Source organism: Ixodes scapularis, unplaced genomic scaffold (genome assembly GCF_016920785.2).
Source record: "Ixodes scapularis isolate PalLabHiFi unplaced genomic scaffold, ASM1692078v2 PGA_scaffold3__209_contigs__length_174095766, whole genome shotgun sequence".
NCBI lineage: Eukaryota > Metazoa > Arthropoda > Arachnida > Ixodida > Ixodidae > Ixodes > Ixodes scapularis.
In genome coordinates, this window is record NW_024609868.1 from 38590552 (window position 1) to 38878909 (window position 288358).

The 288358-nt window shown below is 46.9% G+C and overlaps 3 protein-coding genes and 1 non-coding gene across 4 annotated transcripts; 2 read left to right on the top strand and 2 right to left on the bottom strand.

Moving 5' to 3' along the window:
* Window positions 1-29354: 29354 nt before the first annotated feature.
* On the bottom strand, window positions 29355-200498 carry LOC8038916 (multiple epidermal growth factor-like domains protein 9). Its single transcript, XM_029982979.3, has 6 exons — window positions 200396-200498; window positions 112276-112443; window positions 89678-89881; window positions 85232-85434; window positions 83358-83604; window positions 29355-30464 (listed from the first exon to the last, which is right to left on the bottom strand). The coding sequence occupies exons 1-6, from the start codon at window positions 200496-200498 to the stop codon at window positions 30136-30138; spliced, it is 1254 nt and encodes a 417-aa protein (XP_029838839.3). The 3' UTR covers window positions 29355-30135.
* A 16657-nt stretch (window positions 200499-217155) lies between these two features.
* On the top strand, window positions 217156-270892 carry LOC120849777 (uncharacterized protein K02A2.6-like). The gene is made up of 6 exons (XM_042292705.1): window positions 217156-217588; window positions 217637-218727; window positions 219148-219327; window positions 219595-220758; window positions 222052-222231; window positions 270812-270892. The coding sequence occupies exons 1-6, from the start codon at window positions 217156-217158 to the stop codon at window positions 270890-270892; spliced, it is 3129 nt and encodes a 1042-aa protein (XP_042148639.1).
* On the bottom strand, window positions 238187-238259 carry Trnak-cuu. The gene has a single exon. It is a non-coding gene; the product is annotated as a tRNA-Lys (tRNA).
* Window positions 270893-271446: 554 nt separating the features above from the next.
* Window positions 271447-271989, top strand: LOC121837390 (the record flags this gene model as incomplete). Its single annotated transcript, XM_042293007.1, has 1 exon — window positions 271447-271989. A coding segment is annotated over one exon (543 nt), but the record flags the coding sequence as incomplete, so codon positions are not given.
* Window positions 271990-288358: the final 16369 nt, after the last annotated feature.

A 288358-nucleotide genomic window follows, 5' to 3' on the forward strand; every position in this document is an offset into this window, starting at 1 on the left:
AATCGACCTCTTTGCCGAATCACCCGAGCATCAAAAAGAATGCCGGGAACGTTGGTACATGCTTTGCGCGTGATGGCGTCTTCAGTTCTAACCGTTCGAACGCCAAAATCAAAGACAAATGACACTTCGCTCGCGCGTTCCACGGATGCTTTATTTTGTTTATTTACTTGGAATCTTTTTTACAGGGAAGGCGAGCACGTGCAGTGCCTGTACCTACATTCCCAACATTAGAGAGTTTTAGTAGACCGTTTTCGGTTTCCCGCTCCGCTCTATGGAAAGCGGAGTCGCCATCGCGCATGCGCGACCCGCTCTGGGATTTGAGCGTGGAGCGTCAGCTCCGCTATCGTCGCCATTTTAAGAAGTACGTTCCACTCTCAGTAAAGGTTCACTAGATGGTGCTTTTCTGGAAAGGTGGGTGCTCGCTATTTGAAATCATGCTTGGGAGCGCGCTTGCCCCTTACGAACCTCGCTGCACTAAGAAGCTGCGCAGACTTTGTTTGAAAAGGCGTCCCCCAGAGAACGTTTCACGGTGGTCAAGAACCTCTGGCTGCTTCGAGAAATCGCTGGCCGCAATCCTTTCAAAGCCCCTGAACGGTGGGAACAGGTGCTGCCTTGTCTAAGCCAGCGGGCTCGATTTTTCTATGCGAGATGACGACGACGACGTTGAGAGGATGACACACCGGGCGACGGCGGTGTCTCAATCTGAACCCTGGGCCTCGGTTCCTCGGAGGCGGCAGCTTCTACTTCGGCTGGACTACCTCCTTGGAGCATGATTCTTTGCCCCTGGTGGACCCCAGTGAGCAATAGCGCCATTATGTTTCTGGTGCTCCTTCATGCACTGATCGAACGGCGTGCAAGATCCTCATGGCTCGCTGCTCACCCGCCCAACCCGCCTCCACGAAGTCTGGACTTCTGCGAATCGGACTGCCACCCTCCCCAATACCAGCAACCCATGTCGTCGTCATCTTGCACGTATATACTCATCACATTACCATGTTCCCTAGACGCGGCAACCGGGGGCCTCGGTGGTACGGGTTGCTGTTTTCCGCGGTGCCGCGGCTCTCCAGAGCCAAAAATTAAAGGTTAAAGACCAAAGGCTAAAGCAGTCGGCAAACGGACAGATAATTTGTTTGGTTACTTCAGGCAGCAAGACAGTGAAAATTAGCGAAAGCGAGTGCTCCATTTATATCTCTATTTTTTTTTCCCAATGAAATGAGTCTTCTTCGTATGCTTCGGTTTGTGATATGGTGCCTTGGTGTTTATGTACACTGCGCGGCACTGTTAGCGGGAGCATTCAATATCCTGTTTTAATTTTTCACCTTAAATTCGAGGGGCTGACATTTGCCTATTGGTGTGGAATAAAGCGCTCGTTTGGGGCACTAATCTGAGCGACAAATTTTCAGCTTTTTCAATAGCTGTCAAAGAAATAAACTGCAAATAAAAGCGATTTTTTTCGTGTTCGTATCAACAGTGGAGCGCAGTGTATGTATCTGCCTTGGGGGGTGACATGAAACCATTTTGCTTGACTATACACTTCTTTTTATTTCTTTTGTGTGTTTATGAAAGTGCGTCTTTCAGCTTAAGCTCCTGCCCAGTTTCTGCCTCACTTGTGCTACAGTCTTTGCTTGCAATAGAAGGCCACGCAACATAGTCTACTCTTACAATGCTGAATTCAACAGTACCACTGTAATTTGGTTAGATGCAATATTCACACGCACATATGAGAAGTAAAATGGGAGTCGTTAGTAAACGTTTTTTATTAAAATATTTCTAGATGCCTTTCAACCCAGTTGGACAGGTATTTCGCTCAGTACAAAAGCTTGAACATGATTTACTGTGATAATTTTATGCATTCTGATATTAAACAAACAAAAAAATTCCCATGGTCTTTGTAGGTTTCGTCCAGCCGTCAAATTATGCCGTCTGCGCACATCACTGCCTGGTGCTTCACGACGAGCACCCTCTTGTTGTCTTCTTCTAATTTTTTTGATGGACGGCATATGGGCATGCTGTGCGGTCAACAAAACCCCAACAGTTGTTCAGGCGTGTTCCCTTGTCCTTGACGGCCTAATAAAAAAGACAAAGAAAAACACTCTTACAAGACGGCAGTATTTAAACACTACCAAAACATGTGATATGGGACTTGTTACTCCTCTAAGATAAAGCGTATTTCTATTGTAGGGTTGTAAAAAACTGGGTATCGTAAATTAATATATATATATATATATATATATATATATAGTTCCTTAATTCTGCTAAGGTTTGATGCCGTCAAACTGTGCATGCGAGGCCCGCTACGCCGGAATTCAAAACGAAACTTCTGAAAACTCTTCTAATCTACCACTATTGCTTAGAAGTCCAGGGTTTTTTTTTTCTGAATTTTGCATTGTTTATGCCTGTCTGGTTTTCACCAGACAAAAAAATTGACGTGGAATATTCTTTCGACCGTTATTGGTAACTCTTTTCAGAACACCACCGGGTAACATATTAGGCCGCCATATTTTGGGCATCGCTTTTAGTGCGAGACTTGTGACTAGAACCATTTCATATTCAGTATTGACGCAGTAGCATTCGTTTCTAATACATTTAGACTCGCATCCGCGACAAACAATGACGTAGCTCTCTTGCTCAATAGACACTTGGCCAAAATAAGGCGGCCTCGAAGACTCGCGGCACCATGGGTTGCACTTTTAAAAAGGCTGCATTCAAGTTTCTATTATTTTCTAAATCTACCAAGGAAATCCAATGCAAACATTTCTTGAGGAAAGTTAAACAATTCAAAAGTTGCGACCGAGTGTGAATAACTAAAAAAATTGGGTTGTGTGTGTGTTTATACAGCCTAGAACTTGGTCTGCCTCACAGGGGCGACGAGTCTCCCAGCTGTAGATGAAAAATTTAGCCAGTGCGGTACAGCCGCTAGCCTGGGGTCTTTAACGTGCACCACGCAGTAGTGATACGCGACCGCACGCCCGTACGAAGCTCATCCAGATCGAAACGGGCAGGGGTGGGGCTCGAACCCAGGATCCCTGGGTTCTGCAGATCGAGCTTTCGCTCCACGTGCTCCGAGCTGGTGTGCGCTAGACCACTCGGCCACCGATCCCCCATGTGAATAACTAAAGCTGAGAGGGAATGGTTTCTTTGGTGCAGCTTGCGAGCGCTATGCTCGTGGTCAGCTTTCAGTGGCATTTTCGACAGGAGAGCGCATGCACAGATATAATCGGCGTTCAAGCACGCGCACCCGTACATCTGACTGCAGAGCCATAGGACGTCCACAAAACGCGACGACTTTACCGACGCCGTGCTGGCTGCAAAGTGATACTCGTTCACTTCGTTTGATTATGCTGTTTTGTGTTACATACCGGGTGAAACAAGGAGACGGTAGGCTCTTTAAATCGACCGGAAAATTCGGTTTCTTAACCTATCGCGCTACGACTTTGTGCAGCGTTGCCCACAGATGGTGCATTTTTTTCGTAAAATTTGCAAAGAGCGGACTTACCTGAGGAAAAAGTAAAGAAAGAAAAAGGCTTAGCTTCTATGGAAACGCAGCGACGCCACCGGTCTGCAATCAACACGGCGCCGTTTTGCACGGTAGACAAGAGATGGCGCAACGAACGCCGCCAACGAACAAGCATACGGGCGCCGAGAGCCGGCCGAGGCGGCCGAGGTATTCCTCAAAGGCTCTTTAGCAGACGATCTTTTCGACTCAAAAGCGGCGCGCGTTCCGCAGGCGGCGACAGTCGCAGAAACAAAAAAGACAGGCGCGGTAACAGCAAGGAACTGCACTTCCTTGTCTGCTAATTACGCCGGCTCTCGGCGTCGTCTGCTCGTTCGTTGGCGGCAGTTGGCGTCGCGACCGCTTGCGCCATCTCTTGTCTCCCGTGCGAAACGGCGCCGTGTTGATTGCAGACCGGTGGCGTCGCTGCGTTTCCATAGGAGCTAAGCCTTTTTCTTTCTTTACTTTTTCCTCAGGTAAGTCCGCTCTTTGCAACTTTTACGAAAAAAATGCACCATCTGTGGGCAACGCTGCACAAAGTCGTGGCGCGATAGGTTAAGAAACCGAATTTTCCGGTCGATTTAAAGAGCCTACCGTCTGCTTGTTTCACCCGGTAGGACTCAAATCGAATGGTTTACTTTTTACGCGCGGGGCGTACGCTTTAATTCTTGATTCGACCTCTTTCAAGCTGAGGTCACGGTCAAAAACATCGACGCGTATTGAGTAAGTGCAGCCATCTTGAGATCTAAGCGATCACGCTAAGGAAGCTGAGGGCAGTCCGCTCTACAACTTGTGAAGCGGAGCGCACGCTCAATCCGCTAGCTATACGCTCCAACTCAGAACGGGCCACGCATGCGCGGTGGGGACGATGCTTCTCGCAGAGCGTAAAGTAAAGCAAAGAGGGCTCATAAAAGTGGCACTTATAGATTACGAACGCGCTCGTCGTGACTTGTCCTGACACTGCCCATGTACACCTTTGGCGTATAGAAAAAAGTAACTTTTCACCAGACAGAGCAGCTGTGCTAGAAACAATGTAAACGCGAAATTTACACAAACCATGCAGGGTCTCACCTGTGAGCACAACTCTAGTTTCGCCAGGGTCAACCACCTATGTTTGTTCATATCAGCGAGCAGGTGGCCGAACCTCTCGTTGATGTGACCCACGATGAGGTTCACAGAACTGAAGAACACCGACAAGTTCCGTCCAAACGCTCATCCAAGTACGAGCAGACGGTTGGGATAGGCCAGTCGAGGAAGAACCATGCAAATCGTCTCGCCAGATTGGCAACACCCTGCGCCGATCAGTAGGGTGCTGGTATTTCGAATTTCGTTCGGAAAAGAAGCTTCGGCGCTTGATGGCACGAGGGATGCGAATCATAGATTCGATGTCTCGCCAGCTTAATCTCGTTAGTAGAAGTCTCCTTCCTTGAGAACAGCGGGGATTCATCGTGCAGACGCCTTGCTAGCCTGGAGCTACACTGTACTCCTACTACGCAAAAGGATGTACTCGCAATGCGCAAACTTCGTCCTTTTCTCTTATTTTTCTACTTCGAATAAGTAAATCTGTTTCAGTTTTAATTCGGGGGAGCAGAAGCTACAAGAGCGAGTGCCGGCCTTTCAGCGTCCTTGATAAGCACGCGCGCTCGTGCAGTGCAAGTACCGTTTAGAGCAACATGCTCATGCTTATACCTTCGGCTTCACTCGCACACAAGGTGGAACGATTATACTTATATTTTATAGCTTAATATTTCTTCAGGTGTGTGCCTACTCTTTTGTGTTCATTATTGTCGCCTTCGTTTTTACTACCTCTACAATCACGCTCCCTTTTACTCTCTTGGTGTTAACGCTTAGGTTTTTTTGTCTTACTTGTACTATAAACGTCCACTTGTGGGGCTACGCGAACAAATTTTTCGAACCCGCTCAAAACGCTCTTACGCTAAGAAAAACGCTCTACTAAAACGTGTTTTTGGAGCTCCGCTTTTCATTCCGGCGAAGCGGGCCGCGCATGCGCAGTTTGGCACCCTCAGAGCGGAGCGGAAGATGAAAACGGTCTACTAAAACTCTCTATTATCTTTGATGCTCGAGAAATTCAGCGAAAGGTCTATTCTTAAGCGTGTTTCACATGCAGCGGTTTTGGCCCTAGAGCGGCGCGATTTCTGCCGTCGCGGCGCTCTGGCTAGCACCAGCGGTTAAGCGGCACGAGCGCCGCGACGGCAGAAATCGCGCCGCTTTAGGGCCAAAATCGCTGCATGTGAAACACGCTTTAGCCTGTTACCGACTGTAGAACCACTGTGCCTGGAAGGCGTCTCCGACTGGTGTGTCTAGGGCTTGATACTCCGTCCATGCATCGAAAGGAGCCTCGAAGTTGCAACAAATGACGTCACAGAAGCGGGAGTGTCATGCTGTTGCCTGTTGCGGTCCCGGCGGTCGGTCACAGAAATGCTGGTGAAAAGCACGAGCGAACGCGAGTGTCGCTGTCGTCACAACGTCGGGACTTCTGGCTGCCGAAGCTTCCGTGGACTGCCACAATGGAGAGCGACCTGCAGAGGAACAGGCATCTGCCACATACACCACCGCTGCTGGGGCACCGCCAGGATCGCGACCGGCGACAGCGTGACACTTCTACGATGTTATCTCAGCTGGTGCAAATCGAGGAACCACTTCTAAGGAAGCGATCGAACACACCTGTCCGAGGCGCGTTACGGGTACCGTACTATACTCTGTTTCACTTTATGATGTACCGCAGGAAAGGCTACAAGCACAAGCTCCTTGCTCTGGGGCACATCTCGGTGGTACAAGCTCTCGTGCATTAAGGGCAGCTGCCGACGCTATGAGCTCGAGCTTCTAGCCTTCGCTGCGGTACAACATAAGGTGAAACGGAGTGTATAGTACAGAACCTCGGCCTGCACGCACATTTGCAATTCTTAGTGCTTTTATTGACAATTTATATCAATCTGATTATTGATTTTCGGCTGTCTTACACTGTTTTATTCGACTGAATTAAACTTGAGTCTAGTTTTTTTAGTAAGCGCATAAGTTAGTAGCGTATCGACACTGCTTTAAACGTTTTTATTTTCCTTCAGAAATAAAAGAAAAAAACTGTTCCTTAATTTTATTAATGAAAGAGAAGGGACACACATTTCGACGGATATGAAGCTCACATTATTCGACGTGAACCGAGCAGGAACCTTTTAAAAGCGCCCGGTAACTGTATTTGACACTCCAGAGGCGGCAACTCCGCTTAGCGGGAAAGACGGGAAGGAGAGGAGTGGGTGCTGCCTTCTAACCAAATGCGCAGTGAAAGCTGGCGGTACCTGGAGGCCAAAATGTGCGACAGAGGCAAGGGGATCAAACCCGCACCTTTGGGGTGCCAACAGGAACCTAAGAAACACGCGCTGGAAATCCCAGTGCACGCATGCGGTCACATGACAGGTACATCATGTACATGACAGTGCGCAGACATCGTCTACGAATTTCTTCCTCGTATGGCGATCATGTCAGATTAATCGTACAACAACGGTCTGCAGAGAGATGCTCGAAGCAAACTTGTTTCAAGTTTCTTTATTACTCTTCATACAAGAAGAGAGGGAGGAGGGAAAGAAGCAGTACAAAAGTGCCCTCTCTTCCCCCAACAGCAACAGCAGAAGAGGCGCTCAAAACAAAAACAGCTCTCAAGAGTACACAATCAAGATTCAAACGAAACTAGTAAAGATAGTATGCGTTTGTTAGAACAGTTTTCAATTGTAATATTCCGCGATGGAAAATAGTTTAACATTTTGTTCAGCTGGTATCTCACCATCTGATTTCCGTAGTTTGTTCTCGAGCGCGGGACCGTCCAGGCGTCGGCATGGCGGATTTGTTATTGTTTCTAACTTGCTCGAGGCGTGTCTGTTATCATGTGTTCACCGAACACCGTGTAGTTTGTACAATGTACGAACAGTGTGACCGCAGCTTCGGGGAACATAGAAAACACACACTTGAAATTCCGGTGCACCCAGCGACCGGGAGCACGGGATTGCAACTTTTAATGACAACCTCTCTTACCCGGCAACATTGTGCAGGTTTATCTCGACGCCGGGTGGCCAGCGAACTTCCACGACGCTCATCGATTCCCCCGGCGGTGCTTGCAAACCTTTGTTGGAGGGCCAACTCACCGGAGGCTGCGCCTCCCGTCCAACGGCCCCAGACATGAGGGCGGTGCTGCCTCTACGTAGGAAGAAAAAGAAATCGGGGTTGGGAATCAGAATACCATTACTCCCGTACACCGCGTTCTCCTGATGCCCCTTCGGTTCGCGAACGGCTGAGCCTCTCCATTCTTCCGGAATGGCACGGGAGTCGGGTGGTGATGGTTGGTGGGGTCTAAACCCCTTCCTCTAGCGCTCCCCTTCGGCGCATGCCAGAGCTGCATCCCCCGGGGTCCGAACTCCCCGGCCTGTGTTCCCCCCAGGGGGCGTTCCGCCACTGACACCTGCTTTCCACGGGGTCGCTCGAGCACTTTCACCAACGCGAACACTTGGATGCCTCCATGCGTGCCTGTCCGCTTAACACTGGTGTGCGGCGGGGAAGCTCGCTGCCTGCCACCGCTTTTTATCGACAGCTGACTGCCTCCCCTAGTCCGTTGCTTGAGTCATCATAATGGACATATTTAGTAAAGGTTCTTTGTAGCATGTTTGAGCCCGTACTTACCGTATTCGCTCAAGTAATGGCCACACATCTTACGAACAAGGCCCTTGCGTCTACCTTCCTGCAGAGCACACACACACAGCCAATAATCACGTTTTGCATAAGAAAGAAATAAAAACAAAAATGGAGCGAATAACGAGGTCGGGAACACGATTATCCGTAAAAATGTAATCTGAACACATAGAAATTTCGCTTGAAGACGTTATCTCTGTTTCGTAAATCGCAGCCATTTTTCTGCCAATCGTGGCGATTCATTATCACCGTGCTCCGCGGGAAAGCACACCCAGGTGCCTTGTTCATGAGAAGTGCGGCTATTACACGAGCGAATACGGCATTCCTCGGTTTGCACGCTAAAATAAGGTAAGGCGAGAATAGAAAAACCCAAAATTAGTGATTTTTTTTTTTTTGTAGCCCCTCGGGTGAAAGGTTTTCACCGGCTTTTATTTCAACAACTTGTCGTTAGTATAAGTGCAATATCCCTAGTCGTTTTCTTTCTCGAAGTAAAGATAGTAACGTTGTAATAATTACTTCAAAATAATTTGAATGCAATAACGCATTGATTTATCTGGTGTCTCATTCTGCTTGTGGGCACCTTGTTCTATTGTGTATTAAAAGCACAGAGCATTGAGACGTAAACCGTAACAAGTAACGAATTACTTGTAATCCGTTAATTTTTCGAGTAATTTTGTAATTGCCACGTTACTTTTTGTGGAAGCAGTTTGTCATGTAATTTTGTTACAAAACATTGGTAACGAATTACTTTAATTACTCGTTACTTAAAAAAGAATAACATAATACAGAAACTGGAGCCATATGAGCAGACGACTCAGCAGCATAAAGCTAGCAAGTTCAAGATAATAGAAAGTATCATGAGGACAAGTATAGCCGAAAACAAAACACGATTTGTATATGACCAGTCACTAGAACCACTAGAAAAACGTTCGCAAATATGCGAACAACGAAGATCAAGAAGACAACGCGGGGTAGGCTTTACCACTTCCCATCGCCTTCCACTGTGTTCTTCTTCACCTGGGCAGGAGAAAGCTCTTCATGTTTATTTGTTTGTTACTTTTACACCACTTGAAATGCTCGTTTCAAGAGGGAGTGTTTGTATATCGGCTCCTTACCTCCGAATCTTTTAGCGGGGGTAGACGCTGCTACTGAGCATGCGCACCGCTAGTTCTGTCTGCAGAATTCATTGTATCATTTCCGGTTACCATAAACTGGCGGGATGGCAGGTGTGGTTGCAGCTTTCACTGCTTTGTCAGGTTACACGCGAACGGAGTGCACCTCAAGAAAACCGTGCAGTATAGCCAACGCCACAGGGGAAAGAGCGTGTCCCAACTTTTTCAAGAGGAGGGAAAGGAGGAACAGGGAGAGAGAGGCTGGGATTCCCAGCCTTTCTTTCCTGTTGCTCCTTTCCCTCATCTTGAACACGCTGGGATGCGCCCTCTCTCCTGTGGTTTTGACTGGACAGCACGGTTTCGGTGAGACGGAATATGCATTTTTTCTCTTAAATACAATATTCTATTTTTACAAGGACTACCATAATACGGGCGTATGAGAAATGGAAAGTAGTGTTACAGAACATTTTTGAACACATCAAAATTGCTTCTTTTGTTTCCTTGATAAGTGTACGGGAAAAGTATCGTGAAAGTAATTCATAACGTTACAAGTAAAGTAATCCGTTATTTTTTTAGAGAAAGTGATTTGGTAACAATAATTTGAGGCTCGGTCATTTGACTGTCACAGAGCACAACCCGATCGGTGACGCAGGTTCTTTTCCAATCTCTGGACCCGCACTCGACCGTGCCGCATTGAGCGCATTTTGGATTTTGGCGGATTATAGTGGACTTTATAAGAGATTTTCATAGAAGAAGAAGAAAAGAAAAACACAAAAGAACACGCTTCTTTATATCTTCATCATGTCACGGCGGAAATCCTGTTTATGGCTCTTCGCTCTCGTGTGTTAGTTCTCAAGTGCCCCCCTGCGCTGTGCACAGTTAATAAAATTACAGTCCCACGTAGTTTCATGATCCTTTGGTCTAAAACGGAGTACAATAATAAAAAAGAAAAAAAAAACGAAAGCGTATTCTGGGTTTCTTTAAACCGTGAGCAGAACCGGTTTGACGAGGATCATTCCCCAACTACGCAGTTAGCCATATAAGCTCCCTACCCCTTTTGGCGTCGAGATGCCGTGACTCATCCCCAAAGGGGAAGTCCTAGTGTGCCCAGATTTCAGTGTTTCCAACTGCTTGATCGGCGCCACGTGTTTGATAAGCCGCGTTGGCAGTATGAGCTGCGACAGGGCGCGAAAGCGTCGATTATCTGCAAGCGCCTCCGCCTTGCCGCCGGCTTTCCTCCTCGGCGCGGGACAACGCGACCTGACTTGCACGTAGCGACTTACAAGGGACTGATTGCTTGTAATCAATTACACATTATTGTAACTTTGTTAACGCTTCAATTAATTTTCTTCGTGCGGTAACGTTCCCTGTAATTCGATTACTATTTTTGTAATCAATTACGAGAATAAGTTATACGTTTCCGAACGAGATAAAATTATTGAGTTGGGTTTTTTACGGAAAAACATCGCTCTGTTTGCCCGTATGTCACTCGTCTATGTTTGCACCAACGTTGGACACTTTTTTATCACTAAATAACTGAAAAAGATACCAAGATACCGGAAGGATTAGAATGTCAACGCGCTTGGCGACGCTTTGAGTGTTGAAGCTTAACGAGGTTTGAAGGACAAAAAGAAACAAATGAAAACCACTTTGAACATATGTACACATTTTTGATTTCGTAACAAAGGGTAAAAAAAGCAACGTGAAAGTAATGAATTACTTCCTGGTAATATTTCCTTTTGTGATGCGATGCATTATTTGACTACTGCAATCAGTTCTATTTTTCAATAAAGTTATTGTAATCGTAATCGGTAACTTTTGTTTTTCCAGTAACGCGTACAAGACTGACCAACCTGTCCGGGGGCGTCCGCCATTGAATTGCAAACCCTCTCCGTGGATTCAGTTGCCCCCTCTCTCAAATCTGGGCTCTCTCGGAAGGCCTTGGGCGCCTCTTGGTTGCAAGCTGTGCCAACTGCACATCACGCCGCCTCCCCGCGCGCCTCGGGCAACGCGCGCGTGACTGTCCCCCGCCCCGACGTGCGTCTCTTCGTAGCACGTGTTAGGGAAGTTTAGGGATGCACCCTCCATCCTAAAACTTAATTAAAAACGGCCCACGCCACGGTACGCTCGCCTTCCCGTAAGGGGGCGTGCCCGAAACTGCTATGCACGCTGACTTTCCCCCTCTGAGTTGACCGCGCAGGAGCTTCCATCGATGTGGCATCTGGGTATAGTACAGCTTCCGGGGAACGAAGGGGGAAAGGGGGAAGGGGGGGGGGGGGGCGGTAAGCTCTAACGGACTATGCAAACATTGAACGTGAAGCCATATATTATTTTGGGTTTCTCCCGAGGGCGAAGAGGAAGCTGAAGAGAGAGAGAGAGACAGAGAGTGGAAGCCCCGAAAGAGTTGTTGTAATAACAGACTGAGAATTCTGTGAACTTAAAGAAGCTGAGTCACTCGAGAGAGCTTGGATTGTACGTGTGCCTAAAGCTGGGCCTTTCTTCTACACGATTGGTTCGAGGATGATAGAACATATACAGAAACATGACGAACACCATGTATGTTGCGCTTTTGACGCTGTCTGATTGCTCCCATCAGCTCGTGGCCTGGGCTGCGTCTGGACTTAGGGTGCCAACCAAGCAGTCACGGCCAGCCGAAGAAGCGCTGGGCGTGGCGAGTCTTGGGCATGTCATTATCGCTTCGCAGCGAATGATATTACGGCATTTGCCGATGAGAACGCCGAAGAGCCAATCAGGAAGCAAGGAGCGCAGAAATTTAGGGGAGAGGAGGAGCCCACGGAGACGTCAGAACACCGTCCTCTGGTTGGAACGATTAGTGAATAAACGTAAAGCTAGCTGCATTTGTTCTCACTCGTGGAACGTGTTACTCTCTAAAAAAAGCCCGTCCGTCTGTTTTTCCGCACAACACTCGCAGAGCCGATCACCGAAACTTACAGAGGCAGCTCAGCGAATGACGATGCCGAAACATATATGTTTAGACCGAAAAACGCAGTCTGAGTTGTGACATTAAGCAGTGCAAGCGTGACGTTTTGCATTGTGCAACGATATTCAATTGGAATGTTTTTCTCTCTACACGAGCTTACTGGCACTAGTGGGACTCAAGGATACTCACACGCAACGCCATTGGCCAAGAAACTCCTTTGTTGCGGTGTAATTTCAAGGACAAAAGCGATCATTTTCATTCAATCTCTCCTTTGCAAAATTTGATGACGAAACTCGGGGATCGCAGAACACCCAAGTGACGATATTTGAATGCGGCTCATAGATTGGACCCGAGCATTGCGTGGGCACTCGACTCGGGCTCGTGACAATTGCTAGCTCGAGAAGCATTCGGGTTGTGACCCGTGTCCAATCGTTGCAACGACGACAACAGCCGAGCCATAACAATGTCTGGAACTCAGCGCGTGTCCTGCGCTTTGCCAACCCCAGCGCGTGGCTATGATCAACACTGGCGGCATATAATCGGCTCCAGATCACGTGGCCGCTTGTTCTCGCTACGAGTTGAGGGGGTGAACGCTGCTCGTTTTTCGTAAATTGTTTTCTGGGACTTCTATTGCGTGGGGTGAAAAACGAACGCGTGTTTCATAGGTCATTAACGTTAGGGATCCGTTTTAAGCGGTATTTGTGCACAGTACAAAAATTGTTGCATCGCTCCTTTAATATCCCAACTCAGACTGCGTTTTTGGTCTAAACATATGTTTCGGCATCGCGATTTGCTGAGCTGCCTCCGTAAGTCGCGGCGATTGTTGTTGCTGCCTCCGAGTGTTGTGCGGGAGAGCAGACGCACGGGCTTTTTTTAGATGGTAGAACACCGGCATCCGGCGTTTGGCGTTCGAACGCGTCCGACGAGTGCAGTGGAGACAAAGGCAGTTAGCTTTAGGACTATACCCTCCACTCATTCTAACCTGAGCACATTGTTCTGACGTCCCCCTTGAGCTCCTCCTCTCCTCCTCACCCTCACTTTCTGCCCGCGTAGATAATTTTATCATGTGCAACGAACATTTAATGGCGCAAGAGCGACTTTGCGCAATATAGCCAAAGTCGCTCTTGCGCCATTAAACCCCAATCATCATCATCAACATTTGGGGATTGTCATAGCAAATCTACAGAATAGACGTATTGCTAAATTATCCGGCCTTTAACGAGAATGCTAGGAATGGTACATAGGTCTTGGCACCGCACGCGCGCGCTTTTTCTGTATGAATTGTTCGAAATAAATAACCAAAATAGGGCGTTTACAAAAATGCATGCGCAATATGCTATTTGTTTTAGGCTGTTGATCTAAAACAGTTTACCTGCAGACGCCAGCACGTGTGGCGCGTGTAACACCATTCCCAGCATTCTCATTGATGCTTAAGTAAAGCTTTACCGACACGTTCGACGTGTAAAAAAAGCATCTACTATATCAGCGCTTCGTTTGCTGTCTTTTTTTTTATCCCCATACGAGAACGTTGATTTAAGGATTAAACAGAAAGTGACAGACTCGATACGGCAATCTTGCGGCATTCAAATTCGAACGTTGCGAGTTCTGTCGCAGCCAATCTTGCCAGGAGAAAGGTTTTACCAGAATCAGAACTCGTTATTTTATTTCTTTTTTGGGCGCGGTCTATAAGAAGAGAAGAGCTCAAAACACAGCCGAACATTCCGCCGAGCTTGCACATCTCGTGGATCGATGACCCGGACATTTTTTTTCAAAGTGAGCTCTTCACGGTTAAATAGCTTTTCGTCCATTTTTGTATTAAAAGATTAGCCACCATTTTTGTCCTCTCATAGTATGTTGTATGGAAAGCAGCGGGTTGGACGGGAAAGAGGGGCTTCCGCGCTATATTGAAAGCGCTGTTGTGGCTACTTGGCGCATCAGTCTCAAATATCATTTGGGCATCATTCGTTATCCTGGTGGCAAAAGCAAAACGATTTAAGCTTCTTTTTTTTCTTAAATATAACATCGATTAAATTTTTTTTTTTTTTGTTTTTAGCTCCGCTTTTACGCTTGAACGCAGGGCGGGCAGAGCAAGCGCAGAGCGACTTCGCCGTCCCGTACTGCCCAGTGTTTGGCGAGAGAACAGTTTACAATATGCACGCAACCTACCGAGCGTAACAAGCGGTCTTCCACTCCCGGAAGCGGCACTCGCCCGCAGAACAGTTTGTTCGGGCAAAGGACTACGCGAGATTTCAAATCCGCGGTCGTCAGCCAAGTTCTGCATCCTCCCTATGCCACAGCGGCGTCTAATCTCTAAGGCCCACACTCCACGGATCTCTCGAGGAGAAAATGTCCGCTACAAAAGCAGGAGGGAGCGGCGTGCTACAAACGCCCACTCCTCCTTCACGATATCCGCTTACCACCGCCGATAGCAGCAAAATAAAAATCCGGAGGAATGTTCACCATAACACACGAGATCGATATTATGGTGTCTCGTCGTGTAACACAACTTCGCAACACCAGCGGCACAAAAGCGGCTCACGTTAATTATTCGCCTTCCTCTTTTCCTTGTCAGCACTTTGTGTGCACGCCTTTATGTTCCCGGTCTCCCCACTGTGGCCTTTCTCCCCGAGAAAGAAACTTCGAATCACCAAACAAAAACAGGAAGCAATAAAAAAAAGAAAAAAGACAGAGTTAGAAAGAAAGTAAAACGGCGCTCGGGGGGCAACGCTGTCAAGAGTTTTTCTGGGGCCTCGCGCACGGCTCGACGCGAGCCAAAAACCAACGTACTGTATTGACAGCCGAAAGAGGGCGCTGAACAGCGTCCTTTTCGCAAAGGCGCGGGCGCAAACAAAGAGGCAGCCAGCGTCTCGTCGTGTCCTTCTCAATGAAGCGTCTATGGTTCCCCTTAATTAAGGCCGTCGGCCTCGTGCAAACAGGTTCGTCGGAACAGAAAATCCCAGCGAACCACTAGGGCGATCGACGTGGCGCTTAATTGAAGGCCTTTGAATGCGGGAGCCGGATGGGTGTTCATGCGAGCTTCGAATGAAAAGACCAGTTTGTTTCAGAGAGCGAGGAGATGCGTCAAAACGCACTCGTGGTCAGGACGTGCTGAAAACGCAGTGACGTTTGCTTTGAGGCTGTAATTAGTTGCAACCGGTTTGAGTTCGGGCTGGTCAGGGAATACACGATGGGGGATCAATGGGAAATTTGATTTCAAAATGGGCTCGACAAAGGCTTTTGGCTGGAAGCCCGTATGAATGCGTGGCAACATTCACTAGCGAAAATGTGGGGGAAATAAACGGGGGATAATTACGGATCCTCAGAAGAGCTCTTATTGATTTCGTATTTTTTTACTCCCGAAGAAGATTGCGCAAATGTGATGGCAGCTAGTTCCTTGCAACAAAAGTCAAAAATTTAAAAGAAAAAATATAAATATTGTTTTTAATCATAATTAAATTTCAGGAGAATGAAGAGTTTCGAGAACTATGCAGCGATAAAGTACTCGGATAGGCGTCGGAAGGGGCGCAAACTATAGATAGTACTATCGATATTATCGATAGCGGAAACCAAATCGAAATATCGATGGTCAAAACAACTATCGACAGTACTGTCGATAGTCGACTACTTTGAAATTATCGATCGCGTTCAGTCGATAGTCGACTCTGATAAAGCTACCGATAGCCAACTACCGGAAAGCTATCGATAGTATTTTATTAAGTGACGAAGGACCTGAAGAGTCCAGTAGGAAATGTCGTGAAACTCGGGAAAAATGCAACTGAGATTTCTGAAAACTAGACCCTTTTTAAAAGTTCATCGAGCAAAATTGGCGGTAGCCATTGCTTGAACACGAAGCGTGTAATTGGATCCGAGTCGTCGCCGAACGCTGACGTCAGCGCTCGTGTCCAATACATGATCAGAGTTCGTGATCAAGCAATGGCGGACAGGCATTGGCGCGGACTTTTGAAAATGGTCTATTATCGAGAAGCAATCTATAATCTATTGGTAAACGACCAGAAAACGCCAAAAATACTTTTTAGAAACTTGCGACAATAGGCTATAAAAAGTATCGACTGTATACCATCGAAAAACTGTTAACTAAAAATAGTCATAGTGAAATGTCTATGTTTTTCTTGATAGGTTGACGAAATCTTTCGGATGTTTTTAGATTGCTTTCCGGGAGTTGGCACTTTTCTTTTTTTTTTTTTTTTTTTTTTAGACAGAGTTAAATTTAGAATTAAAATTATTTTGTCGGCCCTCATGAGTAAACTACGCATCGCATCTCGGGGTTATTACGACTTTATCAGGATGAAAAAAAATAACTGACGTTTCTTTCGCCCGAAAAGATTCGAGAAAGAAAGGAAACAATATGGCCTTTCGCATTCACTGGATTTTTTTCAATGAAATGATACTCCATTCCCAAACAATAGCCTTATTTAGATAACGGGAAACTTTATTTTTTATCTATTATTTTTTACCCAGTTAAAGTTATGTTCCAAATCTTGTGGTTTTTGATGAATGGATAAAATAAAAGCATCTGTAACTAGCCATGTTCGATTGGTTTAAGTGTTTTTATCCGGTAATGTTCAATCTGCGGTATCAACAAAATTTCTATTACATTTACTGGCTCAAAATATTTATCGATATATCATTTGACGAGTGCAACATTTGTAAGCTGTATTTTATACCAACTGGTAAATTATTTACGAGCCCCCGTTATCAAAATCTGCCAAAATAAAACCGAACAAAACGTGGTCACATATCACAGCAAGTGAGCCTGTATTTGTCAAAAATAATTCCTGTTTTGGGGGAATTACTATTAGTTGGTTAGAAATAGCTCATAGTATTATCAATGGTCTACTCTAGTTGTCGACACTATCGATTGTTTCGGGAAACACTATCTTTGTAGCATCGAAAGTAAAAGTTTCGATAGTTTTGCATCAATATTTGGTGGTCAACTGACACGCGATATCGCTGACACCTTTGTAGGAAAATGTGTCCAGAAAACCATTGAAGTGTTTCGCGAATGTTTAGAATTATCTGTCAAAGTCTTCCACCTGGTGACACAACGTCTGACAGAAAGAGGTACCACCGGCTACCCTAGGTACTTTGACTAGAACCTGCTCAACAAAGATGGATCTTGCTATAGGGTTCATTCATCAGACTGAAGGTGATGGCTTGCGGTTCCCCATTTCAAACTAAACTTGTAAACTGCTGAATTTATCCATAAGCTTCTTTCCTCTCTGGCAGTACACAACAGCGGGAGAAGGTCTGACAAAAACGTTGTCTCAAATTGTAACGTGGTTAATATATCACAGAGCAGGCTAGTGATATACGCTCGTAGCTGTCCAGTATGTCGAAAAGCGAAGCCTTGAGATGGCCAATCATGATGTGTAATAAAATCTGTCGTGAGTACGATGTTGCTGTGTTACATTGTGGAACTGTTGTCCCGTACGCCACGCGGAATAAGTATTTGCTTGTATTGACCGACCACTTTGGTGGCTTATGTTATGGCGAATTCCACTGGTCGTTTTGGAGCGCGCCGGGATCGACTTTTCTGGAGCGAGCCTTTTTCACTGGGCGATCGGGATTGAGACCGACATGTTCCACTGGTCGTTTTGGATTAGCTCCCGCTCCAGATCTCGATCTGGATCCGATGGCGAATTCCACAGGGTGTTTTGGAGCGCGCCGGGATCAGTTCACCAGATCCGGAATAGAGCTCACAATCCGAACGGGGTCGCGCCGGCGATGGATCCCCCGTGGAACATGACCACTGCTCCGGGATCGGCATTTGCCTTCGTGTCATTCAACTGCCGGGGAATCCCCTTTCCGCGGCCGCCGCGGTCGTTTCGGACACGTTTTCGCAATCACGGCGCTAACACGTGTTCGACGCACGAGCGGCAGGAATGGCTCAGGAGCTTCTAGCAAAGATTGCCGGAATGCCCGTAGCGCGGCCCCCAAAACCTTCTCTTCTCCTTCCTAAAAAACGAACCGGCTGTCGAGCCAAGGGGTAAAGACCCCGTCACACTGAGGGGACAGATGGACAACTCTATCCGGCAACACGGGAAAGTCGTGTTGCCGGCGACCCTGTCACACCGCGGCAACAACAGTCGGGCAACATATTGCTGCCGCCCCGCAACAGTGTTGCCCGATTTGTTATCCGACAACGCTATCACACCGCACTGACGGCGAGGACAATACGGGGAACACTCCGCCATCTTGATTGTTTACCTTCGTTCATGTGCGGCGCGGAATCGCTGGAAATGTGACTCTTCAAAGTGCTAGTGCGTTCGAAGGGCCGGGAATTACCACGGTACGACATCAACCAGTGGCTGTAATTAGAAAACTTGACACGGGGAGTATTTTCCGCTCTTTATTTTACCGAGATGTTCATCATTCGTTGACAAAGCAGATAGCCTCAACCGAGGAAAGTGACATCGCTGATATATGTTCGGCATTTATGCCACCGTATGAAGTGTTTCTGTCCGGTTCTTTCATGCAATTCCTATTTCTACTGTGAAATTGCGTTAGCACCGGCAGTACCCCAAACCGTCTTTTGTAACGTGGTGTTGAGCTGAACTGACAGTGCTTCAAAACTGCGACACCGACACCATCGGCCTTCATAACAATCGGTGGAATAAATATTTTTCAACGCTGTCTACTAGTCTACCGCCTGCTATGTGATCGATTCATTGCCCCAAAACGTCCTGGGTATTTTTGAAACAAATCAGGTGTCTGGTAGCGGCTGGTTCCAAGTATCAACGTTTTCGCAATCGCGGCGCTAATACGTGTTCGACGCACGAGCGGAAGGAATGGCTCAGGAGCGTCTAGCAAAGATTGCCGGAATGCCCGTAGCGCGGCAAAACCCTTCTTTTCTCTTCTCCTTCCTGGAAAACGAACCGGCTGTCGAGCCAAGGGGTAAGCAAGCGGCCATTACCATTTCTTTTGAGGCGACATAAGCGAGATGCCCGCGAGAAAGGAAGTCACGTGTGTGCGCCGAGGGCTGACCCGGCTGGCTTCCGGTTGAATCCGCCAAAATCGGGGGAGCGACTTTCTCGGATCCAGATCGAGATCTGGAGCGGGAGGTAATCCAAAACGACCAGTGAAACACGTTCGTCTCGATCCCGATCGCCCAAGAAATAGGCTCGCTCCGGAAAAGTCGATCCCGGCGCGCTCCAAAACGACCCGTGCAATTCGCCACGAGAAAAGTCGCTCCCACGATTTCGGCGGATTCAACCGGAAGCCAGCCGGGCCAGCCCTCGGCGCACACACGTGACTTCTTTTCTTGTGGGGCATCTCGTCTGCAGAAGAAGAAGAAGCACGTGGCGGGCTAAGCTTCTAGATTGTCTCGACATCAGAAGAATTCGTAAGGGCCGCTTGCTTACCTATTGGCTCGACAGCCGGTTCGTTTTCCAGGAAGGAGAAGAGAAGGTGTTTGCCGCGCTACGGGCATTCCGGCAATCTTTGCTAGAAGCGCCTGAGCCATTCCTGCCACTCGTGCGTCGAACACGTGTTAGCGCCGCGTAGCGAAAATGTCTTCGAAATGACCGCGGCGGCCGCGAAGAGGGGATTCCCGGGCAGTTGAATGACGGGAAGGCATCCTCCGATCCCGGATCAGTGGTCATGTTCCACTGGGGATCCGTAGGCGGCGCGACCCCGTTCGGGTCTTGTGCTCCAATCCGGATCTGGTCGACTGATCCCGGCGCGCTCCAAAACGCCCAGTTGAATTCGCCATTAGATAGCGCTACACTGAGCAGCCGAGCAGATAGAGCTCCGCGGCTCGTGCGCATGAACTCGTACCTTGCGCCCGTGGCTAGAACGTACCCGGCTCTGAGACGATCGCCATATTAAACCTCTTGTTCTACCTTGCTATCGTGTCACCGTTCCCTGACGCAACTTGCAACATGGTGTCAGAACTGGGATGCCGCCAACGATGAGCCGATTTCAAGAGCTCTTCAGCGGGCACCGCCGCGCCAACCAGGGACCCACACGAAGGACTTTGCTCTCGGGGATCTTCGGCTGCAGCCACGCGATAAAGGATGGCGTCCTTTGTCATACAACCGCCGGAAGCATTTTGTTTTTCATCACCCAACAAATGGCCGAAGTGAAAAAAAAAAAAAAAAAAAAAAAAAAAAAAAAACGTTTCGAACGTTTCCGCACGTCCTCCGGACTTATCGCCAAGCCCGAGCCACATTAAATAGATGCGTTGCTCTACATCATGGGAGACCAAGCGGAAGATATATATGGCACGTTCCAGTTGTCTGCCGAAAAGGCCAAGAAGTTTGCAGTCATCATGGAGCAGTTCGACATGAGAATGGGAACGAGTGGCTTGTGGTCTGTCTCCAGCTTGAACGTTTTCCAACCAGGTAGTTCTCGAACTTCCCGCATGCCCAAGCTTGGCTTGACGTAAATCTAGGACTGTCATTTCCAAACGTTCTCGCTCGTTCACGCGTTTTGGCTTTGACAGGAACCTCTTTACGGGGCAATGCTTCTACATAATTTCTTTGCCAATCTGTTCGTGGGGGCTTGTAAGAAATGGGAAAGGTAGCACTAAAGGTTTTCGTCGTACCATTCCCCGAACAACATCCCAAAAAACGTTAACCGAAACCTGCAAGTGATGCTTGCAGGGCCCACAGCGGCACAGAGACGGGACGCGAAACTTGCGGAAACAACTTTCAATGCCCGCACGACAATTAGCCCGCTCACGGGTATTAGCCCGGCTCAACTAGACGTCGGGAAAGAGCTTGCGTTTCCTCCGGGAAATTGAATTATTGACATAAATCCAGCAAGCCTGCAACGCACCTCAACGCAAATCGCAGATCTCCAAAGCGCTTCATGAAGAACTTGCGGAAAGCTCGGGAGAGTCTCGACGTCTCATTCACACATATGTGTGCTTCGAATATGTCTGCAGACAGCTTTTCTTATGATCAATGTGAGGGGAACATCATTCAGGGAAGAACCATGCACCAGACAGCGTCCTATGTTTGACGTCTTAGGAGTGTGGCGCGGCTTAATGCAACGCCATATTATTCTAAAAGCGTTCTAAAAAAAAGAAAACAAAAAAAAAAAACAATCTCTGAGTATATATATTGGTTTTACAAACATCAACTGACAGGTTCACGGATTCGCACGCCTCGCTTCTGTCCAAACGCGCTTTTATGGTTGCGTAAGCGAGTCCATTTAGGCTTACGAAACCACACGTTTCTCCGAAGTTCGTCGCTGAAACACGTATACTCCGATAAAGCCGGTTACAAAAGTGGTCTCAATATGGACTTTTGCAAATCTCTGGTTGTTGTTTACGGTGGTTGTAATGTTCTTACGCATGTCGGCTCTTGTTTTCACGTTGACTAAACTTTCGCTCTTCCTCAAACAGAAGAACCACCTTGTTTCGGTCTTAGGATGATGGTAGCATCAGGTACGCAACGTGATACTAACGTGGCCCCCAACCCGGCCTCACTTTGTTTCCGGTACCGCGCGAAATACAGCGAAGAAACCAATCCCGACGGAACGAGCCATGCGGAGAAGACGGAGCGAGCGAAGATCGCTAGGCGGGGAGGCAAGAGAAACACTTTCGCGAACGGCGAGACCATTTTTCGATACGGAAACCGAACACAAAAGTAGCCTATAGAAAAAAAAAAAAAAAATATAACGAGAAAAGTTCGTGTGTTCATCGGTGTAACAAGGCCGCCTCAAAACCCCCACGATTTTCTGCTCCTCGCTCATCAACCGAAAACAGACACACGCACGCGCGCCCAAAGGGGAAAGTGGGCATAATAAAGGGAGGACACACAAAGGAAAAACTCCAAGGAACGAAACCCACTAAGGAATGCGAATTAGACCGATCGTAATACCTTTAACCCCTCTTCCTCACCATCCCTTTTGCCTTCTCCCTCGCCCTCCCTTTTCTTCGCCAGATTCCCTCATCAGGCTCTCGGCTATGCATTTGGTGTTCCCGGTGGCTAGATGACGGACTAGATTTCCCCGGCTTGTTTGTTGTTGTTTTTTTTTTCTTTTTTTCGTGAGGCGCTCGTTCCAAATAGGCAGGCCTGCCCAGGCGACCCGCAGTGCCCATTAGGCCCCAGGCGTGGCAGGCCGAGCATATGCGCCCGGAGGTCTGCGCAGGGCTTCATCTGCAGCTCCATACGCGGGGCTGGGCACCGTTTAGCGAGGCTGACATCAGGCTGCTCCGAACTCTCCGCTACTGCCGTTATTCCCTCGTCATCGTCGTCGTCCCGTCGTCGGTGCCGCTAATGCGCTGCGCGGGTGGACAATAGCGGGGCGGCAGATTCGGAGCCCTGATGTCCCGCCGTCGGGACAGAGGGAAGCAAACGCTCGCCCGAGAAGACGACGCTGCTCCGAGGAGAAGAACCTGAAAGGCGGCTTTGTTCAAATTGAGCGGTGTTTTTTGTCGTCAAACGGTCGCGTACCTTCATCATGCAAAAAATAAATGAGAACTTACGTACTATGATTAAAGGAAAAGAGCTAAAAACCCGAAGATAACAAAGCAACATGGTAAATATGTGCTGGAATGACGGCGTAGCAATTAAGAATATAAACTCCCGCGCGAACATTTTGACTTAAGGCCCGTTCACACACTTGCAACCGATTACGATCGAGTGAGACAAGACCGGGTTTTGAGCTTCTTGCCACGGCATAAGACCAGATGCGCTGCAGCGGAGCCGGTCCTACGCTGTCGCCTATGCGCTGCAGAGAGGCCGGTCCTACGCTGTCGCCGGTCCTACTAGGTTGCAAGTGTGAGAACGAGCCTTTAAAGCAGCTGTGGAGCGGCCTTCACGTTGAAAAAATGCGCATCCTCTACTTTTGACATTGTTTATCTTGTCACAAAAGACAGAAAATAGATCTCCTTCCTTCGAAATGTTGCGATTCCGCCGCGTAATCGCGAGGCAAACGAGAATATTTCCCGACCAGCAGCCGCGAGCGGCGGCCATGGAAACCACGTGGCGTGACGTCAATGGGGGATTCTAAAAGGATAACAAGTTGTGCAAATACCTGCCCGATAAAAGACACTTCCTGTATAAATATTGTCCTTCCAACATATATAGAAATGCGTCAAAAACATGGTATCATCGAAAAAACTTTTATTATACGGAGTTTTAGTAGCGCCATCTATCCGAGGTCAACAAAACTGTCAGCGCTATCTGCTACCGCGAACAGCCGCCAGAAGCCGGAGGGGGACGGGGTCAGAGCCGGAAGGGGGTGGCCGTACCCGGACGAGCACATTGGCACTTTTATCCTTTCGCAATGTTGATCGCGCCGCGCAAGCAAGTTGTTACGTGGTCGATAGCGGGTGAGTTCTCGCTGCTCTCTGATGGCTCTAGAGAGCGAGCTTCATCGGAACCCCGTGCGTCCTCCTTTCACGTTACAGCGCATCGTGACTCGGAAGATGGTGAAGGAGTTGAGAGGTCCGAAAACCTTAATATTTGTAAATATTTAAAATAGAAACTAGGACATGCCGTCAAAAGCGGTTTTTTGTTCTTTACTTCAGAAAGGTCGAGACACCAACTCCCAAATTATTTAAGCAAAACACTGAAATTGTTGCACGACCCATTAATTGTAGTTCGTGAAAATGTTTCTGGAAAGCCTGTTTCAACAAAATAAGAAAAGTTACACTTTGATTTCGTCAGCGACTTCTATCTCCTTTGCGGGAAAGTCATGCTTAAGCACAGTTGAAAAATGTTCTTTCTAGATGTTACCTGCATGTGAAGTAATCTTCGAAGCGTCCGGATTCTCGCGTTCTATCCCCTATGCGGAGAACAGAGCCGTATATCGAGAGGGTTTGGTCAATGGGACGAGCGGGCAGAGCCAGGGCGTGCACGAGACGCAGATAGAAGGCTTGACGGGCTCTCTTGGCCAACCAGAAGCCGAAAATAATCCCCTGGCGGTGGTTGCGAGAAGCACTTTTTATTAGTGCGCAAGAGTTAAATGGAGTAATTCTCAATGATTGAAAATATAGTTCACCCGATGTTTCGATTATGAACGTGCAAAAAGATCTAAGAATCGAATGTGCCGCTGGAACCTTGTTTTGCTCGATCGGAGTCTGACCGCTCGAACGGCATTTTCCCGGCCCTCGGCGCCTGGCGTACGGATCATGTCGATCGTTCCCCTAGATTCTGCTTTTGAATGATCGGAATTCGAAAATCACGTGCACCATATTTTCAGCCACCGAGAGTTACCCTGACACAATTATTAATTTTGTTTCTCTCGACCACCGCCAGGGTATAATTCGCGGTTACTGGCTGGCCACATTCGAATCTGTGAAGACGTCCTTGCAGACGCCCAGCGCTCAATCGGCCAATTGCGCCTCCTCATTTGCCTCCTATACGTTCCAGTGAATGGCCAAACTCTCTCTATATTCGGCTCCGGCGGAGAGCAAGTCGTTTGCTTCTTACGCAGGAGTTGCGGTCACGTCAAAACGACGCCGAGCCATGATAGGCTTTGAATCTAAGGATAGTGTGAAGACCTCAATGCTAGATGCCTTGAGGTCTACCCACCATTTCTTTATTTTTCAATCAGTCAGGAAGAGCTCGGCGTTCTGACATTATTGCAACCCCTGTGCAAGAAGCAGACAAACTTGCCCTCCGCATAGTCCCTGAGAACTTAAGAAACGCAGAGTGTGGCTTATTATGTTCGCGCTCCTTGCCTCGCGATTGGTTTTTCGGCGTTTTTATCGACCGATGACGCAACCTGATTGGCTGAGGGGAGATCATGAGATGCTCAGCTGTAGGTGACTCGAGCTAGTGCTGTCTTTTTTTTTTTTTTTTTCACGTTTTAAAAACGCGAACGGAGCATTCTGCACCATGTCCTTGGTTTAATTTGATCTCGGTACATGCGTTCTGCACGTGAGCTCCCGCCGTTTGTCCGTACAGTGAGTTTGTGCAAAGGGTGTCTCCGCACTTGGCGTAAAGAGGGACAGACAGGACAGGCGTGCGAGAATTTCCGACCTTGAAATAAAAGCGTCGTCACACGTGATCAAAAGTAGCATGGAGACAATACTTTACCTTTCTTTTTTTGGCAAGTGAAATTTTTTTTTTTATTGTTGGCTGAAATAAATACAGGGGTCTCCCGAAGGGACAAACTTTGATGGCAATGTCGCGTGCGGTGAAGAGCACGAGTTGTGACTAGGCAAAAAAAAAAAAAAACAACATCCCCCTCCCTTCCCCCCCCCCCCCCCCCCCTCCCTTCGTAATATGTACAACCCTTTCCTCACAAGCCTCTTCACAAACCCAGTGCGTCGATCCGGAACACGTAAAACCCTCGCGACGTGTCAGTCACTTGTCAGGCGCTTCGTCCAAGGGTGCATGCTTGTGCTTGGCGTATGTACAGCGCGTGTGCGTGCTTACAGAAACTAAACACAGCTCGTGTCGTGTAACGTAGCCTGCCGCTTTTCCGTTGATCACACATAATGGAAGTAGCGTGCCGAAACAATGCATTGTGCTTTTAATAAAAAGGGCCGTGCACGAAGCAAAGACGAGAAGCTACTCTAGCAATGATTTTGTTCTGTTTTGTAGGCTGAAGATAACGTTCACCATTAGTAATTGACAAATAAAAAAAAAAAAACGCAAAGTACGTCAAGATAACCAGTTTGACTCCTAAACGGACTGAACAACAAGAAAAAAACAAACCAAAAGTTTTTTAGGGACGTTGCTGTTTCAAAAACAGAAATAAAAACGTACTGCCCAGTTTAAAGGGGTCATGAAACGATTTTCCTACTTCTTCCTTCTGAAGCTTTAATCCTCAACTCAAATGCGAATTGTGAAATCACGTGGTCGTGACATTCCTTCGGCACCGGTGCGATGAATCCTAGCTTCCACCGTGTTTTTTATGCACACCATAGAGCTTGTCATTCCCCAGTGCCAATAAGTTCCGTCAGGGCACTCATTGGCCACGAACGCGAATCCAAATATTCGTCGACGGATTGATTGTTGACGAGCGGATACGTCCGAGTGAAGCAGTTCTCGTGTCCAATGCGTGAGCTCGGCTCTGCTGACGCCAGGTTGGCGCCGGTGACGCGCTTTTGGAACCGCGGATGTATCATAGTGAAAAGGCGGAGAGCTTTCGAAGGCAAGAAGGTACAAAATAGTCCGCTATATTTTCAAATGTTCGTACCGAAAAGCTGGCTTTTGACTTGCTAGCCTCTTTCTTTTGGCCAACTAAACGATATGCGATTAGTAAAGTCCCAATTTAAAAACATTCATCCCGACCCAAAATTCGTTTCATGGCCCCTTTAAACTCTTTGTAAACCGAATGCATGTCCAAACTATATATTTATGTTTACTCTCGCGTTTCTTTTTTCAAAAAATAAAGAAAAACACCAAATATGTTTAGGTCAAGCATAAATAGACGAGTAGCTTTACAAATATTGTTCTCTTAAGCCATGGTTCGTGTTATACTTTATCAAAGAAGCTCTCATCAGCAGCCACCATCACCACCAAAGGGGTGAACACTTGCACGTGGTTTTTGAAAGCACTTTCTACGCACCAGTGGTCGTGCGCAGAAAGCAAGCCGCAGAGCCATCGTCTCGCATCCGTGGCTTTGCGAGCACTGAAGACAGGTGACATAAAACATAGTTGCAGTTTTATCTAAATTGTTTTTGACACACAATTTAAGAATCATGAATACTGTATACAAAACAAATAATCTTCCGAACAAAGACCACAAAACTCTGTACAAGGGAACTGCATAAATTACAGAGCTGACATTCAGCAATAGTCGTGCAAGGATCCACAACGGGGGCAGGTGGACAGTGCCTCATTAGTGTCCACTGCCCATAGGTATCACCAGGCTCGTAGTGGCCGACCAACAGTTCAGTGTATAGCAAAAATAAAATTCTACAGACCGGAACCACTCATTGGTATCCTTAGGACAGGCGTAGGCGGCGCGTCTCTGAGCACTTTGACCTTTCCGTGTAACAAAAAGAAGTTTCTAAGGAGAGAACCGAGTTTGGGGACGGGAAAACGACTGTTGCATAGTAGCGCCTACATCCGTTTCTGCAATAAAAAAGGAAGTAAATTATGATTGGTGAATTGTGTGTGCTATGTGTTGTTCGACTGCTGTGGACACCGGAACCCGCAAATGCCTTTTGAAATTCTCGGCAGGAGCGTGCTGCTCGCTTTGCGAGCTTTTCCAAACGTCGGCTCGGTTACTTTCTGGTTTGGGAGGACGGCATCGACCAATGGTAAGAGGATCCTATAACCGGACATCGTTTCAGCTCTGGGAGGTGACTCTAGTTACTGCTAAGTCCGATAGATGACTCCTTTTGCAGCCATAAAACTTAACGTTGCAGGAATTCGGGGTTCCGAATGGTCTAGAACCCTTTGCGTATTTCGGATTTGAACTAGCCTAGAAACTTTTGCGAACCTCTGCAGGGTGAGCAAAGTGTCTCCCTGGTATACCATAGCATTTATGTGAGTGGGGATCAGCAACTTTTTTGTTCCTTAAGTCAAGCTGACGCAGGCTCAGTATCGACTTGCTTCAATACCTTTCCAATAGCATGCTGCTTGTAGGTCAAAGAAGCATGTTGATAGTCGCTCATACCTTGTTGGGCTGCACGTTCAGGTGAACACATAGATAGCTTAAGGAACTTACGTCCGTATCTAAAATTGTTATTGGAAGTCAAAAATCTAATGCGATCTCATCTTTAACTTACATAACCAGTTAGTTAAGGGGATTCGCGTCGTCGGCATGTTGAAGAAAAAGGCATGTGTTGGCCAGTTACTCGCCCTCATGCACATGCCACTAGCTGTGGAACATGCTCGTATTTGAAAAACTTTGGGACGGAGCTCGATATTCCCGGATGTTACAAAAGAAAATATTTCGCTTCTAGTTAAGATTATTGTTACTAATTTAGTTGCACACTAATATTTTTTGAAAAATTATAATGCTGACGACGTTCATCATTAATTATAAATATGCTCATGAAAAGCTTCAAAGTATTCCGAGCTTAATGTCTCATTTGAAGGGAACCAGGCATGACTGCTCATTGTGCCATTGTCCGACTCAAACATTTATGCTGAAACTTCAAAATTGTTTAGACAAAACTGGGTTTTTATCAGCTTCCGAAAATAAAATCTTTATAAATATTTAACACCAGCTAGGGTGTTCCTTGATGGACATAGCTGATGAAGCTTTGCAGGAAGATTTTTTATGATGTGAGATCAAGTCTTATTAACTTCAAAATATCATCGAGGTTAACTTGCTTATAACTGAAGTGTATGAGTGCTTTTGCATGAATGACACATTACTGAATTGCTGGCGATTTGGTTTTATAAATAGTGGCAAATATTACTTGGAGTAATAAGTTTCCTTCCTTCTGAATGAGTAAATGCGTTTAGTAATCTCCAATAAGCATTCAGACATCGGTAAAACAACTTACTGCTTGTTCGGGACCGATAGTGTTTCCGAGGGTTATAATGTTCTCAAAAATGGTATATTTTGAAAGTAGCTTTCAAACTCGTGGGGTCATAAAACAGTTTAGAAACAACATTTTAAATGTACGAAAATGAAATGTGCTCTGATGTCTAAATTCCAGTATAAGCAGGACTTTTTTTTTCTTTACACTGGTACGTAGAATAAGAGACGCCCCCCCCCCCCCCCCCCCCCCCTGAAGCTCACATTCCAACTACAACAGTATATCAATACAAGAGGAAGTTCTTCATATAACGCTATTTGTTCACTCAACTTCAGTATCCCAATATCCAGACAGAAAGCAAAGGCACACACATTCCTGCTTAAAATGAAATTAGTAAAACAAAAAAAAAACAAAAAAAACAAAAACATAATGATGAAAAAAAAGTTCTGTCATCCTCCCAGTGATGCATTTGTGACTGCATTCAGTCTGGCTTTCTCCGTGGCTTACATAAATGTGCAGTGTGTTCTCCCGTCACCGGTATCACAAATCTATCAAACGTGTTCACCAAAGGACCTCCTCATACAAATTTTCTGAACAGGCTTACAAGATTTATATTGACGCCACCTTCGGTATGCGTGCATAGCCGCTGTTCTCTTGGGACAATTGGATAAACCCGAAACCTGATTAAGTCACAGCATGATTTCTTCCAGTCGGCCCTACCTGTCATAAAATCCAGCTTTATGACTCTTTCACTCTTCGGCTATATGCACCTCGAGGCTATAGCTATTTCCATCCAGGATAACATTCCGGAGACTGCACATTCGCCGTGTTGACAGCATAGGTTACCTCTGATATTACCTGGGTATGACTCGGCATTTCTCCCGTCGCCCGCGTAACTCCCAGTGGTATATTATGGTACTTCACCTTGGCGTTCCTTTCTGTGCATAACTGATTCCCACGGGAATCCTCCCAAGCGCTTCTCAAGATCGATCGTTACCGCACTTTCGGTTTCAGCTTTTTCACGATCCCTTCGGTACGACGAGGTGGGACATTTGATTTTCCTTCTTTATGACGGTATCCTGCCAGCACATCATACCGTATAACTTTTCGTCCGCGCTCCTAGTCATCCAAACACCAGTTTTCCCCCGATGCAGACATCAACGACACACATCTGTCCTGTCGCACTACTGTCGATGTCATCATGAACGCTTGCTGTCGATGCCCTCACAATCCTTCGAAACGATGCTTACACAAATTCGCGGCCGTGTAACACAGTTGTAATGCAAACGATGCACCAACTTGTGAAGCCACTCGAGGTGACTTGTATACACGTCTTGATTCTTCGTCACTCTTTGTCCGGGGGGTATAAGACGTCTTCCAGCGGCGCCGTTTTGCAAGAAGACGTCTTGGTCTCCCTGATCACCTTTGGTGCGTTGGCGTTTGAGGAAACGTCTTCATCGCCATGGCCCCACTCGATGTCACTCGTATACACATCACGATTCCGGTACACCCTTTGTCCGGGAAGGTATCAGACGTCTTCCAGCGGCGCCTCCTTGCAAGAAGGGGTCTTGGACTCCTTAGTCACCTTCGGTGTGCTGGCGTCTGCGGAGGCGTCCTCGTCGCTGTGGCCCTGCACGACGACGCGACTGGACGCGGCATCCAGGTGCTGGTACGGGCAGTCGGGGCCCTGTCCCGACTTGTCCTCCCGCAGCTCGATGCTCCAGAAGGGCAAGCCGGCGCGCGTTCTCTTTCTCAGTCGACACCGGTACCAGGTGACGGCCCCGGTGACAGCAAGCAGAAAGAAGAGCGTCGCCAGGACGGCGACGAGGGGCACAGCACCGGCAGCCAGGGCACTCTCTGCGAAACGAAAAGGAAGCAAATTAGGCCAAGGTCTTTGTCATGGGCGGGAAAGCTCGCACACACCACGCGACGTAAAGCCACGCTCAGACAGTTTGCAGACACTAAGGCGTGCTTCCTGTTTGTATGACCGTCCTGACATATTGGTCCACGAATACTTTCTGCAGCATACATATGCATGAAGCAAGCATATGCATGCTTTAAATTTCTGGAATTTTCATAAACTCATGTAGTTAAGCAAAACATTGGGTAAAAAAAGGTTCAATACCACACAAATATAGAATGGCGCCTAATTACTTAATAATATGCCCTCACTTACACTAAAATACAAACTTTGAAAGACGCCATTTTGGTTCCAAATACGAGTTAAAAAGAAACTTTATGATTTTTTTTTTGTCAACTTGAATTTGGGTGTTTGCTACAATACTTTTTTCGTTTGTTCTCATAAAACTATCAATCAATCAATCAATCAATCAATCACTCAATCAATTTTATTTTTTCTTTATCTGAGAGGGGAAGACAGGGAAAAAAAGCAGCATGTCGTTCCTCGACGAAGCCCCCGCCTCCCCTTTACATCCGCAGAAGAAACACAACATATGAGTGAAAGAACAATTTAACATATATAAAGACAGGTAATTCAGTGTTTATACAGGTCAGTGGTGTCAATTATATACGGCGTAAATGATTAAACAAGGTAAACATAATTCAGAGTTGCACATGCTTGCTCCGAGAGTTTAGTAGGAAGCACACAACAATGCACATTGACTTTCAAAAATATATACGCAACTGTCTCTATACCTTCAAAGCATGACATCTATTCAATAGATCGCTCAAATAGGCCACGAATTTCCTTTTTGCTTGTGTTTGCCACGGAAATTCCCTTTGCCTCAAGGTTGCTTAAAATTCTCGGGAGAGTAAAAACCAGTCTCTGGTCACCATAATTTCGTCTGGAGCGCGGTGCGGCCCAGTTTCGAGAATGACGAGTGCTGTATGTTGCGTCCCGCGACTCCAAACTGGATGCTGAATTGAAAACGCTAACAGAGTTGTTTAATGATCTTTTATATACATCACAAGCTTATAACTATAGTAATTCGTGATTTTTAACGTGTCAAGATTTTTAAACAAAGCTTTCGTGGAGTGATCATACGCTACATTACATATTATTCGTATTTCCCTCTTCTGCATTAAAAAAAGTCTCTGAACATTCGTTTTCGAAGTAGTACCTCAAGCCAGGAAATAGTGATTCAAATATGAGCAAAACAGGGCGTGATATATAAGCAGCATTACTGAAGATGGTAAGATATACGGTATTTATACAAAACGCCTACAACCTTTCAGAGCTTTATGGTTGTGTCCTGCACCGTCTCATCCCACAACATATGTTCATTAAAAATTACGCCGACCACCTTAGTACTTTTTACAATTTCCACATCTCGTGAGGCAAAAGAGAGCCCTCCCGGCAAGTTTCTGGTGCAGCTCGTATTTTTTTTTTTTTGCACAAAAAATAACTGCCTTAGTTTTTGCAACATTTACTGTTAATGAATTTGCGGTGGTCCAAACGTTTAGACTCTGCAAGAATCGATTTGCTCTTTCTATATTGACGTCAATGTTAGTTCCAGAGAAAAACAAACTTGTATCATCTGCGTATATTATGTAGTTGACGCTATTATCTAAGTTCACTATGTCATTTATAAAAATATTGAAAAAAAGGGGCCCGAGAATACCCGCTTGCGGTACACCTGCCTTTATTTGGCGCATGTTTGAATGCTCCCCGTCAATTTCAGCGTACTGATAACGGTCTTGCAAATAGCTTTCAATCAGGTTCAGGGCAAGTCCCTTGATGCCACAAATGTCCAGTTTCTGCAGTAACGTTTTATGGTGAAGGCGATCGAATGCCTTCGAAAAATCAATAAATATTGCCAATGTTAGCAGTTTGTTTTCGATGTTTGTAAGTATCACTTCTTTCTGTTTTCGTAGCGCCAACTCTGTCGAGTACCCCTTTCGGAAACCGAATTGACAAGGTGTAATAATTGAGCGTTTTTCACAGAAAGCATATAGTCTCATGTGCATAATCTTTTCTAGTCCTTTAAAGAATACCGGCAGTACAGACACAGGCCTGTAATTACCCACGTTGCTCTTATCCCCTGCCTTGTGGAGGACGGGCACCTTGGCCACTTGCATTCTTTTCGGAAACACCCCGTCCTGAACGGCTAAGTTATAAATGTGGGTCAAACAAGGGACGATGGTATGAATAACACGCTTTACAGGTTCGATATGAATGCCATGCACGTCGTTACTTTTACTGTTTCTAAAATTGTTAAATGCTGATATTAATTAACTGTCATCAGTAGGCAGAAGAAAAACACTTCGAAATTTTATCGACTAGGTCACAAGCATTGACAGAGCGAACGCTGTTAACTAAGTCCGCGAAATGATTATTGAATCTGTCAGCCAACGCGGCACCAGTTATGCACTCCTCGTTTACAGTGATCGTTTTAATTGAGTCATTGCGAGAGTGAGGTTTAACCAGCATGTCCACTTTCTTTCACATGACATCCGTTCTTGGTTCACCCTGAAACATATGGTAATGGTATGCACGCTTTGATTTACGAAGAGCGCTTGTTATCATGTTCCTTTGCATTTTAAATTCGCGGAGGACGCCCAAATCTCTAGTGTGCAGAAATTTATTATAAAGCGCATTCTTCCAATTCATCATTTTAATTATCTGCGAAGTAACCCCCGCACTGGTAACCCATGCACTGGACACTTCTTGTAGGGAAAGCACCGGTTATAGATATTTGTAAACGTTTCAAGAAAGAGGTCATATGCCTGGTCAGCTGAGTCACAGGAAAGAACCGCGCTCTAGCTGGTAAGTTGTATTTCCTCTTCAAAATAGTTGCGTCTTGTTAAGCTTATATCTCGGTGAAAAGTGTAATTTGTGTTCGATGACTTTTTTGACACATATTTTAGATCGGCAAACAAATAAATTGGCAGGCGGTCACTGATTGTGGCCCCAATAACACCAGCAGTTAGGCGTGAATCATCAATATTTGTTATGAACAAGTCTAGAAACGTCGCATTCGCATGATTTGCCCGAGTTGGTTCGGATATTGCATTAAAGGAACCGTAGGAATTGCACAGTGACAAAAACTGCAATTATCGAGGAAATGATCTCATCATATCTATATTAAAATCTCCGCCCAAATATAAAGCGACATTGTTTTCACCGATGAACATAAATAGTTTTTTCTAGGAATTCCAAAAAAACATGTCCATATCACCATTAGGTGGACGATACATAACAGATAATATAGATTTTGAACTTTCTAAAATCATAATTTCAAAATCATCTGTAACAGTAGTCAACTGATCTATGACCGTACATTCGAAAGCAGTTTTTGCGTAAATACAAACACCACCCCCGGCTTTAAACAGCGATTTAAGTCATAAACGGTGCATCCATCCAAAGGGTTCATGTATCTTCAGAACGGCACCATGTTTCGGTTAACATAAGAAAATCAAAAAAGAAACCAAAATCGTCTAAAAAATATTCAACTCATCAAACTTGTTCCGTGCTGATTGAATGTTTAAATGAAACAGAGAAAGGGGAGTACTAGAGCGGGCCCTGAATTTTTGCCCTACCTCGTTGGGCAGTGGATACTGTCCTTTATTCATGTTATCATGGCAGGAGTACATTGTCTCTATTCGGGTTTAAAATACATCGATTGATGAATGGCAGACATGTGAATGCATTAATGCATATGTATAAAATTTTAAAGTCTTGTTTGGCTGCATTTTAATTAATTGACGAAATCTCCAGTTTATGCAGAAATGGTCCTATTTAGAGCCAGACCAAGCAGCGTGGGCAATGCTAGCTGGAGCTTTCAAAACACTCAAAATTTAAATCCGCATTATCCATTTAACATATAAAAAAAAAATCCAGAAAATTACTTTTTGTTGTTGCTGATGAATTTGTTTTTGAAGATCAGCCTCTCGGATATCGCCTCTAGGTGCCCGCCTCGTGGGCGACGCACGCCGACGTTCAGCAGCGAGGCGTTAACGGTGTGAAACGCCACCACAAGGTCTTCAACGCTCTCCTCAAAGTATGTTTTATTCACTTGAAGTGGACATTATCTTGACTTCCAGGCATCCTTATCCTCGTTACGGTTACGTGGTGGTTCTGCCTTCTTAATTTCACTCTACTGCCCAGGTAACTGCCGACGAGTGCAGGCCTGCATCGTCTGCTTTCCGAGTTTTAGAATGCTTAACGCGCGTCGGCCTGGTGTGTCGTATGTTCAGATATAAAAACAATTCAGACCGTATAGCTCTTCACCTATGTGCGCAATATTGAAATTGTGATTAGAAACGCGAAAAGTGTCCGATGAATTTATAAGACACTAATTATGGCCTTTTTGCAAAATCTATAAATTGGTTAAGCCTCTGATAGTTGTTGGCTTCAATAATCCATTTGTGCCGTGACACTGTTAATTATAATGTTAACCAACATTATGTTTGATAAACCGACTTAACAGGAGGTTCATAACCTCATCTAAAGTCCGCCGAGACTGACACTCGGATGGCAAACACGGCACCTATGTAACTCCCACGTTTTATCAAAAGCACTTCCTCTAAAAATAATAGTGAGTTCGAAACTCGATACTTGTTCTATGGCCTCCAGTGTATTTCGGAGTCTCAAAATCTGCACACGTGCGGAACCTCAGGGTCGTGAGGCGTCCGCCGCAAAGAGTGGAATGCTTTTCGAAACATTGCACTGCTTTTGGTAGCGCTACATACTCTATCAAAATACATTTAAGTTCAATGTGGAAACTAAATCACCGTTATAATTTCTCAACGGTGAAGAGCTATCCGGTCAGGATAGTCTTTATTTCTGGATATACAACGGACGAGGCCGACGCGCGGTATGCATTTCCAAACTCGGGAAGCAGACGATGCTGGCCTGCGTTTGTCGGCAGTTACCTGGGTAAAAGTAGAATACAATTAAGACGCCAGTTTCATTATGTAACGTAGAGACGATACGGATGCATGGAAGTCAGGGTAACGCCCACTTGAATTGAATAAAACGCGTTTACAAGACAGCGTTGAAGGCCTTGCGGCGTCGTATCACACCGATGACGTTCGCTGGCGAACGCCGGCGTGCGTCGCCTGGAAGGCGGGGGCATGGGGGCATGGACGGAGAGGCCCATCTTTTACAAGTACTTTCCTTATTTTTGTATATGTTAAACGAATGAGGCGAATTTAACTTTCGACTATTTCAAAATTTCCAGGCACCGCTGCCCATGCACAGTGGTTTTTCTGCCTCTCAATATGGCCCTTTCGGCACAAACTGGAGAATATGATGTCATTAAATTAAAACGCAACAAGTCGAGGCTTTAAAAATTGAACACGCGCAATTCACATATTAGTTCTATGAGAACAAACGAAATGAGTATTGTAGTAACACCCAAATCCAAGTTGACTAAAACAATAAAGAAATCTCATAAAGTATTTTTTAGCTCCTATTTAGACCCAAAATGGCGTCTTTCAATGTTTGTATTTTAGTGTAAGATAGACGATATCATTAGGTAACTAGGCGCCCACCTATATTTGTGTGGTACGCAAGATTTGTTTTACAATGTTTTTTTTTTTTTAACAACGGAAGTTTTATGCAGTCCAGAAATTTAAGCCTGATATCAGCAAAATAAAATTAATTTGTTTACAAAAATATACTTTTCTTCGAGTTCAGAGGCTTTATTATCCAAATTAATCGTTTAGTACATATCGCAGAAAATAAAAACTTCCGCGTCTTCTTTGGCGTGGAATGACCCTCCCCTTTCGCCTTTTATTTGCACAAGTTTGTATCTTACGAAAGAATCCTTGCACCAAGTCTCGGACAGGAGTGTGGTTTACAAAAACTGGCTTATTAAGAGGATGTAGTTTATGATTAGGTGATCCCTCTTGAATAATAGACTTTACGAAAGTCCCGTTTCCCGGCAGGAAAATATGTCCTTCTGAAAACCTACCTAAAGTACTTAATGCAAAAAGGAACGATTACTTTTTCAAGTAATTGCGAATTAATTTTTCCATTCCCGTAGTCAAGTAATGGAATTGAATACTTTTTAACCAGAGTAATTGTAACTGATTAGTTTCGAGTGACGAGTACAAAACTGATGAGTAGTGTGACCAAGGTCACACTACTCATACACCATACGAAAGGCCGTCTGCAAGCACGAGTCACGGCCATATCCGTGGTTCGAATGCCGTGTGTCAAGTTTCTCCTTGAAGTCATTGCCATACGGCATTCGAAGCACGGATCTCGCCGTGACTCGCGGTCGAATCTGTATGCAGACTGTTCTTTGTGCGATATATAAGCAGCGTCATTCTAGATCAACGGTCCGAGACATGCCGAACTTGCAAAGTCAGAAGAACAAATGTCATATGACATTTGATGTCATGAAATGTCATGACATATGACATAGAGTCACTGACGTGATGAAACCGACAGAGAGTCATTTCAGTTATCCAGCGCGTGCTCTCGGGCTTGCGGGGACAAGGGTCCGCCACCGTGCCCAGGGGCCGCTACCGACCGCCCAAAGTCGACACCTAGTCCGAAGCGCGGAACAGCGCATGAAGAATGATCGCCAGAGATTATAATAGGGGACGCGCCCACGCAATAAGCAGGGCGGAACGAGAGCACGCCATGGCTGCGTTGTATAGTACTATTAAGAAACCATTCCTATTATACTAATAAATGTAGTTTCTTGTTTTCGAAACCCCTGGCTTCGTGTTCTTCGTCCGGGAGGGGTATGTAGCAAGGCAACCCTTTCACAACCTTTGGTAAGTCCACAGCAACGAGGTAGAGGGGCTTAGAGTGATAAACCGGAAGTTCGGAGGTGGCATCCCCCCGGTTGCCGCTATATTTTATGCAAATGTGACCACTCGTCACATGACCTCCCAAGAGCCGTGACGTCACAGGTAAGATGGCAGCGCCCAGAGCTGGCGGATGCGAGTTTGTCCGGTGCGCGGTAGCCGTGATGTGCAGCTGCTTTCCGACGACTTCGGGCTTTTTCGTGTTCGCTGACGCAGGTATAATGTGAAAATATGAATAAATGAGACTTTATACACTTTTTCCGCAAGATCGCACTGGATTCTCTGGATATTAACACCTGTGAGGCAGCATCAGCCGTATCGCCGTACCGGTGCTCGGATTCGGGATCTGTTCGAGGATCGATAGAACTTTGAGTGCTTTTAGCATAAAATATTTTGCATTCTCTTAGCTTTGTTTGAACGTTTCAATGTCTGAGAAGCGACACGAAATGTATGCGTCGGATGTAGGGCCTAGGGGAATTTGTTTTAGCCCTAGGTAACTGTAACACAGCAACTTTTAGCGAGGAAGCCCCTGCGACCTTTGCGTTTCGCACTTATCAACAATTTTACGATATAAATTCAGGCATAAAGTATTCGCATTTTTCTAGCTTTGTTTGAACGTTGGAATGTCTGAGAATCGAACGCGTTAGGGCCTAGGGGAAGTTGTTTCAGCTCTGCGTCACCAAATAACCATAATAACTTTTAGCGAGGAAGTTCCTGCGATCTTTAACCTTTTGTGCTAATCGGCGATTCTACATTCGATCGCTTTTCTTCCTCTCTTTGTGAAGGCGAAGTGCACACTTATTTTCAGCTACGAGGATGACGTTTTATTGAGTGCGAGGATGAATAAATCGTTGCAGGCACCTGCTTCAAAGCTATTCGACTTGCTATAAGAGCAACTATTTTGGTGTATGCATAGATTAACTGCACCTTTTTCTCTTTCGTAGGCTTTATTGCAGCAATACTTTTTTTCACCAAGAGTGTATTGCATTAGTCGGTCAATTATATACTTGTTCTAATTACCTGGATAAGATGATTCACATTTGTGTTCATCCCTTGCCTGAAGAGCAGTCTTGTTGAAAAATGTTGACCATTCCTTTCGGTCTCTTCGATAGACTTTTTGAAAAGTGTGGACTGCCTACACTTCGTATCATTGTAACTTGGAAAAGCGCAAAAAAAAGGGCAACCGCCGCAGCCCCCTCGAGCCGCTCTGAGAGACGGAGCGAAGGTGTGACAAATCTGTGCAGACGAGCACTCTGAGTGACATGTTGTCATGTGCCTCTCTCCAACGTGCAAATTGGCTCACCGAGACTGTAGCCTTTCCCGTTTGCCAAATTGTGATGAAACGAATTGCAGTAGCTAGTACTCTAATTACCCCAGGCTTTCATACTTTGGGCATTTGTTCAGCAAGAATGTTATGTCCGCCATCACTGTGAACTCGGCTCGGCGCCTATTGGACTCGAATGTTGCATTAGCATTCGACGTTAACTGGGGCCCATTTTTGTGCTTTACGCCGAAAAAAAAAATGGTGACAGTTGTGTTGCTTGATGGGGTTCTGCAAAGGGTCTAATGTGTCATACCAAAAAAAAATGGTAACAATTGTGTTGCTTGATGGGGTTCTGCAAAGGGTCTATTGTGTCATACGTATAGAAAGTGTCCTGCTATATAACTACACATCAACACATACTACTAAAGTATATGCTCAGAGGTGTTTTCTTTTTGCAATTAACAAGTTACAGCAGTGTGCTTTAATGTTATTATCATGTGTGTAGTTTTAAGTATCCTCTCTGCAATGCCTACGAAGGACCCTGGAGGGAATAAATTAATAAATAACATTTTCATATCACTGGAGTTGGTTTTCGGATGCACCGCGTGTTCAGGAGAGGTGGAACGAGTGCAGCCCCATGCAACAAGTCTGCCAGTCTGGTATGTCCCATTAATTAATATTGAAGGGTCAGAGATGCAAGTGTCCTCAAAGGGACCTGCGTGTGCAGTGAACACAATTCTTGGTGTTTAGACTCTCAAGACGTCAAGGCAAGCGGAAATATGTTTATCTGGTTAGTGTATCAAATATGTTTATTTCAACTTGATTACATAATTATTGATTCTTATTAAATGGTTCCATAACGAGTTCTTTCTGCGACAGTCTTCTGTTAGGCGTTCAGTCGTAGCACCTGTGGACCTTGTTGTCGGATGACGCTCCTGGCACGTCGGTGTTCAGTTTGGTCGAGTGGCAACTTTGACCGACCGATGCTGTCTTGCAATCATACGTCATGTGCGGCCACTGACGTCTGATGCACTGAAGCCGCAGGGCTGGCTTCTAATGCGCACATTTTCCTGGTCGTTTTCTGCATCAATGCAGCGAGCTCGGGCATGTATTGGTTACGTGGCTGTGCCTTCTGCTGTACCGTTGACTTGATAGCTGGCAACAATGTTTGTTTGCTATCCAAGCCATTTCACTTCCATTTCGTAATGGCAATTTATTCTGCATCCCGCGACCACTGCAACTTGTGTAAGTTTCTTGTGGCAAAGGACCAGTCCACTTTTGAGAGCACCCAACCATTCTATTTCTTCAAGTCACTCAGCGGCATTCTCCATCGAAGTTGGAAATTGTGTGCTTTGTGGCGTGGACACAGATAATTAGTGTCAGAAAATTATTAGGTATTGTCCTTGGATGACAACCGACACCAGATCAACTGTCCTTGCATTGCCGCCCACGTGCTTTGTCGTGCTTACCTCCCGTCCAGATGAAGTGGATCACGAGCTTCGGGGTAAAGTCGGCACCAGGGACAAAGACCGCCGAAGATAATCCTCAATATTTCGCAGACGCTCGTCGAGACGTGGTCGAGGGTCGTTCGGCACGAACCCTTGCAGGCGAATTCATTTGTACGGGCACCTCCATTAGACATGGTCGGACTCATGCAATGATAGCAGAGTGGTTTTCGGTCCGCAATTCGCAGCACCTCCGTTTTCTTCGGTGTAATTTGTTCAGCGCGGACCTACACTGGTTCTTCCCGATGTCAGGAATGCTTCGGCGTTGGGGTGTCTCGTTGAATTGGCATTGAATAGTAACAGGTAGCCGGTGGTGGTCGTTGTGACTTTGTGGCATAAGTCGCCCTCGGTTCGTCAGATGCCGCTTCGCTCGAAGAAGACTCCAGTTGAAATGCCCGTCGAACTTCTTCCGAAACAATCTCGGCAATCAAAATAAAAGCCGGGCAACTGATGGCAGGAACTAGCTTCCTTATATCCTCCCGGACACTGTTGTGGATGATGTCGCGGATGCCTGGGGGCTGGCGTCGAAGTTGCAGCTGGACGATTCGAGTGTCGAGACGCTGGGGAGTTGTTGATATTGATAGGCTCGGGCCTGCAGTGTACATTCAATGTTGGAAGCCTCGGTGATATGAACTCTTTGCCTGTTGTCGTGGGGTTGCGGACAAGGCTGCCGAAGGTGTTGTCGCTCACATGAGGGACTTGGGGCTCTTAGCTTCTCGTCTTCTGTAGCATCAGGGTTCGCGTGGGTGCTCGATCAGGCGCAAAACATCCTCCACAAAGGTGGTGACGCTCTTGCTAGGGCCGTGTCCTGGACAGAATCAGGAATTCGGCTCTTTTTCGTCAATGTTGGCTGATGAACGTGCACTTCAGCTCGGTCTTGCAAACTTCCCACGACGTTAAGGAGGATTCCTGGTTCTCAAACCACTGCCTGGCAGTTTCTTCCACGAGAAGTATAGGTTCTGCAGGAGCTGGTTGTCCATCTACCCACTGTGACGGGTGACACGGTCATATGGAGTATTGTTCAATCCAGCCCCCGACGTCTTATGCACCTTGTGTGAAAGGGCATCACAGTGCGAGGTGCGACGGGCATGTAAACGATGGTGGGAGCGGACGCGGTTTGCTGCTACAGGTTTGTCATTGTTGGCTCAGTCAGCTTCGTTTTGTCTGGCAAAAGACCCAGTTCCAATGGTTCTTGCTGGTAGCAGCGACTGGCTTGGATTTCAGGTTCTTCGTGGTGTATTTCCGAGGTTCGTCCTTGTGGTACTCGCTCGTCTTGCGGTTTTTCTGCCGGGCTCGGAATAGGACTTGGTTCACGGCTCGCCGGGAGTTTAAGACGCAGGATAATGTGCCACCCGTGTCTTGTTATCGGGCAACTCGGCTGAGGAGCCGCCAGGGTCCACACAGAGCGAAAGGCTATGGCTAAAGTGCGCAGCACCTCCACGAGAACATACAATGGCAGCTGAGCATGGCCTGGAACTTTCCAGAATAATAAATATTTATAGAAAATAGGACTGTACCAAGCATCCGTGACCATACAACAAAACAGACAGAACAGAGTCTATCCTGACCACTAAAGAAGCTGCAATGCTTTAGTGGAATTCTGTCCGAATAAATCCTCTCCTTCAGGGTTTGGCGACTGCCGAGGACGAGCTGAACTGAAATGGATGTGGGACCACTTTTCTAGTAATGAGCCGCTGCAGACTGTCGTCGCAAAGCGGCGTGAACGGGTGGACTGGGTAGGTAACACGCGCGATGAAATGTCCATACAGCTTGCAATTCGCGTAGCGAGTGTTGATGAAACTTTGGTGTCGACGAAACGTGCGACAGACGAGCAGAATCAATACCAACAGCAACACCTGTGCTCCATGAAAGTTCACGTCTACGCCGGAACGATTTGGGAAGTAGCACAGTATCATTTAGCACGGTGCGGGAACTACAAGCGTCAAGGCAGCTCTCCGATGCACCGCACAAAGAAAGTGAGCCTTCGGTCATTTGAACGAAGCGGCACCACGATTGCACACTGCCAAGCACAAAAAATAAAATTTTCGTCGCTAAACTGTGTATCCAAATATATTGCACACGCTTCACTGTAGATCTTGAAGGTTCCGATGGTCAACGCGAGCACAGAAACGTTGCCTTAAAATTTATCCCAGCGGTGTCCGAATGAATCCGAGGTCCGAGCAACGTAGGGCCGATTGTCTCTTTCGTGGCAACATCCCCGTCGGTCACCAGCGAAATGCACACCATTCCTCCGAATTTTCACGGTTTACCTACGTCAGACACCACGCTGAACTCTGAAGTCACTCTCGACCGGCCTCATAAGACAGCTTCCGCGTCTAAAATGAACTCGCCGAGACGAACGACAATGAACAAAGTATCCGACAAGCTCCGGCCCAGCTGGGGCCAGCCGCTGCATGGGCGCTGCCATCTTTTCTGTGACGTCACGTATTTGGTTTGGTCATGTGACGAGTGGTCAAATTTGCGTACAATGGCAGCCGCCTTATGGGGGTCACTTTGAGTGCAGACCGGAACCCCGGTTTATCGCTCTAAGCCCCTCTACCTCGTTGGTCCACAGTGTACTAGAAATAGGGGGTAGTGTTGGGACTGGCACGTAGTAATGCAGGCGCATCGAATCGATCTTTGCAGATGGCGTCACCGGCGCCTGTATCTGAAACGCGTGCGGGGCGCCCGTGAGCTGCGATGGGCGGGGCATACGAAATGTTCGTGTCGCTCTGGTACAGTGTTCGCAGGCATATAAAAGGCATTTTTTGAGATATGATTTTTTTTTTGTTAACTATATGATTGTAGTCCCAAAGAATGTAACGGGGCTCAAAATGAAGTCCGCAGACTGCGCTGAATTCTTCAATGTGCAGGTTTGTTGACCAGACATCTCTTGCGGCTCTGTCCTTTGGAAGGATGAAGGTTGACGCTTTTCGCTCTCCTTTCACATGCGAGTAGATTGTTGCGCAGCCTGGAACGCATCAGTAGTTTCTCCGGCATTGCTCCGGCATTTTATATTAAATTTAACAGTCTACAGTCCGTAGTGTACGCGAAATTGTAGGCGCCTCAAGAATCTCACCGGGAAAGAACATGCCGGCACAAAAATGCAATGTACCACCAACCGCTCAGACTGAGTACAGTTTTTCAAACACACGAAGCAATTTTCGGGGGCTGCTGCAAATTGTCGATAGACGCGCCCTCACGGGCTTCCATTGCGGAGCCGCGCCACTCCCAAGACTACTTCCTATTTCTATAGTATACTCTGTAGCGAGACATTGCCGTCTCGTGAGGTTCGAGCGTGTTCGCGCAGCCCAAGCTCAGCGGAAGGCAACGGGCCCGATGAGGGGCGTCCGAAAGAGGTTCTATTCCTGTTAGTGACCACAGTTTTTGTCATGCTTGCGCTTAGACAAACGTATCACACACATCTCGTACCACCCGAGCTGATCGTGACATGTACGTCAGTCTTCGCTCTTTCTTCTTTCACCATCATCGATTTTTTTTTTTTAATGTTACGCGAATTGTTGTTTCGTGCAATCTGTCTATAAAAGAGCCTCCCGGACTATTTAATATGAAGTTTTAGCAAACCATTTTTGAATGCATTATTTCACTCACGCGCCCTCCTTATTTTTCCCGCCAAGAAGTAGCAGAGCGTGTTCGCGGCACCAATATCGTTCTACAAAAACACGCGTCCCGCCAAAACTTTTCAATATTTGGTGTACTCGTAAGCGGTCGGCATTTCGTGTCCTGCACCGGGCACTGCGCTATAAGGATCCCGACGCAAGCCTTCGGAGGCTATCGCGCTTTTTAGGCGCGGCAGCAGCGCGCCGTGCTTCGGCAGCACGCCGTCGATCGTGCCGCCGTCGCTGCGTTTGATCGATCGGTCCGCTTTTCTGTCGGCAGCGGGGCCTCAGATGCCGCTCAGAGATTAAAGTGGCGGCGTCGGTATTTATGGCCGGGCCCCGAAGCTTCTCCCCACCCCCGCTATCGCGACGCCAGAGACGACGGCGACGACGACGACGACGTCGTGCGGCGCAGCACAGAGCCTTCCGCGCGCCTTCGGCCGTTCCCTGATGGGGAAGACGTGCCGGGAAGGTTGGGGATTCGAAAGAGAAAGAAAAAAAATTAAAAAGGGTAGCTGCTGCTTCTTAGCTGTGGTGAAGGCAGGCGCGTCTCTGCTGATTCCTCCGGAGGGATAAGGGTGGTCGAAAACTGTTCGCGGGGGTGGCCTTTTTGGCAGCCGTCGGTTCGCGGAGTCGGGAGGAATAAACATACACCCGCGTAGTATGGTTTCGAACATGGTGACACGTTCTTGCCGTCGTTTGTTTCCTTGTATCGACGTGGATGCCTGCCCATGCGTGTACGGACGCGTTGAGGCGAAGAAACTAATTATCTTCGGTGACAGCTTAGAGCTAGACGCGTGCGCTTTTATTTTCGACTCTCGGTGTTTGTGTTTGCGGGGCTTGAAGGAAATGAAAAGAAAAAGAAAAAAAAAATACATAAATTGAAATAATAACAAAATTAGCAGCGCTTTCAAGGGAAGGTGGGACGATTCTTGTATTTGGCGTAAATACCAGTTATAATGAATCCCTGACGTTAATAATCTACGAAACGCGGGTTAAGCGCCGTTCACACTCTTGCGACCGAGTAAGACCGAGAGATACCAGACCGGTTTTTAAGCCTTTGGCGACCTCTTAGGATGGATGCGGTGCAGCGGAGCTGGTCCTAAAAGATCGCAAGAGGCTTAAAAACCGGTCTGGTTTTTCTTGGTCTTAGTCGGTCGCAAGAGTGTGAACGGGCCTTTACTTTTTCTCCTCGTGCAATAGTAGTCGATGAAAAAAAATTAAGAAAAAACGGGAGCGTTCTTTCCCTCAACTCGCAGCCAGAATAACCGCAACCGCAACAAAGAGGTCTCTTGATCAAGGGCGTTGTATGCGTATACTTGGGTCTCACTAGTGCCACTAAGCTCGCGTAAACTGACAAATATTTCAACTAAATATCGTTGCCCCCCCCCCCCCCCCCCTCACTAGGTTCGGTTGCGGCTAAATATCGTAGTATCAGAGTTTAATTTTCGTTCTATTTTATTAGCCATTGGCTGGGCAAGGAAGAGAAAACTATGTCACACGAATACGTTACAAGGTACCTCTATCGCTTTCCGTTTCGAATAAATTGCAAGGCGATTGGGCCTTTAGTTTCATATTGCGGCTTTTTGGTGGAACACAGCAAACACAAGCTACTTTTACAACTAAACTTTTTATGGCTTGTCTTAGGTATGAAACCAACAAAATTGTGCTACCTGGGCTCATCCCCTTAGATGCAACATTTGTTGCGCAGTCAAACAATTTGAACAAAGCTGGGAAGGAGTCTAATACGACATAGCATTCTTGACGTAGTAGAACAAACCGACACGTAAACAATGAAGGGAACTGACTGAAAACTCCAGCTATTCAAGCGTCGAATAAACATGAAGTACTTAATTTCTATGCATTCACCGTCACGACGCCTCCCCGATGGTTTAACGTATGGCGTTGTTTGACTAAACGACAGCCATGGCGCTCACACACCGTCACTGTCCGTGTTTCGTACGGATATTATAAGCCGAGATATTGCCTCTATTTTCTAAAGAAACGGTCGATAAACATAGCCCGTCCAATAAACGCGAGCCCATTGTATGCGGAGATCAAGTCGTCAGCTTCTTGCGCAGGAGTTGAGGGAACGACAGAACGACGCCGAGTTTTGATTGACTTTGATTGGAAGGATAGTGGGTAGACCTCAACGCTAGACGCCTTGAGTTCTGCCCATTATCTTTGTTCAATCAGCAAACAAGAGCTGGGCGTTCTGACATCATCGCAACACCTGTGCAAGAAGCAGACGAATAGACCGATCTCACAGCTAGTTTGAGTACGGCACCACTGCCGATATGCATCGTGGGAGCTGTAGTCTTTCTGCACGCGCGACAGCCCTGCTGGAGGTCTGCGCGAGCAGAGCACGAGGCGGCATGAGCTCTCTCGTGAACTGGCGTCTGCCTCCTACGAACTACAGTTATGGCGGCGTCACGCATGCGTGGAACGCTTGGTGGGATCGGTCTATTTGCTCTACGTATCGACACGGCGAGGGAATCAAGTGGCAACATTCGAAGGCACAAGTGAGATTGGCGGGGCGTTTCTTTCCGATGGCCGGCCTCCAACTCGCGCTTAACGCGTTCGAAGAGTGCAGTCACAGCGTCCTCTATTAGCGGCGAGATGCTTTAGTGGCGCCCTCCTACGGTTCCCCCTTGTGACGTCATTACCTTGCAAACAACAAGTTCGATGGTGTTTGTAAATAGCATGGTGGAAGCTTGAAATCATTGCGCTTTCAAAGGAACACTGCCAACACCGTCAAAATTAAAGTTCTTTCATTCCTCTTATTTCCGTCGATGATAAATCCTTTTCTGACGTCATAGTCAGCGTTCGGCCAATCGTAAAAGGCCGACCACAGCGACGCTTTCGGTCACGCACGTCGCCAATACTGACATAGCCGGGGAGACCGCCACGAGAAGCGGCCGCCGAAATGGAAAACGTGGAGCGGCAGACAACGGATGAGAGGAGAGCCACGTGACCGGCGCCCCGCTGCGGCGAGACGCCGAAACGCACTTGTCCCGAACGAACAAGTGTGTTTCGGGTTCTCAACGCTGCCAAAGCTGTGCGCTGACGTCCAGGTACCCCGAGAAACGGCTTTTCGATGCTGGGTGCTACCAGATCCTCTCGTTCCAAATCTGCGACCGGCCACTCAATGGCTCCGTCGTCGAACTACCAGGCTTTGTGAGTGTAGAGGAGGCTATGGTGCAATGGAGGCACTCCAACCAGAGCCCGGCGTTCTGACGTCCCCGCGCCGCTCTCGTCTCCTGCTCTTCCTCAGTTTCTCGGCGCATTGAAGCTGCCCGAAGTAGAAGTGAAGGTGAAAGCCGTCCCCCGTCGTTCTCGTCCCGTGGGACTTCCTTTCTTCCTTACTTCTAAAGTAACCAATTCTTGCTCATGTATTTTCGGCCGCGGAGTCGTCTGCATTTATATCAACCGAAACGGCAGCGACAACTCGTCACCGGCTCAAGAATGCACCGTACGCCACAAAGCAAACAATGCGAGGCGAAGATGATACCTGCAATCGCAGGCTTCTTATAGATCCCTTCAAAAATTACGCCCTCCTACGATCGATCTAAAAAAATTGCACAGTGGCGTGCGCAAAAAGAATTCGAACGAGCTGGCAAGTCTATTAATCATATAATACTAACTTCCAAGGAACTGTATACGATTGAAACACTTGCCATTTTTTATAGTGTCTTTCGCGCACGCCGCTGCGCAGTATCTTTAGATAGACCGCGGGCGTAATTTTCGAAAGGGTCCATACGCGTTCTGTTCTTCTCGATCTGTGGTTGGTCAGTTAAGCCTAAATCCGAGGTCACACTACTCATACATGGTATAAAAGACAGTCTGCAAACACGAGTCACCGTAATATTCGTGGGTCAAATGCCGTGCACCAAGTTTCCTCCTTGAACTCACTGCCATGCGGCACTCGAAACACGGATCTCGCGGCGACTCGCGTTCGAATCTGTATGCGGACTCTATGCAGATGTATACGCAGTCTGACCCCGGCTTAAAGCAACGACGGGACCCAGCCATCTATACTTCTTACCTTGGGTCGCTTGCCACACGGCGTACGAGGCGTTAGTTCTTCGAGTGACCTCTGTTCGCTGTCGTTTAGGTTGCAGTAAATTGGACCGTCGGACAACTCTGCAGTGACATTATAATTTTATGTATCCTCTTTCGCTCCTAGCGCCCATCGAACAGAAACAAGACAGCCGTGAGAATCAACTGTTTCATGCATCACAGCCAACAGCTTCACATAAACTTCGTTTTAACTTAGTTCAAAGCACAGCGAAGACAACGAGAGCTAGGTCAAGGCCGTATTGGGCAGGAGACCGAACTACAGGGAGCTTTATTGAGCTTGTTGTCCACACAACCCGGTGTTTACTAACACATAAAAACAAAGAAATTGAAACTCGCCTAGCACGGTCTGGGTACGAGCAGAGCCGTATATTGGGAGAGTTTGGCCAGTGGGTGTGGCGACGAAGGCGCCGGAGAGGAGAAAAGTAAATGAAAGGAAGGAGAGCGCCGAAGGAGCGAGAGAGAAAGACGGGAGCAGAGAGGAGACGACCGCCATTTTTTAGCGAGCTGTCGGAGACTGGTCGGAGAACAGCACTGCTGAGGCTACGCGTCGTCTGCTACGGGCACTTATTTTTCGTCTGAATAAAAGTTTGTGGCCATACGCCGAAAAATCTTCCTTTATTAGCTTTTTAACCCACCGAGGAATAACAGAACGTCATTTTCTTGCCAGAGCCAGCGATATAAAAGGCAACAATCGAGATTTAGATGCCGATCCCACGCATTCCGCCGGGAAAATGATCGAAGATGGCGGCCCTCCCCACTCAGGTGGGAGCAGCCGGGAGTTCACGCGCATGCGCTCATGCCTCTCACTCTACGCCGCATGCTGATTGGCTCACTCGGGAGGAGAGCGTTTCGGCGGCGAGATCATAGACTGACCAAACTCTCCCCATATACGGCTCTGGGTACGAGTAGAGCCCCTCTATCCTGGGAAAAGTGGCGCCATTCATTGTTGTGGAAATGCCCGAGACACGTGTCGCACAGCACTTCTGGGAAGACCATGGCGTCTGAAATCTAGCTCAGTGCTGCGCTGTACCGCCATGATCTTCCTAAGGGCTGCACGTTGCACGTGTCTCGTGCATCGACGCACCTTGCGCTACTTTTGCAACATGAAGGGGCTTTAGGTACGAGCGCTTCGCTTAGGGTATTGCAGTAGTGCTTTGGAAGCACTTTGAATCGTCATCTTCGATTTCACTGATCAACAACAAAGAAGAAAGTTCGGTTTGTTGTCCACACAGCTGAAGCATGTCGCTAAAGGTGTGACTGTTCGATCTCCTCACCAATACTCCGTTCCCCTTAAGGCCACGGTCCCACTGAATGTGGCAGTTTAGGTACTTTTTGGCAGGTCATTACTCATCTCCTTTTAAATACTGTTTTGTGGGATTGATGTCATTCGAGAGGCCATGCAACCCTCTTTCATTTGATATTATGTATGTGTTAGTTTTTACTGTTCATGCGCATTTGTAGCGTTGCGAATATGATGGCGCGGACCCTCACTTGCTCCGCTAGTTCATGTTTTATGAACGATCCATTAAAGATAACACGGCTCCAATATAGCAGTTTTGTTAAGGTGATGTCGGAGCAGAATGTAACGATGCTCTTTTTTGGTATTTGCACTACTTTGTTTTTTTCATCCCTCCGAATATGCCCTAAAATTTACATTTTTCAGCACAAATATGTTTTTAATGACAAGCGCTAAGACAATGAAATTAGCTACAGATGTAGTAATTATAATTAGAAATATGCAGAAAAAAATTTAATGGTGTGTAAAATGTTTTTGTTTAGATATTTGATATCAAACCTAACACTTTTTTGTGCTTCGAGTCACGGTACTTCAAATGCCGCAGAGGAAATAATTAAACTATGATAAAATATTTTGTTACATTTAGAGCTACAATGGTTGCCCAAGAGGTGGACGACGGCTTTTTTTTATTTTCAAAGTCATAACGCTCCAGGAGCCCTTCAAACCTACCTGTTTTTGACGCATACCTTTTTTGGACATCAAACAGATTTATTGGCATCTATTAACATTTATTGTTTGGAATAGATATACATTCCGATGTATTAAATTCTCAAAATGATCTTAATTTGTTTTTTTAATAGGTGTAGAGCTTAGCTAATCTTAAAAACAATGAAAAACTGTTTGGGTGTTTTGTTGCGCTACTTGGAGGATGGCAGACAAACTGTTGGTTTCTAATGTTCAAAAAATTTCCGAGGGCGGCGTTGGCGTCTGTATCATCATCAATCTCCGTGTATTTTTACCTTCACATTTAAAAAATATATTGGAAGATTTACTATCGATAAATGAATGGTTTAAGTACTGGGTCAGGCTAATAAATCTAAGACAAATAATTACACAAGCGTAGCGTGATATAATGTGTTCATTATTCGATATGATTGAAATTATTAAACAATAAAGACGAAGAGGAAAAGGATACACTCGAGTTCACTTCATGCCTAGAGTCACTAAATGAGCTGCGCTTAAAGTATCGGCACTCCGTTCCCAAAATTGTTTTGGGCGCCGCCATTTTGGGTCTGGTGCAGAGCAAACGCAACTGCCAATCGTAATGATCCAAAAGTGCGACTTCCTCAGCATTAGATGCGGTCCTAGGAAGCGGATGCAATATTGCAATGCTATGTCCCGGGTTGTTTAAACATTTGTGGGGGACGGAAAAGCGTTTCCTGTGACCTTAGATAAAGCTTCAGATAACTGGCAACCATGATTTTAAGCCACAATATGGCCAAGTGTCGTTACTCTGAACCGTAGCTAATTTACTGGCACAAGCGGGAACAATGAGGAAGAGGCAGGTGTCAAAAGGTAGTGGCTTGTGGAATCCACGGGGCTTACGTCATAGCCCCCCAGGTATTACAAGCCTCTTGAAAAAGAGCATGAATAGCGTCATTAAATAAGCTACGATTCAGTGTAGCGTCACTTGGCCATATTGTGGCTTAAAATAATGGTGGCCAGTTATTTGAAGCTTTATCTTCTTCCACTTTAAACAGTTTGCGACAAAGCAAAGCAACATTACATGAGCACTCGGCCACCGACCCCCCCCCCCCCCCCCCCTTCTTGTGCGTCTAATTTATATACAGGTATAAGTATTTGAAGATCGACGATGGACGTCGATCGTCTCGAGGTAATGTAACGTAATAACATTATATAAATAATAAACTTGTTGAAGGACTGAACGACTAAATTTTTCAATTCTTGGATTGTAATATGGCGGTAGCTTATTGTACTTACTGTTGATGAAGAGCAAAATGAGGTGACGAGGTAATGATTAAATGATGAGGCTCTATAAGGACGACGACATTAGTGGGTGTCGAACCACAACGTACAGTGCCAGACTTGTTTCAAGTATTGTTTACCCAAAGACTTTCTTCACCCGCAACTGCTGCTTTACAACTGTACGTGGAACAGGAAAACTGCACTGTGCAGAAGTGCGGCTTATTCGTTAATATGAGGGACGGATTTCTAGCAGCATTCCCTGATTGACTACTTGGAACAAATGGGCCTCGTTGACGTAAAGTGTCCCCGTTCCAAAAGATTCTTGAAGCGTACTTAAACCGCAAAGGAGTATGAGGCGAAAAATAAGAAAAAAGAGCCTGTTGCGAAAGGTTCCAATCACCACCATAGCTTCTACTATCAAATGCAAGGGCAGTTACACAATACATAAAGGGAGTTTTGTGATTTAGTTATATTTACACTTAAGGGCATTGATATCCAACGTATTCAGAGAGATGACACCTCCTGGTCAACCAACATAGAGCCTTTTCTACTGAAGTTTTACCTGGAAGGCCCGACTTCCGCTGAGATTCCTCATGTAGACGAGTTGTCCGACCGAATAAATTGCAATTACTCCCGATCTGAGAATCTCTCGATCTTCTTTCGTAGGCCATAGTATCATAAGATCGAGGGGTGTGGATCTTCGTCCGCCGAATGTTGCTTCGGCGGGTTTTTTTCCGTGTAAGATGAGACCGTCGCGTGCTGCCAGAACAAGAACCTGGCGATTCTTCACTGAACTCCTCCTTCCGTAAGCTTCAAAAGGGCCTTTTTTCGTTTCGCACACCATCTGTTCTGCTTGCCCGTTAGTTGCAGGATGGTATGGTGCACTAATGTGATGCCTGATGCCATTTTTGTTTCTTCAAAAACTTGTTTATTTTCTTTGAAGCAAGATTTGGCGCGTTATCAGAGAAAAGTATTTTCGGTAGGGCAAAAGTAGGTAAAAGAGACCGTAGAACGTCAATGACGTGTTTGGACGTCGTGGCAGGCATCGTGTAAACTTCCAGCCACTTAAAGCACGCATCGCCCATGACTCCGTAGATGCGGATACGTTTCGCTACCCACCGACTGAATAGTGGATCGTTTTCAGTTACTGTTCATGATGGCGTTGGACTCAAGGAAGACTCTGAGTCTTTCCACAAAGTTAGCCCAGGTGCCAGGACTTTTGTCGAAAGCGGTAAGTGTTCGAAAAGTCGACAACGTCGGTAGCCACGTGCTGTGCTTAATACTGGACGCTTACCACTCGCTGAGAAGAAACTTGCTTGTTTGTCCGCCATGAGTCGTCCGATATCAGGTCATCACCGCTACTCCATCTCCCGACAAAACAGGTCTTGATTGTCCGCATGTCCATAGTTAGCAATCACGTCAACTTATAAATTCCCGAACGCTCATAACTTGCCGTCGCTAAACGCCGTTCATTCCTAGCCTCTTCATTGCAAATAAACGTCTTCCTATTTATTCTGATGGTTTTCATCATATTCCTCCTAAGCTGTAGTACCTACAACATTATGTGTGTCGGTACTTCCGGAAATATTGCAACGGCGTTTGTTTTCGGGGAACTATAATGTAACAACCTTTACAACATCTTCCGGGTCCCGTGAAACACAATATTTCGTGACGTCACTTTTCAGTCGTCATTAAAATGCTGAGGTAAGTACCGTAAATCGCGAAGCAGTTTACTTGACGTCCGCTTCCACTGGTGTCTTGGAAGATTGAGTCTACTGAGCGTGCATTCCTGCAGAAGGTTTTCATTGAAAGGAATATTGACATGTCAATCAACAAGTGATTCCTTCTTGGTAAGGTTTATTGCGATATCCCGTGACAACCACCGAACCGCATTTATACCCAGCCTGACGTTCTCGCATGCAGGAGTTTGCTGGGCCACGCTACTTGAACCAGCTGAGCACAGCTGGCAGCGGCGCAAGCAGGGCCTCGAGGGGAACGTGATGGTGCTCGAGCCATCCCACTGTGAACCAATGTTTCGGCCACCCCACGGGTGCGTGTCGCCATCTATTGGTTGAACTAACGCTTTGCTCAAGATGGCTGCCGTGGGACCGCAGCCTTAAGCTGAGGCTGTAGGCAATGCTACAACCGTGAGAGCACCAGGTCGCCGCTTTAAAACTTTCTTCTGTAGAACGAGCGCTCGGGCTAGGAAAGCCCGTCTCCCAAGCCGAGAGCGCGGGCTAGCTCGCCCTTGTAGCTTTGGCTGTATAGTCTTAGCTGAGCTGTAAATGAAGTACATACTCCGTTCACCCTTAAAGGCCCTGCCGCACTGAGGCAACACGACGGCAACAGCAACACAACACGTCGTCCAACAGTCGGGCAACTTGTTGCTCGCTCTCCATGTTGCTTGACAAGCCTGTCACGGCGCGGCAACGCGGCAACAGCACGACCACATGGACGACAACTAAAATGTTGCCTCGGTATGACAGCTTTCGGCAACAAAAAGAGCAGCAACTTGTGTTGGACAACGTGTGTTGCCCTGATCGCTGGCTGAGCGAATTTCGGGCCGGCAACACGACAACATAGATAGCTCCGATGGTAGAGCTAGTCAACTATCAATAACGTCTTACTCAAATGAAGGCTTGGAAAACGTTATTTAACAATAATTAGGGCTGGTGTGCAGCTAAGATATTTTCGATTAATGTTTTTGCTGCGTTGTTGCGGAAAGCGATTCTCGAAATGGATACGGTCGTAAACGTTCAGTCTGGTTTTGAAATTAGAACTGCCAAGAGACCAGCTCACATTACTGATAGTAAAATAAAATGGTACGCCTACTCGCCCGCTGATGAAGTATGATAAAAAATAATCCAGAAAACCAAAGATTAATAAATTGAAGCATTAAAACGACCATTCTGATCATGATTGTTGATGCTTGGAACTTTAAAACAGCCGCTACCAGACACCTGATTTGTTTCCAAAATACCCAGGACGTTTGGGGAAATGAAGCGATCATATAGCAGGCGGTAGGCAAGTAAACAGCGCTGAAAAACATTTATTCCACCGATTGTTATGAAGGCCGATCGTGTCGGTGTCGCAGTTTTGAAGCACTGTCAGTTCAGCTTAACACCACGCTACAAAAGACGCTTTGAAGTACTGTCGGTGCTAACTCAATTTTACAAGAGACATATGAATTGCATAAAAGAACCAGACAGAAACACTTCATACGGTGGCGTAAATGCAGAAAATATATCAGCGATGTCACTTTCCTCGGTTAGGGCAATCTACTTTGTCAGCGAATGAAGAACATTTCGATAAAATAAAGGGTAGAAAATACTCCCCGTGTCAAGTTTTCTGATCGCAGTAAGTGGTTGATGGCGTACGGTGGTAATTCCCGGCCCCTCGAACGCACTAGCACTTTGTAGGGCCGCATTTCCAGCGATTCCGCGGCGCACACGAGCTAAGGTATACAATCAAGACCGCGGAGTGTCCCCCGTGTTGTCCTCGCCGTCAGCGCGGTGTGACAGGGTTGTCGGACAACAAATCGGGCAACACGGTTGCCAGGCGGCAGCAATATGTTGCCCGACTGTTGTTGTTGCCGCGATGTGACAGGGTCGCCGGCAACGCAACTTTACCGTGTTGCCGGATAGAGTTGTCCAACTGTTGCCTCAGTGTGACGGGGCCTTAAGCTGAGACTAGAAGCCCCACCTTCAGCGCAAGCTCGCTGGCTCCCGCAGTGCTTTGGTTGCACGTGCCTGCGCGTTTAAACTTGTTTTAGGAAGGCCAGAAAGCTGGCGCTGAAGGCGGAGCTTCTTGTCTCAGCTTAAGGGCGAACGGAATATAGTGGGTACAGACCCCGTTTGTGCTGCGCAAACTGCTTCTGAACCTATCTGGTGTTTATTAGCAGTTTCGCTGGCGCTTTCGTGTGGCTCCCACTCTTTCGTCACAACCAGGATTTGCCTCCTCGTAACGTCACGAGTTGTGTTCTTGGGTACTTTTCATCAGATTTCAACCGCAAGTTCGATAGTGAGGGAAAGAAACACGGTCGAAAGTCTGAATAATCGCATTCTAAAACCAAAACTGCCAAATTTTGCAGAATGACGTTACTTTTATTTGCGTTGACGAAAGCATAAATAATTCTACTAAGGGCGCCATTGTGAGCGTGTGGCCAATAGCAGAGAGGTGACCACAGCGACGCTTTTGGTCAGCGCACGTCTTCAATAGCCTTCCCCAGTGCGAGGGCCTGTGTGGGTAAATAGAAGATATGGCGGTCTTTCTCTCCTCATCTCCTGCGCGAGCACAAAAAATTGCCACATGACCCACGCGAGAGTCGAGAGGTAATCAAGTGTCGTGGGGGCTACATCTGGAGCCCGTGAAAGATGGAATCACGCTGCTTCTTTGTATTTTTCTGAGCTCGGATACTGTATTCTGTAATCTGTACGCATCGGCAACTACAAAGAACACAACAACGACTAAGAAACTAAGACGAAGGCCACCGAGGTACCCCAGTTTCACTATCGACTGCTGAGCTCGGAGCCGATATACGCTAAGCTCACAAGATTGATTGGATCGCGCCGTAGCATCTTCCAATCACAAAGACGGTGCCGGAAGATCTCCAGCGACGTCTAATAAAAGCCCCCTCACTCTCTAACTATCCTCCAAAAGGAAGAGGGCTTACATACGCAGGGAAAACTTCGCCAGGAAAGGCCCCATCAGTCTCGGTCTAGCGCAGCGGTTCTGCCGACGTTCCCGCATCAGATTCCTCCTCCCGTTTCAATTAGCCGGCCGGGGAAGACGGCATTTATCCGAATCAACGCGAAGCCGATCTCGCCTCGGCCTTCGCGGCACACGCAAATACCACCAAGACGATAAGAACTGCGCCTTTCCTCCCCAAACGTCATCACTTGTGGATCCACGCATTGCCATGCCCTGCCTCCGCTAGCGTTGCCGGTAGCGTCGTGCAGCATCGCACAATGATCGCGACCCTATAGAACATGGCGGCGCCCCGATAGACGCGTCCGCCACTTTGCGGAGACACTCGTCAAGCTTCGGCGTGTTTACCCCTTTCGAACTGGTCGAGACCCACGAACGATGACGTCATCTGCACAGGCCTTGTCTTCTACGTGGTATTGCGCACGCTCCCGATCGAGTCCGGAGCCTCGGGCGTAAACAAATGATCGGATACGGCGAGGCGAGAGAAAACAGAGAGCGGTAGCAGCTGCCAGGCGCTGGCTGAAACACACTGGACAGACCCTCGGGCCCATTTGGGCAAATTGTGGCGGACATTAGGGAAAGCTGACGGGGATTGTGCGAGGGACGGGGGCTGTACACGGCGCATATGCGGGATGAGGCTGTTGCGCAAGTAAAGCGAGAGAAAACAAGGCTGCCTGTGGGCAGATGAAACAAGCAAGATGCAGCGTTCGGAGGCAGTTTCCTAGTTTCCTATACGTGGCACGTTAAGGAAGTAGAACGGTTGGCATGAAACGTCGGCCGTCAGTCTCGCAAGCCGCGATGCCGCTAGAGGTTCGGATATTCTGTCCCTTTTCGTTTGCATGTAGATGCATTTCAGTTCGTAGAGAGACTGAGGGAATGGACACGGGAAAGTATTTCGTACGCCAAAAGCCAGAGTGATCGGACATTTTCTATTTAATTCTTTGGATGTCTTACTAACACTGTGTTTTTTTGTTTTGCATAAACTAGCTTATTTTTGCAATTTTTTTGCGTAAACTATTTAGGCTCTGTGAAACATTCTTGTAAATGTTTCACAGAGCCTAAACTTGACACGTAAGTGGGACACTTACTAGTAGTTACGACAATCAAATTGATGTAAATAATTAAAATTACTTAATGCATACTGCGGATTCATGTCTGTATTTAGAATATACTCGTTGTTTGTTGAACACATTGACGAAAAGCTACCTATTCACCTCACTTTTATGATGCATATTATTCCTATATGTGGAGGCGCAGCGACAAGTGTATTGCACCGAGGGACGTCCGCGGGACGTCAGGTCTATGTTGATATTGTAAGCTACGGTAGTATATTTAATTTCCAAACGAAAGTAACTTGGTCACTTCAATTGTTGAAGTTTCAATAGGCTTTCTTGAAGGTTTCGAATCGGCGAGTAGTGAACAAAGGACAACTACAAAACGCTCTGTCTAAAGCATCCAAGAATTGCGTAAATGACGGGGGGATGACAAAACGATCCCGGACAAAATGATCCCAGACAAAATGGTCCCGGACATAATTTCCCGAACAAAATGGTCCTAGTCAAAATGGTCCCAGACAAAATGGCCCCAAGCGTAAACCCGGACACAATAATCTGAGGTTATTTGTTGACACTTTGGGCGCTCCCTGAAGTTTTAGTGAACTGCTACTGTGAGGCTTTATTTAACACACGTGTAATGTACGTACATATTAGACTATTTAAAGTTTTTGTTATATATTTGAGGAAACAACTAAAGAAGTACAAAAGTTAATTTAAGTTCTATTATCGCTCACTTGGCTCTGTGTCTCCTATTCGCATAAGTCAAAGCACTGTGCCAAGCTGGAGCTTGGAAGTCACTACACCAATACACACGCGCACGCTAAAAGCGCAAGATCGCGAAGCATTCTGCGATTAATTGCACCTGCCGGTAATAACATGCACAAAAGAGTCGAAAGACGTTATTAGTACGTTTTGTTTTCAGCACTGCTTGATTGGCCCTGCAGCTGGTAGCGTCGGCTCCACAGTGACGTTAACTATACTCGCGAAGAAAAATTTAAAAAAAAAGTTTGAGTATTTTTTTATAATTTTAAATTAACGCAATGGCGGTGCGAGCAAACGTATTTACATGATGATTAATACACTATAATCATACATACGACATACTAGTGATGGCCTTCGTGCAGTCGTGTATCGCTATTACGCGATGCACATTAAAGACCCCAGGCTAGCAGAAGTGGTACTGGCAAAGTTTCTTGTCGACAGCGTAAACGGGTGTCGCCGTTCCTCGAAGGCAGGCCTAACTTACACTGCATAAACACAACCTTGATCTATTTATTTTATTCTTTTTATGATGGCGTGTTACGGAACATCAGTTTTCTTCTCGTCTTGAATATATCAAATATTATAGACATTATTTGATATATGTACTTGTATACATTTTCTATAGTATAATTTTCCCTTTTTGGCACGGCTAGTGGCATGCAATGTGTTTTGAATGGAATATGTAAGCTTTAAAATGGTTAGCGTTTTATACCTGAAATATTGAGCAAAACATCTTTCTTTTTCTATGCCCGATTTGCAGCAGTGCGAAAATCGACAAACCCCCAAGAACAAGCAAACTATGCCTCAAAATTTGCTTGGGAACGTTTTGTCCGGGTTTGCGTGTGGGTCCATTTTGTCCGGGGATATTCTGACCGGGACTATTTTGTTCGGATCTCTTAACTAACGGAGAATATACGGGCGAGCTGGAGAAAACTTCCAACATCTTGACAGCTTCTAAAAAGCAGAAAGACGGAGGACGCAGACGTCAGTGTGTGTCTGTCGTCTCCTTTCTTGTTCCAGGGACTTCGGCCGCCGGCCGTCTCAGATTTAGAAACATTTCGCAGGAGACGGAGCTACCCGTTGAACCAAACATCACTGCCCGAACATTACAAACCTTTCCAGCTGGCGTTGATCGCCCAGAAAGTATGCCGAGTCAGTGGGTCGTGGATGCATGTGCGGTGTGTGGTAATCCGCAAAAGAGAGCTACTACGCTGGCTCAGAACTCGTTTCTCAGCCCTATAGACAAAGATGGTAACGCGCAGAAGGCAGTTGTTGGAACGCTCTCTAACCGCTCATTCACACTGGAAGCGGATCCGCGTTCGCAAAGCGGTTGCGAACGCAGTTGTATAACGATCCAGTACAATTGCACGCGCACCGATGACATCAAGTGCGTGTGCAATTGTACTGGATCTTTATACAACCGACGTTCGCAACCACTTTGCGAACGCGGATCCGCTTCAAGTGTGAATGAGCGGTAAACGTGAACATGCCACGGCTACGAGGACAACCCCATCGGAACATCTCGCTACCCATTGCCCATGTGCCCCACCATTTAATGGCGCCATTTTTGGTTTTGCAAGGTGTTTAGATGGAGTATTTAGAGAGCTGAGAGCTGCATAAGACGTTTGAAATCAGATCATCAAAAGGCACGTGGTGTAAACGTGACACGTCCATTCCCTCATCGGCGAGGGAACACGTATTTCAGTAGCCGGGGCTAGACCGGCAAATAGTTGTGACTGAGCCCTTTGCCACGGCTATATATAAGTGACTGGAATTCAGTAAATGTTAGTTGAAAGTGCACCATGGTCCCCTTTCTTGTCGTTGTGTATTTCATTTTGGCTATTTTTTGTTTAGACGGTTTCGGATCTCAACTCTAGTATTCCTCAGAAACGACCATACTTCCACAAAGAGTCGGCAAATCGTTTGTCTTCGGAAGCTGCGTCTCGTTCGGTTCCGACGACGCAAGAACTGCGAGAACGGACCCCACCGTTCTTTTTTCGCAATTTCGGCGGCGCCGGAGAGCGCACTCGCGCGCAATCCACGGACAGGAAATTACGGGCCTTTCGCCCTCGGAGTTGTTTCTGAGCGGCGGAAAGCGCGCTCCAGACGCGCTAAGAACCGCGTCTCCCCTCTACACCCGATACGGCGGAGTACCAGATTGGCGCAGCGAGCAGCTGCCTGTGTCCACCAGCCTGCGCTACGCCCGGCGCCCGCTTCCGTGCAATCTCGAAGAAAGAGTATTTTGGCGGGAATCTGAAACGACGAACCAAAAAGGAACAAACGGGGCGATTCGGGAGAAACGAACGAACGACCCTCGATCGGATTGTTCGGCGGCCGTGGAGGTTCTAGGGCGCACCGTGTGATGCAGTCATAGAAGCACATGGGAGTGCCGTGTTACTGGAAGAGCATTGCGCCTATATTTCCGTCTTGTTGAGCCCAATACGTTGGATGACGGTGTAGAGGTATACATACGGACGGGAACGCGATTGGTTGGCATTGTGTAGATCACGGTGTGGTCTATATCTGGTAAACTTTGTTTCTGAAGGTTTTGTTCGAGACAGCGATGAATTTTCGCAACTGTTCTAGCACTGGTTTAAGTGCGTTTTGCTTTCCTTTCTCACGTTGTTGCCTGTCCAATTGACAGTTGTCTACGATGTAAATAATGTCGGCACAGTAAAAGTTCAATAAATTGATTGTCGAAGGTCCATTCGAATATCAAACTCCAACGAGAAAGAAAAGTTTTACTGTCAGATGCAAAAGAATTCCCAACACCGCTGAGGAGGTAACACAAGTCTCATTTTTATTTTACTTTTTCAATTAAAAAAAAAGGCAACTTGACGAAGATTATTTGTGTCAGTCAGTATCCCGCCAAGCCAATTCAAAAGAACTTGAAGAATGATGTGCTGACTCGCGCCAAAAAAGCGTTGTCGATTGTTTTATGACGAATTATTGCGTTCTTGTTTTTTGCGTGTGCGTTTCTTGATCCGTGAAGGTAGCCTTATTCTCCTAATACCACGCATATTTACTGGTTTGCAACTCTTTGCTTATTCAACACACACGTCTTGGATGCCCATCTTCAGGAACACTGTTACGGTTTCGAAATGATTTAGATCCCTCAAAAGGACCAACATGTGGCGTTATACTTCCAGATTCTAGAAATCCTGAGATTCCAGGAAATACGAAGAAGTGAACAGGAATACGTTATTCTTAAACGAAAACGACGAGCGTATTAAAAAAAAATGCCAACCTGAACATTAGACAGAGCACGCAGCCTGCAAAACATCCGATGGCCAGTGAGCTGGTCGACATCCAACAATGTGATAGGTGAAGAGTTCAGGGGAAGCTCCCCCCTTTTGCACTCTACCAGAGCGAAGACTGGAGAGGAGGCGACCTCCTCTCCATGGTTCTTGCTGCTAAGGTAGAAAGGGGTGGGAGGAGCTTCCCCTGAACACTTAATTTGACGCCGACTGTAAGTACTTATAAAAAGAAAAAGAAGAGTAATACTACATTAGCGTCTAAAAATACTCGCGTGTTTAAGCAAGAGCTTAGAAAAAGATAAAGTTGGTGTGACAATAAAGAGGAGTATGCTGGGGTTTCGGTTACATGCGTTTAGGGGTTTAACGTCTCCGTATAGCTAGAGCACAACCTTTTATTTTTATATTATTATATGGCGCAGGTAAGGGAAGCAATGCTGTTATTGCGCGATCTCTGGCGTCGCGCTTTTAGTCTCGTGGGGGATCGGTGGCCGAGTGGTCTAGCGCACACCAGCTCGGAGCACGTGGAGCGAAAGCTCGCGCTGCAGAACCCAGGGATCCTGGGTTCGAGCCCCACCCCTGCCCGTTTCGATCTGGATGAGCATCGTACCGGCGTGCGGTCGTGTATCACTACTGCGTGGTGCACGTTAAAGACCCCAGGCTAGCGGTTGTACTGCACTGGCTAAATTGCTCATCTACAGCTGGGAGACTTGTCACCCCTGTGAGGCAGACCAAGTTCTAGGCTGTATAAACATTCACACAACCCAATTTTTTCTAGTCTCGTGTGAGCTGTCAGATTTTTAAAAGATGCTTTAAAGGGACACTGACAAGGTATTTATGCTCGCAAGGGTTTTTGTTTGTACATGACATATGAAAGCGCAACTACCTAGAACAGAATTTGAGGCTCGAAATTCATTTTCTTTCCGCCCGAAAGCCGCCGGTCGAGAAGTGGCCGGTTTGAGTCGCGCTCATTATCTTCTTTGCGGTCACGTGCCGTTCTCTATCGTTTAGATACAACCACCAAATTTAATCAGAGTCGTGGGCCATCGAAGGCCCACCCTCAATACTAAAAATGGAAAACAATATCACATCCCCTTTTTGTAGCTTCTAAAAAACTGCAAATACGTTGTTTGAAAAACAAAATTGCAAAGAGAAACAGAAGCACTTAGTGCATCCTCTGTGTAACTGGGCGCGTTAAGTCCGCGCTCCTTTACTCCTACTCCGACGCTCCGAGTTTCATACTACGAGTGCAGCAACTAAACGAAGCACAGCGTACAGGAGGGTGACACACTGAAGGTGTTGATGAGCCACTTCCGACGGCGACCGCACGGTTATGAGTCATGACCAACCCGGCATCTTTTGAACACGGGTGGCAAAAGACGGAATTATTTTGAGGATAATTTTTTAGGCCTCTGTGAAACCTCAGAGAGTAAATTAAAAATAAAAAAAAGAACGGTGACGTTAGGAAGTTTTTGAGAGTGTATTAGTATTCCTGAAAGGTTTGAAGACACGCTTAGAGCACATATGCGGAAAGTTACCTTGACCGATCTATTTTTTGACCATGCATGCTGGTCAGATTTAAATGCAAGACAACATTCGGGAACCCGCTTGTCGATGCAGGAAACTGTCAGACTTGTAAGGTGTTCTGTGGTTTTGTCTTGCAGCGCGAGATGGAACCCGTCGATGTGCTACACCGATACCGGCAGGTCCGGCACACCACCGTTCAATAGATATTATGTCAATTTGTTTTCAAGCGAGATGCATCAAAAAACCTTTTCCGCAACGCTAACAGATGTTGCGTTTTTCCAATTGAAGTATCTTTATTCGCTGGGCTAAGCATTCTAGGCAGTTCAGCGGTCCGACTGTCTTCTCATCTCGACAGCTTTTCTGTCGCTAAGCTATCGGCACGCTACCGTTCCGGTGATCAATTCGTCTTCAGGCAAGATGCACGAACATACATTTTTCGCATAGTTGCAAACTCGAGACTGGGGATACGGGCAAGGGACGAACACAGAACGACACGGACGAAGTCTCAAACGCAGCTACAAACTTTATTTTATGGGACAAAAATATATTGTCACGAATGACAAGTGATGAGGCGATAATAACTAAAGAGACTAAACGTTTAAGGGGGCGAACTCGTGCCCAAAAGAAAATAAAAGGGAGACAAAAGATAACAGCAGACCGTCGCGAGCGTCGAAGTCGGCGTAGGAGCAGAGTCGAACGCTGAAGCGAAACTTACTCCAGCTTGCCACGCGGAGCCGCCTTTGTACACGCGTGGGCTTCCGGAGCGTTCGGCGTAAAAGGTTCGGCGCGTAGAACATTCTAATCTCGAAAGGAGAAACTTGGCACGCGGCAGTTGAACCACGGATATCGCGGTGACTGGTGTTTGCATACCGTCTTCCGTGTGATGTAAATAGAGGTAACCCCGGAAAGGACAAAAGGAAAACGACCATTTACATTTACTGTATAGACCTTTCCAGAGAAGGGCTGCTGGCCGGTTTCATTTTCAGTGTTCGTGCGTATCGCGCGTGATTCGCTCGCTTTCCGAAGCGACGCACACGCGCGTGCTGAGCTGTGAAGATCGCACGCTGAGCTGTGGATTTGTAAACATTGGAAAGGTCTATACGAAGTTTCATAGGTCACTCATCAAAAACATAGTTGGCAAAAACAAAACAAATAAAAACATGTTTTAGAGCAGAAAAAAAAATATCACGTTTATATCCCATGCATCGTCCGCAGTCAAAGATGGCACCGTTTTTGTTCTTTTTATCGGGCAAGAACCGAAACTTCAAAAAAGCCTTAGGAGGTCTTCGGAAGTCGGTGGAGTGAGGGATTCTCGTGGAGGATGACTCTGCTGCCGGTTCTGTCTCCTAAGTCTGCGTTGGAAGATAGGCTTCTCTGCCAAACGCATACATCACTGATCCGTCCTTCCTAGACCGCATTCAGACGTCTGACTCTTCCTCCCCCTCCCCCAGGTCTTTGAAAAGTCGAGAAATAAATCGCCCTGCCGCTTCCCCCACTTTCTATCCACAAGCACATTTATATTTTCGGGGCAATCTTCTCTGCTGGCCCACCACGTCTTGCAGGCTGACGAAGATGGAGTGCTCGGGAAGTTTTCGGCAGACTTAGTGGTATGCCGGGTCCGACTTTAGAAGCCGCTGCTCTAGATGCCCTGATTCCGAGGACAAATATATATATAAATATATTTTTCTTTTTGTTTTTTCCACTTTCGTTTTGCAGGGCGACGGGTCGAGGTAAACAGAAGTGGCGTATACGTGAGATGCGTGAAATTTAAGTTGGAACTTAGATCCGTTACTCTACAGAATGTAAATCTCCCTTTGCGTTTTGGGGTTATCCGAGAAAGGCCAGATGTCGCAACGTGGCTCTTTTTGCAAATAAACAAAAACATAAATAGAGAAAGAAAGCTACGTTGGTTGCTCAGCTCGGAAGTCCGAAGCTGCCGCCGTTTCAATTTGTTCTTTGTCATAGAGGAACTGTGCTCGTGCGCATACTTCAATGCGATGGCAGATGTTTATAGGGGCGTTTGTGTTCCTTTAAGTTGACGCTACCCTCATTTCACTTTCAACAGTCCTCCCCTCCCTTCTACCAAACATTGAAGCTGAACTCGAGTAAGCAAATAATATAGAAGCGAGCATTAACTGTGGAGGAACAACTCTGGCCGTGACCGATTTGTATGACATAGTCTGGCTAGTCGTTCAATTACACCTGCCTGTTTGCTGATGCCAAGTCGCGAGACCTTCACGTTACGTACACCGAAATGTGATCATATTACGTACACCGAAATGCGATCATATTACGTACTGTAAACGTGTGGCGTCATCTCGTGGCGAGCGATTAGAGCACATGTTACGAGCCTAGATGTGAAATTCCAGACGCAATGGCCGCACCTTTTTGCGACTGTCTCGTTCTTTCTTCTACACTGTACACACTTCGTGCTCTTTAATGCCACACAGCAGCGCTGCGGAGAAGCGTGCCTGATGTCAACTGCGACAGCGTGCATGCTCGCATATCCTATCACAACAGCATGCGCTGATGATTCCGAATAGTGAGCATGCTTGCGTGCCTTCGACGCTTTTGTGTACGTTTCTAATAACTATTTCATCATCTGAAGTCTGCTTTTGTTTATCTTTTAATAACAAACTTATTACTTCAGGGCGACTTTATCTAGTCATACATCCGCATTTTAATGCAACGTTATTTGTTGAAGACTCGAACACACATTTGTGCGCATGTCCGTTTGGTACGCACGCCCCCAGGCTAGCGTACCAAACGGGTACGCTAGCCCGGGTGCTAGCGTATCCGTCTGTCAATTCACGAGTTGATTTGTTGGGAAATGCCGACTGCAGATATATTTCGGGCTGCCAATGGTTCGAAGCAAACTCTCTATTTCTTTACAGGAGAAAGAGCCCGTAAACCTCTCGGGAACGCCGTACACCGTCCCGCGTTCTTATTGTGAAAACATTCAGCCCATCAAACAAGGGCCCGTCGGCACAAACATGTACCGTAACTTTGTATATATTGTTCACCTTGCTCTGAAGAATACCTGCTGGCCATACGTATTGAAGCTGCGATTCCATGAGTACATTAGTAAGCATAAGAAACTCGGGACGTGGTTCCATTCTTGCTTCGTGATCATGGTTCCTTTGCGTTCTTAACGGCTAATGCCGGAATCTGATTGGCTGCTCAGCGATAATGATATACACGGAGCTCACAACGGCCTCACCTTTCTTAACATGTCGGTGACAAAAAGATCGCATCAACCTATCACCTCCGCGGGATTAAATCATCTCCCTCGAAGTGGCAGAGCCGAGAGAAATGAGGCTGGCCAACACGATACCGCGTCTTCTCTCACACATTAGGCGTGTGGAACTCACGCATAGCCTAACGTGGCCTTATTTATCCGGCTCGAATAAAAATGATCCCCTCCGGATCACCGCTTCTGCATCCGACTCCGCGTTAGGCCGAGCGGGAGATTTGGGAAGCGGTTATACGACCGCATTTGCATGCGAAACGCCCACGTGTAATCGATGCTCGCAGTCTCTTTTAAGACGAGGATTTGCATTCTAACGACGAGGCGGGTCGGTCATAAAACTTTCGGGCTGGGAGGCAACGACTTTTTTTCCCCGACTACTCGCGTAGTCAAAATAGTCTCGAGGTTTTTGCGGTTAAAATCCTCCTTCTTGATATACGAAGAATATTCACGGCCCTTTCTCGAATGCCGAGCTAAGGCTGTTTGTTCGACCCCATGCCGACCACACCCAACCGGTTTTTAAGCTGCTCCGGCAGAAGGCAGTCGCAGGCGTGCGAACCTGCCTCCAGGCTAAAAGCATCAAATTATCTTATTAAGAACGTCACAATCCTTAGCGTGACGCTTACACTCCTCAGAAAAATGTTTTTATTTTTTGCCAGGCGATCTTTTATAGAAGCCACAAAAAAATGGGTATTATATTTTTTGTCCCTTTCTAGCATTGAGTGTGTGCCTTTGATGACCCGCGACTTTTATTATCTTTGGTAGTTGTGCCTAAACCACAAAAAAAAAAAAAAAAAAAAAAAAAAAAAAAAAAAAACGGAACGTGACCACAGGGAAGAGAGTGAGCGCGACTCAAACCGGCCAGTTCTTGATCGGCGGTTTTCGGGCGGAAAGAAACCAAATTTCGAGCCGCAAATTGCGTTCTGGGTAGTTGGGCTCTCGCATGTCATGTACAAATAAAAACGTTGGCGAGCATAAATACCCTGTCAGTGTCCATTTAAAGGCATCACGGCTATACTGAGTTAGGACGGAAGTATTTCCGGAACTGCGGGCGACGCATCTGGAGCGAGAGGCGTGTTGACACGCGACGTGGAAGCGTGGCCCTGACAAGTTGCCACGACGCAGCTGGACCGGGAAGCGGAATCAAACTTAGCGGCCTGCCCACACTGCGGCAGCTGCCGTTTATGGAAACACTCTTCCGAAGCATTGTTTCAAACCTTTTTTTTTTCTTTTCTTTATTTTGACGCTAAAGAATAAGGCGGTTACAGTAAAAAGAAATACATATATACACTTAAATTTTTTCTACGATTACCCCATTACTATTTGGTAAGTTATACTGCCTATTATACAAGCCAGTTATTATGCGGGTAAAACGGTGATACAATCGAACACCTTATACACACCCATGGCCGTGGGTATACGCCGAACGTTTCTTCCTGCCTTCCTATGCAAAATTCTCGACGGTACAACTCGACGACTTCAACTGAACACGACAATAGTAAAAATTCAAGTATATTACGCGCAGCAGCAACTTCATATAGTCAGCACAGGGCTATGAGCTCAACAAACACAATTTGGCACAAGTAGCTTCGCAGAAGCGGTCAGGGGGGCACACACGAAGTTACCAGTGTAATTCTAAATTGTCAGTGAAAGAGCCTCTCGGAGCTTCACTGGGCCCCGCGCCGCAGTGCGGCAAATTCGTGCAGGCATAGGAATCTGCATGTCAAAATATGCGCGTAAGGCAATGCCGTTTTCTTTTTTTTAATTATAGAAGTTGGTTTCTGCAGGCTATTAGCAAAGGTGGACCGTGGGGCGTGGCACATCTGGCCTATGTCCTGAAGCCGTGGTCACAATGCTAGTGCAGCGTGCGAAGAAGAGCCTGCAGAAACAGTCTGATGCGTGTTTCTTCCTTGTGTGGCGGTCCTGTCGCATTGGTTGTACAGCATTTGTCCGCAGACATGCTCGAAGCTTATATATGTACGAAGCAAAGGTGCTTCGAATATATGCTTGAGGCGCGTCATGGAGATAACTCTGTGGTCATGTCTTCGGCCAACAGCGTGTCTTTTGTTTGAGCATGTGGGACAGCGGATTAGTGCTTGTGCACAAGAGGCTTAGTATAGCGACCTCGTTTAGCCTGCTGGGCTAGCGTTTCGCTTCTGTGTGATGATTTGAGTAGATCTTTTTCGCATAACATCACACCAGCGCGCAACTGGTACAGCCTCGACTCGGTGCATTTTTTATTTTATTTATTTTTTTATTGCACGCTGACACAGGCCGTGCAACCGCCGAGGATATGGGAGTGAAAGGCTTAGAAACGGACGTCATAGTTAGTCCCGAGTGTTTCTTTTAGTCACCTTAAAATTTCCGAAAATCTGCGGTTGTTTGATTATCACTGTGTCGTCGTCGAGTGCACGAATAACTTTGATAAGTGTGAGAACAACCACAGAAAATGTGCGATGAGCGCAGGAAGCTGCAGCGCGAGTAAAGATGCAATGTTATGGAGCTTCACATGTTTTATAAGAATTGTTATTTATGAGGTCGGTCAATTACGAGCCTGAAACGCGACGGCTTTGTATCAGCCCGGTGCCGGTGCTCCGATTAGGCTATCACTGCAAGGTACGCTATTAATCCGTGGCATATTAAGGGTATGAGAACCTCTACGTCCCACCTACAAGATCCTCCAGGATTCAGATATCAAATGCTGAGAGCATACCTGCATAGACTACATTAAAACTGCTCATTAATTCCTTTGTTGTGAAAACTCAATCAAAACGCTCCACCGTCTTCGCCCTCGTTCTTCCGAGGAGGCGAGTTGATGGCCTGTCATGAGACAGCTCGGTTTAACCGGCCAAGTTCCGGCCAAGTTATTGAAGCCCACCATAGCCAAATCTAACCAAGTGCCCTCCCATCCTACACTCTAAGAAATGGCTGCGCGTCTACTTATACCCGCAAAACAAACGAAGAGCCAACCTCTGCGTTGTACGAGATCAGCCCAGCCATTTCTTAGAGTTTACCCACAGAGCTGTGCTGCCACAAACAGCCGGTTAGATAGCTTCGTTGGCACTGCGAGGCTCAAGATGGTGGCGCCCTTAAAGAAACGTCTACACCAGGGGTGGCCAGACTGCGACTCGCGAGCCGCATGCGGCTCTTCGCGTGTTAAAGTGCTCGCGACTTCCTCCCCAACCCCCTCCCCCCCCCTCCCCCCCCTCCCCCCCCCGCCCCCGCCTTCCCGGTCACACGAGCACTTCCCCAAAAAGAGAAATGGAACACGTATTAAATCGGAAAACGGGTTGCGGTTTGGTATCTTGTGCTACTGCTATCTTACGTGGAGTTTGACTCATTTTTACTCAGATAGATTGACAGTAGTTTGAGTTTTGTTCATTGCTGAGGACAAAAGTTTGCCACACGCGCGGCTCTTGGAAGTTTCGTGGTTTTGTTTTCGACTCTTAGGCCGGGTCAGCCTGGCCACCCCTGGTCTATACCTTCTTTCCCCGAGTGATTAGAGAGTTTTAAAATAGTGTAAAGACCCTCGCGTAAGCACTCCGCACGACGAACGCAAGCTCTCAGCGGAACGCTGCGGAGCGTCAAATCAGCGCTTTTACAGCAGTAATTCGCAAAAGCGTATGTTTATGTATGTATGTATTTATGCGACGCTTGCTCTTTGCAACGAGCGTCTACAGAACAAACACGCCTCCCCCCCCCCCCCCCCCCCCCCCGGCCCCCCAAACCCCTACCCCACCCCTTCCCTGAAAAAAAAAAAAAAAAAAAAAATACGGAAGCAGTTGCAGCGCCATTTAGATGTGCCCGTGGAAACTGTTCCAAGTAATATATAAAGTCGGTGGTGGTCGAGCCAATCCGAAACTCGGGTTGTCTCAGGCTTGCTACGGCCACTGACGACTGAACAAACGCAGGAAATGGCGAGTACACCAGCATCTCATTATCGCTTCGCAGCCAATCAAACTGCGACAGAAGAACCAATCACGAAGCGAGATACGTGAACATAATAAGCCAAGCCCTGCGCTTCTTAGCTGTCAGTGATAATAGTCACCTCAACGTTTATGCCGGAAATAGTTAGGCGGGAAAGGGGGGGGGGGGGGGGGTTCGAAGGGAACGCAGTTCTTCTCCACCTCAACACCTTTTTTTTTATTTTTTATTTTGTATACCCATGTATTATGCTGCATCTATCGGTATCGCTCACACCATTGGCCTTTACTGGATGATAAAGAATGCAACGATATTAAACTGTATTTACACGAATAACGCCAAGCTGGAGTTCTTTCCTTTGCTCTTACTCCACTTGTTGCGAAGAAGTGCTCGCTTTCTCAAAGGGGCCCTGCAATCGTATTTAAGCGTTTCCCTTTTTTTTGCGGTTTCCACATCTCTTGGGGTTCGGGCAAGCCAGCGGGGACGAAGAGAGTAACTAAATATCAGTGCGTCATATTTTAACCGGACAACTCGGAAACCTCCTCCACCTACGTGGGCGACCTGCGGTGCCCAAAGCGCGTGATATGTGATGTCTTTCGTACTGGGCTTACTACCGGTCAGAGCCGCTAAAAGCTTATTTTTATTCGAAATACAAAATATAAGTGACGTGAACCGTTTCAATTATTTATGAAAATAGTTTTTGTTCAGTATTTTAGACAAGAAAAGAAAAAAAAAGCAGTTTATAAAGTACGGAAACAAGAAATGACCCGTCGACATACCCGCCACCAAGCGGTGGAAAAGGCAGCGCATACTAGAATAGGGTAGTGGGATCAGGCACCGACGAGTGGCGAGCGTAGAAAAGTCCCGGATGTACGCGGCGGCGCTGCGGTCGTACACGTGCTCGAGGACCCGACCTGTTCCGAGCGTTCCGAAGGCCTTCGGCGAGCAGGTTTGGCTTGGGGTTTGAGCGTTTGGCGGTATGGCAGCGCGAAGTGGCTTCCGTTCTAAACTGATCTTTATCCCGTGTTTCCTCTCGTTTGTGGCCAATGAAGTGTTGTCATGCCGAATTAGTGTTTAATCGCGCAGCAAATGCAATGCGAGCCGCCCTGGCATGTCCGCTTCATACAGCCTAGCCAGAACATGCTTTAGTGGCGCCCCCTCGAGCCGTCGGCGCGGAGTGCGGCAGCCGTGAGCGCTCGCTGAGCTTACTACCCCTCCTCTAGTTCACGGCCACTCAAGCGACCAAGGAAGTCATGAAGGAGGTTATTTTATATTTGTTTCTATAATTTTAATTTGTCTATAACTTTTAAAATAAAGCGAAATTCGAGAAAAGAAAAGTTTAATTAAGTTACTACATTGAGCGCGCTCAAGTTTGGTGCAAATTAAAAACCAGTAAAAAAGTTCTTGCAGCGCCTCTTAAAGCTGGAGTGAAGGGTTATGGGTATGATATTGCCGCGCGCAGGGTACGGACTTGTAGAAAGTTCTCGTTCATTCTTGCTGCGGACATAACTATCGTTCATCCTTGTTTTTGTTGTTCTAGAAAGTGCTTGTTCATTCTCGCCCCGAGCGCGCTACGCTCGAACCTTCTCCGCCGAATCTTCGAGATAGTGACTCACTCTAGGTAAGAGGCCGCCCGCGACCTTGTCGAGTCAGTTTTCGCCCCAGCGCTCGACTCTGCTGTCTCGCCGACCTCGACGCTCGCGACGCTTTGTTATTATTTTCTATTCTCTTTTTGTTTTGGCACAAGTTCGCCACATTAAACGTTTAGCTCTTCCTGTTTAATTATTGTTACTCTGGTCACCAGCCGTGACATTTTGGTGGAGGTGCGGGGTACCGCATGCCTTGCTGGAAAGGCCTAGCGTTCCCCTCCAAGATCCCGCAGTGCAAGTCCGGTACCAAGCCCAGTGAGAAGACCACTCACAGAACCCGAAACTCGGACCAGCCGGCGCATCAAGGGAGAGGATCCTGAATACGGTTTGCTACTGGACAAGCCCAAGCCGAAGAAGACGACGATGGCCGACCAGGCGCAGGCCCCGGCTGCTCCTGCCGTCGTATACCTGCCCGTCGCACCCAAAACTCCGACGCCGTTCCACGGAGACGCACACGAGGACATCGAGGACTGGCTGCAACACTATGAACGGGTGGCCCGCCATAACGGGTGGTCAGCCGAGCACTGCTTGCAGAACCTTTACTTTTCGATGGAAGGAACTGCGAGGCACTGGTTGGAAAACCACGAGGCTTCTTTGACGTCGTGGGAGGTGTGCAAGCAAGAATTGAAGAAGACGTTTGCCTGCCAACACCGACGTGAGAGGGCCGAAGATCTCCTGCGAACAAGGACCCAAGACCTACATGAGAGCGTCACCAGCTTCGTTGAGGATGTTCTCCGCCTGAGCGCCCGCGCCGATCCTCAGGCTACCGAGGAGAAGAAGCTGCACCAATTGATGAGGGGTGTGAAGAGTGAGATATTCGGCGGCCTCATTCGCAATCCCCCGACAACCGTCGACGGGTTCGTCACGGAGGCGACGAATATGGAACGGGCCCTACAAGCACGCGCCAGACACTACCAGCGACACCCCGGCGTAACCACTCTGGCGACATCCGGATCCGACCTTGGCACCACCCTCCCCGGCATCCGTGAAATTATCCGTGAAGTCGTCCAGGAGGAACTCAAGAAGCTCCTGCCCGCTGCAGTACGCCCGGCCTCACTCTCCATCGCCGAGGTTGTGCGGGAAGAAGTCCAGAGAACCTTCCAGAAAGAGGCTCCCGTCGTCGTGGCAGCCCCCGAGGAGCCCACGTTGACTTACGCCGCAGTGGCTCGACGGCCACCGCCTCCTCCTCGTCGCACCTATGTCGCGCCGCCCCGACGTCAGTCTCCTGCGCCGCAGCACGACCGACACCACGACGACCAGGTCCAGTACGCCTGCCCGGAGCCTCGCGCACCCCGCAAGACCGACGTGTGGCGAACCCCCGACCGACGCCCTCTGTGCTTCCATTGCAGGGAAGCGGACCACACCTACCGCCGATGCCCATACCGACGACTCGGGCTTCGCGGGTTCCACCCGAACGACCCGCGACCCCGTTATGGTGAACGCCCTCGGGAGATCGACGAGTACCTGCGACGACCTCAGTCCCCCGAGCCTACGTCCCGCCGAGAGTTCCGGTCGCCGTCGCCACGACGTCCAGCTTCGCCGATGCACCGACCCCGACGTGAAAGCCTGTCGCCCCTCGCTCCTCGCCGGGGAAACTAGGCGCGGCAACCCCTGGAGGTGGAGTTGCCGAAGACGACCGACGCCAAGATCCTCCACGAACGTCGGAGGGCCCCCACTCGAACGCTACAGGAGATCGAAACCACGCCCCTGCAACGGTGTCCAATAACCTAAACGTCGTCATCGACGGCCACGACGCATCAGCGCTCGGAGGAAGCTCGTCAACTGGCAAGAGTCAAGATTCAAGACCAACAGCGAGTCGACGCACGCCGGTATAACCTTCGTCGCCGGGACGTCCACTTTCAACCCGGAAACCGGGTATGGGTTTGGACACCAATACGTCGTCGCGGTCTCAGTGAAAAACTCCTGAAACGCTATTTCGGACCCTACAAGATCATCCGACGCCTCGGCGATCTGAACTACGAAGTTCTACCCGACGGAACGCGCCCATCTGCAAGACGTCAGCCGCGACCCGAGGTGGTGCACGTCGTCCGGCTGAAGCCGTATTACGAACGATAGAACTTTCCACTCTCGTCGACGGGTGAACTGTGAACTGTGAACTGCGACTCGCGATTCTGCTGCCTTTTTGTTTTGGATTTGTTTTTGTTTGTTGTTCTTCGTTATGTGCTGCATCGGGACGATGCACTTTTTAAAGGGGGGGATAATGCCGCGCGCAGGGTACGGACTTGTAGAAAGTTCTCGTTCATTCTTGCTGCGGACATAACTATCGTTCATCCTTGTTTTTGTTGTTCTAGAAAGTGCTTGTTCATTCTCGCCCCGAGCGCGCTACGCTCGAACCTTCTCCGCCGAATCTTCGAGATAGTGACTCACTCTAGGTAAGAGGCCGCCCGCGACCTTGTCGAGTCAGTTTTCGCCCCAGCGCTCGACTCTGCTGTCTCGCCGACCTCGACGCTCGCGACGCTTTGTTATTATTTTCTATTCTCTTTTTGTTTTGGCACAAGTTCGCCACATTAAACGTTTAGCTCTTCCTGTTTAATTATTGTTACTCTGGTCACCAGCCGTGACAATATTACGACTCTAGAAAGTGGTCGTTGACAAAGGCTGTGCGCTTGAACCGAAAGCTGGCCACTCGGGGCGTGAAGTTCGACGGACAAACTCGCAGCTTTCACTCATTAAGAATAAAAGTAGAACAATTACGGTGGATTAATTTTAAAGTGGATCATGGAATTGTAATTTCTTTTCATTTGACACCTGGATCTATGACAGCTACCATGCTACACGTCTCAACTACACGTTGAGACGTGTAGTTGAAAAAAAAAAAACACGTCTCAACTGCAAAAAAAAGAAAAAAAGGACACGCCGCGATTTGATTTTGTAGTACCGACCACTAACCTCCCCTTGACCTGCTAGCTCGATGGAGCTGTTAAACAACTAACTCGATGCCCGTTATGTCAACTTGCTCGACCAGAAAGCCCGGTACTCTATAAAACCTCAGTTACACCGGTCAAACGTCATACAGAGGACACGGTGTTTGCAGCAGACACGATGACAATATTAGCCGCGAATTTGTCTCAAGCTTTGCTAGAAGCACCCTAGTTTCAAACATATCTATGCTTGGAACATTTTCCGAGGCAGTTTTGGTCCGACCAATGTATCAGGACGGTCATACAAGAAAAAGCATGCCTCAAGCAGAGGTAAGCGGGCTGTCTTTTGTACGACACGTAAGCGGAGCGACGGCAGCTTAACCGCTTTCCCTGCTACCGTCTCGGACTGATCAACGTATAGCTCGACTCCGAGTTGCCAGTGATACTCGCGCATTCCTTCGCTTCGTGTTGAGCTTTAACAAAGCTCATGGCGGAGGACGGACCTATTAAAAAGACCATTCCGCCGGAACGTGGTCTTTTCGCGTTAAGAATTCAGAGGTTCGTTCGGACTGCTCCGCGAGAAGACCTCGTTCGCACGGAGGTTCATTCGCCAGTTGGCTCAGTCGTTGAGACAGCCGAGAGGAAGATATCTCATGAGTGATTCACGGATTGCTTTCGTTGCGCCCCTTTGCAATGCCAGTAGTACTTCCGGGAAGTAGACAACGGATAGTTTGTTCATTCCGAAAGCACTGGCATCATTCGGAGCGGGGGAATGAGAAGCCTCAACGCTTGATGTAAACGTGCCGCATTCAGCGCGGCGGACATGCTGTGTTCGTGTGTTCGTCTTCGGGTTACGTAGAAGACGTTACGACCGCCGGAGTCTTATCGTGTGCCGCTTTGCTTTAATTGGAAACCTGCGACGAAACGGGGGCGTCACGGGGCGGCTTCTACCAAACGCGATTCGTGTAGACATCGCGTGCAATAGGCGACCTTAGTTTCTGGTCAATGTCAACTTGCCTGAGCATAGCGCTATACGAAACGTTCGGGGAGGCAGTCGGCGCTAACTTCCTTTACGCAAGACCCGCAAATTGATAGCTCATCCCCTCTATGCGCTGGTAAAAACAGCCACAATCATTTCTATCCCAGTACGTCTACTCGATCCGCGCCAGGAGCGAAGGGCTATCTGATAATAAGAGGAATGAAAAATACTTTTCCCGTGGATTTCATCCCTTAGTGGCGCTGGTGAATGTCGTCCCGCAGTGATTTCCGGACCGTCGAATACACAAACGCAGGTTGAACAACTGATACAGAATTAACGAAGAAAGGGTAAAAGCACAGGCGAGCTGGTGAACAACTTCCATCGTAAACCGGAGACACGGGAAAAATAAAAAAAAACGGACAAAACAACAACAAGTCTCAAACACAGCTTCTAGTTTATTTGAACACCTCCGCTCTTATATATACACACCAACTCTGCTCTCCAAAGGTCGACACACCTCCTCTCCACTCCATCAACGACATCTCAAACTGAACCAATGACACATGCTACCTCCCTTCCTTTCATACCAACCAAAAACTGACCCCTTTCCAATCCACGAAACAGGCACTCAAACCCTGCTAACAATAAAAACACCCCCCCCCCCCCCAAAAAAAAAAAAAAAAGAAAGAAAAAAAAAGAGGTTTTTCGGAACCGACCAGCCACAGCTGATAACAGGCCTATCGAACAGACACGGTGTTAGCATTCAAACACCCCTCAAAAAAAAAAAAAAAGTTTAGAGACATAGAAAGCGTTTTAGTTCACTTCCGAAACCCAAGGACGGTGTGCTGACGCAATTGCCACGCTCCAAAATACATAAAGTCTCCCTCACAACTCTCCTACCACCAGGATGTGATTTCTAGCGTTATGCTCAAGGTGTTAAGAAAGTTCAGTTCGGCTCCGCTAGAAAAACCGGTTGTGAAAAATGTGGTCTGTGTGCCTTACTATCATGGAATATCTCACAATTTGAAGTCAGTGGCCAAGAGGTTCGGAGTAAATTTAGTTTTCAAGGCACAACATAAATTGGAAAGCTTAACCCCCTATTCGGGTGGTCGTCAGGCGCTTATGGCCTGAATGTCCAACGAGACTGAATGTCCAACGAGCCTGAATATCCAATCGGTCACGTGACTGGCGAGACGGAATGTCCAACGAGACGAAAGATCCAATCGAGACGGAATGTCCATCGAGTCTGAATGTCCAACGAGACGAAAGGTCCAACCGAGACGGAATGTCCAACGTGCCTGAATATCCAACGAGACGAAAGATCCAACCGAGACGGAATGTCCAACGTTCCTCAATGTCCAACGTGCCTGAATATCCAACGGATATAGAATGAACCTTGCAAAGAATTTAGAAGACATTTCTTTGTTGAATTGTAGGACTACTGATAGTTACGGCGGTGAAAAATGTGTTCGACGAAATGGGGAACCGGACATTTCGGTGCGGAGATATTGGTACGCGATCATTTCGGTATGTGGTCGCTTCGGCACCGGGCTTTTCAGTACCGGGATTTTTGATGGACGGCTGTTTTGGTGTGCCGCTGAGTTTGTCCCACTGACGTTGCCTCTGTGAAGTCCCCAAAATGAAATTAAAATTATGCTCGTATATTTTGTAGACTTCATGAAATCCCAAAAACAATTCATTTATTGTTCGTCTTATATATCGAAATATAAAGATGATATCTATAATTAAAAAAAAAAAGATGTTTAAAAGGTCACACATGCTACAAGATCAAAGACCGAACTCGTTGACCATTGACAACCTGTCACGCGTTTGATTTTAGAAGGTCGTACCTCTGGAGCGGAAACAAATCTGGGACCCACTAGCGTCCTCAGCCACCGTTTTTCCGTATTGTACGAGTTGCTGTATTTTTCTTATTCGTGTCCCTAGTTCCGCAAAGATGATGTCCCTCGCATGGGAGAAAAGCGCCTGATTGAATTTTAGTATTATAATTATTATTAGGTGAAGTCGATGTAGTATGTGTAATTACTCTAAATTGCAGGGTTTTTTTTTCGTCTTTTTTACAGAACGAACGTGAAAGTTTTAGACATTTTGATTGGACTTCTCAGTCCCCAGAAACAAAAATTCGATCCTCATATCAAAATCAGCGATAGAACACAACGTTCCTTCCATTAAGCCTTTGTGCAGCTAATCTCCTCAATTGGTGAGCTTTTGTCCGGTGATTGTGCGTTGACGCTTATCGCGACGATTAGTTTCGCATGCTTCGGCCACCAAAGCGATTGCTGCCGCAGTGAACCATGTATTAAGCAACAAGTAGGTAATATTAATAATTATTACAATACTTTTTTAGGGTTGGCTTCCGTCGTTTCTGCCTTTCCTGGTCACGTGGCATGCAGCAATCGCACCGATACGCGCCCAGGTAGCATACCAAGGCTGCCATCGGATTTCAACTGGTTCTAACTCTGTCACAGAGCCGCTGCGACAGTGCGACCGTTATTTATTCATATGCGTACATTACAAGTGCACATATGACCACGGCATCAGGAGGTCAGCCCCCCGGTCGGTCTTCCCAAATTCCATAATGCTAGAGTTGCGAGTGAACATATTCACGAAGAACCTGACTTTTATCATTTTGAATAACCCGGGTACGATTCACTATCGGACCCTTGCCAATTCTAAGAGCTGCATTTGTCATCCTCTCTTTATTGAAAAAAAGGTTTCACTGTTGACCCCCACTGTCACCGGCAATCTACACACCCAACCCTAATCAACTCTTTTCGACAGTTCGACAAACGGGGACTTTCACCCCATTCTTCATTCTGCGAATCGGGACGAATTGCCCTCTTTCCAGTTGTCCACAGACCAATGGAATTTCGACGAAGTGACCGGATTCGTGGTGCAATACGCTTACCCTACAAGAATAGAAAGCCACGTGGAACGATCTATTGTTATATTCACACATGATGCAGGCTATTAGTACATCCGGGTGTGAACCTTCTGCTGCACGCCGAGATGGATGCGTTCGCTTCCTTTATCAACAGTCAAGCTCCCACCTACCAAGACGTCATGAACTACCTCGACAAAATGGCGAGCTTTGGAGTGCTTCCAGAAGCCAGTTAAATTACATGGGCTTCTGAAAACCACTATGCATGTCACATGCAAAAAAAAAAAAAATATGCGTACTGTGTGATACTAGTATTATCGCTCTACTCACTGACATACAAACGTATTGGTAGGGAATGAATGCGTATGTAAACTACAGACAACTACAGTGTACAGTGAGTAGTTGTCTGTTCCAAAGATAAACGAACCAAAATAAAAATTTCTCAAATTCACACAATTGTTCCGCATTTACTCAGGACTTGTCGGGTCCCACCAGCCACCACTCCCATGCATTTACAGGCGCGTTAAATGTAGATTTTATTTAAAAAAAAATATCCATATTTTTTTTTATTAGTGGGAAATTACGCCTGTGGAAACTCTTGATGCCTCGCACCCACAGCTCCCAAAGCTCCTTTTAAAAAAAAATTAAATATTGACTTTCCGCAAAGTCAGTGGCGCTGGCGGGCGGTCATGTGTTTGCGATGCGGATCTCCGTATGTAGCTCATCTATAGATTGAAACGGGCAGGGATGAGGACTGAACTAGAAATTCCTGGGATCTGAAGCGCGGCTTTTATAGACGTCCCCCAATTGCGATCCACTAGAACACCCGTACATTGCATCTCTATTATATATTTCAAGTTGGCTGACCTATGTCATCGGAATATTCCAAACATTTGAACTGTTAATATCAAAGGAGCGTTTGGCGTCGTACAATCGACACCTTTAACCGATTGGTACATAGCTGCGCATCGGCACTCAGCTAACTAACCATCAAGCCTTCCTATCGATGAAATTATAATACTTGTGTCTGCTCTGTTTCTTTGTCGGTCCGTCGACGTCGGCTTTTGTGGCACGACATTTTAGTATGATGTAACTACGGCAATGCCTGCAGGGACGCGGGCTAAATATACACACAGGTGTATATTTAGTGGGCATTTAAGAGGGCAAATTATTCTAGCACGTGACAGGCGAGATGGAATGTCCAACGTGCCTGAATGTCCAACGAGACGAAAGATCCAACCGAGACGGAATGTCCAACGAGCCTGAAAGTCCATCGGGACGTAAGATCCAACCGAGACGGAATGTCCAACGAGCCTGAATGTCCAACGAGACGAAAGATCCAACCGAGACGGAATGTCCAACGAGCCTGAATGTCCAACGTGCCTGAATATCCATTATTGGATCTTTCGTCTCGTTGGACATTCAGGCTCGTTGGACATTCCGTCTCGTAATCGTCGTCAGGGTTGCCTAAAGAAACACCAAAACCCTGATTTAACTTGTCAAGTTGGAGTTGTATACGACATTCCCTTGCGGTGTGGATTGTCTTATGTAGGCCAAACTGGTCGCTGTTTGAATGATAGGTTTGCTGGAACATAAAAGGGCGGTAAAAGACAATGCGCAGTATTCAGAAATAGCTAAACATGTTGTAGACTGCAATCACTGTCAGCCTGAGTGGGGGGATACCCAGGTATTGCATAAAGAGAAAGAAAATGGTAGGAGAGTTGTGAGGGAGACTTTATGTATTTTGGAGCGTGGCAATTGTGTCAGCACACCGTCCTTGGGTTTCGGAAGTGAACTAAAACGCTTTCTATGTCTCTAAACTTTTTTTTTTTTTTTTTTGAGGGGTGTTTGAATGTTAACACCGTGTCTGTTCGATAGGTCTGTTATCAGCTGTGGCTGGTCGGTTCCAAAAAACCTCTTTTTTTTTCTTTTCTTTTTTTTTTTTGGGGGGGGGGGGTGTTTTTATTGTTAGCAGGGTTTGAGTGCCTGTTTCGTGGATTGGAAAGGGGTCAGTTTTTGGTTGGTATGAAAGGAAGGGAGGTAGCATGTGTCATTGGTTCAGTTTGAGATGTCGTTGATGGAGTGGAGAGGAGGTGTGTCGACCTTTGGAGAGGAGAGTTGGTGTGTATATATAAGAGCGGAGGTGTTCAAATAAACTAGAAGCTGTGTTTGAGACTTGTTGTTTTGTCCGTTTTTTTATTTTTCCGTGTCTCCGGTTTACGATGGATGATACAGAATGAAAATAAGCTTTCTATTTTCCATTGCAATGTACGTAGCTTACGAAAATATTATAACTCTTTAGTTGGGCATGTCTCCCAACATGTGCCTGGTTCCGATGTCATTGTAGTAAGTGAAACTTTGTTATAAAACGATGACAACATTGTCATGCATGGCGACAATTTATTATCTCTTCCACGTGATACGCATACGAGAGGTGGAGGCGTCGCGTTTTTTGTAAAAGAAATTATTGGTTTCCAGGTTTTATTGCCTGCCACTATTAGTGATGATGTCATTGAAGCACATTTTATAAAGCTTAATTGTGGCGTAATAGTCGGTGTAGTGTATCGACCTCCAAGCTTGTTAGTAAACTTTTTTTTGTAAAATTCGAGCCAGTACTTACGTCATTGTCTAATGGACAGAATGATCGCATTGTAGTTGTTGGAGACTTTAATAGTGATCTGGCTAGTGATACGCATAACAGCTATACGCTGCTTTTAGAATCTTTCAACTTACGCAACTTGATTAATCAACCTACTCGCATTACTAGCACCTCTAGTACATTCATTGGTCATGGTCTTTGCGATACTGATACGGATGTCCATGCTGGTGTTTACCCAAGCTTGATAGCTGACCACTTGGCCATTTTTCTTGTTTTACAAAAAGAGGTCATTCGTAAAAGAAAATCTTGTCGTCCTGAACAGCAGACTAAAATAGATTATACGCAGCTTCGTGGGATATTAGAACGACTAGATATATACTCCACTTATAATAAAACGTTCATATCGAATACTACAACTTCCTTACTAGTCTCAAAAGCGCGATAACGTTGAGTGCTGTAAAGAAGACGTCTAATAAATACAATGTACACCGGTCTGTCCTTGGATGACGGGCCAAGTTTTAGGGGTACCAAAGGAAAAAGATAGATGGTATCCTATATAGACACAACACAAAAATAATAATTACTATTTAAGCCAATTTAAATATTAAGGAACAGATCAGTTTTTATGTTGAGAAAAAGAAACAGTCCGGAAAATTATGGAGTCTCATGAATCCCTTTCTTTGAACTTATTTCGATCTTTGAGAAGACAAACAAGGGCTGCTGCGAATTATAGGTTTAAATTACCACCATGCCATAATGCATATGAACAAAGGTTGATTGCATTTTATGGTGCTCTAGTTTGGAATGAAATACCTATTAAATATAAAGTTGGAAAATAATTTTCTGCCCTCCTTAAAAAGATTATTTTATGATTATGAAATACAATTACGCTAATTAGTTTCTAGATTGTGATTTCTTTTTTTTTTTTTTTTTGCGCATTGCATGAGTCTATTGTATTCTATCGCTTTTTGAACCTATATTACGATTGGATACCAGGCTAGCCTTAACGGCTATGGGTCCAAACAGCTGTTGTGTATTTCGAAAACAAATTTGGAAATAAAATAATGAATGAATGAATGAATGAATGAATGAATGAATGAATGAGGTATATTACAGCGCAGAGAATTTTAAAATAGCGGTGTATTTGCCGTCGTCGCCGCTTACGATAGATCGATATAACAAAGCGTTCGGAGCATGCATGTAGCCGCAATACCTCCAGTTCACAGCAGGCAGTGCCCCCGAGATGCCTCGTGCTCTGCACGCGCAAAGCTCCAGCAATGTTGTGGCATGGGCCGAAAGATTAAATTTCTCTCAATGCATTGCGGCAGCGGTGGCTATACTTAAACTGTCTGGTGATATCGGTGTATTGAGGGCAGGGGGACATGATTGATTTCGAGGTGTGGGCAACTTCTGCAGGTCGAATGACATGAGAGCAGATATACAGCAACGAGGATACGTTTTCGAAAGTCAAGGTGGCAAACTTTTTTTTTTTCCACCTTGAGACCGAGAAACGCTGCCGCGGGAAAGTGCAGACGCAGCCGGGTCACTGCTGGTGCATTCGGAGATGTCTGAGTGGGCAGCGCTTCACTATAACGTGGACGCTGCCGTTCGTCAAGTGCCAAAGTAGGGTGCCTACATGTCTGTCTGGCTCAGGGTAAGACATACTTTGTTGCACCGAGTTGGTCGGCGCGTGACACGCTGGCGCACGTAGTGCGTGGCCTGTGCATTAGCTAAGGGTGCGCGCTCGAGCTAAGTCACACTGGAGTGCGCGCACTTCAAAAGACAACATACACACAAAAAAAAAAAAAAAAACACGATTAAGCAAAAAGACGGCTGGGATGTCACCACTTCAGCAACAGCGTGTGTGTGTGAAGGCGGCACTCTATACGAAGGCGGATCGACGTGCACAGGCGAATTTTGGTTGGCCCTGAATGTGTTCTGCTCACTAAACCAAGCCCGTTGCTATGGCTCCGCATGAGCGTGCATGAGGCTATAGCATGTTCGAGGCCGCAAAGTGAACTGCTGTAAAAGCCTTAAATTGGAATAACTAATTTAATTATGAGGAGATAAATGCCTAAAAATAAGAAACACACACATCACGTTAAACTGAAAATGCCTCTTGAAGCAACATCTGCTCCCCACTCGTAAAATTTCATGGCGATATTATGCTAATGGTGCAAACAATGCAAGGCGATATTATGTTTTTTTGTTACCCTTCACGGTTCTATCACTACGTTTTCCTAAACTGACGAACTAGAGCCATTCTATCGAATTATGGATGTAATTTAATCTTTCTGGAAATATTCCATGGTTGCCTATTAGGTAAATATTACGGGATGTTCAGTCTAATCGATGACGAAGTAACGTACTATCATTCAAGCCGCTGCGAGGCTGCAACACCACAGGTAAAACTACACGCCAATCGACCGGTTGAAAGCCTGAGAGCGCAGTCTGCCTAGGTACAGAACCGGGTGTAGGAGGCGACGGAGAAAACTCAAGTGACGGCAGACGAGCAATTGCGCTGTCCACTTCATTTTTCGCTCTCTTCAGTGTCACATAGTAGATGCTGCGAGTGCAAGAAGTAGCGTACAAAATTTATCGCGCGGCGTCTGGGTTTTTTTGAAAAAGGTCTATTTTGTCGGTTTCTGGCGCCGCAAACAATTTCCCTGAGGCAACCATGTCGTCTTCGCTTTCTAAACAAAGAAAATAGTCACTGCATTTTTTAAATCCCACGTGCCATCTAAACAGACTCGCCTAATTAGTGTAATTTCGTGATGAGGCGGTAGAAGAGCCCATAAGCCCGCTGCGAGAAGCCGTATACCACTAGTCCGTGTGCAAGGTTCTCACCTGAGCTCTTCTGGGCGACCGGCGGCAGGCTGTTCTGGACCAGGTCGCAGTCTCGGCAGCCCGGGCTGTCCCTGTCTCTGGCGCAGAGGGCGAAGCTGAGGCAGTTGATGGGCTCGCAGCGGTCCCCCTTCCAGTGGTAGCCCGCCGTGCAGGCCGAGCACAGGGGCCCTCGGTGGCCTGGCAGGCAGGACCGGCACGAGACCGTCGGGGGTCCTCCTCCGAGACCATCCTCCTTGCCCACGTCCCCCTGGGAGGGTCCCAAGTAGCGCAGTTTTTTTGGGTCAAAATTTGCTATTTGTCTGGAAATTTAGGGCCTTATAAAACCCGAAGACGACGAGACACAGCCCAACTTGACCTTTTGTGGCCAGAGTCAGGCCTGGAACTCTTCTCCGACTGCTGTGTTTAGCGTCCTATATTCTGTCTAATGAATCGAAAGTGGTGCCGGAGTGGCCACAGATGACCTCACAAAAGCCGGAGTTTCATGTTGTCGGATGTGGCGATCCTGACGGTTGGGTGCGGAAGCTTCGGCTAAAAGCACGAGTGAACGCGAGTGTCGCTGTCGTCGCAATTCGTACACGCTCCTGGCTGCCGAAACTTCTGTGGACTGTCAAAGCTGGACAGCCAACTTATGCGAAACAGGCGCCGTACCCGCTACAGCGACAGCATCAGACGTCACCAGGAACAAATCGAGGGAGCACTTTTTAGGACGCGGGAAGCCCAGCAGTCGGAGACGCGCTCCCGGCGCCGTAGCTTTACCGCGGGTAGTTTGGCTGTCATCTTTGGGCCATCTTTGGGCCTGAATCACCAAACATGTGCCAGAATTGGGCTCTACTTTTGGTTGTTCGCTTTTCACGTGGCAACTTCGGCCTAGAATGCCAAACAAGTGCCAGATTTTAGCTTCACCACTGGTTCCTCGGTTCGAACGCGGCATCTTTGGTTCTTTAGCTATTATTAGGTTAGCCAAAGAAAGGCCGAAAAATATTAAAAAAAAGTGATCTGGCACTATTAGGACGTTGTAGCAAAACTGTATTAGGCCCACGTTAGACCCAGGCGTGTACAGCTTATTGAAATAAAGTAACTAAACACCGCTACTCATTATTCATAAAAAAAAAAACAACTAAGTACGTTATTTGCTACTGCGATTCAAAAGGCTCCTTTTGAATCGCAGTAGCGAATAATGTACTTAGTTTTTACTTCAAGCTGAGGTAAGGCCTTACCTCAGCTTGAAGTTAGTAACGCGCTATTTTCTCGTTACACTGAATGGGTCATTTCTACGAAGCAGTAGCCGCTTTCAATATTTGTCGTCCTAGCTTTTTAACGCATCCATTCAGGAATAACCGTGGCTCTACTCACATACCTTCTGCATATAGTTTTATGGGTTATCTAGGTGTTTTCTCGTTGTGCAAATTACTGGCGCGAGCTGGGGGGAGCACTAGCTTGGATATTTCAGTTGTACGCGTTCCCGTCCAGAAGTGGCTAAATATCGTTACCCATTACTTCACCCAAATGTTACAGAAACACGTCACTCATATCTTTTAAAACGTAACAAGGCCATTACTTTTTTACCGAGAAAAGTAACTAGGTACAAGTAACGCGTTAGGCGCAAGTCTGGTTATTAGGCCCCTATAGGCTTGCCATGCTTGTGCCTAGTTGGGCGTTTCTCACGCATGCTACCTGCGTTCGGTTCGTACACGTCATCTTTGGCTCAACTCGAGCACTTCGGCAATTACGTGATGAGCCAGAAAAAAGTCATAGAAACGCCGAAAAGTATACTCTGGCACTCGCCTTGGAACCAAAACCGTATATTAGGCCCAAGTTATTCTCATAGGATCGCCAAGCTCGCGCAAAGTTAGGCATTTCCCCGGCGCGCTTACCTGCGTGGGCTCGGCGAGCACGCACTCCCCGGTGGACGTGGCGTTGGTGCAGGGGCAGGCCGTGCACGCCTTGCCCAGGCGGAAGAAGCCCGGCGCGCACGACTCGCACCAGCGGCCCGCGTAACTCGGGAAGCAGCTGCACGCCACCTCCTGGACCACGGACCGCGTGCAGGCCACCATGCCTTCCTCGCTGCAGTTGCACTCTGCACGGACGGACCAGGTTGGTAATGAGCGGCTGGTGATTACTAGGGAGTAATACACTGGCTACGCGTGCAACCTTTTCCGCAGTTAAGTGCCACTCAGATCAGACTGAGCTGCGGTTGAAGGGGTACTACTGCGGCGTTTTCTTCATAGTCCAATATTTGCCTGACAATTTGCTAAACACACCAACAAACATCGATGAAATAGTAACTCAAATATTGGGCCAAAATAGAGTTTTTTTCGCGAAGTTATTGAACTGTTAATATTAGGGCCCTCGTTTTTCAAAGTGCAAAGCTCTACTGGCAACATTGAAAAAGTGACGTCATTAAAAGGCAAGGGTTCACTCTTTGGACTGTTGGCTTTGTTTCCAACTGATTACAAACAGTTTCATGGTGTCAAAGGAAAGCTTTGGAAGCTCGCTCCAACACCCCCGCAGCAGCACAAAACAAAACGCTCGGCATAGTCCATTTGTAGACTGCCCGCTCGGTCCTTCAAATCTGCCTTCCCCTTACGTCACGGCACTGAAAAGTGCTGGTATATTTTGAATGTTGATTTCGGCACCATTTTCACTTGCCAATTTAACAATAACTATTTTGAATTTTTGGGTACTAAACAGCATGCCTGAAAAAGTAAACGCCGGTGATTCCGAAAATATAGTTAGTAAAGGCAGCTCAAATAATTGCCTGGAAACCCCTTTAAGGAGGCCCGTGCAACCTGTTGGCGCTAACTGCTACCCATACCTATTCGTAACTGTGGTTTAGAATGCCTGTCGGGGCACCCTTAACCACAATTTAGTCCCCTCAGGGACAGTTAACTTCAGTTAAGAGAGCCCACGTAATTAGGGTTTAGATTTTTGGCGAGGAGCTATATATATATATCAGGGTGTCGAACCGGAACCGAACCGAACCGAAAACCGGAACCGAACCGGTATTTTTTCCGGAACTGAACCCGAACCGTTATATTGTTATCGCGATGAACCCGAACCGGAACTGAACCGGAAAAAAAATAACGGTTACCGGCTCATGTCAAACCGGTTCGGCCACGCGCTGTTGACAATGAATGCGCTATCAATGCCATTTGTCTTTTAAGTGCCGTCAACTGACACACACCTCGTTTACATATTTTTCTTCTCCACTCAGTCTTAGCAATATAAACGCTGCATCCATGAATCTTGACAAACGCTGCATCCATGAATCTTGACATAGGAACCAGTATTGCGCTGGTCGCGGCTTGCACGGAAGAAAAAGGATTGGAAAGCTGTGCAAAAAAAAATCGCGTCACGGGATTTTATTTTTCTACAATCTCGTAAATCCTAAATGCTGCTGTGTGCTCATTTCATAACACGTTTCTAGAACGGGCGAGTTCTTGAAGCTTGCTTCCATCGGAATGAGAAAAGAAAAGGCTGTGGAGGTTGATAATAATGCATCCGCGGTTTCGTATAGGCACTTAGAAGAACATATTTGTGAGACAGCGAACTCTTCTATTTTAATATTTATCCTATTACGTCCTTCTGGCGTTGCGTTCGGTGAAGTGTTTTTCATATTCCGTATCTTGTTTAATGAAAACTTCTTTAAGGGACTAATTTGAGTTACCGAAGGCTAGTTCAAATAAAGAAAGCTGTATTTTCTCCCCACTGTTCCTTCAATTGCTTACACGCCGAGGTGGCGGGATAGTTAGCGAGTTCTACTTGTAAGTGGGTTTGTAAGGAGGTCGCGGATTTTACAGCTACTGCGTCGGACCCAATTAGATGAAGTCCGAATGCGTAAACGTCGGTGAGCTAACCTTTGAGTGCACATAAAGAAACCATTCCTAGTAGAAATCCCTGAGCCTTACACTACGATGTATCCCGTTTCGTATGTGCTGATTTCAGATGTTTTATTTGTAATTTATTTTGATGTTGCAATTTGTCATTTATAATTTCCGAACCGGTTCGCGAATCGGTTCAGCGCCCCGAACCGGTTCGCGGATCGAATTAATCGAACCGGAACTGAACCGGAACAAAATAAATTTACCTGAACCCGAACCGTAACCGAACCCGTACTTTTTTCGGTTCGACACACTGATATATATATATATATATATATATATATATATATATATATATATATATATATATATATATATATATATATATATATATATATATATATATTTGGTTTACTTTAGAGGGATGCTGAACCGAAATTTGAAGCTCAGAAAACAATGCTGGAGCGATATTCAAGACGATGCAAAGCCCCAAAACATACCTCATACCGCGATATCTCTAAAGCAGGTATCACAGTGCCCATACATCATACAAAAGACAGCCTGCAAACAGAAGTAACCGCAATATCCGTGGTTCGAATGTTGCGTGCATGCCAAGTTTTCTCATTGAACTCTTTGCCATACAACATTCGAAGCACGGACCCCGCGATGAGTCGAGTTCGAAACTAATTGGGTTCTATGTATGTTTATACAGCCTAGAACTTGGTCTGCCTCAACGGGCGACGAGTCTCATAGCTGTAGATGAGCAATTTAGCCAGTACAGAACAATCACTATTCTGGGATCTTTAACGCGTACCACGCAGTGCTGATACACGACCGCACGCCGGTACGATGCTCATCCAGATCGAAACGGGCAGGGGTGGGGATTGAACCCAGCATCCTGGGTTCTGCAGACTCGAGTTCGAGTCGCTACTACAACCTCAATAGGCGAAAATAAAAATAAAAGAAGCCTCCTGTAAGGCTTCAGAGCAGCGGCCGACATTTCGCTCATGGATTTAGCTTCTAGTCTCCTAACGAGACTTTTATTTTATTGCTTCCTGACAGCCTCTAGCACCATCGTGTTTTGTTTGATTCACCTAGAGATGCATGACAGGAAAGGCTACGAATGTGAGCTCCTTTCTCAAGGATGCACCTCAGCTCCACGTGTTCCCGCGTAGAGGGTGCAACCGCCGTAGCTACGAGATTGGACTTCTAGCCTTCACCTTGAAGTAAAACAAAGTGTACGTGTACAGACGTGCTGAGAAAAGCGGTACTCTCGCAAGATATAGAGGGCTTTTGCCGACTTCAGTGCTTTCCGATGAATGTTTAAGTGATGTTTTAATAGATAGAATATTCAACGAATTCTATAAGCTCAAACAAGAGAAATATCATAAACATTGAAATATCACACCGAAATATGGAAATATTTTTTTATGGTAATAGTTAGAGTTAGTGTTCTTAGCAATGACTGTACTTTCAAACAAACTGAGAAAAAATGCCTAACGTAATTGTTGTAAATATAAAACAACAACAAAAAACTGCTTCTTCCTTAGAGATAGGATGAAAAAACGGGTATTAATCTACTTCAGTTGATGCCAGAATTGTTTTTTTTTTTTTACAGCGGAGCTGTTAAGAGCTCATTTTCCCAGTTTCATGTCCATGGATATCTCGACACAACCCGTTGGACAGCTACCGCCATGTATAAGCGACGGCGGCAACCAGACGACCAGTTTGTCGGTTGTCTGGTTGCCGCCGTGGCTTATAGAGGCGGCACATAGTACCAGTTCCGCTGCTCTTCCTTCCTCACCAGAGTGGAAAGGCTGAACGTTTTCTTTTTTTAGGATAATTATGGACATTGCGGTCGCAATTATAAATGTACGTAAATGAATCGCAACTAGCGCTATACTTTCTCGTTGCTTACTTAAAACACACACAAAAATATAACTGCTTTTTTAGCTTTCTATGCCCATTTGTTTCTTACACAAAACAATGAAATTGACGGCGCCCTTTATCTTCCAAGTCTTATGATGCATGAAATACGTCATTTAAGGGGAGATCGTGGAAATTTGTTTAGAAGACTTTAAACAGTCGTTTCGGAGAGTGAAGACGAATCTATATTTTTTATCGATTTCCTCGATAAATGGCAGGGAAACTAATTTGGTACAAAGGTCACCTGACATACGTGAAGTCACGTGACATTAATTTTCTCAGTAGGCTTTACGCAGAAACTGAATTGGGTGCATACGCCTCATGACGTCACGTCATGTGACAGAAATTTTCCCGACAAGTTTAGCGGGGAAATTGAATTGGTGTATAGGTCAAGGGACGTCAATTCCCCCCCTAAATTTAGCGGAAAATCCCGCGACGGAAGGACAAAATATTTGGATTGTGGAGGGGGTTCGCTAAAAAGTATTTCACGCTTTTATAACCGAAACCCAAGTTTTAAGCACGATGCTAGTGCTGGCAACTTGATTATGTAACGCGACCTCGGGAGTTTCTTACGTATTCTGTTGTCGAAGTAGGAGTCGTCCCCGACGGGGAGCTCGGCAACGGGCATAGGCGTCCTCACGGTCATCTTGGGGGCGGATGCCGTCTGGACGTTGGGGTAGACAGCGGACAGCACCACGGCGTACTCGGTGCCCTCTTTGAGTCGCGTTACCAGCTTCGACTGGATCACGGCAGGCAGCATCAGGGCCTTCTCCTCGCCTTCAAGAGAAAGAAGGGATTGGGGGTTGATGTAGATTGCCTCGCCTCAGTGCCCTTCATTTCCGTCAGGTGTCTCTCCTTCCACGATGATAAAAAAAACCACGATGACAGGAAACATTATACGCAGGAATAATGGAATTCAAAATGGCGCTGACGCAACCACTCAAGCTATAGATTCTAGCTTGGATACACTCTTTCACAAAACCCGCTGCAAATCAGAGAGAGAGAAAAAAAGACACAAGCATGGTGACACAGAAAACGGACGCCTAGCAGTGACACTGCGGAACCTAAGGGATAGTTCCCTGTTTATATACACGAGGGTCATCCGAATAATTTATCGCCCACCACTGTCAACAGTAATTGGAAGCGTGCAACAAGACAACGACACCATGGTGCGGTTCCTAGAACAATTATTTCACATAGACAACGGCCGGACCGGCATAGACATCCTGTGTAACAGCCGACCTTTGTAATCAATGTCAGTTTACCAGCGCACAGCGGAATACAAAAAGTTCAAAACCACAATCAACTCTGACCTTTTCTTTTTCTTTTTTACACGAAACGCTTTCATTGAGAACACTGTGCAAAAGCGCCGCGATCATCTGAATCTCAGTATACGTGTTCAACCGCCAGCGAGCGAAGAGCAATCGGATAATAAGAAGAACGAAAAACACTCCTCGTGAAGATTTTATCAATTACTGGCACTGGTGAATCTCGTCCTGTAGTGGTTTTCAGACTGCCGAACACACAAACGCTTCATAAAGGCATCTTCCGCAGCGTATTCGCGACTCCAGCGACCTATAGGGGGCGCCACCACCAAACAAACATGGCGGCTGAGTCCAGGTCGCGGCGGGTCGGCCGGGCCGCCTGAACAGGTGGCGCGTTCAATTTAACAGATTTTCTTTTGTTTAATGCAGAATTTTATAGGTATTTGAACTGAGACGGTTAAGTGTAGCCGGTGCAGATAAACTTGCAAACCATAGTTTTGTTTTGCCGGTGTTTTTTTGCTCTTTTTTCAAACTTTCGTTTCGAGATTTCGTTCAAAACCGAAACTATGGGCTCCGGAGAGACGGTAATATACTAATCAGTTTTGATCATCTAAGGAAAGCGGCGATGACTATCGAATTGTTCCACAGAGAGTAACTTTTCAGCTAACTCGCATGCCTCGATCATGCGACTTATCTGTCCGCGAAATCAAGCTTTTGTGCGTATCCGCGCTTACGAAACAGCTCCAGTCATCTGCTCGGCCAACAACACAGGCTGCAGGAACATCACGAAAATTAAGCAACCGCTTCTTGAGCCAAGGACCATGTTAACCCGCCGGCGCCCCACTAAGCAGCTGATACTCATATTTCAATTCAGGTTTATGTAGCAATCGAGAAGTCATTTTGACGAGCGGGTTATGTATTATATTACGTACTATGTCCCACTAAAGCAATATTAGTATATCCTTCGGGTTGAAACATCAGCTTAGTTGACTAGCTATTAGGTGAGCAGATGAATAAAAGTATATTTGACAGACGGAGACATACTACCTAAACTTAGCCAAATGGTTCTATAGTCAGCAGCACGGAGACAAACTGAAGAGTCTTCATTGAAGATCCACGCAGAACCTCTCTGCATTGAACTTTGCTTCGAATCCTGAACGGAGAAAATTGGTATTTTTTTGTGGCCGGTCAACCTGACCAATGTAGACGTATATTGCTGCTGGGTTCGACGTCCTCGTAATATAAATATTGGAGGTGCGATAGGTCAAAATGCCGTGACAGCATCTAACGTTGCGAGACTTGTCTCCCACCTTTTGAAAACAGATAATTTCCCTCATTCATCATTTGCAGCGAGCAAGTTTTCCTGAATCAAGCAATTGCGAAATCAGCCCAACTCCTTCAGGGTGGTCCAGAGGCTTTTTCGGCGAAAAGCAGCCAAGATGAATAGCCAACGCACCGACCGGCGTGGGTGGCTCAATGTTATAGCTAATTGGACAGAACCAAACTCAAGAAAAGCAGCTATCGAACCTTCCCGTTCACTTGGCTGCAACATTGATGTTTTCTCCAGTATCAGTTACCAAGCAGTCGTCACTTTGAATGTGATTCGAGACAGGCAAGAAATCAAAAAGTTTTTCCGTGATTCCTCCCCATCCCAGAAATCGAAAGCACGCGACCGTGTGCTGTGGAGTAAACGGGCTTTCAAACACGTAATAGAAGAAAACAATCTACTGGGGCTTCACCACACTAATGATCACTCAGGCAAACTTAAGAAATATTCGGACCTTCGTCAAATTACACTGTTCGTCACTTCGCCAACAACACGTGTCCGCGAAAGCCACCAGAGACGCGGAGGGGCGCGGAGCGACCTGGACCGGCTGGTTCCCGGTTTTCCCGCTTGGCGGCGACCGTTTTGCTGGAGTCGCGAATAGATAAACGAAAAACATAGCGGGTGTGGTGCCGTCGTTGCTTGCCGCTTGCAACTGCGGGACGCACGACTGAACACGAGCTCTGAGGGATTCCTATAAGCATCGAGTGACGGAAAACACATCCAGAGCAGAGCTGGACGTGGGTAGGTTTTGAATGTCAAAATGCCAAGCCTTTACTTTGTAGCGAAATCGAGAAAGACGGCCACAGGAAGGTGCAGAAGCGGCCAAGCCGGTCAGGGAGCATATAGGTTCGAGCGGGAAGTGCTTCACTGTGCGACGTATATGTGGATGCTGTCACTGGCGGCGCTGCCAAGGCACAGCGGCGCGCCTCCTGTAAGTGCCGCACCCTCCCAATATATGCAACTGGCTAAATTACAGCTAGCTACTGGATGATTGTAACAGAGACAAGAGTAGATGTGCCTTTGAAAGGTGGCACGGCACGTCCCCTCGAGGCGGGCATTTTTGGCAGCGTAGGCTGGATACATTGCCGTTTAGAAGGAGACATGAACCCTGGCTAAATCACAGCTACAGGATGATTATAACAGAAACAAGAGTAGATGTGCCTTCGAAAGGCGGCACACCTACTTTCAAGTTGGACATTTCTTGGAGCGTTGACTGGATTCATTGCCGTTTCGAAGGAAACATCAACCGCTTTCTTCTCCCAGCAAGCAGAAGTTCGGGTGCGAAAGAAACATGTCAGATCAAAACGCGACCACCAGTGCCACTGAACATACAGGTTTTAACCGAAAACAATTTATTATATTAAAAAAAAATTCCCGAAGAAACCGAACCCGAACCACTTCAGTAAACTCATTTGGGACTTTTCTTTTTGCGATTTTAAAAAGTGGCAGTCTTTTTTTTGTGTGTGTGTGCTTTTTTTTATTTTATTTTATTTATTTTTTTTTGCAGGAAAATGCCGATCAGCAGGTTCCCTTTTGGAAGCGCGTTTGGATTTCAGGATTTCCTCTACAAAATCGTTTCGACATTTTTTTTCTAGATTACTTTTTTCGGAGACCGACATAGATTCTGCCGCGTTTCGAAGCGAAAAAATACAGAATCGAAAGTGAACGGCTATACCGTACACAAGGGGTTCATAATACTCGGAAAACAAAAGCGCGACGAGGGATTCAAGAAGGGATTTTCTTATCTCCACAGAGACGAGGGCTCAGTCGGACTCGATCTGGGAAGTGCCTGTCGGAAGTTTACGGTCTGCGAAATCGCTGCCCTCGCAGCTCTGTGGGGGCTCTGAGGTTAAGTACACCGCACCCGGCTGAGCAACGGCAACCGGCGATCGCGGGAGGACTCCTTACCCGAAATGCCCAGCACAGTCCTCGACGAATCGCCGGAGCAGTTCGCGTAGGGTTGTGCGTATTTCACAAGAAAGAAGAGACACAGAAAAAGAAGTCTAGAGGCTTTCTTTTACGTGGCTCTTAAGCCGAAATGGGAAGTAAACTCGCAGTTTTGCGGACGGGCCGATTGCGCAGGGTGAGACCTATTTATTGTTTCCATAAACCGAAAGTATTTCGTCTTTTTTTTTTTTTTTAAGGTTAGTTCTGTCGTCGGTGATGGACTGCCTTCATTTTGATTTCGGGCCACGACGGGTCTCCATCTTGAGCGATCCATCATGTTGATGGACTTCGGCGACGCGCCGTTTAGAGGGTCTGGAGCAAAGCGAAGTTCGTGCAATTGTTATCGTAACTTCTAAGTGGGACGTATCCGATTACGTTCGAATCTGTCCCGTTTTTCATTTGTTTAAACAGAGTAATCAAAGTGTTCTGCGAGAAAGTAAAATAATAAACTGACACATGAAGGAGTGCTCTGGTCTACTTGCAAAGTTTAGAATCGGCGTCATCTTCTAATTTATATAATGACAGTAATTATAACAGTGTGAGTCTTTTGAAAGTAAAAATTACGGCAGAGCATGAAATACTTTTTTTATGGTTTCCGTTACTTGAACTCGTAAGCACATATGTTCGTCATCTGCTGACGTCAGTCGCACTGGTAACGTGCAGATGTTGGTGCCGACATCACTGTTCTTAACTTTAGTGCGCTATACAAAAGGTAGTGAAGATAGCATCTTGAAATGAATTTTACATTTGTCATAGTGGATAGATATTTTGTGTTGGTAATATAGAGTGGCATAGACCCCCGGGCTAGCACTAAAATACTGCAGAAAAATTGGCGCCCGTGAGTAGCTACCTCACAATTTCATCAAAGATGCAATTGAGTGGTGGATTTTACCTTGCGAAAGTTCAAATGTAGCTCCTTCTTTTGTGTGTGTGTGTGAAAACCGAGACCATCCTATACGTCTATAGAGAGATGGTTGCGGCATCTCCCTATAAACAGAGCGAACAGACGACCAGGACGCCTGCTTTCGAATGAGTGCGTCGTCTGCTCGTAGCGCCAATGGAGAGATGGCGCCAGAAGCACAATCTTCGCTAACTCGGCAATCTGCATTGACGTCCGCCATTGAACTTCGCAAGTTTGTTGGTCTCGTATTTTGCTTGTTTTCATTACTTACAGAAATAAAGTTACGCCCTTAAGTTTTACATAATTTAAGGCTGCTACGTGATGCAGCTGATTTTTTCCACGAAGTTGAGAGCCAGCCTCGCGATTTATGCCACTCTGTACATCATCGAGTTGCCCGAAGGTCAAACGGCCGAGTCTGTTTCTCATCTTGCTATAGAGAGTACGGGTGCAAACAGGTGAAGTACCACGGTCGAAATTTAAATACTATTAAAGCGATAGTTTTGCACCGCTCTGTGAAATACATGACACGAGTTTGCAGCTTTGACAAGAGCATGGTGGAAGCACGAGCTAGCTCATGCTTTGTACTGCCAAAGGTCAGAAATCGACTAGTTTGGCAGTGCCGTCACAGTCAAGCCATCGTCAAATGTGGCTGAAGCTGCAAATGACGAAAACTAGCGTTTTTTTACTCACTATCTGAAAGTATTACGCGTACAGCTCGCTGTTTCTTTAGAACACACGAGGCGTTGAACTGCCCCGGTCAGTCTTGAGATATACTTTTTTAAGCGCACCTTAGCCCCTACGGTGTGAGCCTGGTGGGCACAAAGACACGCCAAAGAATGGTGACAACTTACAACATAAACATTCTAATTTGCTTTTACAATTCGGTATTAACCATGTTTACAATAAAGAACACATCACATTTTTATTTATATTTATTTATATAACTTCGCTTATTTGCTTGATACTTATTTGTTAGCAATCAAAAGAAATGCAGAAAAGAGTGAATAATCAAGGAAGCAGAAAAGCAAGAAAACTCAAGAAGAATTCAAAGCGAACGCCGGTTCTTGTTCACCCGCAAATATAAATCTGCCTTCTGGCGACTCGAACAACCTTCAGAAGCACAGCTTGTTGTTCGGTCCAATTTTTGACGTGAAAACTACAAGTTTTGCTTCCAAAGTGCATCTCGAGTGAGTGCCATAGCAGTGTTTGTCGTCTGTTTCGCGGGTGGCACGATTCCCTCAAAGGCTGCAGGGCGAATACAATCCACATTGACACCAACCCTATAACACCATGCCTCTTAAAAGAATGATGGCTCAAGTGCCTTCTGCTCTGGACTACTTTAGGCTCTACTCCTAAGCTTCGCGTATAATGACCTCTTCCTGTGTTGAAACTCGTCGAGATCCTGCCGACAACCGCTCCTCGCTTCGGCAACCCGAAAACAGACTTCCCTCCTAGAGCCATTCAGACTTGCTTCGAGACGTTTCCGCATCGCCCTTTCTCTCTCTAACTCTCTCACATTAGAGTTAAGTATCTAACAAGAGCGTAACCGGGCAGTTATGAGCGTGGCTTACAAAGTGACACCGTGATATGTTGGTTTTATTATTCTTAAACACCCATAGAGACACACCGATAATACATTTGTACCCGATAAAACAAACTACACCGACATTTACATACAGAAAATAACAATTTATTCGGACGTTTCGTCTCCCATACCGGAGACAACACTGGTGATGCCAAGTTGGCAGGAGCGTGTACATGTGTGCTTGCACATTACCCTATTCAAACCAAAGCTTTCTGAGGCAAAGCTTGCTAGTGTAGTAATGAAGAATACTATACAGACGCAGTTCTGGGGATAATGGCTATAATGAACATATAACCGGCACTTGGTCATGTGGCCGGCTGTTGTGTTCGAATTTTTATGCTTTCTACTGCAACTTTCAGTGAGTGGACAGAAATACTATATTCCTCGTTCCTTTTATTATGGGTGTAGTGGACGTATTGTGAACGACAGATAAACGTAAAAGTGAGAGCTGTAGTCTAGTAGCTCAGCTCCAGCGCGAACTCTCTGTTTTAGATTATCATTCGGTGAAGGCGCAGCCAAAGCACGACGGAAGACAACGATCTCGTACTTAAGGAGGCGTTTCTCATGCGCATCGTACGTTGCAACAGCCGATAAGTGTAAGTACTATGAAACAGGGCATAAGTGGCGCCGCCCAATTGCTACCGAATTACAAGATGCAGCGCGAGCGTTCAGTCGTCTGCTTCAGCGACGTCCCAGCGTTAGTTTCTTGAGTTGTGTGTACGGGTGTCAAACCAACACTGTATTTTCTGGTATATATTTGTAATAAAAAGGATTCTTAAATACACTGCAAGAAGTTACTGTATCTCGCAACCGATTATTCTACAAGCTCGAGTTCCGGGCCTTTAGCGTCCCTGCCAAGCATGCGCTCTCGTGTAGTGCAAGCACTGTTCAAGGCCACATGCTTGCACTTGTAGCATCGGCTGCCTCTAGACTTAAAGGGGCGATGCAACAATTTTTTTACTTTGCGCAAATACCGCTAAGAACGGATCCCTGACGTTAATGACCTATGACACACGCGTTCGTTTTTCACCCCACGCCATAGAAGTCCCAGAAAAAAATTAAAGAAAAACGAGCAGCGTTCACCCCCTCAACCCGCAGCCAGAACAAGCGGCCACGTGATCTGGAGTTGATTATATGCCGCCAATGTAGATCACAGTCACGCGCTGGGGTTGGCAAAGCGCAGGGCACGAACTGAGTTCCAGATATTGTTATGGCTCGGCTATTGTCGTCGTTGCAGCGATTAGACACGGGTCACTACCCGAATGCTTTTCGAGCTAGCAATTATCACGAGCCCAAATCGAGTGCACACGCAATGCTCGGGTCCAATCTATGAACAGCATTCAAATATCGTCATATGGGTGTACTGCGATCCCCCCTTTACATCATCAAACGCCATCAAATTTTGCAAAGGAGAGATTGAATGAAAATGACCGCTTTTGTCTTTGAAATTACACCGCAACAAAGGAGTTTCTTGGCCAATGACGTTGCGTGCGAGTAACCTTGAGTCCCACTAATGCCAGTAAGCTCGTGTAAAGTGAAAAACATTCCAGTTGAATATCGTTGCACTGCCCCTTTAAGCTGAAACGAAGTATAGTAGGCGAGAGACGCCCCTGGTTCATGCGAAGTAAAGGGTGGCTTTCGCCACGCAACAGATGTTAAAGTTTACTTAGCGCCACCACACGGAAGTCACGCTTACACGGAAGTGGGCTAAAGCGCACACCCAGCTCGACGCGCGTGGAGCGAAAGCTCGCGCTGCAGAACCCAGGGATCCTGGGTTCGAGCTCCACCCCTGCCCGTTTCGATATGGATGAGCATCGTACCGGCGTGCGGTCGTGTATCACTACTGCATGGTGCACGTTAAAAATCCGAGGCTAGCGGTTGTACTGCACCGGCTAAATTGCTCATCTACAGCGAGTGACTCGTCGCAACTTTCAATGGCTGACCAACTACACGCTGTATAAATATCCTCATAGCCCAATTTGTTTAGTCACGCTTACTTTCGTGCCGGCTGTCTTCGCGTCGTACCAGCTCAAAATGAAAGGCTTGGTGTAACTTGAACGGGAGGGGGCTATGGCTTTGTTTGCATCATTTAAACCGTTGCCTCGATTTGCAGTACTTAGTCTCTATGCCCATTCCGGTTGATCTCCTCGGATGAATGGATGAAAGAATGATGAATGAATGAGTGAATGAATGAATGAGGACACATGGTTGCAAACTTTAAATCAGGCAACGGCTTACGCAATCTAATTAGAGTTTTTAATATTAGCGGCTGAACTCTAGCTACGATATATACTAAATAGTAGGGTCATACTTTATACTACCCGTTTCGTCAAGGGTGTGCCTCCGTGGTGCAAATTCTCCCTAAACAAATCTGCCTCGTAGCGTGGCGAAAACGTCTCGATACGCGAGACAGCTGACGAAGGTAACATTTTCCCGAGCTCCAAAGTAATATCTTTTTCGCGATTGTGAAGGGCGGGTGCTTTACAACCTGCAGCGTTCTTCTCAGCTTTAATCTTTTCTGGCCGTTCTGTAAGCGTCCAGGAGCAAGTGAAAGACCAAAACCCTCCGCCGCAGAAACACTCTCAAACAACTTCACGCGCGGGCACCCAATTAAGGCCAATCTGAGCGCCGCGTGATTGGGGTTGCTTAAGAGGGCACAGGCCGGGGGTTAAGCAAGGTCTAGGGTCGTGCTCGCTGAAGACCGGAGTTCATCCTACAAGGCGCCGCCGCAGGGGGCGAGCCGCGCCTTATCTTCTCGAGGCGCCCTGCTAGGAAGCCCACTAATCGAGGCTTGTCTCGCGCACAATGGACGAAAGCCTCGCCGCGTCTCTTTCAATCTCTTCGGAGACTGGCGAGAAACTTTTCTTACGCGACACTCTCGGGAAAAAGCAGAAGGAAAGTGTTTGCGCCGCGCGGCCTCGCCAGAGACCGAAGGGGACAGGACCCGTCGCAACGGGGAATCTGTCCGGGGCATTTTCGCTTCTGAGGCAGCTCCCGATTTCTATACTGAGTCCCTTTCACCCGAGAAGGAGGTGGCCGGGGAGAAAGGTTCGGCCATTCGCGCTGCTGTAATTACGTTCGGCCGCCACTTTTATGTTACGTGATCCCTCTGACAGTTCTTTCTTTAGGTTTTAGTTTGGAAAGCGTCCTTCTGGGAATATAAGAGGTTTCCGTGTGGTATATTTTATTTTGCCGAGATTACGCCACAGACGTGGATAGTTTGCTGTATATTTTTGGGTTGTTTAATAAAGCACGGTGACGAAAGAAGAATCCTATACGCGAAAATTTGTTTATAATGAAAGAAAGGTGGTAAGAACGGATCAGCCTGAATCATGAAATTTGCGCGCGGGATAGGAAGAAAAGGGCAATCTTGGAAGGCTTATGAAAGAAGAACCGAGACTATTACACGTTTGCATTACCGTAGTACTTGCGAGCGATTTTGGGCTAACGTCTGGTTTCTGGAGGACGTCTGTCGACTAGACGTACGGAGTTGGTTCCTGAATGTCTTCTTCTAGTGGGATACTTATTGCGGTTCTCGCGAAGCAACAGACGTTAGACTCGCATGCGTATTATATGTCATCATAATCATTTATTTTCCTTGAGGGCTCGTGGGGCATTATACAAGGTGGTGGCAATAGAAACAAAAATATAGAAGAGTAAACACAATTATAACAGCGCGAAAAGATGAAGACAAGACGAAAAGGTAACACGGACGCAGCGCTGCGTCCGTGTTACTTCTTCGTCGGGTCCTCGTCTTTTCGCGATGTTTTTAATTCCGAAGTATGTACCAACTCGCCCAAGCCTCAACTTTAACAATTATAACACTGTAAGCCAGCTAGGTGGGTTAGATAAAGAGATGGTAATGGCTTCAACAAATTTAGTAGTATCAATAATAGAAATGGCGTTGTGAGGTAGTGAATTCCAATCCTCGATGGCCAATGGTAGTGTGGAAATCTGGTGAGAAACAGTTGATGATCGAATTGGACGTAATTTACATAGGTAATTTAGACGCGGGAAAATACGATGGAGAGGTGATAGCAATGATTCTTTGAGGTGGCTATTGCGATAAAAAATTCGATGGATGACAGAAAGGCGTGATACTCGACGGCGAAGGGAAAGTAAATGAAGGTTAGCTGTTTGGCGTAATCCAGGTATGCTGGTATATGGTGAGTAGTTGTTATAAATAAAACGAAGGCCTCTGTTTTGGACGGATTCTAGATTATTTGCAGGGTAGGACTGCCATGGGGGGGAGGGGACCACATAGATGAGGCGTATTCTAACTTCGATCTTATAAGAGTAGTATACGCTAGTCGTTTTACGGAGGGTGTAACAAGTTTGAGGTTACGGCGCAAAATATCCAAGAGAACGGTTAGCATCAGAAATAACAGAGGTTATGTGAGTAGTCCATGATAGGTCAGAGGTGAGATGAACACCCAGGTATTTATAAGATGATCATGCTATTACTTGAGTGTTAATGAGGTAATACGAAATGGTCTGGCACGCGGACTGCGGGAGAATGATAGCGATCTGCACATATTAAAGTTTAACGCCATCTGCCATTTTTTACACCAATGTGTTCAATAAATGCCACGAAGTAAAATGCTTGTGTAGACATTGACGTATTATTCTCAAGCTTATCCCTGAGGTCAACATCTAAAAACGTACACTAATGTGTGGAGAAGTGTCAGTATTTGTGTGCGTTGTTATTATAAAAAAAGTATTTATTTATTTTTACATAGTTAGAATTATAGTATCGTCATCGCAGCTTTCACTCCCTGGAGTGCCGTATTATGGCCATAGAGGTGAGCAAAAAGGCTATCACTCACGAAAAAACAATTTAATTAATTGTAGTACGTCCTCAGGCGACCTTGCATGTATGCTGCCCGCAATACACTGTACACGTCAATAATCGAGCTTTCTTCTAATCCGTATTCTTACTAAGAGGGATGTCGCCCCACAATGATCGAGTACTCTCTGTACCAGAAAACCGACCATTAGGGCATCAAACCGATCGCCCATCACATTACTTGAACTGATTAAGGAAAATTAAATGATAGATGCTGCAAGTGAACCGCAGATCAGTGCGCGCTCAGGTATTTCTGATATTGTACACTTTTGCCTCAAACAACTTCAGACTAAAGTAACGTGGTTAATTATTAGGGCATTTGTTGACGCGTTACTGGTTCACGAGTAGTAGCACCGTAGTAAGAGAGAGAGAGAGTATACACTTTATTACACGACTTAAGTAAACTTCCTAGAAGTTAAGGCCGTAGCTCTCTTCCCGTGACGTCGCAAAGGAAGGCCACCCAGGGCGCGCGTCAAAGCGCCGAAGCGAAATCAGCGCGCGTGGACCGACCGCCGTAACAACGCGTTTTTAGTCACATATCAGCGCGTCCCTTTAGCTAAAATGAAAGCTGCATACACCCACTGGGCTAGAAAACATTTTATTATACGGGAACGATATTACACCGCTAATCGAAAACATTGAGTCACGCAATTATTGCCTGTAGGAATGCATATTTCATACAAAATTGCTTCCACAAAATGGCGAGACACGCAATGATTGGAAACGGCAAAACGTATCACAGTAAGAACCAGGTAGGCGACGCGGCCTGGGTAAAGAGGACCAAAGTGGGCGACTTTTCACAAGAGGCCTTTCCTATCCGGCCATTGTGACGTCACGACTCGGAGCGCTACGGCCTTAGCTTCTAGGTGTTGCTCAAGTCCGAGCCGATTTCAAACTTCATTGGAGGATGAGGATGCGCTGTCCTCGTCGTTCGTAAAATCGGTTAATTTAACGTCCAAATTTTTTTTTTTTGGGCGAAGAGGAGTGGTTAGGGGGGCTTACTTGGATATCCTTTGGGGGAGCGTCCCGGCTCTCCCATAAATAAGAAACTGAGAAGGGAAGGGAGGTAGAGAGACGGGTGAGGGATGTTGAGGGACAGGATCAGTATGTGTGTTCATTGCAGGTGTAACCTCCGCAGTCATTGAGGTGGGCGACCAGACCGGCGCTGGATGAAGTGTATATAGTTCTCCGTAGGAAGCGAGAGGGCTTGTGCTTGCCGGATAATAGGGGCCTCCTGTCTGGAGTGGGTCCAGGAAGTGGAAGGGAGCTTGCGGCATTGGGATCTGAAGCTGGCCATGTGTGCTGTTCGTTCATCGTGATGTTGGGAGCGGCCCTTTCGGGGATGGCACGGTTCCAGCCAGGGTGTCGGGGGGCCCTAAGGTTCTCTGTCGCGGGCTAGATAGAGACTGTGCTTGCTCGTTTTCTTCAACACCTTGGTGGTCGGGGATTCATTCTAGATTAACTGTAACTTGCGGAGGAGTCCGCATATATTCTTGGGGGGAAGTGTATACGCGTAGTCAATGCTTGCGCCTCGAAGCTGCGGTAAGGTCCCTGACTGTCCGTCCGCACAGTGATGGTTGCCGTGGTGTATTGGCAGTGATTGTTTTAAAAAAGGCACGTGCCTCCGCCCCTGCTACCGAGGGAACCCCGCAGTGAAACGTCGTGGTGGTGGTAGTGGGTTCGACCGTCGCCGTCACGGCATTGTCGTCGGTGACTCAAGCGTCAGTGTAGTAGGTGTTATGCGTGGGTTCACGGGGAAGGTCCGCTCTGTCTTTTGCCTGCGTTGTGGCGCAGTGAGATGGTAGGGTCGCTGTAACGATTTTTGTACTTTGCGTAAATACCCCTCATACTTGGTTTCAGCTTAAGTCCAAACGCAACCGATGCTACAAGCGCGAGCAAGTAACCAATAACAGTGCTTGCACTGCACGAGCGCGCGTGCTTGGCAGAGACTCCGAAAGCCTGGAGCTCGCGTTGGTGGCATCGGCTGCGTCTGTACTTAAACTGAATCGAGGTATAGAAGGAATCCATGACGTTTATAACCTATGAATCAGACTTGTACACGTTACTGAAAAATAGTAAGGAATTACATTTACATTTACTCAAGGCTAAATTGTAATTTATTACAATTACAATTACCCTACCATAAAAGTAACTGACCGTTACCCTAAAAAGTAATCCGTTACTTTCGTGCGTTACTTTTAACATTATTGTCCTCAAGTAAGAAACAAATGGAAGAGGGTTATACAAGCTCTCATTGTTGCAACGTGTTCCATTTAACGACCTTGAGTATTTCGAGCAACAGCTGGCTCTCGGAAGTCTCGTCAGACATTTTGCGTTATTTCTTACTCAATATGTCGACTGCTACGCTGAACACCATTTGAGCTGAGGCACTGGATGGGAGTGCCATATTGTTCCTCACGAATGCTTCCTACTCTGCATTGATCTTTTTCAGAAAAACAAGGGAAGTACTATTTACCTCGAATGTAGATCAAAGCTTCGGCGTTGCAGCCGTTGCCTGCTATTCGAGAGATTTAGTAGATCCTTCCGGTACCTCCGATACCCGCGATAACGGTACCCGATAACGATATGATGCATGCGCAAAGACGGCGGCGAAGAATCGGATATCGTAATCGGAGTCACCGGACCGATCTACTAAAATTCGCGAAGCTGTGGAAGTCACCAATAGCCATACATAGTTGTAACAGTAAGGTGATAATTAAATAATAAATAAGGTTTGGCTCGATATTCTTCTATCTTTGGTTCTGAACAGTTCGAGCGTCACCTGAGACGTTGGTGAATAAAAAAGAGTTTCCAGTATATAAATATAAGTAATAAAAAAAGGACAGTCATAACAACAATTAATTAGAACGTCGGTTAAAACAAGGAAATGTAAACGCACGTTTGCCGTGTGTACCTTTCTTGGTGCCTTTCAAAAACGCACGGAGCACGAACCTGCTGCAGTTTACTCCAGTGTTCTCCACATAGACGTCCGCTGATGTCACGCGCAGCAAAGGGTAGAGTACTAAGTAAGCCACGCTATGGCCCCACTCACGAGTTTCACTCTCTCCTCAAGCCCAGAATATCAAGTCCACGTCAGCTACCATTATGTTTTATTTGTAACAATATCTGCTTGAGATAAGATGCGTCCTGCTGGGACAAAACATGAAGAAGAAAGAAAGACTATTACCATTTTCTAAGCGCTCGCAAAAAGCTGACTCACAAAAAGGATAGGGTAGACGGAGCGTTGTCTCGTGTTGTGACATTATGAAAATGGTCGTAGTCACTATAACCCAGAAGGACATTGTTAATTCTTTTCAGTGCACTTACCACCTCGACCTTCTCGAAAAGGTGCACAATCGCTTGGTGTCCTCCTCTCCCCGTCTTCGATCGCAAAGAAAAAACAAAGGGACTTTAAAAAAGCGGAAATAACGTGCACCCCCCCCCCCCCTCCCTTTTTTTTTCCTTGTAGAAATCTTCATTTGGATTTTTCGACATTGTTGTTAGGGTCTAAAAAAAAATAGGTTCAGGGGCTTGGTATTGCAAAAAAAGGATTTGCGGAACTGAAGAGTGCCAAGCTTCCCTTTGCGCTGGTCTATTCGCGTGACAGTGTCACTGGGCTCAACTTTACAGAAAAGATCTTTATTTAGAAAAAGGGGGGGGGGGGGGGGGGGGGGTTGGGTACTGAGAAAAAACATGTAACGGATTACAAGGAATCCATTACGTCAAAAATGTAAGGGAATTACTTTAAAATTACTCTAGAAAATATGTAATTATTCCGTTACTAAATTACTGACAAATGTAAGGGATTACAAGTAATCTCGTTACTTGTAACGGATTACGTACAAGTCTGCTATGAATAGCGCGTTGGTTTTTCTCCTCATGTAATGGTAGACGCAAAAAAAATTAGAGAAACACGAGCAACGTTCCTCCCCTCAACTCGCAGTCAGACCAAGCGGCAACGTGATCTGGAGCCACCAACGCAACGAGCTTGAGTTCCTTAGAGCGGTAAACCGGAACCCACTGCCAGCAGCGGAAATGGCACCCCCCCCCCCCCCCCCCAAACCCGGTTGCCGCCATCTTGCCTGTTTGCCACATTAGTGATCACGTGACGTTACGATGGCTGCGCCCAGAGGTAGGCCAGATCAGATTGGCCAGATCACGGTCAGCAGACGGGCGCTCCGGGGTTACGTTCCAATCGCACTCGAATGGATCCGAGTAGGGCGCCTACATGTTTCCGCCGCTCCGCTGTTTAGGGTGGCGACAACGTTTGTGATACCTGTTGCCGACAAACCAGTGTTGCCTACCTCGTTACCATGGCAGCCTCCGCTGTTTCGTCGACCATTTTGTCACACTCGCCAGTCGTGCGCTCGCGCTACTCCTCTAATCCTCGTTAGGGCTAGGGAGCGCCCACCGCTCTCATTCCGACGGCGAGGTTTCAGCGTGCGATGCCGGTCTGTTGCGTTCCATTTTGTCGAGGGGACTCACGTTTCGATAAACGCAACGCATACTTCCTGCTCGCAACTTCAAAGTATGAAACACCCGAATAAAGAGAGCGACAGCCACGACGACCGCCACCCCGCTGAGTTTCCGACTCGTCCGACTCCTCTTATCAACGGAAACGGAAGTGGCCTCACAGTGTTGCCGGTGTGTCGAAACTACGAAAACTCAACGTTGTGTACGTTTAGCCAATAAAGAAGTGAGTCGAAATGGCGGTGGGAGAGGATCTGGGAAAGGGTAACAAGAAGTTGGCGCCACCCTAAAGCGGAGCGGAAACATGTAGGCACCCTAGATCCGAGTTTTTCCGGCGGATCAAGTCACGTGACAAGACAGATGCAGCAATGCTGGACGCGGGTACGTTTTCGAACGCAACGGGTACGAAACCTTCACCCAGGAGTGAGATAAAGTTGCATCCGATTTACTTGCGCCTCCTTCACCGGTGCAGAAAAGTGTAGGCAGTCTACTTCCGGTGTGTGTATTGAGATACGACCGGAAGTACACCACCCTACACTTTTCTACACCGGTGCAGGACGTGCAGCTAAGTCGAACGCAGCTTCTATCTCACTCCTAGGCAGCTGGTTGAAGGTCTCGTACCCATTGCGTTTGAAAACCTACCCGCGTCCAGCACTGCTGTTTCTGTCTTGTCACGTGACTTGATCCGCCGGAAGAGCCATAGAGCCATACCCATTCGAGTAAGATTGGAAGGCAGCCCCAGAGTGCCCATCTGCTTACCGTGATCTGGCCAATCTGATCTGGCCCACCACGGGGCGCAGCCATCTTAACGTCACGTGATCACTAATGTGGCAAACAGGCAAGATAGCGGCAACCGGGGAGGGGGGGGGGGGGGGGTTGCCATTTTTGGCCGCTGGTTTACCGCTCTAAGTTTACTCAAACTCGTTGCACCAACGTTTGTCATAAACACGCGCTGGGGTTGGCAATGCACAGGACGCGCGCTGAGTTCTAGACGATGTTAGGATCCTACTGTTATCATCATACAGCGATTGGACACGAGCTATTACAAGAATGCTTGTCGAGTTATACACCAACTCATGTTTACAAACAAACCTGAGCGCCCCTAGCGGATGCCACCGGCGCCGCGCATGCGCGGTGGATGGTGGGCAAGAAGCCCGCCGTCGTTTATAAACAAACCATTGAATTGCGTTGTTGTCGGCGTCGGTCGGGGTCCCCGTGCTCTTTTTCGCGTTGGAATTGTTGATGCTACGTCCTCCTAACAATGTCTGACTACTTGAGCGGCTTCAGCAAAACTAACGAGGCAAAACTTTGCGTAAATAATGTGACGTGCGGCGATTCATTTCACGTGGACGTCGCAGAATGGGCGCTAAAGCCTGACTCCCACGATGAGATTCTGCTCGCTATTTTTAGTCGCGACGTTGCTCGGACTGCAAAAGCGTGGACCGTAGCTGAGATGGTGGACGTCGATACTGAAAGCCGCAAGTAGAATCGGGCATTACAAGTCGGTGATGGCCACCGGTAACAATAACGATAAACATCTTGTATCTGTTTACCTCCACTTCGCCTACTTACCCCAACCAACCTTCAAAAGTGTTTTGAGGCCTGCACTTAGTTCTTATCGCAATTACCGGGTCAACATTTGGTTGACGGGCCGCTGTCGTTTGAACGAGCTGACGACAAAAAGCAGCCAAGTTTGAAAGAGCAGACGACAGTTCGAACGCATGCGCAATGGAGTGCGGGCAAGAAGCACCGCGTCCCGCGTCAACAAACCACTCGAATGTCACGTTGTCGGCGTCTGTGTGAGTCTGCATACTCTTTTTCGCGTTGGAATTGTCGATTCTATGTCCTTATCGCAATGTCTTACCACTTTAATCGCCTAAACAAAATTATCAAGGCTCGTTACGCCGCTAAACTTTCCGTAAATAATTTGACATGCGGCGATTCATTCGCATGAACGCCGCAGAATGGACGCTAAAACCATGATGAGATTCTTCCAGCTATTTTCGGTAGCGTCGTCGCTCGTGTTGCAAAAGTGTAGAAGGTAGCGGCGATGATCGACGTCGATACTGAAAATCGGAAGCGGGAACAGACCAAGCGTAACAAGTCGGTGATGGCCACCGGTACCAATGATCAACATCTTTTATGTACTGTTTACACCGAGCCTGCTTAAGTCTTTTGAGGCCTGCAATTACTTCTTATTGCAATCACCGGGTCAAAGTTTGGTCTACGGGCCGCTTTTGTTTGAACTAGCAGACGACAAAAAGCAGACGTTTGAAAGAGCAGACGAAAGTTCGAACGATCAGGCGGCCGTGTGAATTTGAAGACGCACTGAACCCGTGGGTGGTTCGGACAACTTGGCGGTTTTCTCTCGTTTTTTTTTGGAACAAAGCAAATACATCTGGCGACCACAGAGTGTTGCCCGCGCACGCAATCTTAGTTCGACAGAGTCTGGTTTGCCCTTTTCACGGCTACTATCCAGGTTCTCGTACGAATTGTGTGTGTGTGTGGGGGGGGGGGGGGGGGGGGGGCAGGAACACATGAAAACTGATCTTCAAACCTTTCCAGACTCCCTTGGTACGACCCCCGTCGCAGCATTTTGACGAGGAGGAAGGTTTTTTGTCTCGTTTCTTCCAAAGGAACACAAGAATGCATGTCTGGCACGGCGACTTCTGCCCACTGCCCCAGACCGGAAGTGCGTCCGGCGCGCCATCACCGCGACGTGACGTAGGAGAGTTGAGTTCGTGTATAGACGGTTTCAGGAAGCAGTTCATGGGCGCCGCCATAACTGATCTTCAGTTTTTGTTCCCTCTTATTCCGTTCGCTTATCATTGCAGCAGTAGGACAGGCTATTGCCACTTTAGGTGCTACTCTGTCCTTCTCCTTAGCGTATAGCCTATGTGGAGGCTCATCAACGCCCGCTTCAGTGGCTCGGCATCTCGGTAAGACAAGAGAAGGTCGGCAATGGCGGCTACATATTCCGCGTGTTTAAAGCGCCTATTGATTATCACGAGCCCAAATCGAAAGCTAACGCAATACTCGGGTCCACTCTATAAGCTGCATCCACGTATCGTAACTGGGAGACTATGTCGTCAAATATTGCAGAAAAAAATATAGAAAACAACAACGCTCGGGTTTAGTTTTGAATGTACACCGCAACGAAGCGGTTTCTTGGTCAATGCCGTTACGTGGGAGTATTAGCGATGTGCGCGACCAAAAGCGTCGCTGCGGTCAGCTTTCCACGATTGGCCAAACCATGGGCATATGAGCATTGTCAGATTGTCAACTTTGACGGTGTTAGTTTCGGATTGCGATGGCTCCTAGCTTCCACTGTGCTTTTTAAACACACCATCGAACTCGTCGTTGCACCTGATGGTAAGTAGCCAGGATAACAACTGGTGACGTCACGGCGAGGCAAATCCCAGTCGTGACGTCACGGAGGGAAACCATAAGAGGGCGCCACCGAAACATCTCGGCGCTAATAGACCTTTCCAATGTTTACAAAATCACAGTCCAGCGTGCGATCTTTACAGCCCAGCACGTGCGTGTTCGTCGCTTCGCAAAGCGAGCAAAACACGCGCCATACGCACGAGCGCTCAAAATGGCACCGGCCACAAGCTCTTTTTTGGAAAGGTCTATACTCCGTTTCACCTTCAGTCCGAGCGCAGTGGACGCCACGAGCCATCCCAGCCGATCCAGCGCGGGGAGAAAGTCGCGTGACCTGCCGGTGGGGTGGGGCGACACAGGGAGCTCAAGGTCGCATGACACTCCCTCAACGCCGCATTGGCTGGGATGGCCCTAGCGTCCGTTGTGCTCGGACGGAAGGTGAAACGGAGTATTAGCCCCGAGAGCGAACACAAGCGTCGCTGCGGTCGCCGCGCCCTGATTGGGTGAGGTGTACCGTGACGTCAGGGGGAGGACTCCGCTCCGCGATCTCGCATCCGGCTCGCTTCTTTGCACCGGTTTCCTGGTTTGGCGTTGTGTGCTGCAAGTACTTCAAAGAGCGAGACCTTGTTCGCCCGGTCTACAAGACGCTGGGTTAGGCCGACATCGACGTGCTTCCGTACCTTCGATAAGCGTGCTTGCCACTTTGACCTTTATAATTGGGTTAAAAATCCCGAAAGCTATCGGCGAAGGCAATTCCGCCGATAAACCTCCCGGTCGGTCCACAAGGCAATTGTGCGAGGGGTCGGTGAAGCGGCGGCGTAAGTGTTTCAGACCCTGGAATTCTATTCCTTGCATGTTCATGATTTAGGAGAATATCCCGCTTTGCAGGCCTTTCAAATGGCATTAATATCAAAGGTCTTTAATCGGTCGGCAAATTAGTTTGCGACCCCGACTCTTCGCGTGTCACTCTGCGTGCACCGGTTCGCAGATGCCTTAAAAGCCATCGGTCTAAAAACCTTTGAAGTGCTCGCGGAATGGGGCTGTTTTACATCAATGTAGCTTCTTCGTGAATTAAGGATATAGTTCGTAACAGGTATACAGGCTTGTTTTATTTTTTTAGAACACGCACAATTACTGGAAATAAGTTTGTATGGTATCAGGAAACACGGCCGAATTGCCCACAGTTGCCTGTATGAGATATATTGAACTGCCCAAAATATTCGCAGCAATACTACCGTACTTTAGAATGTTTATACTTTTTCCTGGCATTCTTCCTTTATCCCAGCCTTGCGTATTCGGAAAAAAATACCGTTTAGTATGAGTTGTCATTTCTAATTAAAAGAGATACTGCTGCAGGTGCCCAAAAACTTCCTCAGCCTTCAAACTCCCTACAGCTGGCCTTTCTAACAAGATAGAAACACAGAAGGAACAGCGAACATTCGAACGGCTGTCCAGTGGGAGATGCTGCACGAATAGCAGAAAATGTGGAACCTGTGAAGGGTGACAGTTTGAGTGATTAACGCTTGTGGTATTTTAGCTTCAGTACAATTTGGTTTAGCTTAAGCTCTAAAATTTAGAGCTTAAGGGACTAATAACGGACTAGACACATTCACCTACGTTTGTTGTACATTGAGTGGTATTATAAAGAAGTCCACAGATAGCACCAGTCGAGTCCATTAAAATACTATCCGAATCTAGCAGAGGCCAAATGCGAGCAGTATAAACAGATATAAACAAATAGCTGTATATTCCTGAGTTCGTTCTTTCTTTATTTTATCTCTGTATTTGTGCTGTCTCACTTGTGATTCTCTCTTTATAGCGCGGACTACATTTAACTTGTTGCGCGAGCAGCATGCAGTTTTTCTGTTTCGGAGTTTTTGTTTAAAAAAAGAGATAAAAAAAGAAAACACGAAATAGTATACATAACCTGCCAATTAATTCAGACCATCAGTGGCATTGATTGTGTGAGATGCAAATCTATATGTCTTCCTTTTCATCTGCGATTCATACGTTGCCTGCCCTGTCAACCATGCCTGAAATGTTGGTTGAAGTTTCGCCTGCAGCTACAGGCCATACCTCACTAAAGCCACATATAAAAATTTACACTTCCTGCAAAAAACGCGCACAAAGAAAAAAAAATTAAATAGAAACGGGCACGCCGAAAGCTAACTTCGTCAAAGCCTCCACTGGGCGAGCGGAGCGAGTCAGGCACACATTCTGTCCTCGCCGTGACGTCACCCCGGCTCGCCGTAAGGGGGCGCCACGCAAAGTTCTGGGGGCTAATAGAGACCTTCGTAAAAAAGGGCTCCTGGCCGGTTCCATTTTAACGTTCGTGCGCATGGCGCGTGATTTGCTCGCTTTGCGAAGCGACGAACAAGCACGCGCTGGGCTGAGGCGATCGCATGCCGCGATGAGGACTTGTAAATATTATAATGGTCGGTTCCACTAAACTCCGTTTCAGTTTGCACGAACGCGCGTGCTTGACAGGGACGCTGAAGGCTCGGAGCTCGCTCTTGTTGCTTCTTCTACGCTCACTCGTTCTAACTAAAGCCCCACTATCATGGGAAAAGCGGTGCCATTCATTGTAGTGGAAATGCTTGACACGCGTGCCGCGCGCCACTTCTGGGAAGAACATGGCGTCTGAAATCTAGCTCAGCGCTACGCTGTGCCAGCCTGATCTTCCCAAGGGCTGCACGTACCTCGTGCATCGATGTTCTTTGCGCTACTTTTAAAACATGGAGGGCCTTTAGTTCTAACCACAACAGTATTATCTTACACCGTGCTTCTAACTTGTTCCACCGCCCCCTTGATGAATCAAAACAACTGCAGGCGTGGCGCCTCGTTGGTGCCCCATGCGTGCAAATCTGTGCAGTGTGGGCGTGAACGCAGCATTGGCAAGCTTGTAATTGCACGCACTTGCCTGCACGAGGAGACACATGCCGGTATTCGCTCTTTCTCGCGTGAGTTGAAGCGTGGTGGCGCCAGTGTGCAAACTAGTGCAAACATAACCCTCAAACCCTTCCGGTTCCCAACTATACGGCGAGTTTCCCAGTACTTGCGACGGTAACTCTACGCGCTTTTTTCGGAAAACGGTCGCTTATGCCACTCTTAATTATAATTCACTCTAATGGTGAAAGAATGATGGGTAAAAATTTAGAAAATATACCCGGGCCGGAAGTGTGCCAGGGCTACAAAATAGATGGCGCCACTGAGTTTGCTGCCAAACGAAAAAGGTCGACACTCGCGTCACGATTGACTGGGGTGAGGCAACGGGTGAAGATGGTTCTCGATTGTACGTATCGTGTGAAGCTACAATTCCATTGGCTGCAGCGCAGTAATGAGATGATTGGGACGCACCCTACGCTTCCGAAGCAACAAATGGCGAAACCGCGCAATTTCTGAACACTATATAAATCAAAAGCAAAGATTGAAAAAAGGCGTCTTACCGAAAGCGGTTCTTCCCGTGGGGGCGTACGAAAGCATGTAGCCTTGCAGCTTGACGTGCTTGTTGGGGTTGGGCCTGGGAGGCTTCCAGCGTAGCGTGAACGAGTGCTCGGCCACGGCGTCAATGATCACCTCCCGGGGAGGACCCAGCGACGACGTGCCTCCGCTTTCTGCGAGAACATTGACCGGGATCAGCAAAGGCACAGGTGCTTACAAACTATTCTGACTATTTTTTTTTTTATTCGCAAACACACTTCAGCGGCCCAGAAGCCGCCGTCACAAAACAGAAAATAAACACGAAGAATGGACTTTCAAAGATACTAAACCGAGGAAATATTAACGAACATGATTAGTTAACGCAGATCGAAACAAATCATTTGACGGTATAGTTACTAAAGTTGCTGGAGGGTGCGGTTTCCACTCAGAAGACGTTTCTGGTAAAAAAAAGAGTCAATGTATGCTAATGTTTCACCGTGAGGTATGCCAACTTTGTAACGATGATCAATGCGTGAAGAGATATATATAAAAAAGCAAAAAAATAACTTTTTTTTTTGTGGAGTGTTAGTGCAATATATTTTGTAGAAGAGGCATAAACGAAGTCCTTTTTGACGCAAGAAAGAAGAGGTAGTAATAAACTGTTTTTCATAGATGACACACTGACTGTGCGATGATATACTCTGTTTCACCTTAGCAAGGCGCGAGCTCCTTGCTCTATACTTCGTCTCACCATAGCATGGACTATTGTTAGCCGCGCATGCTAAACGCACGGGCTAGTTGCTCTGGATAAAGCCTTCGGCAGCTGCACAAGCGCTCGTGCAGCGAGTGCTTTAGTCAAAGCAGTCAAGGCTAGCCGCTTGCGTTTGCACAGCATTCGCAGTTAGTCCATGCTAAGGCGAGACGAAGTATAGGGGACATCTCGGCGACACCGGCTCTCGTGCATTAAGGGCAGCTGCCAACGCTATGAGCTCGCGCTTCTAGCCTTCACTGCGGTACAACATTAGGTGAAACGGAATATAGTAGCAGAAAATGAAACGTACTCCGCGATTTTGTTGAGATTGTTGGTTAGTCAGGAGCGTTGAATGTCCGGGGTCCCAGATTAATGTGGCATACTACGGTTTTGATTGAACTAGTGTTTTGTACAGAAGTAACTTTAATACTGGGGTTGAAGTAAAATTTTCTTTAAGATATCGAAGCATAGAGTTAGCGTTAGCAATAATATGGTTATGGTTACCAAGAAAACGTAATAGGTTTACTTGAAATTGTTCAAAATAATTCAGTTCGTTTTATCCTATCTAACAATAACAGAACTGCCAGCATAAGCTCAATGAAATCTAGCCTCAACCTACCAACTCTAGCATATATCGCCGTAAATTACTTCGACTATGAATATTTCACAAGCTCTTTCATCACCCAGATCTGCGCCACGATTTTATTTTGCCTCCCCCGTATATCTCATCGAGGTTGAATCATGCTTTTAAGGTTGGAATTCCACTTTGCAAAACTAACGTTTTTTTTTCAGTCCTTTTTCCCACCCACATCAGATGAGTGGAATCGCCTTCCCGCACCTACGGCAGCCATCGAAGACCACGATCTTTTCAAGAACGCCTTAGCTATCATTCTATGATTAGGAGTCTCTTATTTGTCTTTATTTATAACTGCACAATGTTGTACTATGTTATGAAATTTAATCCACTCCCCTCTATAATGCTTCAGGCCCTTGAGGCTAAATAAATAAATAAAATAAATAAATAAGTTTTGCATCACATATTAGAAGTGACGTGACCACCGAGATATTTAAGACGTCACATACTGCAGTAGAGAGTTACAAATTGAGTGTGACAATGAACCCGTGTTCTGACGAGAAACCCTCATAGTATTGCATTTGTTAGTGTTAAGGGTCATTTCCCACAGGTTACACAATTTGGATACTGCGCATAGGTCACTTTGAAGAAGTGCAGCATTAAATTTGTTAGTTATTTCACGATAGATTATACAATCGTCAGCAAATAAACTGATTGATGATGGTATAAACATTGGCAAGTCGTTTATATACTCGTATATGAGGAACAAAAGAGGTCCTAAAAAAGACCCCTGTGGGACACCAGTGATAAGAGGACGGAGGGAAGAATTAGTGTCGTTACTGGAAACAAACTGGTATCAATTAGTTTAAAAAAAAACACCTAATCCAGGAGAGACCATTCGGGTCTATGTTAATTAAGTTTGCTTAGTTTAGAAATGAAAACGTTATGAGAAACTCTATCGAGGGCTTTGCAAACATCAAGAAAGACTCAGTCGACCTGGTACCCACGATCAAGAATCGAAAGTACGTCATTAGTGAAAGTGAGAAGCTGAGTCTCGTAGGACAGAGATTTGCAGGAAATAATGTGTTCTAAGATTTTACAGGGTGTACTGGTTAAGGAAATATGGGTCTGTAATTAAGAGGACTATGTTTTTCAGCTTATTTGAAAAGTGGAACCACCTTTTCTGTTTTCCAATCATTCGGTAAGACAGCAAGGTTTAGTGATTGTTCAAAAATATTGGTGAAAAGAATCGACGTGTAACGTTTAGTACTCTTAAGGAATTTAGAGGTAATATGGTGAACACCACATGACGAAGAAATTTTCGAATTATCGACTAGCTTTGCAGTCCCGTCGTAATAAGAAATAAGCGGGTCCACTGGAAAGAATGCACGCTCAGGATACATAAAATGAAAAGAGTGATCATTATTAGAAAACGCGTTAACAAATACGTCGTTTAAAACAAGTTCCCACTAATTGGTTGGAAAATAGATTCCATCAAACCCAGTGAGAGAAAAAACATGCCTTTTTGGGCCCGTTCACAACACTTCAAACTTGCTACGTACTATTTGTTAACATAAAAGGAATATTGACGTTAAAAAAAAAAAAGTTAGCTTTGCCCTTTTTATTTTTGGCTTATAAACATTTGAAGCTGATTTATAAAGCCCTTAAAGCTCCGTGAAGCGAGATGACTTTGCAGCACGGAAATGACATGTCGATTTTTCTTATTATTAGCAGCGTGACAGCGTGACTTACGACACATCTTACATAAAACGTCGCTGTCTATTCCAGTTATAAAGAGTTTCAGCCAACACCTCCCAGATAAGAAAGCAGTGTGTTCCTGCGTCACTAAAGAAGACCACCGTAAGCCACAGATTGGAGACTACTACGGCGTCAGCGTTCGTTTAGGAGTCGTGTTCTTTCTGATTGGACAATACTCCTAGCCGAACGCCGACGTCGCAGTTTTGTCCAATCTCGTGCGTAAAAAGGCGTAAAAACTCAAAGAATATACATAAGAAAAGACGATAGAAGGTATGCACCTGGGCTTTCTAAACCTAGAAACGGGCAGTGCTCACATTAAAGAGGTGAGTACCTTATAACTTGGCATAAAAAGTACTAGCGCACATTTAAAAAAAAAACAAAAAAAAAACTAAATTTATAGTAAAAGGGTCGATGGGACTGCTTTGTGTCAAACAATTTCGTGTATCTCCAAGCAAACCCGCCGAACCCACCTGAACGCCTTCTAGATATGGTTTAATTTGATGTCGTTGGAATACGTTAGGTTTTCCTTTTGACAGGAATTACCCATTAAAGGGGCGATGCAACAATTTTTGCACTTTGCGCAAATACCGCTTAGAACGGATCCCTGACATTAATGACCTATGAAACACGTGTTCGTTTTTCACCCCACGCAACAGAAGTCCCAGGAAAAAAAAATTAAAGAAAAACGAGCACCGTTCACCCCCTCAACTCGCAGCCAGAACAAGCGGCCACATGATCTGGAACCGATTGTAAGCCGCCATTGTTGATCATAGCCACGCGCTGGGGTTGGCAAAGCACAGGACACGCGCTGAGTTCCAGACATTGTTATGGCTCGGCTATTGTCGTCGTTGCAGCTATTGTACACGGGCCACTATCCGTATGCTTCTCGAGCAAGTAATTATCACGAGCCCAAATCGAGTGCCCACGCAATGCTCGGGTCCAATCTATGAACAGCATTCAAGTATCGTCATTGGGTGTACTGCGATCCCCGCTTTACGTCATCAAATTTTGCAAAGGCGAGATTGAATGAAAATGATCGCTTTCGTCCTTGAAATTACAGCGCAACAAAGGAGTCTCTTGGCCAGTGGCGTTGCGGGCGAGTATCCTTGAGTCCCACTAGTGCCAGTTAGCTCGTGTAAAGTGAAAAACATTGATTTTAATGTCGTTGCACCGCTCCTTTAAAAAGTCATCGAAGTGCCCTCTACCATGGCGACGCGATTGTACCGGATTAAAGCACACCGAATCAGACAAAAATATTTTCTGCGGAGGCCCATTCAGAACCCTTCCTCCCCCCTCTCTCAAATGTGCCGCGCCCGGAGGTGCAGGCACACACCTGAACATTTACTGTTGCTTCAAAGTGAATTTTTTTTTTTCTAATTTTTTACAGCGTCAGCTGTACTGGGCTTGTTGCAGATGGCGAGTATTGTGTTTCCGAAAACGAACGGAGCATGCGCGCGTTTATCGAAGGTGGCTTTGGTGCCGGAAAAGGGCGAGTACGGTAGTGATATCCTCGCGCCCTTTCGCTGATATTAGTCGCGGCTGAGCAACACCAACTAGAATAACGAAGGCCTCCGAACGCTCCACTCTTCCTTCACGAGACGTCATCAGAGTCGGATGGCGCCAACTCGGCTATTGGCCCCGAGCCCGACTTTGGACGCGCTGATTGGGCACGATCTCCAGCCGAATACTGACACAGCACTCGTGCCCAATCTCACGCCTCGAACGATCTGACCGTCGTGACGGTGCGGAGGCCTTCTGGTGTTGGGTTGAGGCGCAGCGCGTTCAGCCAATGACGATTGCGCTGGGGGTCATGTGATCGCGCTCCTCGACGTCTTCTCTTTGTCGCCCTCGGTCGCCCGTTCCCTCGGCGCTCTTAAGCATTTGCGCGCAAAAGTGTGACGGCCAAAACATACGCCGTAGCAAGCAGGGGCTGCTCTACGGCTTAAATACGCCCGTGAGAAAGAACGTCGTCAATTTGTAGGTGTCGACGGTTTCACCCTGGCTGTTAGCATGAAACGCATACGACGTCAAGATCATGCTGTGTGTGTGGACGTGAAGCGAAAAGAACGCTACCGAGCGACGAATGGACACGCCCGTGCAACCAAAGAAAGTGTGCAGCGGGTACGTGAGAACGTGCTTGGTGCTAAACGTCCTCTCTATAATCGGTTGCGGTGTACGCGAGGCACCACGCGACGCAACATCATGCGAATATCCAGTCAATCACGATGCAGTAGTATTGCGTCGTGATTGACTGCACGTGTTGTACCTTTTTGCCCCAGCTACCATCTTTACTGGTGAAAGAAAAATAAAGTGATCGATTGATTCATTGAGCTAACGCCGTCTACTCGCGATACGCCGGGTGATCATCCGCGCAATTTTTTTTTTTTTTTATTAAGATATCAGAGCAATATTTTTCAATATTTTGTACTGAGTGTAACTCGCACTTGTAAAAAAGTGAGAGTTATATTCACATATATTCTTGTTTTTACTGCTATATTAACGTTTGAGCGAAGGGTCTAGCCTTAAGAGGTTTTAGTTTGAAGGGCAGTTTGGTGAGCAATGCATTCCATAAGTGGAAAGTTGCCGATAAAAAAAGAAGGTAACTGACAAAAGATATTAGACCCATTTCGAAAGCCACGTGCCCATAGAAAAAAAAAAATCTACTTCACAGTGGTGGAACAACCGACACCGCGGAACGTGCAAGTAACGCGAGAAGGTACCTTCTGCTTGTGCTCTTGCTGTACGAGAGTTAGTGAGCCGGGACCACGGTGGCCGGGAGGTATTCAGACCCCAGAAGCTCACACTTTTGTCGGCCATTGTGCAGGAATTCCACAGCTTCATACAAAGGGCATGCACTTTCGAAAGGGGTCTATAGCATAGGTCACCTTTAAAGTTCCTCTAGTAACTTTGTAGTTTACTCTACGCTCTGCACCGCAAGAATCGCAAACTATATTAGTACGTAATCTGTATGGCTCCGCGGTGTACGGTGAACACGTCGATCTTAGGGTACGGTAACCTAAAATGAAGTCAAGAACGCCACACTTCACTATGTTAAATGAGTGCAGCTCAATAGCTAACGAAGGCTAGCACGAAAGTGGCATTCCTCAAGAACACATGAGTACTTGGATGCCACCCGAAATCTGCGAATCTCGGACAAATTGGTCATGTCCGCACCCTCATATGCCCCAGCAGACCAGATATTATTATCAGCATCTGTCGATCAATAAACGAAGCCGCGGAAGGCTATTCGAAAACGTGCGCCGAACATCAACTGCAATGCACAGTACTGTATGTACTGATAGTTCGCAATCATGATTTGACAAAAAAGCCGAATAAAAGCATTTCCAAGGAAGAGAAAAGTGACCGCGCGAAAAGCTATCTTGAAGTGCTACTCACATTATGTGCTAAGTCTGGCGGCGCTGATATCAAATGAAACTCGACCGATTTCATATCGAGGAAACCCGCCCAGCTGCTAAATCCATACGTGACCTTGCCGTTTCTCGTTTTCTATTGGCGACTTCAGCAAAATCGACGGCACCCAGCGGCTAGAACAGAAAGCTTTGGCGCCCGGTTCGCTCGCCAGCCTTCTCGAGCGAATCAAATATCCACAGCGCATGGCGGCCTAAAAACGAAGCCTCGAGAGCAGGTTCAAAAACGCGCGGTGAAAATCGCAAATGATCACGCACTGGTTAAAAAACGGGCATGGCGCATTATGGTCCTGCTTCCTGCCTCGTGATTCCTTCTTCGGCCTTTTTTCCCGGCGAATGCAGCAATCTGATTGGCTGAGAACCGATGACAAGATGCCCGGAAATCGATACGCTTTGCGTTTCTCACGATGTCAGAGACTATATATAGTCCGCCATGTTTGCATCGCGAGGGTCGTTTGACTGACCTCCGCAGAGTACACTTACGCGTATCTCATCGAGGCTCACTAAAGAAGTGAAAGGAACAAAACAAAAACTTGTAATCATTCTACGACCCCACCCACCGCGCCAACCGTCTGTCCCAGCCCGAACTAAACACCCCCTCTCCAAGTTTGGTAGAGGCCATAGCACTAAAATGGGTCCGTTCGTGTTTTCTAACGGTATATCTTGTCGCGATCATGCGGCACTCACGCACGTGGCTGCCAAATAGCGCGCGTGTAAGGAACAGCGTTCCCGCCATCAGGCCCCAGTTCTCCGCTCTACTCTTTACGGCTTTTATCCACCCGCCCCTGTGCGCACAGTCCCAGAGGGGCCGGGAAGACCATCTGTCGCTCATCGGAGGGGATTTTCGAACGGGAGCGTGCTTTGGCAGCTGCCGTCGTCCGGGCGTTAGTCCCTGCCGAATCGGAGCCGCGCCGACCAAAGACCGGTGGGAGGCTGTGCCCCTATACGAAAACACCGGCGTCGGTTTTGGGGACAAGCGTAAACAGAGCGACGCGATGGAGGGAAGGGCAGGATTGGGTGAGACCCTTTTCGCCCGGTAGTAAATATTTGAATGGCGGTTCGTGAGGAGAGCCGGGATCATATTCTGCTGTATATACTCGCTTTATCATAGTTGTCGGTGGTTAACGCCGAGGGACGAAGCCTCAAGGGTTATTCAGGTTAAACGACAGTATGTAAGCGAATACTCTGTTTCGTGCGCCCTGTTGCGCACAAAGCTCTCAAAGCTCCTGGCGTGAGCGCGTGGTTTCATTTATTGTTTTGTTTGAAAGCGCGATACCACAGAGGGCACACCTGTGAGCTCTTCGCGTTGGATCGCGCCTTGCTTGCGCTTAACTTAAAGGGGCAATGCAACGATTTTTGTACTTTGCGCAAATACCGCTCAGGACGAATCCCTGACGCCAATGAACTATGCAACACGCGATCGTTTTTCACCACGCGCAGTATCAGTCGCAGTAAAAATTAAATAAAACGAGCAGCGTTCACCTCCTCAACTTGCAGCCAGAACAAGCGGCCACCTGACCAGGAGCCGATTATATGCCGCCAATGTTAATCGTAGCCACGCGCTGGGGTGGGCTAGGGTGCCTCAATGACCTTCTGTTTAGAGTGATGCCACCCTTTGTAGTACCCGATGCCGACAGCACGCGCTCACGGGGAAAATACAAAGAAATCCACGAAAACAAAATGTCGCCATAGCACAGTCAGCGCCACAGACGCGTGCAGGGACACGCTCTTTCACGCACTTCTGAACAAAAAAAAAATGAAAGCCGTTTACAACTCTTTGTAACGCCAAATTAGAGCGCAGCTCTTGAGGAGGAGGAGGGAAGGGTACTGAGGTTCACGTGTTATCGGGGGGGAGGGGTGGTCACGTGACCTTGGAGGGGTCACATGACCCCCTCGCCAAGGTCACGTGGGGGTCACGTGACCTGGGGGTGTCACGTGACCACGGGGGTCACGTGACCTCGGGGGGTCACCTGACCTGAAGAGAAAATTTTCCGCTAGATTTAGCGGGGAAAACTTTCCGCTAGGTTTAGCGGGGAAATCTTTTCGCTAGATTTAGCGGGGAAATGTTTCCGCTAGATTTAGCGGGGAAATTTTTCCGCTGGATTTAGCGGGGAAATTTTTCCGCTAGATTTAGCAGGGAAATTATTCCGCTAGATTTAGCGGGGAAATTTTTCCGCCAGATATAGCGGGGAAATTATTCCGCTAGATTTGGCGGGGAAATTTTTCCGCTAGATTTAGTGGGAAATTTTTCCGCTAGATTTAGCGGGTAAATTTTTTTGCTAGATTTAGCGGGGGAATTTTTCCGCTAGATTTAGCGGGGAAATTTTTCCGCTAGATTTAGCGGGGAAAATTTTCCGCTAGATATAGCGGGGAAATTTTTCCGCCAGATTTAGCGGGGAAAATATTCCACTAGAGTTAGCGGGGAAATTTTTCCGCTAGATTTAGCGGGGAAATTTACCCATAATGCACCGCGCAGTTACGCCGACGGCGACGGCGACGGCGACGCCGACGCCGCTCAAGCCGGAAACGGGCGCCTAAGAGCTGCGCTCTAAAATAAATGTAAAAGTGGCAACAAAATGGCCAGATCTCTCCACTCTAAGCAAAGCGCACATGAAGACACCCTAGGGTGGGCAGGCCACAGGACACGCGCTGAGTTCCAGACATTGTATGCCTCGGCTATTGTCGTCATCGCAGTGTTTGGACACGGGCCACTACCCGAATGCTTCTCGAGCTATCAATTACCACGAGCCCAAATCGAGTGCTCACGCAATGTTCGGGTCCAATCTATGAGCCGCCTTCAAATATCGTCCCTGGAGGATGCTGCTACCACCAGGGTACGTCGTAAAAATTTGCGAAGGAGAGATTGAAAGAAAAAGCTCGCTTTTCTCCTTGAAATTACACCGCAACAAAGAGGTTTTTTAATCAGTAGCGTTGCGTGCGAGTGTACTTGGGTCCCACTAGTGCCAGTAAGCTCATCCAAAATGAAAAACGCTCAAAACGAATATCGTTGCACCGCCCCTTTAAAGCGGGGATCACACTGCTTATGTCCGTGCCCAACTAGAGCGAAAGGCAGAGACAAAAGACAGCGCCAAGCCTCGAACCCATGCAGCATGCTGGCGACGGAACCTTTGGCAGGCGTTTAGTCGTTCGGTGCTCGTGAAGTTAGCACAAGCGATTGCAAGTCTGCCAAAGATATATCCTCACGTGCATGATGCTCGTGTTTGAGCATAGCCTCCTTTATTCTACAAAGCCTGTCAAATCGCGAACGACTCTGATTTGAGGCTTGTCGCTGTCGTTTGTTTCTGTCGGTCGCTCTAGTGGGACACGGGCATTATACATCATACAAAAGACAGTCTGCATACAGATTCGAAGGCGAGTCACCGCGAGATCCGTGCTTCAAATGCCACACGGCAATGAGTTCAAGGAGGAAACTGGCCACGCGGCATTCAAACCACGGATATTGCGGTGACTCGTGTTTGCAGAGTGTCTTTTGTATGATGGTATGTATGACCAGTGTGACCCCGGCTTTAGACTACACGAGCACTCATGCAACGGGAGCATCAATCGTGTCCTCGGTGCAAGATAATATAGGTGTGGACATAGCGCGGCGAAAGCTGCGACGCAGTCGACCAGACAAAGTCCTATTGGCACGCGCCCGAGGCCTCAGCCGACAGCGTCTCCACCGTGTAGACGGCGCAACTGAGGCGAAAACACAAAAGGGTCCTGTTCCCAGGGCACTCGGGCACGCGCTCTTTCCGCTCGGAGCGTGTGTTCTGACCACCGTGGTTCTGACCCAGACGGACGCTGGCTTGAACACCGCGCCAGAGGTCTCTTCCCTTCAACGCGTAACTGTTAATGCCGCCGTTGAGGGACGAAAGCAGGCTCAATGACGGATCACTGTCTAAAGAAGCCGCATAGAGCAAGTACAAAGTTATACGTGACAAGGCGCACCCAGAAAACGACTTAAAAAAAAAATGTCTCCCATAGAAATCTATTCAGTGCTTTACGATAAAGAAGCACGCGGTGCCGCAGGCCTCCAGGCTATGGGCCGCCGGCCTTTCCGAGTCCTAGCGGCTGTCCAGAGCCGAAATAAATATTATAATTATGAGAAATCGGGCCCATGACAGACTGCCATTAGCCGCATATCGAGGAGCCATCAGGTGGCGCCGCTTGCAACCAAGGCGATGACTTTATCAGGCATCTGCGACGAGCGCGGTTTCCACACCTTCATACATATATCTTCGGCTACTTGCTTGGACTGATGAGAATGGGCGAGAACATGTAGCATGTGTACCAAAAGCCAATGACGCGCCTTAAAGTCCCCATCATGTAGCAAAAATGCGTCTACTGGTGAAAGCAACTATGTGCAGATCCAAACTCGACGAGGTTACGTTCGCAAGCACGATGTTCTTACGGAATAATTGGGCTTGTTTTATTGGTTTTTGCGGCAAAATATGTCTCGGAGCATTAGCAAACGCTCACCGTATGACACGTACGCGTGTTTAGTGCATAAAATTTGGCACTATGCAGCCAAGTTTTCTGAACACGCTATGTAGAGAAGGCGCGGAGATTGGTGACCACCTTCGACGGGAGTAAGATAGGTCAGGTGGATGTTGGACCTGGTGCAACTTCTTATTCTGTAATATATTATACGGTAGTCTAGACCGTGCGAGGTTAGCCAGCCCCAGCGGGCAACCGCTGTAGATGAAAAATTTAGTCAGTGCAGTATCACTGCTAATGTTTTTTTTAAAGTAAATCACGCAATGACAATAAAAAAAAAAATACTTCGGAAGGATACGTATCCAGGTCCCAACGGGAAGGAATGAGGGTTGAACTCAGGATTTCACGTGTGCTGCGGCGCGAGCTTTCGCTCCACTTGCTTTTACTAGCGGTGCGCTAAACCAACCGGCTTCAAGTCCAAAGAAAATGGTGTTGCTACCATTGGCGTAGCCAGGGGAAAAACTTATACGGCCCTGCCCCCCCCCCCCCCCCCCCACTTCCCCCCTTTGAAATACAGCCGACCCCACATTATACACACATGCATTTTGACCTCCCCTTCCTTTCCTCCACTCCTAAGTCATAAACACCCCGCAAACAATTCCTGGATACGCCATTGATTGGTACAAAGGTTTTCCTGGACAGTATACCACTGCAATGTGTTTTCCGGCCGCAAAGTTTATTCGCTCTTAGGTATCTGTATATTGTCCCACGGTGCTCGAGTCCACGGCGTCGACGCTTCGTCACCTAAAATCTCAGAGGGCGTCCTTCCTCGCCGTACTCCGTCAACGGGAGAGGAAGCGCATTTGAAAAATAAGAAGAGTGGCAGTTCGACACGACTCCTCCAATGTGCTTGCAGTAGGTACGAGCGTGGTTAGCAGGTAATGGAACGAGAGGACACATTATCCGTTAGCGCCGCTGGGTGTCCTAATCCCGCCTTGTCCGGCGAAGTGGAGGGAACACAGAAGGGACACTGAGTTCGAACATGGCCTTGGTCCCCGGTGCCCGACCATGCGCGGCGGCGAGCAGTGGTGCTCTCCGTCGGCGGGAGGGTCGGTCGAGACTCGGCCAGTCCAACAGGGCAAGGGCGTGCAGCCTGCTTTGAAGAATGGTCCGAGCGATAAAGGGGCGCTCCCCAGCCTCGCCCTCTCGCCACTGTTCGCGAGGGAGAGACGAAGGAACTGAAGAGATCCTTTCGCCAGAGAAATATATCGGACGACCATGAGTGCCGAAATGATTTCTTTTTGTTCTCCACTTTTTTCTTTCTTTCGTCTGTCTCTTTCGTACGTTTTGTTTCTTTTATTTACGACCTGTCTCCGTTTCTGTTGGCTCTTCGTTTTCCCTCGTCTCAATTTTGCGAGTCAAAAAGACCAGGTATAAAAAAAATATAGCTTTTATTTCCTTTATCGTGGCAGCACTTTCTTTTCTTCATTATTTCTTTCTGTCTTTCTCTTTCTTTCTCGTTTATCTCCTAATTAAGAAAGATAGACGGCGATTCCTTTTAACATTTTTTTAAAAGCTTCGCGTTTGGCTGACTTCCCATTTGCGCTTGCGGACCTAGACTGAAGAAAACGAAGGTCTCGGCGTGGAGGGGTGGCAGTGGGGGAGAAGGGGACGTGGTCGTCGGAAGGCATCTTGCTGTGTCGAGAGGAAGATCAATCAGCTGAGATAACTATTATTCCCGCCTGGAAGAGTCGAGCCACTAGAAAAGCAAGCAGAGCGGGATAACGAAGCATCGATGAGCGACCCGACCGTAATTCTCTCCAAAATGATTGCCATCGATCTGTTCTCGTCTCTCTGTCTAGTGGGGACCTAAATTTCAGTTTTTTTTTTTCAGACAGTTTTTTTTATCGATGCTAATATTTTATTTTTTGTGTGACATAATTTGAGTTGCATGGGCAGATTGCATTGCTATTTGTTGTGGACCACTTTCGCTTATCGGCACCAATGCGATAAAACCAAGAAACGTATTTGCTTTATATTACTTCCTTTGTAGTTTTAGGCCTATATGTCACTAAGGCTCGGAGGCATATTTTCGCGGCTATATATACATCATATGTTGTCGAAAGTACCTCCTTTGAAAGCACGAGAAAAGCCAAACCCCGCCCTCTGTATGCTTAAAGACTTCGTCAACTCATGGGGATCACTGGTATCATACGGTTCTTTTCAGCAGGAAAGTCAATTTGGGCTGGAAAAAAATTAAATAATTGCTGACAATAACGGGAAAAAAGGAGTAACTCTACAATTGAAAAGAATCGCTGGAAATTATCACCGCGCGAGAAGAATAACACAAATACTAAGTAAATCATTTTATAAAAAAAAAAAAAAAAAATGAAAGCGGCTAGCCGCCCACTAAATCTGGGGCGTTGCAAGTCGAAAGCTGTGTCGTCTGTTTCGTCTTCTTATGTGTTTCTTTCGTTTTAAGTCAAATGAAAGCCGTTTACAGCTCCCTGTAATGCCGAATTAGAGCGCAGCTCTTGAGGAGGAGGAGGGAGGGGTACTGAGCGGAGGGTATACCCCTCCTCCTACTCCTTATCTCGTCATCCTGCCTGCTACTCCGCCAGGGGGACTACGTGGCCCCCGTGAGGTTACGTGACCTCAAAGGAGGGGTCACGTGACCTCAGTGGGGGCCACGTGACCTTAAGGGTGTCACGTGACCTCACGTTTACGCCGGCGGCGACGCTGACGCCGCTCAAGCCGGAAACAGGCGCCTAAGGGCTACGCTCTAAACAATCATCTCACCGACGGCTCGATGGACAGTTCAAACGAGGCACCGCTCAGACTTAATTTTATTTCCTTGCAGATAGAAGCGCCGTTCTTTTGCGCCGAAAAAGCTACTTGCAGACAAAACCTGCGATGTTTTAGAACATTAGGCTATGTCGGTGTACTGTGCGTACCCCTTACCACTGAGGTAGTAGTAGTACCTCACAAACCAAATTGTGACAGTGACATTAGATAGTTTTAGCATAGCCTTAGCCCAAGCCACGGTGTAAGATACACCCTTTAGGTGAGGACACGGCGAGGCTGAATGTGCGGCGCGAGGAATCAGATAGGTTCATTCAACGGGCATCCGGAAGCGTGCATCATTCCGTGGCCACCGTGCCCGCGGCTGACAGTGTCGCCGGCGGCCAAAGGGCGAAATTGTGTGAGAGCGAAAAAAATTATTTCGTTGCCATGACATTTGGTACACCGTGGTCTTTCTGCACGTGCGACAACCTCGCTGGAGGTCTGCGGGTGTGGAGCATGAGGCGGCACGAGCCATCTTGTGCACTGCTGCCTGCCTCCTGCGTCTTAAACCATGCCCACGGGTCGACGGGTCATCTGCTGGCGCCACTTGAAACCATGGTGAAAGAGAAAAAGAGTGAAAAGCGAACTTTATCGGCACGTCACAAGGAGCGCACTGTCCTCACCTGAGGAGTATTATCTTACACCGTGGCCCGAGCTACACCGCAGGACGCATCGCTACGGGAAGCCCTTGTGCTGCCACTTCCAAACATTCTCTCAAGCGCGCGCCAGGAGTCGCACCGTGCCCGCGGCAGCGAGGGGTAACGCTGTCACGTGCGCACGCCCCTTCTCGAATGTTTCCTTCCACGGACAGGAACCGAATGATACAGCTATAAAAATATCTCTTCCCTCCAGGGTACCTTTCCAACCATGGACCTAGCATGCCGGTCGCACGCGCGTAAGCGCGGTCGAAAACAGATTGCTTCGAAACTCTTACCGCACGAATACTCTCCCCTTCTTTACCACGCACACACTCACGCGTGCAGACACACACACACACACGCATACACACAAACACGCGCGCGCGAGTACCCGCACCCGCGCACACGCGAACAGACACGCGCACACACGCACACATGTACAGGCACACACAAGAGCGTGCACACAGGCATACACACGAGCACAGACACACACACTGTTAGAGACACACACGCACACACACTGTATTACACACAGGCACAAGAGACGGACTCTCGGTGTCCCGCCTTGTCTCCAACCCGATCTTCCGGGAACTCTAAACGAGGGGAGGCTAGGGGGTCATTTGCGAAGCGAGTCGCGCTCCGGCAGAGCGCCGTCTGTTTGCCTACACGCGCTAATTTCCGGTAAGGCGGGCAGGGAATGCGGCAAGGCTGCGTCCGCCCGAAGCCAATCGGCCGTGAAATGAGCGTCCCCGACGAACCTGGGCCGCCTTATTAAGGGAAGGCATGGCCGAGACTTTGGGAGCCGGGCTGTCGCTCCGCCTGCGCTCCCCTTCCTTCGACGAGGACGCTGATGGGAGGGCCTCGCTCGGGCGAAGCCGCATCGGAGAGAATCTACGAGCCGACTTTCACCGGTCGAGTTCGAATTTGGATCCGGATTGAGATTAACAAGGATGAGAGTTTTTCAAAGTGGCGGCGAAGAGAGAACTGACAATTGGGAGACGCACGCTGCGTGTGCGTGGACGGAGCTTGCTGATAAGCAAGCACTGTCATTGTCCGCGATGTTAATGGTCAAGGTAATCAGAGAGTGTATAGCGAATCGTTTCTGAACGGGCGGTTACATGGACGCGCTCGATTGGCAGTATGCATCGATGTTTCAGTCTGATTTTGTCTCCTGAATGTCTACAGTGAGTGCAGACAAAGGCACATGCGCGAGAGACTAGCTGAACCGAAACACGGGACAGAAGCCATATTCCGAAGCCACACACACACACACACTCATATCCGTGCTTGTGTCAACACTGCAGAGGGAAAGCACGTGCGGGTCACGTTCCAGACAGAGTGAAGAGAAACATGGCCGCTGTCAGATTCCCATAATGTATATCTTGCTAGAAAACCAAAGACCTGGTAAAAGTTTAGTAGCGAAGCAAATGTGCGTTATATGTAAGTTCTTCGAAGCACTTAAGAACATGATTTCTTTCGAAACACAAACTAAATTAGTTACTTTCTGTCATCGTGCTTTCTGTGTAGTAATTTAATCAATATTTTCGTTGTAATAAAAAAAACATTAAGTTAACCTGAACCGTTAATACCTGAAAAAGAAAGGAGACAAGTGTTTTGTGTGCAGGCGCGCGACAGATGAAACAGATTCCGAGTTGTCTTAAAAACGTTCACAAAGAAAATAATAATAAAAACCTTGATATTGTTTATTTTCGAAAAAAACACTACAATGGTAATAAAGGCCATGGATATAGCTGTAGAAAAAATCTTGAAAAGCCCCAAGCCCCCGAATTTTGCGTAAACATCGCCTATCAACGTCTATATACCCCCACCCCTTTTATTTTTTTTTTTCATTCCTTTTTATTTATACCAGGCATACCGTACTTCTGTATTCTCATTGCCGGTAACCGGTAAGCACAGCGCCGTGGGCTCGCATCTAAATTTACCTATGGTGTTCTAAGCGATCAATAGTTCTGTCAGTGCCAATTTTTTTTTCTCCACATGATACCAAAACCTAATATCGGAGGTGAAGAGATTTATAGCGCACCGCAGCTCGCAGAACCTGGAGATCGCAAGTTCAAATCCTTCCAGTGCCAGTTTTGAAACAAACTGGCATTATACAACAGACTCTGCCATCCCTCTGCGGATTAAACACCAAATATCAGTATTAACACTGGCCAAAGTTTCTCATCTAGAGCGTTGAAGAAGAATGGCCAAATCTCAATAGCCGTCCGTCCTCACGCTGTATTGTATTCGAAGCTCCCAACGTTCAATACCCTTTTACACTTTTGTGCGTGTCTGTGCGCTGACGTGCTGTTTTAGTTTTTTTAATAAAGCATTTGTTGGTCTTACTAGAAAGATGTTTTATTGCATCTCCAGCTGGCGCAGTAATGTCTGAAGACCAGCGTTGGGAAACGGATGGCAAAGCTGAGAGGCAGGGATGGCAAGAAACGCTCGGCACGTTGCTGCCCCCGGAGTGGCCAGCCGATGGCGTGCCTCACCGTACTTACCCGATGAAGACGTGCACGCCACCGAGTTGGAACGGCGCTGTAGGCCCCGATAGACGGCCGTAATGAGGTCTAGGCGCCTCACGTTTCCACGAGGGACATCGGCGGAAAAACGGGAGGCGCACTGGGCTTTTTGGGAAAGGCGAGGGTTCAACGCCTTCACGGTTCGTTGTCCTTATTCGGTGACTCGACAAAGGGCCAGGATGACAGGAGTAAAGTGGCAAAGTTGACGCGTGAAGCGGTCGTCCACCATTAGTGGGCTATGTAGTATACCGGGCGTTTCTGCGAAGACTTTCAACCATCCCCAAAAGGTAGTGTTTAATTATTTTTTTTCGGGAACAAATTGCTAGCCATGGGGGACGTTAGGGATAGCAAAAAGCAGGCTAGTCAGCAACATATTTACCCGAAAATTATTAAATAATTTTTAATAAGTTAAAAGGAAACTAAACTGCTTTTGTAGTTAAAAAAGAAAATACTTAAGTCGTGTTCATTGGCCTACAGGTTCACGAACACTATCAAAATTATATATAACATTGATGCACCAAGTAGAAATGACGTCCCACCCAGAGGTCGATTTTTCGCCTTTTTTTTTCGCCTATGATGCGTTTATGCGAAATGATTGTGATATTCCAAATCAAGAAGAAAAAAAAATACGCTAAAATTTATCTCTAAATCGTTTTTTATTTTCAAAAACCTCTTTAAGCTTTTAAAGAAAAATATTGTTCCGAACAGGAATTTTCTAAGCGACATCAAAAACCCCTTAATCAGTCAATTTTATGTCGACTTGAAGCAAAACGCGAACTTTCCACAGCACGAATGTTTACGCAATGAACGGTAATCAACGCGCATCACCGCGTGGTTTGCTAATAGCCGATTCACACGACGGACCAAATCGCGATTTTCGTCCGCGGACCGTGTACCACGTGACCGGCACGTCACCGATTCCTGCGATCCGCGCCTCCTCCGCGGAGGCGCGGACTGATAAAGTCGAGCGCCTTTTTCACTCGCGGACGTTTGGCGGCAGACTGACTTGGAAAGCATTTAGTCTGGCAACGGTACATGGTTTTCTTGGTATTTTGCTTCTGTGCGTTCAAAACAAAAATGGCGCGTCGTTGCGTTGTTTTGTGCGTTTGTTGGTTCATTTTGTCGTACGATTCTTGGTTCCACGCGTGAGAGAAACTCCAGAAACTTTGTCCGGCTGACGCGACGCAGGTTCCGGTGCTCCTCCGGGTCCGTGTCAAGAAGCTCCCGTCAAAACTAGTCTAGCACGCCGCGATATTTCTTGCACGTCCAATCAGGATTTCACCGAGCAAGCCCTCTCTTGTGGATGTGGTGTGCTTGAGTGTTGTGCACGAGCGCGGAGTGTGTGAAGGCATCTCCAAACGCCCCTCTGCGAGCCGAGAAGTTCGTCGCGTCTACGCCGAAGCTTTCTCGGGCAGGATCATGCCTGTGTCACTGTCATGCTTTGGGTTAGTAAAGTTAGTGGCGCTTCGCGCGAAGCCTGTCCCGGCGTTTTGTTCTCGATCTGTACGTAGCAGCGGCGAACGATTCTTTATCGCGGTAGCAACCGTCGATTTCTCTCTTGGACAACGGTGCTACTGTGCGATGTTGGAGTTTCGCGGTACTGTGGGGTGCGAACAGGTTCGGTCCGTCCTCACTGGCGTCTGCTCGTCGTCTCCCTCGTGTGGATACGCTTGGGAGACGGACGAACCGCGGATATGTCGTCACGTGATCAATCCGTCCGCGGATCAGTCCGTCGTGTGAATCGGCTATAAACAACGTAACGAAGGATAGACCCCTATCGTGCAAGTGGATTGCACCGTTGGCGCATGCTACACGTCCCTCCACCTTAAATCCGGGCGCGGCACACGAATCGATGGGAATAATCAAACAACGTTAAAAGCACGAAATCGTGATTATGATGCAATTAATGCAAAAGTGCCAGCGAGCTGGACAAGAATAACGAAACTAATCACTGGAAAAGGGGAACACGAGGGACGTCCTTTGTCCCTCTTGTTCCCCTTTCTCCGGGGATTATTTTCGTTATAAAATCATGGTGTGCGTCGTGCCTCTGTGGTTTTGTACCTGTTCCACTATCGCCGAACCAAACATGTGCCGGGAAGACCAAATGGCTCGGAATTTTAACATACGCGTTTGTGGTTGTACCTGTCCGTGCTTTCGACAGCGCTCAACATACTATAATGGAACGGATTAATAGGTCTTCCTAGTTGTGTTCTTCCGTGCGTGTTACCAGCATTTCGACCCACATATGTCTTCCCGAGATTAATCGCGGTTGTCAGGTGCCTCTAATTTTTCATTATTTTTTTTCTTTTTGTCTTATTCTTAGCTTCGATCCCAAAACCTCTAGAGGAAAGTTACCTCCGCCAATTAGGCATAGCTTCCGTACTAATAAAAAAAAAAAAAAACGCAATGAGGAGAAGCCCGTGAACACACGCTCCCAATTATAGCTTCGATCCGGGGACTTTCGCAATTAGCCGGGCCGAAACGATGCCCTGATTTACGGCGACCAAGTTCGAACGCAATACGTGTCCCACCCGTTTGTCGAACAGACATACCTCCTTTCGACGGTCACAGACCATCCCGACCCCATCCCTTGTCGACATCCCGTAAAAAAATCAAAGTAAAGCAAGCGGTGTCGTTAGGACCTTTGTGGATCTCTATATCAAGGTCCGTGGAGCCAAGGACACAGTCAATTCTGGAGCGCGGGGCTGCGTATGCGGACAATTAGAGGGACCATGAAACGATTCCTCAATTTTACTAACTAGGATCACGGACAGTTTAAGAAACGCGGCTTATTATAGGTCTACGTTACTTGTTCCGCGATTTGTTCTTTGTCGCTCTTATCGGTTTTAATTGCGTATTCGTATGGGGAGCGGAGCATTAACTCGTCACGCCCTGCAGACAGTGCTGGTGGCTTGCCATGCACTGTCTGCAGGGCGAGCCTGCACAGACTGTCTGAGGCGTCCCTTGCATGATGGTCCGGTCACACTGGTCGTCCAAAAACTGTTTGCAGACACGTTCGAAGCATGTACGAAGCAAACATGATTGAAACACGTTTGAGACGTGTTTGAAGATACTTATCTCATCATGTCTGTGGCAAATACCTTGTCTCTAGCATGATGTACGAGTATTGTCACTGCGGGCGTTAGTAGGGTTTCGTGCTATCGAAGTTTATTTCCCGCGAAATTCGGAGGATGTTTTTTTCGGAGTTTATTTTTATGCCCAGAATTTATTGAAGTTTATATTTTTGCATAAACCTTTAGTGTCTTTCCGTCTTGTCGTGTTCAATCATACTGTAGCGTGTCCGACACAAATTAGCGGTAGGATGTCACCCAGTCCTTAATCTTGGCTATAAGCGCATTCGTCAGTTTAACTGAACAAACGACAGAATTGTGTTGTCGGGGAGGAATTCCCAAAGAGACTCGAAGACCCGTTCCAGTTTAAATGCCGGGGAACGCCGCTCGAAACCACAGCGCTTGACGCGAAACAAATACGCCCACAATCGTTGGTCGTTCTCGGGAACGGCTTAGGTCGCGTTGAACGGAAGGGAATTGGACCCGCGGGAATTCCTGGCGTTGCGAACACGAAAGGATGTCGAGGCGTTCGGCTCGATCGCGGATTTTACCCAATGCTGCAGTGGCTATTGAGAAGAAGAAAACGCTGCCCGGACAATGTTCGCTGTTGTAGCTAGTCCTGTCCGAAGAATATTGCCCCCCCCCTTCTCGCTCTCGTTCTCTGTTCTACGGCAGCGCCACTGGGCCCCATCGTTGCTAGCTAGAGTGTAGCAACCGGAGTTGCTAGAACGCCAGGTCGATAACGGCGAGGCAGTGGTCGATGGTCGGGGTCGATCGCGTGCCAGACTCGCTTTGGAACGCGCGGTCCCGTCGCAGTTTACTCGCTACCATTCCTACTTCCTAGACTGGTTTCCGCGCGTTTGCCCAAGTCCAAACTACATAAGGATACACAGATACACACACACATACAGATACGCAGACTCACTCTCACGGACAAACACGAGCTCACGTTCACGCGCGCACGCACGCTAACACTTACGCACGAGCACACACATATACACACACGCTCCCGCCCGCACACACACGCTCTCACGCATACACGCTCACGCACACTCTTACGTTCAAGCATGCACGCTCACGCACACTCTTACGTACGTACACGCACACTCTTACGCTCGTACACGCACACTCTTACGCATCGGCAGAGGCATATAAGATTGCTTACGCGTAGGAATGCGAAAGCATCCATGCACGCAGCGCATTCCTACAAGTAGCGCGCCACATCCTTTTTCACACGGCGCTCCGGCTGTGCAGGCGCGGCGAACCTCGCCGCCTTCACGACGGCTTCCGTGACGAGGCATCTGCGTTGCTGTGCTTTTCTTTGTTTTTTTTATTTCTGAGGTGCGTATCGCTTTGACCTTGACTGCCCCGCAGGCTTCAGTGACGTGGCATCTGCGTTGCTGTGTTTTTCTTTGTTTTTATTTTTTTATTTCTGACGTGCGTATCGCTTTGACCTTACCGCCCCGCAGGCTTCAGTGACGTGGCATCTGCGTTGCTGTGCTTTTCTTTGTTTTTTTTATTTCTGAGGTGCGTATCGCTTTGACCTTGACTGCCCCGCAGGCTTCAGTGACGTGGCATCTGCGTTGCTGTGCTTTTCTTTGTTTTTTTTTTTTATTTCTGACGTGCGTATCGCTTTGACCTTGACCGCCCCGCAGGCTTCCGTGACGAGGCATCTGCGTTGCTGTGCTTTTCTTTGTTTTTTTATTTCTGAGGTGCGTATCGCTTTGACCTTGACTGCCCCGCAGGCTTCAGTGACGTGGCATCTGCGTTGCTGTGCTTTGCTTTGTGTTTTATTTCTGAGGTGCGTATCGCTTTGACCTTGACTGCCCCGCAGGCTTCAGTGACGTGGCATCTGCGTTGCTGTGCTTTTCTTTGTTTTTTTTTTATTTCTGAGGTGCGTATCGCTTTGACCTTGACCGCCCCGAAGGCTTCAGTGACGTGGCATCCGCGTTGCTGTGCTTTTCTTTGTTTTTTTTTTTATTTCTGAGGTGCGTATCGCTTTGACCTTACCGCCCTGCAGGCTTCAGTGACGTGGCATCTGCGTTGCTGTGCTTTGCTTTGTGTTTTATTTCTGAGGTGCGTATCGCTTTGACCTTGACCGCCCCGAAGGCTTCAGTGACGGGGCATCTGCGTTGCTGTGCTTTGCTTTGTGTTTTATTTCTGAGGTGCGTATCGCTTTGACCTTGACCGCCCCGCAGGCTTCAGTGACGTGGCATCTGCGTTGCTGTGCTTTTCTTTGTGTTTTATTTCTGAGGCACGTCCGCTTTACAGCTGATGGCAATGTATGCGCCGTTTTGCTCAGCCAATGAGAATTTACGTGCCGCTTCGCTCAGCTAATGAGACTTTAGGTGGCGTTTCGCTCAGCCAATGGGAATTTACGTGCCGCTTCGCTCAGCTAATGAGACTTTAGGTGGCGTTTCGCTCAGCCAATGGGAATTTACGTGCCGCTTCGCTCAGCTAATGAGACTTTAGGTGGCGTTTTGCTCAGCCAATGAGAATTTACGTGCCGCTTCGCTCAGCTAATGAGACTTTAGGTGGCGTTTCGCTCAGCCAATGGGAATTTGCGTGCCGTTTTGCTCAGCTAATGAGACTTTAGGTGGCGTTTTGCTCAGCCAATGGGAATTTACGTGCCGCTTCGCTCAGCTAATGAGACTTTAGGTGGCGTTTCGCTCAGCCAATGGGAATTTACGTGCCGCTTCGCTCAGCTAATGAGACTTTAGGTGGCGTTTCGCTCAGCCAATGGGAATTTACGTGCCGCTTCGCTCAGCTAATGAGACTTTAGGTGGCGTTTCGCTCAGCCAATGGGAATTTACGTGCCGCTTCGCTCAGCTAATGAGACTTTAGGTGGCGTTTTGCTCAGCCAATGAGAATTTACGTGCCGCTTCGCTCAGCTAATGAGACTTTAGGTGGCGTTTCGCTCAGCCAATGGGAATTTACGTGCCGTTTTGCTCAGCTAATGAGACTTTAGGTGGCGTTTCGCTCAGCCAATGGGAATTTACGTGCCGCTTCGCTCAGCTAATGAGACTTTAGGTGGCGTTTCGCTCAGCCAATGGGAATTTACGTGCCGCTTCGCTCAGCTAATGAGACTTTAGGTGGCGTTTCGCTCAGCCAATGGGAATTTACGTGCCGCTTCGCTCAGCTAATGAGACTTTGGGTGGCGTTTCGCTCAGCCAATGGGAATTTACGTGCCGCTTCGCTCAGCTAATGAGACTTTAGGTGGCGTTTCGCTCAGCCAATGGGAATTTACGTGCCGTTTTGCTCAGCTAATGAGACTTTAGGTGGCGTTTCGCTCAGCCAATAGGAATTTACGTGCCGCTTCGCTCAGCTAATGAGACTTTAGGTGGCGTTTCGCTCAGCCAATGGGAATTTACGTGCCGCTTCGCTCAGCTAATGAGACTTTAGGTGGCGTTTTGCTCAGCCAATGAGAATTTACGTGCCGTTTTGCTCAGCTAATGAGACTTTAGGTGGCGTTTCGCTCAGCCAATGGGAATTTACGTGCCGCTTCGCTCAGCTAATGAGACTTTAGGTGGCGTTTCGCTCAGCCAATGGGAATTTACGTGCCGCTTCGCTCAGCTAATGAGACTTCAGGTGGCGTTTTGCTCAGCCAATGGGAATTTACGTGCCGTTTTGCTCAGCTAATGAGACTTTAGGTGGCGTTTCGCTCAGCCAATGGGAATTTACGTGCCGCTTCGCTCAGCTAATGAGACTTTAGGTGGCGTTTCGCTCAGCCAATGGGAATTTACGTGCCGCTTCGCTCAGCTAATGAGACTTTAGGTGGCGTTTCGCTCAGCCAATGGGAATTTACGTGCCGCTTCGCTCAGCTAATGAGACTTTGGGTGGCGTTTCGCTCAGCCAATGGGAATTTACGTGCCGCTTCGCTCAGCTAATGAGACTTTAGGTGGCGTTTCGCTCAGCCAATGGGAATTTACGTGCCGCTTCGCTCAGCTAATGAGACTTTAGGTGGCGTTTCGCTCAGCCAATGGGAATTTACGTGCCGCTTCGCTCAGCTAATGAGACTTTGGGTGGCGTTTCGCTCAGCCAATGGGAATTTACGTGCCGCTTCGCTCAGCTAATGAGACTTTAGGTGGCGTTTCGCTCAGCCAATGGGAATTTACGTGCCGCTTCGCTCAGCTAATGAGACTTCAGGTGGCGTTTCGCTCAGCCAATGGGAATTTACGTGCCGCTTCGCTCAGCTAATGAGACTTTAGGTGGCGTTTCGCTCAGCCAATGGGAATTTACGTGCCGCTTCGCTCAGCTAATGAGACTTTAGGTGGCGTTTCGCTCAGCCAATGGGAATTTACGTGCCGCTTCGCTCAGCTAATGAGACTTTAGGTGGCGTTTCGCTCAGCCAATGGGAATTTACGTGCCGCTTCGCTCAGCTAATGAGACTTTAGGTGGCGTTTCGCTCAGCCAATGGGAATTTACGTGCCGCTTCGCTCAGCTAATGAGACTTTAGGTGGCGTTTCGCTCAGCCAATGGGAATTTACGTGCCGCTTCGCTCAGCTAATGAGACTTTGGGTGGCGTTTCGCTCAGCCAATGGGAATTTACGTGCCGCTTCGCTCAGCTAATGAGACTTTAGGTGGCGTTTCGCTCAGCCAATGGGAATTTACGTGCCGCTTCGCTCAGCTAATGAGACTTTAGGTGGCGTTTCGCTCAGCCAATGGGAATTTACGTGCCGCTTCGCTCAGCTAATGAGACTTTAGGTGGCGTTTCGCTCAGCCAATGGGAATTTACGTGCCGCTTCGCTCAGCTAATGAGACTTTGGGTGGCGTTTCGCTCAGCCAATGGGAATTTACGTGCCGCTTCGCTCAGCTAATGAGACTTTAGGTGGCGTTTCGCTCAGCCAATGGGAATTTACGTGCCGCTTCGCTCAGCTAATGAGACTTTAGGTGGCGTTTCGCTCAGCCAATGGGAATTTACGTGCCGCTTCGCTCAGCTAATGAGACTTTAGGTGGCGTTTCGCTCAGCCAATGGGAATTTACGTGCCGCTTCGCTCAGCTAATGAGACTTTGGGTGGCGTTTCGCTCAGCCAATGGGAATTTACGTGCCGCTTCGCTCAGCTAATGAGACTTTAGGTGGCGTTTCGCTCAGCCAATGGGAATTTACGTGCCGCTTCGCTCAGCTAATGAGACTTTAGGTGGCGTTTCGCTCAGCCAATGGGAATTTATGTGCCGCTTCGCTCAGCTAATGAGACTTTAGGTGGCGTTTCGCTCAGCCAATGGGAATTTACGTGCCGTTTTGCTCAGCTAATGAGACTTTAGGTGGCGTTTCGCTCAGCCAATGGGAATTTACGTGCCGCTTCGCTCAGCTAATGAGACTTTAGGTGGCGTTTCGCTCAGCCCATGGGAATTTACGCGCCGCTTCGCTCAGCTAATGAGACTTTAGGTGGCGTTTCGCTCAGCCAATGGGAATTTACGTGCCGCTTCGCTCAGCTAATGAGACTTTAGGTGGCGTTTCGCTCAGCCAATGAGAATTTACGTGCCGCTTCGCTCAGCTAATGAGACTTTAGGTGGCGTTTCGCTCAGCCAATGGGAATTTACGTGCCGTTTTGCTCAGCTAATGAGACTTTAGGTGGCGTTTCGCTCAGCCAATGGGAATTTACGTGCCGCTTCGCTCAGCTAATGAGACTTTAGGTGGCGTTTCGCTCAGCCAATGGGAATTTACGTGCCGCTTCGCTCAGCTAATGAGACTTTGGGTGGCGTTTCGCTCAGCCAATGGGAATTTACGTGCCGCTTCGCTCAGCTAATGAGACTTTAGGTGGCGTTTCGCTCAGCCAATGGGAATTTACGTGCCGTTTTGCTCAGCTAATGAGACTTTAGGTGGCGTTTCGCTCAGCCAATGGGAATTTACGTGCCGCTTCGCTCAGCTAATGAGACTTTAGGTGGCGTTTCGCTCAGCCAATGGGAATTTACGTGCCGCTTCGCTCAGCTAATGAGACTTTAGGTGGCGTTTCGCTCAGCCAATGGGAATTTACGTGCCGTTTTGCTCAGCTAATGAGACTTTAGGTGGCGTTTCGCTCAGCCAATGGGAATTTACGTGCCGTTTTGCTCAGCTAATGAGACTTTAGGTGGCGTTTCGCTCAGCCAATGGGAATTTACGTGCCGCTTCGCTCAGCTAATGAGACTTTAGGTGGCGTTTCGCTCAGCCAATGGGAATTTACGTGCCGTTTTGCTCAGCTAATGAGACTTTAGGTGGCGTTTCGCTCAGCCAATGGGAATTTACGTGCCGCTTCGCTCAGCTAATGAGACTTTAGGTGGCGTTTCCCTCAGCCAATGGGAATTTACGTGCCGTTTTGCTCAGCTAATGAGACTTTGGGTGGCGTTTCGCTCAGCCAATGGGAATTTACGTGCCGCTTCGCTCAGCTAATGAGACTTTAGGTGGCGTTTCGCTCAGCCAATGGGAATTTACGTGCCGTTTTGCTCAGCTAATGAGACTTTAGGTGGCGTTTCGCTCAGCCAATGGGAATTTACGTGCCGTTTTGCTCAGCTAATGAGACTTTAGGTGGCGTTTCGCTCAGCCAATGGGAATTTACGTGCCGTTTTGCTCAGCTAATGAGACTTTGGGTGGCGTTTCGCTCAGCCAATGGGAATTTACGTGCCGCTTCGCTCAGCTAATGAGACTTTAGGTGGCGTTTCGCTCAGCCAATGGGAATTTACGTGCCGCTTCGCTCAGCTAATGAGACTTTAGGTGGCGTTTCGCTCAGCCAATGGGAATTTACGTGCCGCTTCGCTCAGCTAATGAGACTTTAGGTGGCGTTTCGCTCAGCCAATGGGAATTTACGTGCCGTTTTGCTGAGCCACTGAGAATTTAGGTGGCGTTTCGCTCAGCCAATGGGTATTTAGGTGCAGTCTTTCGCTGCTAGGGACATCAAATAACGCCGGCTTCGCTCAATGGGACATTTATGCTTTCGCATTAATATACCCTAATTTCGAATCCTCGTAATAGTATAAAGAAAAACCTCCTTTACACGCGTCTCATAGCGATACATTTTGATACAACGTGTAGCGTAGACTACTCATAATTTGTAACCAAAGGCTCTGTATCATGCGACGGTGTTCCGTCTGCCCCTTTTTGCACACGTCACCTCGCCTCCGGGATTTTTTTTTTAGTATAATCGGTCACCCCCCGTCCTTCTCCCAACCACGGGGTGTTGCATACACCTTCCGATGCTTCCGCAAACAGCTCCACATATCATGCCCTCAGCTCGCGATTGCAACGCGAGACAGCCTGTGCGCGCGCGAACGAAGCGCATATTAACGACTCATGCTAATGAACCGAGGTGGTCGCGCCCCCTTTCCCTCCTTCCCTTTCCTCCTCTCGTTTCATCGCTCGCGCCCCGCGCGCGCGAGGGCTGGCAATCTAACCAGCGCCACACGCCGTTCCGCGCCCCGTTCGGAATTAATCAAACCGGGCAGAGTGGCTTTCGCGTCGTCTCGGTGGACTGCGAACACATGCGGGGCGCTGTTCGAGGGTGGGCCCGGGCACGGGTCGTCGTTAGCCGTCGGCCGCAAATTAAAAGGTTTCGAGCAGCAAACATCATTTGTCGCTGCTGCGCTCAGCACGAGAGAACGGGAAGGAGAGGGTAGTGGGGTTGGAGAGGTGTACCTACGGGCCATGGTGTGCCGACGAGACGCTCATCTGTAGCCGGCGACGGAGAGCGCAGTTCGTCGGAATGGATGACTGCGAATAGATTGCGGTCAAGCGAGACCATCGAGAATAGTTGCGAGGTAGGTCGACACCGGGACCGGCGTTGAAGCGGACGCGCAGGATTCCGAGAGAACGAAGCGGGTATTCAAGTTCCATGCTTCGTAGAGTAGAATGTACGAGGAAGAAAAAAAGTATGGAATGAGACTTCCGGAGGGATGAAATGGCATCGATGATGGCTCACTTTGTATCGCGCTTATTAAAGTAGGATGGCATTGAAAAAAAAAATTGAGCATCTAAAACTTACTTGAAGGTCTCCCGTAACTACCCTGAATTGAGCGGATTAGCTGCAGAGAATAAATTAATTTTTTCCTCTTCATCGCCGTCGTTTCTCTATTATTATTATTATTATTATTATTATTATTATTATTATTATTATTATTATTATTATTATTATTATTATTATTAATAATAATAATATTTCTCTACGTCGATGCCGAGTCTAGTCGTACAAGCCGCTATTGGCTTTTGACAGACTTGCTTTCTTTTGTATTGATGTTTCATATTTGCAATAAAATTATTATTATTATTATTATTATTATTATTATTATTATTATTATTATTATTATTATTCCTACTATTCATTACCACAATGGTGTTCCCGCAAGAGCCCCCCAACCGTTCCTCTTTTTGGCTCACACTGTTTGTGTTGTTGAGTTCGCGCAGTGCAAAAGGTCGTATGCACCGTAGGAAGTCATGGGAGAGTGGATGGGTGCACACTAAGGACATACGGAAGACGTAAATGTTTGTACGAGCCTGGTACAAATAGCATGCATAAAGTTGTTTGTGCGTGCGGCCCTGGATGATATTTCTGGGTTCATTATAATAAATGTAGCTAATCTCACAGAGGGAAAATCTAAAGCTCCAATCAGTGTTACCGGCCAGTTTATTTCTCTAGTACAGTCGGCCACAAAAGCTTACGGACCACGCAAGTCGTGGCCGAGCTGCATCGCTGCGCTACCTTGCGGCGGGGCGCATGTTGGGCGTGCGCGTCCTTTGGTAGTTACAGGCATGTCAACTGCGCCGCTTCCGGCCGTTTTTGCACGTCCGATACGGTCCGATGGGCCCCTTAGTACGAACTGCGCATGTGAGAGTCTTCTGTGGTCGCGCATGCGCAGCTCGTATCGGAGGGTCCATCGTACCCTATCGGACGTGCAAAAACGATTCCCTAAAACGATCTAGTCTCACGAATGCGGTGACGGGCATCGCTTCGGCAGCCGCTGTTGGCTGCCGTGCTGCAGCTCTATTTTGATGGCGCGATGACCGGCAGAAGTTTAGATATCAACTATATCTTCCGCCGTCCGGAATGGAATTGTTTTGCCCACCTCAACGGCCAGGAAAATAATGATTCTGCATTTTTTCTCCTTTTGTTTTGTTTTCAAAGCCTTTTAAGTTGTTCTAAGTTTTTTTTTTTTTAATAACGTGCGCAATATATAACATATGACGCTTTCTGAATTAATTGTCCCTGACTGCACTCGCTGCCCTGTCCCTGGCAGGGCAGCGAGTGCAGACAAATTTAAGTCTTCTTAAACAAAAAAGAAATAAAACGTAAAAACGGCTGTTTTCCTGGCCGTTGAGCTGAGAAAAATGGTACCATGCCGGACAGCAGAGGCAGGGTTGATATCTTGGCTTCTGCCGCTCATCACGGTACCGAGATACAGCTCCGGCACTGCTGCCAACGGTGGCCATCCGAGTGGCACCCGGAGCCGTATTCGTGAGAATAAGAAGGCGTCGGCCGGAAGCGGGGCAGTTGACATGCCCACCAGCATACCAAAGGACGCGCATACGCGTCGCAAGTTAGCGCGGTAATGCAGTTCGGCAACGGCTCGCGTGGTCCGTAAACTTTTCTGGCCGACTGTACATCGAGAGAGCGCTCTCGATATCTTATTCACTTTGTCGGAATACGTAGCCAGAATGTTGATCTACACCCATTGTGTCCACGGTATTTCCTTTTCAGCAATAAGTTAACAAATTACAAATAAAATAAGAACAAGAAAATAGGGGGGGGGGGGATTACTCAGTACCCGACACTTCTTAGAATCCTGGCACGTCGTGCCGACTTCTTTCGCAAAGCGAAATAGACAGAAAACAGACCGAGAGAAAGACTGAGAGAAACGGAACGTTGGCAAACAAACGGTACCACGGACACGCCCGCACAACAGGTCGATATCACGGCGGAACACGCCCGTTCCCGTCCTCACTGGCAGGTTAGGGAAGGGCTCTTCCCAACGAAGCTCGGTATCGCGGGATGACTCATCGCGCCGGGCAACCTGACTCAGCCGGTCTTCAGATAGGGGAAATTGCCTCGTAGTGCGAAAACCCTCCTATTTTTACAACCCTATCCAGCGGTGTGCAATGACGTTGTCCCCGCAACCCAGCCTGCTTATCGAGCGCGGTCGCGGCTTTTACGGCCGGCTTTCCCGGGCAGCATGCGTCATCGATTAGTAGCCCGTCGAGGAAGATGGCGGAAATGTCGGGTATAGCCCAAGTTTCGTGTTCACGCAGAAAGTTCCCCGCTCGGAAAGGTTCGCAGGTACCCCGAGATAAATCTGCCGAATGAGGCTGCTAAACACTCGCTCAAGATTTTTTTCTTCGACAACGGAACAATCTTTTTTCTCAGTCAAACGGAAGCCAGCATTGGAACATCTTATGCTGAAGAGTATGTGCTGGTCTATTTAAAGATGGTTGGGTCCGCTTTTGGCTTTTCTAGATGTTATTAGGAGTGCAAAATTCAGCTAACAATAACTGAGCTATGTTCGTATCCACCTCAAGACCCGTAGTTGAAAAAGACCGGCTTCTCGCAGAGCTTGGCTAATTTACCCCTTTATGTGTTAGAGTAAGATGCATATAGGTGCATTTTGGATGAGTTTTATGTTACTTTATCGGCACAAACATGTTTAAAAGCCAAAAGCATCGTTTTTACTTCGACAACCAATCCTTCTAAGGACTATACTTCACTCGGTAAGTAAATATTGCGAAAAACGTTTTTTTTCTTGATGTGGCAATGAGAATAGGAACCACAGTGTGGAGCTCTTTCGTATGACTCCACATTCCCTAATGTACTTCGCTAGTATAGCATTCTAATGCAAAGAAATTCATATCACAGTGTGGATCGACTCACAGCCTACCATGCCAGTATTCGTCGCTTTCTGAAAGCATTAACGGTACTAATTTCAACATTTTCGTAGAGTAACGGTCGATTCGTCATATGGACGTTTTGTTTTGCGTGAATCGATTGACCCAACATGTTCACACTTTCTGGGCGTATCCTCGTATTTCACTTAAACGTAATTTGTTAATGCTTACCTGTCTCGGGATCATTCCACCCTTTAATTTTATGCACTCTATTTGATTTCCTTCCTAATTCGCACAACCAAAATGAGCTGGAAACATGCGGCCATCTTTTAGATTTACTGTCACCCCAGGTGTTCCTAATAAGCGACGCCAAATATGTTCCTTGTCTGAAGTGTTACTAAAAATACTAAGCTCACGAGTCACGTAACTATCACGCACGACGAGTTTCGTTTTAATTTTGTATTTTTAGCTGGTCCTCGTGACTCATAACTAACCACCCCTTGTACAAACAAACCTAAACCTCTGATCTAATTCCCCCGTGATTTTATTCCAGCGTCGCCTTCCATAAATATCTAACAGCAGCTGGGAATAATACCATGCACCGCGTCACAATCGGTAGTATCTGCACAGGCGGGGAAGGCAGTCGACAGAACGCGCGGACAAACAGTGCCTGTGCCCTTCCTCTATGGACTGTCCCGTTATATATGTATAAAGTGGGCGTTACTTTCATCGGGCGCTCTCTGCCCCCGTGTTTACCAAAGGTGAGTCAAAGCCGCGAACGTGAGTTGCAGTCCGGGTCCGGTTCTCCTCGCCGCTCGGGGATTATCGTCACGTGGGCAGGAATGACTTGACTCAGACGTGCCCCAGTCCTCCGGTCGTTCACTCTGACGAACGCAGACGCCAATGTGAGCGGCATACAACCGAGTATAAAGGCCGGTTCTCACATGCCGCGAAGCGCTGATGTAGCGCTTCTCACGCGCCGTCAGCTACTTATCGTCTGCCATGAGCAACAGTTTTGACGGTGCGATACAAAGCTGGTGAACGCTCCCATCAGCACGCGCTTAGCGCGAGGTAAGCGCTATGCTTGTAGCGCTCCGCTGCATGTGTGAACAGGCCTTAAGGCTCCTGCACCGCCCACGTAAGGAAGGTACCGTTTCTTTTACTTACAGTACGACCGTAGCCGAAGGTATACGCCAACACAGTGTTTAAAAAGGAGCCCACTTTGGCCACACCAGGTATGGGCACAGCGCATGTGCGGAAACCAAATTAGGGACGAATGAAGCGTCTGCGCGTGCGCAGTACCGACGGCAGCGCCACCCCACAGGCGTGACGAAAGTGAGTTGAGTTGGTCTGAGATACAATAGTAAGGGTGAAGGCGAGCTGGTGGATGTTAACCATGTTGAATATACCTGAGACTGGGGTAGAAAAACATAAAAGTCGAAGAAACAGAACGGGACAGGACTGAGCTGAGTTTGAGACGTCGTCCTGTCCCGTTCTGTTTCTTCGACTTTTATGTTTTTCTACCCCAGTCTCAGGTATATTCAACATGGTTGAGTTGGTCTGTACAATCCGATGGAGCCATTCAAGCAGCGGCAAAAGCGCATCGTCGCGGAGCTCGTCGCTTTGCGGGTTTGCTATCAGCGGATAGACCAATCACGTACAGAAGAATAAAAGCGCAAGATGGCGGTGCATTTACTGCGAGTGATCGGTTTAGTCGGCGATAGCGAACGTACTAAAAGGCGATGAGCGGACCGTGATGATGCACTTCTGTCACTGCTTGATTGGCTTCGTGGCGTCGGTTGCGTTTTGGAGTATGCGGAGCGCAAGTTCGTCTGCTTCTTTTGCAGGGGTTGTGATGATGTCAAAACGCCGAGCTCTTATTAGCCGATTGAAAAGAAAGATAGCGCGTAGAACTCGAGGCATCTAGCATTGAGGTGTAGCCACTATCTTTTCAATCGAAACCAATCAAAGCTCGGCGTCGTTCGGACGTCACTGCAACTCCTGCGCAAAAAGCAGACGACTTGCTCCCCGCATATATAAATTATGAAAAAAAAAAAAAAAGAACGCGAATGCGGTGGGTAAGAGGCTATTCTTTAAACAAAAAAAAATGTATGTAAGAAAACGAAAAAAAAAAAAGTTATCTCGCCTCGAATAATGTTTTGTCCTACCCAATGCCGGACGACTTGAAACCGGGCTCGCCCTGCTCATACATCCACCGTACAAAAAGGGCAGTCTGCAAACACGAGTCACTGCAATATCCGTGGTTTGTATGCCCGCCTGGCCAATTTCTCTCCTTCAACTCAGTGTCATGCGGCATTCGAAGCACGGATCCAGTGGTGACTCTCGTTGGAATGTGTATATGCAGACTGTCTTTTTGTACGATGTACGAGCGGGTGACCCCGGCTTGAGTGTAAAATAGATGACAATATGTAGTACAGTCACTGGGAGATTAGAAACGCAGGGCGTGCTTTTTTAGGTTCACACCTCTCGGTTCGTGATTGCTTCTTGGGCGTTCATATCGGAAAATGCGTCAATCTCATTGGCTGCGAAATAATAATGGGACTCTGGGCGGCGCATGAAGACTATGCAGCACAAATGTTTTGAAGACGCACGATGGATCGCTACCCGGTGATACCAAATGCAAAAGGTAAAAAAAACATACTTTTCGCACTTTCTTCCTTTTAGTTTTCTATAACCTAGGTATAGCGATGTTCAGATTGTGGTCGGCGAGAGTATGCTCACCGAACCAAACCGTGGTCGAGAAACAAGGTCGATATATACGTGTTATTCGGGGCCCCTTTCGACCGTCATGACAGTGGGCAGGGTAAGCTTCCAGTTCAGGTATTGTTTTCATGGTTTTAAAGGGCAATATCAACGCTCCGTGTCATGTGCTCCGCAATGAAATCAGTCTTTTTTTCTTCTTTCTTTTTGCGTCAGCTGGTTTTATGGTGTGCTGTAATCCTCTGCAACTGACTGGTCAGCTTTACTGCGGCAGATCGCCACGAAATAAAATAACTTAAAAGACGCGCTACTTATTCATGCTATTTTATTGAAATGTACGCAATAAGCTGGTCAACCGGAAGTATTCTAGTCCCTCCGGAAGTTCCGCCATCGCTTGTTTATGTGTGCCTTGGAGTACGATGCATAAACGGCAATTGACGGCACATTTGTGTCACGCTTTTTGCCGAACTGGTTTACGACACAAGAATCATATATCTTACGATCCCTTCACATTTACCTATTCAAAGCAGGTCGCATGAACTAAATTGCGCAGTTTTCAGAGAAAATTGGCTCGTTACACTTATGTCCTAATCAGATTCTTAATTTCTTTTTTGTGCAACGTGCTTAAGCATATTTGTGTCGACCTGTATAGAACAGTCATAGTATATACAGCAAAAAGGACCCACGTTCTTTGTTATTTGAACAACAAAGACTTAAAAAATTGCGACCCTAAACCTTAGACGAAAAGCTTCAAGAAAAATATGGGCCTCCCAGTCCACGGGCAGTGCATATTGCACGGGCGCTATGTTATGACGCCGCGTTCATCACGGTACGCGGGGGTATTGTTCGGGCCGGCTATTCGGCAGATGTCATCGCTGAGAGCGGCGTCAGTCAGGGCGACCGTTTCATCGATGATGCCGCCTTCCTGCGTGCCATATGGCACCGGAACAACATATGGAGGTTATCGACCTCGCGGAAGAAGAATGACGAGGTCTAGACCTGCCGTAGGACCCGGATATTGCCAAGACCCGAGGCTCTCCCGATGATAGAGTGGCTCATTTCCGTCGCCGGCGAAATTGAGAGAAGAATTTTGAGTCCAAACCAACAAAGGACTAAGCATGTCTTTATTTGGTTGCAAGATAACGGGCCACGTATAGCGAGGACCCATTGGGCAAGCCGTGGTTTCCCTAAAGGCCATTTTCTCGAAACGACCGTGGTCTATAGGTGCGTAATACAGGGTATCGCGGCTTGAAACTACTTTCCAGTGAGCGTCGTGATAATTTCTCTTAACATACCTCCAGTCGCAATCAATAGAATACAACACGTCACCTTCTACTCGGCATAAATGGCCGCTTTGTGCGCTCATCGTTTAATATGCAACCATGCTTAAAAAAAAACGAAAAAAAAACAACCAACAAAAACGCATACTCCCATTGCGTTTAATTAAACTTGTTCTGACTCCAAGTGGCATTTCGGTCGGCCCGAAGCTGTGTTTTACACAAAAGAACGACAAAACGACACTCCTATACATTGATCTCAGTCACAATTTTCTCATTTTTTACTGCTATGCTATTATGAAATTTAAAATAAAATGACTAAACGTACCTTTTGCGTCCCCGATAATAAAACTGGTAAGGAAAATGAAATAGGTTAATATAAAAAGACAGTTCGCCGGGATCGCGTTTTAAGCAGGGCTGCTGGAGTCGAAGGACAGACCATCCAACCGTCTGTTCCAGCGTTTCACACTGACCATCTCGGTTTATGAACGCGGAATCATGATACAGGACAGAGCTCCTATGGCGGGGCTGGGGTGGGTAAAGGAAGAAGGCCCAATGTCTTATAGCCGAGCTTACGCAAGGTGTAGCGCCCTGCCGGAGTGGCTCGGAGTCGAGTCTCTTAAGCTGCGATATGGGTGGAGGCCAGGTCTTCAAGGTTTTTCATCTGGCTGCAGCTGGGAAGTGCTTCAATGCGCGTGTATCGCGGGAGGCCAGTGACGAGTCGCTAGAGTTCTCGATTAACTCTTTCGAGCAGTAGTTGTTGGGTGCGGGTAAGGTGGTAGTACGGATAGCCGTATATAATTTCGGGAGTCCAGGAAGGCTCCAGCAAAGATGCGTAAATCGCATTCGTGCACCCCACGAGAGCAATGGCCTACTCAAGACAGCAGGTGGCTGAGCTCTTTCGAGGTGCGGATGATTAATTGGAACCAGGCTGCCGCAGGGCTGTCTTGATCAAGGTGAAAAAAAAATTCGAATGCTTGTGCGGCGGGGGGTGCGGGTGCTTGCGAGTGTAAACTGGATGCACTGCTTCTCCGCTTCTTTGACCGGTGTGCGGCGATCGCCTAAGTGAATAACAATAAACTCTGTCTTGTCCGGGGCGGATACGTGTGGGGGTGTCCGGGGTGTTGAGGAGCGAAAGTTTCAGCTACGTGAGGTTCGCAAGAAGCCGCGTGCCGCGAAGAAGGCCAATGTCGTAGCCCCATACTGTGTGTTTGGCATTAAAATTACCGTATATGAGAACGTCAGTCTTTTGAATAAAGAGAGGCGCAGTGCTTAACAAAGGCGATGCTTAGCGGCTGCCTTGTCCTGCGGTTTTAGCGACGTGTCTAGGGTCACACAGACTAAGAAGAGAAGAAGGGGTCGTTGACGGGTGGTGAGGAGTGGGCGGCAACCCGTGACGCTGGTCTTTGCAGAGCACAACTGTGAGGTGTTGAGAGGAGTAAAGCGCATTGATCGATGAACGTACAGGGCGGAACGAATGCGAGGCAAGGGGGCACTAGTCTCAATGTCCGGAGCGAGTCCATCGTACTGTGGCAAAGCAGAGAGGGGGCCGTTGAGTTCTTGTACAGCGAACGCAGTGGGCATGTCAAATGACGAGTGAAGATGACATTTCTCAATTTCTTGTGCAGCGACAGTTCCACTGAACAATCATGGGGGCACTAGCCATGTTTGGGTGATGATAGTGGAGGGGGGGGGGGGGGGGGGCACCGAACGGAATGATGCCGTGCATCAAGGGGCGCACGATTACTGCACGGGTGCGGGTATCCACGAGATTAGACAGTGAGTTTTACATGACCGCAAGTTGCTACGTAGTTGCCAGCATTCGTTTCGTGAGAGTGCGATTTTTTGTTGCAAGTGAGTAAAGTCTGCCCCTGCCTGAATATGGGTGGGCGTCTCACAAGTGCCGTTAACATCTCTCACTGCTTCTGCGAAGGTGGTCAGAGGCGGCTCTGGTGCATGAGACCAGCGCATGGTCGACGGTGGTGTTGCGGGCCGCCGCTCGGGGTCTGGCGGCGAGCACCGGGCGGGAGTCAGCCCTCTCTGCTTCGCAGACCTCGGTGCAGCGATGAGGGCTTTGAGCGCAGCTGGCGGCACAGCTGACTGAGCGAGAGCTAGAATTTCGGGAACCGCTGGTGGTGACGCCGGCTCATTTGTGGAAGTTCATGAAGGCGACTGACGACGATGCATTGTGCCGCGGTCTCGCTATGCCATTGCGAGTTGAATTTCTTGTCTTTTAGGGCAGGAGCGGGCCTTGGCGAGATGCGCTGCGCCGCAATCTCGGCAATTGGGCTTGGCAGAAGGGCACGCATCCGCGCGGTGCTTGCAAGCGCCGCACATGGAGCAGGGGGCTTTAGTGCTGTTGAGGCACTGCGGTGCACGATGCGGTCGCACGCGTCCCACACCTGAGTCTAAGGACGGAAGGAATGCACCTGCTCTGTGAACAAGCCCAGTCCCACGTGGAACGGGAGGCTGGTGTCGTCGAATGTAACGAGTGCCGACCCAGAGTTTCCCGGAGGATGAGCCTGGAGGATAGCACACTTCCGGCAATGAAGATTTCCCAGGAGCTGCACGGAATTCAGGCCGCCAGGATTTTTTATGAATCCGCGAATCTGGCCGCGCCGCATGGCCTCGTTGGCTTGTACGGGTATCTGCTAGGTGCCGATCGGGGTGTGTGTTACCTTGAGTAGGGCGTCGCGCACTTCAGATGAAGCGGCGTAGACCGCGAATTGATTACTACGGTCGAGGTACCTCACTTGGTAGGGGGGCTGCAATGATGTAGGAGATCGGAGGCCCATCTGCGCAGCAACTGCGGAGTCTATTTCAAGAAAGGCGCCGCGTCCGTGATGCGACATGTGTTGGTCGGCAGTAGGATGACACTGTGGCATAACTCAATGCGGAGCGATGCTGATGGAGCCGCCGCAGACAGGGCCGTCTTACGTCGGCAAGAGACACGATGTCAATCGTCCTCCAGAGAGGGCGTGTCAGGGTTCGAGCGACGTTGGACGTAGCGGGGTGAGGTGATGGGCTTAGCCGCGGCGGCGCAGAAACAAAGGAAGTGCCACGAGCAGGGTTCCTTTTATCGGTGGCGGTGCGGATGTGACGACTGCTGTTGACAGGCGGAAACTCGCCTTCGGGATCATCGTCGCCGAGGATGGTGACTAGATTCTGAGTTACAATCGCAGGTTAATTCCACGCGACAACGAGTGGCGCGTCAAGAAGCAACGCGATGGCGGGAATGCCTGCACCGGCTGTGGGCGGTGCGCTCGGTGGTAGGCGGCGTGGCCTCGGTGGGTTGTGAGTCCATTTCGCCAGGCAGAGCAAAGTCCCGAGGGCCGTTGACTGTGCCAATAATCGTCGCGGGGTCGTGACGGGCGTGTGGGCCGAAGCCTAGGCGTAAGAAAAAGCTCTAAAAAAAAAAAAGCCGGCGTTGAAGCGAGTTAGATAGGAAGATATGGCTTCTTCTTTCTCCTAGCACCGCCTTCTTTTATTCCTTCAGTTAAAAAAAGGAAAGATTTGGAAGTAGTTCTTACATGATTTCGTTGTCGAAGGAAGAAACGATGCTTTTAGCGTTTGAAACGCGTACGCCTTGATAAGATAACGTATATATAATCCAAAAAGGCACCCACATCTATCTTAATGCTCTTCATAAAGGAGGTAATTAGTAATGCTACGCGGAGAGATGGCTATTTTTTACTACGGTTCTTGAGATGAAAACGAGCATACATCATCAATCCGCGACCTCGATTAGAGATTAGGAGCAGTTCACTTCTTCGTCACTCTAAATATAAAACGAAACCACGGACATATTCAAAACTAATTTAAATATAGCTTTTTTTATTTTTATTTTTATTTATTCGAGGGTGGTTACGGCCTGCTAAAGCTTTCGGGACTTCCTTAGAAACTAACACGTTTGATCGCTCAAACGTCCGCTTGCTCGAGAGGACTGCGCAAGGAAGTTCTGTCCGGAAAAATAATAATAAAAGAAATGAATCGATAACTTTATGAAACAATAGTTTCCATCTGCTCACGATTTCACTACACTCATGTTGGCATTGCTTACGCTTCAATATAAATTACACGCGTCAAGTGAGGAAACCAAGCATCAAGAGTGCGCCTCGTTGTGGATCATTTATGTTTGCGAGCATGCGTGGTTGCGTCCGGCTTCCAGTGTATTTATATATAAAACAAAGTATGCATATGCACTCTAAAATTTGTTTCAGTGTTCGAAGGTACGTCGAACGAGCTCAGATTAGTTGATGTTGCGATGGCTGTCTCGACGTACGTGTGTAGGTTCCTGAGTTTCATTGCATGCTTTAGGTGCACTAGATTTTCCAAAGTCCATGCGCGCGCGCGAGCACGGGTGCGTGTAGATAGGCCGGCATTCATGAAAAGAACTTTGGAGCTCAGTTTGATTTGCGCATATGGACAAACTACAAATGTCTTTGTGTAAACTATGTCAAGTAATTTTATCAGTGCCCGAAACGTCACTATTCCAACGGAACACGCGAAAGTAGGTGAGGCTGCTGGATGCCGACGACTCGCTCAAAAAAATGAACAGAATGTAAATTTGTTACCGAAATCAGAAGCTGTCTTTCAGCAAATGATCAGCTAACACTCCGAGGTTTCCAGGAGGTACCTTTTCAAGAGAGCCAATATGTTACAGACAAATACAAACCCTTCTACACTATGTTTATGCATTGTAGCGTCCTGACGTGCGCAGCATGCATTGGTTTGACGACGTAAACAATTGTCGACCAACTATATTCAACTCAAAAGAAACACACACACAAAAAAGCCATTCGTGTCATCTGAAAGCACTATTCCATTTCTCAGCGCCGAATGGGAGCGATATCTCCAAAAGCAAACCGGGTAGAATTCGCTCGGCACGATCCATTGCACATCACAACGATAAACCAGATAAACGCCTATAAAAATTCTAACGGCGACGCCGGCAATTGGTGGGGCTTTTAAATATCAACGTCAAGGTCGGGTCCCACATTTTTTTTGTTTTGTTTTGTTTACATATATTCCGAACTTTCTTGTTGCGCGATTCGTCGCGCTCCAGCTTTATAGAGACACACGCGCCCTCAGCAACTCACACACACGGAAAGATCCATATGTGTGCGCATGTAATTGTTTTTTTATAGCTGCTGTTATGTATATACTTTATGCGAGTGCTCGTAGGGTAGGGGGGGGAGACCCGGGAAACGACCACACGCCCCCCCCCCCCCTCCCCCACCTTCTTTTATGACTCCATGCGTCCATTCCGCGGGCCTCGGCGCGATATGGGGCGCCACGCGAAACGTGACCGGAGGCCCGAAAGACCGCCTTGATCCCGCGGCCGTACGCAGTTATCGATGATTTCTGCCGCCTCTCACTCTCGCTTTCTCTTTTGCTCTCCCAACCTCCTCTCTCGAGCCTTCCTTTCCCCCTCTAGTTTCGGCGTAGTTTGTGTCCTTTCCTCTCGTGTCGTTTGCGTTTATGCACAAACAGCGAGGGCACACGCACGAGCCATGTATACATTTGGATGATAGCGTCTTATCGGAAGATACAAGTTTGGGACGCCGATTTTTACTGCTTTCATCGCGTTAGCGTGATTGCAGGCCGAACCCCGGAGACTGCGATTCATTTCGACTCAAGTTCTTCCCGAAGAAACACGAAATAAGGCAGAAGTAGAGGCCATCTTCGAGGAAAGAAGACGGAAAGAAGGATTTTGAGGGGTCGTTAGGGCAAATGATGTGTGCCCCGGGGCACGATCCACCGGCAAATGTTGTCACTGTTGGCTGCGTTCCACTGTTGGGGTTGATAAAGCGCCGCTAAAAGATGTTCTTTTTATATATTTTAGCTGGATTGACGGGCGTGAGGACGAGAACGCTACAAAAGTACCTCAAACTTGGACTCTTTAGGCATAGCAACTATACGGACCATATATTTGACTGCAAAACGACACAAATTTGAAACTGCGTAGGAAAGAGAGGCACTCTGAAAATTGACGGTCTGTATGGCGTATCAGGCTCATGCTTCCGCGAAACGTATAAGATACGATGTTTTAGTCGAAGCTCCAAAAAGGTCGTAAAAATGTTTTCGGAACAACTCTACAAGCGTCTCTCTTGGACTCTTCTTTCGCTCGATTGTTTAGAACAGGAATAAGAACTCTATTCCGTTCAAGTTTAAGAAAGGCAGTGCGTGGAGCGTCCTCAGCATATATTAATCGCTCCTCGGCCAATGAGATTTCGACATTTGACGATAAAAGCGCCGAAGAACCAACCCCGCCCTCCGTTTCTTGAGCTATCCGTTACTTACGGCTCTTCTGTTAGCGGTTGCGCCTCAAAATGAACCTGAAAAGTGAACCAAGTGCTGAAACCTGCAAAAACAAAACGACGTCTTATGGAAACCAGCTATATAGCGGGGGAGAAAGAAACATCTTTTTTTCGTTTGGGAAGTTTATTTAGGTTTCAAATTTGCGGTTTAAAGCAGTGTTTATTTCACCAATGTTTTATAGAAAATATCGGTACGTACTCCGGATGGGTACACAATCTGAGTAAAGACTAGCCTGAAGAACGAGACGAAAACAGTAGCTCAAAAAAAAAATAATAAAAAAAAATATATAGAAAAGCGCTCAGCGATAGTGCGGTAGCATCGGAAATGCAAACTATATTGTTTTTAGTGTACGTTTGTTTACGTACATGCTCCAAAAATCTGCACTAGATCGCTTTAATTATGACAACGATAATGTGTATGTAATCAAATTAATGGTATAGAATGGAGTTGTCTTTTTTATGTAACCTAAATCGTTAACTTATTTTGCATCTCTTTTGTTGTTTGTCGGGCGATATAAACAGTGTGTCAGACATACCTCTGACCTGAATTTAAGTTTTTTTAATATTAAACTCTATTTTTTTTTAAAAATTGCCATGCCGCTTCATTTATAACATAAATAGGCCTTAAAATTTGCGGTGTTTATTTATGTATTTATTTTATTTACAAGAAACCCTGCAGCGCCTAAGCATTAGAGCAGGGGAATGAGATAATAATACAATCAGACGTCAGTATGCGTCATCACAGTACACTTCAATAACAAAATTCGGCGGATTTTTTTGTAATATGTTTATGACTTGTTTTAAACAGACGCTAAAAATGAAAATTATCTGTGAAAATATTACCTAAAAAACTAAGAGTTCTAAGTTTAAGAGGAGGGTATTTCGACAAAAACAGTCATAGCTTAATTGAGCAAACGCACTCATGTATCGGTGTTTTTCGGTTTTAAATAATTTTGTATTCTTGACACCAACGGGTGCTCATCGGTCTTTTTCGGTTTTAACCGATTTTGTATTCTGGACACCAACGGATGTTTATCGGTGTTTCCCGGTTAAAACCGGAAATTCTACGAGCCATATTCATAAACACCGACGTAAACACAGAGAAGCCTACATCGAATCGACAACGGAGCACAACCTCATTTTGAGGGAAGCGCCCCCGGCTTTGTCGCCGTTAAATCGATATTTCTCTTTCCCATCGGTGTCATTTCCGATGTGTATGGACACCTCTAATTATTCAGCGAGCGATACACACGGGACAACTAACATCAGGCCAAACTATAACCCCACCCAGCGGTCCCCGTTAAAAAGCTCCCTCTCTCCCACCCCCCCACTTTTCTCGAAAAGCAATCGCGTGTAGAGCGGGTTGCACGCCAAAGCAAGGTGATCCGCATGATTCACGCACACGCCACCATAACCCACGCCACGGGATAAAACGAAACAAACCAACGACAAAGGTACAACATCGAACGAAAACGACGATGCTGGTTTCGTGAGAGAATGAATTCCTTCCGGGCGAAAGCAATGAGCTCTCCGCGTCGAATACCCACGAACCACCCCTTTTACCGCTTTACGTATTCGAGCTTCAATCTATTACGCGACCCGACGATTAATTCCAAAGCGGGTCGCCGCTCGGGCGTGGCGCTGCGGTCGTAACGCGCGAGCTTCCAGCCTGCACGAACGGGCGCTAGAGATAGACCTTTTATTTTTGTTCCGATTGTTCGCATTAGTCACCCTTCTTTTTTTTCCCCTCGTTTTATAGCCCGCTTGTCCCTTCCCCAAGTTCCCTTCTCCCTTCCAAGTTCCGCCCCTGTCACTTTTTTCCCCCAGATAAGGCAGGCAGGCAGCCCCGTGCTCTCAAAAATACGTGCGTGGCAGGCAAACCGGAGCGGGACCCAGACGAAACTCACAAAATTGTTTCGGACTAAAAACTTTCATTTCATTTTTATCGCTACGTTTTCTCGTGGTTTTATTTTTCCTTTTAGAACACCGCGCGCATAAGCATGGCGCGCGCTTGAGTAGGCCTCTGGTGCGTGCGTACGTTAAGTAAGTAATGCTCGCCTTTCCGCCGGTATAATTGGGCGAACGTGTGGGTAGGTAAGTGCGCGGAGCTTCCCTAATTCTCGGTCACCAGGAGAGAACCGGGGAAGGGGAAAGGAAGAGGGCGAGCGTTAGGGAGAAGCTAAATTGAACGAAAGTTTTAAAGCGCTCGGATCTAATTCTGCGGCGTCAGCTAGGCGCGTTTTGTTTGAAACTCGTTTTAGAAACGACGGAGTCAGCGGGAAAACTTCCATAAAACTCACACACATACACGCACGCAAGAGCGTAAAAAAAAAAGAGAAACACAAGAATGAGAGAGTTTTTTTTTTCATTTTTGTAGACGTTAAGAATATACTGTGACCCAAATAATTTCCGGACGTCACCGATATTTCTTGTTTCGATTCGGATGTTTTATTTTGCTTTGCATGATTGATGCACATACTTGCTCTCTTATTTCGACGCCGGAGGGAACAGAGCCAACTTGTACAACAAGAAAACGCTATGCGCGTATACTCGAGCTCCGCACGCTGAGTCTTAGCGAAGCTCTCACCGCAATCTGAAGGCGGCGATCAAGCAGCACCAAGAGTGCATCGTCACTGCGCGCGAGGTTTTCGTGCCTTTGAAATCACCGATATCAAGCACAGTGAATGCTGTGCCATAAGCCTGCTCTTTTTGTTTTCTGAGCGTGAGTTCATTAGACCGTGATAGAAAACGCACGATGACTACGAGCACCGTAAGTTGCAGTTTTAGTGCTACTTGATTTGCTCCATCGGATAGATGCATCGACTGTGCTCTGACTTGGACTGAAACAAAGTACAAAAAAAAGTTTGAAAATTCAAACACAAAAACAATTTAAAAAATAAGATCTCGAAGCAGCTATATACATGTATCCTTGGTTTCAATAAGCATGTTACTGATATAACGGGCCGTCTAACTTTCAGTTTCCGCAACGAACGAAATTTCCCGTAGCTTCTAACGCGCGACCAACCACAAAACGGCGAATTTTATGGTGCAACTGTAGTAGATGCAGCGTGAGACCTTTAACTTATGCGAGGAGTTGCAACCTGCTAAGAACAGGTAGGCAGCTAGCTGCGGGTGTGTTGTGCGAATAATTGTGAAATTCCTCGCCTCCATTCTGACTAGCGTTTTGACATCCAGTGCCTAAACTTTGGAATCCGTTTCATCTTTCGTGAACCGATAGATCTCGGGCAGGAATTTTGTTACGTTTATTTTAATGCTTCATTTGCGTCTGCTCGCTTTTGTAGAGTAATTTTATTACAAAGCGCCTTCTGACTGGGTAGAGAGTGCACCATTTGTTTAGGCCGCAGGGGACAGCCTGTCTTGACTCATTAACGCAATGCTAATACTTATGAAAGAAACAAATCTGGCGAGGCGATGTCGTGAGCGATAAATACCACTCCGGCGTTGCTTCTAAAACGTCGTGTCAATGTCTGCCAGCCATTTCGTGTCACTCTCTGAGCACCGTTCTTGCAGTAAGAGCACTAAACGTACCCCAAACTCAGTGCCCGGGTATCTTTATCCATTACTTGGCCCGCTAAGCGTCGACTCTGTCTTCGAGAGCGCGGCAGCACTACTGTTACAAACGACCTTGGAGTGCGACAGAGAGGCTTTCCTCGAAAAGAGCGTGTGGCATCTTCAAAGAACGCGCTCAGTTCGCCGCGCCTATGCAAAAAAAGAAAAAGAAAAAAAAAAGTCTAAATGGTTTGGTTGTTTTTCTTTTTTTTGCCTTTCAGTATTGCGATCTTCCTTGGCGAGACATTCGCCGGGCGAGCTTTTCAGCACTTCTATTTCTCCATGAAAGGCGCTAAACCGTAATGAAGTAAAGAGAAAATAAAGAGAAAGCACAGTAACGTGGTTCCGACGAAACAAATTGAATGGGTGCTCCGTGTAGACATAGCAGAGTCGAGTATATCTGTATTACTTTGCCTCGCCGAGAATACATCGCCTCTTTCAAAAGCACGGCTTTCTTCTCTTGCCCTTATCTTCGCGATCCCAAAAAGAAAGCAATGCCGTAAAATCGCCGTAGAGCAGATGCGTGCACACGATGATGCTGCCATAAAACAGCTGCATTACGCACTCTGAAAGGTTTGAACGATTCGCCTTTACAAGGTCAAGATGCTTTACAAGACATACCTTAATGTGTTTTTTTTTTTTGTTGTTTTTTTTTTCTAAAAAAAAAATTGAAAGAGCTGTTTAAGTGTGGCGAGCTTAAGATAACTGCAAATTCGCTTTAATTTCCGACGTGCGCCCGGTAAGCCTAATCAAGAAAAGCGTATAGAATCATCCCAACGTGCAAAAGTTTAAATCTACCCCTTCTTTTTTCTTCTTTCTCAGCAGATAAATGTAACTGAAGTTTGACACTCAGTTAAATGTCCTCATCAAATCAGTCCGCAGATACGTCGCAAGAGACCACTTCCACGACCGAGGCTGGCCTGCGGTATTCCTCGAAATCTGTAAGTGTCGGACGCCGAAAGTTCCCTTTGCTTGGGCAAAGGCAGACTTGATTTTGGGAGCCAGCATTTTATACAAGGAGGCCACGTTACGGGTTCTGCCAACTGCGAAACTACCCATAGACGCCTGCTTTACAAAACTAATCTCTCTCCTCCCTATTTCTAGCCTCGCCCGCTCAGTCCATCACCCAGTAACCGAAGTGCCGCCTTCTTTTACGTGGAACGCCTTACTCGAGAAATTGGTCGAGATCTGACACGACCCCTCTAAACGACTTTTTCTAGCAGTTACATTCACTGGCGATGTGTAAATGACTGCAGCTGTCACTCTGCTTGGTAGGAATGAACATTAAGATACAAATTACTCAGTGCTTAAGCTAAAGACATCGAATTCGGTCACCTCCCCCAAAGAGCTCTCATACCTTACATCCAGCTGTTTTTTTTTTGTTGTTGTTTTTTGTTTAACAGCAGCACAATTGGCGTTTTAAGCTTGTGATCAATAATCTTGTAAGGCTATATTCCCAACAACGTTCCAGAATCAAAGTGCGTAAAATAAGACGCTGAATCACAAGAGAATTGGTCGTATGTCACGAAGCGATGAAGAAGTGGTTGCGAAGCGTTCGTTAATGTCTTCGAGCCCCGCCCGCCTCTCCTTCTTCCTAGCCTTCGCCTTTCTTTATAATTCCTTCGCTCTTGCCAGGACTGCTCCCGCGGTCTGTGTTTGCTTCTTCCACTTCCTTTCTTTATTTCGGAAGAAGGTGGGGGGGGGGGGGGGGGGGGGGGGGAGGAAGAAGGGGAAGGGGTATAAAGTATTAGAGGGTATTATGGGTGCCGAAGAGAGCGCTGCCTTCCGGCAAGCGTGCTTTCCTGCGAGGGCCCCGTTATTGCGGTGAAACAAACCGCGAACTGACGGGTTCAATATCTCCGTCGCAGAATGTACATAATATGTAGCCGTACGAGCAGGTAAAAAAAGGATTAAAGCCTAAGAATAAAAGAGAGAAAGAAAAAGACAAAAAAAAAATAGGTATTGGAGTTCGATCGTTTGCCCCGAGTGCGAACCCGTTATGGCTTGACACGTCTAACCTCGGAGGCCGCAGCGCCTTGTTTACTTCGTTTACCTTTCTTCTAATAATTCTTTTTGTTGTTGTTGCGAATTTTTCGGAAGCTTTCTTAAGAAGTGGAAGCACGTAAACAACACCGACTGGTGCAACTTCGTTGTTTATTCCGATTTACGGCCCCATAAGATTTTGACATCTAAAGTACGCTAAACAAGCTGCCTTCTGAAACAGGTTTGTTAATTGTGCGATTTATTTTGTCTAGTTTCTTCGTTTATTTTTCACTCTGGGGAGAAGAAGTGTTTCCCGAGAAGGGGAATGTTCTTTGATGCCGCTCGGATTTTCTTGCCTTCGAAAGTATCGTGGTTTTTATGTCTATTGTAGCCTGCTGTTGTTGTTGTGTTACGCCTCGAACGAGACACGTGAGCACACAGCCCCCCATGCAGCACAGATACTCGAGTACGTCCTCTCTCTAGATGTACCTGCACTCGCCTAGGAAGCATAGCTCTTTTGGGCCAAAATTTGGTTCTTGTCTGGGAAGTTATGGCCTTAAAACGCCTGAGAAAGCCAGGATGGAGCCAAATTTGACCTTTTTGACGAGAGTCTGGGTACCGCGGACCTAATTCACCGAACAAGTGCCAAATTTTGGCTTCTCTACCAGGTAGACTTTGGTCGCCATCGGGCAGCTTTGGGCCTATTCGCGTCTCCAGCTCGTTGCTCGCCCTCTCGCGGCAGAAACAAGAAGCGCTCTAGTGAGGGTTGCCCGGTTCTCCTTCTCAACGGGCTAGGCGGAACTGGTAACGATCATGGCTCGCGAAAGGTCATTTCCGAACGCAAAGAGCACTTTTCACTGTCCCAACGTAGTGCTGCAGCCGGTATGGGATTGCACCTAGTTAGAGTTTAAGTATTGCGTATGAAGCAAGCCCTGTGCTTTTGCGTTAGATTTGCATGCTCCACGCTGCGCGTACGCATTGTCGCCATGCTTCAATCCAAGACCACAATTTTGGGCTCCGCGCACGCGCAGTGTAAACGACGCTAACGCAAACAGTGCTTGTGTTCGCTTGAACCCAGCGCCAGCGAAACGTGCTGCAGTGAGCAGACGTGAGGCGGGTAGGCGTTCCTTCGAACTGGTAGGGCTGAGGCTGGCAAAACGACGACGAGTAAGAATTTAAGACACTAAATGTTCTGGAAAGACCAGTAATTGCAAAAAAAAAAACATGATTAAATTTTTTTTTTAATGCTGCAATTTCCATTAGTGATGCTAATTTGCACACTTTTGATTGCCATACTTATTCGCGCGTTCGAAATTAGATTATAAGCTACAAATTATATTAGTGTTTGAAAAACAACATATTATCGTAAATGTATTGTATTATTATTAATTATGCTTTATTATATTCTTCTTCTTCTTCTTCCTCCTCTTCTTCTTCTTCTTCTTCTTCTTCTTCTTCTTCTTCTTCTTCTTCTTCTTCTTATTATTATTATTATTATTATTATTATTATTATTACAAATTGCTGCAATATAGGCCCCAATAAACGCCACGATCACAATAATACGCCATTTAACCGTAATACTCTTTCCAGAAAGGTCGCATTTTGTTTTATTCTTAGCATATAAAAAACTGACATCGTTATCAAGCTGGACAGTCAAACACTGGAAGTAATATAAAGTCCTATGCGTCACTACTTGCTTTAAAACACGCACACCTCTACTGTCTGACTCAGATTACGCCTTTGGGTGTTTGTAGTGAGAACAGTGTTTTTAAATTATTCGTTTTGTGAACATATTCTAAACTTATGACCCGTGGCATTTGTTTTTGAATTTTTGGACTGATTTTGTTAATTTTGCGGTGGCAATGATGTTGAAGCAATTATTCACATAAATACAAAAAAAAACTCTTTAACGGCCCGCACTTCATTATTTCAATGTGACAATTATCTGAGCGAGAAAAGGCAGCAAGAACACACAAATATCAGCACCGATCTTTTTAACAATATTCTCTGTTACATTAAAGGTGTGTCGGAAAAACCCTGTTTTAAAGGGACACTGAACTCTTTAAAATATTTTGATGTGCTTGGATCGGACATCTGTGTTACGAAATGAAGTTTTCGGGAACACCTTCTTTAGCTCAATAATTACTTTGTGAGGCACGTCTTGAGCTATGAAAGAATCTGAAATTAACACGTACTGAACCGAGAAATGAAATCCAAAATAGAGGTTAGTTACGGTTTTGTTCCAGAATTTAAACGTGCCTCCTGGCGCCAATATTACGGTCTGCGCCGTTTTCGTTTTCAGAATAAAGAGGAGACCTGCGCTCATAACACCTTAGCTTCCTCGTATAAGCAGGAATAATTCGTATCATTTAGAGAAGCCAGCACACTAGCCCCACTAGACAGGCTCGGCAACTGGTATACCGGCGCGCATCTCTCTATAACCGCCATTTTTGAGAACGAGTAGTGCCGCCTATGGTGAATAGGAGACGCGAAAAACGCCATACGAGTGCCAGAGTTAGGCTTCAGTTCTGTTTGTTCGGTTTATATGGGATAACTTGGGGACTAAATTGGCAAACGAATGCCAGCTATCGGCTTCACTGCTCGTTCATCAGTTCATGCGTGGCATCCTCGGCTGAAGTCTGGCACTTTGGAAATTATGAGGCGAGCTAGAGAACAAGCATAGAAACGCAAAAAAAAAAAAAGTATTCTGGCACTAACAAACGCTTTGAACCCAAACCGTATTAGGCCCAAGTTAGGACCCTATAGGATTGCCAAGCTTGAGCAAAGTTGGGCGTTTCTCTGACGTGCTACCTGAGCGTGAATGTGTGCCGTCCAAATAAATAGAGATGGGCCTGAGCATACGCACAGAAATAACAACGTTGTTGTCGGTGTATGTTCAGCTTTCAAACTTGAGGCTGGGGGCGTGTGCTGTATAGAAAAACAAAGAGAAATTCATTGCACGTCTACGAATGAAGGAGCGCGAGAGAGCTTAGCGGATTCGGCTTTAGAACGGAAACCAAAAGGGTTGGTGTTTGTTTTTCGGACTACTGTTTTTTTTTTTTTTCGTACGTAACTCGTTGCTTATTGACATAATAAACCTGGATACACTGTTAGCGGAAGATCACCTCATCCTAACGTGCTCAGAGGAACCGAACAATTTTTTTTCTGCACTTTTTGGGGAGGGATTATCATCGGACGTCTTCATCTAGTCCACCCCCTCTCTCGGAAAGTTAAATAGGTTGCTTGTTTACTTGTGTTAGAGCACAGTTAGCTTAATAGTGTCAAGAAACAAAGCCAGGTTCTCAAGAATATTATACGAAATCTAGTGCGACGGCAAAAGAGATAATAGTTACAAATACGTAAAGGGAAATGAGAAAAAGAAAGAAAGATATTAATAATGTTAGATCAAACTGAAATGCGCGGTAGACAATAAAGATAACACCTAGTGCTGGCTAATACAGACTCAAATACTAATTATTTCTTCTTTTCTTTTGTAATTTAGCGAGTCCGTGCAACAACTCCACTGGGGCTCCTTTGTGCGCGCTGATAGCCACTTCAGAAACCTTCGCATACAAAAAGAAATAAAATAATTAATATTAACAAAAATCATATTACCTACCGCTGCGCTTTTCCCCCTGAATAAAGTTTTATAAACTGGAGGGAGGCCCTTCAGTTTATTTTGACTTAATGACCAAATGTTGTTCGTGCAACAATTGATTCGCCGTTATAGTGCATACACAATTACAGAAAAAAATATGCAAGCCGGTAAGGAACAACGAAAAGCAAATCCTATTTCGGCTCGAACACGTTGGGTCCGGTTCAACTTGGCCGGAACAATGCGAATTATTTTTTCTTTTCGCGCAAAACCCCATCAGCGATGGTTCGAGCAGCGAGAGAATTCTCGTCAGAACAAAACCCGGCTCTGAAGGAGCTGCGGCTCGCATGCATACTCGTGGGACACAGTTCGTTCTTTCTCCTCTTTGTTCCGCCCTTTTCCCGAAAAATACGAGTCGTAATTACCGGCAGACGTGTGTGTGCGGTTCAATGCTCGCGCGAACCACCCTTTTGCAACTAGAGTGAGAGTAATAAGAGCTCGGCGATCGGTTTCACTGACCGGAGAAGTGGCAGCGAACCCGACGACGAACAATGGAAACAATGGTACTTTTGTCCGCCATTTTACCATCGGAAATTGCGGGAAAAGTTGTGTTTTCTTTTTTGATGTGTTTTCCTTAATAAGGATCGCGTCTTCTTTATAAAATACAAATAAGAAAGAAGCTGCTCGAATACGTCCCAAATGCTACTTGATGGCTACCTTTTTGTGTGCGTATTGTCTATATAGTTTGAAAATGAAATAGACAATAGTGAAGAAGTGTAGTACGTATAATTGTTTTAGCCGTCAAAATTATCTTAATTTGTCGGTAGGAAAAAAACTTACGTTTGACGCGCCCGTCAGATTACACAGCCCATAGAGCGGCAGTGCCATGGCTTAAATAAAGCTCGTCCGTTCTTAATGTCGTCAATGCACATAATAAAAAAGCCCGCCCCCCTCCTTCCACCCCCTTCCCTCACCCATGATAGTACATGATGAATATTTTTAAGGAGGGGACTAATAAACAAAACAGGGAAAGATAGAGAAAGAGAGAGAGAGAAAAAATCGGTCATGTGGACGAAGGTCTTGACACATTTTTTTTTTTCTAAAACAGATAGTTATCCAACCACACCTATTGATATGTTTGCTATTGTATAGTCCGAGAATTGTTTGCTCTCATGCCAATCAATATGTGTAGGGTTGTTCTGCAACACAATTTGTTTGGTAAAAAATAACCACGCCAAAGCGACCAAATTTTACTTTATTTTGTTTGTGTGCTCACCGTCTTCTGCGACATTTCACTCGGCACCGCTCGTAAAAAACAAGTAGGAAACCGAGGTAACAATACGTGCCGTATCTCCCTTTCGTTTGACTGAGACATCGCGTGAACTCAACCGGAAAGCAACGAACAACGAGAGCAGTAAGTTCGATCTCCGAGCAGCGTGAAGTGAAGCGAGAAATGACGCCATATTCAATAACGTTCACGGGCCAGTGCTCGCAACAACACAAGGCTCACACACTTTTAAGAGAAAAAATACAGAAGCAAGGAGCGCATTCTTGTAAAAGTTGTTTTCGCTACGGAGCGAGGAAGACTTCTGCGAGGCATTTGACGAACGAGTAGCCCCCGATAAACGAATGGTTCTAAAGCTTTCTAAAAGTGCCACGTGACTTTTTTTTTATCGAAATTCTCGACGCGTTCTTGGAAACTGCTATAGGTCGAATGAGTGCATTTTCCATTAATTTTTTTCAAAAAGTGCCATAACCCTTTGGTAAAAAAAAAAAAAAAATACCCAAAAGAAACTTTTGTCTTTCCTTCTTTGCTGCGAAGAAACTTGAAAATTCAAAAACGAAATCACGCCGAAAGGCGCTTACGCACGCCTAACCTAAAAAAAAAAGAAAAAAAAAATGCGTTACGGCAGCGAGAATAAAAAAAATAAAACTGCAGAGGTTAGATTAAAGGCGTCACTCCTTTTGATTTCTCAACGAAAAGAAAGTAGGTAAATAAAAGAAAAAAGTAGGTGACGCAAGCAAAGAACGGTTGGCATTTTCGCGAAACGCTGGTAGATATTTACTTCCAGCTGCGCGAACATTCGTACATTTTACATAAAAAAAAAGGACAGCGAGATACCGATCATCTTCAAACAACGCGAATATTTCACGCAGCGTCGCGAAACAGTTAAAAATGAAAGAGTAAAGCGGGCCGGGGGGTAGGGTGTGACGAAAGACACCGAACCCAGACCAAAGCGCATAAAAGTATTTCAAAACCATAAAACGAAGAAAAAGAAGAACGATGACACTCCACAAGGTAGACACGGACGCTCCTGTACTCCCCGTGTCCGCTTAGATTGTATCAGCGCCGCGTCGCCGGCGGAAGAACGCCATGTATGTATCCCTTCACTCGGGCAGGAGAACCCAGCTTCCCGACGGGCCCGAGCTCATAAGGCATGCGCATATCCGACGGGCTCTTCCGATACATCACGGCTCGGCCCGCGCTCCCGACGCGTCTCCCCCGATGGAAATCGGTTCCCGAGAAGGGGGTCCCAAAATCGCCGTGTAGCCCGCGTGCGTTGTAGTAACGCTGCAGTCAGAGTGTGCACTGACGTCCATTTTTTTTTTTTTTTTTTTTGTTGTCCGTATTGATTTTATTCGCTTCGCTGGGAGGGATAAAAAAAGAAAAACGGCGCTTTGAGACCGCGTCCTGTTCGTACACCTGCAGCCGATGTTTGTTTGTGTCAGGAATCTTTTGGGCTCTCCTTCGAACGCATTGCGTTTTTATTCACGAGCGGATTCAAAGAGGAGTCGATGGACGTAGAAGAAGCTGGTTCGTCTAAATCTCTCGAAGACGGCTTCGCCCCAGCGAAACTTGGCCAAAATATGTTTGATCATTCGTGTTTTTTTTGTTTTTTTTTATTGAAAGGGAGGCAGGAAAACGAGGCCAGATATTCTTTTGTGTAGTCACCGCAATTCATGGGCTATGCTTGAATGCGCCTATGATCCTGCGCTATCTTTTGTTATCTTAACTTGAAAAAGGGAAGGGAGGCGGAAGCCAAACAATAAGAGAATGTTGGTGGACATACAGGAAAAATGGCCTGCAGCAATGGGCTTCTTATTTTGCCCTTTGCAGGTAAAAAATATTTAAAAAAATATATTCTATATTTTTTCCAGATATAACCGAATGTTTCGGGGGAGCGACGTGTGATTGAAGGCACGCTATAGCAGCTGGAACAACGTCGAACCAGCCTCTTGAGAACGCATTAAGCGCCGAGCGCCTCCTGCCTCACTCGAGAAAACCGGTGACAATTTTACTCAACGTATCCATCACTAAAACGAAAGATGATAACGCAGTTTCCAGGCGACGGCTCGGAGGCACGGCGCGCACATCTCCTCCATCGGCCCGAACCGTAATCTCCCCCGTGAGATCCAGTGAGTGGCAGTAGCGTTTCTCTCGGGATCGCCGAAGCGACGCCGACGGCGCCGGAGGCACAACCGCCTCGTCGCAGGGACCGTCCTCGGCGCGTGGCGGCGACGTGGAGGCGCGGCCAGGTGTGGGCGCCGCTCGGTCTCGGTGACGTGGTCGACCCGGTCGATGCACCTCCGTGGCTGCGCTCGCTGTACTCTGCTGGCTGCCATTCGGGGGCCGCCTGTCGCTTTCCTCCTGCCTCCTCGGTGTATTTTCCCTTCGCCGGTTTGGCTAGACTCCACCATATCTCGTGCGGGTTCATTGGGGGACGTAGTCAAAAATATAAACGCCTTTCTTTTTTTTGTGTGTGGGTTTACAAATACATATTATCTCTTTGACCGGAAGTCGCCCATGGAGCGACTTCCGGTCAGTCGGTTTCGTTAATCATTCCGAGCATGTTTATGCCACAATTTCTAGAACGTTTAAGTGTCACAGAAACGAAGTTGGAGATTTAGGAACGTCCTTCTGCTGCGTTATTAAGCATATTGCGAGTGATCGGTTGTCGTTTGAGTGTCCAAAACTCTCCAGCAAATATTTAGCTTGCGGATCCTTTAGCTAAGCACTAGTAGAACGTTCGGTGAAATATTTTGTGAACGTTGCAAAGAGAGGCGTTATGGTGTCGATTGCCTATCCTATCATTTCACGGAGACGTAAAATGCAACCGCACCTTCTTGGGGCATTGTTATAAAAAGGGTTTATTCTTCTTTTGTTTCCTGCTTAGTTAGAGGAAACTTCGGCAGCTACATTAATGTGTCACTTCGTGTTACATTGGGAGCGCTTAAACATGACTTGCGATTGACGTCATATCGGCGGCCATGGTGGTGGCCATGCTGCTGAGCCCGTACCTCCTGCAGCGTGCGCTTCGCAGCACTGACTTTGGTTTTCTCGGCGAGAACAAGCGAGGGTGATCACGAGCATGATGCGATATCGTCACGTGATAGCTATATGTACGCATTTCTGCGGAGTACTTGGTATACAACCCGAAACGTCCCACCTTTTTCTTTTTTTTTTTACGATAGTTTTTTTTTTTTTTTTGGCATTTAACTAGAGTTTTTTGTTGAATTCTATAACGTGGTGAAACGTAATCACCATCATCTGAACTTCTCATCGTTATGGCTCTTTTTCACGTTTGTTTAATCGCAATATTTTTGATCGGATAAGCCAAATCAGGAAAAGGAGGGATTTTGACTCTCGCCTTCTATTTTGTCTAATCCAACGCACAAATGGCACACAAAAACGTTTTATTCACGTTGACTCAGAAAAGACCCAACGCAACATTGAACCACAAAAAAAGTTCGATTTTAAGTTTTAATTCCCGATTGAGGCAAGCTTTCTTTCTATATATTTACGAAACAAACTTCTCACGGTAAATTCGTAGTAATTTACAGTGTCAGAGAAGAGCAAACCCCTTTTTACGATATCTTTAAAATGGATTAAACCGACCTGGTTCACGCGGTAGAGAAGCCAGTACATAAAATAAGCGAATGCGATAAAATAATAACCGCCGTGTCATAGTCAGAAGCCGTCATCCACAGCCGACTACAACCTCGTGCGTTTGGCAGTCTCGTACAGAGCGTGGCCTCAGGCTGTTGTTGGAGAGCAGTTGTAAAATGGACAGATCTTACGGAGTTCGCGGAAAGTTCCCACATACGCCACAAGAAATCTTTCCAAATCCCCGCTTCCCTTTCTTTCCGTCGCACGATGTATTGCACGGGCGACATGTTTGAGTAGCCCCGACCCGACGCCGATCCCGTCGCTTACATTCAGGATTACGACACCTTTATATCGTCGTCTCGGGAGCGCCGTGAGAGTTTACGTGAAATTTTGCACCTATTCGTTTTTTTATGGGAAAAAATAAACCCAGAAAAGAATAAATGGCAGGCAGCGATCCTTTCTTGAGCCGACTAATCCGTCTCCATCTAGCGCCGCCTTGCCGGCTATGTACAGGGTTTATCCCTAAGATTGTACCGTGTTTTTTATACGCAAAACTAAACTAGGCACTGTGAAGCGCTCAGCTTCCGCTCAAATATTATAGCACTAGAGGTTCGAACCAGATGCCAATAAAACGAACGAATCATTTTCTTATTCGAAGGGTAAAAGCGATTTTCCTACATTTTCGAAGGTAAAATGGCGGTCGAAAAAGCCCACGAATACACTGGCCCGAATGGAGCAAGCTATCGAGAACCGCCTCCATTTTGCCGTTAAAACTAAAAAATAATAAAAAAAAATTACGTAACTTTGGAATAACAAAACAGTTAGTTATGAAATATTGGCGTCTGGTCCACACCTCTAGCGCTATACATTTGGGTAGAGATGGAGCGTTTGGCGATGTATACTTTATTTTCGCGCACCAAGAGTATAAGCAATCAATAATTTTGTTTCATACTTTTTTTTTTTTGGGGGGGGGGGGGGGGGAGGGGAGGGAGGGGGATTATTGCATTACAAAAGAACGGCGAAAAATGCGTCCTTTATCTGCATGTCGTAAGTATCAGTCGGCCGAAAAAGGGAAAGGGTATATTGCCGCGAGCGCAGCTGACCAAGCGGGCAGCGCGCTGGTGGCCCATCGGTTATCGCGCTTGCCTTCCACGCAAAGAGCCAAGGTTGGGTTCCTGGCCGCGGGTACATACTTTTGCAATAAAAGTGTGGTCGGGGCTATTTGGTTGATATCGATTAAAAGGTTCAAAGGAGCGAACAAAGCAGGACGAAGAAAGACACGTACGACACGGACAGGCGTTGGAAGTTGACGCTTGTCCGTGTCGTACGTCTTTTTTCGTCCTGTTTTGTACGCGCCTTTTAACCTTTTGATATATATATATATATTTGTTGACTCTGTAATGTGATGTCTGGTAAATTTGAAAACCGTGTTACTAATTTGACGTTAGAATGTTCTACGCGCCGAACCTTCTACGCCGATTGTCCCAGAAGCCCACGCGTGTATACAAAAGGGGCTCCGCGTGGCAAGCCGCAGTCAGTCTCGCCCCAGCGCTCGATCCTGTTGTTTCGCCGACATTGACGCATGCGACAATAGCCTTTCTTTATTTTGTTTCGGGCACAAGTTCGCCCCATGAAACGTTTCGTTTCTTCAGTTTTTCGCCGCCTCATCATTTGTCCTTCATGACAATAAGGCGGCCGAACACGGCCGGAGCTCCGAGCAAGTTTGACTGATGGCGAATTCCACGGGTCGTTTTGGAGCGCGCCGGGATCGACTTTTCTCGAGAGTGCCAATTTCACTGAGCGATCGTGATCGAGACCGACGTGTTTCACTGGTCGTTTTGGATCAGCTCCCGCTCCAGATCTCGATCTGGAACCCCGTTCGGATCGTGTGCCTCCAGTCCGGATCTGGTCAACTGACCCCGGCGCGCTCCAAAACGCCCAGTGGAATTCGCCATAAAACTTACCGCAGAAGAAGTCGTGCCGGTGTTGATACGAACAACCATCGTACCGCCGTCGCGTACTGTGTTTTAATCCCTATAGCGCATAGTGCCGGTAGTGCAGGCCGTTGAAAATCCCAATCCGGCAGTTCTGCATTGCTGAAACCGACCCTCACGAGTCGCCGCCACGCTGCTCGTTTACAGCGTACGAAAGACCCGTTGTTCGCCGCAACCATGATGACAAAATAGAAACTGCGGAAGCGCCTTAAGCGTGTTTCAAGTGTGCTTTTGTTCTCGTACATTGGTGTGATAGAGACGTGGACAGTTTTTGTATATCCCAGGTGACACAGTATTGTCATACAAGGAAGAAAGACGCACCGGACGGTAGAGAGTTTCAGGGAACCGTTTTTGCACACCCGATACGACACGATATGGGGCCTCCGGTAGTGCACATACGCGAGTCTTCTGTAATAGCGCAGGCGCAGTTCGCATCGTAGGGCCTATCGTACCCTATCAGACATGCAAAAACGGTTCCCTAAAACTCTTTAGTGTCTGCGGACTGTATTTTGCATTATGCATTAGCAGCGTGCCCGCGGCTTTATTATGAAACAAAGTACACGAGGGGAACCCCCCCCCCCCCCCCCCCCTTTTTAGAAGATAAAAAAAGAAAGAAAAAATGATTTATTTTTACATAAGCATGCGTTTATTTTTACACGTTTTTTTTATTTAACTCGCGTTCCCTAAGTACCTTCCTAATAACCCAATACATTTCTCGTGACGTATCTTCCCAAGACTCAAAACACACTTTAAACTCGTCGATTTTGAAGAATTTCAAGGCTACTGCCGTTTCTCTCTCTTTTATTCTTTTTTTTTCTTCTTCATCTTTTTTTAGATCGGCAACTTGCTTCTCTTCAATAACTTTTTTTTTCCCTCCAGGAAAACAGAAAAGACTAACAGCGTGAAATTTGTGTGAATAGGGATGGTCGGGTACAGGGGGGGGGGGGGGGGGATTGTGCTGTCTTGGGTCAAGAACTGCTGAACACTCAGCACGGCGTGGGTCGGAATGGCAACCCGACTTGTGGCAAGCGGGAGACTGGTTCGTCCACTATGACAACGCGCCTGCCCACACCGCCCTTGGCCTTCGGCAGTTTTTGACGAAGAACGGCATGAGTTCCGTAACCCAACCTCCCTATTCATCCGATTTCGCCCCGTGTCACATTTTGTGTTTTTTGCTGCTTTTTTTTCCCCACAATAAAAAAAAAAAGTAATGAAAAGCAAAATGTAGAAAATAAAAAAAATGGCAGAAGCATTAAAATGTGTTAAAATCGATCTTAAAAATGTTCTGAGCTTTGAAGAAAAAAAAACACGTCTCAACAAGTGTATGGTGTGACACAAGGAGTCCTCTAAAGAGAGTGAAATTTGACTGTTTAAATATAAGTACACGATTCTGTAAGAATAAATTCAGCTGGTTTCTTTTTGTTTTCTTTTTTTTTTGTGTGTGTGTGGGGGGAGGGGGATATTCACTCAGATAGCACGAGCTCATAAGGGCAGTGAGCCAGAAGCCCCTTCGCGCCAGCGCAACCTCCCAAAAAACTTAAAGAAAAAAGAATACAACGTAGATCAGGCCGTCCGTGCGCCTCCAACCCAGGTTCCCAGAATCGATTATTCTTTCAGTGCGTTGCCTTTTAGTATTTCCTTTCCCAAAGGTGGCAGGTGGGGCGAAGGGAGTGCAGGGGGCCGCTGGCAACAGCGCTCGCCAGGTGGCCGCAAAGAACCCTTGTCCTCCTCCGTCCCGCTTGCACCAGCCGTCCCATGGCAGACTCTAATGGACATGGCCGCGCAGTGTTTGCTAGTGTCGATTTTACGCTCCCACTTGCTTTTCTTTTTCTTGTTGTTGCAAAAGTGCCTTGCTTCTTCTTAATATTCAATTACTGGAAAAACAAATGGTGATATGGGCTGCCGTAGAGACATCAAGGATACGTTGCTACTCCATTTTAATTTTTTTGTAGAAAAAGGCGTATTGCAGAATATATGCGACACCATCACTAAAATGAACCCACTGTCTCACCTTGCATCATATATCCCGCAACAAACACACAAAAAAGATAATGTTGAAGTAAAGCAGCGTTCGCTAGTTCAACACCTCAGCGTAACGCTACAGTATCCAAAAATATCGCCGACATGAATTCATAGTTGAATATATAGTTTTTCACTAGAAAATTAAAAATATCTACGGAAATAAGTGAGGTTAGACAATTCGACATCCAACTCACGTGCAGTGATGCGTTGTTCCAACATTTGCCTTGAAAATAAGTACAAGGTGTTCGAATTTTAAATTCTGTTATGAAAAATAATCGTTATTTTTATTTTCTTTGAGAGGGAGGAGGGGAGTGGTGCATGGGGGACTGAAAGTGGGTATTATTGAGTGTAAATAGTCTAAGTGAAGCAGTTAAGAACTGCATTAGAAGGTATAACATGTACGCAGCTGCAAATGTATTAAATGTGCAAGAGCTCTCATATAAAAATAACTACGGGCGAGCTGTGCCCGAGCAGCTCTGCACAAAAACATTTCCAAAATCATGAAGAGATGTGTCTATTCTCATTAACCTGATGTAGAAGGTAATGACAACATTACGCTGGCTTGAGTGGCGCGCGAACCGATATGGAAAGTTATGAAGCCGTTCTAAACTCTAACTGGAACGCGTGGCGCCGCTCTGAAAGTCTCGGCGCAAATTCAACGGCGTTAATTCATTTTTGTTTTTAGAGGACGCAACGACTTTTTTTCCGACTTTCTAATACAAGACATATCATGTTGCCCTTCATTCATGATGTCGGAAGCAACCGCATAGTGTTCGTTGAGGTCACTTTTCCTTTCTATTATTATTAAAACGCGCAGCATATTGAAAGAGTTGTCCGCAGGCTGCAGGTGGCAAAATCAAAGAATCCACATAGAGAGCGGCGCTCCAGCACATCGCGCCGTCTTGGGACGCGAGCTGTCGGGTCTGAACACGCGACGGAACGCTGGCGGGACGAGCTATATTTTGGTTCACCATAACCTGGCAAAGAGCGAACGCTACTGCCCCTCAAGCCAATCAGAGCACCTGAGGTAAAGCACGTGACTACCCTTTGCAAAGGTACCGAGGCAAGAGCGTAACCCAAGCAGTTAGAGAAGAGGGGAAGCAGTAACGGCCCTCTCGCCCGGGGCCTCTGTGGTGCACCCCCTAAGTCGCTTTTAGGGAGGATCGTTGACCAAGTGGGCTATAGGGGTGTCCAAGCAGGACACTACAAAAAGCACGACTCCGACAAATCGTGAAAATTGAAGCGGACGGGCCGGCTTCAATTTTCACGATTTGTCGGAGTCGTGCGTTTTGTAGTGTCCTGCTTGGACACCCTTTAACGCGTCTCAGCTCGCAGCGTGGAGCGAAAGCTTGAGTTGCAAAACCTCCTGGGTTCGATCCCCACTCCCCGCACGTTTCGATCTGGAGGGGATTCGTACCGGCAGGCGTTCGTGTAATCACTATAGCGTGATGCACGTTAAAAACCCCAGGTTAGCCGTAGTACTGCTCCGGCAAAATCTCCCATCTACAGCTAAGAAACCGGACACCCGTTGAGGCATACCAACAAAAAGGCTATATAAATATACAAGCAACACAATTTCGAAGTCTCTTTTCTTCCCCGCGAAGATTAGCCCGCCACTCGAATTTCGTACGACAGAAACTTTTTTTTCTCTCCCGACTGTGGCTTCGACAGCACTGCGCGCGACTAGTGAGATACACTACGGCCACGAGTTTCCCTTCGACGCGCTGATTGGCTCGCTGGGACCGCGAGCCAATCAGCGCGTTTGCCAAGTTACGGTGAGACGGAGCACCGAGCAACACACTGTTTATAAACAAGGCCACGTTGGCCCACACCGGGCACGGAAACCAGACTAGTCTGAGGCGAAGCATCTGCGCATGCGCAGTTCCGACAGCAGCACCACCGCAGTGGTGTGCCGTCAGAGAGTTGATTCGTTCTTACAGACCCTCTCAACTTTCTGACACTCGCAGATTTCAACTGAGCCGCAAACGTTGGGAATACTTGGTGCGCTCAGAGATCAACCCCTGTTTAAGCTTCACGTACCCTTGTTCTCACATGGAACTGGGGCAGTACTAAACAACCAAGACAAAAGTTTCACCACTCGGCACCTGGTGGCGAAAACATAAAACTGTGGAATCAAATCGAAGGAAAAGTCTCATTCAGGTCAGCCCATCTCAGATATTGCGCGTAGTGTGCCTCGCTTGCCTGAACACATCCGCGAGAGAACCACATTTCAAAACCGCAGTGCATACATTATACAAAAGACAGGGTTCGCTGCAGACGTGATAGCAGAACTATCTCCGGACACAGCTCAAGTTTGCTCAAAGCATTCTTTTTTGGCTTCACACAGAAGTATGCTTCGAAAAGGTGTGCAGACAGTGTTTTATGACCAATGTGACCGGGCCGTCCTACAAGGAAGAAACATGCCTCAGACGCTGTCTGCGGACTGTCTTTTAGGGCGCAGCTCTTAGGAGCTTGTTCCCGTGTTTCGAGGCGTCGGCGTAATCGCGCGCGTTGCATTATGGGACGTCGCAGACCTATACACTAATTCAATTCCCCCTAAATCTAGCGAAGAAACTGAATTGGTGTGTAGGTCTCTGACGTCACATAAAGCAAGCAGCACTGTGCATTCTGACGTCCCATAAAGCAACACTGCGGATTCAGTTTCCCAACTAAATTTAGCGGGGAAAGTATGGGAGGAGGGGAGGGTACGGAGAAGAAGGAGGGGAAGGTCATTTGTACCCTTCTTTCCTCCTTCTTATATAAATATTTATTATATATATATACGGAGTGTTCATTTTTAATTTGAACAGATTTATTTTAAAAAAAGCCGTGAAAGTTACACTTATGCTGCTTATGGAGGTGAGTTATACGGCCAGGCGGACACATTATAGAGGGCTAATCGTAATGATTAGTTGGCTAATTAACTAAGATTCTATAATTAACTTTTTAATTAATGAAAATAGACATATGGTTCCAATTAGCAACTTGCTCAGCGTCATCGAAAAGCACTAAGTCAGTCATTTTCAGGAAGACTTTGAGCGCGTGAGAAGCGTAGTAGTGCACTAAAGTTACCACTCGTGGAGCAGGTACGAAGCTAGCGGTTGTGGTAAGGCGCCCGCGCGATTTTTCCGTCTCTTATTTAGCCCCAGCCTTGTACCTGCTCCAGGAGTCGTAACTTTAGTGCACTACTAAGCTTCTCACGCGCTCAAAGTCTTTCTAAAAATGACTGATTTAGTGGTTTTCGGTGGCGCTGTGCAAGTTTCTATTTCGAACCATATGTCTATTTCCATTAATTAAAAAGTTAATTAACGAATTTTAATTAATTAGCCAACTGATCGTTACGATTAGCCCCCTATAGTATGCCCCCCCCCCTGGCCGTATAACTCACTTGCACAAACCGTATGAGTGCATAATTTACGGATTTTTTTTTAAACAAATCTGTTAGAATTAAAAATGAACACCCGGTATATTATGTACGCAGGAGTTCGAGGTCTAAAATTGTACATATACATTTTTTTCCTCAAATTCTTAAGCACGGCATATTGCAAAATCAAAATACTTCGAGTGCTGCGCTCTAATTTCGCATTACAGAGATTAGTAAATGTCTTTAAGTATGACGTATTAGCTGTGTGTGACTGCGCCCGTCTCGCCCACACCACTTCCCCCAATCACGCAAGTGCTGAGATGGAACACGTATTCTGGCTGGACACTCGAAGCGGTTAAGACATTCGCGCGTCTCTCGAACAGACTACCCAAATACGCGAGTAAACATTAGCCCCTGTTCAACTTTTTCTGTGTATCTGTGTTTTCCAGCGAGAAAAATATCTTAAGAGATACTACCCAGAAGAAGAAAAAAGGGGAGCAAATAAAATCGCTCGCACGCCACTTTTTCCGATAAGGTGCGTGCCACACACGCCTGTGGCGATACAGATGTTACCACGAATACGTTACGCCGACGCACATCTGCAACCTTCGTGAAGCCGGAGGACGCGCAAAACGAAAAAAAAAAAATGTTAATAAAAGAGAAGAATAACAGATACCCCCAATCGAGCGAGAAACCTGCCAGAATGAAGCTAATGCACGCGAATAAAAGCCAACTACGACAAACAAAGTCAGTACAAAAATTTTAAAAATTCGTATAACAAAACAAGAGGAGCAAAGAGGTAAAATTGAAGTCGACCCCGATTTTCTCCGATGCAGGTTGGTTATTTTCTTCTCTTTTTTTTTCATCCTGCGGGGTTGCGCGGAAGGACAGCCCGCAAGGCAATGAAGCAGCATCGATTTCCGAAACGCGCGTGGTGCCTTTTACTTTGTCTTTTCCTCCGCCCTATCCGCGTAGAGCGCGATGATTTGCCTTTTTCTCCTCCCGCACCTCATCGGCGCTCAAGTAAGGGAAAGGAAGAAAGGTTGAAAAAAAGAAGAAGAAAAAAAAAGAAAGAAAAGCTTTTAAAGGTACACCCCAAACCTCGCCATTTCTTTGCCATCTCGGCCGAGAAGACCGAAACACTCGGCTGGGGGAAGGAGTAGAGAGCCTAGATTGAAGAGAGAGTGCATCTTAAAGCATGGGGAGCGTTTGCAATTTAATGGCGGACGCCTGCTGCTGACATTTTTCGTAAGTGCGCATGCTCTGCGATGTCGGGTGGCTAGGAGCTCAGGCAGAGACGCTCGCCGACGATCAACGCGCTCGTCGCTTCCCCGCAGCTCCTATTGCAAGCGCAGCCCATAAGCCACGTGACTCCAATCGAGCAATCGGAAACTCTCTGTAATCTAGGCTCTCAAGGAAAGAGGCTGGACTATTTATTTATTTTCGCTCCGCATTCCTTTTTTTTTAATCCCAGTTGTGTTGTTGCTTTGTTCGCGATCGCTTTCTTTCTTTTTCTTTTTCGGAGTTCCGGTCATCTTTCTTAGCCGGCCCGGAGCTGAACCCCGGGCGCGCCGGTGATCGGGTTTCGGTCGGCTGGGTCCGCGAATGCCCCCTTGTTCGCGGGACGTTCGACACCTTATCTTTTCCTTCTTTTTTTCTCAAAAAGATGAGCGAACTGAGGCTTGTCGGCACTGCCATTTCTTTGTTGGGTTCGTGTCACCTTCTTGCTGCTGTTTTGGTCGTTGATTTGATGTTAACGCGACTGAGAGAAATGTAACGAATGCCTGTGGAGTATTTCTGCCGACTTTGCGCTACTTTGTGATCTGTGCCAAAGTTATGTGTGTCTTTCTACTCTCCAGTAGTTTGGAGATTGGTACATAAAAAGAATGAGCAGTGCCAACATTTTTTTTTTTTTTCATTTCACGTATGAGAAAAAGAAAGCTAGGAAAGTATCTAAATAAGAACCATATTTAAGCTTGCCTATATAAACTACACGCCAAGACCTATAAGTCATTATCTTTGAAGAACGTATTGCACACGTTCCTCAAAAAAAGGAAACAAAAGCTCGTTCCTCGTTCCTTCTGATTCATGGAACGCGTTTCCGTTACAAGTTCCCTCTGTGAGAAGGAAACCATTCCCGTTACAGTTTAAAACATAGAATGTATCATTACACATTCATTACGTTTGTATTTTGCTAATTACCAAAGTTAGATCAAACAAACATTATTTTTTATTCTGTTCTAATCAAATTGCAACATACGAATTTGAATGCCGTGATGGGCACCTGAAGAAGAAAACAAGTGGAAGCAAGGTTCCATTTCCTGATATATTACCCTTTAAAATGTCAGCGTTTTACCATATTTATGTTTGCAGTGGGCGATTCAGACGAGCCAAATGTACTGTGAGCCGGGATGGAGGAGCGCGGCACATTGCACGAGAGTTTTACAACAACCTCACACGTTTCAATCTAACAAAGTTCCTTGTTCCAACTTAACAACAGTGGCTTCTCGATGTTGCTGTCCGCAAAACAAAGGCGTTTCTTTTCTTTTCTTTTTTCTTTTTTGTTAGAACTTTGTTGCCAACGTTATACAACCTTTTCACCGAAGTACATGAAGGTACTGCCGTATTGTACTTGAGGAAAAGGCGCTGCAATCCCTCGAAGTTCTTCATCTGCGACAGCGGGAAGGGGGGGGGGGGGGGGGCGGGGGGGGGGGGGGGGGCGGCAGTTCGTCTTGTGTTTCGGGCTGCAGGGTTTATTTCCCGAATGAGAAGTCTTTGGTGTTTAGGAGACGGCAACATCTGCCATAGCTGCTGAGATTGCCGAAGTTAGCTCTGTCTTGGGGTTTTAAGGCCCCTGGTCACGTATAGAACCACCTTCGGCCTAAGATTTCTCGGTGCGCGGGGATTCGTGGAAGTAAAGGAAGTACTAAATCTGCAATGACCATCTTTTTTTTTTTTTTTTTTTTTTTTGTATTGCAGTTTTGGATACGGAAAGCAGGATCAATATCTGTCACTTGCCTGCACCCCACTGTTACAAAGCGAGGACTCCACAAAATAATCCCAAGAGTAGGTAACAAAATTTATTGAGATACTACTCTTCACATTTATGTAGCTGGCAAACAAGCCCGAAGGACTGCTAGTACAAAATAGAAAATCTTTGTATAGTTACGCGCACCAAAGGACAATGGTTTTGGATACTTTTACTTAGACGACTCGCGTTGAATCTAGTGCAGTCGACCATTTGAGAGGCCGTTTTGTTTTTGCAAACCATTTTCGGGGGCTTCCTAATGCATCTGCCTTCGCCCAGAGAGCGCATCCGGCACCTGCAAGGAGTCACTGCTGAGATCAAAGGCGGCGCCGCGACCTTGGCCCTTTCGCTTTCCTTAACAAGCGTGTCGTTAACATTGTGGGCGTGAACCATCACGCCTCCCGCACACACGTGTGCAAACTCTGCGTGCCGGTCATTCTTTGTCGACCATTAGTGCAGCTGCAAGACCAAAACCGGTTTCAGATGTGAAACACTGCTTTAAACGCTGCGCAGTCGTTTTTCTTGCGTGCTCGCCTAACCAAACACGGCAGATGAAAAAAAAAAAAAAAAGAACCGCCTCATGAGAAGTAAGGAAAACAGCGCGCCTAATACCCATACCAAAGTCATCATGTTTTTAGACGACACCAAAGCAATACTGTTAATATATTGTTATATCAAACTGTCTTTCAAGTCATGCAGAGCGAGCCCTATTGGCGACGTGAACGATCGAAAGCGTCCCAGTGGTCGGCCTGCCACGATTGGCCGAATGCTGCATGACTACGACGTCAGCAAAGACTTTCTCAGAGACAGAAGTAACAGTAATGTAAGAACTTCAATTTTGGCGGTATTGGCAGTGTTGGTTTCAGAGCGCAACGATTTCAAGCTTCCACCATGCTCATTAGAAACACCATCGAATTTGTTGTTCGCAAGGTAATGACGTCACGAGAGGGAACCATTCGAGGGCGCCACGAACACCTCTCCGCAAATAAGGACACAGGTACGACTGCCTGTCGCTCTAAATGCTTTGTTGATAAGTTTGTTAACAAGGAGGTACGACAACCGCATGGGTGAGAGCCGTCCCGCAACACACATTTTGCTAAATTACCGAAGCGTCAAAAATGTTGGAAACGTAGGTACGTGCGCTGTGTGCGTTCGCATTGCCTGTATTAGATATTCGAAGGAAACAGGTAAATTAGGACGTTGATGATGGCGCGTGCAAAGTGCCATTTGTTTTCAATTGTTATTTTAGAACAGTTACTGCTGCAGAAGTCACTACGCGCAGCGCGTGAAACTACAGTCGCGCAAGCTCCTTGAGCATGGGTAATATAGCAAAACGTCTTTAGACGTTTTCTGCAGCAACCACGCATTTTTCGTCAACACCTTCCAGCGGCGTGGAGAGATCAAAATGATGTTTTACCGCATGCCAGAAGTGACAACATTCAATATGGCGGCGCCCTTATGTAAAAGGTGTATAGATGGCTATATGACTATACGGCCATAGCTGTGTAAGCAACTCGGCCATAGCTGTGTGAGCAACTACTGAGCGCTTGCTGATGGCGATCTTTCACAGTTATTTCGTAACGTGCATACCACACCATCAAGATTGCCGGTTTTAGCAGCCAATTAACGTTAGCTCGTTCCGAGCATGCGCGCCCTCAAATATGGCGTCTAGTGAATACCGCGCCATCTTGCCCTCCAGAGCGGGGCCGATAGGTGGCCGGCTATACCGCTGAGAGTAGAAGCTCTGCATTCAGCGCGAGCTCGCTGGCTTCTGCGGTGGTCTGGTTGTGTGTGCCTACGCGTTCGCACTTATGTTAGCCAGGGCAGAAAGCTCTCGATGAAGGCGGAGCTTCTAGTCTCAGTTTAAGGGTAAATGGAGTATAACGCAGACCACCTCGGAGCGCGGCCATAGCTGTGTTCGATCCGCATGCACCCCTGCTCGTTTCGCTCTAAATGAGCATCGTAGCGGCGTGCGGTCGTGTAGCACTACTGCGTGGTGCAAGTTAAAGGCCCCAGGCTAGCGGTTGTACTGCACTGGCAACATTTCTCGTGTACAGCTGAAATACGACACGCCCACTGAGGCTGACAAACTTCCGGCTGTATAAACATAGGCACAACACAATCACAATTACTTCAGTACTAGAAAAGAAAAAAAAAATGCTAACGAAAATGGGCATGTTGAGCACTTTATGTCATTCCATGGAGAGAGTGAATTCAGCCGTAAATGGGAACACAACACCTCTTTAAAGATCTTTATCATTATTTACCTGCTCAGTTTTGTTTAGAACCCAATTTCCAAACAATCAACTAGTATTTGCCGTTGTGGTGCAGCTACCATGTTAATAGTGACACACGAGGCATGGAGGTTGGGTTCGTTCTAGGCCACCGGGAGAAGAGATCGATCGCTACACCTCTACCTCTAGCTCACCACAGCGATGTTAAAAGCAAGCAACGTGTTCGCGCCCATGTTTGCAACAACGCTGTGCAGACATCGTGAAACAGAACACTAATTACGAGCCTCAGTACGTTAACGAGTTGTATTAATTTTATGTTTTCCTGGTCATCTGGTAATAGTGGAAGGAGAGCCAAATAACGTGTTGCGAGGCGTTACTAACGAAACTAACGAAATATTCATGTAAACTGTACCGAAATAACGCTACTCTCGACAACCTAAATAGCAGCCGAAACCCTCAGCGGAAGAAGAGAGAGGTGTCTGAACTACACCGTCTCGCAACGGAGCGGGTGTGTCGAAGGTTCGCCCCCATTTCCGACGGCCGCCGTGAGATGACTAATCAGGACAGGAACTCGGGCACACGTTCTCAAAGCCGCGAGGCGCGCGACCATGCCTACACTTCGTGTCACTAATTGCGTGCAGTCAGTGCTTAAAGTCACTTGTAAGTTGAGGGGGGTCCCTACAAGAAGGTAGGGCAGGGGGAAAGGGGGGGGGGGGGGGGGACGGGGGGCGGGGTGTTCTGACAAGATGTACCAGATGCACATAGAATATACCCCACTGCTGACCGTGCCTGCGCTGTAGCTACAACCCTCAAATTGCTAATCTCCAAATGTCATATCCCTGAAAACAAGCTATTTTATTGCAATTTATGATTTTGATTTCACTAATGCTGGGGCTGTCGAGGAGAGTCTCAGACCATTCGTTAAAACCCCCAGACCTTAAAGGCCGACGACCAGACTCGACATTCTGCAAGGCGGAAGATCCTCCTCACCATGGGGAGGAGGAAACGGGCAACGGTGGACAGGGTAGAAGGGGCGCGAGGAGGAAGCGGGCGAAAAGTGAAAAGCGCGAACTGGTCGTCGGTCTTTAAGCACTCCGTGCAGAGTGGGAGAGACGGCAAGCACTAAGAAAACTGAGGAGAAGCAGAGAAACCTCCTCTCCTCTCTAACGTTTTCAGTGCTCTCCCTTTCTCCTCTCACCCTCGTTTGCCCTCTCTCCCGTCCGGCCTTCCTAGTGCTCGCTTTTTCTCTCATTGCCTGGCGTTCCCTTCGCCTGCACTGCACACAGCTAGTGACACGGGATATAAGCGCCGAGCCCCAGCCCGTCAGTGCCCCGCCGGGAGATGCGCCGAAGTCCGAGTAGAATTTAAACCCCCTTTTCGGCCTCGTTCAGACAGCTTTCTCTCGTTTCGGCGTACGGAAACCTCGAGTCAAATATCCCTCCGCGCCTTCCTGACAACCCGCATCCAACACTTTCCCCCCCCCCCCCCCCCCCCCCCCCCTTTTCAGAGAAAGACCGGTTGCGAACAAACCCGCCGCGCCGTGCCGAGACCACCACCGACGGGAGGTCTCACGAACACGCGCTCAGTGCACGAAGCGCTCCCTCGCGAGTCCGTCGCACGAACAAACCGGCGAATAAACCCGCCGCCACGTCTACAAAACGATAGAACGCGCGGCGGCTCATGCATTAAACATAGGGACTCCTTTTGTGCGTCTTCCACGCGCAGCCAGCCCGTTTCTCCAAAACCGCTAGCCCTGGGCACTGCGTCTGCATGCGGGAGGATCTCACGCACATACGCTCCGACCAGACTCGGGCTCGTGCTACGCCGCGTATCTGATGCTCACCGCAGCCGTCCGCTCCGTCAGTCTCTCGCGCTAGCTTTCACGAGTGAAACGGAAGGCCGTGGAAGGAGCAGCGGTTGGCGACATGTCGGGGGGACAAACCTGCATGGGAAGATTTAGCTTCCCCGCAAAAGCTCATCAGGGACGAGGCTCTAATCCGAGTCAAGTTTCGCACCTCGCGAAGTGAGAATGGAGCGTTCAGTCCTTTCTATAGACGTTTTTTTTGTTTCCTTTCGTTCTCAGTCGCGTGAGTTCCGCATCTGGTATGCGGGACGGAAAAATAATAAAACATTTCAACCTGGAATACGGCAAGAAAATAAAGGTGAGGAAAAAAAGGTGTGGCAACCGCCGGAAGGTGACAACCTTCCAGCGGTGTGGAGAGATCAAAACGATGTTTTACCGCATACCAGAAGTGACGACATTCGAGATGGCTGCACCCTTGGGGAAAAGGTGTATACTTCATCTCACCTTAGCATGGACTATTGCTAGCCGCGCATGCTAAAAGCGCGAGCCGGTTGCTTTGGAGGAAGCCTCGGCGGCTCCAGAAACGCTCGTACAGCGAGTGCTCCGTTCAAGGCAGTCGGCGCTAGCCGCTCGCGCTTGCACAGCCTTCGCAGTTAGCTCATGCTAAGGTGAGACGAAGTATACACCGACACGCCGCCCTCTGACGTCACTCCTCTGCGGTGGCACTGCCATTGACAGGGCCCTGTTTTTTTTTTTTTTTGTTGTTAGGATTATAGTTGGCGACCACTCAGAACAGCAGGGCTTACCGCCGAATTCAGAAACCTCACTCAAACTACACTTAAACTGAAGGGCCCCTCCACTTCCTCGAGGAAGTGGAGGGGCCCTTCAGTTTAAGTGTAGTTTGAGTGAGGTTTCCGAATTCGGCGGTTACACAACTTCAATCGCTTCTCCTTCACTGGGTAGCCAATGTTATTTCAACATCCCCCTTCACCCAGACGGCGAGAGCGAAAATTGCCCGTGCTAATCACTACCGCGAATTGCTATCATCTCTATCAATCAAAAATAAGCTCAAGAACTCTGACATAAAAAAAGATGTCGTTGATCCAGAACTGAATCAATTAAATTAGTTCCGTAAATCAGGAGTTTTTAGGGTACCCAAAAATCCGATTCGAAATCATTACGCGCGAGTTAATCCGGTTTTATTTTCGTTAATTCCAGCGTCACGCACGGCTGTCCTGAGCAAGTGGACAGAACGCCTTGAGGAATAATGACCACAACGTGAGCTAAGACGGAAGACATCATCGACGAACAAAAGAACTCAAGCCTTGAGCACAACAACGCTATTTTTGTTTCTAGAATGTGCGTATTTGGTTAGTAAACACACTATTACACCAAACAAATAAACGCAAGTCGAGATATAGGGAGAAAAAAAATTGTTGAAGGCAGAGAAGAGAATTGGCACCGGCTTCTCAGACAAAAGCAAAACAAAAAGAAAAAGGTAATCGCCAGAGACACGTGCCACTGTCGTAGAGAGAGCTCCATTGTTCTTTTGTTAGCGCTTGTGGTCTCCGAGCGCTTATTGAATTTCGGTCGGCTGGCCTCGCCCAATCGGCCCCCGTGCGGAGAAGAGTGGCAATGCCCGGGAGCGTGCCTGGACCACGCTATTTGAGACGCCTTGAGATTCCAGCTAATGTCAAACTCCGTCTTGCGTGGATCACGCGCGAAGGAAGCGGCAGAGACCGGTAAACCTCCAATAGACGTACCGCCGCGGGGGACTCAGCTCCTAACGAACGCAACGACGCCTTGATTCCAGAGATCAGAGAAAAGCGGTATGCTAAACGGGAAAGGGTTGTGTCAAAACTGAACCCCTCAAAAAAAAAAAAAAAAAACTGAATTATTAGTTTGTAAGATTTTTCGGTTGTAATCCGGGGGAATCTTTCTTCGATCTTCTGTTTGTCGTCGCCCGTCAAGCTATTAAATTCGCATTAGTTTTGCAGTACAACTCAGAAATCTGAAAGAATCTTCTGGTCGGTGAAGTATCTGCAGTCTCGCTCTCTTTTTGAATTGCCTTGTGTGACAATTGGTTCATTTTTTTAGCTAAAAAAGCTTTCGGGCACTACTTTTTTCTTATTGCCAATCACTACCTAAAAACATTAAAATCAGTGCATAGGCACGTTATCGCGGACAATGCGAGTGTGAGTGAACAGACTGGCTACGGCAGATGGCGTTTCAGCAGCTTCCTCGCGCCCGCTCCGACATCAGCCAAACATCGCAGCTCAACGTCTGTCGACCCTTTCAAGAATACGCCCGAAGCCTCGTCCCGCAAAGAATACAAACACACAAAAAAAAATTGCTTGCAAATGACACGTTATAGGGTTCCTAGCTTTATTTCTTTCGCTCTCAAGAGTTACTCTCTTATCACGCGCGCATATGTCTGTAAAAAAAAAAACGCTACTGCCGAATATTGCTTGAGATTCCAAAACTGAATATTTGACAAAACTCGACGTTCTTGCCTAGCTCGATAGAACGAGGCAACTAAACGAGCTTTCGAACGTTACCAACTGTTGTTCGTTAGACTATAAACATAAATCTCAGGTGTACCGCAATCCTACGAAGTACGCTATAGGTGGCATATTCCATGATGCGAGAATCTGATATGTCGAGATAAACTGCGGTCAACACGGCGGTGTTAATTGCCTACCTGTAATTTTATAGAATTAGGAGTTGTTTGTCGCTATCAATGTCGACATCCACCTTTACTAAGAAATCGAATAAACTTAAAAAAACCGGGGCTGTGCTTCTGCGGTGCTTTGCTACAGGCCACGTCGTCGTGCGGTAGCATTGCTTGTCTTGCTACTTAAAATAGCGGGCAAGTTATTAAAATTTTAATTGAATTCTAGTTTCTTCACAAATCATTCTTCGGTGCAAAAAAGTCTGAATCGGTTATCTGTGCAAACAAGGGCGGGTGACTTTAAGAAATGGTACCGCATTTAAAACTTGGTAGAAAGAAAGCGTCTGCCTGAAAATATTTTGGAGTACTGGATCTCTTTGAAACGCTTTCTGCAACAGACAGTAAAGACACTAGGTGATTCGCTATATTCTCGCAACTTATTAGCATGCCAGCCTTGAGCTGCCACGTTAGAAGCCGTCTCAGATATTTTCTTTTATCCTGAATTAAGTATGAAAAAAGCACACAATTATGCAAATTGCTCTCTTCATTGAAACAAGCTGGGTGCACGCGCACAGGGGTATAAAGAACTCTCAAAAATGCACCTACCGGTACCTTGGCAGCTCGGCTGTACATCATCTAATGCGGTTCACACACACACAAAAAAGAAAAAAAAAAGATGAAAAATCTTTAACGTAAGACACGAAAAAGAACCGCCGGCACCTGTAACCTGATTATCGACGAGGTCTAGCGCACCGAAAAGATGTTCTTTCCCTACCAATAGTAAGTCAAGATACCTGTGCATAAAATATTCGATTACAGAAACTGCACCGTATAATGTATTCTTTATAAGAAAATTTATGAAGCTTATCTAAACCAGTAAGAAAACGCATTCGTCTTGTTTCTTTTTTTTTTGTTATTTTTTCTATCCTATTGTGAAGAAAATGTGAAAATAAATTATGGCGAATACGTCATTCATTTATCAACGTTGTACGTTTACAACCTTAAAGTGAATCATATAAAGCTCGCATTTCCCGTGCAAAATGTTCAAAAGTTTCAGTATCTAACATCTCGCCCTTCTTTCCAAGTAGAGTCATTTTGTATACATATAAATGTAGCTTCGTTGCGCCACCAGACGCGGGGAAAAAAACGACCAGAGAAGTCGCTTTTACGGGCACAGGGACGACTCATAAATTGCCACGTAATGTCCTGCCTTCCACTGTAGTACGAGGAAAAAAACTCGTATACAGCGTTTTTGAAGCCGTAGACCCGAGTCCCCGCTTCATAACGGCCATTTAAAAACACTAACTTGTAGTGTTAGGCGTAGTGGCACAGGTGTTTTAGTGGTGCTGTGTTAAACTAATAAACCAGAAAAAATATATATATATAAGATCTGAGACGACATAAAAGAATATGTCTTAGTGGCGTTGCGTGCAACAGAAGCGTGACAAATTTCCTTGCACGCAACAAGATCGAGACAAAAAAATTTTTTTTTTTTCACGTTGTGAATGTAACAGTAGAAGCAAACTATTTATTTTTGTCTCTCATTTGCAAAGATAACAGACATGATTGTGGGTATTATGATGTTAACAAAGTAACGGAGATCGTCCTTATATCGATAAGTCTAATCCGACTAATGGATCGAAAACAAGCACTGCGGGAGTATTCAACTTGGGCTGTGGCTCGTGTGCAAACGCTGTGCTGAGCGGAGTAGCAGACATTTAGCAAATATTTGAAGCACATCACCAACTCTGTGCGTGGCTATGATGAACATTCGTGGCATAAAATAAGCACCAGATTATGAGGCTGCTTGCGGTGGCTGAGACTTGAGGGGCGAATAGTGCTCGTCTTTCTCAAATTTATATTTCAACTGCTACTGCGTGAAAAAAATAAAAATAAAATTGGAACTTCGCTTGTCAATAATTTGGTGTGTATTTAGTATTTAGCGAAAGTAAGAATATTTAAAGCCGATGAGAAAAAAAAACAAAAAAAACTCCACGACGCCTTGACGCAGATGACGGTGACTAAGCAGTCTCGTTTATAAATTGCGCCCTCATTCCTTATTATTTTTTGTGGCACGAATAAAAATTAATATATTGTTGGTTAAAAGGGGGAAAAAAAACTTTTTTTTCCCCGCTAGTCGCAAGTGAGTACGGCGAATCCAGCGAGTTCAAGAGCACATTTCATGGTTTACCACCAACGTGGATTTCGGGCCCTTTGCTGACTATATTGTCCCCGTAAATTGCGTAAGTTAAAACTCTACTTTCTAACGTTAAAAAAAAAAAACGCAAGCAAAGAAAGGGAAAGGCTTTTTGGTTATCTCACACAAAAAAAAAAAAAAGTACGATGCTTGAGACTCCAAGAACGCGAGGAACGATGCCGCTTTAACGTACGACACGCACTGCGTGCGTAAAAGCTCTATTCTTGCACTTGAAAGCGGTTACCCGAGCACTGCTACGAATTACTTGTCTTCGAAGCCGGGTCGAGCAACGAACCCGTCCGGACGGAGGCAATTCGCATTCTGAGTTGACAACCAGCTCACTGCGCAACCCCGGTTTTCCCGTGCCCTCGGTGCGCCGGTTGAGACGCTCAGCGTCTACTCGAAAAAGAAGGCGAGGCGAGGCTGCTTTTCTGCCACCCACGGAGACTGGGGCAGCAGAGGAGCCTAAATAGTTCCAATGGAGACGCGCGCGGCCTTCTAATCTTTTTGATGGGGCTCTTGCCAGACCCCACGGGATGGTAAGTCAGACATTACTGCACCCGGTCGGTATCTCCCCCCCATCGGATCACCAATAAAAAAACCTGCTCACCGCGTCTCAGAAAAGTAAAATAAAATAAAGGGAGAAGAAAACCAGCATCAACCACAGATGCCGTTGGATGTTTTATCTTTGAAGTGGTACCACAAGGCGGTCCTTAGTCACGATAAAGTTTGGCTTGTTTTTGTTGTCATAGGAGAACTTACGGGACAAGTCTTTGGAGACTCGTATGACTTACAGAAGGTACAGTGTGTGACTAATTATGAGGACGTTTGACTATTTTTTATTGCTTCCTTTAAATTTGCTATTGCCGAACAATTCAGAGGAACAGTTCACCCGCCGAGGAACAGTGAAAAAACAAAATCGAGAAGAAATCATGTTTGTGAGGTTGTACAAAATTAAAACACCCTTTGCAATTGCAAAAAAAAAGTGAGGTTGTACAGAATTATAACACCCTTTGCAATTGAAAAAAGAAAAAAAAAGAAAAGAAGAACGCTACAAAAAACACTAAACTTTAAGTTATTCTCTCATAACTCTCGAGGTGTAAACCATGACCATACAAAATTATCAGCGTGACATTTGCAACCGCACTATTTTGTGTTCACGTGTGTATAATTTCCTGCAGCATTTTGACGCTCGAGCAACGAAGCAAAGAAATCCTTTCAGAGATCCGAACCGTTAGCCACAAAAACGACGCAAGTAGAACACACAAATTCACAGACAAAGAAAACAGTCTCCTGAGGCGTATCTTGTGAATTCTCTGACTCGAACGGCCTTGGAGAGAATTATATATATATATGCGTGTGTGTGTGTGTGTGTGTGTGTGTGTGTGTGTGCGTACGTGCGCGTGTGTGTGTGTGTGTTTGTGTGTGTGTGTGTGTGTGTGCGTGTGTGTGTGTGTGTGTGTGTTCAAGAAATATCCGTGGACTGAACAAAAACAAGGAGAGGTTTATTGACGTTTCGAGAGGAGGCCTCTCTTCTTCAGAATGAAGATTGAGGGAACTTGGCATGATTTTTCTGTAGTCCGGTAAAGTAAACAATAACAGCAAAAACTTACATTACAAAAAAGGAAAGAAATAAAGGCGAGGAGGAGGGTTGGCTCACTCATCCAATTAGCCAAGAGGCAAAACCAGCGTCGCCTCCCGACGAAAACGGTCTGACCCCCTAAACAAGCATATATATATATATATATATATATATATATATATATATATATATATATATATATATATATATATATATATATATATATATATATATATATTCACCACGATATAGAAAAAGAACGGATATGTATTTTGAAATTTCTAAATACCCGTCGTACTATCCAATTATGTTAATTTGAATGCATGAGAGAAAAAAATCGAAACGGCAGTTTCAATGCGAAAATAAGAACAGAATTGCTATAATCGCTCAAAATCCGCGACTATCCACGACACGAAAGCTGCATTTCCATTCCCAAGAAGCCTGCAGCCGCTCGCAACACGAATCCCAAGGAAAAGCAGGACCGAAGCTCTGTGTTCGTGTATTTCCATCTTCACGCTCTGGTAAGCGTTCCCCCGCCGGATCACTTCTTCGCGCGGTGCGCACGTTCTCGTAGGATGAGTCCGGAGATTGATTCGTTTCCCTAAACGAAGACGACGTATACTTTCAATTTAGGCCGCTCGCTTTCGAACCCGTCTTCCCAATTGAACCGGGCTCTTTCCCTTCTTTACCATCCGGCTTGTCTAGTTCGACTTGCCTCTAATGCGGACAATTTGAATAGAAAGATACTTAGCGGCCCCGGGAGATAAGAAATTGGCGGCGGATTCTTCGCGGAACAAGAACGGGGAATTTGAGTGCGCGTCTACTTCTCTGCCTATCGCAATAAATTAAGCTAACAAAAAAAAAAAAAAAAAAAATGACCGGAATGAGCAGCAGAACGGGATTCGTACAGTTTCGGATGGTTGAAAACTTTACAAATGGACTTTTGCAAGATTAAAGCCAAGCCCACAAATTGCGGTTATTATGAGATGCAGCAGATAACAAAAAAAAAAAAAAAAAAGAGTCATCCACAAATTTATGGCGAGACAATTATCCGAGCCGAATGGCATACCTAAATAAATCGAGTGAGTGGCACAGTTTGCCGTAGCTTACGTAAAAATGTGTTTTTCCTCTTATTTCAACCGTTTCGTTCACGTGATATTAAGTATTAGTCGGTACGTACTTCGAGAGGACGGTTCAGAAAGATTAACTGCAAAAAAAAAAAAATCTTGAGCAAACATTTTAAAATAACATCATGCAACCAGCATATAATCGAAGATGTGATTCACGCATAAAAGATGCACAAAACTGGTTGGAGTAAAGCCCCGTTATAAAAAAATACACATTACAATTTTTTCTAAACATACGCACTTTATTTCTAACCGGCAATTCATAGCGACAATACAAAATAAAGCGAGCAAAAAAATAAATAAATAGGGTCAAGCGTTTATGTTTATTCTGATGACGGCTAAATATGTCGAAAAGCGTCGAGAATATTTTTCAACGGTAAAACCAACAGCGCTAAAGAACGACGTACAAGAAGACGAAGTACATACACGAAGCGCAATTATTTTACCATGAACATGTACCACCAACTTGCCCAACTTTCCACCGTATTGTAGAGAATACGCTGAAAAGAAAAGGTGGTTCTGATGGCCGTGCCAGTTTAGCCTTCTGAGCGCTCGTTGGCGCCGCTGCCGCAGAGATATTGCGGCACAACGAAATGCATCACTGTCGTTCGTTCTCGCGTGTGCACAAAAGAGGTGGCACTACTGAGTCAGCGACCGCAAAGAAGTGTCTTAATCGTCGTGTCGCGCTCATCTCCCCCGAAGTTGGCCCGCGAGACTCGCGAGACATCAGCGGTTGACTGCGTAACCAAACCGCCCTTATCCTTCCTTTCTGCTTTCTTCCCCAACAATGGAGCCTTTTTCGCGGCGAGCCTAGGAGACAATCGTCCTCTCGACGGCGGCACTTCCGGAAGAGGAATCTCCATGCCGCACGCACGCCGAGCGAAAACAATCGGAGTCAGCAGGGCCGCCGCTTTCCATCCCAAACAAGGGGCCTTCTGAGCCGAATGCATTCAGGTCGGCAACCTTGGCTCACACCTCTCCTCTCGCGCCGCTGCGCGGAGGGGGGCGAGGCGTGAACGTGCCTGGGTACATGCGCATGTATAAAGCAAACATACTTCGAACATGATTGAGGGCGCGTACGGAGATGCGTCTGTCATCGTGCCTGCAGCGAACACAGTGTCTTTTGTGCGGATGTGCGGGCAGTGTAATTCCGGCTGAAAGATGACGGGCCCTACTAGTATATCGCGTATATCGCTTCTGGCTTCACCTGCAGTTCAGTATATTCAGCGTTTTCATTTCGTGTGAGTGTGTTAGCGAACACCGCGCTGTATAATAGCCTAGAGATGTGCGCCAAATACATAAATTTAACTTAAATAACCCTGCGTTCGCTTTTTTTTTTTTTTTGCTATTTGTTTTTTTTTTTTTTTTTTTTTTACACAAGGATCTTTTGTACGAGCGTTGTCGCAACTCCGGCTTTGCCCAAGTCGAAGGACCCCGTGTAGAGCGACAAATGTACGCAATCCACGGGAAGGAAGGGCGCTCCAGTTCAGAGTATATCTACATTCGCGCTCCGCGAGGCGAGATATGGCCTCATATACGGACGCCTTTCTTCGGTGCGGCGTTCTCTTTTGAAACCTTGGCCCCAGCTGTCGCTGTCGAGGCAGCGTTTACCCTCGTGAATGTTTCATGGGCGGGTCGTTGCGAAAAAAGGCGAGCCGAGGGCTTTTTGGAGGACCGCGCTCGGGAACGCGCGCGCCGTGCGGTGAATCTATCTTTTTCCTAGTTCGCGTCCCCGGTCCCGCTTTTGCGAAACACGAGAAACTACGAGCGTGTTCCTCGGTTGAAGTTCCAACACGCTCCGCGAAAACCGCGATGCGATTACGAGATATGTGGAGGAACGCGAAGAAGGACAAAAACGTTCCCTGTCGCTCGACTCCCCAGTTCGAGAGGTTTATTATGGCGTTGGAGTTTGCGAAACCAGCTGCTTATAGCTCGCGGCGTTTGAAAACTTTAAAAGTTGTTTTCGTTTTATTTTGGTTACTGCCTGAACTCTGCTAATCGAAAGAAAACAACTTTTCGACGGCTGAAGGTGACCTACCGGCCTCCGGGCACGAAACACATTTTTCGATTCCGCTTTCAACACTGTATTGCTGCTTCTCGACAACCAAGGGTAACCCAAAAGAGCCACCCTTTTCTAGAACAAAATGTTTTTCCTCTGAACATTTTTACGCCCGTGTAACAGATATCTGAAATGGGCTCGCTGGTAGTAACTAAGAAAATAAACACACAGCTCAGGTTAAAAAAAGCTATCTGAATGGTGTTCGCCCTTTCTTTTCTTTCTGTTCGCACTCTGTACGGAATAACTACCTGCGATCGCGCGCGGGTCAAACGATGTGACATGTCCAGCTTTCTTCTTTATACATATATTTAACGCGAGCTTTGTACCACGCAAACCTTTGCTAAAAAAAGGTTTAGAAATGGCGTTCGCCATCTCTATGGCACATATACTCAAACTTGTAAAGAAATTCAAATGAACGCTTCGGAGAAGAAAGAAAGGCGCGCACATATTTGGCGCCCCAGCTTACCCAACGCCGACCGCCTGAATTTTAACCCCCTCTTGTTTTTTTTCTCTCTCATCTTTCATTTTTCAAACCGCTCGCTTACGTGCGTTGCTTCGTTGCGGGGAAAAAGCCAAAGGATGAGAGGGAAGGCCCCCGTGGCATGTGCGTAATTTATCGCGCGGGGGTCGCTTCATTAGGGGAAGAAAGCAAGCAGAGCCGCAACCCGCGGAGAGAAAGGAGGAGGGGGTCGCCACCCGTTGAATGGCGACGCCACACTTCCCTCCACTGAGCTCCCGCTGCTCCGGTCCCCGCTTCCAAGCACTGTGGAAGGACTTGGTCGGATGCAAAGAAGGGGAAACCCGGCTCGGTGGAAGGGAACACCTATTCAGCCGTGCGCGTCTACGTTCCATAAAGTCTGCATCCCTGCAACATGCTGAGTAAAAATTTAAAAAAAAGAAAGAAAAAGAAACCAGCTCTTGAAAGACGGGGGTGGTATTGACTGGACGCCATATTTTAGCTCGCCGTTCAGGGCGCATGCTCAAGAAAAACGTTTTAATTTATTATGTGCAAAGATTGGTACTACAGGTCGAATTAAGCACGCGTTGTAGACGCGTTTCCATAAAAACACACCGCCAACCCGCGCTCAGCAGCAACGAACCACACTATGACCGCTAGTGGACATGCCCTCACCCTGCACAGCATTGAACCTTTCCTTGTCTTCCGTTCACCCCGCGGTCTTAAACGCCGGACTGAAACTACACTCCACCGAATACGACTCAGCGTAGCTTCAACGGTATTTTATCTCAACCTCATCGGCCAGCTAGACTCTCCTCTCTCTGAGAACTGTGCCGTCAAAGACACATTTGAACATGTCCTGCGCCAGTGTAGCCTACACAAAACTCAAAGAAATGAACTGGCACACTCTCCATGTTCCTAGCGGAGAAGGTTTTTCCCTGACTCACCTGCTCGGATCATAGGACTCGGCATCGGAAAGGGTCAAATCAACGACCTCCTTCATCCGCTTTCTTCAGAAAACAAAACTGGATCGAATACTCTAAATCCAGGACATACTTTTAAATGAACAGACAACAACGTACGGAATTTCCTTTTCCTTTGTGTGTATATATATATATACATATATATCCTTTCCCTAAGTGTGAAGTAGCCATCCTGGCAATTTCTGCAAGATAACCCCTTCACCTTTCCAATATACCACTTTTTTTTCTTTCTTCCTCACGCTACAAAACGCCCGCGCGTCTATTTTATCGCAGAGCACTCGGAGAGCAAGGTTTGGCGAAGGACAACGCGGAAAGTATGCTTACACCTAAATATTAACTCCAAAATCTGACGCAGCTCATGGAGTGAGCTTGAGATAAGTCATACTCAGTGTCGGATTGAGGGGCTTTGTTTTTATCTCTAGCCATACTTTAAACATCGTAATCTGCCGAGCTTCCTTCGTAGGCTACAGTGAGTGACTGCGATTAATCCACGGGAAATCAAAAGTTCGGACTTTTTTTATATATAAATATTACAGCCATTCTGCGCGTGCCTGTCTTCAGTACACTGCCTTCAGTCATTTCAAAGCTTACCAATTTATTCCGTTTTCCAGTTTCGTTCTCGCCTGCAGGTGAGCTGAACATAAGAGCTCTTCAGAGCTGGAGACTCGAGGGATCATACGATGTGTTATAGAAGGCCGTGCTCCCCATTACTTAACGCGACTGCAGGGTAGTTTCGCCTTTCCAACAAGGCGGTCACCGCAAGCGAGCAGTGCCCACATTTGTGCCTCTCGTACGCGAGGATTAAGCCCGTCTGACTCTGCACCCAGTGACAGATAAAGATGAGCAGGGCGTAACTTCTTTTTCTTAAGCTTCTGGCTTTTTTCATTCGTTTTTTGGGGCAAATGTCTAGAACAAAAAAAAAAAAAAAGTTGTATTTATTTATTTATTTGGGGGGGGAACACTTGTGGAAAAAAAAAACATTTTGAAATTCTAGAGACAAAAAAGTCTAGAGGTTCTGCATTGTGACTGCGCTCCCACAAGTATCGAAGAATCCCGTTGGAGCGTGCACTAACTTTCCCTTTCTCGTAAACGCTACTGTACGCATTTTTGCCGCCGTATCGAAGCAGGTGGACGCACTATTGAGCCGTGTTTTTTATGCGTACGATTTACTGGGTACATTGCAGCTCACAAGACGAGCACCAAAGCGTAGAAAATAAACACCCTCCGAGGAATTCGATTAGGCTCGCCCTCAAAGTGCAACAAAACACATTTTGCACGCCGCAAATTGCTCAAAGAAGAATGAGTGGAACAAACCGCGATCCTTACACAACGCCGGTAGGAACTTGGGCTTCGGTGGAGAGAAAGCACAGCCTGCTGAAGTCGATGTGACTGCGTACACACACGCTATACTTCGTTTATCCCGAGGCTGGCAGTGCGATGGAAAGCCAAGAGCTCGCCGTACCAATCGGCCGCCTTCATTCCATCATCCACCCTCCCTTTCTGCTTGCGGGTATGTGCGAGCGAGTGATCACGTGGCTAAAAACAAGCCTTCCACCGCACTGTCAGTCCTGTGGTGAGTAGAGGGGACTCTCTTCGACGTTCAGTCAAGCCTAACTTAATTTGCTCCCCGGAAGCAACCTGGTTAGCCAGCCGCCGACTTGAGCTCGCAAATCAATCGTGCGTCCCTGGTCGGATCGAATTATGGCCCCGATTCACCGCCACCTTCGCTTCGCTAAACGGTGGCCTTGCGCTCGTCGAAAAGCGCTCTGGTCGTGGCGACGCGCACTCGCCGTGTGCCGTTGGTAAACACAGCTTTGCTCCGAGCTTCCGCCGTTCGCATCCGGCTTTCATCGATCAAGGAGTACCTGAAAGCTGTGAGGGATGTGCGCGTGCCGTGCCCCGCTTTGTCACGGCTATGGCGGGACGCAGGCTCGGATGGCACGCTGCCACATTTCTCGCGTGTTGTAACCGGGACGACGCTGATGAATTATTCTCGACGCAGTATACTTCGATGTTGTAGATCGCCGTCACGGGCTAATTTGTTTTGGGGGAAGATGATGTATAGGTTGGGCTAGTGGTATACATTTCTACGAAATTGAAAGCGTGATTGAAACTAAAATGATGTAATGAAAAAAAAAAAAAAAGAAACATATGGGAGAGACATATTCGAGGTAGTTAATATAAGGATCCAGAGTGATGGTATTTGTAAAAGTGATTTGCTACTGCTTCTTTCTCCAAGGAAAAATTGAATTCATTGTCCCGCCATTTTAACAAACGTGTATGTATGTTTTAGTTCTGTGTTTAATGTTTAGTTGCAGTAGCGCGTTGTGCTGCTCTTTTCTTCTTGCTTCCGTGTCTTTTCAAAGCTTTGTGCATTGCTTGGGGCTTGCAAAAACTCTAACCTTTCTTACAAATAAAAACAAACCTACATTGACCGTTCGCTTTTATAGTGCTCTAGCTAAGCTGCAACGTCAAATAAATGGTGCTACCCTTAGCAAAAAGAGACTTTACTCGAAACGAAGTTGAAATATATCGAATATGAATATTCATTTTGTATTATTCTGTCCACACTCGAAATACGCGCGTAAGGTATTCAAAATATATCAGAAATATTAATCAGAAAAGATTTTAGATATACCAAAACTATAAATCCCTCTCCCTCAAGATGCCATTTGTGTATTAAAACCGGCTACACATTTCTTTTTTAGATTTTGTTAGTAAATGGTGTCCCTGTGGTAATTAAAGGCACTACTAAATACATGCAAATGCATTAGAAACGAACAAAAACACAAGCACCATGACGCACTGAACACCTGAATCATAGTCCCGTTCAGTCAGTCAGAGTATTGGGGGGAGGAAATCAAAGGATCATAGTCCCGTTGAGTGCTGTAGAGCCTTATATAGTCTACATATTAAAGGTAATCGTTTGGCCGGTGACTCCCTCTGCACTTATTAAGGTTCCAAGTATTCGATATTTTTCTCGGGAGTCTGTCAAAGGGGAAACAGTGTTTTGAAGTTCGTGGACGATATCTCTTACTAAAAAGCATTGGTACAAGTAATAATAGTTCGGCGCAGTCGCTAAAACAATATCCACAAAAACGGCTCCTAGAAGAAATGTTATTGCTTCTTTGCACACCACCACTCAGGACGAAGCGAGTCAAGGCAGTGTCTTCACTTTAAAATAGTTATTTTGCTTTTTTTACTAGTTGACTATTTATTATGGTCATTAACGTCACTACATTAAAGTTACTCACATCACGTACAATGGTGAGTGTATACGTTCAGTGAACTAACACTGTGCAAACACAACCACGCCAAACCTATCTGCTCACAGCCAGGCACGTAGCCAGGATTTTGTTTCGGGGGGCATGACAAAATGCTGTATGAGGGGGAAGGAGAGGAGGCCCCAGCAAAATGAAAAATTTCGGAAGAGGGGGGGCGGGGGGCAGGAAGGCATGTAGCCTTCCTGGCTATATGCCTGCTCACAGCACTGTTGAAGCTTTCCAGCATCAGCAAGTGTTGTGGTTGTAGTTCCCGAGCCCCGTTTGTGACTGGTGTGAAAGAAACTCATCAGGTGTGTTTTTGATATAAAAAAGGAAACAATTACATAAACTGGGCTGATTTATCAGTGCGATGCTGCACAACTCAATTGACAAACTAATCAAATGTTGTTTTAGGCACTTCAGTGTATTCTACATCTGCTTTAAGTGAACTTTTGATAGGCGAGCTTTTTAATACTTTGGTAGTTTAAGTCAAACTACCAAAGTATCGCAGTCAAAACATACATAGGGTATAACGCAACAGTATTTACGATCTCAGGGTATTTTAAGAGTATTCTGCACATACCTTTGATAACTGCATTTTTATTAGGGTTGGAGTGTATTTTGAATGAAATAAATAAATATTTTAAGAAATGTATGTGAAAGGTATTTTGTGTCCACTAATTTAGAATTTACGCATTTGAGAACGCATGAAAGGAACTTAAAATGTAGTTTAAATAAAGGTATTTTAAAAAAAGATTTTCAGAAATATATTGTAGTACTCAGTAAAAAAAAACAAAAAGAAGTGAACATTTTCGGTCTATTTTTTATGTAGTTACAATTATCAACTGCACTTCAAACACACTAAAATTCGAATGTGGTATATTTGAAACGTCTTAGTGTTCGCTAAGGGTATGTTTCCCTAATAAATCACTTTGACTAAATGGCCTAGGAACTGGTGCAGGTCCAGTGTTTGCACACTTGCTTTGTCTGCGTACGTCTGTTTTAAGCGCACTCATCTTATTATTCAGGGCTCATCTATTTTATTTTAGATGTGTATTAAGTGACCGACAACTAATAGCACTTATTCTATCATCATCGAGTCAAGAATTTGCAGGTCTGAACTGCCACGTGCGTTTTGAAGAAAGTTACGTGACAGATTACGTAATTCTCGAGCACGGAGATCGAAAGCCAGCGCTGCAGTAAAATTGGCGGGCAATCGTGCAATTCTACATCTTCCTGCATGCTCCCTGTTATCACCTTGGACGTGCTCAGAACTCCAAGAAGAAGCAACCTTTGTCCTGCACGTCCTGGCGTACAACATCTTCATCACAACTCCTGACATGACGGCGAGAGGCAAATCCTGGTCGCGACGTCACAGATGGAAACCATAGGAAGGGACTAGGGTGACCACCTTTCTGCTAGCGAAATGCGGGACACGGGACCGGGGAGGGGGGGGGGGGGGGGGGGGGGGTGAGTGAGGTGGGGGAGGAATTTACGAACACGAAACGAGCTCTCTTAACACATTTAATACCTTCTGCGGTTTATACACCCGCAAATTGCCTTGAAATAATTATTCTAAAATCATTTTCACTCTCAGGGATATATCTTCATGTTATTAAATGTGTCGAAGTTGAAAGTATAAAAATCAACTGCAGCAGAACTCAGTGCATTAAACGAAATTAAGGAGCAGTAAATCTTTTTCGGGTATTCAGCATGGTTCTACGCACAACATTATTTTCTTTTTGGACCGCTGCGAGTTGCAGGCTTTCTGCCTTCACTAAAAAGAAAAAAAAAAACATTCAGCGACACTTTTGCATTCACACGACGATATGAAAATAATTACAGGACTTCATATTTAAAATTTTGGCGAGTAAATTTCTCTCACAATATTTTGCAACCAAGGGGAGAGGCACAACGGCGCATGCGCGTCAGTTCCCCTGCAAGAATGCCGGTCGCTTTTCGCTATGCTTGGATAGAAAATCTCGTACCATTGCGATGCAGCGACCCCCGCGCTTCCCCGTGCCGCATTGCTGGGAAGCACCATAAGTTGCAAAGCGAATTTTACGACAGTGTGAAATGCGGGACATTTTGAAGATTCGGGAATTTCTCGCGGGACGCGGGACACGAGCCCTCAATGCGGGACAGTCCCGCGAGTCGCGGGACGGGGAGTCACCTATGAAGGGACGCCACCGAAACATCTCTGCGCTAGCGCACAGCGCTGTCAAAGCTGCTGGCTCGAGTGTATGGCTTGACCTTGCGGTTCACGTCCACGTGCCGCTCGCGAAAATGAGACACTGGTGAAGAGATGCTTTCGTACCAGCAGCTTTGACAGCGTTGTGTCTCAAGTATGGATCGCTCACACATGCGTGTGGCTCATGAGTAATTCTTCAAACTCAAGCACGTGAACAAGCGCGCTCAGAGCCACGGAATTGCAGAGACTAATATCACTCATTCGCGTTAATAGCGCCCTATTTAAGTAAACCGCTTCAATGATGTATCCACCACGCAACCAGATATTTCGCTGCAGAAGAGCGAATTTAAAACGTGGCCTTCATTCGACTTCTTTGCATTGCAAATTCTCGCTGGCTTTTCTTTCTGTTTTTCTTTTTCGCGTTCTTACAGAGGCACAAATCGACGCCTGATCTGTTTACAAACGCGCAGCACGTCCGCGGTACTAGAAACGCACGCTGACCAATTTCTGGATCGGCGTCGCTGCTGCCGCCCGTTCCTTGCGTTCACACTCGCGGTGCTTGTTTATGCATGGCTGGCATCAACGTCACACGAGCTGCAATGGCGGTGGTCAAAGATTTATCCGAGATTGTCCGTCTGGATGTTCCAAAATATCTGGAGAGGAGCTCTGCGGGTGTGTAGCATAGCTTTGTATACTCTGTGTAGGAAGTCCTAGTTACCGGGGGGTTGGGGTCTGAGTCCTGTTTCTTCTTTATATGGTGGTTCGATCACACTAGTCATGCAATTCTTTCATCATGTCTGCATTGAACGATATGACCGCGACTTTAGGGGAATAAATCAATGGTGGTGGCTTTTGCTGCTGAACGCGTACACTCATGAGCGATATGAAGGTGAACAGCTCTCTTGTTTTTGACGCTCCTTCAAGTTTTGGAAGAAGCTCTGTCCCAGAAGAGGGCTAGAACGCAAAGTTTAGACCCCAAGCCACGTACCATTTGAGACGTTGAGAGTTGAGACGTTTGAGACGTTGAGAAACCAGGTAAGGTGTTCACCTTCATATTGCCGGCGGGTGTAGCTTTTGCCGCATACATTTAATAAGGGTTTTAATGCAATTAAATGCAAAAATGCAAGCGAGCTCGAAAGGTATGACAAAAATATTTTATAATATTTTCGTCATTTAATAAGGCCTAATTTGTTTCTCTCCGCAAGAACAAATAGGAATGACCCCCAGCATGGTGCGATGACCTCACGTGCAAGCCATGAATAGTGAACTGAAACTAGATCAACAATCTATGGTTCTATGCAGTTCCTAGTCAATTATAGAAAAACTTAGCTAAACAAAACAAAAACAAAAACGAGCAACGTACAGTTGAGCGTATAGCGTCGCCTGGTTAAGCTACCCGAAGCAGCGAGAGAGTCGAAATCTGCGTCATCAGATTATTGGACGGATTGCGGTTTCCGGTCCGCCGGAGGTGTCCGAATCGGCCGATGAGGACCCGCTCCGCGAGCTTTGATTCCCCAGGAGACGCGGCCGGAGCGATGTCGGCGTGCTTCGCCACGAGGCTCTCTGCCAGCAACGCGGTGAAGCTCGAACGACGAACGCTCTGATTGGAGCCGTGTGCTCTTGGGAGCGAGCGGATAACTCTCGAGGTGAATGGTGACGCAAAAATGAACAAACACGTTTGATCTCGCATGGTTGAATATAAGCCATGATATCGTAGCCTCATTGCTAGACTGTCTCCGAATTCGCAACGCGAGCATGAAGACGCATTCACACCATACAAAAGACCCGCGGTGTTCGTTTCGTAAAGCATCTTCGAAACGTGTTTGTTCCACACGCATGTATGCAGGCAGTTTTTGTAAGGCCAATGTGACGTACAAGAAAGAAACATATGTCTCCGACTGCCCGCAGATTGCCTTTTGTACGGTGTATTAGCAGTCTTTTGTCATGCAACAACACAGAAGACGGTAAACAGCGAGGTCACGACAAACTCGTTGGGTACTTACTTTCATCGAGTTCGTTCATATCCTTGCTCGAGCACGGCGTCGCCGCGTAGTCCATGAGAAGAAACCAAGCGCCCAGCGCGTAGCGCCAGAAACCGCGTTGCATGTCGGCCGAGGTAGCACGGCGACGCTAGCCACCGCGTCAACAAAGGAAGCGAACCCGCGGCAGCACGCACTCACTGGCACCCACACACAAAACAGCACGGTGCTGGCCGAATCGACGGCGTCGTTGACAGAAGCACCGCGATAGTAAACTCCATTTTCACCGCTTCACGCAGGTGGAAGCCGTTGGTGGGAAAAGCGACGCCGTCCGAAGCATCCGACGAAGCCTCGGTGAGTCATCCTGCGCCGCTCCGTCCCGCGTCGCCGTTCATTCGCTTCTCCCGCGAGCGCGCGTCGTCTGCTGCGTCTGCTTTGCTGCTGTTTCTCGGATCGCTCGCCAGGGCGGCGACACCGGGACCGACCGGAAGTGCGCGCCGGTTCGTCACGTGGGTGCTGCCGCGGGAAGGGAAGTTCGCTTCCGGAGAGCGTTTATTGCCGTTTTCTGCATCTTTCTTCTTTGTTTTTGATTTCTTTGGGAAGGAGGGGAGAACGCGGATTATGGGTTTCTGGATTTGTGCTTTCTTTGGCTTTGAGCTAGAGTTATCGGTTTCGTGTTTAGCTCTCGGGCCGCTCTCCAGGTACGGAGCGGTCGTTTATATTATTTTTTTACAGGTATTTTTTATTTTTTTTTTAATTTGCTGTTACCTGCACGTAGTTCTTATTATCGCTGATGTTATTGCTTAACTAGTTTGATTAGAGCAGCATGTAAACATACGTATTTCAGAACAGCTTATATTAACAAAACTGGAAAAATATTTTATAAATGTATCCGAAAGTGGACAGCCCCAACGCCTGGCTATACTCGCGTCAACTTGGTCAACTTACTTGGTGGCGCAGCCTGGCGGAGTTCATTCAAATTATTTCCATAGAGATCATACATACTAACTCTCACGGGGGTAAAGGTGAGTGAGGAGGAGTGGCAAATCCCGTACGCCGACATCCTGGGTCCCGAGTGAACGAACGCAAAAGAGAGCGACAGAACACGAGAGAAAGAAAGCGACGTTGCCATGGTAACGCGAAGAGTGAAAACTCTTAGCAATATAAACAGGGATAATTTAACGTTGTAAACTAAATTATGAGCTATTCTAACGCTTATAAAAAGCAATAAACTCATTACGCTGCATTAACTTCCCTTCTGTCGAAATCTCGGAAATCTGGTGGTTGCGCAGTTTCGTATTCCTCAACCGCGCCCAGCCGCGCCCCACTGGCGAAGCCGGGTATATGGTTTAGTTTAGCGTTAACGCGAGGCCGTACATCTGCGCGCTTTTCAAAAAGAAAGCTTCGAAAGGAACGTGAATATCTTTCCACCGGTAAGTTCGTGAATTGTTGAAGTTCACGAAACTGCTCTGATGATGTAACCGTGTTTGGGACCCAGAAGGTCTGCCTGCATGATCCGCCGCTTGCGGCAGCCAGAATGTATAGGAAAATGGCGGACCTTTTCCTCTAGAGTTAGTATGTATGATCTCTATGCTAACTCTAGAGGAAAAGGTCTGCCATTTTCCCATACATTCTGGCTGCCGCAAGCGGCGAATCATGCAGGCAGACCCTCGGGGTCCCAAACACGGTTACATCATCAGAGCAGTTTCGTGAACTTCAACAATTCACGAACTTACCGGTGGAAAGATATTCACGTTCCTTTCGAAGCTTTCTTTTTGAAAAGCGCGCAGATGTACGGCCTCGCGTTAACGCTAAACTAAACCATATACCCGGCTTCGCCGGTGGGGCGTGGCTGGGCGCGGTTGAGGAATACAAAACTGCGCAACCACCAGATTTCCGAGATTTCGACAGAAAAGAAGTTAATGCAGCGTAATGAGTTTATTGCTTTTTATAAGCGTTAGAATAGCTCATAATTTAGTTTACAACATTAAATTATTACTGTTTATATTGCTGAGAGTTTTCACTCTTCGCGTTACAATGGCAACGTTGCTTTCTTTCTCTCGTGTTCTGTCGCTCTCTTTTGCGTTCGTTCACTCGGGACCCAGGATGTCGGCGCACGGGATTTGCCACTCCTCCTCACCCACCTTTACCCCCCTGATTATTTCAAAAGTATCTGTATTTCACGAGCCTTCGCAGATCTTGAGTGCCGATTAAAGCTAGGCAGATTAATCTTTCGTATGCTCTATGCGGCCACAAAAATTGTCTCCAAGCGGGAACTGCCCCAATTTTGAGTATCGGGGTGCGCATGGAAGCCATAGTTAGCACTTCGTATTTATGACGAATATACAATGAATATATGCTTGATAGCTGGAGACACTGAGGTAATCCATTGAAGTTAGCATCGCTTTCTTTTGCAGTCTGCTTAATTTAATTAATCATAGTCTTCATGTAGGCGGGAGTGTGACTAACTGTGAGCAGCGCTCAACACGCTCCTTTGTCTCTAATTGTAGCTCTCGGTGTTATTTTCCAAGCGTACCTTTCTCTAGCAATAGTGGGTACTTTGATGTTTGAACTCTTACGTTCTCTAGGAGCCAAGGAGTGGCACAAGTGACGGTTATCACAAATTGTTATCAAACTTGCGGCAAATTTGCCAAAAGTCACTCCGTTCCAGGATGTTTCCAGGCATCCAGTACAATCGATGGATGACGGATATGTCGGGTCCCGTGTTCGCGAATAAATTCAATGAGCTCCGAGAAACACTCGCCGGTAAAAGTACGGCAATTCGGATTTATCCAAAAACCTCAAAATTTTGAGGTCAAAATAAAAATAAAAAAAGATGATATTTTACGAATAAAGTTTGTCAAAGCTCTCAGCTAGAAATTTTAGAAAAAGCCAATAATTTTTTTTTTCTTTTGTTTATTGACAAAAAAAAAAAACGTTTCGTCGTTTGTATCGTTAATATTCTTTCAGTACAATGGGTACTTCTATTTCTGAACCACGACAAAAGTCACTATTCCGGTTTTCAGGGTGGATCCCATTTGAGCTTCTTAGAGGACGGAGAGGTTGTGTTTTTAGAGCAGTGGAAGGCGTGAACCTGTAGATTTCACAGGATGAAGACGGCAGCTGAAAGCATTGTACGTGTTTGGTTATCTTAAAGTACCGACGTTTATTCAAGTTTCACTTGTTTTCAAGATGTGTCACGGGAAAGTTAGTACTGCCAATCGCAAGGGCTCCAATACCAAACAGAGCTTCAAAAATATCTTTCGATACCGGTGACTTTTTCTTTCTTTTTTTTATGAATTTGGTGGACGTTTTTCTCCGAATATTTTTTTTTCTTATTTAGAAATATAGAACAAAGAAAATTTAAACTTCAAATTTCGGATAATCATGAATATTTCAAAATAAACTCCGATAGAACTCCGAAAAGAACCCTCCGAATTTCAGAAAGAATCAACTCCGAAAACACGGAATCCTACGGATATGGGACCTCGGGTGCAGGAACCGGTCTGTGGACAGTGATAAAAAAAAAAAAAAAAAAACGCATCGACACATATTCCTTTTCCGCCATGCGCCCGCCACACTCGGAAGGAACATACGGTACGCTTCAGCAAGAGGCACCGTCATCACCAAAGACCGCGTGCTCCTACAGTAGGGTGCCTTCACAGCATTGTCCGTTTTCAGGAAGAAGCGTAACGAACAAAACACACACGACGCGCACCGACATACACGATGTCGCTTTATAGCCTAACAAAAACCAGGATATCCCGGGCATCTACAGAGGTGCCAGACAATCAGATTGGGTAACTTTCGCCATTTCCGCCCATCCCCTTGTTGTTTCGGCTGTCTGTCGTGCTCCGATAGCTTTTGTAAGCGAAGGTGACTGACCGCTGGACGCATGCGGCTGCCAGAGGCGTAGCGGTTGCTCGACAAATATGGCAACAAACAGGGTGCGGCGAGTGTCTACACAATAACGTTACGAAATGTTCTTCGATCGTCGGGAGGTGCGGGCCGTTCTTCACGACATCGCCGCGACACTCAAGCTTTCAACGGCCTTCGCGGTTGTCCCGTCCCTGGGGAATGTTCCGCCAATTCCTTCAATTTTTTTTTTTTTGTTGCATTTAGATTTGTATTTTTCTTTGCCGACAGCGCACGAACAGTTGTGGTCAATGTGTCAAGATAGAGATTGCAACAACAGAATTTTTGTTCAAAAAGACGGTTAGGTACTGATAAAACTGCGTACAGACTTTGTTTTTTCAAACTTTTGCTTTATTTCATTTGGGTTAAAAAGCGTGAACGCCTGCGCAAAACAATAGCACGCCTCAAAGGAGGAAAGAACCTCTAGTTGTATGTTATCTCTGTTGGCATATGAGATTTTGTGAGATTGTATCTTTAAGCTTGTTTTTCTAATTGAGTAGTTGCTCATTATTCAGTTATTTATATTAAAAGAGTACCCTCTACATGAAGGGCCTCAGACGAGGTTTTAATAAATACGTTTTCCAAGATATTAGTAACGTCGTTTTACACTAAGGAATGTCTTTTCGGACCTTTGCTACCCGAGATTAGAATAAGTCATAAGAAGTTAACACGGCAACATCATAACACTCATCTGCTCTGTCGGAATAGAGCACAGTTTTTTTTTTTTTTTTCTTTATAGTTCGAATGAAACTCTCTTTTTAAAAAAATATTACCATTTCCGAAAAAACACAATATTATAGGGGCGGCAAAACAACGAACAGGTACATTTATATTAGTTTACTTCTAGAACAAAGAATAAAACATGGGGCCGTCTGTGTCTCGTTCTCTTCCTGTTTTATTCTTTTTGCTAGATGTATACTTATCCCAACACGTCGGCTAGGAATATAATTATATTAGCTTTTGCACATAGTTTTAGTACAAATATAATGGTAACTGAGGGTACTGCGACCCCTCAGTTAAGTCATCAACTTTTGCGAAGGAGGGACTGAAAGAAGACGCTTGTTTTTGTCCTTGAAATTATACTACAACAAAGGAGGCTTTTTTTTGACAGTGGCGTTGCGTCCCACTATAGTGGCCGTAAGTTCTGTATTTGTGCGTGTCAGCAACATAGCTGCAGCATCGTGATGGCAGTGTTGTGGGTTGTGAACAGAAGACTGGAATTATCGCCGATGTGACCGTGTGTTTGCGTATCAGTGGTGTAACAACAAGATGAGATCGTAACCTGGTCGGGCATTGATGCCGTTGGTCGGGCCGTGATCGGAGGTGGCGGGGTGTCGCAGGTTGACATTTCGCTTTACATTAAAAAGTTTAATACCATTTGAGGGATTACGTGCAATGGATCAACGTGGGGATGGTCATGTTGGAACGCTGGTCTCAACAGTAGAAGCTTCTATCGCTATCGTACAGTGGCCAATGTGACTGTCGGAATTGTCTCGTCCCCGAGAGCGATTGCGCTCTGGGGCAAGGACTGAACAGTACGATATCGTGACGGAAAGTACGTATATTTACAGTATGGAATTTCGCCATTAAAACACAATAGTAAGTAAAATCGAAAAAAAAAAGCTAGCCTTTATTTTGCTGTTTAAATATACTACGGTTCCTGAAGAAACTGCAATCCAAGTGGCGCGGTGGGATGAGCGCTAGAAGTTTTCGGGCTCGCCATGGCGTAGCTCCGTACACTTAACACCTGCCGCAAGTCGCGGCTTTGACTGCATTCAAGTTGATCGAAATGCGATTTCTCAGCCCGTGAAGCATCACTTCCAGCTGAGTGAATATACGCTCTACAGAGATTAAGTAAAGACGGCAATTACAGCTTTGCGCGAACAGCACAAATAGAAAAAAAACAATAGAAATACAGGCTACGACGTGCCGTGTGGGGAAACAAACTCATGGCTTCGAACCGCATTGGAGCGGCTTGATTAATTAGCTTTCAAATAATTACGGCATGATCGAGCGTTTACTTTTTAATAAGAGATTAATCCCCTGAGCCATTCAAAATACTCTCAGAGGTATGACATTGCTGGGAAAAAATCAACATGCTGGGAATATTGTTTATTGCTTAGGGAGTCACCGAAACGTTCGGTACGTGCAAAACGACCAGTATAAAAGACGGAAACGCAAAGCACGACTGTAGTGTGTGGGTTAGTGTGGCGTTCCGTTATATTGATATTTGTGTGTGCCGTGTATGTGCTCAATGTATGTTCACCTGATGCTTCTAATAAGCGTAATGTGTGCATAGTAGAGGATCCCCAAGCGCAGTAGTGGCTCTGAGAAGAGCAAATTATTTTTTGTAGAATATGAATTGGGCGGTACATAGCGCCACCTAGCCTAGCTACTTGCAATTACTCTGTTTGACCTCGCCATCTGGTGGCTAGCGATTTAACCTTTCACGCTACGCGATAAACAGCGGCTGCAGCGGCTTCGAGTTTGTTCTTTCGAGAGCAACTTTTGGTTTTGCGGATTGAGTTTGCCCTTCTCCGTGATCTGCGGTTGACGAAAGTATTGTGACTCGAGGGACACCAAATGTAAGACGCAAAGTGCGCGAAGCTTTCGAAACGCAAGTTTCTGTGCCTGTGGGGGGAATCTGGCTTCGGAAATAAACACAGTTTGGGGAAAGCTCGTGTTACGCTTTTATTTGCTGCTGCTCTCGTCTCGTACGAGAGACGTAGCGTCCTCGGCAAGCCTTATTGGGCTCGATTGGCTCGATTCGGGGCCGCCATATTTAGATGCAAGCGACGGAGGAACTTTGCTCCCCTGCTTCAGGGACGAAAGTTTCTCCCTTTCTAAAGAAACATAGGTTACAAGACCGTTCCTCCCCCTAAGGGAGGACTATCCATACCCTTTTTTCTAAGAGTGCACGTTTAATGATTGAAGCTACGAACTACCTGCGCCAATCCATAGTTCGTAGCTTGTCATGTGACTTCGCGCTGCCTGCGTCGCACCGCCCAACCGGAAGGACACGTGATACCCTCCGAACTATGGAGTGGTGCCGATGACTCGTAGCTTCTTTTATGGTTTATGGAAAGGTGAAACGAAGTATACAAGTGTGCGCTACCGCGCCGACATGCAAACGCCAAGTAAGGGCTGCACATAGACGTGAAATATTTTTATTTGTATCATTATTATTGAGTTAGTCTCCTCGTGGCTGCGGTTTGTTTAGTCAAAACTGCGCTACTCACGCCACCGTCGCAAATATTTAATTGACTTCGCGCCACCTACCTCAAGACTTAGGCGTCAAACCGTTTTTCAATGAACCTGTACCCGAAATATGAATTTGCTGTTCCGTTCGGGCTCGTGATTTTTAGCAAACCATTACTGTGTTCCGCGTACCGCGCTACCGGAACCTTTGAAGCATGCTTTTAAGCGCTTGCCCGGGTGTTCTGTGACCGCGGGGAGCGCGCGCCTAATAGCATGCTTCAAAGGCTCCGGTAGCGCAGCACACGAAACACGGTAACGGTCTGCTAAAAGTCCCTTATTTACGCTTAATTTCGGCTACGGTTTTGTTCCGGCTCGATGAAAAAAAAAAAAAAAAACGGTTTTACTCAGGCTTTCTGTTAGGGTTCGGGTTTGGTGACGTTACGATATTGCGTCGCACGCCGAATACTAGTGTGATTGGAAGTGTCTGTCGGCATCTATGAAAATGAGGTTCAGTAACCCCTATCATTGGCCCTGAGGTTTATGACTTCGCAGCATGCAACTTCTCTTGATGTTAGAGGAAGAGAAAGACGAAGATTCGTTGACGGTGGTTGCTTACTTCGGTAGATGCCTTGGGGGCGCAGAAATTTCCTGGGAGAAGGTCCCGGCCGTCCAAGCTCTTTTCCGTACCGCACGTCCGCACTCGCTGCTCTTGTTCGTAAACTGTGCGGAGACTATTCATAAACACGTCGTTTAGAAACAAGCCCGTGTTTGCCCACACCAGGTGTGCGCACAAACCAAGTCGTTTGAGATTCGCAGTGGCAACTGCAGCGCCGCTTTAGAAGAGGATGTCTGATAGTTGAAATCGTGTGTACGTTACGCAAGCAAAAAAAAAAAAAATTGCCAGGTTAATGGTTGGTTCAGATATCCGCAGCGAGTGCGTTAGCTACGACTGCGTCCGTTGTGACCGGAGTGACTGAAACGACCACTCTGCGCCGCGCGTAAACACTCCTGCAACCACTGCAATAAGCGCAGCAGGGGCCCTAAACTCGTCAAACACAAAGTTGAGGCCGAAGTTGACTGAGCGCACTGATTGGCCTATCACGACGATGACTTGGCGCTTTTTTCGCCGAAGTCCAATAGGCGCGCTCAGAAAACTTTCGGCTCCAACTTTCCGTTTGACGAGTTTAGGGCCCGAGGTTGTCAGCACGGCGGCCGCTTCTCCGCTGCCGTCAGCTGCTTCCACGGTGACTGTCTAAGAAAAGGGGACGCGCTGCAACTCACTGGCGTAACAGAAAATGGACAGACAGTTTTCTATAGCTTCAAGATTTATACATTATTATTTTTTCCAGGATAGGCAGGCAAGGCTAAGTGAATGAAAAAAAAAAAGAAAAAAAAAAAAAAAAGATGCAGTACACCGTCTTCGACAATCACGGCATTAACGGATGACTTTACCAAGAGTACAAAACTCCCCACACGCTTTTTCTACGATTACAGAATACGATCTTGTTTTAGCAGCAATATAGCGACGTAAATAAATATGATTTCATGATCACGTAGACGTTGCGAGCGTTCAGGATTGCTAAAACCACGCGTGAACTTGAGCACACGCATGGAGTGCGCAGAATAAGAAATCTGAGCGATATTCGAGAACACAAATACTAAAAAAAGGACCATCGTAGCCGAGGTAAACAAACACGACAGCACGAGCGTTTCTGCTGTCTCGAGGGTGCCACCACGACATCACAGCACGAATAGACGTGTCTTTCTCTCTAGGAGGTGCTGGTTTATCATTGCGAAACGCAACGAGAATTCACAGTTAAGGCCACGGTCCCACTGAATGTGGCAGTTTAGGTACTTTTTGGCAGGTCATTACTCATCTCCTTTTAAATACTGTTTTGTGAGATTGATGTCATTCGAAAGGCAATGCAATCCTCTTTCATTTGATATTATGTGTGTGTTGGTTTTCACTGTTCATGCGCATTTGTAGCGTTGCGAATATGATGGCGCGGACCCTCACTTGCTCCGCTAGTTCATGTTTTATGAACGATCCATTAAAGATAACACGGTTCCAATATAGCAGTTTTGTTAAGATAATGTCGGAGCAGTATGTAACGATACACTTTTTTGGTATTTGCACTACTTTGTTTTTTTCATCCCTCCAAATATTGCCCTAAAATTGACAATTTTCATGACAAATATGTTTTTAATGACAAGCGCTAGGACAATGAAATTAGTTACAGATGTAGTGCTTATAATTGGTAATATGCAGAAAAAAATTCAATGTTGTGTAAAATTTTTTTTTGCTTAGATATGTTATATCAAACGTAGCACTTTTTGGTGCTTCGAGTCATGGTACTTCAAATGCTGTTGAGGAAATAATTAAACTATGATAAAATCTTTTATAACATTTAGAGCTACAATGGTTTCCCAAGAGATGGACGATGGCTTTTTTTTATTTTCAAAGTCATAACGCTTCAGGAGCCCTTCGAACTTACCTGTTTTTGACGCATACACTTTTTGGACATCAAACAGATTTATTGGCATGTAATAACATTTATTGTTTGGAATAGATATACATTGAAATGTATTAAATTGTCACAATGATCTTGCTTTGGTTTTTTAATAGTTGTAGAGCTGAGATAATTTTAAAAACAATTAAACACTGTTTGGGTGTTTTGTTGCGCTACCTGGCGGATGGCAGACAAACTGCTGATTTCTAATGTTCAAAAAATTTCCGAGGGCGGCGTTGGCGTCTGTATCATCATCAATCTCCGTGTCTTTTTACCTCCACATTAAAAAATATATTGAAAGATTTGCTATTGATAAATGAATGGTTTAAGTACTGATTCAGGTTAATAAATCTAAGACAAATAATTACACAAGCGTAGCGTGATATAATGTGTTCATTATGCGATATGATTGAAATAAATAAACAATAAAGACGAAGAGGAAAAGAATACACCCGAGTTCACTTCATGCCTAGAGTCACTAAATGAGCTTTAAATTATCGGCACTCCGTTCCCCAAAATTGTTTTGGGCACCGCCATTTTGGGTCTTGTTCAGAGCAAACGCAACGGCAGATCGACATAATCCGAAAGTACGAATTCTTCAGCATTAGATGCGGTGCTAGGAAGCTGATGCAATATTGCAATGCTCTGTCGCGGGTTGTTTAAACCTTTGTGGGGAACGAAAAAGCGTTTCCTGTGATTTTAGATGAAGCTTCAGATAACTGGCAACCATGATTTTAAGCCACAATATGGCCAAGTGTCGTTACTCTGAACCGTCGCTAATTTACTGGCACAAGCTGGAATAATGAGGAAGAGGCAGGTGTAAAAAAGGTAGTGGCTTGTGGAATCCACGGGGCTTAAATCACAGCCCCTCCAGGTATTACAAGCCTCTTGAACAAGAGCATGAATAATGTCATTAAATAAGCTACGCTTTAGAGTAGCGACACTTGGTCATATTGTGGCTTAAAATCATAGTTGCCAGTTATTTGAAGCTTCATCTGAAATCACAGGAAACGCTTTTCTGTCATTATTAGAATGCAATTAAATGCAAAGGTGCATCATCTCATCATCTTTCATCACGCTTTTCTGTCCTCCACTTTAAACCGTTTGAGACAAAGCAAAGCAACATTACATGAGCTTCCTAACACCGAATCTAATGCTGAGGATGTCGCACTTTTGAATCATGACGATAGGCAGTTGCGCCTGCTCTGCGCAAGCACCAAAATGGCGGCGTTCACGACACTGTCGGCCGGGGAAGAGAGTACCGATACTCTAAGCGCCGCTCATTTATTGGCTCTAGTTCCCGCGAATCTCCTTTTCCCTGACTGAAACTAAAACTATATACGAATAATACACCATTATTATAGCTTATTTAGTTGTAACCAACTACACATAATGAGAGGAGGAAGCGGCCGGGTAGGAGAAACGCGGGTTTTATGTGCGACCGTTCTAACCGTCTCCAAAGAGAGAACGCGCGAGCTTTCGCTGGCTTAAAAAAGGCATCCAAAGAAAAGAGGCGGCACGCTGTGTTCTTTGTTATTATGCGTCTAATTGCAAATTGTTGTGTGTATGTTTATACTGCCGGAAGTCAGTCTGCCTTGGTGGGCGTCTGGTGTCTCAGCTGTAGATGAGCAATTTAGCCAGTGCGGTACCACCGCAAACCTGGGGTCTTCAACGTGCACCACGCAGTAGGGATACACGACCGCATGCCGGTACGATGCTCATCCAGATCGAAACGGGCAGGGGCGGGGTAGGTTCTGCAGCGCGAGCTTTCGCTCCAAGCGCTCCGAGCTGGTGTGCGCTAGACCATGCACTCGGCCACCGACTCTCCCCCCCCCCCCCCCCTTTTGTGCGTCTAAATTATATGCAGGTATAAGTATTTGAAGATCAACGATGGACGTCGATCGTCTCGAGGTAATGTAAAGCAAATAACTTTATACAAATAGTAAATTTGTTGCAGGACTGAACGACTCAATTTTTCAATTCTTTGATTTTAATATGGCGGCAGCCTATTGTACTTACTGTTGATGAAGAGCAACATGAGGTGACGAGGTAATGATTAAAGGATGAGGCTCTATAAGGACGACGACATTAGTGGGTGTCGAACCACAACGTACAGTGCCAGACTTGTTTCAAGTATCGTGTACCCAAAGACTTTCTTCACCCGCAACAGAATATGGTAGAATCACTGAGGATGCTGCTTTACAACTGTACGTGGAACAGGAAAACTGCACTGTGCAGAAGTGCGGCTTATTCGTTAATATGAGGGACGGATTTCTAGCAGCATTCCCAGATTGCTTACTTGGAACAAATTGCCTCGATGACGTAAAGTGTTCCCGTTCCAGAAGATTCTTGAAGCATAGTTAAACCGCAAAGGAGTATGAGGCGAAAAATAAGAAAAAGGAGCCTGGTGTGAAGGGTCCAGATCACCACAATAGCTTCTACTATCAAATACAAGGGCAGTTACACAATAAACAAAGAGAGTTTTGTGATTTAGTTATATTTACACTCAAGGGCATTGATATCCAACTTATTCAGAGAGATGATACCTTCTGGTCAACCAATATAGAGCCTTTTCTACTCAAGTTTTAAATGGAAGGCCCGACTTCCACTGAAATTCCACACGTAGACGAGTTGTCCGACCAAATAAACTGCCATTACTCCCGACCTGGGAATCTCTTGATCTTCGTTCGTAGGCCATAGTAGCATGGGATCGAGGGGTGTGGCTCTTCGCCCGCCGAATATTGCTTCGGCGACTGTTTTTACCGTGTAATATGAGACCGTCGGGCGTGCTGCTGGAACAAGAACCTGGCGATTCTTCACTGAACTGCTTCTTTTGTAAGCTTCAAAAGGGCTTTTTCTTCGTTTCGCACACCCTCTGTTCTGCTTGCCCGTTAGTTGCAGGATGGTATGGTGCAATAATGTGATGGCTGATGCCGGTTTTTTTTTTTTCAAAAACTTGTTTATTTTATTTGAAGCAAGATTTGGCGCGTTACAGAGAAAAGTATTTTCGGTAGGGCAAAAGTAGGTAAAAGAGACCGTAGAACGTCAACGACGTGTTTGGACGTCGTGGCAGGCATCGTGTAAACTTCCAGCCACTTAGAGTACGCATCGCCCATGATTCCGCAGTTGCGGATACGTTTCGCCACCCACCGACTGAATAGTGGATCGTTTTCAATTACTGTGCGTGGGACTCAAGGAAGACTTCGAGTCTTTCCAGAAAATTTCTGGGAACCCCCCCCCCCCCCCCCCCCCTATGATGTAACAACCTTTACAACATCTTCCGGACCCCGTGAAACACAATATTTCGTGACGTTATTTTAGTCGTCATTAAAATGGTGAGGTAAGTACCCTAAATCGCGAAGCAGTTTACTTGACGTCCGCTTCCACTGGTACCTTGGAAGATTGAGTCTACTGAGCGTGCATTCCTGCAGAGGAAATTTTCATTGATAGAATATTGACAAGTCAATCAACATCTGATTCCTTCTTGATAAGATTTACTGCGAAAACCCGTGACAAACGCCGAACCGCATCGCTACTTGAGCTAGCTGAGCACAGCTGGCAGTGGCGCAAGCAAGGCCATGGGGCGAACGTGATGGTGCTCGAGCCATCCCACCGTGAACCAATGTTTCGGCCACCCCACGGGTACGTGCCGCCATCTATTGGTTGAAATAACGCCTTGTTCAAGATGGCTGCCGTGGGACCGTAGCCTTAAGGGTAGTGCTCTACACGTAGTGGAAAAGCTCTACGCTTCCACTACGCCGACCACGTCCACGATCACATTTGACACCATGCTTTTCAGTAAACATCAGAAACCACGACCGGCATTCAACGCGCGTGACCGAACTCTCCTCGGCCTATGATTGGTCAGCCGGTTTGGTCGCTGAGTTCGTTCCCAAATGTAGCAAAAAAAGTCCAGCCCGGCCCAACTTCTTGCGTCGCGAAGGGAATTGACCGAAACGGCCATTTGGCGCCTCGTTGCCACGGCAACGCTTCGTTCCCACCGGTTGCATTCGTTCGTAAGCGTAGCGGTAGCTCTGGACACAAGTATGTGAACTGGCTTTAGGAGTTGAGGGAAGGCTCCCTCCCACCACTTTCCATTTCATACTGCCCGGACATGGACGGCTTGAATAAAGTTCTTTTTTCTCTCTCTCTCCAATTCAGCAGAGCGAACGCTGGTGAGGAGGCGACCTCAACTCGAGCGTTTACTCTTCTAAAAACGAATACAAGAAGATGAGTAGCACACAAGCAACTCATCTTGTCGTCCTTTTTTTACGTGTGTTTTTCTTATTAGTCAGAACCAACTAGTCTGAACGTATATGCGAACGAAAACCAAGCACAAAAGAAGATGTAGCCAGTCGAATAGCAGTAGTTTGTACCCCTTCGCACCCCTCAAAAATTGACTTCATATACTTTGCATCGTCAAATGTACTACGCAGCCATACCACGTGCGACCATAAGAAACCTTATTTGGACCTACGTTCCTCGAGTGCGTTGATATCCTGGCTCAAGCACAGCGTCACAATAACGAGCCAGACGTCCAACGCGTGACTTAGCGGTCCTACCTCTCTGGTTTTGCATTTTATTTATACAAACGCCATCGTTAGACAAACACAGACGGTCTACACTCAGTGGCCCCCACAAACATAATTACACGACAGTTTGGGTCGACGACGACGTTAACAAAAGCGCGAAAATAAGCTCTGTTTAGCCTCTGCAGGTAGCATGCAAACGCCAACCGCTGCATCATACGGAGTCGCCGTTAATTATGCTCGGTCACACGGTTTGCGCCGCCTTTCACTCACGAGTCACTTATCTCGCTTCTCCCTCGAACTCGCGTCGTCTGATGGTCAGCTTCGTCTGCTTTACAATCCCGCAGCCAACGCCAGGGCGGCGACACGGGCGCCGACCGGAAGTGCTCGTCGGTTCGTCACGTGGACGGCTACGCGGGGAAGGGAAGTTCACATCCGGTCGGCGCTTATTGGTGCTTTCTGCCCTTTCTTTAGAGGGAGAGGAGAATGCGTCTCTTTAGCTTCGGTTCCCTGTTTTCGCTGGCCGTGAGCCGAGCTACGGGTTGGACGCAATAATTTGCATTTCGTTTTATTTTTCCTGGGTGAATATTTTTTATTTGTTATCAGTTAGCACATTTTTTCAATTATTGCAAAGACTATTGTTAATTGGCAGCAGTGTTCAATGGAGTGGGTTCATTCAAAAACGTGGTTGTAAGGCGGCTTTGGAAACAAATATAAAATGATTAGTACTTACTTACTTAGTGCTATTATAATTGTTAATAACGGTGCTACTTTTATTAATATTAACGTTATTACTTTTAGAGCGCAGCTCTTAGGCCCCCGTTTCCGGCTTGAGCGGCGTCGCCGTCGCCGTTGGCGTCGCCGTCGGCGTCGCCGTCGGCGTCGCCGTCGGCGTAACCGCGCGGTGCATTATGGGTAAATTTCCCCGCTAAATCTAGCGGAAAAATTTCCCTGCTAAATCTAGCGGAAAAATTTCCCCGCTAAATCTAGCGGAAAAAAATTTCCCCGCTAAATCTAGCGGAAAAATTTCCCCGCTAAATCTAGCGGAAAATTTCCCCGCTAAATCTAGCGGAAAATTTTCCCGTTAAATCTAGCGGAAAAAATTCCCCACTAAATTTAGCGGAAAAAATTTCCCCGCTAAATCTAGCGGAAAATTTCCCCGCTAAACCTAGCGGAAAAAATGTCCCCTCTAAATCTAGCGGAAAAATTTCTCCGCTAAATCTAGCGGAAAAAATTTAGCGGAAAAAATTTTCCCGTTAAATCTAGCGGAAAAAATTTCCCCGCTGTCTAGCGGAAAATTTTCCCGCTAAATCTAGCGGAAATATTTCCCCGCTAAATCTAGCGGAAAATTTCCCCGCTAAACTTAGCGGAAAAAATTTCCCCGCTAAGTCTAGCGGAAAAATTTCCCCGCTAAATCTAGCGGAAAATTTCCCCGCTAAATCTAGCGGAAAAAATTTCCCCGCTAAATCTAGCGGAAAAATTTCCCCGCTAGATCTAGCGGAAAATTTCCCCGCTAAATCTAGCGAAAAAATTTCCCCGCTAAATCTAGTGGAAAATTTCCCCACTAAATCTAGCGGAAAAATTTCCCCGCCAAATCTAGCGAAAAAAATTTCCCCGCTAAATCTAGCGGAAAAAACTTCTCCGCTAAATCTAGCGGAAAAAATTTCCCCGCTAAATCTAGCGGAAAATTTTCCCCGCTAAATCTAGCAGAAAAATTTTGGTCACGTGACCTGGGGAGTCACGTGACACCCCGAGGTCACGTGACCCCCTCCCGAGGTCACGTGACCTCTGAGGGGGGCACGTGTTTGCTTCCATGTGCCCCCACCAAGGTCACGTGCCCTCGGGGGGGGGGGGGGGGTCACGTGACCCCCCCCCCCCCCCCCGAGAACACGTGGCCCCCAGTACCCTTCCCTCCGCCTCCTCAAGAGCTGCGCTCCAATTCGGCGTTACAGGGAGTGGTAAACGGCTTTCACTTTTTGTTATTAGTAATAGTTATATTTTTTTAATTATTATTTACATTATCAAAGTAGTTTGCGCTGCACGTAATCACAAATGACACACTTTCTGAGAACGGTAACCGAGTAATAGTAGGTTAACGGAGAGCTCTAACTTCTCTCACTATTCGAGGACGACTGACTGAGGTGGCGAAGTCTAAGATACTGGAGCTCGTCCGAATCATTTATATATGTTTAATTTACACGAGCCCGTGATCTAAGCAGTCTCATTATACGCATCCGGTGCATCGTCACATAAAACTTTCCTGGAATACAAACGACTTCTCGTCAGTGTTTTTGCATGGAATTATTCGTGTAGGTTGAATGTAACGGGTATAACTGTCAAGGAAGCCAAGCCAAGCAAAAGACACTGGACTGTCGAGAAAGCCAAGCCGAGCTAAAGCCACAGACGCAGAGATCCAGCCATGGCGTAGCCAGTGTAGCATCATGTAATCCGCTCGCTAATCGAATCAATAAACATCGTTTTCTGACATGGTGACAGAAGCGGGATCTACCAAGAAGAAGAAAGAAGAACCTCAGCAGAAACGATACAGCCACTGATTCGAGCGACGGAGCGGAGAAGACGCCGTTAAAACAAGACAAACAAGCAAACGCACGTGAGCGCCGATTCCGAAACTATGGAAGGTAGTCTAAAGACGCCGAGGCCTCTTGATCTGTCGTCGCAGTCGCCAGACGTTTGGGACGACTGGCTTCAGAGCTACGAATGGTACGCAACAGCGATCCAGTTACAGAAGAAACCTCCCGAAGTTCAAGTAGCGAACTTCATGACTGTCATCGGCCCAGACGCACAGAACGTGTTCCGAACGCTCCCACTGAGCGAAGACGACAAGAAAAACCTGGACATCGTAAAGCAACGGTTCAAAGAGCACTCCCACCCGAAGGTCAACCCCACCTACGAACGGTACAGGTTCAATCAAATGAAGCAGAAAGAGGGCGAGACTTTCAACGAGTTTCTGACGGCCGCAAGACTACAAGCAAAGAAATGCAAGTTCGGTGAGCTGACTGATGAACTACTACGCGATCGCATTATCGTTGGCATCACCAACGACGATGTCAGAGAAAGACTGCTAAGCGACCCGACTGTCGACCTGCACAAAGCCGTGAATCTCTGCAAAGCGAGCGAACAGGCGTCACAGCAGCTCAAAGAAATCGCAAACAAAGAAACGAGGACCGTCGACGCCGTCACGAAGAAGACAAAGCAGCTACCGAGAAAGAAGACTGTCGCGGAGACGAAAGAGCAAGCGCCGGAGAATTCGGGAATGGCAAGAAAAGCATGCAGCTTCTGTGGAGGATTTCACAGACCAAAAGAATGTCCAGCGTATGGCAAGACGTGTAACAAGTGCCAAAAGAAAGGACACTTTGCTGCAGTGTGCCGGTCAAGCAGAAGTATGGTGCAACACAAGGTCCATGCCATCGACAACCACGAAGACCCTGAAGAAATGTATATGTCGGAGCTGAGAACCAAGACAAGCAAAACGGTGTGGCAAGAAGAAATCCAGTTCAAGTGTGGAACTAAAGTTGTCATGAAACTGGACACAGGAGCGCAATGCAACGTCCTCCCAAGCAAGAACGCCCAAGCCATGAGACTACAAGTGTTTCCTTCGCCAGTCAAAAGAATCGCAACATACAGCAATCACAGGATGCAAGTGATCGGTGACGTGAGAGAAGCATGCACTGTCCGTGATCAGCCAGCGAAACTGAGATTCCTCGTCGTGAACTCTGACGTGACACCAGTTCTGGGTCAGAACGCATGCGAGCTCCTCAACCTCGTGAAGAGAGTGCACACAGTCCAAGCAACACAAGAAGATGACGAAATATTTCAAGGCATCGGTTGCATCAAGAACTTTGTCTATGATGCCGATGTCAAAGACGAAGCAAGCAAGAAGCTGGAAAACAAGCCACCAAGAAGGGTTCCATATGCACTTATGGATGAAGTCAAGCAAAAGCTCACGAGCATGGAACAGAAAGGAATCGTCGAAAAAATCACAGAACCAACTCCATTCTGCAGTGAAATGGTTGTTGTGAAGCAGCGAGGAAAGATCAGGATCTGCATCGATCCAGTGGAACTGAACACAGTTCTCATAAGACGAAACTATCCTCACAAGACTTTGGAAGAAATTGTTGCGCATGTCAGAGGATCCAAGCGGTTCACTCTGCTAGACCTCAAGAAAGGATTTTGGCAAATGCAAGTGTCAGAGCGCACCAAAAAGTATCTAGCCTTCAGCACTCCGTGGGGCAGGTACTGCTTTAGGAGAGTTTCATTTGGCGTAGCCACAGCACCAGAAGTTTTTCAACAAGTCATCAGCAGAATCCTGGAAGGGATTCCGAACGCCGTCGACTCCATGGACGACATCCTGGTGTATGCCGAAACAAGCGAACAGCTGCAAGAGACTACAAAGAAGGTCATGGATGCTCTGAAAGAAGCTGGCACTAAACTCAACAAAGACAAGTGTGTCTTTGACAAGCCTGAAGTCAAGTTTCTTGGTCACGAAATCACTGCAGAAGGACTCAAGATCGACCAAGAAAAGGTAGCCGCCATCGACCAGTTAAATGAACCAAAGAACAAGACCGAGCTACAGAGACTGCTAGGGATGATCCAGTATCTCCAGAAGTTCGTGCCCAACCTTGCGGACAAGACTGCACCACTGAGAAAGCTCATCACCAAGGACACTGAGTTCCTGTGGACAGAGGAACAGAGCAAGGCACTGACCGAAATCAAGCAAGCGCTGAAGAGTGCACCAACACTCGCATACTACAACGTTAATGGTGCTATGACCCTTTCAGAGGACGCAAGCTCAAAAGCCCTAGGAGCTGTTCTCCTACAAGAAGGAAAGCCTGTTGCCTACGCCTCAGCAGCAATGACGGAAGCACAACAAAACTACCCTCAGATCGAGAAGGAGGCACTAGCGATCCGATACGGCTGCCGGAAATTTCACCAATATATCTATGGAAGACCTCTAACCATCGAGACTGACCACAAACCGATCGAGAGCATCGCAAAGAAGCCGTTGAGCAAAGCCCCTCCTCGACTACAAAGACTTCTCTTTGACGTACAGCAGTACGCACCAACAATCGTCTACAAGAAAGGAACAGAACTCGTGATCGCAGATCTACTGAGCAGAGACTGCATCAAGAACGAGTCGGCAGGTGCATATACAGATGACATACAAGTGATGGCAATTGTACCCATGTCACCTGAAACAATGGAAGAACTAAAGAGGGACATTTCCCAAGACAAAGAAATCCAAGAAGTGATCCAAGCCACGAAAGAAGGATGGCCAAACACCACAAGAGGGCTCAGTGACCCAATGAAGCTGTATTGGTCATTTAGGGATGAACCCGCTGTGTATGAAGACATGTTGTTCAGAAGCGATCGGATAGTCATTCCGAAGACTTGGAGAAACAGACTGCTCGTCCAGATCCACGCGGGACATCTAGGCATAAACAGTTGTCTAAAGAGAGCCCGCGAGACTGTGTACTGGCCGGGGCTGACGACAGACATCAAATGCTACGTGGAAAGATGTGCCACATGCCAAGCAACAAACCAAAAACCAGCGAGAGAGCCACTTCATCTCAAAGAAATACCAGACCCCCCGTGGGAAAGAGTAGCATCAGATCTCTTGAACTTCGAAGGAAAATCCTACGTTGTCATTGTCGACAGCTACTCTGGATACCTAGACATCAAGAAGCTCTCAGGAGAATCGTCAAAAGAAGTTGTAAACGTCATGAAAGTGTGGCTAGCAACTCATGGCGTCCCCAAAGAGATTGAAACAGACAACGGTCCCTGCTACGCAGCACAAGAATTCAAGAACTTTAGCAGAGACTGGGGCTTCCAACACGTGACTTCAAGTCCGAGGTATGCGCAGTCAAACGGTCTTGCTGAACGAGCCGTTCAGACTGCAAAAGGGATTCTCCGAAAATGCTCTCTGGATAAAAGCGACATACAAATGGCCCTCCTCAGTTTCAGAAACACGCCAAGGAGTGAAGAACTGGGTTCACCTGCACAAAGACTGTACAGCAGGAGGACAAGAACTCTAGTTCCCACACACAACAAGCTACTAAAGCCCGAAATAATCCAAAGCGTGCCGGACAAGCTGCGTCACGAGCGCAACCAGCAGAAGGCTTACGCTGACCAGCACTCCAAACGAGCCCCTGCCATGGCCCCAGGCGATAAAGTCAAAGTTTGGGAAGAAAACAGGAGATGGGTTCCTGGAACAGTCGTACGTCTTTCGGAAGAACCTCGGTCTGTGATAGTACAGACACCAAAGGGACAGTACCGTCGTAATACGTCCTTTGTTCGTCCGACTAAGGCTGAGCTACACCACGCTGCAAAAACTCATACTACCAGCATCGAGCCATATGCGCCACAGCCTGTGACCGACAGCCGAGTGTGCCCCAGCCCCCAGCGAGAGAACCCGGCAGACTCAACCACCGTTACCAAATCAGGTCGCATAATCAAACCAGTCGTCAGGCTTGATCTCTAAAGAAAAAAAGGGGGATGTCAAGGAAGCCAAGCCAAGCAAAAGACACTGGACTGTAGAGAAAGCCAAGACGAGCTAAAGCCACAGACGCAGAGATCCAGCCATGGCGTAGCCAGTGTAGCATCATGTAATCCGCTCGCTAATCGAATCAATAAACATCGTTTTCTGACAATAACGACCAGATTAGCATGCTAGATCGCGGAGGCAACGACTTCAACTTAGTTTTGCTTCCTCTTTCAGGCTTATTATTTTAATAAAAAAACGACCATCCAGATAAAGGTTGCTGTCAAATCTATTTCGCCATTCGTCGTTCTTCAAAAGCGTTACAGCCTAAGCCTGTTTCTCTCGGGCGCGGGCGCGACCGTAAAACTAAGGGGCTTAACGTAAGACGGGACCATGTAATGCTTGCATTGAGCATAAATTGGCACTGCAGCGTTCGAGCATGCACGAGCCACGTTTGTTAACAAGCGTGTATGTCAGTATTTGTCTATGCGCGGTAATAGTGCGTCTAAAAATGTACAAAAGGAACTAAAAAAAAAACGCAGCCCGCGTTTTCAGTGTTTTATCAAAACAATAAGAATGTCATTCCTTAAGCTTTCGTGTTCCTTTTTTTTTCGCAGCTTTACATTTACAAGTGACATTCTGTCAGCTTAGCGTCCACGAGCAACGTTAAAAACGTGCAATGACTCACAACCGATACACGACCGAAATATATTTGATTCTGCTCACCAGAGGCGTTACCCAAAATTGAAAGCTACAGGCTCATTGCTGATAAAATCTTAAAACGGGCAAAATTATTTCTATTCTCTAGTAAAATTATAAGAAACTTTTTTTTTTTACGTAAATTGACATTGTAAACGTATGTGCTGCAGGAAGAGCGTAGGAAAAGCGGAGGCCCCCGCCGCTCTTCCTACGTTGACATCCGCTAAACTTGACGCAAGGCGGACGTTGGACCCCCCTTGCCTGGAACAGTGTGTGAATGGGGCTCAGTCTAACACACCTCGAAACAATTTTACTTTTATGGACCGCTAGGCGCCGGCCACACTCATTGTGACTGTGATCATCAACGATCACAGTCATCAACTAACAGAAGAGGTCGCGCTCTACTGCAAATGCCATTTCCAGGAAGAGCATAAAACGATCAAACCAAACGACGCGCACTACCTTGTACAAAATGATGTCCCTTTGGATAACAGAAACCTGGACGCCCCGGTAATTGTTAGTGGCGCGCATAAGGGGTATTCACACGAGGGAGAAATCCCGGGGATTTCTCCCCGGCACGCGCATTCCACGACAAAAACGCCAGGCTTTGCGATGTGCAAAAGCCTCGCGTTTTCATCTCGTGATGCGCGCGTGCCGGGGAGAAATCCCCGGGATTTCTCCCTCGTGTGAATACCCCTTAAGCCTCTCCCAGTCACGCTCGTCATTTCCGTTGCGACCCCGGCACTGTTGAGATTTCTCTAAGCCGGGGCGACACTGCTTATACATTACACAAAAGACGGTCTGCATCAATCCACAGCCCTGCCCGTTTCGATCTGAACAAGCATCGTACCGGCGTTCGATCGTGTATCACTACAGCGTGGTGCTAGTTAAAAACCCTAGGCTGGCGGTTGTACTGCACTGGCTACATTGCTCATCTACAGCTGAGAAACCAATTATTTTGACCACTGATCTCTATGTCTATTTGCTGGATCGCCTTTGACCAGCTCCTCCTATGGACCGGAATGCGGTCACTGGCGGCCATCTTTAGGTAGAGTTATATCATCTCTAGCCATCATAGTAATATGGCGGACAGCGCAATGGCGGCAGGCTGCCATAAAAATAGCCGTAGATCTAGTACACTGTACCGTGGGTGACATTTCGTGCTTGATTGAAGTTGTTCGACGAAGCAGATTCTTGAAACCCGGCGTGAACAGTAGCCTCATCTTTGAGGACCCGGAAAAAGTTCTACGAAAGCTCAGCACCGGCGGAAAGCACCGCAGCTCGCATCAAAAGCAGACTCCCTACCGTCGTCTGCTTTCGATGCTTCTTTCGATGCGACTTTCGATACGTGCTGTGCTGCTTTTCTCCCGGTGCTTCGATTTCGTGAAACTTTTATCAGGTCCTCAGAAACCGGACTACTGTTCACGCCGGGTTTCAAAAACATGTTTCGTCAAATAATTTTAATCAAGCACGCAATATCACCCACGCTATTTTGACCGCAGCCTGCCAACCCACCTGCCAAAACGCTATCTGCCATGGATGGATGATAGCGGCTGCAGCAGCTTACATTGGCTAGAGGTGATATAACTCTACCTAAAGATGGCCGCCATTGACCGCAATCGCGGAGCGGGCAAACGCGATCCAGCAATTGTCATAGAGATCAGTGATTTTGACAGTCTGGATACAGATTCGAACGCGAGTCACCGCGACATCCGTGCTTCGAATACCGCATGGAATGAGTTCAAAAGGAAAAATCGGCACGCGGAATTCTAACCCCGGATAATGCGGTCACTCGTGGTTGCAGACTGTTTTTTGTATGATGGTATGAGCAATGTAACCGCAGCTTGTCGTTTTCATGCGATGGTGACCGACCGAAGACAGCAGGCACCGCAAGATGGTCAAGAATCCTGAATGTTTTATGGCCAAGGAGCACCAGTGCTGCACACGTTCCTCACAAAAAGGAACGAAAATCCTTTACTCGTTCCTTCTGATTTTCGGAACGCATTCTTATTACTAGTTCCATATGTGAAAAAGGACCTCGCTCCCGTTACAGTTAAAAAATGGAACGTATCGTTACATATACGTTACATTTGTATTTTGCAGATTATCATATTTAGTTAGATCGAGAGGAACAATTTCTTATTTTTTATATATATCTTATTAAATGGGAACCTACAAATTTCAATGCTATGATGGAAGAGCACTAGGAGAAGAAAACAAGCGGAAGCAGGGTTTTATTTGTTCATAAATTCATCTTTAAAATGTTAGCTTTAAACCATATTCATCTTTGCGGTGGGCAATTCAGACGAGCAAAATGTACTGTTACTCCCCACTGCACGAGCGTTTTACAATCACCTCACACGTTTCAATCTAACGAATTCCCTTGTTTAAACTTATTGGTAGCTGCTTATCGATGTTGCTGTCTGCAAGACGAGCAAGTGAAGAAGAAGGTAGGGCTTTCGGAAGGTCAGTCTTGAAAACTACAAGTCCTTCTACATGAAGGTTGGATTCGTTGTTCAGTTTGAAGGTGGGGGACAAGGGGAAAAGGAATAAAGGTCAATTTGTGTGCATCTTTTAAGGGACCAATGTTCGGAACACAAGGGTGTGCTCGATATCTGGTAACCTGTTCTTTTGTTGTAACCGTAGGTCTCCTTGTGGAAGTTCAGTAATGGCTATAGTCGGCCTTAGATTTCTGGATGTATTAATGAACTCGTGGAAGCAAAGAAAGTAGCTGAGTTTTAAACGTCCCTCTTTCTGTTTCTTTTCCTTCGACTAAAAATTTTGCTTTCTGTACCGCAGTCTCGGGCACTGGAAAAATTATCGATGTCCACTAGCTCGCCTGCAGCTGACTGTTACCAAGCGAGGCCCACACAAAATAAACCCTAAGATAAGTAACCAAAAATTTAACGAGATCCTTCTCCTCGTAAAGTTATTGTTTTTATACTTTAAAAATTTTCCTTTCAGAAATAAAATAAAAAATTTTCCTTTCAGAAATAAAATAAAAAACTTCCCTACTGGATGAAAAAAAGGAACGGCGTTCTTTTCTCCGTTCCAGTGAAAATGCAACGAGTTCCCGTTCCAGCTCCACCGATTCAAAATAGAACGGGGCGTTCCTTCCTTCCTCCTAAAAGGAACGCGTCCCAGGAACGTCGTTTCTTAATTGGAGCGCTTACAATTCTAATGTCAAACTGAGGCGCACTTACAGTTCGAAAATAGAATGAAAAACAGCGGGCGGCGGGGTTCGAACATTCCAAAACGTTCTTGGGCCGTCAGGTGCAGTCGGTTCTCCACGTGATGGTCGCGGCGTCACACCGGCTTTCCTTGGAACAGCGGTGACTTCGACCGAGCGGGATATACCCTGCGAATTTTTTTTTTTTTTTTCTCAGACGGAAATTTAATTTGCCTTTGTAGTTGCCCACCTATACGCCCGCGACGGAAGATCCAAGGTAAGGACTTTAACAGCTTGCATTGGTTCGGAAAGAGAGTCACGCAGAGAGGTCAACCACCATTTAGATCTGGTTTCCTATTTCGCGAATATGATGAACGCGAGGTTAGGAAAGAGCCTTACGAAAAACCGTCATTTAACGGGCTACCGAGTTCACAAAAGCTAATAACTAAACACCCTCTGATGAACAATACAAAACAAAATCTTCGATTAGAGAGCAGCCGGGCCAGCAGAGCCATTGGCGTGGAGATCGATCAATTCGCTACTGGAGAAGAGATCGAGAGCCAAGTATGTCGAACTGACTTTGAAAGTGGTTAAGACGTACTCGCAAAACACTGGTCCAGTGTTGTTTTATCGGAAAGAATAACCAGGTAGAGGTCTTTGCCTTCTCGCGTCGAGATACATTCCTTTAGCATGGTGTGCATGACAGAAATAATTGTTTTACAGCAGCTCTAAAAAAAAAATTATTTAAGCAGCGTCGAACACAACTAAAGTATATAGTAATTTACGTATATCTTTTAAATAATTTTTTTTTGTATGTTGTCTTCTAGATGAGGGTGCGAGCAATACGTGCGCACATTGGGGCAGATGTGGGACCTATTTTGGGAGAGAATGTTTGTTGCGCTGTCGCAAGCAGAACCACGGGATGCGCGTATCGTAAAAAAATAAAACAGCACAAAGAACAAACAAAAATAAGGCAAGATAAGAAGGAAAGGTTTTACGCAGGAGCAGTCCGAAGACACTGGAAACATCCAGCAATTTTCGTGGACGCAGTGCGGCGTCTTAAATTGTTAACAAGGGCAAAGAAAAAAACCAAATTCGATTAAGGCGAAACAAAAAATATCGAATGTTCCTATCTTAAAGCAAAATTTCAAGGAAAAAATAACGTTGCGAATCGGATCTCAAAAGAGGTCGAAATGTTGCCACCCACAACGTGATAACAGTAAATAAGTATATAAGTAAGGAAATAAAGAAATAAAGCTCTTACAGAGAGAAAGTTAATGGACGAAAAAGCGTAGCCTCGGAACGCGGGCAGACGACTGTTCTTGTTTTAGTTGGGGGGACGCGTGTGCCGGTGAAAAACAGGGCCGAGGTTTTCCGCGGAATTGAAAGTGGGGCCCCGGGAAGCACGCAAAAACTACGAGGGGGTGGAACTTGAACGTAGCCCGGCCGATCACGTAAGAAACACGCAGAGACATTAAATGTCGCAAACACCCAAATGAGGAAAGAAAACAAAAATTTCATATAAACAAGCCCAGGGCCACGCTTGTCCCGACGACGGAGTTTCAGCGGTTGTTGTCCGCGGATGCTTGTTACGAAGAATATAACATTTACGGCCGAATACGACATGAAGAAAGTCGCCCACTTCGCCGTACTCCCGTGGCAAAGACCGCTTTTTGCCAACGGGCAGTGGCCTTTCCCGCGGCAAAATCCCGTGGCAAAGGCCTTTGCCACGGGATTTTGTGTTCAAAGATAGAAGGTTTTGTTTTGTATTGTTCATCTGAGGGTGCTATCAGTAGAATAAATTAGTTATTCTAGTGATAACTAGAATGCGATGTGTTAGTGTGGATTAACTGCGTGTACAGAATGTTGAGACTGGATGGCGCGAAGCAATCTGGTGCCACTTTCTGCGGTTGCCGTGCAAATGTCGGTCCACACAGGGGTTCTTACTCACGATTTCTTACGTTACGTGAGGAGTCACTGGGACATTCGTACTTCGTATGTCGCGTGCAAAGCTGCCCCTTGAACCGGTCGCCACGCTTCATTAGAAGCACGCATGTCCGGTGACTCGTATCGTAAACGGTCGTAAGCGGTCATAAGCTGTCGCAAGTGTTCGTAAGGTAAAGTAACATAGGAAAGCGCTCCTGTGTGAACCGACCTTGAATGAGACTTTCTGAAAGCCTGTTAGAGCGCAGGACGAAGTAGACGGAGCGTGCGGAAAACAGAGCAACCGATTTCACCAGTCAGCTCGACTGCGCCACCGCTGCCGCGGAGTACCGAGGAAACTTTTGTATACTTTTTTTTTTTTTTTTTTTGCCTGTGACAATTTCGCTGGAGCTTTGCGCGTGTACAGCACGAAACGGCACGAGCCCTCGCATGCACGGTCGTCTGCCTCCTGGTTGACCTCCTGTGAACTAAAGCATATGACTCAAGTTAATGCCACCAAATAAGCTACGCTTCAGAGCAATGACAGTTACCCATCTTGCGGCTTAAAATCATGGTCGCCAGTTATCTGAAGCTTTATCGAAAATCACGGGAAGCGCTTTTCCGTACTCCACAAATGTTTAATATTACACGAGCTTCTAACGTAGAATCTAATACCGAGGAAGTCACACATTTGAATCATGACGATCGGCAGTGGCCTCCGCTCTACACAAGCACCAAGATGGCGCCGCTCACAACAATATCGAGGAACAGACTGCCGATACTCTAAGCGTAGCTCATTTAGGGCTCTATCTAAAGTTATGGTGGCGTCACGCATGCGCCGAACGCTTATTGAGATGGGTCTATTAGTGGCGAGATGTTTTGGTAGCGTCCTCCTGTGGTTCCCTCTCGTGACGTCATTACCTTGCGAACAACAAGTTCGATGGTGTTTGTAATTAGCATGGTTGAACCTTGAAATTATTGCGCTCTCAATGTATACTACCCCTGTCAGACGGGCTAGTTTAGTGTCACTATACTCTGTTTCATAGTTAGCGTGCAACGCTGTCAAAGCCACTGGCGCGAGCACGTGGCTTCATCTATGGTTTTGTTTGCGCGAGAACGCGTGGAAATGATCAACGAGATCAAGCTCCATGCTCGCGCCAGTAGCTTTGACAGCGTTGCACACTAAGTATGAAACAGTGTATACAAGCGAGTGCACTTCGCCGATAGCGTCATTTCTGTAGTGTGCCACACGGCTCCTTCCTGAGGAACACACTTGGCTTGGAGTGAGTTTGACGAACTCACTTCGCTCGATCGAGTGCGTGTCATCAATAAGAGTGTTTCAACAGTAAAGCATAACAACACAGAAACCAAAAGGGTGGCGTAAGTTTTATTTTATAAAGAAAAATAAATTTGTGAAAGAGAGAACATGTAGAAGAGTGGCACTGCAAAAAATTAGTGGGTGGTTTTGGAGTTTAGGCTGATCTGAACCAAGATTAGCGCAGCGCGAATTGATAAAAGACGACGACAAAGCCAGTCATTCAACGGTTATCTTAGGGTGCCTCAATGTCCTTCAGTTTAGGGTGATGTTACCCTTTGTAGTACCCGATGCCGACAGCGCGCGCTCACGGGGAAAATACAAAGAAATCAACGAAAACAAAATGTCGCCATAATACAGTCAACGCCACAAACGCGTGCAGGGCCACGCTCTTTCACGCGCTTCTGAACAAAAAATAAAAATAAACGTGAGAGACAAAATGGCGAGATGCCACCACCCTAAGCAAAGCGCACATGAAGGCACCCTAGGTTATCTTGGTTACCAGAGAATGATGGAGCGTACTTTTGTCTCAGCCTGTAACTATTCGAGACAACAGGATAATTATGATCTAATTAGGCAGTTTCAGGGCCTCCTCGTAGGCTTCCCTGGAACAAAGCGGAACGTTAAAGTTGGATATGCTTCGTTCTTTATCTTGGCTTGCGATGATCGATCAGAATCATCCAATTGGCGTAAAAATCCTTCTTTAATGTAGCGTTGTTTTAGAGCACAGCTCCTAGGAACCCGTTTCCAATTTGAGCGGCGTCGGCGTAACCGCGCGTTGCATTAGGGGCTGTTTTCCAAAATGACGTAGCACGTGACGTCACGTGTCATCACGTTTGACGTCGCGAGAGTAAAATTTTCCCGCTAAATTTTGCCGTAAACGTTTTTGCTAAGTTTGGTGTAAAAGTTTTCTGCTAAATTTAGAGGGAAAATTTTACCCGTGTGACGTCACGTGATGTCACACTTATAATTTCAGGTGACGTGTCGTGTGGCGTCGCACGCCGATTCGGCGGGAAAATTTCCCGGCTTAATTTAGCGGGAAATTTAGCGAAAGTTTTACGCTAAGTGGGATGGGAACAGGAGAGGAGGATGGGAGGGTACGGAGGGGGAGCAGCTGCATACCCTCCCCTTCGTACCCTTCCCCCTTCTCCTCAAGAGCTGCGCTCCAATTCGGCATCACAGAGAATTGTAAACGGCAAATTATTTTAACATGTCTTTATTAAGGGGTATCGGTGGCCGAGTGGGCTAGTGCCCACCAGATCGGAGCACGTGGAGAGAAAGCTCGCGCTGGAGATCCCAGTCATCCTGAGCTCAATCCCCAGCCCTGCCCGAAGAACACACTTCCAATGAAGTGAGTTCGGGGAGCACAATACGCTCGCTCCGGTAGACCAAATGTGTAATCTCGATAGCAGTGTTCAAGCAGTAAAAATAATAGAATGGGTTCAATCCCCACCCCTGCCCGTTTCGATCTGGATGAGCATCGTACCGGCGTGCGGTCGTGTATCACTACTGCACTCTTAGAAAAAAGGGTATGGATAGTCCTCCCTTACGGGAGGAACGGTCTTGTAACCTATGTTCCTTTAGAAAGGGAGAAACCTTCGTCCCTGAAGCAGGGGAGGAAAGTTCCTCCGTCGCTTGCATCTCAATATGGCGGCCCCGAATCGAGCAAATCGAGCCCAATAAGGCTTAACGAGGACGCTACGTCTCTTGTACGGGACGAGAGCAGCAGCAAATGAAAGCGTAACACGAGCTTTCCGCAAACTGTGTTTATTTCCGAAGCCAAATTCCCCCCACAGGTACAGAAACCTGCGTTTCGAAAGCAGTTACTCAGTCTTCTCGTCAACAGCACTGCGATGTTAAACGGAGACAACCGATACCCAGTTACTTCGCGCACTTTGCGTCTTACCTTTGGTGTTCCTCGAGTCACAATTCCTTCGTCAACCGCACATCACGGAGAAGGGCAAACTCACTCCGCGAAACTAAAAGCCGCTCTCGAAAGAACGAACTCGAACCCGCTGTTTATCGCGTAGCGTGAAAGAAGGTTAAATCGCTAGCCACCAGATGGCGGGGTCAAGCAGAGTAATTGCAAGTAGCTAGGCTAGGTGGCGCTAGGTACCGCCCAATTCATGTTCTACAAAAAATAATTGGCTTCTTTCAAGCCACTACTGCACCTGAGGACCCTCTACAATACACACATGACACCCATACACATTATTAGAAGCATCAGGTGAACATATATTAAGCACATGCACTGCTCACACAAATATCAATACAACGGAACACCACACTAACCCGAACACTACACCCGTGCTCTGCGTTTCCGTCTTTTATACTGGTCGTTTTGAACGTGCGGAACTTTTCGGTGACTCCCTAAGCAATAAAAAATATTCCCAGCATGTTGATTTTTTCCCTGCAATGTCATACCTCTGAGAGTATTTTGAATGGCTCAGGGGTTGAATCTCTTATTAAAAAGTAAACGCTCAATCATGCCGTAATTATTTGAAAGCCAATAAATCAAGCCGCTCCAATGCGGTTCGAAGCCATGAGTTTGTTTCCCCACACGGCACGTCGTAGCTTGTATTTCTATTTGTTTTTCTATTTGTGCTGTTCGCGCAAAGCTGCAATTGCCGTTTGAATTAATCTCGGTAGAGCGGATATCCAGTCAGCTGGAAGTGATGCTTCACGGACTGAGAAATTGCTTTTCGATCAACTTGAATGCAGTCAAAGCCGCGACTTGCGGCAGGTTTAAGTGTACGGAACTACGCCGTGGCGAGCCCGAAAACTTCTAGCGCTCATCCCAGCGCACCACGGAGGGCAGTTTCTCCAGCAACCGTATAATTAAACAGCAAAATAAAGGGTAGCTTTTTTTTCGATTTTACCTACTATTGTTTTTAATGCCGAAATTCCATACTGTAAATATACGTACTTTACGTCACGATTTCGTACTGTTCAGTCCTTGCCCTTGAGCGCAATCGCTGTCGGGGACGAGACAATTGCGACAGTCACATTGGCCACTGTACGATAGGAGCTTCTACTGTTCAGACCAGCGTTCCAACATGACTATCCGCACGTTGATCGATTGCACGTAATCCCTCAAGTGGTATTAAACTTTTTAATGTAAAGCAGAATGTCAACCTGCGACACCCCGCCCCCTCCGATCACAACCCGACCAGCGGCATCAACGCCCAACAGTTTACGATCTTATCTTCTTGTTACACCACTGATACGCGAACACATGGTTACATCGGCGATAATTCCAGTCTTCTGTTCACAACCTAACACTGTCATCACGATGTTGCGGCTATGTTGCTGACACGCACAAACACAAAACCACGTTGAACGCCGGTTGCACTCAGCATCGGAAAACAGAACCAAACTCAGGGGGGAAGGCACCCAGGCAGCCGGCAGCAAAACCTGCCTGTCTTGGACGCAGTTCCTGCGGTTTCCATAACGTCGAAAACGTCGACACAGTTCCGCGTGCTTTCGCTACTGTAGTCTGTAGTGCTGCAGCCTGCAGTGGCTGTAGTTCCGTGCCGCGCGAGTCACGCAATCCGGAGACGGCCATCCCCCAGTGTACGTGGCGCTGCTGGCACTGCTCCGGAACTTCGCTGTTTCTAGCGGCTTCGTTTGCTCGTTTTATAAAATTAGTGTTAAAAATGTCAATGCAACCGAAATGTTCTGGACGTTTACACTAGAAGACGTAATTACAGGCGGCCTTCGCTGCTGCTGAAGCTCAATCAACTCAACAGCTATTTATTAAACAACGTGCGCGACCTGCTCGAAAAACGAAACCGAAAGACGATGAGTCGGGAGGGCGAAAGCTTTCTCCCGTCTGCCTGGAGAAGGAGAAAAACATTTCGTTCCTCCCCTTTTCTCGTGTCCGCTTGGAGGCGCGTCGGTAGAAGGGAGGAAGGCGCGCCGTTGCTACTTTTTTCCTCCCTTTTTTCTTAGAGTGTGCGTGGTGCACGTTAAAGACCCCAGGCTAGCAGGTTGTACTGCACTGGCTAAATTGCCCATCTACAGCTGGGAGACTCGTCGCCCCTGTTTGGCAGACCAAGTTCTAGGCTGTATAAACATACCACACAACCCCCAAAATAATAGAAGAAATTAACGCTGCGTAAAATTAGTATTATTTTTATAGGAGTAATAGTAGATGCGCACTTGTTTTCTGTTGGCAGGAAAGTTGCGCATTGTAGAAAAAACAAGCGTCTAAACTAGTTTCCAGCCTAGGGCCCTGCGCGACGGCCAGCGACGGCCAGGAGGCACCTGCAAGACTTCACCGGGAGTCTGAAGGTGGCAGGGGAGGCGCGAAAGGCTTGCTTGAAATGGAACTCGCCCAAATGGGGCAAGGTGTCTTCGAACCACCGTTCGTTCCTCTGGAAAGTCCACCGTTCTCGACTGATCACGGGTAGGTTGTCGGTCATGAGAGCGGGTATGGTGAAGGCACTGGCCTGCAGATGCTGATCGATGTCACTTGACATTCTTGCCTGTGCGTCGGCATCCAGGTCCAGCTGCCTCTCGTCTGAAAGGCGTTGGGCACTCACGAGAAAGGTGACCCAACCACGCGCTTCCACTTTCCAACATCGCGGATATCGCCCTCCAGCTCGTCCTCCACACACACCATGATGTTTCGTTGTGGCGAGTGGCGAGTGGCCGAGTGGGCTCGCGCACACCAGCTCGGAGCACGCGGAGCGAGAGCTCGCTCTGCAGAGCCCAGGAATCCTGGGTTCAATCCCTACCCCTGCTCGTTTCGATCTGGGTCGCTAAACTCGTCAGACACAAAGTTGGGGCCGAAGTTCGCGGAGCGCGCTCATTGGACTGTCGCGACGAGGGCGTCACGCGGGACGAGATGTCAATCATCGAAGCTCTCTCGGTGCTCCAATTTCAGCGAGAATGTGAAGCGCAAAGTCGTAGCGAGCTTCATCGGAGCGCGTGCGAACAACGCTGTGGGGCCAGCCGATTGAACGGCTGCACTGATGACGTCTCGCCCGAGTGTCCCTACATCCGTATACGCCGCGTTAGAGTCAATAGGGAATTGTAGTAGACCGTTTCCGTAGCCCGCTAAGCACCAGGATAGCACTCCGTAATCCGCCACAAGACCTTGAACTATGCAGACAAGGCTGGCGACGCGCATGCGCAGCTGCGGCGTTTTCTTCCGGGATATCGTAGCGGAGGAGGAAAACGATCTACTACAACTCCCTAATGATGCGTACATTGTACCTAGGCGGCCGGTAAATACTCTGAACTTTCTCGTCGCAAGATCGTCGTTTTGTGGAAGTTATTGGTGTCGACAGAGTGACGTTTCACAACTTTGGGAAGGAGTTATTTGAGGCCAAAATCTTCGCTTCGGAATCGAGGCGAAGATTGAACTTTGTGATGTCGTGGAGCCGGTGCCCGGTGTAGGCGGCTTTAGAACTCATCCTCCGCTACTGTCCACAACGCCACTGGGGTCACCCAGGGACCGTGTGTGGACTGACGTCGGTAATGTCTGAGAGATAAAGGAGGACGGGAAATAAAAAAAAAAAAAATAGCCGGAGAAAGGGAATTAAAAAAACTTAAAGACGTTTACAAATCTTTGTAATGCTAAATTAGAGCTCAGCTTTTGAGGAATAGGGGAGGGTACGGAGAGGAGGGTATACCCTTCCTCGCCCCCTCTTCCTCTCCTCCTCTCCTCCTCCCATTCAGTTTCCCCGCTAGATTTAGCGGAGAAAATGACATCACATGACAATCTAGCGGGGAAGTTAATTGGTGTTGAAGTCACGTAGCGGGGAATTGAATTGGTGTTGAGGTGATGTGACGTCAATTTTCGCGCTAAATTTAGCGGGCCGGTTACGCCGACGGCGACACCCGGAAACGCGCGCCGAGGAGCTGCACTCTAAAGAAAGGTACAACCAACACACGCAAACGAACACACACACACAGGCACACACACGCTCACGCGCGCGCACACACACACGCACGCACACACACAAATAGGACTCTCAATAAGGGCCGTAGAAATTGTTTGGGAGAGAGAGAGAGGGAGAGAGGGGAGGTGATTGTGGTGAGGAAGAGGGATATTCAATTCCCCGAACATCTTAATATTTTATTATAACTCTCTGAAATGCTATCGTGGTTCGGGGCTAGGGCGATACCCCCCCCCCCCCCCCCCCTTTCCCCCCCCCTTACACCTTTATGCCGCTTGCCCCCTCTTTCGACGCCACTGGGGGGGGGGGGGGGGGGGGGGGTTAAATCGCCCCGCTCCCCATCCTCCTGTTTCGACGACCCTGCAAGGAGCATTGGCGAGGAACAGCACAGCCTGCAATTTTCGAAATAACGGTTCAAGAGATTCTGGAATTAAAACGGTTCGCGTTCCATGAACTCAAGAGCGGCCATGACAGACTTCCAAGCGAAAGGCTCGTGCCAGGGCACGTAGTGTGCGGGCGCGTTCAGTGACTTCCTTTTATAAGGAGTATTCACTGGGCGCCATATTTGTGGGTGCTGTCTAGAGCGCATGATTGATTGAAACGTTTATTATGTGAACCATACCCTGGCTTCAGAACGAGCCCTCATTAATAGGCTGCTAAGACCGGCCATTTTGACGGTGTGAAATGCACGTTGCCAAAGAACCCTGGAAGCTAGCCATCAGCGCGCACTCTGCAGTCGCGCACACAGTTATACCGCCAGTGAATACTTCCTATAGTTGATACATTTGACGTCGGAGTCAGGGTTATCAGTTGTGAAGGACACATTTGATGGTGCGTGTTCAAATCGACGATGACAAGTTTAGTGTCCTCGCGTTCTTGAAGCATCACCGCCAATATTGACAACCTGACATTACTTTTATTTCCTTACTTCCGTTGACGAACACATACTTAATCCCAAACTGACTGATCTTCGAATGTCTACCATAAAATGATTTTATCCCGCCGATGAAGGGCCGGACCGAAATCCGCCCTAAAGTGGACAACGCTAATCGGCTGGTTGTGACCTAGCCACGTCGGGCTACACTTTGGCCAGATTCGAAAGGCCGAGATACATCAAAAGAACGCCAGGGACGCTTTACAGTAAAATCCGCTTTATCGGCGGAAATAAGAACGATACCAGACTATCCACTTCGACGGTGTTGATTTTAGAATGCAATTACCCAAGCCTCCATCGTGATTTTTAGAGACCATCAAAGATGTCGGTCGCAGCTGATAATCTTTGTCATGACGTCACACGTATGAGCTACGGCTGTCTCCGCGCGCTCTCTCGTGCTGCTCTTGTTCGGCACCTAGGGAGGAGTAGGAATTTTTCGTCCCTTCAATGAAAAACGTCACGAAGACAAACGGATCTGCGGGTTTGTTGTGAAAAGAAAACTTCGCAGCAATTTTTCGGCTCCTCCCTCTACTATGTCATGACACAAAGAATATCTTTGACGAGTTTAGCGACCCTGGATGAGCATCGTACTGGCGTGCGGACGTGTGTCACTGGCTTGTAATGGCTGTTCGTAATTATCAAATTGGATTTAAATTTGGATTAAAGCTCGTGACTTAGCGCTACAATGTGTGGTAACGTGTTTCTAACAAGACGACGAAGTTATTTATGAAAAAATGCGTATGCACTCTAATATTTTCCGTACCCATCCATTACTTACCCATCGTCATTGCCATCATTTTGGAGTGACACTAAGTTTTCCCGTGTAGCACCAACACACTTAGAGTGTGTTTCGACGGCTTGAAGTGCACTCGCTTGTAGTGACACTAAACTAGTCCGTCTGACAGGGGTATAACACTGCCAACACCGAAAAAAATTAAAGTTTTTACATTCTTCTTATTTCCGTCGATGAGAAATCTTTTGCTGACGTCATAGTCAGCATTCGGCCAATCGCGGCAGGCCGACCACAGCGGAGCTTTCGATCGCGCACGTCGCCAATAGACCTATTGCTATATTACCCAGGCATCAAAGAGGATGCAGGGATTGGTGTTCCACGCCCCGCACGTGCTGGCGTCACCAGTAGTAAGTTTTCTCACGGACGGACTGGAAGCGCGCGCTCTCTTTCTCTTCTTACGGCCTTTGCAAAAGGGGCAATCGCCACCTCCCACCGCAATTCGCGGTGGGCGCTGTCACCTCACCCCTGCGCTACCTTTTGGCGTTTGCACAAAGCACGTCTGACAGTGTATCTTAACGCTGTCGCAACTTACGGCCGAGATTTTTATAGCCTTTGACGCCTGATCCTTACGTTGAGAGCTTCAACCACTATCTAATGCGCTTCTGATGAGTCCAAAACGGTGAATATTTGACGCACATCTCCGAGAGATTCGGGAGTAACAAGTAGTAAGTAGAGACAGCGAATGTGATTGTGGAAAAACTATACTCTTTTTTACCTCCAGGACTTCTGTTGCAACTCAAGAACAGGAGGAGATCGGACCCCTTTTACGTGGGAGAACTTTAAATGATAAATATTTCGTGCACTCCCGTGAAATGTAGGCCGGCCCAATCTATCTATCGCCGTGGTCTGCATCATCATTTCATAGGCCGCACACGAAGTCGGTCAGCTGCTCTAGACGAGGGTGTAGTAGTCTGTACAATTTTCGCACAGTGCATACTACAGCCTAAAGTGCTTCCTCGAGGGCTTGTGCATATAGCCAGCTGATTTTTGGTTTCTGTCCGTGACCGTCTTTGCACGGTTAATCGGAAGTATTCTGAGGAACCGTTGCCAAAACAACAACTTACGAAGCTCGAACACCAGCGCAAAGTAGCTCGAAGGGACTCTCAGAGTGGGGTGAAGTGGGGTGAGGTGGTTGCGCCCCTGGCGGCAAGCAAGTGAACTACATACGGAGAAAAAATGCCATTGACTCCCGGGCGATTGCAAAGGCCGTAAGGAAAGAAAGAGAGCGCGCACTTCCAGTCCGTACGTGGGCAAGCTTGCAATGGCACGCGCTGCCCGCACGAGCGACACGCGCTTGGCGGCCCAAAGATCCTAATATGACGTCACGACTGGTCGGAGTTTTTTCGTGTTTTCTCGCGTTTAGTTGCATCATCGAGGAAAACGAAAGTGATATTCAGATTCACGGGATAAAAATACGCCAAAATTAACCTCAATCTTTGTTTGTTTAAAAAAAAATTGCTGTTTTTTTTTTTTTTTTTTTTTTTTTTTTTTTTTTTTTTTTTTTTTTTACGTCTCCGCGCATTCTTGTGTTCTTTCCCTCAGTTTCTCGGAACATACTTCTTTGTAGAAAATTTTTGTGGTTTATTACTGTGTACTAATCAACTTTGGAATCCGTAAAAGGTATGTTTCTATTGTACACTTAGCGTGAAAAATTGCACATCACTAAATACATCGCCATTTTGATTATACCTGATTTCACCTCAAGAAAAAGCAAGTTTTGCGCAGTTTTCATACGCGGCGCGAAGAAGTTCTTACGAGCAGGCACGTAGCCAGGAAGGGGGGGGGGGGGGGGGGCTATAGGGCCCGGCCTCCCCCCCCCCCCCCGAAAGGAAAATCCTGGGTACGTGATTTGGTTGTCGGAGGAAAAAGCGATGCTTTTGGCGTTTGGAACGTGTACGTCTTGATAAGATAACATATTTATAATCTAGAAATCACCTACATATGTCTTAATTCTCCACATAAAGCTAAAAATTAGTAATGCTCCGTGAGGAGTCTGACTGTTTCTACTACGATTCTTGACGTGAAAACGGGTATAGTTTCACCGCCACCCCTCCCCCCCCCCCCTCTCTCTCTCTTACTCTTTCTAAAAAAAAAAAAGGTTTGGCTGACGGAAAGGCGCCGGAAAGAATGAGCTTCCAAGAGCTGCTGACCCTGGAGGAACCTGACGCTTTCACGAGAATGGTGCATGCTATGACGTCGGTGGTGGGAGTTGGAAAGAGGCACAGTAGCTGAGTTGGAGGCGTTCCCTTTCCTCTGCCCCTTTTTTCCTATACTGATGTCGCATTCATCTGGGGCGCACGCAGCACCCAGAAAGGGCAGCCCCCAAGACGAGGCGCAGAAGGTCGGTTCAAGGGCAGGCAATAAATGAGCGGATGCTTCAGAAAAGGAACTGCTCTGCACGGACATAAGAAAACAAAAATGAACACGCCCAACGTGGGGCTCGAACCCACGACCCCGAGATTAAGAGTCTCGTGCTCTACCGACTGAGCTAGCCGGGCGACACTCTAACGTACCCTTGGAGGTAGAACAGGTCCTTGGCACTAGGCCAGGGGCGTAGACGCTTGTACCGCTCGTGCGTGTCCTTATCATATTGGCTCGTAGTCAAGCAACAACTGCGAGGTAACAAGGCTATTATAATTGATTTGCTACGTCATCCTCCGGAGGCCTGCGCTGGAACGGAGCTGCGTCAGGGTTCAGGCTCGTGTTCTGCGCGTCTCCAATCTATGGCTTGGCCCACAATGGGTGACGTAGAAAATGCAGAATTGCGGCCTGGTCGCATGTATTTTCGTCGCATGCTCCGTGTTTTCGGTAAATAGCGATAAACCCCGAAAATTACCCGCCAAACGGTTTAATCAAAATAAACAAAAGAAATTAGCTTTTTTTTTATTAGAAAAACTTGTGCTTTACGGGAAGAAAGTCTTGATTATATAGTTGCATCTCGTGTTAGTCCGGAACAAAGCGTCCACTGAACCGCCCTTGAGGCCATAGGCGTAGACTTTGAGGGGGGGGGGGGGGGGGGGGGGCATTGGGGCTCGTGTTCCCCCTGGTGACATCCGTGGGGAACAGAGCCCCCCCCCCCCCCCCCCCCGCCCCCCCCCCCACCCCCCGGGCCATGATCTTTACCGAGACGCTGTTTACGTGCCATGTGACGAGCTTCTACTAATGGCATGTAAACAAAACGCACACAGCGACGGACACACATGACGATATACATACACTGTAAAACGTGCTCCCTAAAATAAACTACTGATAATTGCCGGTGTAAAAAAAAAATTGCATAAAAAAGCACCCCCCCCCCCCCCCCCCCGGGAAAATAGAGAGTCTACGCCGCTGCTTGAGGCTACTTCTTTCCATAAAAACCCTTGTCACGTTTCTTTTCCTATCGGTACCAGTACGCGTTTCTAAGTATTTTGCACGTGCCCTGGGGCTTGGGTTTTATTTACATGGGAAAACACCGAATCTGTGGATATCTTCACCAAAAACACAGAATCTGTGGGATATCTTCACTTAAAAGCACTGACATCTTCAAAAACTCTTTTCCATGCACCACAAAAAGAAAACTCCCAATTTGTTTTGATCGTAACTACCGTCCATACATACTATATTTTGCGTAATTTTGATTTAGCACAAAATCATGTGTTGTGGTCAGGGATGGGCAGTATTTCAAATACAAGTATTTGAAATACTATTTCAAATACTTTGAGTATTTTTCATTTGTATTTAATTACAAATTGGGTAATGTTTTTGACGAGTGTATTTAAATACTAAAACGTGGGTATTTCAAATACAATTGCAAGTAAATACAATTTTGTGGCCGAAAATACATTCCTCAAATTTATTGTCACTGTCTAGAGCTGGAAGAAAACTACGTTCTGCACCGTATGCAGTGTCTCTCAATCAAGCACAAGCGTTTAGTGACTTCGTGATTACGGTGCTAGTCCAGGGCAAGAATAGTGACAAAATCGACGTTCACGGGCAGACTGGCTAAACAAGTGCCTGTAACAGATTGTGATGCTTTCCAGCCTGATTTCCATCCATATTTTTGCCTGCAACATTCTATGCGCGGGTAAAAAAAAAAAAACAAAAAAAAAAAAACAATAAAAACTTTTCTAGCTAGTGCTGCGCGTCTTGGTCGTTTCGGTTCTTTGTTGGTTTATACCAAAATGTAATCGACAAAAAAAGCTATTTGAAGATCTGTACTTTTTCACCTGTTTTGTCCAAGCTGATTACATTTTTTTTGTGATATTATTTCTATTACGTTACTAGAGCCTCGCACACTAACTCCCGAGTGTGCGATGCAAAATTAAAATGAGATATCCAGAAACCCGTTGCAGGTGCCCTGAAGTCGCTGACGCAAATTTTGAGGAATGTATTTGGAAAAGTATTTGGAGGAGACCAAATACATCTGGTTGTATTTGTATCTTGTAATTAAATGCTTTCTTGGAAATGTAATTAGATTTGTAATGAAATACATTTTTGACGAAGTATTTTGTATTTGTATTTTTATACATATTTGCATGTATTTTGCTTATCCCTGGTTGTGGTTAGGGGTGTCGTGAACTTTTGTCGAACCCGATTTGTAGGTCGAACTTTCGGGGTTCGACGAACCTTCAAACTTTTAACCAGATTCGACCGGTTCAACTTCGTAGACACCGTGGCCAGACCTTGATACAAGCATGTCTAGGTTTGGAGAATTTTTTTTATGCAAATGGGTATTTTAATTTTATGAACAGTTGCAATTTAAAGAACCTAATTACTGAACAAGTTAATAACTTAATTTTCGTACTGTATTAACTCAAATAACTAAACAGTGCTGCCCTTAATTCATCCCTTAGCCATCAACATACAATCCGAAGTCAGCTGGTCAGCCTGTCGCGCATGCGCATATTAGTCGAACCTTTGTCGAATTTTTTCAAAAAGTTCGAAAGAGTCGAACTTTTGTGGTGAATTCGACTTTTTTCGACTGGCCAACCATATCCGTTTTTCCAACCATATCCGTTTTCGAGATGCCCACTCATGGAAGCTGCCTCCCATGTCTCGGAAACTTTATAGTTGAAACCATCAAAGAAAAGTGTCCAAATTACCTGGAATATGCCAAGATCTACAAAACATCACTTTTACTTTGTACTACCTTTGCACAACAATCTGCATAGTGGTGGAACCACAGAAATTATACCATATTTTATTTGGGGATGCTACAAACTTTGTAGGAGCCTTTAAGTTAAAGCACAAAACATAGAAGTTAGAAAGGTACAAACTTTTTACCATTTATTACGTTGAAAGTGCAATGTTTAAGCCCAATGTCATTGAAATATAAAATGTGCCTTCAATTTAAACATAGCAACACACTTCGCTCATCTTAATCACGCATCAACCTATTTTATAGCGAATAGAACTGCATGCCGGCTGCCCCAGGACCAGTTTGTGTGCACTCTGCAGTCTTTCTAGGCTCCAAGAAATGCTGGCACTTACATCATAACATGCAGCCAAACACCAATTCAAAGTAAACTAACCAGTAAGTAACTGTATGGAAATGTCTTTATTCCGTGCTGGTCTTGGGGAATGGAGGGGGGGGGGGGGGGAGCACAATGGGACGTCGCGGCAAGACTTTTAGCAGAACCTGCATGCCTGTTGGTTTGCGGGTGCAAGCGCGAAGTCTACCAAAATGGAGTTCCGGTTCATTTGTTGTGCGACTACAATTCCTCCCACACCTAACTTATACTTAATTATACTTAGGGTTCCGCGTTTTCGGTTCTCATTTTTTCAAAATTCGGCGTACTTTTTTCGGTGTTTAATTTAAAATTCGATTTTCGTTTTTTTTTTCGGTGTATATTTATTCTTAAAAAAATTTACCGTTTTTTTTCGGTGAACATGAAAGAAACACCATCGGACACGGGATCAGATGATCACTCAAAGAATAACGGCACATATATATGCGTGGTCTTCGCTACAACTTCCGTCAGGACACGCCTCAAAATCGCGGAATTCGCGGGCACGCTTCTTTTTCCTTCCCATTCTGACGGCGTGACCGTCTGAGGTGATGACCGTACAGAAACCAGTGAAATGGCAAAACAAAATCTATTGTATTTATGTTTTTAAGCACAGGGAAGTTTGAGAGAGTGTTGAGAAGAAGGTGTCAACGGCTTTCCTCGATGTCTTCTGAAGTGCATGACGTGCACCCGAACTTTTTTTTAAGAACAGGGACTTGACAAACTGAGCCCGATCACAGAAAGGACACAGATATCCCGCGAAAGCCAACCCAAGACCTCTTTTGTTGCATATTGAACCTCGGAAGAGGGCTATTACGAAGACGTCACACAATGTCGAACCTTGCAAGCCCCTCTCCCCCCTCCCCCACCCACCTCGACGCGGCCCTAAGAAACTAACCTTTTTTGGTTATAACCGAATTTTAGAAAACAGATTAGACATATTTTTATCGGTTTAAACCTAAAACGCTAAACCTACAAACTGACCTTCCAAAGTATCTTCATGTAGTCAGCCAGGCGTTTAGACGTATAAACCATGTGAATTTGCCGTCTCGCGAAAGTACAGTGCCTTATTTCACTGAGATGGTGCACGCTTCACGTTAATATTTATGCGGTGGTACATATGATGAAAAATATACTAAACATACCAAGTAAAAGCTAGCACAACTTACCTTGCTCTTGACATACGGAAGGACTCGAAGAAGTCCCGGCCGTCGGGGTCCTGGTACATCTGTCGCACAGTGGTGGCGTACTCGCCGAGCGTCTTTCTAGACCTCAACAGCGTGCAGATTGCCCTTCGCTGCTTTTTGCTGATACTCAAGTACCGCTCACATGCAGCCGCAAAAGCAGTCAGCCGAGTCATGTTGACGGTTCTTGCATTGCTGACGTACTACCTTACCACACAAAGGTTCATCAGCTCAGCAATCCAGCTTCGTACGTGGGATCCTCACGAAACGCCATCACGAAAGCAAAGGAATGAAGACGGGGACGGCGCAACCAGGCGCAACCAGGCGCAACCATCCCACAGATTAATTTTCATTGGACACTCGCTCGGGACCAAAGCTGCATTTCGATTGGTCGTCATTTCACCGCCAGAGGGTGCTCGTGCCTGCATGCGCGCGTGCGCGCTTACCCGAAACTGGCACCGTCCAAACCAAACCGCACGGTTCTGACTCAGAAAGCGCGCCGGAAACAGCAAAAACGTCACGCAATACGTCACATCCGGGGCGCGCACGACCTACAGCCGCAAAAAGACGCGTTGATTTGGATCGCGCTTAACGTTGCCTTTGGCAAGCTTACAATTGCACGTACTTGCCCGAACGAGCAGAGACATGGCGGCAGCCAGATGCCGTGAATTGAATCGTCTATTGGAACTCGGCGGCGCCGAGCAGAACCCTGTCACCAGGTTACTGTGGGCACTAACTGTACGATATTTGTCGTAACTGCTGATTTGGTTGCCAAATGATAGCTGAATCAACACCAATTTTGGCACTGGTTCTGGATCGAACTTACAGTGTTTGAATACATAGCTTGCAAGTGTCGCCATTGCCGGGTAATAACGTATATTTCTACCTACTGGTACCCTTGAGCTACGACCTCTGCGGTGTGAAACTAGCACCAAACGCTCGTGGCATTACGTTACGGGCAAGCTATCCATAGGTCATGGGGCGTACAGTCCTCGGATATTATATTGCTAGGCGAGATTCTCACGCGTTGACGCCCTCAACCGGCAAGGCTCGCAACTACAGCACCCTTGACCGCGCAAGAACTATAGACGCTTTACACACCCGCCAAATTACAGCCGCCATTGCTGACCTTCTCTTGTCTTACCGAGATGCCGAGCAACTGAAACGGTATTTGACGATCCTCTACAAAAGCCGATGCTTTAGAAAAGGACACAGTTGAATCTAATGTGGCAATAACCTGGCCTGCTATGGTAAAGATGAAGTGCAATCAACGAAATAAGAGGAAACGAAAACTGAAGGTCAGTTATGGCGTCGTCCATGCACAGCTGCTGCAAAGCGTCTATTAAAGTCACGAGCGCGATACGCATTGCGCTTCTCACTGGCCGATTTTGAAGCGAGGGGTAGAAAGCTCGCGCTCATGTAAATTTGGTTTCGTGCCCCTTTAAAGGGGTCCTGAAATGACATCGGGTTGGAATGTTCATAACTTTACAGGGGCGTACAGGTCCTAGTCTGGCCCAAGTGTACTCGCACGGGCCGCCACTGATTAAGAAGCTTCTTCGCTAAGCTAGATGACGTAATTGTAGGATAGAAACCACCCGCATGACTACAGCCGAGGGCGGCTCATGGATTCAAAATGGGAACTGCATGAGCACTCGACTTCGACTCGTAACTATCAATACCACGGCGGACACTGCGGTGATGGGAATAGCCGAACTCTAACAATGCCTGAAGCTCAGCACGAGTTTTCTACTTTGCCAACCCCAGCGCGTGGCTATGATTAATGTTGGCGACATAGGATAGGCACCAGGCCACGTGGCCGCTTGTTCTGGCACCATGTTGAGGGGATGAACGATGCTCATATTGTCACGAATGACAAGGTGACAAAACAACGAAATAACTGAGAAAACTGAAACGTTTAATGGGGCGAACTTGTGCCCAGGAATAAGAGGCAAAAAAAAAAAAAAAATAACAACAGAGCGTCGCGGGCGTCGAAAGCGGCGAAGCAGCAGGATCAACGTTGAGGCGAAAACTCAGTTCGGTTCGCCGCGCGGCGCCCCTTATGTACATGCGTGAGCTTCTGGAATAATCGGACCTCGAATACGCCCAACATTATTCTCGAATCTACCAAAAAAAATAAATTTCAGGAATAACAAAAGATGCGGCGCTCCCAGGAATCGAACCCTGGCTCTTCGCGTGGGAGGCAGGGGCGATAACCATTAGGCCACGCGCGCGCTGCCCACTTCGCCAGCTGCGCGCGCGGCAATATTTCTCGAATTTATTTGCCGGTTGCCTATAGCTTAGAAAGAAAAACTAAGCGTATTCGGTTATTAACGCAAGGGAGTGATGTTGAGTAATATTTCGCAAAAGCAGAATAATTGTTTCTTGACTTCTTTAATTCACTCTTATGATACAAGAATGATGAGTAAAAAATTAGGAAATATGCTTAAACCCGAAGTGTGCCGGGGCAACCCAACAGATGGCGCCACTAAGTTTGCTGCCGACCAAAGAAAGGGCTAATACATCATACAAAAGACAGCTTTCAAACGGATTCGGACGCGAGTCACCGCGAGAGCAGTGCTTCGAATACCACATGACAATGAGTTGAAGCAGAAAACTTGGCACACGGAATTCGAACCACAGTGGCTGGTGTTTGCAGACTATATTTTGTATGATGTGTGAGCAGTGTGAACCCCGGCTATATGCATCGACTGTGTCTAGCTCTGCATGAAAATTCATTTTGCCCTCCAACAAATAATGCTCCGTTTCATTATTCGTTGGGATCAAATAATAAAAAAAAAAAGAACGCGTAAAACTGTACCTTACCATATCCAGTCCTTCAGACATAATTTTCTTGCAATTCGGAATCAGACAAGACGGTTTTCCTTCTCCTTCATAGGGACCGCATATAAAAGGGAGGACTTCGTGGGTAACCCGCAGCGCCGCCCTGTTAGTGGACGGTGAGGGGAATACAGCTAAAAAACAATAGCGTTAGTTCTTTCTCTTAACCGGTTAATGCCAGATCGTTGAACATGAGTCTGCGAGAGCTTCAGACGAGCATTGTAACGTGTCGTAAGGTCAGGGTCGACGAGCGCCCCTTTCGTTTCTCGATGTTCTCACCGTTCATTGGGGAGGCTTTGGGTTCTGTCGGTTCCTCGGAGGCACGTCTCTCAAAATCCCGGATCAGGCAAATCCCCGGGACCGATTCGTCTCTCCGGGGCGGATGGACGCCCAGACCCTGGCCATTCTCCTAATGACCCGGCGATAATATTTCATCGCTTCCCGCCGTCATTCGGCGAAGGCATTAGGGAGCGACACCGGTTTGCTGTGCGAAACACGAACCCGCCGTTTCCTCCCGAGGACTTTTCGGTAATCTTCGGAGCTCCGTTCTATTGGCTTTATTTCGGCTCTTAACCAGAAATAAATAGTACATAAAAACATATATCGGCGTTGTCTTTTTTTTCTTTTTACTTTATTACTCTAGCGATTCTATTACATCATCCCGGATATACAGCCGGAACCGCCGAGGCGTGATGTACTATTGGCCTGCGGGTGCGGCCCTGTTAAGGCACATTTCTCCAAAGCCTGCGACTCATGATCGTTTTTTTTCGGTTACTTCGTGAATCTCATAAAAATAAACAATATTGACCAACGTTGTAACCGCTTTTGTGTGTTTTTCTTTATTGTCTAGTAGATATTATAAACCATATCAGAGATTCAGTAAGCGATACTTCATGGATCTTAGAATAAACTGTAATAACCCACGTAATAATCCGCATATTTTTATTCTTTTTTTGCTGTTGTTTATTCGATTTGATAAACCATTTCATAAATTAAGTCTGGCCAATTAAGTCGATCATCATCCGAGGTCAAATTATCTGCGCAATGCAATAACGGCGGCCTAAATGCTCCTACGTTCAACCCTAAGCAAATATTGAGATGGAAGCTAAGGTATTCGTTGGACGAGTCATGCACTTCCGTTTCGCCCACGTGATCATGCCCTTTACCGATACCCTCGCGCAGAGATCCGGGCCACGTGAGGAAAGGGAGGAATCTATTGGTCTGGCGGGCACGTAGCTCCCACCGCATTCTCAGCATAGGGCTGAACGGGGTATCGACCAATACACACTGTTAACAAACAAGCCCGCGTTTGCCCAGATACGCGTGAGATAATCCGTCTGCGCATGCGCATTGGTGACAGCAGCGCCACCGCATTAGCGTGACGTCATAGAGTTGAGTTGGTGTAGAGTCACTTGACAACTTCAGACACGCGGGGCGTGGCGAGTCCCAAGCATTTCATTATCGTCCAGCAGCCAATCAGATTGCTGCATCAGCTGATAAGAGCACCCAAGAACCAGTCAGGAACCAAGAAGTGAGATTATAATAATGGTCCACGCCGTGTGTTTTTTAAGCTGTCAGCGACTATAGACATTTTTGTTTTGTTCGTTATGGCCGCCATGTTGAATTTTAGCAGAGATGGGTCAAAATAGAAAGTAAGTTTTTTTTTTTTGCCGATTGAAAGGTGGTAGAATTTAAAGGGGTTCGTGCCACTAGTTCTACTTTTTTCCTTGGTAGTACTTATTTTGTTTATTGTAGATATGCTTAAAACTATTTAATTTAGTTTTCTGTCGCTCATCCCAACCGCGTCGTATTTCAACGTGGCAACCGTCGCACAAAAGCGATCTATAGACCCTTTGCTTTGCAAACACCATCAGGTGGTGCTCAAGCCTCGGACATCCCGCAGAACTTAAAGAATGAACAAAACTCACCTTATAGGGGTAGTGCAAGGATTTTAATGTTCAAAGAATGGGCAGTTTGTATTTTTATATTGTTTATCTAGGCACAAGTAACATAAAACCGACACCTTGCCCCGATAAACGGCTGTTCCGCTGCGTAATCGCAAAGGAAAAAAAAACTAATTATTTGCCGACCTGCATGCCTTGTGTGGCTGTTACGGGAACTACGGTCACTGGGGGATGCGCGGAAGTCAACAAAAACCTGTCCCCCTCCGTTGCTACATTCGCCGTCAACCCCGTCAGCCCCGTCTTTTGTGTCGATCGCTCGCCGCGACCTTCGACTATGCTAATTCTTCAAAAGTCGACAATCGCGGAGGAAGCGGCTGGGGTCTTTGAAAAGAGAACCCAAGGGGAAACCACGTGATCCCCCAGAGTACGTCACTCGAAAGGCGACGTGGAGAGTTGAGAGGCCACTTCAGAGTCCCCTCTCTTTTTTCTTCTTTCTGCTTCTAAAGTTTTAAGTTGACAACGGGTTCTGTGTCTCCTTGTGTTGCAAGCTCCGGGTTTACATTCCGTCTGTACACGATTCTAGACGGTTCAATCAGCGAACCTTCTTGAGTTCTCTGGGTGAAGGACATTCCCAGCTGTAGAGCTGGGCCGACGTGTTCAGCGATAAACGTTGCTATACTGTCATACTGTCTAGTTTCTTTTTCTTCTGTTTTTTTAGGGTTGCCCATCTGCCTTTGGCGCAATATACGCATACTCAGGTAAGAATAAAAACGAGGCTGTTTAAACGTTGTTGTACACGCCACTTCTCAAAAGTTACAAAATACCGTTACTCTTTACTAGGCCTTAAAAGTAACTAAGTGCTATACTCATTCCTTTTCTAGAAAAGTAACTAAATGCGTCACTCGTTACAAAAAAAAAAAATAACTAGGTAGAGCTAACTCGTTAACGCGTGAAGTACATATCGGCGCCTACAACACTAAACACAGCAGACAAAGTCCTTCATTTGTTTTTTTCCTCAAGTATCGGGGTTTTGTCTTAAAATATGTTTCACCATCTCCTGCTTGTGCGAACCCTAACTTTTTGTTTACTGAAGTAGCATTCTGTAACATCCAGCCGCTTTTCAATTGTTATCGTATTGATCAGATAAGTCAGTCGCGAAGCGTCGGTACCTTTCAAGCAGATGTCATTGTCAACCTGTGTCTTGAAGGAGAGGGCCTGAGAAACTTTTATGCCGCGCAATTCTTTTATTTTATTCACAAAATATTAGAAAGCTGATTGCACGAAAGCATGCAGAAATTACGGTACCGCGAATCAGAAGCCCACATCGGAAAATAATAGCCACCCAGTTTGGCATCGTCCGATAGATGAGCTGGCAGGGCTAGCGTAGCTACAGCGCTGGCACTGCGTGACGCGGACGAGAGCACGCGTTGAATGTGCAACTTGCACAGGTGACAGTGCTGCTTTATGGGCGCCACGACCCATACCACAGTTTCTCGGCTACACAGATAGGTATCGCCATCTGGGGTTCAAATTTTAAGCTTCTTCAAGATGGCCGCCATTGGACCGCCGCCTTAAAAGTTGTGCGTTATTGTCGTTTCGTGTTTATGAAATAGTAGCCTCTTCCGATATTTCATTTCATTTTATTTTATTACCTTAAAGACCCCGTTAGGGGTATTACATAAGGGGTGGGTTACATATAAAAGTATATTTAACAGACATTCATGTCGGAAGGCGGTTGACGACAGTCTCCATGAATACGGACGGACATGTGATGGCGGTGACGTGGTGGGGAAGGCCGTTCCAGTCTGCTGCTGCTTGAGGAAAAAAGGAGGCTAGAAAAATAGTAGTGCGGGCACGTGGGAGTGTTACTTGGAGTGGATGACCAATGCGCGGAGATATGCGTGATGGGGGCACAATGCAAGGTCCATGGTTGAGCGAGCTGTAGTAAAACTTGTGAAAGAGGGAGAGGCTGGAAGTGCGACGGCGAAGAGAGAGAGGTGTCAGGCCGGATTCTGCTTTTAAGGATGAAACGCTGATATCGTATGAGTAGGCAAAAAAAAATTGGGTTGTATGTGTGTTTATACAGCCTAGAACTTGGTCTGCCTCACAGGGGCGACGAGTCTCCCAGCTGTAGAAGAGCAATTTAGCCAGTGCGGTACAACCGCTAGCCTGGGGTCTTTAACGTGCGTCACGCAGTAGTGATACACGACCGCACGCCGGTACGATGCTCCTCCAGATCGAAACGGGCAGGGGTGGGGCTCGAACCCAGGATCCCTGGGTTCTGCAGCGCGAGCTTTCGCTCCACGTGCTCCGAGCTGGTGTGCGCTAGACCACTCGACCACCGATCCTTTTTTTTTTTTTTTTATTGCAAGATTTCGACAATGAACAAAGATTCACAATGCACGATAAATTTCACTTGAACATGTGTAATATTATATTGACGACGCTAGTGAAGGTGACGATAGAACGTCGCCTGTAAGGTTTGGAGAGGCGGTGAGAATTGTTAAAATTCTCTCATCATCGACAGCTTCAAAAATGCAGGCAACCACTCCAGTTCCAGACATACTTTCTCGTAGACAGCTGCTATCAAGTTTATATTTTCAATGAAATAATACCGTACTGGACGGGCATCCAGATCCGCGTGACGAACTGCCATCCTACATCTCCAAATAGCATGCAGGCCCAGTAAAAATACGAGGTCATATGGGAAAGGCGTCCCTTCCACAGACAAAAAGCGTATTCCCCGAGCCGTGAGCGGTAGGTCTTTTCTAAGAGTGCGTTGGAGCACGTCCCAGAACAGGATAGCATCCCAGCAGTCCAGCAACACGTGCTCCACGGTCTCCGGTTTCTTGCACAAAATACAATCCTCGCTCCATGGTACAAACATGCCCTTTTTTGCTAACCATGTCTTTACTGGAAGCGTGTTGGTATGTAGTTTAAAATAAAAGGTTTTCACAGATCCGGGAACTAGCATTCTTTTCACGCGGGAAAGCACATCAAGGTCAGTACTGTCGGAGAACAAAGAGCGATACAATGGGACGGGAAACAGGCATTCAACAAGATCTCGCTTCAGACGCTTTCGTGTGACAGAGTTTAAGTACTCTCTTGAAAATCGCACACTAAGAAATTGGTACGCACAAACAACCTCTCTAAGAAAGCCCGTTACTTGGCCTTCACATGTGTCACACGTCGAAACAATGAACTCGGGTAACTCTCTGAACAACCGCACTTGAATGACTGTTCTCAGAAACGGGTCAGCCTGGTCTCGCAAAAAGAAAAACCTCGATACCAGCTGTCGTATGAACAAATGCGACAAACTAAGCCCACCCGACTTCACGCGGCGAAAAAGGTTATCTCGTCTAGTCCTTTCCCAGGTAGACTTCCATATGTACACGGCCATCACCCGGTGCATGCGTTGCAAATGCACACGAGAGCAGTGCAGAACCTGTAACAGGTACCAAATCTTTGCAACAAAAAATAAATTACACACTGTTGCCCGTGCGAAGATAGAAAATTCCTTGCCACCCCACTTCGCGGCTTTAAGACTCATCTCCTCTAATTTGTTACGCCAGAGCTCGTTGCTTTCACGGTAATTGTTCAAAGGCACTCCCAAGTATACACCGGGCTCTGTAGACCACTGAATAGATTCAAACACACGCGGAATCACGTCCCAGTGGCCGTGCCAGATCCCCAAGCATTTCGCCCAGTTCACAGCACACGCTGTCTGGGCGCAATATGATCTCGTGAGTTGAACAGCCGCTGAGACGCTTTCTCTATCTCTACAAAAAATCGCAACATCATCTGCGTACGCTAATATTTTAACATCACATGCATTTAAAGAAAAACCACGTATGTTCCCACTCTTTATGACACTTAGGCAGTAGGGCTCAAGAAATATGGCGAACAACAACGGCGAAAGTGGGCACCCTTGCCGAACAGAGGATAACACAGAAATGCGTTTAGTTACTTGTTTGTTAATTACAAGACTAGTCGTGCAGTTACTATAGGCCATCTTTACTCCATCAAAAATAATTTTACCCACGCCAACATGGTTTAGAATGCAAAAAAGAACATCATGGGACACTCGATCAAAAGCTTTTTCAAGATCGACTTGCAACAGAGCAACTTTCCGGAAATTAGCATCACATAGTTCCAACACACTACGCGCAACATGAATGTTACTCATAATCGTACGTCCCTTGATACCGCACGTTTGATGCTCTCCCACCACATCTCCAATCACCGATTGCATTCGTCTCGCAAGGATTTTCATTAGAATCTTATAGTCCGTATTAGCTAGTGTAATGGGCCGGTAATTGGCTACATTACGAAGTTTATTAGTGTCTTCACTTTTGGGGATAAGGACTGTGTGGGTAAATAAAAAGGAAGGGGGAAAAACTTGGTTTTCATAACATTCGCGATACACTTGTAACAAAATACAAGCTAAATCTTTTTTATACTTTTTATAAAAGGCAGCACCCAAACCATCAGGGCCCGGTGATTTTCCGCTTTGCAAATCATCAATGGCTCTTTCTACTTCGGACACACCTATCGGCTGTTCTAACCATTCTTTTATTTCACTACCTATCTTTGGCAGAAGGGGCAAAAAATTTTCTGTGAAACCTTCTTCTTTTGGGGCTTTGTGGCTCAGTAAGTTTTCGTAGAATTCAAGAAAGGCTCCCTCAATCATGCTAGAGTCACGCGTCGTGGTACCCTGATAATCAATTTCAGTTATTTCATTGGCGCGTGCGTATCTCTTTTCTGTGGCTAACGCTCGTTTTGTTGGTGCTTCACCCGCGAGAAATTTTTCTGCCCGGGCACGTATTATCGCACCTCTGTAGTGCTCAGTATCTATGAGCTGTAGCTCGCTTTTTATTTTATTAATGTCATCTATAAATAACCCGGGGGATTTACACTCTTCTAGAACAAGCTCCCTTAAAGTTGAGCGCAGCTGCTTTTCCTCTTTCTCTTTCTCGTACTTTAGAATGGTAGATCTTTCTATGGCGTCCATTTTAACTACTCGTTTAAATTCTTCCCATTCTCCGGTCATCTCGCTCCCGCAGATGTTCCTAAATTTTTCAATCCTTGCATTTATCTTGTCGTTAAACACCTCGTCGTCAAGGAGCTTGTAATTCATTTTCCAGTTGTGCCAATCAAATCGGTGTCGTTCTTTTCTCTTTGATCCTAACCCGAAAGTCACAAGGCAGTGGTCGCTAAAGCACACCTGCTCGACACTATAGTGTCCACACAGCGGAACTAGCTCAACTGACACGTATGCTCTGTCTAGCCGTGCGTGGCTACTTCCTTGGAAATGTGTGAACTGCACGCCCATCGTGCCCTCTCCGCAATGTGCCACGTCCTCCAAGTAATGCTCATTTACCAGTTCATTCCAGACATCGCCACTGCTATCCCTCCGGCGACTATGAGGGGTCCTGTCTTCTGGAGCACATGTGCTGTTAAAATCCCCCACCACCACAAGCAGTCGTTCGCACTTTAAATATTCCGCTATACTTTCAAAAAAATGGCATCGTTCCGTCCCTACAGTCGGTGCGTAGATACAGATTATACGAAACTTTTGATCTGAAAAGCAAATATCACAATACACGACTCTCCCATCTTCACGCGAAGCAACATTCTCAACAATAATACCTAAAGCATTTTTCAAAAAGATGCATACACCTCCCGACCTCCCTACCGCATGGCTTACGCATACATCGTATCGCGACTCAAATTGGCGCACCATCTGCTCGGTCTGCTCCTCGCTCTCAATCTTGGTTTCCTGGACCGCTATTACGTCGAGGTCGTTTTCCAAGAACAACCTTCTGAGCTGGCACTGCCTTCGCCTTGCAGACAGTCCTCTTACGTTCAGGGTAGCTATACGCAGTGCGACCTCGAGCTGTTTCATAGCTTTAAAAACTTAGGAGCTTATGACCTTGCGCCAGCTATCAGACACTTGCCAATCAGGGGGGTAGCGGGGAACCAGCTTACTGTGACAGCCGGTCTTCACGAGCCCTCGACGGCGAGCGGCTGCGTGTCGTATAGCGTCCTTTTTTTCCGGCGAGCTTCCACTGATATTCCAGGCGTCGCAGTGCCTGCTCGCTGGCAGCAGCACTGCGTGCACCCAAGTCCTCTAGTCGCCGCTTCGAAGTGATCGCGTCCAGGGACATTTCCTCGCTGGGGCTGTTCTCCGGTGCCACTTCCTTTTCCTTACACGTAGCCGTATTCTCCGCTGCTTCCTCTACTGTAGCTGCATCCGAACCGGCTGAGTGCTCGAAATCCCCCGTGGTGTCCTGGAGCTTCGCGGTCGGCATCTCGGCTGGCGCTGTGACCACAAAAGGCTCCTTTTCTCCGTCAGGTTTCCCTTCGCACTCCTTGCTAGCGGTTACTGTTGCCTTTGAAGTCGCCGACGCTACAGACGCTTGCGTTGAGGGCGCCGCCGCCTGTTTCGCCTCTTGTTCGTCCATCACAAGCTCGGTCGTGTCATCCTCGGCCTGGCGTCCTCCTGCGACACGAGCGTAGGATCGAACGCAGTCTTGGCGTTCGTGACCATATCCACGGCACTCACTACAGCGAGGCGCCCTACAATCACGGCGAATGTGTCCAGACCGTTTGCACCGCAGGCACATTGGTGCACGTCCTGGAACAACCACAAGTACAGGGCCGCCGGTGAACCGAAGCTGGTGAGGCAGGCTTTCCAGCGTCATGCCTTCCTTCAGTGACAGCCGCGCCACCCGGGTCGACGACTCGACGCCGTCAAACCCGTCGATGTGCCATTTTTCTCGGATTATCTCTCTCACCACGCCAAACTCCTCCAGTGCCCTTTTCAGGGCTTCGTTGGGCACGTCGAAAGGCACCCAGTGAAGCTTGAGTCGGACCTCTCGTCGATCAGGGTCCATCGGCACACACCAACCTCCTTTCACCTTGAACCTGCCAGACATCATCAGTTTCTCCTTGGCAGCAGTCGACTTGAGGCGGACAATCCAAACGTGCCCCATCTGGAACACCCCCATGCCGGTCACGTCGCTCAGGACGCCAAGTTGCCGCAAAGGTTCCCTGAAATCTTCAATGCGGTACGGCCGCACTCCGACGTCAGCGTGCAGAAATGCCGTGCATTTCGAAAAGTCATTCGCCGGTAGCGTCGGCAGAATAAACCGATAGTCAGCAGGAAGATCCAAAGCCCTATCACCGCGTCCAAGCAGGGACGCTTGCTCAGCTCCAACGGAGCTCATGATTCCGCGTGCGCTTTCGACGACGTTCGAAATTGGAATCCGACCACCGATCCCCGTATGAGTAGGCAGAATGAATGAACCTAGTGGATCGATTTTGAAGAGATTCAAGTTCGTTAGCTAATATAAGTTTGGTGAGGGTTTCAGATGGCAGATGCGTATTCGAGCTTTGATCTAAGAAGTGATTTGTACGCAAGTAAACGTACGTGCTTTGGGGCATGGCGTAAATTACGTTTAAGAAATCCAAGGACTCTGTTCGCGGCTGATATGACGTTGGTAGTATGCGCGCGCCAAGATAAATCGTTCGACAGTGTTACACCTAGGTATTTAAATGATTGTACAGATTCGACGGTGTCGCTAGCAATTGTATAGGTAAAAAGGAATTGGTTACGGCGACGATGGAATGATACAAGTTTACATTTGCTGGGATTAAGGGTCATTTGCCAAGAGTCGCACCATTCTTGCACATGGTTAAGGTCATTCTGCAGGCAAGACTGGTCAGAGGTGTTAGCGATTGTACGATAAATAACGCAGTCATCCGCAAACATACGAATGTGGTATGACAGATGCGATGGTAAGTCATTTATGTATATTAAGAACAGGAGGGGGCCGAGGACAGATCCTTGTGGGACGCATGATGTTACTGGGAGAGGGTTAGATGAGTGGTTGTTAACAAAGACAAACTGAGACCGATTAGACAGAAATTCCTTGACCCATTGAACAATAGCAGTGTTTAGGTTTAATTGGGAAAGTTTTAGTAGGAGGCGCTGGTGCGGTTTTTTGTCGAATGCTTTGGCAAAATCTAAAAAAATCGTGTCAGTTTGAAGGTTATGGTCAAGATTAAAATGCAAGTCATGAACGAAGAGTGCAAGCTGAGTTTCGCAAGAGAAGCCCTTACGAAACCCGTGCTGGGAGGGGTGAAAAAAGTCGCTAGAGTCTAGGAAATTAATTATTTGAGTGTAGATGACGTGTTCCATGGCTTTGCAGGGGATGCTTGTTAAAGAGATGGGACGGTAATTTAGTGGGGAGTCCTTGTTGCCCGATTTGTAGACTGGAATGACCCTTCCCACCTTCCAGTCGTCCGGTAAGATGCCTGTAGAAAGTGACTGTGAAAACAACATGGTCATATACACAGCAGATATACGTTTGGTATTTTTTTTAAAGTTTTGAGTTAATTCCGTCAACGCCGGATGACGATGAGAGTTTGATATTTTCAATTAATGATAAGATGCCATCTACAGAGAATGTGAGAGCTGGCATAATAGATACTGCGTTAGAAGGTATTAAAGAGGGAGGGACATCGTTTTCTTCGGTAAACACGGAAAAGAAGGCGGAATTAAAAGCATTGGCGCACTCAGTGTCTGACTATTTCGCCCGCTCCGTTCGTCAGGCTAATGGTGCGCGTCTCTTGGGGATTTATAACTTGCCAAAATTTTTTAGGATTGTTAATTAAGATCTTTGGTAAGTCATCATAAAAAAAAGGAATGCTTTGCGTTACGTATAGATGCCAGACAGGAGTCTTCAGCTGCGTAGTATTTTTCCCATGCGCAGGGGTTTCCATTCCGCTTGGCCGAGCGGAAAAGACGTTTTTTTTTGTTACCTAGCTTTTTTAAAGACTTTGTAAACCAGGGTTTCTGTTGATTCTCACGGAACGTAATTATTGGGATGAATTTATTTGCAAGTTCATTTAATTTATTTCTGAACATTATCCAGTTTGTATTAATAGAGCGATTAAAAAATGATGCTTCAAAAATTGGGAGAAAGGCGTTTAGCTCCTTGTTTATTACTTCATAATTTCCCTTATCATAAAGACGAATTCTTTTATCGCGTGTTTGATGTCGTACCGGGCAAAAGTTGAAGGTAGGATGAATTACTTTGTGGTCGCTGATTTCGCGGAGATAAGTAACCGATGATAGGCTCTCGGGATGACTGGTTAGTATTAGATCTAAGATGTTTGCAGAATCCCGTGAAACACGTGTGGGTTCGGATACTAGTTGAACAAGGTTAAAATCAAGACATACGTTAATAAAAATTTTTTCGGCTTCATTGCCTATAGCTGAGGGGACCTGGTTGCTCCAGTTTATTTGCGGGTAGTTAAAGTCTCCAAAGAGAAGGATATGCGCATTCGGGTACGTTGAGGCAAATTCACTAAGGATGTTATTAAGTTTACAAGAAAAATCAGGAGAAGTATGGGGAGGCCTGTAACAGACTCCCAAAAGAACCGTCTGAGGTGAAGCGCGACATATGATCCATAGTATTTCAAGGTCGAATGTAATGTTTGCGTAAAAGTAGTTGTTAATAACTCCTCGCTTTTTAACGATTTCGTTCGGGCATAACTGTGGATACTAATATACGTTGTGCACATCCTCGTATGGTCTGTCATATCCTCTTAGAGACAGACAAAGCCTGGCAGATCACCACGAGAAGCGGCCGCCGAAATATAAAAGGTGGAGCAGCAGGCAACGGATCAGAGGAGAGCCACGTGACTGGCGCCCCGCTGCGGCGAGACGCCGAAACACACTTCTCCCGATCGAGCAAGTGCGTTTCGGGTCCTCGCCGCTGCAAAAGCTGTGCGCTGACATCCAGTTTCCCCGAGAAAGGGCTCTTTGATGCTCTGTGCTACCAGAATCTCGTGCTCCAAATCTGCGACCGTGCACTCTTTGACTCCATCGTCAAACTGACAGCCTTTGTGAGTAAAGAGGAGGCTATGGGTCTGTCTGTACTTGTTTTCTCCTCAAGAAAAAAGCAAGCTTTGCGCATTGTTCATACGCCGCGCGAAGGAGTTCTTACGAGATTTGGTTGTCGGAGGAAAAGGGATGCTTTCGGCGTTTAAAACGTGTACGTCTTGATAAGATAACCTATACCTAATCTAAAAAGTACCTACATATATGTTGAGTTTATACATAAAGGGGGAAATTCGTAACGCTCCGCGATGAGTCAGACTTTTTTTTACTAAGGTTCTTGAGGTGAAAACGGGTATAGCGTTTTCTCGTCACGAAAATTACAAGCGTGAGCTGGAGTGAGAACTAGGTTCGGTTAGAGCCACTCGATATGGCAGCGTAGCTGGCAGAGTAGCGCCACGCTTTTCCCTGTGCCGCCTCTCACTGCGATTGGTCACACGCGGTACCATAGCAACGAGCTGAGCTGGCTCGGTTTCCGTAGCAGCCGAGTGACGACTCGTCACGTGACCTTTCAAGAGCCGTGACGTCATCGGTAAGATGGCAGCGCTCAGAGCTGGTGGATGCGAGTTTGTTCGGTGCGCGGAGTCGTGATGTGCCGCAGCTTGCCGACGATTTAGTGCTTCTTCTTGCTTTCTGACGTAGGTATAACGTGGAGATCTGAAAGAATGATACTTTATACCCTTTCTGTGCAAGATCGCTCTGAATATTAACACATGTGCGACAGCATCAAGTAATATCGCCTTAGTAGTGCTCGGGTTTCCGGGTGTGTTGCGATATCTATGCTTCGCACGTTGGGCCTTGGGGAATTTGTTTTTGCCTCAGGTGACCGCACGATCACAAACTTTTAGTGAGGAAGCTCCTGCGATGTTTACGTTTTGTACTAATCAACCAGGGAACCTGGGTTCAATCCCCACCCCTGCCCGTTTCGCTCTGGATGCGCATACTACCGGCCTGCGGTTGTGTATCACTACTCCGTGGTGCACGTTAAAGACCTATAGACCCCATGCTAGCGATTATACTGCATTGGCTGAATTGCTCATCTTCAGCGAGTGACTCGTCGCAACTTTGAAATGGCTGACCAACTACACGCTGCATAAATATTCACACAACTCCCAAGTATACAAATCAACAATTTTACGATATGCGCAGCGCAAGTTTGTCTGCTTCTTCTAGTAGGGGTTCTGGTGACGTCAGAACGCCGAGCTCTGATTGGTTCTAAATAAAGAATAGTGGGTAGGCCTTAAGGCAGTTTGCTTTTAGGTCTACCCACTATCCTTCAATCGGAGCCACGCAGATCTCAGCGTTCTGACGTCACCAAAACCTCTGCAAAAAGAAGCAGACGAACTTGCGCTCCACATACCTTTTAGGATAAAATTTTCGCATTTTTCTAGCTTCCTTTGAAAGTCTGAATTTCTGAGAAAAATAGCGAATTGTATACGGCGCGTGTAGGGCCTAGAGGAAATTGTTTCAGCCCTGGGTCACCGAATAATCGCAGTATTGTTTAGCGAGGAAACTCCTGCGATCTTTAACCTATTTTACTAATCGCCAGTTTTACGAATTGGCAGTTCTGAAGATTTTAATATAACTTGCTTTCGTTGCAATAGCTTGCATTTGATCGCAGTGCTTTTTGGTTTGTTTTCCAAGTGAAAAACTGGCGTTTTCTCAAGTGACGTATATGAAATGTCCTGCTATATAACAATGCATCAACACATACTATTAAACTTAAATGCTCAGAGCTGCGTTCATCTTTGTAATTAACAAGTTACATACGTATTTATTTCTTACAAGTGAAATATTTATTTTCTCTAGCTGGGCCCGTTTTGTGCTCCTTTATGTCAGTATTGTATGACGTTATCATTATGTGTGTATGGTTCGAAATATCCTCTTTACAATGCCTACAAAGGCCAAAATGTCGTCAGCCGACCCCATTGGACACGAAAACTGCGTCGCTCGGATGTATGCGCTCGTCAGCAATCAATTCGTCCATGGATATTTGAATTCGAGTTCCTGGCCAATGAGTGTCCCGACAAAACTTTTTTTTTATATAATAATAATAATTTTATTGCAAATGAACATAACGTATGTTAAGTCTGACCTGCCTAAGACACATTGGGCTTGACTGGCAGCGTCTTAAAATCAGTAAAACCATGCCGTTTGCGAAAGGAAACATGTAAATAAAATCCACACAAAAAATCAGAATAACAAAAGCAAACTAGTGAGCACTTTACGATCTAAAATTTCTCAGGGCTTTCTTGAGCTTGTATCTGGTACTTAAATTTAGAATACTAGAAGGTAGTTTGTTCATAAATGCTGGTACATAGTAACTCCGAGCTCTTTTTCCAAATCTTGTCGAACATCGAGGTATCCGGTAACGCCGTTTGGGTCTAGGAATACGAGAAGGTACATATGGAACTTTAAATTGGCTATCCCAAAAATGCCTATGAACAACAGTTTCCATCACTTATCATTACTTGCGAATGCCAAGTTCTACGGTGTGCTTAAAAAGCACGGTGAAAGCTTGGGGTCATCGCACTGGTGCCCTAGCATGTCACGACTGCGTGATTTCACAGTTCTTTTTTGAGTTGAGGATTACAGGTAAGGAAGAAGAAGTTTAAAAATAATTTTGTGGCCCTTTAACAAGGGTATGTGTGCTACACCAGATAAAAATATTGACTTTTTGAATGCCGGTAAACTTCCGAACGACCATTTGGCCTGTCGGCAAGGACACCTCATATCCGGCGTCCGTCTCTTTTGATGGCGTCAACAATTCCCTAGAGACCACCATGCCGTCCTTCTTGGTCGAACCCCGTCGACGTCGCTCCTCACCAGTCGGTGAGAAAATCTCATCTTGAAGGAATGATCGGGTCTTGGAGATGTGTGATGCTGAACATATACTCGCTCACTATGGGGCGGTCGAGCAGCAGTCATGTTCCGAGCCAATCGTCCTGTCGTGGCCGGCGTAATCGGATATAGTTCCATCGGAGCGAAGTCCGAAAGTACTTCGTCCCACGAAGCGGCCGCCATCCCGGCGGCGCCGAAAACCACTCGCCTTGTCCGTGCACGTACGATACCATAGCAGCTCTCGTCGCCCGACAGTCCCCGAGCTACAAATCGTCTCACTTTTCAGAAAAAACAGGCACCGTTCCTCCAGAGGTTCTTGCCGTACCGCGATGCCAAGCGTCTTATACCACTTTTTAATGAACGAATGGAGATATCAACTAGACTACAAAGGTTGCCGCCCGGCGTCGCTAGAAGCACAGTTACCATGGCAACCCCCCAGGCCCAAAATGGAGATCACTATCAGCGCATTTGATGTTGTGCATCTAGATAATTTTGCGTCGTGTCGCTACTCCGGCAGCTACGCTGCCATATTTGAGTGGCTCTATAGGTTCGGTGCGTGTTGTCACGTTCCTTTTCACAAGTAACTAAATACCGTTACTCGTTACTTAATGGAAAAGAAACAGAAATACGCTACTCGTTTCATTCCTTAAAAAGTAACTAAGTTATTACTTTGCTGCCGAGAAAAGTAGCTGGGTACAAGTAACGCGTTAGTTGGAACGCGTTACGCATGCACACACTGCCTTCACCGAGTGATGGGCTTCCCTCCGTAAAAGGAGGTTCTTTGGGCCAACATTCGATTCACATCTGAACGACGGGTGCTTACTTTGAACCTTATAATATATTTTCTTGATTTTTTTCTAGGAATCGTTTAATACCGTCCTAGCTACTCTCGCAGTCCAACATTCGTTCCGACGTCGGTAGAAGTCTCTCTCCAAGCCAATGCGCAATCGGGTCCGTCCCCGACCTCGGCAAACAAGAGGACGCCTTCGTTGCGAAGCGCAAACAATGGATTCGGTGTAGACAGACGGAAGGCCGCTGGCTGGCAGACAATCAAGCTGCCCCCAGGATGGCAGACGGCGGGATTGACGCTTCCCCCTCTGCGTTTACGAGTTGCTCCATAACCTTAAGTTTATTCTTGTACTATGCGTGGTTACAACTATCTTCCCCAGTGCATTTACCTTTTCTTGTTTACAATCTTTAAGGAAGACTATTTCTCTTTTTACATGTTTTGTACATATTGAAAAGCAAAATGACGCACCTATCTAACTGCACCAATGGTCGGAATCGAACCCATGTCTTTACGCTGAACACTCGAGTGATGTGAAGACGAATTCGACAGGTAACCGAGAAGTGAAAGGATCCGGTGGCCACCACTAATGTAAGATTTCCAGCTGTTCCTTTTTTTTTTTCGACGGTTTATTAATATATAAATTTGGACATGCTGTTTGACGCTTCGCTCCTTAAAACGTGGGCAGAAATTCGCCTTAGAAACCCCATTACTTCTAGCGGAATTAGTTTGCTGAGGCATCATCGGTGCCTACTAAGGACTCTACCTTGAAAGATATAAGTAGCGTGGAATCGTTAATACTTAATAAATATCGAATAATTAAACTTGCAACATTCAAAATAATGGCATGTCCTTTTTTACTTAAAACGTACCGGCGTGTTTTTATGGGATCAGTACTGATGCACGTTAAAGTCCTCAGGCTATAGCAGCAGTGCTCCACTGGAAATATTGTTCCTACGGCGTTGAATCAGTATTGTCATATCTCGAGAGAAGACTGCCCTCCTGTTGTAGAATCGTTCACAAAGTCAAAATTTGCTTCGTTTTATAAAACAAAACAACGAAAAGAAGGTAAATAAATATAGAGCCAGAAATTAATAAGAATAGAAAGGTCCTCCAACAACGGCTATAGATCAAAAATATGATTAATACAACAAATTACAGATGTGACACCTTAAATACGTCGTTATATTTAAAAACAAAAACAATCATATTTTTTTTAAAAGAAAAGAAAAAAAGAATGGGCGAGCGAAGTTTTAATTGGCGCTCAAAATGCTCTAACTGCACTGCCACCGAAAAAAAAAAAATGAAAGACGGTTACGGTTCTCTGTAATGCCGAATCAGAGCGCAGCTCTTGAGGAAGAGGAGGGGAGGGTATGCCCCTCCTCCCCCTCCTCCTTTTCTGCCACCTTCCCATTTAGCGGAAATTTTCGCTAAATTTCTCGCTAAATTTAACCGGAACATTTTTCACCTAAACCTAGTGGGGAAATTTTTCCACTGAATTTAGGGGGTAACGTTTTCCGCTAAATTTAGCCTGGAATTTTTTTCCGCTAGATTTAGCGGGGAAATTTTTCCTCTATGTTTAGCGGGGGAATTTTCCCGCTAAATCTAGCGGGGAAATGTTCCGCTCAATTTAGCGGAGAAATTTTCCTGTAATTCAACACGCGGTTGCCCCCGCTTGCATTATTCCCGTAATGCAACGCGCGCAATTACGCAGACGCCGACGACGACGGCGGCTGCGACGCCGCTCAAACCGGAAACGGGCGCCTAAGAGCTGCGCTCTAAAACAACCGGGGCAACTATTTCGAGCTAGCGTGGCTCGAGAGGAGAAAAATATAAAGCTGTCCTGCCACACAAGAAATATAAATTGGAACGTAAATATGGCAAGCAAAATCTAGGACCATTCTGGTGAGGACTAAACCCTCCCCAATCATCATTTACTTTAACCCCCTCTCTCTTTTTCTCTCTTTGTTTCTTGTTTACTTTCTCTCTCTTTCTCTCTCTCTCTCTCAGTACAGGCTTAATTACGTTTTCGCATCACCACTGCGTACATACAGGAAAACAACACGAAGACATAGCTTTTCTTAATAGCACTATAAACGAAACGCACAGCAGTCACACTATAACTACTTAGTTATACAAAAGACAGTCTAAAAACTCTATTCGATTCGTGTTTTTTTTTTTTTTTTTCTTGCTTGATGGTTTCGCGACACTGGTCATACAAAACCTATCTGCAGAGATGTTCACAGATACATGAGGCAAATATGCTTTGAAGATGTCCGATACGTGTCTGCCAGGAGTATTGTCATCTGCGGGGAACACCATTCTTTCTGTTGATGCACGAGCAGTGTGACGGGGGTTTCAATTACGTCGTTGCCTCATAATTGCGTACGTACAAGAAAAAGAAAAAAAAATTCAGTAGAGACACTTAAGAGTGCTTACGTGTAGGAATGCGAAAGCATTCCTACACACACCGCATTCCTACCAACAGCGCGCCACATCTTCGTTTTTTCACACGGCGTTCCGGTGGTGGCATCACGATCCCCCACTGCGCAGGCGCGGCGAACCTCGCCGGCTTCACGACGGCTTCCGCGACGAAGCATCTGCGTTGCTGTGCTTTTCTTTTTGTTTCATTTCTGAGGCGCGTCCACCTTAACCATGACGACGTATTTGTATGGCAATCTTTCGGGAACAACGCCGACACCTTTTCGCGTAATGAGTCAAATAAAGGCTGAACTCTATGGGACGAATATGCTGCGAATAACCGACAAATTTGCTCTGCGCGTGGAATCAACACAGTGGCTGCTACGTCGTGCGCAAAGCGAGCGTGCCGTCGGGCGGCGTTCGCCAGTTATTCGTCACATAATTCGTTCCATGTTTTAAGGCTATCGCCTTAAAACATAAAACAACAACAAAAACACACACACTCACGCGAAGACCTAGCTTTTCTTAGGCGTAGCACTATAAGCGAAACCCACGTCATATGCCTTAACACAAAAGGAGCTCCCGACTTCCTGTTTCGTGAAAGCGTGCACCAACTTCTGGAGGGGACGTGGCGCGCAATTAGCGCCGACTGCCTAATTTCCCCGGCCTCCTCCTCAAGCTTTTTCCTCCGGTCCCACGGGCACCAGAACCTCTCCGTGGTGACGACGGCGTGCACGACGACAACGACGACGACGACGAGACCGGCAAGAAGATGCCGCCTCGCATACCCCAACGGTCGCCCCTGCCGCCGCGGACAAAGTGCAAAGCCCTGTCGGCCCCCCGCGGTTCCAGGCCATCTGACGGTCGCCCGAGCCACGGACTCCCATTTCCTTTGCCGTGTGCGTGTGTGCGCGTGTGTGTGCGAGCGTGCGAGAGTCCCTAGGCTAGACCCAGGACGCGTATACGCGCCATCTCTTATTTACTGGACGGCAGAAGAGCGGCGTCGCCGCACGCTCTTTCCCGTGAAATGTGCAGCATCCGAGACTTTCGAGCTGAGACGAAAACCAAGAAACACACGCACTCATAAAGAAAACAGAGAGATAGGCAGTTTTTTTTTCTTCTCAATTATATGCTGTTTTTTTCTCCCATTTCACTTTACTCTGATGTTTCCGTGTGCGGACCGCGTTTGTGGGTGACATTAGGTACGTACGTGATAGTGAACAGGAACACCGCACCCGCTCTCTCGGGCGCAACAAAAGGTTCTTGCCTTTACGCTGTCCGACTGCCGCGTATATCACTCAGTTAATGGGGCTCATGTCCGGTAGTGGCTGGAAAAGAGTGAAAGCCTTTGTTCGAGTATTTGGACGATACTATACCCGTTTTCACCCCAAGAAAACAGTAAGTTTTGCGCATTGTTCATACGCCGCGCGAAATAGTTCTCGCCAGATTTGGTTGTCGGAGGCACAGGCGATGCTTTTGGCGTTTGAAACGTGTACTCCTTGATAAGATAACGTGTATGCACTCTAAAGTGCTAATAAATATATCTTAAATCTCCACCTAAAGGTGAAAATTAGTAATCATCCGCGAGAACCCGGACTTTTTTTCCAATGCTTCTTGAGGTGAAAACAGGTATAGGGCTGCCTGGCGGCCGGAAAGCACACCATGATACCGGCTTTGGCATATGAGTCGCTTTGATATTAGAGCGGTAGTATCAGTTAAGTTCGGCAACCAGTTCAAATTAAGTGTACGGACGTTCGTTCTACTGTACGCAATGTTTTCATACATAAATTGCATATTCATTGGTTATTGTGGTGTAATACTTTCGAAGCGCTGAGCTGACTGCGGTTTTCGCCCTTTGCGTTCAACGTTGAGGATGGCGCTCGGTGATGCGTTAGAACTGGCAGAAAGCGCTCTTCTTGTTTGACTTGTTTCTTTTGGTAGTTATTAATAATAGCGAAGTAGCGTGATATTCATTAAGAAATGGAACATATACCTAGTTGGGCTATTGATATTTTCGGAAGAGTAGCTTTCATGCAATGTTTTGTTTCAGATTAACTCGGAGCGAAGGAAAAAGTACGCGCGCGTGCTCAACGCTTTGAGAGGGCCTTCGATGCACGCGTGTTCGTGAAGCGAAAGTTTGTTGAAGGTAGGGCAGGGGGCTTGTGCTTGTAGCAGGCACGTAACCAGAATTTTTTTTTTTTTTTTTTTTGTGGGGGGGGGGGGGGGGGGGGCAGCCATGACAAAATGCTGTATGAGGGAGAGGGGGGAGAGGGGGCACCTGCAAAATGGAAGATTTCGGGGGGGGGGGGGGGGGGTGGGCCCATGTCTCCCCCTCCCCCCCCCCTGACTACGTGCCTGGCTTGTAGCGTCGACGTCGCTCGGACTTTTGCTGAAGTGGAGTATAATGCGTTTTGTGTAGCGCCTCTTGTTTTTTGTTTTTCTTTGTGGAGAACATGTCTGCCTTTTGACGTGTGTTTATTTGCTCCTGCATGTTGGAGCCATGTTCTCCTTTGACTCAAGCAACATTGTAGTTTATTGGAAAAGAAAATAATTACTTAGACTTAAGAATAAATAATCTCTGTGAAGAGCATCTCACAACTTAATACCGACACTGTAGATGCTTTGCTCTCGACATCGGCAAGGCTAGAAACATGCCGGTCTAGTTGAAAACTGGCCATTCTGCATACTTAAGTAAAAGGTATTTTTATTTGCAAATATTTCTAATAGTGTGCATCCGTGTACCTGTGCATACGTGGGCGAGTGCATGTGTGTGCGTGTGCGTGCGTGCGCGTGCGTGCGTGTGTGTGTGTGCGTGTGTGTGTGCGCGTTTTAATTTTATAGAACTAAATGATTGAGCCGTTGGCAGCACCCAAGCCGCTGAAAAACAGAACACCTAATAGTCTACTTCTTTTTGGCAATTTTCGAGTATTCTCACTAAACTACGAAAAAACTGAGAACTGGGAGGCTCAGTAACCACTAACCATTGCTATAAGCCTGGCGCGTTCTAATGATACGTTTCTCGGCTCGCGTCGAAAACAAACATGCAAGATGGACAATTAAAAAAAATTACTACACACAGTAGAGCCTCGCTTACCGCTGAAGTGGTGGATTCAACTTATTCGAAAGGTTTCCACTCAAAAGCCTTCAGCGGAAGAAAGCCACCGTAGAGGCCTGCAGCACAATGTATGATGAGCAAACCATCTGCTCATTTAATCAATCATTGGAACGACGAAAGGAAGACGAAGCGCTTCGAACAGGTCTGTGATTTTCTCGGCTCATCTGTTTGTGCTTATTTCTATTTATAATACCGCCAGTTTAGACAACTCTAGCTTCAGCGAACAATTAATAAGGCTTCCTCCGCCTGTCGGAGGGGTGGCTTTCGATCGGCTCGGGGTATAAACCCTGATTTCACTTCGCCATGGCTACCGCAACCCCTTCGCTATCGGCAAGTCAGAAGACTCCAACTGAGCGCTACAGCATGCCTCCTTCAACATGCGGATCCTCTATCGCCGAGCTAGAGAACGAAGCCTCCGTCACTAACCTGGCAGAAGTTAGAGCTCCTGACCACGGACCCCACATATCTCCACCCAACGCTGAAATGTTAACTAGCGACATGGAAATCGCCGACACCGACCAAGGTGAATGGTACGATGCCAAGACATCCAAGAAGCGCAAAAAGAACTCCAGTTCAAGCAAAAGCGGAGACACAGTTACGAACTCGCCTACCACGACAGTTGGCCTGACTGTAATTTTTGTACCAGCGGCTGAAAGCCAGAGGATCGCAGCGATCAGCAGTCTAAAACTATCTGTTGCATTGGAACAGATGTGTCCCGAATGCATCCACGAGATTAGGCCCAACAGCAGATTAAATCTGATCGCAGTGGATACTCGAAATGGCCAGACGACCCGTGCGCTCCTTGCCTGCACTCAGATCTGCGGCTTGAAAGTTCGGGCGTACGAGCCCGTTCCGCGGCATTTCGCAGTAGGAGTGATCAAAGACGTCAACACTTCACTTTCTGATGCCGAAATCGAACAGCATGTGAGATCACCAGAAGGCCGAGTGGCGAGAATTCGACGGCTTGGACAAAGTTCCATAGTAAAGATAGCGTTCAGCGAAGCAGCTTTGCCGAGTTTTGTTTATCTCGGTCACGTTCGCCATCCGGTGACCCCGTTCAAGGAACGCCCAATTCAGTGCCGCAAATGTTGTGGATATGGACATCGCGAAGCCAACTGCAAGCGCCCACCTATCTGCAGTCGCTGTGGAGAAGCCCACGACAGCAACGACACGTGTTCTGGTCAAGAAAAATGCGCGAACTGCAGTCAAGCTCACGCTGCCACGTCCTCTTTCTGCCCAAAATGGCAGAGAGAAAGTGAGACCCGCAGCTACGCACGCAAACACGCAGTTGACTTTCGCGTCGCAAGATCCGCCGTCTCACAAAAGACGGAAACAAAACAAACGGCTGAAATTGAACAACGACCTCTACACTCACAGAACGCAATAAATGAGACATCTAATAAGCAGAACCCAAGCTCCCATGACTATGCTGCAGCTGTAAAGAAGAATCAACAACAGCTCACGAAGGGGGCCCCTCCCTCAAATGTCCGAAAAAGTCAAGTTTCAGAACCCAAGGGAGAAAAGGAAAGGCCGTCAACGTCAGCGGCTGTCACTCCTGATCCAATGCGGAAGACTACTTCCACCTCTGGCGCTCCGCCAATCAAAGGGAATGCATGGGAGAGCTGGATTCCGCTTCTCAAAAAAGCAGCTCGCATGGCCTATAGCCTATTATCTTCTGTCGACGCCCAATGGGCACGAAACATCACATCATTGCTTAATATGATTCTTCCGCTTATGGGAGAATTATAAACGCGGGAAGCACCAAGAAGCCGCATACACGCGTCCGCAATAGGAAATTATTCAACATATCAAGACTATTCACTATCCCCATGAAGAAAGGCAAGCCTACGATCCCCACCAGAGCCCTTTTCAAGGAGCCACGATCGGAGTCATCGCCGATCCAGCTTAATGAAAAAACCAACCTAACCACTGACGTCCTTTTGCCTCTAATCTGTCAAGCTGCAAAAAACATTTTTTTTTATCAGCAAGCAAGACACAGCTTTCAAAGGTATCATGCTCGCACTTTTAACTATGATTGAGCCTACTCTCTGCCTAGGCCCCAGCTGCTAATCTGGACATGCTATCAATAGATAAGATTCGATACCAAGCAACCATTTCCAGTGGAATGCAAGGGGCCTTCGCAGCCGTCTTTCCGACTTTCGCCGATTTGTGTATAAGTACCAATTTCCGGTTATAGCGTTATCAGAATCAAACATTGCCGACAATTTTCGTTTATCTGGTTATGAGGTTTTTCACTCGATACGAGGTAGATCTCCAAGCAGAGTTCTAGTGGCGATTCGTAAAGACCTTACCTACATCTCCCACAGCCTTACTCCTGATGCCACCAACGAGTATGTCGCTTTAACTGTGAAACAAGGTCGCAACATGTTCACCCTAATCGCAGGATACATTCCGCCAAATACGCAGTTTGACTCCCTGCGTATTAGCTCTATTATTAAAAACACCCCCTCTCCACACATCTTAACGGGGGACTTTAATGCCCATCACCCCTTATGGGGAAGTACAAAAACAACCGCCCGAGGTACCTCACTTGTGACACTCACGCATCAGCATGGTCTTTTTACTTTGAATGACGGAAGCCCAACCTTTTTCCGGGGCGCCACAACAAGCAGCTGCTTAGATTTGACATTTGCATGCTCGAGCCTTTCGAATTCTCTTACATGGTTTACAGATATTGAATGCCATAGCAGTGACCATATGCCTACGTACACTCTTCTTAAGGGGTTTACATCCAATACCATATCGTCAACAATCAGACGGACAGATTGGGGCCTTTTCAAAGTTAATCTTGAAAAAGCATGTGATTCATTTAGCAGCGACGGTGATTTCTACCACGGTATCGGAGAACTTGTGAAACAACACACAAAGACATACAAACTACCCCGAAGGTTTGTTACCATTGACGCGGAATACGAACGTCTTCGTGCGCTTCGCAGGAGGTACGAAAGAAAGGCAAGAAAAACACATGATCCTGAAGATATTCGTAAAGTAAGACGCCAACAAAAACGCATAAAACGCCATCTAGATAAACTAGCCCAACGTCATTGGAGGGATCATTGCGCAACATTAGATCCTCGTAAGCCTCTTTCTAGAATATACAGTCTTGCTCGTGGTCTAAGGACGACACCACAACAGCGTCAACCTTTTCGTGCACTAGCCCTCCGACTAGACCTTTCGGAACTAGCTGTGGCTGAAGAGTACTGTAAAAAGCTCACGGAAAACGTCGGAAATTCGACCATTTCAGTTGTTAAATCCAACAATCCATTCCGAGCGTGTCCATACATGGACACACCGTTCGATATACGGGAACTAGACGAGGCCCTTTCTGGACTACGTTTCACAACCTCTCCCGGTCCCGACGGTATAACTTACGCGGCCTTATTTCACCTGGGTACAATAGGCAAAGTGAGGCTCTTGAAACTGTATAACACATCGTGGGAAACGGGCCAGGTGCCCCGGGATTGGAAAACGTCGCGCATTATACCCATCCTTAAGCAAGGTAAATCCCCCCTAGACCTTTCATCGTTCCGTCCAGTTGCTTTGTCCTCTTGTGTTGGAAAAATCATGGAAAGGATGATACATACCTGACTTGAATGGTACCTAGAGCAATATGACATATACCCCGAAGTTATGGCAGGTTTCCGACGCGGACGCAACTCTCTTGATAATATCATTGACCTCACAACTAGCGTCGAAAAACAAAAGAAATCCCGAAGAATCACCACTGCAGTGTTTCTCGATATTAAGGGCGCTTTTGACTCTGTAAGCCACAAGGCTATCCGCAACGCACTCTGCTACGCCGGGATAGGAGGACGTCTGTATGCGTGGATTTTAGACTATCTTGAAAACAGAACAGTTCATATGGTGACGACAGAAGGGAAAACAGCTGGGTATATTGTTGCTTGTGGCGTGCCACAGGGTGGTGTTCTCAGTCCCACACTTTTCAATATCACCCTCATAGGACTTGTAAACAAACTTCCTCGAAACGTCAGAATAACTCTTTACGCGGATGATATCTGCATATGGACCTCATCAATCACGCAGCGATTTAATGTGATTCGCTTACAGAAAGCACTTGAGACAATTTCAAATTACTTAAAATGCCGTGGACTATCGCTATGCCCATCAAAATCCGCAGCTATAGCTTTTACACGAAAAAGTACGCTTAGGCATCAGCTCACTATTGATGCTCACCCTATATCATATGTCCAAACTCACAGATTTCTTGGTCTTATCCTAGACAAAGGTTTAACATGGACACCACAGGTTAGGCAACTGAAAAGAAAGCTTATTAGCATTACCCAGCTCTTACGATTCATAAGTGGAACTACGTGGGGTGCATCTGTAGCTTCACTTATCCAACTATATAACGCCCTTTTTGTCGGCATTATGCGATACAGTCTGCCAGTACTTCATGGGATGTGCCGCACAAATATAAGAGCGCTTGAGAGTATGCAGGCTCAAGCCTTACGTGCCTGTCTAGGGCTCCCAAAATGTACTTCCAATGTTGGAACTGTAGCTGAAGCAGGAGCTATTCCCGTAGGTGTCCTTAGACTGCAAGAGACCCTTAGAACACACCTTCGTCATCTTACCAGACATAAAGATCACTATCTTGCAGATATAGCAGATAGCAGAAGTGCATCTGGATTTGCTCAAGTTATTATTTCTGGCAGCTTAGACACTCCTCGAGATTTCGAACCAGCAAAGTTCTCTTCATCGCCTCCATGGACCTATCCAATAATTAATATAAAGACACATATTCCAGGGCTACATTCCAAAAAACACATTCCGCTAACCGTATTGAGGCAACACTCTTTGGAAATAATTAGTGTTCATCACCGTTCGCGAACACATGTCTATACCGACGGGTCCTGCACTGACGAAAGCTCCAGTTACAGCTTCGTAATACCATCAATCAATGAGAGACTTCATGGAAAATTGGGTCACACGACATCATCAACAGCAGCAGAATTAGTAGCGATTCGAGAAGCACTTCGCTTCATTTCTGCATGCGACTCACGAGATTGGTCAATTTTTACCGATTCTAGGGCAGCTCTTCAGAGCCTCAAATCCACTAAAAACAAGAACATCAACGCACAGCTCGTTCATCAAATTTTGAAACTGCACCAGGAGGCTATCGAAAATGGGCATAGTCTGATTCTACAATGGATTCCAAGCCACTGTGGTATCCAAGGCAATGAAAGTGCTGATTTAGCTGCCAAAGATGCTCACCGACGTAATTCTGGTTTAAAAGTCCCCTTTTCTCGAACAGATGCTAGGGCAAGAATCAACTGTGTTGCTAAAACTATGATAAGTTCCCTCTGGGCAAATCCATTTTATTATTACAGACACCTGCACAGCATTGACCCCTTCCTTGTCTTTCGTTCACCCCGCGGCCTTAAACGCCGGACTGAAACTACGCTCCACCGAATACGACTCAACGTAGCTTCAACGGGATTCTATCTCAACCTCACCGGCCAGCTAGACTCTCCTCTCTGTGAGAACTGTGCCGTCACAGACACACTCGAACATGTCCTGTGCCAGTGTAGCCTATACACAAGTCAACGAAATGAACTGGCAAACTCTCTCCATCTTCCCAACGGAGAACCACTTTCCCTGACTCACCTGCTCGGACCATGGGACTCCGCATCGGAAAGGGTCAAATCAACGACCTCCTTCATCCGCTTTCTTAAGAAAACAAAACTGGACCGAATACTCTAAACCCAGAACATACTTTTACATGAACAAACAATAACGGACAGATTTTTCTTTTCCTTTATGCATATGTATGTATATGCATGTGTGTATGTATGTATATATATGTATATATATGCACATAGGTGTGTGTGTGTATGCATGTGTGTATGTATATACATGTATATATGTGCATAGATGAATGTATATAAGTATGTATATATGTGTACATACCTTTTTTATATTTTTTTCCTTTTTTTTTCTTCTCTCTCTCTCTCTCTATATAATCTATACTTCCCCTCTTTCCCTCCCCTAAGTGTGAAGTAGCCATCCTGCCAATCTTCGCGGGATAACCTCTTCTCCTTTCCACTAAACCAATTTCTCTCTCTCTCTGTCTCATTGGAACGACCAAATATTAACCAATAAATCAATCAACCAATAAATTAAATAACCAAACATGGATCAATTAATCAATAAAACACCTACTTATGAGTCTATAATGTAATCAACCAATTAGTTACGTAATTAATCGCTTAATCGATTCATCAATGACCCAATCACTTTGCTTTCAAGGTAAATTAGCTCTCCTTGACTGGTCCGCTGGTACAAGAGGCAAGTCGGCCGTCGAGGTACCAACAGCAAAGGTTTACCCAAGTTAGGCGAGAGGGCTTTGCGTCACACCTTCAGAACAAGGCATTCAGTTCACAAGGAGCAGCGCAAAACAAAGCCTTTTCTTGGCATGCCAAACCTTTTGTTTTGAACAACACGACGCAAGTTTCTTTGTGTCTCTCAATAAATAGCCGTGTTTATCGAGGTGCCTCGAAGTATCAATTTAACCAATACAATCCATTTCCCGTTTCATTACACAGTGCGCATCACCTGCCCCGTTTACACATATTCTCTTTGGATTGTTTCACTTTAGGACGCCTGTTTCTCCTTCTTTCAAAAACTGCTTTTCACTCAGGAATGAGAAGTGATGCGAGGCTCAAACGGTTTTCTCGCTTGTGATGATACAGCTTAAAATTTGCCCTTGCCCTCTACCTCGAAAAATACCAAAGCCGATGCCATGCGCTTTGTTGTGGTTTTGTGAACACCCCTGCTACCGGTTGTGTATTCGGTTTAGGTTTCGCCTCTCTTGTCTTGTATGGGGCTTGTATGCGAGCGGTACTTCCTCTTCGCATGCGTCTAAAACCCTAGTTACGCGGGGAAACCTTAACCGCAGTTAAGCGTGACTAAGGCTAGACTTATAACTTACGTTAAGGGTGCCCGACGGGCATGCTAAACCGCACTTACGCTTAGCTATGTTTAGCAGTTGTTGCCTATTATACCTTAGTTACTACACTCTTAGAAAAAAGGGTATGGATAGTCCTCCCTTAGGGGAGGAACGGTCTTGTAACCTATGTTCCTTTAGAAAGGGAGAAACTTTCGTCACTGAAGCAGGGGAGCAAAGTTCCTCCGTCGCCTGCATCTCAATATGGCGACCCCGAATCGAGCAAATCGAGCCCAATAAGGCTTGACGAGGACGCTATGTCTCTTGTACGGAACGAGAGCAGCAGCAAATAAAAGCGTAACACGAGCTTCCCGCAAATTGTGTTTATTTCCGAAGCCAGATTTCCCCCACAGGTACAAAAACTTGCGTCTCGAAAGCAGTTACTCAGTCTTCTCGTCGACAGCACTGCGATGTTAAACGGAGATAACCGATACCCAGTTACTTTGCGCACTTTGCGTCTTACCTTTGGTGTTCCTGGAGTCACAATTCCTTCGTCAACCGCATCGCACATCACGGAGAAGGGCAAACTCAATCCGCGAAACCATAAGCCGCTCTCGAAAGAACAAACTCGAAGCCGCTGTTTATCACGTAGCGTGAAAGGAGGTTAAATCGCTAGCCACCAGATGGCGGGGTCAAGCAGAGTAATTGCAAGTAGCTAGGCTAGGTGGCGCTAGGTACCGCCCAATTCATGTTTTACAAAAAATAATTTGCTTCTCTCAGGCCACTACTCCACTTGGGGATCCTCTACTATACACACATTACGCTTATTACAAGCATCAGGTGAACAGACATTGAGCACATACACGGCGTACACAAATATCAATACAACGGAACACCACACTAACCCGAACACTACACCATGCTCTGCGTTTCCGTCTTTTATACTGGTCGTTTTGAACGTACGGAACTTTTCGGTGACACCCTAAGCAATAAAAAATATTCCCAGCATGTTGATTTTTTCCCGGCAATGTCATAGGAAGCGAGCAAGCCGGCCGTGTCGCGGCGGTCGCCTATTGTTCGCCGCGACCTGGCGGTAGCCGCCGCAGGAGCATCGGGCAGCAATGGCGACGAACAGCACGGCGGACAGTGTCCCCGTTGTGATTACGACGGAATTTAAGGCAGTTACGAGTTCGGAAAGTTCCTTCGGAAGCCGGTGCCGCCGGCTCATAATCATCGCGAAGTAATAGCAACGAACAGCACAGAGGACAGTGGGCGACTAAGAATCCGGAAAGCTTCTTCGGCAGCCGGTGCAGAATCATCGGGGGGACGCAGTGGCGATTAGCAGCACAACGGACAGTGCTCCCGGGGTGATTACGACGGAGTTTAAGGCGGTTACGGATCCAGAGAGCTTCTTCCGTGGTGCCAATATGACGAAGAGAAAACTGTTTCATGAATCTGGCCGCGTGTGCGTGAAGGAGGTCCGTTTCGACGGAAAAGTGGATGCCACGGAGCGCCGTACTCTGCAAACAAAATTAAGCGCGCCCGCAAAAAAACTTTTGTTGGCGTTGAGTGGACTGCGGTAATTAAGTACGTTTATTTCTGAATCAGCTTGACAATAACTGGGCGATTTTTTTTCGCGCCGTTCCGCGATTCTTTTTACTGTCTTCCTGTAGGGTGATGGAAACATCCAACGGTAGGCTTAGGAGGGCGACCGCATTCCGCTTCTCGATTACGGTGAAGTATTTGCTGCATACTTTAGAGTTTGCCGTCAGTGTCGATGCTGTTCCATCGTCGCTAGAAGAGAAAAAAAGTTAATTGTATTATTCGTCAGCAGCTGAAACAAAGCGCGAACTGGAAGGTAAGAAACACCACTAACCTGTATGGACGCACAAGTCGTACCCAGGTCGCGCAGTACTCCGCCTCGTACGGCTTCGAAGGGACGATGTAGTACTTCGTGCCGTGCGCGATCTTGCCGACCACGCAGCGATTGTTGCGGCTTTCTTGGTGCGGAATAGTCATCTCAGAAATTACAGCGTTAACCCATTACAACGCACAACCAACGCAGCGACTGGCAGAAGATGCCCGATGCCACGGACCCGTTTGCCGCTAGGGGCGCCCTGGTCGGGGCTTGAATTAGATCCGCACGGTTCCTATACCTCTGAGAGTATTTTGAATGGCTCAGGGGATGAATCTCTTATTAAAAAATGAAAGCCGCTTACAACTCCCTGTAACGCCGAATTAGAGCGCAGCTCTTGAGGAGGAGGAGGGAAGGGCACGGGGGGGGTTAAACTAACCAGGGGGGGGGGTCACGTGACCTTGGGGGTCACGTGACTTCCAATGCCGATGATGTCATCACTGACGTCACTGATGACGTCATCAGTGACGATGACGATGCGGGTACCGATGACGTCATTAGTGACGTCACTGATGACTTCACCAGTGATGATGACGATGACGATGCGAATGTCTGTGACGTCATCAGTGACGTCGCTGATGACGTCATCAGTGATGATGACGATGACGATGCAGATGCCGGTGACGACATCAGTGACGTCACTGATGGCGTCATCAGTGATGATGACGATGACGATGAGGATGTCGGTAACGTCATCAGTGATGATGACGATGACGATGCGGATGCCGGTGACGTCATCAGTGATGATGACGATGACGATGCGGATGCCGGTGACGTCATCAGTGATGATGACGATGACGATGTGGATGCCGGTGACGTCATCAGTGATGATGACGATGACGATGTGGATGCCGGTGACGTCATCAGTGATGATGACGATGACGATGTGGATGCCGGTGACGTCATCAGTGATGATGACGATGATGATGCGGATGCCGGTGACGTCATCAGTGATGATGACGATGACGATGCGGATGCCGGTGACGTCATCAGTGGTGATGACGATGACGATGTGAATGCCGGTGACGTCATCAGTGATGATGACGATGACGATGCGGATGCCGGGGACGTCATCAGTGATGATGACGGTGACGATGTGGATGCCGGTGACGTCATCAGTGATGATGACGATGACGATGTGGATGCCGGTGACGTCATCAGTGATGATGACGATGACGATGTGGATGCCGGTGACGTCATCAGTGACGATGACGTCATCGGGGGTCACGCGACATCGGCGGGGGTCACGTGACCTCGAGGAGGGGGTCACGTGACCTCAGTGAAGTCACGTGACTTCGGGGGGTCACGTGACCTCGAGGGGTCACGTGACCCCCCACGAGGTCACGTGACCCCGGTGGGGGGCTCGCGAGGTGCATTATGGGACATTTCCCATGATGCACCGCGCGGTTACGCCGACGGCGACGGCGACGGCGACGGCGACGGCGACGCCGCTCAAGCCGGAAACGGGCCCCTAAGAGCTGCGCTCTAAAAGGTAAACTCTCGATCATGCCGTAATTACTTGAAAGCCAATAAATCAAGCCGCTCCAATGCGGTTCGAAACCATGAGTTTGTTTCCCCACACGGCACGTTGTGGTCTATATTTCTATTGGTTTTTCTATTTGTGCTGTTCGCGCAAAGCTGCAATTGCCGTCTTGAATTAATCTCTGTAGAGCGGATATTCACTCAGCTGGAAGTGATGCTTCACGGGCTGAGAAATCGCTTTTCGATCAACTTGAATGCAGTCAAAGCTGCGACTTGCGGCAGGTACGGAGCTACGCCGTGGCGAGCCCGAAAACTTCTAGCGCTCATCCCAGCGCGCCACTTGGAGGGCAGTTCCTCTAGGAACCGTAGTATATTCAAACAGCAAAATAAAGGGTAGCTTTTAGAGCGCAGCTCTTAGGGGCCCGTTTCCGGCTTGAGCGGCGTCGCCGTCGCCGTCGCCGTCGCCGTCGGCGTAACCGCGCGGTGCATCATGGGAAATGTCCCATAATGCACCGCACGAGCCCCCCACCGGGGTCACGTGACCTCGGGGGGGGGGGGGGGGGTCACGTGACCCCCCGAAGTCACGTGACTCCCCTGAGGTCACGTGACCCCCGCCGATGTCGCGTGACCCCCCGATGACGTTATCGTCACTGATGACGTCACCGGCATCCACATCGTCATCGTCATCGTCACTGATGACGTCATCGGCATCCACATCGTCATCGTCATCACTGATGACGTCACCGGCATCCACATCGTCATCGTCATCATCACTGATGACGTCACCGGCATCCGCATCGTCATCGTCATCATCACTGATGACGTCACCGGCATCCACCGTCATCATCACTGATGACGTCACCGGCATCCACATCGTCATCATCACTGATGACGTCACCGGCATCCACATCGTCATCATCACTGATGACGTCACCGGCATCCATATTGTCATCGTCATCATCACTGATGACGTCACCGGCATCCACATCGTCATCATCACTGATGACGTCACCGGCATCCACATCGTCATCGTCATCATCACTGATGACGTCACCGGCATCCACATCGTCATCGTCGTCATCACTGATGACGTCACCGGCATCCACATCGTCATCGTCATCATCACTGATGTCACCGGCATCCACATCGTCATCGTCATCATCACTGATGACGTCACCGGCATCCGCATCGTCATCGTCATCATCACTGATGACGTTACCGACATCCGCATCGTCATCGTCATCATCACTGATGACGTCATCAGTGACGTCACTGATGTCGTCACCGGCATCCGCATCGTCATCATCACTGATGACGTCATCAGCGATGTCACTGATGACGTCACCGACAATCGCATCGTCATCGTCATCATCACTGGTGAAGTCATCAGTGACGTCACTAATGACGTCATCGGTACCCGCATCGTCATCGTCACTGATGACGTCATCAGTGACGTCAGTGATGGTCACGGTTTCGTACTGTTCAGTCCTTGCCCCAGAGCGCAATCGCTCTCGGGGACGAGACAATTCCGACAGTCACATTGGCCACTGTACGATAGGAGCTTCTACTGTTCAGACCAGCGTTCCAACATGACTATCCGCACGTTGATCGATTGCACGTAATCCCTCAAGTGGTATTAAACTTTTTATTATAAAGCGGAATGTCAACCTGCGACACCCCGCCCCCTCCGATCACGGCCCGACCAGCGGCACCAATGCCCAACAGTTTACGATCTCATCTTCTTGTTACACCACTGATACGCGAACACATGGTCACATCGGCGATAATTCCAGTCTTCTGTTCACAACCCAACGCTGTCATCACGATGTTGCAGCTATGTTGCTGACACGCACAAACACAAAACCACGTTGAACGCCGGTTGCACTCGGCATCGGAAAACAGAAGCGAACTCAGCACGAAAGGCACCCAGGCAGCCGGCAGCAAAACCTGCCTGTCTTGGACGCAGTTCCTGCGGTTTCCACAACGTCGGAAACGTCGACACAGTTCCGCGTGGTTTCGCTACTGTAGTTCCGCGGAGACGGCCATCCCCCAGTGTTCGTGGCGCTGCTGGCACTGCTCCGGAACTTCGCTGTTTCTAGCGGCTTCGTTTGCTCGTTTGATAAAATTAGTGATAAAAACGTCAATGCAACCGAAATGTTCTGCACGTTTAGACTAGAAGACGGAATACAGGCGGCCTTCGCTGCCGCTGAAGCTCAATCAACTCAACAGCTATTTATTAAACAACGTGCGCGACCTGCTCGAAAAACGAAACCGAAAGAAGATGAGTCGGGAGGGCGAAAGCTTTCTCCCGCCTGCCTGGAGAAGGAGAAAAACGTTTCGTTCCTCCCCTTTCCTCGTGTCCGCTTGGGGGCGCGTCGGTAGAAGGGAGGAAGACGCGCCGTTGCTACTTTTTTCCTCCATTTTTTCTTAGAGTGTAGGGCACGCTTACCCGCAGTCAAGTCAAACCTCATTCACACTTTATTATGGCTAAGGGTGTCAGTGCGACTAGGTTATAGTGGACCATTTGGAAAAGTTTGCTAGAGATACCTTATAAAATGCTACCCGAGAAAGTGATTTTTTCATGCTCCAACAAGAATAGCGTTGATGTTTTTCGTGAAGGCGTGACCGCCCACTTCGTTTTCACTCTCCGGAGTGTTCTGCGATCGTCTATTTATGGCGGTAACTCAATCTACGGGCCCTAAGGATCCTAAAAATCATAAAATTACGGTCATGCGCGGTCAATTTCCCTATTAAAATTGCTATCAAAGCCCCCGGCACGCCCCCCTTTCCGAGATGACCCCGGAAAACGGGAGGGGCATCTCTTTACGCGTCAGCCAATAGCAAGCGAACGATTGCGACGTCACTGCGCGTCACCGACGCGGCCGACCGCCGACCCGCGGAGGAATCTCTTGAACACGCGCGGACCGTCGTCGAGGAGCCCGGACTTCGTGCTCGGCAGTCGTCGTTCGTGGCATCGCACCGTCGCGCTGCTACTGCAATACGCAGTCGCATTCCACAGATGACAAGGAAAAGTTTGACTCGTTAACGGAGAAAGATCGCAAAGCTGGCTTCGGAGTCGGGATCCACGGGAAGAAGGAACACGCGTCCCGCAAACGCTCGCCTGCACACGCCCCGGGAAGCAGACGACCCGACTCGCCGACGCATCACACCCCAGCAACAAGCTTGCGGGGAGAAAACATAGTTCGCTGGTTTTGGCACGATAATAGACCCTTTCCGAAATTCAGTCTGGCCACTTTGATCACCATCATCATCGGAAATATGGCGTATGTGCCGTACTAATGGCGGCTTTCTGTTTACTGATGAACGAAGAAGTTGAAGATGCTCCTTAGCAGATAATTCGAGGCTTATACATTCGTGACGTTAGCACGATGCGAAGCAGGAATTGGAAGCAAGATTTGCGTAAGCGTTCATTTCTAGCTCGGGCCCAGCCAATCTGTTCGTAGCATCGTAGCCCCTTGGTTTGTAGAACTTTAACAAGCCGTGTACGTGGGCTGACGATTCGTTCTGACTGGTTGCATCTTTGTTTTTGTCGTCACTGGAAGAGATTGAGAAGGAAATGTACTGTGAAGCGCGCACTGTCGTTTGCCGTTGACTTGTCAAAGTGACGGTGTCCGATAAAATACGGCAGACTCCATTTCCATTGCCGCCATTAGTACGGCAAAAGTTAAACTGAGATTATAGCCACTAGATGTCACTGAATTTCGGGAAGGGTCTATTGCGAACTATGTTTCTCGCACCACAATCAGCTTCCGCTTTTCTCAAACTCTAATTTACAACAAGCTTAAAAAGTGTTGCTATAATAACGTTCGCTTTCACCCCTAGGTGCAGCATTTCCATTGGTCAAGTTTTAGCGATGGGCAGAGAATGGGGGATTGTCTTCCAAGAGAAAATAGTCCCGATATATTTCTACTGCCATCTGCTTAATAAACGGTTCTGTAATCTAAAACTTTGTATACATATTAACTTGCACCTACTACGCAATATAACAACATAAACAGACGATCTCAGAAAGCTCCGGAGGACCCCTTTAAGCATAAATTTTACAAAGTTGACATAACCCCATCTTTTAATAAAATTACCGGTGCTCTATCCACCATGCCTGCACTTCTGCACTTGCATGTGTCTTAAAAAAAGAGACTAAGATGACACGCAGCAGTGACAAACAAAGCCGTAATACGACTACGGGAACAGTCACGAGGTCAAGCGAACGTCATTAGGAAAGTCAAACTGCAGTTTATTTTCACTTTTAAGTAAAAATGCTGGGTCAGATATCGATCGGTGGAAGCATGGGCGTACCAACAAGGGGGCGGGGGGGAGCAAGGCATGTGTCTTGCCCCCTCCCTCCCCCCTGAAACAGTCGACAGTGGGCAGGGCAGTGGGCAGGGCGCCCAAGGGGTACCAAGGGCACCGTCCCCCGGCCTGGGGGAAGGGGGGGGGGGGGTCTGGTTTGTTCCCCCACTCAAAAACAAGTTGGTGCGCCACTGGGTGGGAGCTGGATACAAATATCACCTACACACGCATTATATGTCGAGTGAAAAGGAGCAGGCGACATTGAGTGCGACAGTTCTCTTCTGCTGATTGAAGCTTATGGAAGCTCTAGCGAGAATTGTGAAGGATTACTCATCTCGTCGTAGGAGGTATCATAAAACGCAGTAATTCATTTTATTGCGACAACATTCATCAGTAGATACGTTTAATTATTTTATCTTTTGAATAAATTCTTGCGCGATTACCACGTTAAAAAGAAGCTAAGCAATGTACCGCAGGGTCTTTCGAAAGTGCCCAAATAATAAAATGTCTTCGCCAAAAAAAAAAAAAAAAAAAACAGCAAGTTTTGTCAATTTCCCCCTACTTTGTAGTAAAACCACTTTTTTACTTTGCATGAGTTTGAAAAACTACGAGTAACGTCTGGATTCGGACGAGCACGGTGAATAATACGAGAAAACAAGCGACACTGACTCCGTTTAGCTTCCCTAAAGTTTACGTGCTTCGCAAGCTTTCACACGCTCAACGGAAATAGTCAGACTAATCTGGAACGACGACGACGACGCTTGCGGAAGGACGATCGTTCTCATTGCTCCCGAGAGATCGTAGTATTTTAGATAATCAACAGCCAACGTACCGGCCGGAACTCCTCGGAGCATCTTCCTTCGGTACTCCAAAGATCCGTCTCCACCCTTCGGGGTTCAACGGATATGAGCATCCATGAAGCACCGAAGCCAGCATCCGCCGACGTCGAATCTGGTGAGCCCGCCATTACTGACGACGATGCTTCTATGACGGATGAGCCTGACGATGGAGACAAATGGACGACTCAAATGACAAAGAAGAGACGCCATGGCTCTAATTCGAGTCAATCAACCATCATAAGTCAACCACTTTCAAATCTCACCGTCATTGTCAAGCCTACTGACCCAACAAAACTCGTAACCAACCTCAACCCCTTGGTTCTGAAAAAGAAACTGGAGGACGTCGCTCCTGACGGCATCATACAGATCAGACCGAACTATCGTCTCAATCTGCTGGCCCTCGACACACGTAATGTGGAATCCACAAAAGCCCTACTCCGACTCAAGAGCCTAGGTGCGGTTCAAGTTATGACGTATGAACCGCCTCCACCATCTGCTTACGTTGCAGTCATTCGCGGCGTATCCACTGAAATCACAGACGCTGAACTTTGCGCATCTTTACGAGAAAAAGCGCCTGTAATTCAATTAAGAAGATTTGGAACTTCGGAGGCAGTAAAGCTCACCTTCTCCTCGGGAGTGACATGCGAGCACGTCTATATAGGCCACACTCGATATGAAGTCTTCCCATACTTGGAAAAGCCACGACAATGTCCGAAGTGTAACCGCTTCGGGCATATTGCAAGTACCTGCTCTAAAGCGCAGCGCTGTAGCCGATGCGGAGGCGAACACGACATCAGCACGTGCGGAGCAGAACAACCTAAGTGCACGAACTGCAGCAAGCGCCATGACGCCACGTCACCAAGGTGTCCAATCTACAAGGTGGAAAAACAAATTGCAAATTACAAAAGCTCAAACAATATGGACTACACTTCAGCAAAGTAAGCCATCATCAGCAACCAAGAAACCCGCGGCGCAGGAAGGTACTGGACACCTCGGAGGCGTCCTCAACGCACAAATGAAGACAAAGGGATCACAATTCCATTAAACAGTGAGAATGAATTCCCAACTTTGAAGAAACAGCCACCCACAACGACGCCAAAGACACCGGTTACTACTGTAGAGCCTTCAGCATCTTCAAGCGCTGAGGAAGCTACTATGACCGGTCCTCTGAAAGATAAGCAAAACCCAACTAGGAAGTCCAGCGTACAACCTACCTACAAGAATTCAAGATCTGACGCAGCACCTAAGCCACAAAGCCTCGGGAATGCGCTTTGCACACTTACCACAATGCTGCGCACCTTCCTGGCTTCCCTACATTCTCAATTTGCACAATCATTAATCACAATAATTGACATTGTTGTACCACTCATCACCTCCTGGTGTCATTAGACTGCATCGGTGAGAAATCAGCCCAAAACAACGGAAAACTACATGTAACAAGAAATAAACTTCCGTGCCCCTCCAAAACGAACCTCATCCCATCAATTATCCAGTGGAATGTTAACGGTCTCCGGAGACGAATAAACGACTTAAGGCAGCACTTACAAAGACACCAGGTCGAAGTGTTAGCGCTACAAGAAACTAACATTAAGCTGGGAGAGATCCGACTATCACCATACGTCATATACAACAGCACGCCCCGAACAACTTCAACATCAGCAGATGCACCCAAGGCGTCCTTGTACATTCACCGGAACTTACCTCAAGTACAAGTGGATCTTTCTGATCTCTGCGACCACAGAGCTGAATACGTGGCTGTGACAGTCAACAAAGGTAACTCAAACCTAACCATCGTCACAGCCTACGTACGGCCTAACGTTTCCTGGGACCCTACGATATTAGGTACAATACTCTCTAGGTGTGCACCAGCCACGCTGCTGCTGGGGGATTTTAACGCCCATAACGAGACCTGGGGAGACAAACAAACGTCAGCACGCGGCAGATTACTGGAAGAATATACCACAGCCATTGGTCTCCGCTGCTTGAACGACGGAACCGCTACGTTTGTACGCCCAGGAGTAGAGCGTAGTGTACTTGACCTGAGTTTTGCTACCAACTCGATACGCGCAATATGGTCAGCGGAACCCGATAGCTGGGGCAGTGATCATATTCCTATAAAGATCACTTCCCTATCAAGCGCACCCGTCACACACAAGGCTTGCACGGTGACGAATTGGGACAACTACCGGATGTACTTTGAGCAACTAATGTCTCTGGACAATGCCGGTTACATGACAGCAATAGCTCAGGCCTCCTCCAAATCAACCCGAACTGTAACCATTCCAATATATCGACCAAACCCAGACCTGACATACATCAAGCTCCGTGCTTTGCGCCGACAGCTACAGCGACGCGCACTCAAAACATCGCGACAGGAGGACATCCAACACTACCGGCGGGTCGACGCTGCATTCCGTAGACACACCAATCGCTTGCAACGAAGACAGTGGCGACAGCGGTGTGAGACGCTTCATACTCCTGGTGGTGGACGACGAGCTTGGCGCATGGCTCGTGTCCTAGCTGCGCATGCCATTACCCGCTCACCTGCCCTCGGCATTGTCATCGCCAAGAACATCACCGTGGCTCAAGCGGCAGAGCTGCTCGCCGATGAATTCACTTCTGCTCCTATAACTCCTCCTGGATTTGTCACAGGCAGCACGACCTCCCCCCAGCTCCGGTCACCACCTTCGTCCTCCAGCGACTCGGATTTCACGCTGCGGGAGCTTAAACATGCTCTTCGCTGCACCTCTCGCAAACGAAGCGCACCAGGCCCTGATGGAATTACTTTTCAAGCACTGCGGAACCTTGACTCTATGGCCCTCCCAGGACTCCTTGCGTACCTAAACAACATCTGGAGAACGTCGGTACTCCCTCCCGCCTGGCTGACATCTGTGGTCGTTCCAATACACAAATCAGGAAAATCCACATGTGAAACGAGCTCATACAGACCAATCTCCCTCACTTGCTGCCTCGGAAAGATTCTGGAGCGAATGATTCTGAGACGCCTTGACTGGCAACTTGAGACCTCTGGTGCCCTACCTCACCAGCTCTGTGGTTTCCGAAGACATCGATCTACAACAGATGCGATTGGCGACCTCGTGTCAGATATGGAGCAAGCTAAGGCGATGCGCCAAGCCACCTCGGCCATCTTTCTTGACATCAAGAAAGCGTTCGACGCTGTTCCTCATACAACCATCATTGCTCAACTTCTTAAGTTTGGAGTATCTGGCCGGGCGCTGGCATTCATACGTGCATTCCTAAGTGGGCGCACAATGCGCGTTCGCCTAAACGGAACGCTCAGTTCTCTAGATAACGTTGCTCAAGGCGTTCCCCAGGGCAGCGTCATAAGCCCATTTCTGTTCAATATAGTCATGGCAGCTCTCCCAGACGTCTTACGACGCATAAACAGCCATTCCCAGATTATCAACATGGCAGTTTAAGCTGACGATGTAGCCCTTTGGGCTACAGCTCCTACTAACACATACAGCATTATGCAGAGAACGCTCCAGCAAGGCTTAACAGCAGTAGCAAACGAAATATCAAGACTAGGGCTTACGCTTTCCGCCTCCAAAACCGCAGTCCTTCAATATCATCCGACGGCCAGATCATCTATCAACAGGGTCTATACCATCAACGGGTCTGATGTGGCACGAGTCCGAACATACACCTATCTGGGGTTCCTGTTAGACGACCGCGTCTCCTGGCGCCCCGCGGTGAAGACAACCATCATAAGGTGTCGCCGGCATCTCAACGCCATCAGAATGATTATGGGCAGTCGGTGGGGAACACCCCAGGCCATGATGATGCAGCTCTATAGAGGGCTCATCCTCTCACGTCTACAATACGCCTTGCCGCTGGTCCGCACCAGCAGCACCCAATCCTCGGCTATAGAGACACTTCAACGAGTCGCAATTCGTTTATGCTTGGGCCTACCAAGATACTCCCCAAATACCCCAACGTTAGTGGAAGCCAGGGTCAATCTTGTTGAAAATCACGGCAGGGAGCTGACACTTCGGCACATAGCAAGACAGTCATCTTGTCAATCAACAGGTCCACTCCTAAAGCGTTTTCATCAGCGTCCACTCTCGCACCTCGGACAACTGGCAGCGCAATTCAGAGCACTCCTTGGTGACCCAGACATCATCTACATGACTCCACCACCATACGCTCCACCACTAAACATCAATGAGTCTGTTCCCGCTCTCAAAAGTAAACGGAGCACAGCCCAACCTGTAGTCCGGAGCCTTGTTGAAGACCACATGGAAACGTCCTTCGCTGGTTGGCTGCGGGTATACACCGATGGCTCTGTGCTTCATAGCCGTAAGTCGTCTACTGCTGCCATGTGTATCCCAGCGCTCAACATGACCGAGTCCAGGAAGCTAAGTTTTTATACTACGTCGACAACTGCCGAACTTGTGGCACTTTGGCTTGCCCTTGACTCACTTAACAACCTCCCTCAATGTGGCAAAGCGTTAATCCTTACAGACTCTAGGATGGCGCTGCAACAGCTAGATCGTCTTGAAGACGCACCGCAATACGCTCGATTTGTCGCGCACGTAGCGAGAAGCTTACAAGCAAAGGGCTGGCAATTAACCTTTCAGTGGTTGCCTTCGCACACTGGCATCTCGGGCAATGAGGCCGCTGACCAACTCGCTGCAGCGGCTCATCACCTTGATGTTCCAGTGGTAACAATACCTAAAATACACGAAGCTAAACTACTTATACATCAAGATATAATCGTTCATCACCCGGACCCACGGGTTTCTTGCGGAAAACCTCCTGTACGTGTCCCACCGAAGCTACAACGATCCAGCGCCTCCTTGCTGCATAGGCTACGCACCGGATGTGCCTTCACGGCGAAAGCCCTCCACCGCATGAACTCTGCCGTCGACCCCCTCTGCCCAACCTGCAATGTTCCTGAGGACTTCGACCACCTCCTCTGGGACTGCGCGGCGTTAACGAAAGAGAGAAGATCCCTCATCGACGGCCTGCAGTGCGCCGGCGTCGCACATGCCACTACAGAGGAAATTCTTTTTCCTCCGGGTCCGGCCGGGACCGCTTCTAAAACATTCGCACGTCTCCTCACATTTTTAGAAGACACTGAATTATTCGATCGCCTATAAACCACAAGTATCCGACCTTAAGTGCAGAGTGCCAACAAGTGACAGTCATCCACCCCTTCCCTTTGTTTTTATCTCTCTCTCTCTCTTTTCTTTTAATCTGTCTCTCTTCTAACCCATTCCTCAATCCTGAACTGACTCGCCCCCATTTTTAGGAGTGGCCAACTGTTCAGGTTTTCCTTTCCAATAAAACGCTTACTACTACTACTCAGACTAATCTAAAAAAAAAAAAAGAAAGATCACCGTATCTTAGCATGCGTGCGATCTAAATAAATTTTGAAACGGTCTGAAAGAACCTAATCGATGCTTTCTTTTCTCTTTCTCGAAAGTACTCTCTCAGACTGCCTGTTTCTCCATATATGGAGCAGAAGCTCTTTGCAATGTCAACGCAAATAAATAAAAGCGCACAGAAACACGTTAGAATTAGGCATTTCGTTCGTAGATGTAAAGAGCAGGCACTCGAAGATCCCTCGATTTAGAGAAATTGCAGGCACGAACTTCACAAAACGTGTTTAACGAAAGACGAGCAGCGCCTTGCGGCCCTAATCGAATTTAGCTCGGACGAGTAAAAAGAATCTCGCTGCCTTTTTCTTCGCCGCCTTCGTTCTCGAAATTCAAGACTTGTTCAATTTTTTTTCTTGTATTTTTTTTCGGTAAAACAAGAAACAGAAAAACATCGAGGAGAGGACTGTAAAACAGCTCAATTTGTTTGACGTTCAATTTCTTTTCTGTATAAAATGAAGTTCCAGACCGACTTCGAGCCTGGAACTGAGACTCGGGAAAGAACTCAATTACAGGTTTTGCGATCAAACATTCCAGACTTTCTCTCCGAAAATTTGCGATCCCTAAGAGATGAAATTCCGGTGGTACTATACAATATTTGTGAAGCCTACGCGCGCCACACAAACGAAATATAAAAACAATGAAGACGTTAAGTAAGGAAACTAACAGTAAAGAGTTTAGGAGTAGCAGTCCAGAGAAGTTGCGTATGGTATGCAATTGCGCTTTCGCTAATGCGCATACCCGCTACCACTACCCAGAAATTTAAACACTTAGCAGCTGTACAAAAGGTGCGTTGAGCGAAACTTGAGGTTGGGCTCGCTGCTTTTAGAGCTGCTGTGAACTCAAGGCACGCCGGTGGTCCCATGAGATAGGGCAGTGGAACACGCGGCCGAGAAACCATCCAATAATTGTATGAATTTCGGAAGGCACGATAATAATCCCAGGCTATTTTCCAGAGACTACGAAATTTACTCTACTGAAATATAAAACTTGGTTTTGTTGAGAATAACAATTTTTGTCGAATAAACACTTAACCGTGGTTTGCTTTTCAGAAATTTATATGAAAACATTTTCGTGGTTTGTGAATTGGGGACATGAAACGCGAACATGAGCATGAGAACATTAGTCGCAAAGGACATGTCACGATCATGTCCTTGGTCATGTCGTTAGTAGCGAAGGAGTACGCCCTGACCCCGCGAAAACATCCGCCGTCGCCGAATTTACTTGACCATCGGAC

Bases quoted from the DNA above. Each gene is read 5' to 3' on its own strand.
- LOC120849777 (XM_042292705.1), top strand. From the start codon at position 217,156: ATGGAAGGTAGTCTAAAGACGCCGAGGCCTCTTGATCTGTCGTCGCAG. The intron at 220,759-222,051 runs GTACGTCTTTCG...ATGGACCGCTAG, and splicing joins GATGGGTTCCTGGAACAGTC to GCGCCGGCCACACTCATTGT. The intron at 222,232-270,811 runs GTAATTGTTAGT...CTATTCCCGTAG, and splicing joins ACAGAAACCTGGACGCCCCG to GTGTCCTTAGACTGCAAGAG.
- LOC8038916 (XM_029982979.3), bottom strand. From the start codon at position 200,498: ATGCAACGCGGTTTCTGGCGCTACGCGCTGGGCGCTTGGTTTCTTCTC. The intron at 89,882-112,275 runs GTAAGACGCCTT...TTTCTCTTGAAG, and splicing joins CACGGGAAGAACCGCTTTCG to GCGAGGAGAAGGCCCTGATG. The intron at 83,605-85,231 runs GTAAGCGCGCCG...GGACCCTCCCAG, and splicing joins TGCTCGCCGAGCCCACGCAG to GGGGACGTGGGCAAGGAGGA.